We start from the raw sequence: 288358 nt of genomic DNA on the forward strand, positions 1-288358 counted from the left end.
GCGCAAGTTGGCTAAACGCTGTGAAGGAAATAAGTGGGATAGCAAAGGAGAGCAACAAGTTAGGAGGAAGGACCTACTTTGGAAGGGTGGGTAAGCATGAGCTTTCTGAGGAGGTGATGCTGAGATTAAAGTCTAGTGGATGTGCTGGAGGGTCAACAACATAGACACAGTCACAGCACTTAGGAGGTCGAGGCAAGATGATCAGGAGTTCACAGTCATCTTTAGCTACATTGTACTTGTGGTGAGCCTGGGCTACATAGGGAAACACCATCTTTGAGAAAGCTAAGGCTCTGAGGGAATAAAGAAACCGTGTTACAGAAAGGCCAGTTGAGGAACAGCCCGTGAAAGAGTAGAGTGAAGAGAGGTGAAGGTGGAACGCAGGCGATGCAGCTGAGGCAAAAAGCTAAGGTAAGAGGAATACGGCCAGGAAGTTTCAACTAAAAGGCCTTAAGCTACGGTCTCTGGGGAAATGGATGGTGGCATGGTCTCATCTCACTGGATGGAGATGCTGCTGAGTCCAGTTTAGTCGGCGAGGCGACTTCAAGCCTGACTCCCAGGTTGCTCGAACCAGAAGCCATTGGAGGGAGGGGACAAGCAGGGAAGTTTTGCAGAGTGGGGTCATGCATTTAGAGGTCAGCTTTGGATGCTGTCTTTCAGACACTCAGGAACCATCGGAGCATCTCTGGCAGACAGGACAACAGGGAACATGAAGTTGGTACCAAAGAGCTGCAAGCTGGGAGGTATACTCATTGAGAAGAGGCAGGACAGTGAGCACTTTTGCACCCCATCCCCACAAACTCAGCCCTAGTGTCCAGGCCCTGGGAACTTTCCAGAACATGGGGTTCAGGGGTTGGGGTTCTCCACTGCTCTTCTTATCCCGGGGTCCCTGCAGGCTCAGGGCTGCTCGCAAGTGATGACTCTGCTAGGAGAGGGGAATTTTCCCTTCTCTAGGGGACCGGCTTTTCCGAGGATTGTTCTAAATTCCACTGGCGAGTCCTTGCTGCGTCCTGGAAACAGCGCCTCTTTATGTAAGCTCTCTCAGAAAGTGACAAACCCTGAAAGAATGTTTCAGTGTTCAGATGTAGCCCAGGCAGAGGGCACTGCTCGCCCGAGGCTTGGAGGCAAGAACAGAGGATGTGCTACAGGCAGAGCTGGAAAATGGATGCAGGTGGCCTCTGAGTCACCAGCTTTAGTCGGGGTGGGGGTGTGGGGGATGGCGGTGGGGGAGCCGCTCGTGCGTGGTCCTCCCCATGTTCCAGGCAGAAAGAGGACATTGGAAAGGGAAGGGGCAAGTCACTTCCGAGGGGGCAGGAGAACACGGCGTACCACTCTGGTTTCCAGGTCAGGAATGATTTCTTGCTGAGGGCTCTGAATTTGCTTCAGGGCTGAGCTCAGAGGACCTGGGGTTCTCGCTGCCACCATTCTTGGGCATTAAAGGACACACCAGGGAGGAGCAGAGTCCTTTATGATTAGCTACTTGCCTCTGTTTACTAAACACAGACATCCCAAGCAACCTCTTTGGGGAGGAGGGCGTCACCTTCTGATTGTGGGTAGTCACTTGGACAGGATCTCTCTCTCTCTCTCTCTCTCTCTCTCTCTCTCTCTCTCTCTCTCTCTCGTCTTCCCACCTTATGGAATCAGTAGTGCATAATGGACAATGATGCCGGCAATAGCTATTGAATGACACCAGAGGGATAGAAAGATGGAAATATGTGGACACAGGAGGATCACTAAGAGTTTGGGGGCCAGCCTGGGCTATATAGGAAGTTCAAGGGTAGCCTGGACTACAATGTGAGACTGTCTTAAAAAAACAAACAAACAAAATAAAACAGAAGCCAGCCAAGCAACCATCCAGCTAACCAAAACCAAAAATAATACAAATATGAACTTGTAGAGCTGGCTCTTGATGGCCTCCCTCCATGGCCTTTCTTCTATCCTGAGCTACTTCGCCTTGGGGTTAAATTCAGTCCTTCCCCTAAGGATGAAGCAAGACAAAAGGGGCAGAAGGTTTAGCCACAGGCTTCTCTGGGTATTCTGCAGCCCAGGAATGGTGGGCCCTAAATCACTGTATAGGAAAAAAAAATACCCTTTCCCCTTTCTTTTCTCCATCCCATGGGCTCTCTGTCAAACCCAGGTCCTCACATTCTGAGCTTCCTCTTCTTAGGAGTCTTACAGAATAAGACACCTCCCCTGGACCACTTGTAGTGGCTGCCTGCATTCTTCAGTCTGTGCTTGGCCTGCCTTCCCATCTGACTTTGTCCCGGCCATGCTGTCTCCTTGCCACTTTCCCAAGGTGTCCCCTCAGGAGGTCTGCCTTTGCTGGCTCCTCTCTTGAGATGCTTTCCTCTCAGAGCTTCCTGGTCTACCGCCTACTTCCTTTCAAGTGCTGCTAAAACTGTAGCTTCTGTGCAACACAAACTAGACCCTCTTCACCTGCCCGTCTGTGCTCAGTCTCCTCGCTGGGCTCAGTTTCTCTCCAGAGCTTTTTCTCAACACAGAAAACTATTAGGTATTGATCTGCATGCTGCCTGTTTCTCCTGCTTGAATGCAATTGTTTTCCTTTGTTGCTGCATTCCCAGAGCCTAGAAGAAAGCTTTGGCCCCTGCACACATTCAGTAAATATTTGTTGAATGAGCAAGCGAGTTACTGCATGCAATGAAAATTGAGGTCTTGGTGACTGTTTTGTTCTGATATGTAATCTTCAATGTGAATGTTTGTCATTTGTGTCAACATTAAAAAAAACCCTCAAGTCCATTTCCTAATAGCATTGTCCAATGTGTGCAAAGGATCCCCTCAGCACTGGGCATGAGCCGGGCTGTTCCTGGAAGGATTGCAAGGAGCAGATGCTCAACTTGGTACCCAGGGCCCTTGATGCCCTCAAGACACTCGCTGCCAAGGAGGGAAGCTAAGTTTACACCCTTGCTTTTGGATGAAGCAGAAGAAAAGAGTGTATTAATCAGGTTATTTTAAAAAAAAAAATCAGGTTATCCAGAGGGATTAGAACTCTCTCTCTCTCTCTCTCTCTCTCTCTCTCTCTCTCTCTCTCACACACACACACACACACACACACACACACACACACAGAGAGAGAGAGAGAGAGAGACAGAGACAGAGAGAGCGAGAGAGAGAGAGAGAGAGAGAGAGAGAGAGAGAGAGAGAGAGAGAGGAGGGAGGGGGAATTAGACGTCTGAGTGATACAGAATGTGTGTATATACATCTCCCAGGGATTTTCACAAGGAGGGATTTGTCTCAAGAAGTTGACATCTGTCACTGTGGAAGTCGACATGTCTGTAGTTTTAGTTTTCAGGGCAAGCTGGTAGGGTGGGGATAGAGGCAGCCTCTCTGTCCTAATCTCAAGGCCAAACTCCCATTCTAAAATGCTTAGTCTTTGCTCTTAGAGTCTTTGGCTTATCAGATAAGGCCCACCGTATGATGGCGTGTGATCTGCTTTATTCAAAAGTCTGCTAGTTTGAAGATTTATTTATTTATGTTATGGTCATGAATATTTTGCCTGCATGTATATGTGTGAGCCACGTATGTGCCTGGTACTTGAGGAGGTCAGAATAGAACATTAGATTCCCTGCAACTGGAGTTAGCAGACATGTGTGAGCTGCCATGTGTGAGCTAGGAACTGAGCCTGAGTCCTCTGAGGAAGCAGCCAGTGCTCATAACTGCTGAGCCATCTCTCCAGACCAGAGTCCACTGATATAAATGCTCATCTACCTCTGCAGAAATATCCAGGCTGGCATCTGAGCCAACTGGACTCCATCTCCCAGCTTAACTGCGCTGGAGGCCCCGTTTGAGCCTCCCCCCTCCCCGTATGAGTGAGTGGTAGTGTGCCTGTTGCTGTGTGTTAGAATTAAGTGTTGCTGGAAGTGACGTCAGCAGCCGCGGAGATGGGCCGGTTTACTGGACCTGGCTGAGGAGAGACATTGCAGCTCGGCCACCTCTGGGGCCAAGATGAGCTGCCGAGCTCAACAGGGTCAACTCAGCCTGAGATGTACTTCAGCAGGAAGAATTCTTCATTGACTCAGATAGGAGAGGCTCCCAGACAAAAACCACCTCAAAGGAAGGGAGGCTGGGCAGATGACTCCATGAAGGCATCAACATTGGGAAAGAAAATTTCTGAGGAGATGCCGCCTCAGACAACACAGCCTGATTGGATCAGAGGAAGGAAAATATATCCACATGATGCCGGCTCTGCAAGGTGTGCAGGAGGAAGACTGTGCTGCAGGTGGCGTCCCCTCTGAGCCTCCAGGTAAACCGAGCGATGACCTGCTGTGACCTGGACAATGACCTCATGACGTCCTCGGACTTTCAGGCTTTGGACAGAGAAATTGAAGCGAAGCTCCTCACCAAAGTGCTGGCGCCAGAGCACGAAGTGCAGGAGGATGACATAGGCTGGGACTGGGACCACCTGTACGCTGAGGTGTCCTCAGAGCTCCTCACAAAGTGGAGAAGGAGGACACCATGGGGCCATCCAGGCACGCCTGACCCAAGAAAATGCAAGAAGTCTAAAACCAAGGGAGCTTGCAGGCAGCTTAGAGTTTTTATACAGAATGTTTTGTCAATAAAATATTTATTTTTCAATAGACCACATCAAAACATTCCGGTCCAGTAAGTGGCTTTATTCAGTGGACGAAGAAAAGAATTAGGAGTTGCTGCTGAGGTCCTCCTAGGGCAGTGACATCAATCATCAGGAGGATCTAGGAAGGGCTGAAGAACTCCTATGTGGTTCTGGCTTAACCTCTAGTGTGGCCTCAATTAAAGCTAGAAGTCGTAGCACACAGCGAATGGAAGTCTGGGAAGCCAGAGAGTGCCTGGCTGCTCACAGGCTGCTGTGCACAGAGGCCTGGGGACAACCAGGACCTGAAGGTCATCCAGAGCTCAAGGGCAGCCTAAGAAGAAACAGGCACATAGGAGGCTGGTTCCCCTTGGTGGCCTTGTCCTGAGCCTGCTCACACTGGTGTTCTGCAGGTCCCCCGCGTTCCATGACTTCCCAAAGAGTCAGTTACCTCCTCCCTGGTTTCCTCTGCCTCTGGCTTTGTCTCCTCAAAGCACTTTCCAAGTTGTGTTGAGAGTATTGATGTCACTTAAGCCCCACCACCTCCAAGAGTCTATGATATTTTTAGGGACAGGCTTGCCCCTTTCTCATCCTTGGGTCCCCTGGGCCTGGCACAGCTAATTCCAGATTGCTGCAAGTGTTCAATAGCTAGGCCTTGAATGAGGCACTCCTGCCCAGATGTCTGGACTCCTCCTCCAAAGAGAGCAATGGGGAGGAGAGGAAGTGGGAAGCTGAGTGTCTCCTGTCCTCTGATCCTTTTTCCTATTGTATGAATTTAGTGTCCAACATGACATTTTATATCTCATATGTACATATATACATATTCATCAACTAATTAGCATAGCCATTGTATGTTATCCAGTTTGTCTTTCTCCTTCCAATTTTAGATTAATACTAAATTCTACTTTCTCAGCAAATTTCCAGTTGTTAACTGGTGTACATTAGATTCCCTCTATTTGTTCCATAAAGCCTATAACTTTGTACCCTTTGATTCAAGCCCCTCAACCACTCAGGCTTCTCCTGTTGATGTATGTTCATTATTTACATTGTTTGTTTATTAAGAATGTGTGTGTTGGGCTGGAGGGATGGCTCAGAGGTTAAGAGCACTGACTGCTCATCCAGAGGTCCTCAGTTCAATTCCCAGTAACCACATGGTGGCTCACAGCCATCTGTAATGAGATCTGGTGCCCTCTTCTGGCGGGCAGGTGTACATGCATACAAACCACTGTAGAGGTCAGGGGGCAGCTTTTGGCATCCGCTCCCTCCTTCTGCGCAGTGCGGTCACCAGGGGAGTGCTCTTAACCAACTGAGCCATCTTACCAGCTCTATTTGTTCAAATTTAGAAAACAGGATCCTACACATAACTGGCATCAAGCAATATCTCTTTTCATTTGTCTGGCTTATTTCACTCAGCTCAGTGTCTTCTAAGTTCACCCATGTCGTTTCAAATGGCAAGATCCCCTTTTAAAATGCTGAATAGTTCCATTGTGTACACACACACACACACACACACACACACACACACACACACACACACACACCCGCACATGCATGCACGCACATGTGCACACACACACACACGCATACACACACTTTTCTTTATTCAGTCACCCATGGATGGGCATTTAAGTCGTGTCCATGTTTTGCCTATTATGAGCAGTGGGGATGGGGATGCAGGTGTTGCTGTAAGGTGACAATTTCACTCCCTCTGGGTACCCAGAAGCTGGCAAATTGGAGCGTATGGCAGTTCTCGTTGTAATCTTTCGGTGCACCTCCATGTTGTTTCCCACAGTGTATGCACCATTTTTTTTTCTTTATCAGTAGTGTGCAAAGAGTTTTCCCTTTCCTCAGTTCCTTGCTGCCATGTGCTGTCTTTGTTTTATCTTTTAGATCCTAGCCAGCCTGGAGGGCATGGGCTGGTACCCTACTGAAGTCCTGGTTGACGTTCTCCTGATGATTACTGGTGGCCAGCGCTTTCCCACACTCCTATGGGCCGTTTGTAAGCCCTCCTTTTGTTTCTATTCTGCCATCTTGGCTTTCCTAAACCCCACTTCTACTGAAAAGCCCTTCCCGGCTTTTCATGCTGTGTTCTAGAAAAAGGTCATAGGAGAGCTAGGTGACGATGGAAGATCTGCCAGGGCCCTAGTAGGCCCCGCTGACAGTCATCCAATGATACTCAAGCTGGGACCCGGTGGCCTCCAGTGTGGGGTGGGGTTGGGAGAACGGCCCATTTATACGGGTTAGGAGAAGGCCTGAGCTCAAGGGTCAGCAGGGAACCCCTCAGGGTCCCAGGATGCGCTACTATATTGCCTCTTGCCTACATTGCAGAGGAGTCAGAGCTGTCTTCAGAGACTCCAGTCATGAGATAAATACGTGTCAGGATGACCTGTGACCAACCAACCACAGCTATCTTCATATCTACAAATGGAGACAGTCATGGGAGGACCAACGTGAGACTGTTCTGGACAGTGCTTTTACACATCTGTCCTTCATAGATGCTGCTGGCTGTTCCTAAGACCGAAATGTCCTGGTCTCTGGCCCAGTTTTTTTTTTTTTTTTTTTTTTTTTGGTGGGGGAGGGTATCAGTCAACAAGACTAAGGATGAAATGTTCTAGTTGGGGTGGGCAGTAGCTCCGAGAACAGTAAGTTCTTAACCAACCACCATGTGTTGACTTGACGTTTGTTATATGAAGATGGTACAGTACATTGTGAGAGTCATAAAAAAAAATTGTCCCCCTGCAGCCACAGGGACAGATTGACTCAGCTGTTTATTGGGTACCTAGTGCATGTCTGTCTGTGTTCTAGACACTGGGATACATGGTGATCCAGACAGCTAGCTTCTTGCTTTCATGAAAATTCTGGATCTTTCGTGTCTGATGTCCTGGCTTATCGTCTTCCATCTTGGATGATTACATCAGTGTTGCCGGCCTTAATTCAATTCCATGGTGTGAGGCAAATGCCAGGCTTAGCAGGAGCACTGCCAAGGCCCTTGGAGACCGGAGGCAGACCCTGTCTGATGCAGGAAAACACAGGGAAAGCTTTGCAGCCTGAGACTCTGCTTGGCTTGGGCTATCTGTACCTGTACCCTTCCTTCAATGTATGTAGCAACCTGGCACTCTTCCCTGCCTTGAGCAGCAGAGGCACTGCACTTCAAGCAATAGAGTGAGTTGCTTTCCCTTGACCACCCTATAGCAATATCTGATTTCCATTCAAACACGCCCCCAAACATATCAGGGAATGGGAGGCAGGGTCTAACTCATTTTTGGTGCGTACACAGCAAGGTGAACTGTGTTCTTTGAGGGAAATAAGGAAACCCACTATTTACCATCTTATGCCTATGCATAATGGGGCTTGCATGTGATTAAAGTCAGATGAGTCACGGGAAAGGACACGCCTAGTGACCCGAGGCTTATATCATGGAGTACCCACCACTTACAATCATGGCAGCAAAAGCTTACATAACGTGTGCACCCATTCTCCACCCCTATCAATCAACTCCCCTTGAATCCATAAAAGGCCCCAAACAGTAGCCTGACACTCTGGACATTCTAGCCAAAGCAGCCTGCTGCTCCCTTGCAGTGTGTCCTGTACTGTGTCTTTAAATAAAACTTCTTGCTGCTTTGCTGTCTGCATGTGCCCTTACAATTCTTTGAGTAAGATGCCAAGAGCCTGGAAATACCAGTCGCAATAGTTAGCGACATCCATCCATTTCGCCTACCTTGGGCTCTGGTCTTTGTCAGGGCTGGGCTGAGCTCGGGGCTGGCTCCTTCTGCCTCTCCTCTCCGCTGCTCTACAAGAATTCACTGACACTGACTCCCTGGCCTCAATCTGAGGCGCCAGTGTGAGCCTCCTGATGTTCCCCAGGTGCTGGCTCTGCCTCACTGTGCCCAGGTTTCTAATCCCCAGTCCCCTGCTTTGTCTCAGGGCTCAGGAGTGCAGGCTTGGCTCCACGGCAGCATGGAGACTGATACTCCCCAGGATTCCCAGATGGCCCTGCAGATTTGAAGGCTGCCTGGCCCCCTGGATCCAGGTGGCACAGGGAGGTGTGGAGCTGGGCCCTGATGCTCTGTTTGCTGTGTGATATGATCCAAACTGCTTTGCATCTTTGGGCTCTTATCCACTCACCCTTTTGATGACTCTCAGATCTCCTGTTGAGTATAATCTCAGACTCAGCGCAGCCTTCACAGACAAAGCCACCTAGGATGGAGCTGGAAGAGAGGTTTTGTCTCCCTGACTGGTCTTTATCCTGCCCTGAGACTTCCAAGTCTTCCACAGACCATACCTGGAGGCCCCATAAGATCTGCAGGCTGGCGGGCATACAGTCAGGGAAGCTAGTAGCCAGAGGCTCTTTGGGTTCTCTTGGAGTTGGGTCTGCCAGAGGCAACTTGGCATCCAAACCTCAGAGGACAGCATAGCCTAGCTGCTTTGGACCGTATCCTGCTCTGGATGATGGGTGAAGAGTCATGCATGTTCCAGGGGTGGTCCTCCCCCAACCTCTCTCGTGCATGTGCACATGTGCATATCCTGTGGCATATGTGTGGAGTCAGAGGCCAACTTGTGGAGTTGGTTCTTTCCTTGTCCTTAACGTAGATCCTGGGGACAGAAATTCAGGCTGCCAGGTTAGCGCAGCAAACGCCTTTCCTTGCTGAGCCATCCCAGCAGCCCCATACCTTGTCTGTTAAATCAGATCTCCCTCTGGCCTGGATCTCAAATATGCTGGGACCAGGGATCTCAGGGACACACGTATCCTCACCTCCACGGTGCTGAGCTACAAATGCACGTGTCATGGTTGGCCTTTTATTTATTTATTTTAACTTTTTATTGATTCTTTATGAATTTCACACCATGAACCTCAATCCCAACCATCTCCCGGTCCTCCCATATCTTCCCTCTGCCCTTACAACCTCTCCTTCAAAACAAAACAAAACAAAAAAAATCTTGCTGTGGAAGTTGCCTTGTGTCACGGCGTGTCACGGCGTGTCACGGCATGTCACGACGTGTCACACAGTGTACCATTTTTGCCAAACAGCTTGCAAATATCCATTGCAATGAGTCACTGTCTGGATCGAGGCCTTTTGTCTTCTACTACATCATCAATACTGGATCCTCACTGGGACTCCTCTCAGATATCCTGTTGTCCTGTGTTGTGGAGATTCTGCAACTTTGATTCTGTAGATCAAGCCCCTTCAAACGCTCCAGTACTCCATGTTGGAGTGGACTAACTCAAAGCCCTGGATCTGGGCCTGAGTGGTAACTGACTTTCTCAGCCCACCAGCTCTCCTGTGCCCACACCACCAGGGCCAGCTCTCCTGTGCCCACACCACCAGGGCCAGCTCCCTCCCTCACTTTGCCCAGGTGAGGGGCAAGGCCAACTCTCCTGCCTGCAGCATAATGGTTGGCTTTTTTTTTTTTAAATAAGCCAGGAGCAGGTCTTTCTGTTTGTGTGGTAAGGACTTTAGCTATTGAGCTGTTCCCCCAGCTATCAACATTGGTCTCTCACAGAAAACTGCAAGATTTGAGCATTGAACTTGTGTCTAGGAGATGAAGCACATAGTTGCCAGTAGCCATTTTCCTTAGATGTGAACTTGCGATAGATGTTAAAAGAGAAGAAAGCATCTCTACACCCTGTATATAGGCTTTCCTGAAACTTTTTTCTCTTTAACTTATTTTACTTTCAAGTTTTTTATGTTTTAATGAGCCAGTTTAGAATTTATTGATTTTGTATAACCAGAAAACTAATATGTAATAGAGAACCCAGAATAAAATTCATCTGAAAGACCAAGGTGATAGGGTAAGACCCCTTTGGATCTCTCTGAAGGTCACAGTGGTTTCCAGGATCACCTGTAATTGGCAGCTGTGCAATTAGATAGGACCCATGAACCCTGACACCAACAGCCTGGTGACCCATGACTGAGTGTGGCCAGTACCAGAACCTTGGGCACCATTGTCTTTGCCTTGTCATGCTACAGAGATCTCTCATTACGATAATGCTGGCTAATTGCTGCCAACCTTGTGGCCCAAGGTAAGTCGGCTCACAGTTTAGGGAGAAGGGTGGGTACCAATACTTGGACTTGCCAAACATGCTGGGGTTCTGCTGAAGTCCCACTGGGAAACAATGGTTGATGGAGAAACCTTGAACACCCTGACGTCCATCCTAAGATACAAGCTGCACTTCCGGGGTTCTGTCATTACTTCTGACAGCACTTCCCGGTGGACTCATGGGGCTCCATTGGAGAGAGGAAGGCTGGATAGGACAGGGAGTCTGGACTTCCAGCCTAAAGAGACTCCCAAGAGCAGCAGATGAGGACAGAGATGAGATGGTGTGGAGACCATCCCATACAGACTCTGCAGTTTGCTCAGTTTGTTTCAGAGTGGAACCTACTGTCCTCATTTCAGATGCAAATCCGGGTGTCCCCCAGTTTTCTTGTGTGCATAAATGACCATCATCTTTGGCATGTCCCGGCTTCCACACAGGTTCCACGTCCCTTTCACCTCTGTAACAATACTTGGTGATGTAGTTTGATTTCTGTTGATGTGATAAACACCCTAAGGGTTTATTTGGCTTACACATATTATCATAGCTTAGCACTGAGGGAGTCGGGTCAGGAACTCAAGTAGAAGGAGAAACAGGACTACACAGGAAAGCTGCCCACAAGCTTGCTCTCCGTGCCTCACTCAGCTTGCTTTTTAAGACTGTCCAGGGCCACCTGTCCACGGGTGGCCTTACTCATAGCGGGATGGATCCTTCCCTCCACAGCAGTGGTCAACCAAGTCAGTGCTCCCTCTTCTCAGGTGACCCTGGCTTGTGCCAAGTTGACAGAAAAACTACCCAGCACACAGATTCCTTAAAACCAATGCTTGATCTATGAGCTGAAGTGAGGGTGACTTTTCTGTGCTCTCTTTTGTGGACCACTTGTTCTGTGCTGCAGCCAGTGAAGAAAAGGCTGGGTCTCTGCCCAGACAAAGAGGATGCAGTAAGTGCTTATGGTTAGCACAGCTCTTTCCTTTTGCTGTTTCAAGGGGATCCCAAATTCTGTAAGTGCCTGAGACCCAGAGTCTGCTTGTTGGTATCAAATTCCTCAAAGGTGGGTGTTTTCCTTCCAGGGCCACTCTCTCCTCTCCCTCCTGTGATCCTTAAGTCTGTCAGGCTTAGGAAAGAGGGGATAACCACCATGCTCAAGGGTGGCCTCACTGGCTGTTGCAGGTAGGACCTGGTTCATGATGTAGTAATGAAGATGAAGGCAGAGAGTGTGCTGGGAGCCACAGGCTCACCACAGGGACTGTAGACCAACAGGAAGATGCCTATAAAGGCATGCATGCATCCCCCACCCCCTTACCCCCCACCTTCACCCCCTCTCCCTGTCAGGACCCATGGTAAGCACAATGCTCAGTAACCAGGGTGATACCTTCGCCTGTATCACATTTTCCTCTTGAAAGCTATGTACAAAAGTGACCACTAGGGGGCAGGAGGGACCTCTTTAGCAAGACAACTTGCTCCTCAGAGCTGGAATTTCTCTCCTGGTCTCCAGGGCTGAGACTTCCCTGCTTCCAGTTCACTGCTCTCATAAAGTAAGAGAATATAGGTATGTCATAATGGGACCAGCTGAAGGAAATTTGGGGGGGGGCCTGTGTTTAGCAAAAATAAAATCATTATGTTTATAATTAAATAAAGGAAGCGCTTAGGAGTTGGAGTTTGTGTGAAAGTTTAAATGAAAGAATTACAATCATTTTCCTACTAAACATGACCCTCCTACAAATCCAAACCTATTTGTATCTAATTATATGCTTGAAATGGCAATGTTATTTCTTCTAATTTTTCTGGAGCATAAGTGACAAGAACTTTCATTAAAACAAATTGATGAGACAAAACTTATAAGCAGGGGATGGAGAGACAGCTCAGTGGTTGATAGCTCATGGTGCCTTTGCAGAGGACCTGAGTGTGGCTTCCAGCACTTCTGTCAGGTGACTCACACCCTGTAATTCCAGCTCCTGGGAGAATCCTATGCCTTTGGCCTCCATGGGTACCCTCACACACACATACACATGATTTTAAAAAGCAATTATTTTGAGACAAGGTTTCACTGCATATCCCTGGCTGGCCTGGGACTCACTATGTAGAAGAGGCTGGCCTATGAACTCATAGAAATCTACCTGCCTCTGCCTCCCCAGTGCTGGGATTGAGGACTGTGCCACCTGCTACAAGTAAATTTCTAACCACCCAAAAAAATCTACTGGTTGAAGCTGTGTTTGAAGGTCATTACAACTTTCTCTTCTCATTTTTCCAACAAAACCCACACCCTTGACATTTCTTGTGATGGACATGGGCTATGTGTCCATCAAACGATTCCTGCTCAAATTCATAAAGTGGTGGCGTGTGCTGCCCTGTGGACCACACACAGAGTATCCATCTTGTGACCAAAAGTGTTCCTGGGCTGAGAAAATCTAAACACCTCGAGTGACTCTCATCCTGCCTGGCCACACGGAGTCCTGATCTGCACCTTCAGAACTGACATGGCTCCCCTCCTCAGTCACAAGCAAAAGCAGAAGTGTCCCGTCTGGTATTGATACAACATGGATGAGTCTCAAAAACATTATCCTGACTGAAAGAAGCCAGACGCAGAAAGCACAGGCTGCATGACTCCATTTACTTGAAGTTTGAGAGAAGGAATAACAAATTTGTACTGATGGAAAGCAGATGAAGAGTTGTCTGGGTCAGTGGCATAGGGGAGTGGTGCAGGGGTCACCTCAGAGAGGCTCATGGGACATTGGAGAGGACACAGCAGCTTTCTTTCTGAAGGCTGATGTGAATTCATAGAATTTCCATGGGCCAAAACAGCCTCTCTCTCTCTCTCTCTCTCTCTCTCTCTCTCTCTCTCTCTCTCTCTCTCTCTCTCTCTCTCTCTTTCCCTCCCTCCCTCCCCCCTCTCTCTCTCCCTCCCTCCTTCCCTCCCTCCCTCCCTCCCTTCCTGAGAGGATCTCATGTGCTCATACTGACCTCAAGCTTCTGTAACCGAGGATGATCTTGAATTCTTTAAACTAGCTTTCAGTTTTGTGTATGTGGACGTTTTGCCTGCATGCGTGTCTGTCTGTGTACTACGCACATTCCAGGGAGGCCAGAAGAAGGCATCGGAGCCCCTGCACCGGCAGCTGTAGACCATTGTGAGTTGCCACGTGGGTGCTGGAAACCCAATCTGGCTCCTCTGGAAGAGCTACACGCGCTCTGAACCACTGGGCCATCTCCCCAGAGTTGACCTTCAACTCTTGCTCCTCCTGCCTTTACCCCCCACATGCTGGGATTATAGGGGTACATCACCACACTGGACAGTGCTGGGGATCAGACCACAGCTTCCTGCATGTTAGGTAAGCACTCTACCAAGTGACCTACATCCCTAGCTCCCAAGTCTTATTTTTCTTTTAATTCCCTCCCACCAACCACTGAAAAACTATAAAAGCTATTTTTAACCATTGGCAGGCATGGTTTGTCTGGCAGGAGTAGTTTGCTAACTCTTGGCTTAGAAAGGTGCATCAGTGTAGAGACTCTCACAGGTCCGCCTCTCAGGATTAAGAGGCCTGAGCTCCTATGAGCTTTGAAAGAAACCCAGCAGTTCTCTCAGCCTCTGAAGATGCTGAGGACTATTCTTTTTTTGTTTTGGGGTTTTTGAGACAGGCCCCCCCTCTCTCTTTTAGTTTTTCAAGACAGGGTTTCTCTGTGTAGCCTTGACTGTCCTGGACTCCCTTTGTAGACTAGGTTGGCCTTGAACTCCCAGTGATCCTCCTGCCTCTGCCTGGGCCTCCTGAGTGCTGGGATTAAAGGCGTGAGCCACCACACCCACCTTTGAGTACTGTTCTTAACACAGTTGCCATCTTTAACACAAATGGACTGTTGGAACTTCTAGTCTTGCGAATTTGACTTTCAAATAAGTTTTCACAAACCATTAGGGTTATGACACAACTAAAGTAGTAAAAGAGGGCCATAAATTGGCGTAAAATCCTGTCAGGAACCATGTTAATCAGGCTTGCAGTACTGTGACAGGCAAATTTTATAAAGAAAAAAAAGGGGGGGCATTCATTTAGCTCACATTTCTGGAGTTCAAGTACAAAACCCAATAGTCCCACTAGGTGGCATCAATGGCAGGAACACATGGAAGATATATATATATATATATATATATATATATTTTTTTTTTTTTTAACAGAAAACCCCCACAAGCTTTATTATGTATACGGTGTTCTGCCTGCCTGTAAGACCTACACACTGGAAGAGGGCACCAGATCTCATTTGTAATGATGGTTGTGAGCCACCCTGTGGTTGCTGGGAATTGAACTCAGGACTTTTGGAAGAGCAGCCAGTGCTGTTAATCTCTGCGCCCAAGAGATTATCTCTTAAGCCAGGAAGTGAATTGTTTAAGGGCCAATTCTGTTTGATGGAACTCACTGTGCAGTTGAGGCTGGCCTCAAACTCACAGCAGTCCTCCTGCCTTGGCTTCTTGAGAGTTAGGAGTCTGGGTGTGGACCACCATACCTGGCTCAGGCTGACTCTCATAACTCTTGTGCGACCCCAGGTCCCATAGGACCCATGTAGGCTCAATTTTCTTAGCAAATATATATTTTTTTGTGAACTTGTTAACCGAGAGTATCTCACGTATAACCCGACTAACCTAAACAATAGGAAAAGATTAAAGAATACAATAATGAAACAGTAAGGATATCAGTTCTGAGGAACGATTCTCCTAGCTTAATCAGCAGGATTTCTTCTGCTGGAACCTGGAGCAACCAGAACCTGGAACCTCAGCCGGAGCCGGGAGCCCCAAAGCCTTCCCTCATGCGGTTCTCTCTAGGAGCATGGAAGTGAGCGATGAACAGCCAAAACTATCCCCAGTCTCCGAAGGCCCCGCCTCTTGTTTTTGGCTCACATTTATACCTCCTCTCAGCATTTGTTCAAGGATGTTTTTCAGCTGCTTAATAACCAATCTCCCCCACATGGTGGTTTGACTTCTAAGGGGATAAACATCACCTGCTCTCTCACAAGTCTTTTTCTCATCCCCCACTTGTGATCTAAACAAACAAACAAACAAACAAAAACATGTTTATCTCTCCTTTAGACCCACTCCCCCAGAGACCTAAGAACTCTTAAAGGACCAAGCACCTCTAAGTGCTCCCACCATATTATGGACCCAACTCTAAACACAAGAGCCCTCAAAGACAAACTGGAACCAAATGCAATCAAGCAGGCTGTAGGCATGAAGGGTCAAAAACGAACTAATCTCTGACTTTGTTGCCGTTTATTTGCAGCAGAGTTTCACTGTGCTTCCCACGGTAGCACTGACATCCTAGACTCAAATGATCATCCCGCCTCAGCATCCCATGTACTGAGACTGTAGGTATAGGCTGGCTTTGTAGTGTTTTTCATTTTGTTTTTGAGACAGGGAACTGCTTTGTCTTCCAAGCTAGCCTAAAACTCTCAATCCATTTGCCTCCACCTCCCGGGTGCTGGGAGTTACAGGTGTGTGCTACCACACTGGCTATCAAATTCCTTATGGATGAGGTCTGTACAAAGGCAAATGTTGGGCCACCATCTGAATAAGACTCAAGAGCAGGAGCTCTTCAGGTACCATGTCCAGGAAGGCAGCTTACCAATCTCATCACTTCCTCTAGGACCCAGGATGCAGGCTACACTGTGTGGGATGGTCTAGCGGGTATCTGAGAGTGCATGGTGTTGAGTCCCCACTCAAAAATAGCCACAGAGTTCTCCACTTTTTTGCTTGCTGTCTTCTGTGAGAGCCCCATGTCCCTGGGCTCCCACATCCAGCCTCGTCTTACTCCCTTCCCTGTCACAGAACTCATGTGTGGTCTGTGGGTCTTGTTACTGGGAGTTTCTGTTGAAATCAGGAATTGATATCACACAGAGATGATGTTGGAGGTGGCGAGGTCACAGCAGGCTTGGCCACCCTGATTTCTTCCTCTCTTCCTTCTTTCCTTCCCTTCCTCTTCTCTAGTCTCCAGGTGCCTCTGTGCAGCCAACAGCGCCTCAGACCTGCCTCCCCTCAGGGGCTGGGCCATGCTGTGTGGACCCCAGAGCTGTCCCTTAGTATCTCTCACAGGGCAGAGTCCTGAATAGACACTGATAGTGTCTTTTAGCTGGAACAGAGTCAGTAGTTCAGTAGGGGGCCCGCCCAGGCCTGACTGGAAACGAGAAGCTATAGCCAGCTTCACTGCCTGTCCTCAGGGGCCCTTGGCCGCTTGGGATAGGATACCGGCCTGTTACACTCCAGAACAGCCTGTCATGTTTACTGACAGGAAATCAGGGGGTAGAATGGGATGGAGACCAAGGAGGGAATCTTGTAACACCACAGGGCAGAGAGGGATGGGGACCAGGACAGGGACAACGTCAGGGATAAAAAAAAAAAAAAAAAAAAAGGACTCTGGCCTGGGACAGAGGCAGAGAGATCTCAGTCTGTCTGGCCTGCCCCAGCCTTGACCCTGAGTACCCGCTGGGGTCTCTGCTCTGGGGACCAAGGAGAGAAGCCAGCGGCCTATCTCGGGGGACAGCCATGAACACAGCATGTGGAGTTTCAGACGCATCCGGGCACTAGTTAGAGAGCTTAATAGAGCTTAGCCTGCCAGCCTCTGCCTCTGTGGCGCTCAGGGTTCCTCTGCTGGGGCTCTAGGGAATAAGCGCTGTGGGAAAGGACAGTCTGAGGTCCAGGAAGGGGACCTCTCTGGGGCCCGGGATTTTGTGGCCACCTTGGAGCTTCAGACAGCTGGGGGCTGAGCTGTACAGCCTGGGCCTCTGCGGCCCTGGCCTGGGCTGCTGTTGTTGCAGCTTCCATCTCCAACAAGTTTGCTCCCCTCTCTCTCAGAGGACACTGGGCGGCCTTCTAGAAGCTGGCTGTGCCCAGATAAGCGGTGAGGATAAAACAGACCCCGTCCCTGGAGCGCCAGTGTGATATGCCATCTCCGTTTATGCTTATATTAAAACAAATGTGTAATTAGGAAAAAAACCCCACTTTTTTACAGATCTATTTAAGAAAACATCGAGCCCTTACAGAAACTACACTTTTTTTTTTTTGGTTGGAGGTTTTTGTGGTTTTTGTTTGTTTGTTTGTTTGTTTGTTTTTGCTTTTCGAGACAGAGTTTCTCTGTGTGTATCCCTAACTGTCCTGGACTCACTTTGTAGACCAGGCTGGCCTCGAACTCACAGGAATCTGCCTGCCTCTGCCTCCCCAGTGCTGGGATTACAGGTGTGTGCCACCACGCCCCAGCTCCAGAAACCACACATTTAACAGGCATTGTCCAGGCTGCTCCCAGAGCCTTGGCCTCTGCGCTCCATCTCATGCCATACTCTCCACACTTTGCAAATGAGGCAAATGAGTTTGGGGAAGGGAGGCATGCCTGGCCTGAGGAGCGGTGAGGGAGTACGTGGTGCTACGCTCTGCGTGTAGCAGGCTGCTGCTGACGGGGTCGAGCCCGTGGCGTTTAAGGCAGCACGTTAGATATGTTTTCACTGCTCTGGCAAAAGGCTTGACAGAAGCAGCTGAAGGAAGAAAGACAGCTGGGAACACAGCACAAGGGCCTGTTTCAACCAGTGGTTGACCGGACTCAGAAGTGCCCATCTGCAATCCCAGCATGCCTTTGGTGAGATGAGAAGCCAGAGACAGGTGAAGCTGTCGGTCAACGAGAGACCTTGCTGCAAGCAAGGTGAAGGTGAGGAGTGACACCTGAGCTGTCCTTTACATACACGCTGTGGTGGCACATACATGTCTATAATCATACAACCGTGAGCATGCGCACACATACACACACACACGCAGAGGAGGCAGGAGGGAGGAAAGGGTACAGAAAGAGACATACACAGACAGGGAGAGGGGGGGTAGGGAGGGACACACAGAGATAGAGACACAGGAGAGGGAGAGACAGTTATAAATAGGGAGAGAGAGAGAGAGAGAGAGAGAGAGAGAGAGAGAGAGAGAGAGAGAGAGAGAGAGAGAAAACAGAGTGATTCTTTGGGCTCACAGCTCATATGGCAACATGGGTGGGTCGAGTGTGAAGCAGCTGGTCATAGCAGCTGGTCATGCGTGTCCACTGAGGCAGAGAGGCGCTCGGTTCATTGTCTCTTTTTTATTCTGTCTGACACTGCAGCCCATGGGCCATGATGTCTGAGTCACTGTTCTGTTGCTGTGAAGAGACGCCATGGCCACAGCAACTCTCACAAAAGCAAGCACTGAGCTGGGGATGGCTTACGGTTCACTCCATTCTCATCCCCGAGGGAAGAAGCATTGTGACACTGCGCAGGCAGACATGGTGCTGGAGATGCAGCTTAGCGCTCTGCATCTGGATCTGCAGACAGCAGGGAGAGAGACAGACTCTGGGCTTGGAATGGGCTTTTTGAAACCTCAAAGCCCCCCTCCCCCAGCCACCAGTGACAAGCTTCCTCTAACAAGGCCTTGATTCCTAACCCTTTTAAGTAGTGCCACTCCCTAGTGACCAAGCATGCAAATACTTGAGCCTCTGGGGGTCACTCTTATTCAAACCTTACATAGTGATTCTGAATCTGAATGTAGCCAAGTTTGTGTTCAGGCAATGAGGGGAGTGTGTGTGTGTGTGTGTGTGTGTGTGTGTGTGTGTGTGTGTGTGTGTGTTGGGTAACATTAGCCTTAGGGTGGGCTAAGGCGTAGGGTAGTTCTTCCTAGATGAAGGTGCTCTGTCTCTAGCCACTTCTGATGCGTTCTCTTGTCAACTGGCTTCTTTGCCAGCACCGTCTAACCTGGCTACTAGCTTTGGTTTCAAGCCGCCACTGTCTGGCCACTCTGTCTTCCGACAATGTTTGCCGTCTCCATTCTGTCCTTTGTCCTTGACCATCATGGTGTCCTCTCTCTGTGTCTCTCTCTGTGTCTCACTCACATACACACACACACACACACACACACACACACACACACACACACACACACACTTCCCCACACAAAATATCACTTATCTTACTTTAGTGGGTGTCGGAAATGAACGGGGGTACCATGGGTTTTCCACCGCCTTGCTTAATGAGAAGTCTTAGTCACACTTGGCACAATTTCCTATCGTCATCAATCCCTCAAAACTGTTCCTGTCAGGAACCTACAAACTACCTCACCTGTCACTTCACTGCCCTCTTGATTCAAGGTCACTCCGCAGCATTTCAGGCAGCTGGCCACTAGTCCTTTGTTCCTCATGCCAACACATCCCTCCCACAGGTCTGCCTCACCACTGTTTCCTTTCTGTGGTGCTAGGGCTTGGCCCTCCCTTCTGTTAGCAAGCCTCTCCCACTGAGCTCCATCCCAGTGCCGCCTTTTACTTGTTGAGACACTAAGTTGCCCAGGCTAGCCTCAAATTGACTGTGTAGGCCAGGCTGGCTTTGTGCTTCCCGTTCACCCGCCTGAGGCTCTGAGAGGCTGGGGTGACAGGCTTGGGGCTAGATCTTGTTTGACTGGCTGCTCTACACTCTTTGTTGCCATTGCTGACTGCTTGTCAAAGCAACCTTTGTGTCCTACCTGCTCTGACCACTGCAGCTGTCTCTCTCCTGATTGGCTGCCCTGCTCCACCACTGTTCCTCACACGCCATGACCCTCCTCCTACTCAGCAGTCAGAGTGAGACCATTAAGTGTGCCTCTCAAGTTGCACCTCACCCTGGTTCGGAAACTGATTTCCTGTTCCTTGTAAAGAAAGCCCAGTGGCCATCTTTTACCTGCCCTGGCTCACAAGCCTCAGCCATGGTGAAAGTCTCGTTGTTTCTAATCCAGTCCTAGGCCTCGACTCCTGCTAGGAGTGCTGGTCTCAGACACAGTTGTTGTCATCCGTTATTGGGGGAGAGCCTTTCTTACTCGGCTCCAGCCAGGCTGGGCAAATGTCTCCCAAATCATCTCTCGAGCATCATTGTGTTTGCTTCTGCTCAAAGAATTCCTAGAAGAGGCACTGGATGTCATGATGCGTGCCTGCAATCCCAGTTACCAGTGAGGTGGAGGCAGGAGAATCATGTTTGAGGATAGCCTGGGCTTCATAGTGAGTTCCAGACTAGCCTGAGCTATAAAGTAATACCTTGTCTCAACATGAAGCATGGACAGGGGCCTGGGGAGGTGGCTCAGTGGTTAAGGGCACCCGTTGCTTTTCAGAGCAACCAGGTTTGGTTCCCAGCACCCCCACAAAGGAGGCTTACAACCACCTGGAACTCGAGTTCTGGGCTCTGATGCCCTCTTCTGGCTTTGAAGGTACTGTATGCATGTGGCAAAGCATGTGGCAAAGCAAAAAACCAAACCATGTGGCATGTGCCATGTGGCAAAGCAAAAAACCAAACCAACCAAAGAAACAAACAGAGCAGAAGCAGGTGGATCTTTATTAGTTCCAGGCCAGCCAGGATTACACAGTGAGGCCCTGGGTTAAACAAACAACAAACAAATAAACAAACAAACATACCCACCCAACAAAACAAGACAACAGTAAAAACACAGGAAAGAGATGTAACTCAGTGACAGACTATTTCATGGCGCATATTGGCCCCTGGGTTTGACCCCTGCCTAGTATTACCACAAAAACAAACAACAAAACAGCAACAAAATCCTTGTAAGAATCATCCAGAATTATTTTGTTCACATCTTTCTTCACTTGTACATCATCCACCTCTCTGTATTAAAACATTAACTCTGAAATCTCAACACTTCTGAGACTGAGGCAAGAGAATCAAAAGTTCAAAGCTAGCCTTGGCTACATAGCAACTTGGAAGCTAGCCTTGGCTGTGTGAGCTCCTGTCTCAAAAACAATACCTTCCTCCCCAGTTAACTCTGAGAAGAAAAGTCCTTCTTTGTGTTGTTTACTTCTTGTGTCTCTACTTAATACATGATTTGGAATACAGTAGGTACTCAATAAATGTTTGTGTGCTACGTGAACAAGTGACCCAGGCAAACTAAAGAGACCAGGAGCAGGGACATTTCCTAGAGATGTGGGCAGAAAGGCCTTCCTAAGTGTGTCTCTGGCATTTTTGCTTCATTTTGAGGCCATCACACCATTCAGTCTGCTGAGTCTGTACAAGCCTAGTGAACAGACACTGAAGAGTCGCTTTAACAGACACTGGGGAGTGTGACAGCTAGAGTGACCGTACAGAAGGTGCCGTCCTGCAAAGAGGTTGCTCCATTCCTCTGTCCCCAACAGCTCAACTCTTGTACTGTAACATTCTGTGACTTTCCGTGACTCCTTACAACTTACTGGGAGTAATTTTCCATGTGACTAGACAGCTCTGTTGAATGTACCTGTGAACCTGTGAGGAGAGGACTCCCCACCTCCCCACCCCCTGCCCCTCCACCAAAAAAAAAAGAGCTGGGAGGGACAAAGAGATCAGAGAGGGAAGACTTGGTGGCACGAGCTCCCGGATCTCCTTCATGTGGGAGAGTCCTGGTAGGTGGCACGGTTTGTCTTTGTGGTTCTTTAAGAGGAAGGATTAAAAAGTCCGTAACACTGTCTCACCCACTCACTCACATCCACACATCTAGGGCTGATTTTGTCCATGGTTTGTGGCTCATAGCCCATAATATTTCCCAAGTGTCTAAAACAGTAAGATTACAGTATTTGGTCTTTGGTCTTCGGTTCCTAAAGCATCTTAGGGCCAGATGCAGAGCGAAGGTGGAAGGCAGCCCCAGCATTAACAAGCACCCTCACAAGTCAAGGACTCTCAAAGCTCTTCTCCTCACGCCAGAGGAGCTAGAATCTCTCCTCCTCAAAGCGGGGTCATAGGAACCTAAAGCTACACCCAGCATCCCCCACCCCTCCTGTCTAAGAGGTGACCACACAGGACTCTATGACATACTGTCCTAGCTTGGTTTCTATTGCTGTGACCAAACACCAGGACCAAAAGCAACTTGGAGAGTGAACTAAAGACAGGAACTTGGAGGCGGGAACTGAAACAGAGGCCGCGGAGGAACGCTACTTACTGGATTTCTCTCCATGGCTGCTCAGCCTGTTTTCTTCTTCCACCCAGAACTACCTGCCCATGGGTGGTACTGCTCACACAGCCCCATCCACACCACTCATCAATCAGATACACGTCCTGCAGACATGCCAATCTGATGGAGACTTTTTCCCAGCTGAGGCTCCTGCTTCCTCGAGGGCCCGTGCTGTGCCAAGTTGACAAGAATTGACCAGCACCCCACCCCCACCCCCCCAAATCTGGTCTGATGACGAACCATGAGACCTTATGTCAGTTGTTGCCACAAAATACCTAACAACAAGCAACTTAGGAGAGGGAGGGTCTCTTTGGGCTCACAGTTAAGAGCAGCACAGTCCACCATTGTGGGGGGAGGCACGGTGGGGAGAGCAGCTTGGCCCACAGGATTGACCAGGAAGCAGAGGATGGGAAACCAGTGTTCAGCTGGCTTTCTCCTCTGTTCCTTTCGATTCTGTCCTGGGCCCCAGTTCTGGGTACATTCTGGGTGGGTCTTGTCTTTCCAGTTAAGCCTTTCTGGAATCACCCACAGATGTGTTGCCACGGTGATTCTAAATTCAATTAAGTTAGCAGTTAAGACAAATTATAGTGTACCACCACTTCAGAGGGGAGTCTTGTTCTTGGGAGGAAGGAGTGCTGTTGAGGGGCCAAAACACATCCAGTCATGAGACGAGGTCTCTTCGTTCTGTGCTCCCGTGGCCCCCAACCCACACCCCCACACCCCTGCCCCCTTAACATTTAGTTGAACCAAAGGGAAGGCTTGTGGGGCTCCCAATCGTCAGCCAGGCAGACAGAAGTTTTAGAGGCCCAGACTTGTGAGGGGCCTCTCGGGGGTGGTATAGCGACACGGACTGCAGGTAGGTAGTGTCAGCGTCAGTCTTGGGGTGGAGGGTATCTAATGAGCACCTGGTGCAGGGCTGGTTACTTGCTTATGGTGAGAAAAAGTATTTCAGGATCATCGAAATGGCCAGTGTTTGAGTATACTCAGGAGTTAAGCGTCTGTTTTTATTTGTACCATGTGTCTGTAGAGAAGGCCTCTCTGTCCCCCTTCCTCCCCCCTTCCCCCCACCCCATCCCACCCCTCGCTGCTACCCACCCGTCCAGTTAGAACTAAAAATGTGTGGTTTGACGCTCAGAACAGATATTGAGAGACAGTCTCCCCAGGAGTTTGGGCCGGAGCCTGGGACATGACTATTTATCAGGCTTCCTTTCCTTTGTGATTCTCTGCGGTTATTGATGTCTTTGGCTTGAGGAAACAAACCAAAACAAAAATTGCAATCTACTTATGAAAATAGAGAGCGAGAGAATGTGAATGTTTTGAGGATGGACAGAGAGAGGCCAAGCCCCTCAGAGTGTTTTTATCTGTGACTTGGGGGGTGGGGGTGGGGGTGGGGGTGGGTGCCCAGCAGGGCCTCAGCACTCCCACAGATCCATTTCAAAGTGAAGGCAGCTGCCATGGTCTGGCTGGTGGCATGGTTCTGGCCTGCTCACAGGCTCAGCAGGAACTACAGGTGAGTGACAGCGCTGGAGCTGGCTGTGTCCCTGTGACCTTTCGGCTAGGTGGCTACCTAGCTACCAACAGCTTGCAGCCTGGAGCCCTGTGACTACCACCTTCTTAACACTTTTGGGAAGAGACAGGTTGAGAAAAATCCCCTCAGGCCACTGGCCTGTTAAGTTGACAAGGACATGTTGCTGGGGTATGCCAAGACACGAATGTTTAGGGAACAATTTTTGCCTGGCTTTGTAGGTGCCTTAGAAAAGGAGACTTAGGGGTTAAATCTGATGCAGTCCCAGGGTTCCCCAGTCCCCCGGTTTCTGTTCTAAATGTCACATTCCTCAGGGACGGGATGCCTTTCTGGAGTCACATATCTGTTTCTGGGCCAATCAAATTGAAGGACCCTGTAACTCAGGAATATGCTGCAGAGAATGCCAATTTTTCATGAGAGGTGTTCTCAGAGAGGCAGATTCACTAAGTCATTTATCAAAAGGCTAGTAGCCACTGATTCGTACAGAAAACCTCGGACTTTGGCTTTTCTTCAGACTCTCTCTCTCTCTGAGGCTCTTGGAGTCATGTGGTTTGGACTCTCCGAGGCAGTCTAAGGACCATGCAAGCTTGCATGAAGTGCGGGCAGTCCCAGGCTCCTGTGAACAGGGATGTGATGGAGATTTAAATTGTATTTCCATTAAGCCTCACTGTTCTCAGTTCCCCAGGAGAGCACGTGGAGGCCTGGACCACACTTGTGAGAGCAAGGTCATTATCAAGTGTCTGCTCATCACATAGATGGGCCTGTTGGCGCCTCCTCGTCTGACCATTTGCTTTTCCTGCCATTGCTTGGAGCCAGGCGTGCAGAGGGTCACCTCACTAACAACAACGACATTCTCTGCACAGCTTTATTTCTTACCTCATGCTCCTCCCCCTCTTCAGCTATAAGAGGCAGGCCCTGGCATGCATGCATTTACTGTGCATTGGGTGCAGGGATAGCTTCACTTCATCTTGACAATAAACCTAAGCGGCAGAGTAATAATATTTAATCCCCACTTCATAAATGGGGAAACCAGAGCTTACGGGGCTTAATGTGGTGCCCAAGGTAACATAATAAATAGCAGGTTCAGGATCTGAGCCCAGAACGATGAATTGCAGAGACAGCATTGCTGACTCATGACGCCTGTTAGTACCTGGGATGGCTTGTACTCATAAGAGAGTGGATGCTAGCTGCCCCTCTCTCCTTTCAAATGTGAATTATTATATATGTAGGGAATAGGGGCACAGTGAAGATTACAAGTGACCACCAAATATCTGTGTGTTCGCTCTCTCTCTCTCTCCTCTCTTTTTGAAAATTTTCTTTTATGTCTGAGTGTTTTGTGCATGCAAGTAAATGCATGTCTGGTGTCTGGAGAGACCAGGAGAAAGCGCCATGCCCTCTGGAACCAGAGTTACAGACAGTGGTGAGCTGATGTGTGGGTGCTGGGAACCGAACCCAGGTCCTGTGCAAGAACAGCAGGTCCTCTTAACTGCTGAGGCCTCTCCGGCCTCCGTGGATCTTTTAAAGATACTGCAGTTGAGGTTGAGCTGTGTGACCGTGTCTGGACTGCTGGATGTGGGAAGTGGTCTGCGCCATATTTTGGGCATAAACCCCTTTCACCTGTTCTTCTCCCTTTTCCTGTTTCCAGGATCGGAAGACTCTAAGCTGGCTGAGTTGTCGCAGGTGAGGAGCAGTTGCTGCTTGGAGATAGGCAAGCAGTGGAACTGCCAACCTCTGCCGAGTGCTAACACAGCAGAGGAGGGAGCCTCTGCTGGCTTAGACTAGGTTTGTTATAATGCATCTGCTAAATGCATAAAAGAGTCAAACTCAGAGCAAAATCGGACAGGGACTTGCAGGATGGATAATTAACTACATCCTCAACAAAATGTACGTTCGCTTCAAAGACAGAAACAGATTGGGAATGGGCTGCTGACAGGGCTCGGTGGGTAAGGAGCCTACTGCCCGGCCTGACAACCTGAATTTGAGCCCTAGGACCCACGTGGTGGAAGGAGAGAACCAACTCCTGCAAACTGTCCTTTGACCTTCCTATGCATGCTGTGACATGAGTGCACGCGCATGCTCACATGCACACACACACACACACACACACACACACACACACCTGTGATAAAATTAAAACAATAACACAAAAGCTTCCTATTTTTTTCAGTATTTCAGAGAAATACTGAAAGAAAAAGGGCAGTGTCTTAGTTTCTGTTATATTGCTCTGATGAAATACCATGACCAAGGTAACTTAAAACAAAAATCACTTAAGCATTTAACTGGGGACTTGTTTAGTCTCAGAGGGTGAGTCCATGACCTTCATGGTGGGGAGCATGGCAGCAGGCAGGCATGGAGTTGGCCCAGTAGCTGAGAGATTATATCTGATCTGTAAACAGAAGGCAGGGAGAGAGAGAGAAAGTGAGTGAGAGAGAAAGGGGGGGGGGGGGAGAGAGTCAGACTGAGTCTGGGCCTGGCAGTCATTTGAAAGCTCAAAGCCCACCCCCAGTGACACACCTCCTCCAACAAGGCCACGCCTTCTAATCCTTCCTCCATACAGTTCTACCAGCTGGGGCCCAAGCATCCAAAAATAGAGCCCTATAGGGGCATCCTCACTCAAACCACCACAAATGGAAAGAGATAGATGATGCAAACAGTAACTGAAAAGAAGCCAGTGTGGCTAATACCAGACAAAATAGGTTCCCAGGCAAAAATTGTTGTTGGACCCTTTTGTAAATCATAAAATAGTCAAAGCATCACAAATATATAATAAGACTTTGAACATATGTGCATTCAATAACGTAACCCAAAATATATGGAGCAAAGCTGGAAACAAATTAAAAAATAGTTATACAATAATATTTAAAGAATTTAACACCCTAGTTTGAGTAACACAAAGGATAACTGGACAGACCAACAGGGACAGGCTTGAATAGCAATGAACTTGAGCAAATAAATAAACAAGCAAACAAACAAATAAATAAATGATTAATAACAAGAGAACTTTGCAACCACCCGCAGGAGCATAAAAGCTCTCAAGTGCACCTCTAACATTGTTCAGAATAGACAAGTTGTCAGGTCATAAAAACAATACAGAACAAAACCCTCAATACATGTAAAGTGGCAGCGAAAGTGGAAACTGTCTCGGGGTAACTATAAGAGAAGGACAGTGTTTCATTCAGAGAAGGGCAGGCCATGCTTGAAACCCGAGCCGACCCAACCTGTATCCATGAGTCCCAAGGCTCAATACTGTCAAGATGGCTGCACTTGCCAGACGGATGTGCTCAGCCCAGCCTCTATCAAGAGCCCAGCTGGATTTTCACAGAAGTTGACAAGCTTATAATAAAATTTATGTGGAAAACAGACGATCCAGGACAACCAACGACATCTTGAGAAAGAACAAATTTGGAGGGCTCATATTCTCTGGCCTGAAAACTTGGCAAAGTAGTAGTGCAATTGCCAAAAGAGTTGTGCTGGTGCACAGCAGTCGGAGGCCAGAACAGAGTCCGCAGCAAAGTTCTTATTCATATTAATTCTGCTGATTTTCTACAGGGATGTTAAGAGCATCCTGGGGGAAAAACTGAGTAGTCTCTTCAATGAATGGATAACCATGTAAAGGAATAAAGCAGGACTCACACATCCCATACAAAAATTATCTTAAATTTTATTGAAGGGCGCAGTGGAGTGAGCCTGTAATCCCAGATGACAGAAGCAGGCAGTTCGAGGCCAGCCTGGTCTACAGAATGAGTCCAGGACAGCCAAGGCTACACAGAGAGACCCTGTCTCAAAAAGCCAAAACAACAACAATAATTGTATTGAAGACCTAAGAATAAGAGCTACAGTGATAGCACTGTTAGATAAAACAGGGTGAATCCTTGTAGCCTTGGCTGAGATTATAAAGTTATGGTTGTAAGCCACGATGTGGGTGCTAGGAACTGAACCTGAGTGCTCCACAAGAGCAATAAGTGCTCTCAGCTACTAAGCCACATCTCTACCTCGTAATGCTTTCTCTTTTAAGAAAAGATAAACAGACTCTCTTAAAGTCCAGGGTCCCACAAAAGACACTAAGAGACAAGTGAAACGACAGCACATAGAAGAGGAGAATGCACTTAGAAGTCTGATTACAAATGATGTCTGATAAGGGCCAAGGGTCCAGTATATGTAAAGAGCCATCACAAACCAACAATAAAAAGAAATAACCTAATTTAAAAAATGGGAAAATGTTTTGACAGGTATTTCTTGAAATAAAATGTAGAGTTGACAATACGCACACCAAAAGATGCTGTCTCTGCAGTCAGTAGGGGGGGTGCTAATCAGTCCACACGGAGACGCCACTGCTGCTCCTGCCCACTAGCACTGACACAAATCAAATAAAGACAATGACAAAGCCTGCTGAGGATATGGGGAGGTTGGGACCCCCATGATTTTTGGTGGGAATTGTCAAATGGTATGGGCCACTATAGAAGACAGTCTGAAAGTTTCTTAAAATGCTAAACACAGAATTAATGTATTGGTTATCAATTTCCCTCTTGGGCATTGGCATTTGTGTAAGAGCAATGCAATATACATCCACAGAAAAACTAGCACACAAAGGTATGTCGGCAGATTTATTCATATTAGCTAAAATTTGTCAAGGGCCCTGATGTAAGAGTTAAAATGATGAGATTTCCAGAAAGGAGTATGTGTAAATCTCCATGCCTTTTAATGAAATAATAGTCTCTTTTTAAAAAAATAGAAAATAGACTTCCTCAAAATTAAAGTAAGCAATGTACATATCCATGAGCAGATGAGTAAAAATGATGTGATCATACAACAGAAAGCCGTTCAGCTCCGTAAGATACCATGGATGGACCTGGAAAATACTAAGTGATAGAAACCAGACTCCAGACGCCATATGTCATACAAACTCACTGATTATAAATGTCTAGAATGGGATTCTTTGGAGAGGTTGGTGAAAATGTTCTGAAATAAATAAAATTGGGAGCTGGAGTCAATGGGTCAGCAGTTGAGAGTGTTTGTTGCTCTCACAGAGGACCGGAGTTCAATTCCCAGCACCCACATCAGGCATCAGGCAGCTCACAACCATCTGTAACTCCTACTGTAGAGGATCCAACACCTTTTTTGAGCTTCTGCAGGTACGTGCACACACACGCATACACACACACACACACACACACACACACACACACAAACACAAGTTTTAAGTTCAACAATAGACTGTCTCAAAAGTAGGGCAGACAACAGCCGGAGAAGACTCCTGTCACCAACCTCTGGCCCCCACAGGCATGAATGCACTATGCACACACACCCACAGGCACATTTACACACATACACAACACACACAATAAAGCATGATGTCTACATACAATAAAATACTCTGCCAGGGAAACAGCAGTATGTTAGGATATATTAAACACATTTTGTGACAATTAATTAAATTAATTTAATTTAATTTAAACAATATGGAATAAAACCCAGAACCGAGACTTGAAAGAGCTGACTGCTTCTAGGTCCAAGACAGGAAGATGCGGGGAGTGTATAAAGGCTTGGGGTGAAAGTGGCACAAGAAAAGTTTCAGGTGATTAAAATGAGTCGTGAAAAATACATGACTGAGTGTACTCCAGCTGTCACTGCGCCAGGAAGGAGACAGGCTGCAGGCAGGCTGCAGGCAAGAGGGCTAAAGACAGCACATATGAGGCAGGCCCTATCTCCTCCCGGTGGGCTTGAGTGCCGTCGCTGGAGAATGGAACTCACTAGACACAAGCACACCGGAAGCTAAAGGAGGAGACAGTATAAATATGTATCAACGGCATAAAGATAAATATGCCGAAGCACAAGACTGGAAAACTCCGGAGTCCATTAGTTAAGCCTTTAAACAAGTTCAGGCATTAAGCGTCATTCTCCCCGCCCCCTTAACTCCTCCATCCCTTTCCCCCTCCCCTCACGCCCCCACCGTGGTCCTGTGTTCTCCTCTGTTTCCTCTTCCCACACCGTCAACGGGAGACGAGCCCAGGAGGAAGCTGCACAGAAAAGAGGAGCGAGGATGCAGCTAACGGTGGGGGAGGGGCGTCCCGCTTTATAAAGTCTGCGGCAGCGGCTGCTTAGCACCTTAGTGCTGCTACAGGCCAGTAGCTCCGCGGATGCCTCAGGCGTCCTCTCTGAGAGTTTACATCCTGTTCGCAGCCTGTTGTTTGTATGAGCATAGGACGATGGATAACCTGCTGTTTTAGTCCACAGGTCCTGCCTCTAATGGAAGCATGTCTGTTTTTTACTAGAAGGCCCGTGAACCCCTGTGATGGATTTTGCTTATCTTTTTTAGACAGGGTCACACTCTGTAGGCCAGACTGGCCTGGGACTCACGGCAATCTTCCTGCCTCAGCAGCAGACCCTGCGTGTGGTGGCAGATGGGACTTTGGTGGTTTTGCGTGAGGAGCGGTCACAGCCGGTCCACGTGTGCAGACGTGTTCACTCAGACTCACATGTTGGCTAGTAGTTTTCCTTACTTGTAATGTCTGAGTTTTTGGAACCAAGTTTTGGCAAGAACCAAGTTTTGCAAGGTTTCTCTTTAATATATCATGCTCGGATTTTTATCAGTTATATTAAGCTTTTAAAAATATCATTTTGACTGTATTAATTTTTTTCCTTTGAATGTCTTCCACGTCTGATCCTGCTTTGATGTCTTAGTCTGCCTTCCTCTCACCCCACAGGGAGTTCTCAGGGTTGGCTCTGTCTCCCTCTAAAGGTTGGAACCTGGGGCTGGAGAGATGGCTCAGAGGTTAAGGGCACTGGCTGCTCCTCCAGAGTTCAATTCCCAGCAACCCCCTGATGGCTCACAGCCATCTGTGATGTGATCTGATGCTTTCTTCTGGCCTGCAGGTATACATGCAGCCAGAGCACTATATACACAATAAATAAATCTTTAAAAAATTTAAAAAAATAAAAAGGTTGGAATCTGTTCCTTCTTTCTATCTCTCCTATTTCAGGGCACTCACAGCTCCTCCTCCTCAAAGAAAAGATTAAATTAAATCAACGCTCAACTTCTCTATACTATTATGTAGCTCTGGCTGGCCTTGAATCCAGAGATCCATCTGCTTCTGCCTTCTGAGAGCTAGGATTAAAGATGTTCATACCATGCCCCGAAGCATAGTCACTTGCTTTCTCCTCCTCCTCTTCTTCTTCTTCTTTAACATGATGGTATAAGATTTATTGTAGAAAAATGGGGAGAGAAGGAAGGAGGAGACGTGGCCCAGGGGGACAGAGAGAAAGACAGAGACGCCCTGCACCCTGCCTGGGCAGCACAGTAGAGCTGGTTCTGGTGGTGAGGGCACATAAGAGCAGGAGAGCTGCCCTTGCTCCTTGCCAGCTGTGGTACGGGGTGAGCTAGCCCGGGCAGTGATGGAGAGCTTACCCTGGTAGTGCAGGCACAGGAGGGCTGGTGGGCCGACCAACTCAGCTCCCGCCCAGGCCCAGATCCAGGGTTTTTGAGTTGGCCCACCCCAACATCTACCCCATCTATGATCTGCTGGAATACATGAAGGGGCTGGTCCTACAGATCCAAATCTGCAGGCTCTCCACGACACAGGGCAACAACAGGACATCCATGAGGAGTAGCCATGAGGAGCCAGGTAGTGTAACAGAAGCCAGAGGCCTCGAAACAGACCAGTGACTCACTGCAATGAGCATTTACAAGGAAAGCTGTTTGGGCAAAAGGTTATACTGTGTGACACACTACAGCTTCCATGACAAGATTTTTTTTTCATTCTATCTTATTTTATTTTCTTTTTGGGGGGAGGCTCCACAGGCAAAGGGCAGATACGAAGGGGCGGGGACATGGGGTGGGATTAGGGTGCATGTTGTGAAAGTTACAAAGAATCAACCATAAGTTAAAACAAACAAACGCAATTTAGCTTAGTCCTAAAGGGCTTAGGAATGCTGTGCTGGCTATTTTTATGTCAACTTGACACAAGCTAGAGTAATCATAGGAGAGAGAGCCTCAATTGAGAAAATGCCTCCTTAAGACTGGGTTGTAGGCAAGCCTGTAAGGCATTTTCTTAATTAGTGGTTGATAGGGAGGGCCCAGCCCATTGTGGGCAATACCACCCCTGGGCTGATGGTCCTGGGTTCCATAAGAAAGCAGACTGAGCAAGCTACGTGGAGCAAGCCGGTGAGCAGCACCCCTTCGTGGCCTCTGCATCAGCTCTTGCCTCCAGGTCCCTGCCCTATTTGAAGTCCTGTCCTGAGTTCCTCTGCCGATGAATAGTAACGTAAATGTGTAAACCATATAATAAACCCTTTCCTGCCCATGGTGTGTCACCATGGCAATAGCAACCCTCACCGAGACAAATGACAAGCCCCGCCCTGGCAAATTGGATGGCGTGGTTTCGGCTGGTCAGAAAGGAGGACGTTACTGAATACTTTTATGTGATGACTACTCAGACAAATATGTCCCTTGTATTCAGGCCATGACCATGTTGGGAGAGCCCAATGCTTTCAGCACTGGGGTTGTGTGTGCAGCAAGTAGACTGCAGACTATATGTCAAAAGCAGTAGGACAGGGGTTCTCAACCTGTGGGTCACGAACCCCCAAACCATCAGAAACAGCGGATATTTATATTAGAATCCGCACAGTAGCCAAAATACAGTTATGAAGTAGCAATGAAAATAATTTTATGGTTGGGGGGGGGTCACCACAACTTGAGGAACCATATCAAAGGGTCGCAGCTTGAGGAGGGTTGAGAACAGCTGCTGTAGGAGCCCCTTGAAGACTATGGTTTTGCAGATTCTGCTTGCTCTAGCTCAGCCTCAGGGGAGGTGACTGTAATGGAATGTGACGCAACGTGAGGCAGTTCATGGAAACTTCTGTGGGAGTACAGGGCCACTCTGCTGTGTATCCTTTGTAAGAGTGATCACAGGAGACTGGGGAGCCTTGGGGAAAGAGTCCCTGCTCCCTTCCCCTCCCTCTATGGAAAACTCTGGGAAATAGATTGCAAACAGCTGTGTGAGCCTCAAGCTGGGCTAAGGCCCACTGAGCTGGACCAGGAGGTCAAAGGCCTTCACACGGGGCTGCAGTAGGAACTGTCTGTGACATCAGTGTTCAGCCTGACTGGGTACCACTCACCAGCTGTGAAAAAAAAAAAAGGCAAAGGAAAGTCTGAGGGCAAAGGGGGTGACCCTTAGGACTGTTTGGGGGTCCTCAGCTGAGGCGGAGGACGAAACGACAGGGGCAGATGGGCTCAGCTACATGATTGCTGCTTTAAGGTTTAGAGTTATCTTTTCATTCATGCTGTCTGATGCCTGACAAGAGGCCACAGGAGGAAGGAAGGAAGGACTGTTTTGACTCAGGGGTCAGGGGCTACAGAGTCATGGAGGATAAGGCATGGCGTTAACATTCTCTGGAAACGCTCTCCTAGAAGCACTGTATTTATCGATCCAATCAAGTTGATGGAATGAACCGTCACAGATGCGGTGGTGATATTAAGAGGCAGGTTGCTACAGTAAGCTCGCAGCCCAGAGCCAGTCACCTCTGCTAGATCCGTGGCATTTGCTCTCTGGAGAATGGCTTGACAGAAGGCCAGGCTCAGGGGGAGCGGGAGCATGGGTAATTAATTATAGCTGTTGCCTATTAGGGATGGTTGTGGGTGTGCCTGACCCCAGAGCATTTTCATAAGTGGGCATCTCTAGAACCACAGTGGAAGATAGCCGGCGTGCTTATAAAATAGCTCGAGGCATGAGGACACTACCCCCCACTGGCTTCAGTGTCTCCACACATGGAAGAAATGCTTCTGTCAGAAGGATCTGGAAACACACAGAAAATAGCAGGGGCCCCAGGGAGAATGGGCAAGGGGAATTTAAAAACATATTTGTGAGAGATCTAACAAATGCTGAAAGGGTGACGGGGTTTGGAAACATTGGTTTTTGAACAACACTGCCTTGGAGCAGTAGATGTGGGTTTGCTTACTCAGGCTGTGTAGCACTTCCTCTTAGCAAAGCAAGACTTTTACACACGTCAAACCCAGCCCTGACTGCAGGAGCTCAGCAAAATGTCAGGTCACAAATACATGAGAGAGACAAAATGAGATCAGGTGGTGTTTGCATGCATTGTCCCAGGGCACAGGCGCTTCTTTCTCCCGCCTGAGGCCTCGCTCTCATATTTTTGTTCATGGCCCTCTCCCCATCATGGTTTGGGATGGTTGTTTGATGAATGTCTTGTTTCAGTCATTAGCTGATGACCTTCATGAAGGCGAGGACTATACTCTACCCTCATTGCCCCTCGAGGTCCTGGGTGCTCTGCAAATGCCTCACAGATGACCATGTGTTTGAGGGCCCTTCCAAGTGTCCGGTTAACACTGGCCTCCTCAGTGAGAGGAGGGGAAGCATGGTACCGTATGGTGGTGATTTTAGGTCTGTGCTACCTGAAGTTCTCTGAGTGAAAACCTCCTTCCACCATAGCTAGAGTGGAAAGGGAGTGTGTGACGCTGGTATCATCAGAGCTGCGTGAGGAAGTGCAGTGAGGGCGTTGATCAACTCAAACCTTACCCTCACTGCATGAGAGAGACGCTCAGCTCCCTTGGATGGCCTTGAAGTTGCCAAATGGTTTCACTTAGCTTTGGATCTCATGGTGGCGTCTGTGACTCGGCAGACACAGTGGTGACACTCAGGTCAGCTGAGGGGAGTTGGGAGGTGTGAAGATGGCTTAACTGCCCTGGCTTGGCCTTCTCCTCTGCCTCCTTTCATGAGAGACTCTAGGCCTGGTGCAACCAAATTAGCCGTGAAAATCAGTGGCAGTTATATGCGGAAAGGAAAGTGCCTCAGCGGAGTTATAAACAAGAAACAAAACACATATGCCGTTAGTTAGTGGGGCTACAGAGTAACTTTGAGTGGCCAGCGAGAAGGTAATATGGTGGCTTCCTGCAGTGATGTTTGGTCTGGAGCTCGGGAGGCCACTCTGTCAGTGAAGTACTGTCCATGCAAGCATAAGAACCTGAGCTTGATCAGCCAGGACATATGTGGAAAAGCCAGGCATGGAACTCATTGTGTGTCTGCAATCACAGCACCAGGGAGATGGAGACAGAACCCTTGGAGTTCTCTGTGTCCAGTCAAATTAGTGAGTCTTGGGGTCTCAAAAACTAGGTGGAGAGACTTTGAGGAAGGGATCATCCCTTGATCGACATTGGCTTCTGCACACACACACACACACACACACACACACACACACACACACACACACACGGCCCATGCTATTTGCCTCCAAATCTCTACCTCTCCTTACTTCTTGCTCCATGGAACACAGCTGCAATGGCTAAAGGTTCCCTTGTTGACATTTCCAGAAGAACAAAATCTGTTTGCTGTGAGGGTGAGCAAAGCGACAGGCTGGAAGGAGCCTGGGGGTTATGGTGAGGTATGCAGTTTTCAACCCTTAATTAAGAAAAGAAGGTTTTCTTTTATTGTTTAGGTCGTTATTTATTTCAGGTCTGTTACCGTCAGCTGAAGCTAGCTGCCAAAGATCATTGTGAAACACTAAATTGTTGACGCACAAGTATTCACAGTGTTTATTTAGGAAGGCTGTGAGCTGGGCATGGTGGTGCGTGTCTTTAATACTCTGGAGGCAGAGACAGGTGGATTTCTGAGTTAAAGGCCAGCTTGGTCTACACAGAGAGTTCCAGAACAACTGGGCCTATGAAGAAAGACCTTGTCTCAATCAATCAAACAAACAATAGAAAAGAAAATGAAAATATCTGAAGAGCTGCACTTTGCCATAGGTGATGGGGAGCTGATCTGGTTGAAGCAGGAATTATGTGCGGTTTAGGGGAAGACAGGAAATTCGCAGATGGCCGAAGTCAGAGCCTCATCTTTTGGGAGCAGCTGACAGGCGATAGGTGCCTGTGAATCCTAATGGATTTACTTCTTTATCCCAAGGACCCATTCCTTAGACAGCGATGAGCCATGGAAACTTGCTCGCTGAGGGCTCTTGGGGTTTGGGCAGTGCAGTCCAGGGTCTGAGGACCTGTGTGGTAGTGACGGTCATGTCTTCATTTCTGAGTTTGCTCTTTCTCTGGCTCTGCCCTCCTGTTCCTGGCCTGGCCTATTTGGACGGTGCTTCTTCCTGCTCTCCTCGCCAGAGCAGCCTTGCATCCTTGCCCTGAAGGACTGTGGGAAGTAGCCATCTGCTCTGCCCTGTTCACGCTTAATGATGCGAGAAGCAGTGGAATCCTGAGGTAACATTAAAATTCCTTTTCAAGGTTTTGGTTTTAATGTTATTTGCGTTTTTGTGATTTTTTTTCAAATTATTTTTTTGTAGACATAAAAGGCACATGAGTCATAAAAGGATATAAAACTAATTTTCTTTTATAATTTTTTATTATAGAAAAACATCTCTAAGGTAAATTTGCCTTTTTAACCATTTTACATGTGCAATTCAGCAGTGCTAGTTGAGTTCACGTTATTGTGTAATTGTGATAACTTTTTGTTTGTTTGTTTTAGAAAAGGGTCTTGGTTTGTGAGCTCAGGCTAGCCTGGAACTCTATCATCTGGGCACTGGGTTTATAGGCCTGTGCCATTATGCCTACTTTCCTCAGTTGTTTTTGTTTGTTTGTTTTTGTTTTTTGTATTTTATTTTCTGTATCAAATTGATTCCTTCTCCCCTTCCCTCACTCTTTTCTTTCCTTTCTTCTTCTCTTCCCTGACTGGGCCTCCTGCATCCCGGCTGCTTTGAATTCACTAGTAGCTGAGGATGACCTTGAACTCATGACACTCTTACCTCCATCCACCTCTCAAGTGGTGAAATTAGAGGAATGTGACGCCTACACTTGGTTAGTAAATGCTGTGTTAACCCAGCTTTTGTGCTTGCTGACAAACACTACCAATTGAGCCATACCCCTAGCCCTTATCACATCAAATTTTTTAAAAAGATTTATTTATTTATTATCATGTATACACTGCTCTGCCTGCATGTACACCTACGGGCCAGATGAAGGCATCAGATCACATTATAGATGCCTGTGAGCCACCATGTGGTTGCTGGGAATTGAACTCAGGACCTCTGGAAGAGCAGTCAGTGCTCTTAACCTCTGAGCCATCTCTCCAGCCCCACATCAAATTTTTTAATGTAGCATATTTATTAGTTGTTTAGGAATTTCATGCATACATACAATGAATTTTGATCCTATTCACCCTCCCACTCCTCCATCCAACTCCTTCTAGAACTATCCCCAACCTCCCACTCATGCCTCCTTCCCTTTTAAAATGACTTTTGAGTCCAATTTGTGCTGGACGTGGGGCCATCCACCAGTGCACAGCTAGCCAACTCTTAAAGAAAACTGACTCTCCCCATGCAGCCTTCAGCCTCAATAGTTCTTAGACTAGGGGTCCGGGCTAGTGAGCCCCCTCCCTCCCTTGGGCTGAAGTGTTGACTGGCTTGACCGAGTGCTGACAAACACAGCTGCTGTGCGTTTATAAGTCACATGTCCTGTACAGAGACACTGTTTCACCAGAACCTCAGGCTCTTAAAGTCTTTCTGCCCCACCCCACCCCTAAACCACATCAAATTGGTTTTTTTTGTGTTTTTGTTGTTGTTGTTGTTGTTGTTTGCCATTTTGAGACATCGTTTTTCTGTTCAACATCCCCGGCTGTCCTGGAATTCGTCCTGTAGACCAGGCTGGCCTCAAACTCAGAGATCTGCTTGCTTCTGCCTCTTGAGTGCGGGGTGGAAGCTGTGTGCCACCACTGCCTGGCCACATCAAAGTCTTAAGCAAGTCTTTTTCCCTCACCCACAGTTGTTTTATTCGTGAGGCGATAACCTCATTCTTAAAGGATTTCAGGGGCTCGAACCATATGCTTTTCTCGGGTACAACCTAAGCTGGCCCTCTTCCAGGTGTCCCTGGCAGAAACCATAGTGCTCTGGATTGTGTGGGTGTTGACATGTACACGAAGGACTGGTAGCGGCCAGCCTTCTGGAGCCTGCCACACAAATGTGATGCAAATAGTGTGTGACAGGACAGTTAGACACTTCTGCTTCTGTTTAACCCTTCTCTAATTGTTTGCCGAATAGTTAGATACACAGTTCTGAGCCAAGCATGGGGAGGAGGATGGCCCAGGATTGGAACTATAAGGAGGAATGCTGGGAATTCGTATGGCCTAATGGGAATATGTATGTGTGTGGCACGGTAGCTAGTCTGATCAATATGGTGAGCAGGGCTCTAGGAAGCAAAGGTCCTAGCCTTGTTTGAGTTCTACACACTTCCCTCTCCCTAGTCCCAAACATTATGAGAACCATACTAGAATTAGAAACCAAACTTTTCAACCACAGAGTCAGAGATAGTGGAGACTGAGGGCTGATGATTCAGGGCTGGTCCAAGAAAGGAGGGCCAAATAAACAAGGTGTTTAAGGTTTCTGATCCTGTTTATTTGATTTTGGATTGAGTCTCAGAGGGAATGCAGTGACAACAGGCCATTCTTGAATGGGGGAAGGGGCTCCTAATTTAGTTAGATTTCATCTGTCGAAGAAACCATATGTGTGGGGCATGTTCCCCAAAGAGCGTGAACACCCTCTGAGCTCTCAGACCAAGGAGAAGCCAGGGCTGTGGGCTCCAGCCCCGAATCCCCAGGCACTGACCTCCTTCAGTACAATCCAGAGAGAAATGGGGGGCCTAAGCCCAAATATCTCTGTCCCAAACAGACTGAACAGAGCCCCCCTGCGCCCTCTTCCCCTCCCAGTCCTGCTCTCTGGTGATACCTGTGAACCCCCTCCCCACTCCCTGTCACAATCCCAAAAGCATGTGCTTTGTGACCAGGGTCTAATTCTCCACACCAAGGTCTAAGGTGCTTAGATTGGCCTGTTTTCTTCTTAGAACCCTGCCTCACAAAGCAGAGACTGGTTCTTTAGTGAGAGAATCACTTTACCCTCTGCCACTCAGTTTGGTTTGTTGTCTCCAAGGAGTTGAAGTCCTCAGAAGGAATCAGTGTGCATCTCAGGTGCGTGTGGGAGGCTGCAATGGCCTCCCATGGCAGGGGCCGACACCACTGCCCTGGGCAGTTTTTCCTTCAACCACTGTGTAGTACTGCTGCTCTGTCTCTTCCCTGCCGTCAGAGCATATGCCATGATTTCAGTCCACTCTGTTCAATTAGTAGCAGCCCCGAGGCTGTTCTGCTTAAGAACTGACAGAAGCTGGTCAAAGCACCTTGAAGTACACGCAGAAGCAGAGCACTTTCCCTACGGCCTCCTTTTGGGGCCAGGGGGTGCGTTTTGGCTTCTAGCACAGGGAGCTGGGAAAGGAAGCAGAGATCCTAGGTGTTGGGGAAGCACCACACCCATCTTGAGAGAGAGGGAGGGAGGGAGGGAGGGATTGAGAGAGAGAGAGAGAGAGAGAGAGAGAGAGAGAGAGAGAGAGAGAGAGAGAGAGAGAGAGAGAGAGTGTTCGCTGTGGGGGGTACAGCTGTCCAGGGGAGAGCATGGCTATGTGGGAAGGAAGCAGCTCTTAGCGTCTAAAACTGCTTCCGCAAGCCTCAGTCCCGCAGTGCATCATGGGTACCTCGTGTTGGAGGCATCCATGTCTCTAGAAGGGCTTGATGAGCGGGACGGTTCATTGGAGGAGAGGAACCTCTGAGGCAGGACGTCATCCCCTGGAGACAGAAGCACGGAGAAAAGATTGGTTTGGGCAGCTGCTAGGGAAGGCAGGGGGCCGGGTGTCTCGGGGAGGGGGCTGTGTTGGCAGAGGCTGTCTAGGTGGCGTTCACACTGAGCCTAGGCTGGGGGTGGGGGGTGGGGAAGGATGCACTCAATGGTCTTTAGAGTGGGGTTTGCAGAACGACCCAGCAACATAGACGGAAAATAAGAAACTATATGTATTTTTGTTTATAGAGTTCTCACGTCAATATTTACCAAATGAATCCACATAGGCACTCTAGTTCAGCCCACAGTCTGATGTCCACCCTACACGGGCAGCGGGGAGAAGGGAGCTTGGGGACCCTAGTCCAGGTGCTTTCAAGTAAAGGAGGCAGGATCTTCCAAATGACTTCCATCCCAGCAGCGGACAGGCAGGTTTTCTATCTGATTCTGCCACAGCTGTTCTCATAAGAGGTGGATGGTTTGGAAAGAGCCCTCCCTGCAAAAGGCCTAGGGACCAATGCTAATGCCAGATGATGACAGAGCCAACAAGTTTCTAGGAGATAGCTCTGCTTTTTCTTCCTCTACCCCTGCCCACAGAATTCAGGCCTTTGTGTGGCCTGTCCTCAGCCATGGAAATCGTTGAGGCTCTTACTTAAGAGTAAAAGGCAAAATGTCAGGTGGCATCATTGGAGAAAACAGCCACTCTGTTTGTCACGGTTAAAGTGACTGTATTGGTCCAGAGAGAAGATGGCTGTATATGAAGGGCGCTGCATTGAAATGAATATGGGAAACAGCGTGGAAAAGTCAAAGAAAGGAATTTAAGATACACGATGTGTTGGGCAGGCCCTGGGGTACAGGCTTGGGTGTAGGTTGCTAGCATAGTTCATCTTGTCTTTGCCGTGTGTCTTAGTTAGGGTTTCTGTTGCTGTGGTAAAACACCATGTCCAGAAGCAACTTGGGGAGGGAAGGGTTTTCAGCCTGTAGTCCATCATCTAGGCAAGTCAGCCCAGGAACTTGGAGGCAGGAGCTGAGGTGCAGGCCACAAGGTAGTGCTGCCTATTGGATTGCTTCTCATGGCTTGCTCAGCTCTCCTATAGCACCCAGGACCACCAGCCCAGGGATAGCCCTGCCCACAGTGGGTAAGGCCCTCCCACATCAAGTATTAATCAAGAAAATGCCTCATAAACTTGTCCACAGGCCAATCTCATAGAAGCATTGAGAGTCCCTCTTTCTAGATGTGTCCAGGTTTCTGTCAGGTTGCTAACCAGCATACCGTGCTCCTTGACTTCTATTAACCATGTTAGCTCTATGACGATTTTGAACATATGCAATGCATTCTGGGTACTCCTCTCATCCCTATCGTCCGCCCCAATCCTACTCCCTGCCAGTCCCTTTCCCAGATTCATGACTTGATTTTGTCTTTGCTGCATTTAGTTTACAAGGGCCCTCGGTATGCCCATTGGATTGGCGATATCCATTAGAGCCTGGCAGGGTCACCCGTGGGCATTAACAACTCAAGGGAGATAGATCTCACGCGTCAATCAGTAGGGAATGGTTCAGCTGTGAGAGTTAAGGAGTCCTGAGCCCCTGTTCCTTCCGTGTCTTGCTGCTGAAAGGCTTGTTCTTGGGCAGATCCAGGGCAGTTTACAGTTGTTGAGAGATCCCGATTGCCCAGATTGCCAAGCTTCCTGATGATAACATCTGTGGACTCCTGTCTCTAAAATAAGGATGTGTTCTCGACTTATCCCATGGTGAGGACCCCATGCTGTCTGCAGACTGCTCTGTGAGACCCACCACTCACTCTTCCCTTGACAAGCTGACACAGTGAAGTTGAAGGGAGAACAAAGACACTGCGTGTCAGTAAAGAGATTAAGAAATACGCTTACAACACAGGAGGAGCTTTACAACACTTCATAATGAAATGTCTGGGGACACAGGAAATCTCGGCTATTGCTCAGAAGTTCACTGACCGTCTCAGGGCCAAGAACTTGATAGCCATGGAATTTGGAGATGTGTCTTGTTAACAGAAAGGGCAAATGTCCCTAATTTGCTGAACTCTGCTGATGGGAACTGTTACAAGAGGGAATGGGAACACACACACACACACACACACACACACACAGAATGAGAGAGAGAGAGAGAGAGAGAGAGAGACAGACAGACAGACAGACAGACAGACAGACACACACACACACACACACACTATCTTTCAGATAAGGGAGATTTTTTTAAAAAGGGGATATTTTAATAAACGAGTCACATGACAGAAATGCACTACAAAAAGTGGCATTTGGACTGTTCCTGTTATGTAAGTTCAATGGAAAAATGAAATGTGTACCAGGGTCTGCATGTGTGTGTCAAACCCGGAGGTGGTCTGGAGTCTTCCTCAATTGCTCTCATCTTAGCTTTTGAGACACAGTCATCAGTGAACCTGGAGCTTGCTGATTTGTCTAGACTGGCTGGCAAGCAAGCCCCAGGTATCCTCCTGCCTCTGCCTCTGCAGTGCTGGGATTAGGGGGAACATCAACCCCTTGGCTTTTTATGCGGTGCAGGGTCAGGGCCTGATGCTTTCAAGAAAGCATTTTTACTGACTGCACCATCTCCCCGGCTCTGAAAGTATAGTTTGTCTTGTTGTTGTTTTTTTTTTAAAGAACTTTTTATTGATTCTTTTTGGATTCCAATCCCTCTCATCTCCCTGTCGATATACTTCTATCCTCTGCCCTTGCAACACCCCGCCCAAAGAAAACAAAACAAACATACAGACAAACAGAAAACATCTCGTCATGGAAGCTGTGGTGTGTCATCATATGTCATACAATAAACTCTTTCGCTCAAACTTATTTGTACTTGCAAATGTTTACTTCAATGAGGCACTGGTCTGCTTCAAGGCATCCAGCTTCTGTGACGTCATCAATGCTAGAGCCTCCTCTGTTGTTGTGTCATGGAGACTCTGCATCTTTGGCTCTGCAGGACTGGCCCTTCCACATACTCCAGCAGTTCTGTGGGAGACGTTGAGGAGGGCCAGTTCAAAGCCCTGGATCTGGCCTTGGTGGTAGCTGAGTTGGTCAGCCCACCAGCTCCTCTGTGCCTGTACAGCCAGGGCCAGCTCTCTTGCTTTGCCACCCTGCTGCCTGGGGTGGGGGGTAGGGGGCACCTCTCTCAAGTGCTGCAGCTGGTCAGAGGTGGGCCAGCTCTGCACAGTCTTTGGATGTCAACATGGCTCCAGGCAGCAGTCCAGACTAGACATGGCCACACCCAGAGAATACTTTTTATAATCTTAAAATGTTCACAGGGGGTGAAACCCTCACCGAGAATACTGACTTCAGGGACAGAAGTTTTCCTAAGCACTTCACATCTGCAAAGTTGGGAGGTGCTATTTAAGCAGAATTATAATTTAATAAGTGCAAAGACAGAGTTCTGTTTATCTTTGTGTGGCGAATCTTCTTAGGAAACAAATAAGAGAAGCCAGGGGCCTGGGGAGATGGCTACCAGTCAAGAGTACTAGTTCTCAACTAGAAATGATCATAATGAGTGAGCTAACCCAGAAGCAGAAAGACTCAAATGGTATATACTCACTTATATCTGGACACTAGCCCAAGGGGCATGTCCCATGAAAGTCTTCACTTACCAGGAAAGTGGGACAGAGGGAAGGACATCCTATTGGGACTCTAGGTGAGAGAAGCATGGGAGAATGGGGAAATAGAAGGATCCAGAGGGTCCTAGAAACCTACAAGAAGAACATTATGATGGGCAGATCTGGGCCCAGGGGTCCTGCTCAAACTATGGCACCAGCCAAGGACAATATGTGCAGTAAACCTCGAACCCCTACCCAGATCTATCCAACAAGCAGGACATTCTCCACAACTGAGTGGAGAGTGGGGTCTGACTTTCACACGGCTCTGGTGCCTCACCTTTGACCATGTCCCCTGGATGGGGAGGCCTGGTGGCACTCAGAAGAAGGATAGCAGGCTACCAAGAAGAGACTTGATACCCTATAAGCATATACAGGGGGAAGAGGTCCCCCTCAGTCACAGTCATAGGGGAGGGGAGTAAGGGGGAAATGGGAGGGAGAGAGGAATGGGAGGATACAGGGGATGGGATAACAATTGATGTTATATGAATAAATTAATAAAATATATTTTTAAAAAAAGTTCTCGCAGAAGATCCAGGCTGTATTCCCAACACCTACACAGTGGTTCACAACACCCACAACTCCAGTTCCAGGGGATTCAACGCCCTCTTCTAACCTCCTCAGACACCGGGCACACAGGGATGCACAGACATGGGAGCCAAACATCCACACACATAAAATAAATACATCTTTAAAAAAAACCCAAAACAGTAACCATTAAGCCAACTGCTGCTATTAATTGAACTTAGACACACATACTGTAGTCTCATTAACTGTTAAACCAGGGTTTAGCAAAACTAGCTTAATCACAGTTCTTTCACCAAGCAGATCACAAACAATTTTAAAGAGGGAAGGAAAAAGATGCTGCATACCATTCATTAAAAAGAAAATACTTTTCTGGGTGTCCTGGCCTATTCCTTTAATCTCAGCACTCTAGAGGCAGTGGAAGGTCTACTTACCAAATCCCAGACCAGCCAGGACTGCATAGTGAGGCCCTGTCTTATTTTATTTTATTTTATTTTATTTTATTTTATTAACTATTGGTTCATCTTTATCACACCTTTTAACACTTTTTAGTGTGCTATGTAGTGTATATTAGCAGTCATGTGTGTATCATTTATAAATAAGTAGACTTGTAAGCATCCAGCTACGAAGTAGAAAGAATAAAATTTGGTGCTTAAATGAGGCAGGCGTGAAATGAGTGAAAAAACGTAGTGGCAATAACTTGGTGAAAGAGACACAAGTCCAGGATGTATCTCCAATGTGGCTTAAAGTGTGGGTGCTTGGTGATGTCACCTGTCCAAGACTAGAAACATAGGCAAGCCATTAGGGGTTGAGTCTGGGAACCTCTGGTTTGGATGCGCCCTCTGGAGTATCTTGGGCCTAAGGTGGGGTTCAATAGCTATTAGCAGGCAAGAGGCTATTAAAACCACGGGGATGGGCCTGGATCCTCTGAGTGAGCTTCTGGAATGATCCCGGGAGCTGGAATCATGAGACTCACTGGAGCAGGAGCAGCATAATGGAAATCAGACCTTAGAGGCTGAGAAACTAGTCACCCAAGCCTGTGGAAACCAGCGTGCCAGTGCGAGGGCAGCAGGGACAGGGTGCTAACTCTGGGAGCTGTGCTCCAGGAAGGAAGGCGTGGTCAGCAGGCTCCGGTACTGAGGAGAGGTGAACCAGGGTACACAGACCGCTCCCTCTGGCCTTGGCAACTTGGAGGTCATTTGGGACTTCGAGGGCGGGCATAGAAACCAGACTGCAGAAAAGCTGGAGAGCAAGGGAAGGGGTGTGTGTGTGTGTGTGTGTGTGTGTGTGTGTGTGTGTGTGTGTGTGTGTGTGTGTGTGTGTGTGTGTGTGTGTGTGTGTGTGTGTGTGTGTGTGTGTGTGTGTGTGTGTGTGTGTGTGTGTGTGTGTGTGTGTGTGTGTGTGTGTGTGTGTGTGTGTGTGTGTGTGTGTGTGTGTGTGTGTGTGTGTTGGGAGGAGGGGGCAGGATGGTGATTCAAGGGTCCCTACCCACACCTTCAGAAAACCAATACTGGCTGGTCGGTTTAGCTCCGGAGAATAAGTGTCCAGGAGAGTAGCGGAGCCTCTAGAATCTCGTTTCTGGGGAAAATTCTCGTTGGGAGGGGGAAAGGAGGTGGACAAACACCTTGAGGCGGCGGCGTTGCAGCTGGGCTGGTAGTAGTAAGGCGCAGAGCGGGTATCCCTGCTGGCATCTGACCCCGGACTGTGTTGCGGCCCCGCGGAGCCCGGGTGGAGCCGGGCTCGCTTCCGGCCGAGGACAGGGCGGCCACCGCGCCCCGGTGCATAGGTTTCCTGCTGGCAGCGCGGCCCAGCGCCTCGGGTAGCTGCGGGTCCTCCAGGTAGTGTGCGATCCCACTGCGCAGGCCGCCGGCGCTCTTTCTGCCGGGCCACCCGGGTCCTGGCGCAACGCGCTCAGCTCAGTCCCTGCCAGGCGCCGGCTCCTGCGGGGTGGGCACCGGCTGCGAGCGCGGCCTGGTCGGGTCCAGCTCCACGTACCCGGCCCTGCAGGCGTCAGTGCACTGCGGCCGCTGCCCTGTGCGCCCCACCAGGCGCAGCACCTGCGCTACAGCCCTGCAGCCGCCGCCCCCCCTCCCCACGCATGGCCCTGCCCTCCGAACCCGGTGAGTGCGCGCGATGCTGCGCCGCTGACCTTGGGCGGGCGCCCTGCGTCCAGTCCCCTACGTGCTCAGAGACCTGAACCTCCGCGGCGCCCACCCCCAGAGCTTGTTCCCCGACCCGCCTTTCCCAACCCAGCCGTGGCCTCAGCTCCAGACGCCTCCGGTGAGCCTGTAACATCCTGGGTTCCTGGCTTAGATCAGATTCGCGATAATTAGGGAAATTAAAAGACCCAGGACATGCTGGCTCTAGAGCTCCTGGACAAGTTTCTAGGTGCCTGAGAGCCGCGGGCTGTGTTCGGCCGGGGTGGACTTCTAGCATAGCCGGGATGGTAGTGTGACGAGTCCTTTTAGGCTCCTTTCTTACCTCCGCAGTTACTGGGCAAGGGAGGAGGCAGCCCTGTGCTCCTGTGGGTTGGTTCCACCCTCGAACTTTCTGCAGCTGCTCTGCGAGCAGGTCTGCTAATGGCTGGCTGGTCTAGGCTGACAGAGGCCTGTGATGTAGGAGACTTTTCTTGACTAGAGTGCCTCCAAACTGTATGTGGTTGGAAGCGCCTTGGTGAGAAATAAACAAAGTTGCTAAGTAAAAGCTGACAGCGCTAGGTTCAAAGTGGTCCTGAGCAGTTGTGGCCTGAGTAAGGGACCCGCCAAGAAGACATACGTGGTTCCCATGGATACAGAGCCAATGCTGAGTGTAGGTGAGACCCAGGCACACAGAGCCTCAATCGGCTCCAGTTCCATCATCAGCTCCACCTGTGGGAGTGTTGACTGTAGGGTTGGGTGTGTTGGCCTGTCCAGGTTGCAACTTGGAGGGACTTGGCTTGCTCTGAAGATGCTGGTAGGACCCTGTCCTCTCTAGCTGGGTGGGTGGGAGACTCTATGACCTTTCGGACCTATTCCTCTTTAGCCCAGCCTCAGACCTGAAATCCTGGGTACAGGTGAGCAGGCTCTCACCTATGTCACGTTCTTTGAGGTAAAATGCTTGCTTTTCCTATTGTTTCTCTTGCTGGGTTACTCTTCAGATGGCCTCTAGTCAATTCTGATCTTGGCAGTATCTTGGGCAAGTGAAAGGTAGGCTTAAAATTAAGCAGGAATATACTTTTCCCCCTAAAGCAGTTGAGTGGCCTGGTACTGCTGCCAAGTATATTAACCTCCTATTTTCTCCACACACTGACCCGCAGCTCTAGGACAAGAGACAATGGCTCTGTCTTTTAGTACACGGTATGAGGAACTGGTGAGGGCACAGGCTGATGGCTGGGGTCGTGGATGAGCACAGTCACTAAGAAGTAGCAAGGACAGAGAGTGTGACTTTCCCTCATTCTAATCTGGCTTCACATTTAAACATGGCTTCTGTCTCCCCCCGTACCCAGGCAGGGACTTGGGAGAGCTCTGCCATGGGTTCTGGTAAATGCCAAATGAAAGGAGCCAGTGTCTGCAGGAGCCGTAGTCACATCCGTTTTCCGTGCTGGACTCTCTTGTGTCTGATCTCGTGACGCTGATGAAGAGCATGATGCTGACAGATAATACCTGCCAAACACACGTGCCGAGCTGGGGGTGAGCCTAAGCACTTCTCATGTGCTGCCGGATTAATCATGGCACCTCATGGCATTGCTATTTTTATTACTCTTCTTTTATAGGGAATAAAAGAGCCACGGAAAGTTTCATCATCTGCCCAAGGCCACATAAATAAGTGACGGAACAGGATTCAAAGCTGGATAGTCTGGCTTGAGTCCATGCTCCTAATCATACACGCAGCTGGCTGCTGAGATCACCATAGGGAGAATACCTCTGCTTAGACCATTCAGACATTTGCTGTCTTATGAACATCTATTCAACGTGTGTGTGTGTGTGTGTGTGTGTGTGTGTGTGTGTGTGTGTGTGTGTGCAGAGTGCCTTAGCACTGGGATATAATCACAAATGAGACAGGTGATAGGTGTGGAGGTGATATTTACCAAGTGCCCAACCCTTGTCACACACATCTCAGAGAGGAGACGGAAATGGCCCCTCTAGGCACGCCTGTGCCTTGCTTTTAGAGAGCAGAGGGGCCTGTTTCATCATGAGACCTAATTTGATTCCAGCCTTTGCTGCCGTGTAGGGGCAATTAAGTGATAAAAGCAAACACACCCTGGTCTCTGGAGTAGGAGATGCAAGACCCACGATCCTTGGGTCTTGCTGTCATAGGGCACCCTGAAATCCATTCAGGAGGGATGAGGAAGGAAGTGAGGATGCTGGGGAGGTGCTCTGTGGATAAAGTGCTTGATGCTCAATCATGAGAGCCTAAAACTCACATAGAAAGTAGGTATGCCAGTGCTCACCCCATAGCCACCTAAAACCCACATAAAAAGTGGGTGTCCGTGCTTACCCCATAACCCCAGCACCAGAAGGGTAGGACAGTCTGATCCTGGAAGCTTCAGCCAGGCTAGCTGAGCAGAGACCAGCTCAGTGAAAAGACCTTGTCCAGGAGGATAAGGTGGAGAGCAAGTGTGTGTGTGTGTGTGTGTGTGTGTGTGTGTGTGTGTGTGTGTGAGTATGGGGAGGAGGGGTGGGAAGCAGACATCAACCTCTGGCCTCCACATGTTCAGGTGAGCACACATGTACATGTGTACAACACATACACACACACACACACACACACACACACACACACACACACACAGGCTTTGAGCAGGGGATAAGCACTTCTCAGCTCAGTGAGGCATGTGGGCCACACGTAACAGCAATACGCCAGTCTTAATTAAGGTAAACAGTGAGGTCCTGCACGTTGCTGGTCCTCCTGAGACAGAGCTGCCCCCCCTGTTCATTTAGCTCTAAAGGACCCTTGGCCATTGTTCCACCGTTGTCATCAGAGCAGGGCTTCCTCACTGCCCTGTGAGGACCAGGTGGAGTTGGCCTCACACCCTTAGCTTGGCCCTCAGGATGGCAGCTTTCTCTGGATTGGAAACTGAAGACCATGGAAGGCGTTTCCCAGCTCTGATGCCACGAGATATTAATAGGTGTTTTTCCCCATGGTGGGATTGCCAGTGAAATGTGTTAAGTGGCTTTCTTTACTGCAGGGCTGGCTTGTCACGTGACTTATCTGCTAGTAGAAACTGTGTGGGAATCCCTATTAAGAGAACACTGTGTTCTCAGCTCGTCTTCCCTTTGGAATTCTACAGATGTACTTTGTTTAGGCTATCTAGAGTTTCATTAAAGGTGGAGAACAAGATTACCTGAATGTGTTGGGCTTAGAGACGAGGGCCCCTTCCCAAAATGCCAAGAGTGAGAATGATTTGTTCCACTTGTCTTTTGACAGAGCAACAAGTGTGTGTGTGTGTTCTCTCTCTCTCTCTCTCTCTCTCTCTCTCTCTCTCTCTCTGTGTGTGTGTGTGTGTGTGTGTGTGTGTGTGTGTGTGTGTGTGTCTGTCTGTCTGTCTGTCTGTCTGTCTGTCTGTCTGTCTGTCTGTGTCTCCAAAGGGCAGAGGTACATGGCGGGACTGAATGCAGATCCTCAGGAAGAGCAAGAAGCAGTCTTAGCTGCTGAACTTTTCCTTCCCCCATGCACTAAGCACATCGAATCATTTATTTATTTATTTAGTTAGTTAGTTAGTGAAAAAACATTGCCCTCCTTCCAGGTTGTGTGTCACTTGCTGTCTGTACTGTTTGTGGGACAGTGGTGTGGACAGGTGGATTGTAATCTCCCCGTTGCTGAAGCCCAGCAGCAGCGAGTCATGTGTCAGCTGGGTAGTCCTGAGCTGGGCTCACAGGCGTTACAGTGTGGGCACAGCAACAGCAAGGCACAACCTCTCGATTGGACATGAGGCGATGACTCAGGCCCAAGACAGGGTACAGCTAGCCTCCTGGTAAACAACTGACCTGTCCTTTCTGGACTCCTCTCCCCAGGATTTCAACAGCACCGTAGAAATAGCCATCTCACTCAGGGGAATTTCCTAGAGCCACACAGTTTGTCAAAGTCACTGGAAGGCTGTGTGTCTCTTCAGAGCCTCCCGGTGCTCCTAACAGCCTGGGGACAGGGCACACACAGAGCTCTGTGTTTGTGCTGTCCTCTGTGGGTCACTTAAGAAGGGACAGTCATAGAATCCAGTGTGCACTTTGGGAAGATACTGTGAGCAGTGACAAGAAGGGGTAAGGAGGCAAAGGCAGAGGCGGGGCGAGCTCGGGTGGGCCAGGTGAGGGGTGTGTCTGTCTGTGAGTGTGGTATGTGTACTTGCGAGTGTAGTCAAGTGTGTATTTGAAGGGAGTCTGGCAGAGCTTGTCAGGTTGGCCAGTGATGTGTGTGTGTGTTTCTTCTTCTTCTTCTTCTTCTTCTTCTTCTTCTTCTTCTTCTTCTTCTTCTTCTCCTTCCTCCTCCTCCTCCTCCTCTTTCTTTTTCTTCCTCCTTCTCCTCCTCCTCCCCCTTCTTTTTTGAGACAGGGTTTCTCTGTGTAGCCCTGGCTGTCCTGGAACTGGCCCTGTAGACCAGGCTGCCCTGGAACTCAGAGATCTGCCTGCCTGTGCCTCCCAAGTGCTGGCATTAAAGGCGTGTGCCAGCTCGATTCTTTTCGTGAAGAAAAGGAACAGTAGGATAAGACTTTCAGCCTCAGCCGGCAGCCCTGCTGCTGCCTGCTTCTGTCTTGGGGCTGCCCTTACTCTGGGCTCTGTTCTTCCCTGGCCAAGGAGGAAGCAGTTCATAGTTCTTTCCTCTTTTTTGAGGGGGAGGGGACGGAGGAGGTATTGCTGGGCTCTGGGTTCCCTGTTGACTTATAGGCTGCCTTCAGGAGGGTTGTTTTGCATGAGGGGACAGAGCATTGCCTGCCTAGGTGAATCCCCTTGATGAGGTGAGCCCTATTGTCCCATCGGTCCTAAAGTGGGGTTCATTCCGGAAGCAGCCAAGGTGATGCTATCACCATTCCCTGCTCGGCTTTCAGAGGAGCCCGGGCATTAGAGGGAGAGCAGCTTATCTTGTGCTGTTGCCCAGGAGGGCAGCGGTGCCGGCTGCTTGCATTTCTTCTGGTGAAGGCTGGGAGCAGGGCCAGGACGTGGTGATCCTACATCCATTTTGCCTTGGATAATCGGCATTACCTGAGGCCTTTAGGGCTTTTTGGAAATTTTCCATTTGCATTTCGTATTCGCAGGAGAATTTCCAGCCCAGACTTTTCCTGCTCACAGATATGCAAAGCAGAGACCTCCCACCCCAGCCGCAGCAGGGAGGACTCAGCTAGCTGCTCCTGCACTGACTCAGCTCCAGGCAGCACGGGCAGCACATCGCCCGCCCGTGCGTGGCATCCTCAGGACCATTTATGGAGACGACAGGCTCAGGTCTGTGACATGGGTTCTGCCCTGAGGTTCTGGCAGGAAGAGGGAACAGGTTTATTAGTGTAAGGGAGGATTTTGGTGGCTTTGGGCTTCCTTTCTGGAGGGGCCATGGTGCTGTGCAAAGTTGCTGTTTGTTGAAACTGGTGCCGGTTTAGCTCTTTCTAACACTGGGACAATTGTTGACTCTCTCATTAGAGGGTGTTGTGTGTAACAAGATAAGCTGTTATCGTTAGCTGACCGATGCTGGCACATTCACAGTTAAGCCTTACAAGCCTGCTGGCTTCAGTTGGCAAATGGTTGAGTGCCAGGCATGATGGGGCAGCTGGTACTGAACTCTACTTGGCATCTGCAGAGTGGGCTTTCGTTGGCAAGAGTGGCCTGGCAGGTGCTAGTGCTTTGAGAGGGGAGGAGGGCAGGGTGTCTGTCTAGGATGGCCAGAGGGCAGCTGATAGGCTGCAGGGTTCGAGGAGCTCTGAGGTCCATTTGCACGACAGGGACCTGATGAACGCCTGGACCAAAGTCCTTGCCAGGGATGTGGGGGCCACTCAGCTTAATCCTTCAGCCGGTTCATGCAAGCTTTGAGAAGAAAAGGGTCTCAGTGGGAGAAGAGACAATGTGTGTGTGTGTGTGTGTGTGTGTGTGTGAAAATGATCAAAGTGCATCACATGCATGTATGAAGCGACATAATGACACCTGTTATGTTATACAGTGAATGGAAGCTAATGAAAATTTAAAAGAGAAAGAGAAAAGGGTCCCACTGGAAAGTACGATTCTCTGATCCTGGAGTCTTCCGTGTGCCTGGTGGAGCTGGATGGAAGCTGAGGAATGATGCAGGGGTCTCCACCATCACTGCTCTCAGGCTCTGCTTAGCCAGGAGCCTGTATCAACTTCTCACGGGGGGGGGGGGGGGCAGTTTGAGGAAGGCAGGTGCAAGCCAAGGAAGAGGGGGAGGATCCCACATGATGAACAGGAAAGCAGTCCTTCAGAGACAGAGATGGTGGCCTGGGGTGTAAGAAGCCTCAGATGTAAGGGCTGTCCCCAATGCTCCTCCTAAGGGTGGCCAGAGTGCTGTGCGTGGCTCTGGTCATACGCTTGCGCTGGGTGGAAGGGGTGGCTTCCATTCTGGGGTAGGAGCCAGGCAGAGAGGGCTCAGTGGTACAAACCTGCCCGAGCCGGCATCTTCCTGTGTAGGCCAACAGCCAAATCCTGGAGGAAAACTTTTGACTTAATTTTCTCTTATTGGATCTTAAGTCCACCATTTTCTTTCTATTATCTTAAAAAACAAACTTCGCCAGGAGGTTAATCTCACACTTAATGTTGGCCAGTTAATCTAGGCCTCAGGAGGCAGAAGTGGGGGAGTCTTAGTGCATTGAAGATCAGCCTGGTCTACATAGCAAGCTCCAGGCCAGGCAGAGTTGTCCAGTGAAAAACTCCGTCTCAAAAAACAAAATGAAATTACAGTAACATTAATTATTAAACTAAGATATTCCAACTGGGCATAGCAACTTAAACATTAGAATCCTAGAACTTAGGAAGCTGACTGAGGCAGGAAGATGGCTGTGAATTTAAGGTCAGTTTGGACTACAGTGAATATCAGGTTAGTCTGGGCTATATAACAAAATTCTATCTTAAGCAAAAACACAAAACCAAAGCAACAGAACCAAAACAGTTACTCCTGCCACCTGGCCATTTTGAATGTGTAATACTCCCATGGCCTTGATCATAGGGGAGTGCATTTTTATAGCACTGTAATCAAAGCACAGCACAGCTTTGTGTATTAATTCTGTGTTTTTTTGTTTTTTCAAAACAGGGTTTCTCTGTGTAGCCCTGGTTGTCCTGAAACTCTCTCTGTAGACCAGGTTGGCCTACACTTCACAGAGATCTGTCCACTTCTGCCTCTTAAGTGCTGCCCAGCATGTATTAATTCTTTATTTACTATTATTTCACGTGCTTTAAAAAAACATGGCAGTACCGTTTTCCTATTGTTTGTTTCTTAGCAGTCTTTCTTAAGTGTGCATCTAATTTTAACGTTTGAAAAGTCTTTGTATAAACAATGCAGACAAATATCTCCACACTTTCCTTGGTTTAGATTATTTTCTTAGTGTTTTCAGGACCAGGGACCAGGCTTCTGGCTGATGTGCTGTCCCTAGCTGTTCCCTGCACCCACATGGTTGGGCGCTGAGGCGGCTTTTCTTCCCCCCTTCCCCCTCAGAGTGAGGGGCCCAGGACAGACGGGCAGGTCACTGAGGTGTGGGGGAGGGGAGAGTTGGTTTTGGAGTCAAGACCACAGCCATGGCTCTGACTGCCTTCACCAATCTGCTTCCTTCCTTCCTTCCTTCCTTCCTTCCTTCCTTCCTTCCTTCCTTCCTGTGTGTGTCATGGATTAGCCTCCCATGCCACAGAGGCCAGCGCACTGAGCCTCAGGCCCAGGAAATCTCTCAACCACCTGGAATTATGGCACTTACAATAAGTGGGCCTTAGAGGCCATTTGGACTGTCCCTTAATCTCACAGGTGAGAAAAATTTGAGGCTTAAGAGTGACTGAGCCAAGATGGCCTAATGAGCCCTGCCCTTGTAATTGCTTCCTGTCCTTGGCAGACAGCAGTAAGGCCCATCCTGCCTTCATCTAGCCTGGCTAACAAAACCACTGTGTCATGAAACAGACTTAAAGGAACTGGTAATAGGTGGGTGGGGAACCACACCCCCTCACCCCCACCCCACCGGCCCCACCCCCACCCCCACTCCTCAGCCTTGCTTCTCTCCTTTGGACTGTTGCCAAGGTGTATTCACCCAGTGCTTGTGGTCAGGACAGTGAGGAAGGAGGGAGGAAGGGAACCCAGGTGATTAGGAACCTGCCATGTAAAGAGGATAGGAAATGCCTTTTGAGGAAGTGCATTTTCAGCTGAGTAAAGAAGGTTACTGTTCAAAGCCTTTAATGTGTTTGCTGTGTCCTGTTAGATAGTTCTGGAAGGTGTGTGTGTGTGTGGGGGGGAACCTTGGGGTTGTGGTCTTAGAGCCCTTCTTGTCAGCACAAAGCCTCTTTTCTTGCATGAAGGGCGCTCCTGGATTTCCCAAGGCTCTCCTGTTCTCACATGAGGCTGAAGTTCACTGTTAGCCCTGCGTGTGGACCCCCCTTTCTCAGAGCAGCAGGCCTGGGCTGGGGGTGGTGGTGTTGGCCCCTGGCAGTCTGCAGAAGGGTTTTTCTGAACTCTCTCTTGACCCTCTCAATTTGGGAAGTGGTTAGGAGGGTGGGGTCGCCCATCTCCCGAGGTGGGAGAGACTGAGGGGCCCAGATGATCGGTCTGTCTTTCACTTCTGAGCATTTGCCGCTTGTGAAATGTGAGGCACCCTGTGCACTTCACGGCCAGTTACTTACGAAGCTAGTTGTGAAATCTCGTCTGCTGGCCTTGCTCTGGGTCTCCATCGCCGCAGCCACAGCTGACTGAGGACCAGGCCTCGGGTCAGGGCCTTCTGTTCCTCACCCTGGGGACTTAGGACATCCACAAAGCCAGGAAGCTCACATTTGTTCTTTTCTTTGTCAGCCGAGATGCCTCGCCAATTCCCCAAGTTGAACATGTCCGATTTGGACGAGCATGTCCGGCTGTTGGCGGAGAAGGTGTTCGCTAAAGTTCTTCGAGAAGAGGACAGTAAAGATGTCATGTCCCTGTTCACTGTCCCCGAGGACTGTCCCATCGGGCAGAAGGAAGCCAAGGAAAGGGAGCTACAGAAGGAGCTGGCGGAGCAGAAGTCTGTGGAGACAGCAAAGAGGTTTGTTCTCATGACCGGCTTTCATGTGTGTGGACTCGTGTGACCTGAGTTGGGACACTTGACTCACTAGGTATTTGTTGAAGGGTGCCTTGCTGCCTTGGCCTCCTTGAAAGGATTTTTTTAAAAACCCACTGTTGTGCTGTTTGTGTGTGTGTTTGTGCACGCTAATTCATGTGCATGCAAGTACGTGTGTGTGTGTGTGTGTGTGTGTGTGTGTGTGTGTGTGTGTGCGTGCATGTATGTGCTCCTGCAAGTGGAGGCCAGAAGTCAACCTCGGGTGTTGCTCCTCAGAAGTTGTCTACCTTGCTTTGTCTTGAAATATTTATTTTACTATAATTTTCAATTATATGTAGACACGCATGGGTATGTGTGGCTATGTGCATGTATGAGTACAGGTGCCTGAGGAGCCAGTCTGATTCTCTGGAACTATAGGCAGTTGTAAGCCTCTTAAAGGGGACGCGGGTCCTTTGGAAATTGCTGAGTCATTTCTTCAGCCCCAACATCTAGTGTGTGTGTGGTGTGTGTGTGTGTGTGTGTGTGTGTGTGTGTGTGTGTGTGTTGCAGTCAATACTTGAGAAGGCCATAAGAGGATATTGGCCTCCTTGGATCTAGAGTTACAGATGGCTGTGAACTGCTTGAGTCAAGCCCTCTGGAAGAGCAATGCAAGATTTTTAACTGTTAGACCAGCTTTCCAGCCCCCACCTCATTTTGGGGAAGTCTCTCACTGGGACCTGGGGCTCTCTGATTAAGTTAGACTGGCTGGCCAGTGAACTCCAGGAGACTGCCTGTCTCTGCCTCCCCTGTACTGGGATTATAAACACACCACACCAGGCCCAACTGTTTTCATGGGTCCTGGGACTTCATGATTGTGCAATGGGAACTTCACTGACTAAACCATCTCCTGGGCTCCCCTGCTGCGGTTGTGGCCATCACGCATCATTTGTACATAACACGTCCCTCTTTGGGAACTGGAGGACTGAGGTAAAACACCGGTTTTACTTGCCGTTATTGTTGGCATGCCTCACTGTTTGTCACAGAGCACTGCACTGTGACAGTGGATGTTACAACGATTATTATAGATAAAGTTTGTGCTCCGTGGAGCTTACACTGGGTGGGGACAAGAATGAAATAACTGTACAAATTAATAAAAGAATGACAAGTTACGATAAGGACTGGACTAGTTTGAGTCTAGCCAAAAGACAGAAACCACCCAAATACTGAAAATAGGATTTTAACGTGAGGACTTGGTTCCATGACTCATGGAGATCGGAGAAGACAAGTGAGGGAGAGCTTTTCCCAGAGATGACATGCAGGGGTGTGGTGGGGGCAGCCACCACCTCTAGGTGAGAGATAATAGAGTGATGTGCTAAGGCTGCCTCTGGGCCTGAGCTCACCTGGGAAGGCTAGACCAGGCAGCAGCTGCCTCCAGGGCCTAGGTGAAGGGCAGGACCCTGTCCCTAGCTTCACCCTTCCTGGGCCTTCTGGGCTCTCACAATCTGGTCCAGAAGGCCAATCTATCCTGCGGTTGGCCCAATGCAGTTCAGAAGCCAGCTGACACCCCAGAAAAGAGAGGAGGGGGTATAGACTGGACCGAGGACAAAGGGCTCAAGCTCAGCGCAGGTGCTCTGATGTGGGTGAATAAGGAAGGTGGGCTGGGGGAGGGGCGGGTGAGAATGAGACTGACAGTGCGCTGTTTAAAAATGGGGTGGCCGAGTGTGGTTTCAGTCGATGCTTCAAGGCTGGCTGTGGGCTCGGCCATGTGGCAGCCTGACAGGGAGACAAGTAGATCAGAGCCATGGCTCCTGACACCTTCAAGGCTGCCCCATGCAGTCAGAGGAAATAGTCCGCTGCCCTGTGGCTGGAGGTGAGCAGGGACCCACCAGGCTTGCCATGGACCTCAGGGAAGAGCAACGGGGCCGGGGAAGTTCTCATGCGCTCACGTCTACTTTTCCTGGGCAAGAAGAATTAAAGAGGAATAAAGCTTGCCGGGAGACTCTAGCAGGGCTGTTAGTGGGGCCCCCGTGTGTCCTGCACCCTGCAGACTTTAGCATCTAAGAAAGCCTCGGAACCAAGAACTCTCAACACTACTCTGGGACAGACCTCTCACAAGGTCTGCATTTTACTTTTTACTTTTTTCTTTCATTCGTTTGTTTTGTTTTGTTTTGTTTTGTTGAGGCAGGGTCTCCCTCGCTGGCTGTGAACTCTTGATCCTCTTGCCTCTACCTCCTAAGTTCTGGTGTTACAGGCACACGCCACCATACCTCTTTTCTGTGGTGCTGAGGAGGGAACCCAGGGCTTTTTGTGTGTGAGATGAGCCTTCTATGGGCTGAGTCTGAGCCATACCCCTCACCCAGGGGCCCTCTCTTTAAGCCTCACCTTCCTTTTTCTCAGCAGGATAGGACTTTGGCATTTCCTTGGGTGGGTGAAGTTGATACTTGTATAAAAAGGCAGGGGCAGAGCCTGGCCATCTGTAAAGTCAGTTTCTGCTTTTCTCCCATGTGCCTTGTACCCTTGAAGGCCCCTGAGTGCCATCCTGTGTTTGGAGGTAGATGGCCATGCTCACCCCAGGAAGTACAACGGAGTCAGACTATGACCCCCTTGTCTACACCGCCCTGGCATAACAAGGGCTGGCCTCAGGGGCTGACTGCTCTGCAGGGCCTTGTGTGTGCTGTGAATAGGGTCTTCTGGGCCTTCATAATGAAAGCAGGAGTTCCTGGCATTGGTATTACCAGGAATAAAAAAAAAAGTGTCTGAGGCCAGTTTCCATAGACATCTGCAGAGGGGGCCTGTGCTTTCCCACCAGAGCCCAGGCCCAGGGCAAAATGGAAGCTTTGTTATGCTCTATCCAAAAGGCACTCCACGGTCTCCAGAGAGTCGGCTGCAAACGCCCTAGAAATGCACTCTCTCTTTCCGCTGGGTGGAAGTCTCCCGGTTTGTATCCATTTGACTCCCTGCCCTAGAGACTGTGTCTGCCTCTCACTGCCTTGCCAGGGTCCAGCCTAGGCCTTGGCCACATTGGAGATCCGTGGGTGTCAGCAGAGGAAAGGCATCCCGCCTCTGCATTACCTTCATTACTACCATGCCCAGGACAGCTGGGTTCTGCCACTCTGTGACTTTGGGCAAACTAAGAAACTTCTCTCGGGGCCCCAACTTCTTCCTCGTCTGAAAAGTGGGGTTGGTAGTGGTCATGGGGCATGGAAGAATGAATGAATTAGCATATGTAAAAGGCTTAGGGCTTGCCTGGGTCATAGTTCCCCACGGCAGGTGTTGGCACCTGGCTTCCTGCTATGGAGATGGGCAGCAATAGCACCCGCTGCTGTTGCAGGCTGGTGGTGAGCCAAGTCCTTGGCCTCCGAGTTTGCATTCCTTTCTTCCTCCCCGTATTAACCCCAGAGTAGGTGCCCTCGGTGTCTCAACTTGGCTGACTAAGCAAGCAGAGCTCTTGGGAGTTGAGTCAACTTGCACGGGGCCACAGGAAGTGACAGGGCATGTCCTGTGAGCCCACACTTTACCTGGGACACTCTCCCGCCCTCTGGAGTGACACCTGATGCTGCTCCCTGGTGCTGCATTTGAGTGACATATGGAGAAAAGCCAGCCATAGTGTCATTTCTGAAAGACACCTGGCCCCTTGACTGTGGGTCAGCTATCTCAGGGGCCCCTGGGGCTGAATCCACTCACACGAGAGGTCCTTCTTTTTACTTCCCTGCTCAGTGGAGGTGCCTTTATGTAGCCATCCAGGTACCTCCGCCATCTCCAGGGAAGGCACCTTCCCAGCTCCTTGTCCATCAGTGATTCCTCCTGATGTCCTGGGATAAGTGGTGACAAGGATCCTCGGGACACAGGCCTGAAAGCGGCAGCAGGTCTCCAGATCCCCAGCCTATGGGTCTGTTTGCCACTGTGACACCAAATGGGGCTTCTACTTTGGGACACACCCTGGCCCCACACTCCAGCTGCTCTGAATACCCGTGGTGCTTGCAGAAGGCTCTTCTTATGACACCATGCCTGCCTTCTCTTATTTAGACAAGACAAAACACCCACAGCTCTTTCTACATCGAAGATGGAGGCACAAGCCGGAAGCTGAGCTGTGAGCAAGAAAGATGAGCTTCTGCCACTTGGCAGTCTGCCAGCTCCTGGAACAGGGCAGGGTTCAGACACAGCCCTGGGGGCTGCTAACTTTGTGGGTCAGGCTCAGATCTGCAGCCAGCTGGACCACTCATTGAAGCTGGCTGCCTCTGACAGCAGCTAGGTTTCTGCTAGGACTCAGCAGGTGGGGGGAGGGGTGGGGGAGGGTCTGAAGGGGCGGGGGAAGGGCTGCCTAGGAAAGTATCCTTTGGAGGCAAGCCCAGACTGGAGAGCTCTGGGGTTGCCAGAGGGTCTTGTGTTCTCTTTGAGGCTGACGTGTGTTTCCTTGGGTCTTGTGTTCGTTTCCTCACATGTCTATACGACACAGCTTACAGAAAGCAGTAGAAAAAAACAGAACTACTAAACACACAGGTTTTTTTTCCTCAAGGGAAGAAAATGACTGACGCTGTTCTGTTCACCCAGAAGGCTGGAGTGGATGCTGTCTAACAGCCTAGTGGCCTTTTTGCTATTCTATGGAGCCAGCCTTCACCTGAATCTCCCTAAACACTGAGCATTGCTTAGGCTGGTATCCTGAGTGTTGTCTGTCTCTCGGGGAGTAGAGCGCATCCTTATGAAAGAGGCCCCATGTGCTTGGCACTCTCAACAAATAGAACCCACCTCTATGTTTATTACAAAGTATCTCTCCCTAGGCCTTTATCTTGAACACTGTTTATCAGTCAATAGAACTCCTTGTTTTTGTTTTTGTTTCGTTTTGTTTTTCAAGACAGGGTTTCTCTGTGTAGCCTTGGCTGTCCTGGACTTGCTTTGTAGACCAAGCTGGCCTTGAACTCACAGAGATCCACCTGCCTCTGCCACCCAGAGAGCTGGGATTACAGGCGTGCGCCACCAGGCCCAGGCAGAACTCATTCTTAAGCTAAAGGTCACAGGTGCTTTTGCCATAGAGATGCAGGAGAGTTCCAATGTTCCAATCCATGAACTTTTGCTGGGATAATTGTCACGTGGAGACTTTATTCTAAATTTCACTGTGTTTAAACGTGTAAGAACAATACACTGCTTGGTCGGAGCCTGGAAGTTTTTGACCCAGCACTGGCTAAAGTGCTGACCTGGGTTCACTCTTTACCTTATCTGACCCCGACACTTGCAGAGTTCACCTCCTACAAACCCGTGTGTGGGAACTCAGCCAACTGTGAGGCCAAGGCGGGAAATTTCCTGAGCAACGCGTGTGCTTGTGAGAGTGCCGTCATCTCCCCAGTTCTGTTTCTGCCTTCCCTACTTCTTCTTTTTTTTTTTTTTTTTTTTTTTTTTGCAGCTGTACTGAGATCACTCTCGCGCCATATCGTGGGTATAAGTCACTGGGTTTTAGTGTATTTACTCCTATGTCTCCAGTATCATGATCAATTTGAGAATATATTATTATTTTAAATTTTAAATTTAGTTAACTAACTTTGTTTATTTGAGACAGGGCTTTGCTCTGTATCCCTCACTGGTCTGGTACTGATTATACAGCCCAGGCTGACTTCAAACTCATAAACATCCTTCTACCTCAGCCTGCCTCAGCCTCCCCTTGCTGGGATTATGGGTACACACAAGAAAGTCTACATACATATGTATGTACGTAATCATGTAATATATATGAGACTAAATCACGTATGTCTGTGACACATATCACATATGTATATGCATATGAAAGAGGGAGAGAGTGTTTTGCTATGACACTGATACTGGCTTTGAGCTCAAGATTCTCCTGTCTCAGCCTTTTAAGCACTGGGATTACAGGTCCGTACCACCACGCCCAGGCTTTGAATTTTGTCATCATTCCCAGAAGAAAGAAGCCTGCTGCTCTTTACCTGTCACCTCTTCTATCCTCCCACCTCTTCTCTTGTCTCCTTATTTTAGGACATGTTCTTAGAAGCATGTATATCCTGCTTTTCAGTACCATGGCAGATTTGAACCAGAAAATTGGGAATTTTATTCTGGTGGCCTAATCTTGCCTCCTGGTTTGTAGCGTGAACATGATCAAAGGACGGGAGAATTAAGTGAGCCAGCAGGCACCCCTCATAGCCGGGCGTGCGCTGGCAGCATCTCTCTGCGTTCACTATTGTTTTGTTTGACAGTCAGCACTGAGGGAGGAGACAGCGATTATGAAGCCTAGAAGCCTAGGGACAAACTGTCTCTAAGATCGTGACTGAACAACATGAAGATGGCCTGAGTCATCTAGAAAGAATTTCAAAAATTGTCCTGTGTGTCCTGACCAAGAGCCCAGGATTTAGGGATTTCATTGGAGGATGCCTTCTACGGTTACTTTTAAATAGTCAGGATATAAAGGGGATAGACTTGGGGAAGGATTTGGCTATTTAGAACAGCTGCCTTCCTGAGAAGTCTTTTGAGTAAAATTGATAAATGCATACATGTTATGAATTGAGCACAGTTTAGCTGAAGTCCCATAAAATTATTTTGCTTTATGAAGCTTACTAAATCAGAGGGCATGATTTTTTTTTTAAAGTTTCATAGTTATTGATAAAGCTTTATCAAAGGCATCCAATTCATCTGCTTTTACAATGAAGGGTAGAGATTGTAACATTTAATATAAAAGGCAACAAGCAGGGGCTGGGGGTGGTGCCATTTTTAAGGGCCACTGTGAAAGCATAGGGTCCTGAGTTCGATCCTTAGCACCTACATAAAGAAGCTGGGTATGTCGCTGGGGGTGGGGCACGCACCTTTAATCCCAGTACTTGGGAGGCAGAGGTAGGCGGATCTCCGTGAGTTGCAGGTCCAGGACAACCAAGGCTACACAGAGAAACCCTGTCTCAACTCCCCCTCCCCCGCAAATAAAAAGAAGCTGGGCATGGTTGCGTGCACCTACAATTGCAGCTCTGCAAAGGTGGAGGCAGGGGGATCCCTGGCTTTGCTGGCCAGCCAGTCTAGCAGAAGTGGTAGCTCCAAGCTCAGTGGGAGACCCTGTCTCAAAAACCAAGGTGGAGAGACCCATTAAGGAGGACAACTGATGTTGCCCTCTGGCCTCCACATGCACATACACATACATGTGCATACCTACCTCACACGTGTGCACACACACGAACATGCATATAATAAATAAATAAATAAATATGTTTCACTCTGACCACTGGGCTCTTTTGGGAGGAGAGACAGCTGGGAAGGGCTAGGGAAAGTGTGATGAGGCCACGGGCATAGCATTGAGGCAAATGGGGTTTGTTCTTGGTCAGTCTGGGATAGAAGGACAAACCACACAAGCAAGACAGACAGAGAAGGAGGGGCAGCGAGTCTCTACACCTGATAGGCTCCTGGGTGTGGGGAAGCCATACTCTCCTAGTCAGGCTGCTGCCACCTGGATGTCACCTGGAGTGAGTGTCCATGGGGTGAGTGGCCTCCACCCTGTGTTCCCCACACGTTGTCTGGAGACAATTAGGGAGTTCAGCACACAGCATGCCCCATTGCCAGCTCCTTCCGTGTTTTCCTCTGCACACACACTGGGACGCCTGGCATCAGACACACAGCGTGTGCCATCTCTTTAGCTGCCTCCTTCCTTACACGGGGTGGGGTGGGTGGGGTTGGAGGCAGTCCCATTTCCATGTGGAACAGTTCAGTGACCAGCTGAGCCTACGCAAGTGGAGAAATTTGTCCCCCTCAGTGTCGTGCGGAGTGCATGGCTAGCCAGTCTTTGCTGGCTGCTGCCTTCTGACTTTAGAGTCTTGCTTCTTACCCAGAGGTAGAGGATGGATGGATGAACAAGCGTGCTGCAGGTTGAGTCCAACAAAGTCTGCCGTTCTAAAAGCCTCCCTCCTTTCCCTCTGTCCCTGCTGCTCTATTGTCCCCACGCCCAATCTGGATTAGGTGTCTCCTCTGGGATCCCAAAATACCCCATGACACGACCACATTACACATCAAGCATCTGCCCCACTTTCCGGGCCTATCCCTGTGATCCTGGTGAGCCCACGGAACCTGGAGTTATGTTTGATGTACCTGCCACTGCCCAGAGCCTGGCCTTCAGCTTTGTGAAGTGGCCCCTTGCGTCACTGTGCGTTCCTGAGAGTTTGGTGAGAGGGTTGCATTGGTGCCCCTGCCTGGCCAGCTGGCCTTGGGCCGATGCACCAGGGTGGAGGCTTCAGAAGGCTCTGAGAAGACCCTCCATGCAGAGTTCTGGCCTTGGGTCTAAGATGAGAATCAGATATCACAAGAAGGCGTTGGGGGAAAGGGCAGAGTGGGGTGGGGCCGTGATGAATGGCAGGGGTGGCAAAGGGCCATAGCACAGGTGGGGCCACTGGGCAGACACAAGGAGGGGACATACTGGGTTATCTTATTGTCTAGCCCCGAGAGCCTAGCCAGCCAGAAGCTCCCTGCGGCCCCACAAGGGTCATGCACCTTAGGGCGGCTGATGAAGTTATTCCCAAGCCCAACCCCCAGGCTTGGTATGGAATCCGTGCCCTTGCAGCAGCACAACCCTGCCAGCTGCTTGGCAAGCAAGGTATTTCTGCCGGGTGGCTGGAGGAAGGAAGGAGGCAGGCCGGCTGTGCTGGAGGGAGCTGGCTAGCCCTGGTGCTCTAGAGGTTAGCACAAGGCGCGACAGGTGCGGCTGTGGACAGAAAGTTGAGTCCCTGGTGACAAACTGCTTTATATTAGTGGCAACAGGTCACACTTTGTTCGGCCCTGTGAGTGTTTGTATATCTCGCACTGGCCTGGCCAGGAACAGGTGTTCGGTAAATGTTTGCTGAATGACTAATTGAATGTTGATGCCCTACTGAGGTACGTGAAGAGCCCTGGCATTGAGCTGTCGGCTAGGCTGTTTAGACAGGGCTGAGCACCAGTGATCCCCTGGTTCTCTAACTCTGCTGAAGCTTTCGGTAATTCTGTGTGCCTTATTATTATGACACATGTAGGGCTCATATAGCCTTGAAGGGAGAGGGGCCTGTCTGTGGGTATGGTGTGTGTGCACACACCCACGTGCACACATGCTGTGTGCATACTAGTATATTAGTCACCACTGGTCCGTTGTAGGCAGAATTAATTAATTAATCAATTTTTTTCTTTTTTTTGGTATGTATACTAAGTATGTGTGTGTACTAGTGTATACGTGTGTGTGTGTGTGTGTGTGTGTGTGTGTGTGTGTGTGTGTGTGTATACTGGTCTGTGATCCATGTATGAGGGTTCTGGGATCTGAACTCAGATCTTAATGTTTATATGCCAAGGACTTTTTCCACTGGTCCATCTCTCCTCACCCCACAGGCAGAATTTTTTAAATGTGTCTTCCAAGATGTCACTGTCTGGCCTCCAGACTCAGTGGCTATAAGCTGCCCTGTGATTATGCTGACCTTAAGCTTAGGGAGGCTGTCAGTGGACCACACCTAATTACAAAGGCTTTACAGCAGTGCTTTCCCAGGCTAAGCACGGACAGGGATGCCTGGGAACACAGAACACACAGGGTTTTCCTGACTGAAGACAGAGGTCTGGCCTACTGTCTGTAGGGACTGAAGTGATCTCTGGCTAAGTTACCAAGACACTGGGGGGACTCAGTCTTAACTGCCATGTGACCTGACTAATCTTTTTGTTATTGTTGTTGTTGTTGTTTTTGTTTTGATTTGTTTTTCAAGACAAGGTTTCTCTGTGTAGCCTTGGCTGTCCTGGACTTACTTTGTCCAGGCTGGCCTTGAACTCACAGTGATCCACTTGCCTCTACCTCCTGAGTGCTGGAATTAAAGGTGTGCGCCACCATGCCCAGCTGACCTGACTAATCTTGAAAGTGAATTCTTTCCAGAGAGCCCAGGGTAACCCTTGGGTGGCCTAGCTCGGGGCCCTGCCAATCCCAGATGAACTTGTCACCTGCAGAACTGGGGAGTCACAGATGGGCATGGATTCAAGATGTCAACTCTGTGGCGATTTGGCATGCAGCAGTGGACATCAGCATTTCTCCTTCCCCGGTGACAGCTCAGTGATGAGCTGATGGTGATTCCCCCACCCTTCCTCCAAGGTGACAGCCACCTTAGGAGGTGGCCAGGCATTTTAAACCCAACCCTGGGCCTGAGAGCTCTCAGCCTGTAGATGTTTTTGTATCACAGTCTCATGCAGCCCAAGCTGTCTTTGAGTTCCATGAATAGCAAACATGACCTTGAATTCCGATCCTTCTAACTTTACCTGCTGGCGATTGCAGGTGTGCGTGTCACCCGGCCTGATGTATATGGTACAGGGGAGCACATGGGAGCTTTGATGAATTCTAGGCAAGCCCTCTACCAACTGAGCCACATCTTCACCGTGGGTGACAGTCTGGCTGGAGCCGCAGTGAGCAAGGGCAAGAAGGAGGGTTCTTTGGGTACCAGCCAATGGGAATGGCCTTCCTCAGTGGGACAGATGTGGTTGTTCCTACTGGGGCATTCATAGAGAAGCCTGGCAGGCTCTTGACTTAGGCAGTCTTCAGAGTTTTGCCTGCATTTTTTTGTTTGTTTGTTTTTACCCATTTGACTTGTTGCTCCCCTGAGCAGTTTGCCCACTGCTTCTCCTTGGTTGGACCAGACTCCCAGGCTGGACTGAGGGGTAGAGGGTGGTGCTGGTGAATGATGGCACAGTAATCGACAGGCGCAAATGTGACACAGAAACCGGGATGAGCTAGGCAGAGTCAAGATGTCCAAAAGACGCCTTACCGGGAGCCCTGTGCCCAGGGTGACTCTAACACTGACAGACTGCCTGGATCACTCCGGCATCTGTGTTTCTAGGGGCAGGATGTTGGCTCAGCTCCAGGTGAAGGACAGCAGGCCAAGGGAAACCTGAGGCGGGATTTCCTGGGGTTCTGTTTCCTGAAGCAGCCCTGGTCCATCAATCAGGCAAGCCCCTGGGGAGGCACCTCCTGAGAAAGAGCCCGTCCCAGGTGTAAACACCTTGTTTCAGGGAGGTGAAAACACCAGTCCTGAGGGCAGACAAGTCAGAACCAGAGAGGCCTGTGGCAAGCAAGTGAGGTGAACGGGGTTCTGGAAGGTTGACCAGGGAGGAGACCTGGACTGTGCCAGCAGGAAGCTGGCAGCCCCTTGGTGAGCATGAGGCTTAACTGGGGATGGACTGATTTTCCTATACCCAGTGTCACCAGGGATGTCTTAGCTACATTTCTATTGCTGTGAAGAGACAGCATTGGCCAAGACAACGTGTGGAAGAAAGCATTTAGTTTGGGGCTGCTTACAGTTTAGCGGGTGAGTCCAGATGTACTGGTGACATCATCTCGGTGTACTGATGACATCATCCCAGTGCTGAGTAACTTCCTTCCTGGGGATTGCGAAACTTGGAGTGATGTCAATCGGGTCGTTTTTATTTTGTTAACAAGGGAAGCCAAGCCATCACAAACAGACTTACAAGTAATCATGAACTTGCAGCATTTTCAACCAGCCTTGTGATTTGTCTTTCTGTACCAGAACAAGTCCAGGGTCCAGGCCTCACACAGGACAGCCCCTCTCCTATAGCAGAAGTGTGTGCAGATCCATGCCAACTCCAGCTGCTGCCAGGATGGCAGGTGTCAAGCTTGAGGAAGGAGAAACTTGTTAATGGCTGGAGAAAGCAACTGCCTCGCTGTGTGATTTTATGTAAAAGCCTCTTCTGTCCCTTGGCCCTAACCAAAGAGGTTGACAAAGTCGTCACACCCATCCTACCCGGTCCCTGTGCCCAGATTTGTGTCCAAACTACAATGTTGTGTCTTTGTGTCCCTGTCCACAAGCTTCTGAAGACTTTGTTTGTCAGGGCTTAGAGTTTGGTTTACTTGAAGAGAGTCTGCTGTCCACACCCTGGGGGATGCCTCTCTGACTCAGTGTCACCCTCTCGTCTTTGCTCTGTGGTATTGGAGCCCCTGGCCGTGTGGTCTGTGTTTGTCTGTCTTTGGCCTGTTGCATTGACCTAGCGCCATGTGCCATGGGCCATACAGACTCCACCCTCCGCAGTGAGGTGTGGCCATAGATAGGTGCAGTGTCTGGAGGGCTAAGAGCGGGAAGTTATAAGCAAGGTGAAGTGTGTGTGTATGTGCATTTGTGTAGTTGTGGGAACAGGTGAAGAAGCCAGAGGTCGACGTCGTCCTCTATTGCTCTCTGCCTTATTTTTTGGGGGACAGTCTCTTCACTGAACCAGAAGCTCTCTGTTTCAGCTCCACGGACTAACCAGAGAGGCCCAGGGTCCACTCGTGCTGGGGTTACTGGCGCCCACAGTGGTGTCCAGTTGCTGTGTGATTGCTGCGGTTCTGAACCCGGGTTCTCACATTTGTGCAGCAAGTGCTCTATCACTGAGCCGTCTCCCAGCCGTCTAGAAGCTTCCTAGTGGTACCCAGCACCAGCGGTTGATAACAGCGGAATCTCCTGCCTCCGGCCTTCCTGTTAGCAGCTGACGTCGTTCCTGTCCCTTGTCCTTGCCTCTTAGAAAGAAGAGTTTCAAGATGATCCGGTCGCAGTCTCTGTCGCTGCAGATGCCAACACAACCAGACTGGAAGGGCCCTCCAACTGTCAGTCCTGCCATGTCTCCTGCAAGCCCTCTGGTCCCTGGAGCCACTTCCAAGCCTGGGCCAGTACCCTATGCCATGCCTGAATATCAGCGGGTCACCATCAGTGGAGATTACTGTGCCGGGGTAAGGTCCCAGCCACCCTTGAAGCCTGGCCCAGTGTGTGTGTGTGTGTGTGTGTGTGTGTGTGTGTTGTGGTGGTGGAAAGAGGGCCCGGGGATGTGTGGAGAAGGGAGGCCCTAGTGGAGACTCGGGGAATGTGGGCATGTCTAGGGAGCTGCCCCATCCTGGTGGGCAAGACCAAGGACTTCAGGGTGGCTTATTATGGCTGTGCCCAGTTGGTTCTGTGTGTTCCTCAGCCTAGAAATCTGCTCTCTGAGAAGGGTGCCAACTGAACCTACCAACATTCCCAGCATGCAGTGGAAACTATGATGGTACAGACTTGTGTAAAGTTAGCTCTTACACACTTGGGTCAGCATCTTTAAATACAGGCTAGAAATCCCTCAGCCGGTAAGAGAGGCTCTTGATGAGAAAACGAACAAGCCTTTCCCATTGAACAGTTCCCTTAGAGATGACGCTATATTAGTTTATGATGCCATTCTATGGTCCTTCTTTATGAGTGCATAGTATTCCATTGTGTGGTTGTACCGCATGCACTTTGACTTCTTGGGAATAGGAATTTAGATGGGAACTAATGCAGGCTTTTGTTGTTGTTATGTTGTTGTTGTTGTTGTTGTTTTGTTTTGTTTTCTGGCCAGGCAGGCCAATTCCTGGCTTCAGCTTTAGCCTCTTGACTGCCTCACGCATGTGAGCAGAAAAACAGACTAGGACGATAGAAGAAGTGGGCTGAATGCATGCTCAGCGGAGCGTATGAGCTCGCCGCCTTACCGCCCTTTTTCCTTCCTTGTTCCTACCCTCCTGTGTGCATATCCTGAGGCAGCCAGGAGAAATGTGAATATCAGAGCCTTGGAAAGCAGGTGCACAGAATCCGGGAGGCTCATAATATTTCAGCGAAACCAATGACGCTGTGAAGCCAGGGAGGAAAAATCCCAGGCCTAGCCTTCCTCACTGTGTGCTCCTCTGGCCTCCTCACTTCCCTCAGGTGTCCCCTCTCTCTTGTCCTGCTTGTCCGTCTGCATCTCATTAAGCACAGCCAGACTTCTGTGACACTCGTTCTCACTGAGTGACTAGGATGAAGGTCCCCAGAGATAGGACACATTTCTGAGTGTGAAATCTATGGAAACATCCAGTGCTTAACATGTGACTAAGAGCCACACTGACCTCATGAGCCGGAAGATGATTGACAGCTAGGGGGTGGGAGAGCGGCAGCCTGAGAACGTGGGTGCTTTGCTTTTAGCATCTGGGGACCCATGGATTTTCTCAAATGAAAGCAATGGTGGTTATCCTTACCAGGGACAGGATCCAGGCTCTGGGTGCTGGATGCAGCTGCAGGCCTCTGGTTCAGTCAGCATCCTTGGGGGCCAGTCTGGGGTGTGCAGGCTGCGTACCCATCTTTCTTCTAGCAACCCTGTCTATCCTCCTGTATCTCCTGTGTCCGGGTCCACAAGACCTCTTGCAGGCTTTGGGACTTGCTAGAAGGGTGCTCAAGATGCAGGAGCTGGCTGTACCCACAGCCTCCATTTATTACAGAAAGGACATAGAGCAAGTCAGCCACGGGGAGGTCCACACAGCGTGAGGTCTACGGGATACTAGGATAGGTCTCTCCCGGTGAGGAACCAACACCTCGTGTCCATCAGGGATGCTCAAAGAGACGCCTTGGTTTTGCTCCTACATCTGTATAGTGCATTCCCGACTCCAGACTCCTGGAAGGAACTCGGGTACCCAGCATAAATCACAGTGCTTGTGTAAACAGATCACACATAACGAGCCTCTCTTGCCAGTCTGATGGGAAATGTCCTGAAAGCCCGGTTCACGGAGGGGCCAGGCTTGCACAGGTTCTCTCCCAACACTGCTGCCTTGGGCTTGCGGGCAGACCTTTTCTTGCATGCTTCCTTGCTGCAGATCACTGTGGAAGACTACGAACAGGCTGCCAAGAGCCTGGCCAAGGCCCTCAAGATCCGGGAGAAGTACGCACGGCTTGCCTACCACCGCTTCCCGCGCACCACGGCGCAGTGCCTGGCTCCTCAGGGAGAGAGTGTACCTTTGGAAGAAGGCCTTCCAGGTATGGAGTCTTGGGAGCAAGTGAGCCTGACTCAAGAGTTGCTTGGTACTTTCTGCTCCCTGAATACACACACACACACACACACACACACACACACACTCACACACATACACACACACACTCACACTCACACACACATACACACACACACACTCACACACACATACACACACAAATACACACACACACACACACACACACACACACACACACACACACACACACACATATTATTTTTTCCCCACCAGTGGTGCTTTTTGAACCAGGGCTCCTGGTATATTGGGTCCCATCCCACACTGAGCCCATGTGCCCTGGGCAGAGAATGCAAAGCACACTTGCATGCGTATCTGGATTGTGCCAGTCTCTTGGACCTTGAACAAACTGCTTTTCTAAATTCTAGCTTTTTGGTCTGAAAAATGAGAATGCCAGCAATCACTCCCTGCCCCCCTGGTTGAGATGACGTGAATGTGTGTGGAGTTCTTAGTACAGATCTGGCATCTGGAGTGTTGCATAAATGGCAGCCATATTTATTCTGCCAAGATCAGGGGAGGGAGATGAGGAACAGTAGGGGGTCTTCCCAACATAGTGAGGGATCTAGGAGCAGCGGAGGCTGGAAATGAAGTCACTAAAACAAGGGTTATGGGGACCTTCACCCTTGAAACCCAGGGGTGGAGACTAGATCAGGGCCTGAGGGTCATATCCAGGCCAGTACCCTGGCTGTTTTGGGGTAATGGGTGCTAGGTTGTCCCTGGTTTTCAGTCCAGTTCTGTGTTGAGCATCCCTTTATCACCAAGGAGGGGCCTCTGTAGATCTCAGCCTTCCCAAGGCTATTTCCCCATGTGCCCGAGGGACAGGACCCTATGGGCAGGGGCCAGGCAGCAATGATTATCAGATGCTTGTGTGCTTTAAAATATGGCAGAAGACCCTTATGTCCTGGGCATGAGTGTGGTAAGGCGATGCAGTCTATGGGTGGGTGGGCTGTGGCATCACATAGGCCTTTTCAGCTCTCTGCCCCTGACGCAACGCTAGCACTATCTAGAGACTTCCGAGACTTGGCCTGTTGCTGTGCCTGATGGGGCCCTCAGCGTCGTGCTCTGCTGTGTCCTGTCATCTCTGTGACCATCACAGCGTAGGGTCAGCCTGCTCCAGAGTGCTGAGGCAGGACGTCCCGCCCCAAGCCCTGGGTGCTTCTTCCAATCAGGAGCCAAGGTTCCTTCTGCCTGGCAGGCAGCTGTTTTGCAAAGTGCTAGCTCATGCTCAGTGTTTACTCCCTGGCCAGACACAGCCAAGATGCAGATGCTACAGACTGTTGATGGAGTGTGCTCCTGGCAAATCAATCGGAAGTTGAAAATATCCTAAATTGAAGATGCAGTTAACCGTCCAACCCACGTTAACGGTGCTCAGAATGTTTCTGTGAGGCCTACGGCTGGGCAAATTCATCAGCCCACTTAGTAACAGAGTGCTGAATGCCCAGTAACTCACTGAGTATTTTGCTGGCTTACAGACACACTTCTGCACAATCCTAACATTAAAAAAAAAAAAACACCATTAAGCTGGACCATCATAGGCAATGCCCTGTGACCCTTGTCCAGGGCACACCTGTTTGCAAAACACTTCCTTGCCCGTGCTTTTGTGCTTTTCCAGCCCTCACTACAGCCTGCTGGGTGGGGGGGGGGGTGTCTCAGGTGAGGAGTCAGGATTCCAGGGACAAAGAGGCTTTCAGAGTCTCTCAGCCAGGAAAGTGGAGAGGTGTTTTACTGCTTTGATTGGGAGACTCCTCCCTGGCTCCATGCAGGGCGGTCCCTGCTCTGCGAGGCAAGGACCTGGTCACTGTTTCTTTTGCTCTTTTAGGGACAGGGTGGCTTCTTGTCTAACTATATTGGCTACTTTGGGCTCAGAAAAAAATGTGGGAAGAGGGGACAATAATTCCCTACCCTCCCCCCCCCACCACACATACATTCCCAGCATGGTTCCTTCTCTTACTGGGAAAACACCTAGCTGTTTTTTTTTCTCTAAGAAATAAAAATAAAACAAAACGTTCCCAAGGGCCAAGAAGAGCAAAAAAGGGTGAAGTCCATTTTTATTAAGCTAAACACACACATATGTACATGTGCACATACACACATACTAGCACATACACACACATGCATGCACACACACAAGCACGCACACACAATGCACGCGCACACATGCACCCATGCATGCACATGCATTGGTGTGTCAGCCTTGGGACAAGATTGCTCCAGAGACTAAATAGCTAGCAACACAAACAGGTGCGCCTAGTGATACCCAAGGTGCGAAGAATAATTATTTCACACAGTGGTGAAAGGTATAGATACAAGCCAACCAGGGAAGCTGGCGGAGTGCACAAGGGCAGGGTCACTTGGCCATCACTTATCCTGTTTTGCAGATTTCCATCCTCCCCCACTGCCCCAGGAAGACCCTTATTGCCTGGATGATGCGCCCCCCAACCTGGGCTACCTGGTCCGCATGCAGGGAGGTGTTCTCTTCGTGTATGACAACCAGACGATGCTGGAACGCCAGGAGCCCCACAGCCTGCCCTACCCTGACCTGGAGACCTACATTGTGGACATGAGCCATATTCTGGCACTCATCACCGATGGCCCCACGTAAGCTCGTGTCCCCGACTCCCCTTTTTCATTGTGCGGGTGCGGGAAGGAGCAGCTGGCGTTGGTGCATGCAACCCACCCTGGATTTCCCTTTTTGAGGTGGCGCGGCCTTAGAGTTGTTGCTGCCGGGCCCTGCTGCCCTTGTACACGTGGGTGCCTCTGTGTGGGAGTGGCCACTGCGGTCTGACATCAGCTGCCACCCGGCTCCTTAGGCAAGACAACACCACAGAGGGCTGCCAGCCTCCAGCCCAGGGCATGGGCGAACGCGGAGGGAGTAATGAAGACTCCTGCTTTAGCTTCTGGGCTTTCTGGGCTTTTGAAAGTGGCATGCAAGGAGCCTGGCACCCTTTGCATCGCCGCCCACGCTTGAGGGCTTGGCTGGAGCTGGCAGGGATCTGAGCTAAGCAGTGGTGAAGGGGCAGTTAGTTACCTGCAGCTTAGGAATGGGGTTTGGGGAAGGCGAGGGCCTGCCAGAGTGCCATGTGCCCCCTTGATCACTCCTGCCTTGGGTTCCAGTGTGAAGAGTGCGGGCCTAGTCCCTGAGAGAGGAGAACAGGGCCGGGCACGGTGGGCGGGTGGCCCTTGGTCCTCGCTGGTCAGAGGCTAGAACTCAGACCCAGGACGGGAAGGGACAGATTCTAGGATGCCTTCCTTGGCCAGGGGTGTGAGCAGTGACTGCTGTCTAAGAAGTTGTCAAGGAGACTCCTTTTTGGGACAGACACTGGACAAAGCAACCTTAACCTCCCTTCCCCACTCTGAGACCCCGGGGCTCGTTCCTGTAGATAAATGACACTGCCAAGGGTTGGCAACTGCAGCATGTTATTGTTGCCCTGTGTTTATACGCATGCGCGTGTATCTGCATATGAGGAGGTCAGCGGCTGTCAGATGCCCTGGAGCTGGAGTTGCAGGCAGATGCGATTTGGATATTTGGAATCAACCTCAATTCTTCTGCAAGAACAGCATCCAGTCTTAAGCACCGGGCCTTCTCTCTAGCTCCAAACAGCTGTTCTCTATGGAGGCCTAGGGCACTAGGTGTGAAGGCAGATGCTGTTTGGGAATTCTGAGGAAGCAGCATGGTGTGAACTGTTGTCAGTCTGTGTGGCTGGGCAACCAAGCTAGGTAGGGGAGACATCCGGCCACAGCAGGCTCACCTTTGCTGCCTGGCTGAGGAAAACTCCCTCAACTGTGAGTGCTTCCTCTCAGCCGGGAGCCTGGAGTGTTGGTCACACAGCGCTTTCTGTCCCAATGTTCCTCACCTGCCCCTCACTGAAAATGTCCTCTTCCTGCCCAGGAAGGGTTGAGGAGCCCTTAGTCTTGGGAATCTATGGTCACGGGTGGGAGGTTACGCCTTTGTATCCCAACGTAGGCAGGTTGTACTGTGTAGTTTGACTGCATCAATGAATTCTGTCTTTAAAGGATTGAGGTGGCTGAGGAGAGGCGAGAAGAACAGTGGGAGGGGCTGCTCTGCTCAGCCAGACATACCATGCACGTCAGTCTGTGGTGTTGCCATCCCCACAGCTATGCACGGGATGGTTACTCCTGTGCTAATTGCCCAAACACATAAGACAGCAAAAACCTGCACAGGGTCCCAGGGTTAGTGCTTTCCTCCCTTTGTCTTGACTGTCCCCTCACAGGATTGATAGCACGTGTGTGTGCTGACCAGTTCAACCAGGTCTGAGGAAAGCTGGAGGCATCTCCGCTCTTCCTCCTCCACCCTGCCGGAGCTTGACCCCTCTCCACCCTGGGATCACTGCTCTCTCCGGAGGTCGCTAAAGTCACGTCCGGTGTGATTTCTTACTCCGGTCTCTATCTCTTACCAACTTGCAGGAAAACCTATTGTCACCGGCGGCTGAACTTTCTGGAATCCAAGTTTAGCCTTCATGAGATGTTAAATGAAATGTCGGAGTTCAAGGAGTTGAAGAGTAACCCCCACAGAGACTTCTATAACGTGAGGAAGGTACGTGATGGCCAGTGCTCCCAGAGAAAGATGTCTTGAGTCAGTCCAGGGCCAGAGCTGGGTAAGCGTCAGGTTTCCTGGCTGAACACTTCTCGGCCATAGGAGCCTGTGTGGATTAGGTCCGCATGTACAGAAGAGAGGCTGGTGAACTGCATCCTTGTGTTTGGTTGTGCCTCGGACACCATGGTACCACTCTAGGTCTGTGGCGGTATGTCGCTGTTGGTGTTAGTCCCTTCCTCCAGTGTGAGAGTACAGTGTGCTGATTGGTCCTAGCAGTGGGGTTTTAGGTTAGTGGATGTGTTCAGACTCAGCTCGGAGGGAAAGCTGTTAGGGCCTCTTTGGACTTAGGAGTTTGGAGTCGGGTGTCCTAAAATAGAGCCCTGAGATGCTCCTGTCTCTGCCCCTCTTCCTCAACCCTCCCCCCACTCCTCCCCACCCCAGAATGGCCGAGTGGCTCCGGTACCTTCTACCTGTAGGGGCGACAGCAAGGACAGGTGTGTGTGTGTGTGTGTGTGTGTGTGTGTGTGTGTGTGTGTGTGTGAAAGGATTGTGGCCTGGAGCTTTTCCACTTTCTTCCACGTAAGCAGGACACACTGAGGTTTGGTACCATGCTGAGCATGGCTGGTGGGGAACAAGAGATACTTCCTGCTGTTAAGAATTCCCAGAGACAACTGGGCAGTGGTGGCGCACCTTTAATCCCAGCACTCGGGAGGCAGAGGCAGGCGGATCATTGTGAGTTCGAGGCCAACCTGGTCTACAGAGTGAGTCCAGGACAGCCAAGGCTACACAGAGAAACCTTGTCTCGAAAAAACGAAGAATTCCCAGAGACAAGTGGCTTTTAGGGAGAGGTCAGAGTGTTGGGAAGAAAAAAGGGACAGAGAGGCATCTGGGGGTGCGTGTGGGGGGAGCAATATGTGCAGGTGTCAGGAGACTGGGAGAGGGAGGAGAAAGAAAGCAAGCAGCTGGGGCTGGACCTTAGGCACCACCCAGGTAGGGAGGGGAAGCTGCTGGCCTATGGGAAGGTTCTGACCCATGGAAGCCTGCGGGCTCCTTAAAGGATGCCAGGAGTCTCAGACTGGACCAAGAGGCTTCCGAAGTGAGAGTGGGGATTGTAGCTTATGAGAGGTTTTTATAATTGTCTTAGCTGCCTGGGCAGAGGGGAAAGGTCATGGTTAGACTGCTTGCCTAGATACAATAGCCTCTGTTTCCTCTCTGGGAGTTTAGGTGCTTAGTCAGGTGGTGGCTCAGTTACTGTGAGAACTCAACACATACCAGAGCAGTTGGCTGAAACCCCTGACCCAGTACTGCACAGCCCTGCCCTCCGCAGGTGTGGCTGCTCTTGGTCTGTCTCCTGATGCTTGGGGCCTTGCTGGCTTAGGTCCTGTGGCCATCCCTGGACTGCTCCCGACTGTCCTTGGGCTGTCCTACAGGGTAGGAGAGCTGGCCTGCGGGGTGTTGGACACTTTACTTCACCAATCTACAGTGGCAGGGAAGGGGCATCCCTATTTCCTCAGTGTTTGTCATGTTGAGAGCCAGGTTCTAAAGGCAGGAGGCTGGGGCATGGCGTGTGTCTGTGTGGGCAGTAAGGGGCGAGTTATGGCACTGAGAGCACCAACTGGCAAGACCCTGTAACTGAGACGTGTTTCTGCCAGGTGTTAAAAGAAAGAAAGCCTGTGTCTGATACTAGGAAGTTGGATATTGGATAGAAATTGGCATTGTCCCACTTTGATAAAGTGTCGTATCAGAGACATCATAAGTATCATCTGGGCCAAGCCTGACCAATTGAGATTGGCTCCCAGAAGCTGTTGAAGCTTAGAGAGAGAACACTATTATCAATTACTCATGTCTGCCGTGGGCATGGGAACAGCCAGTGTCAGCTCAGGTCCCGGATATCAAACAGTCCTGCATTGAAATGCTACTGTTTGTGTGAACCTGGATCCCACATGACAGTAGAGTGTTCATGTCAATTTTTCTGGTGAGTTGAAGACATTAATCTCCAAACAGAGGCCCTTTTGACTAGTTCCTAAGAGTCGCCTTTGAGATTCTGAAACTTGGACTGGGTGATTCCTGGATAGCCAGGATGTTTTCATTCTCTGTCCTGTGACTCATGGGAGCCATAACAGGTGCTGTGTATGACTGGGAAGCTGGAGGACGTAGCTAGGGCTGCAGAGGAATGTGTGGAGTCATGCTGAGGTAGGCGGCACTGCGGCAAGCTAAGCCGGGCTGACCTCCTGTCTCCACTCAGATCTGAAGCGCTGGAGCCTCAGCCCTGCTCTGTGTGATGTTTCTGGCTTCACAGCTTTGAGTTGTTTCTGTCTTTCTTGGAGGAGTGTCAAAAACTGATGGCAGGCAGGACCCCGAGGAGTGAGCGATGTGCCCAACACCATGGGCTGGCTGGGATAATGTGCACAGAAGTCCAATAGATCAAATGTCTGGCTTGGCATGTCTTACAGATGACCAACCAGCTGTGGACAGCATTCCCTGGCTTGAGGTCAGTGCCTCCTCACTCCAGCCTTGGCAGACAGCCCGGTCTGCTGCAGCTCTAGGGTGCAGGCTGGTGTCTGGGAGCACCCTGATTTGGTCTTCTTGGGCTCATGAAAGGTGACCCAGCACTCCCACCATGACTCTAGGTCACCTCTCCGCTTAGCCAGGTGACAGCCTGTAGGTGAAACATAGTAAAAAGGGACCAGGAATGGACTAACAGAGAGATAGGACCAGGCAGCATGAGGAGTGCCCATATCTTAAGATTAGTGACAGTGTGGTTTTGCTTGTTTATTTGTGTTTGTTTGTTTGTTTTAATCAGCTCCAGCTTGTATGTGTGTGATGGTGGTGTAGTTGACAGATGACAAAGGGAGACGTTGTAAGACTAGGAAAGAGGTCATTCTGGATTCCGGAGTGAGAGTTCTTGTGGTAACAGTGGGTTTGGAGCACATTGGTTTGGAAGGTAGAGCTGACAGGATTGGCTGGTGCTGAGAGAAGGGGGTGACAAGGCTGAGCATGCCCCCACCTTTTCATGGTGAACATGTGAGTTCAGAATGTGTCATTTCTCAGACACTGATCTGTGGGAGGTAGTCAGGTTGGGGTTGTGGGCTGAGATGGAGAGTACGTTTTTGGAGGTACTTACATTTGAACTATCGTTGAGTTCTTCAAATAGAGAGGTCAGACAGGTAATTAGTCCTGGAACTTTTAGCTAATGGTCCACATTTGGGAGTTATTGGTTTAAAGAGAAAAGTTAAAGGCACAGATGGGGGCTAGACAGATGGCTCAGTGGTTAACAGGTGGGGGCTAGACAGATGGCTCAGTGGTTAACAGGTGGGGGCTAGACAGATGGCTCAGTGGTTAACAGGTAGGGGCTAGACAGATGGCTCAGTGGTTAACAGGTGGGGCCTAGACAGATGGCTCAGTAGTTAACAGGTGGGGGCTAGACAGATGGCTCAGTGGTTAACAGGTAGGGGCTAGACAGATGGCTCAGTGGTTAACAGGTAGGGGCTAGACAGATGGCTCAGTAGTTAACAGGTGGGGGCTAGACAGATGGCTCAGTGGTTAACAGGTAGGGGCTAGACAGATGGCTCAGTAGTTAACAGGTAGGGGCTAGACAGATGGCTCAGTAGTTAACAGGTGGGGGCTAGACAGATGGCTCAGTGGTTAACAGGTGGGGGCTAGACAGATGGCTCAGTGGTTAACAGGTGGGGCCTAGACAGATGGCTCAGTGGTTAACAGCTCTTGGTGATCTTGCAGAGGAATGGAGTTCAGTTCCCAGCACTCAGGGCAGGCACTTCACAACCACAAGTAATTTCATCTCCAGGGGATCCAACGCCCTCTTCGGGTGTCTGCCCCCCCCACCTCAAGACTCTTCTTTCTTTCTCTCAGGCCTCCTCCTCCTCCCCCTTTTTATTCTTCCTTCTCTCCCCCTTCTTCTCCCCCCTCTCCCTCTTTCCCTCTCCTCCCCCCTAAATAAAGGCACAGGTGCTATGTTCTGGGGAGAGAATGAGCTATCACAGGACAGGTCAGAGATGAAGAGACAGCTTGATGTTACAGGAGGTTAGCCCAATATAGAAGCCCTGAAACATTCTACAAGGGTGCTGAGGTCCCACTGGACTCCTTGCTGGGGCCTCCCCTGGGGAATCCATGTTCCCACTGAGTGCAGGGGGGGGGACCATCTGTGAGTTAGAATTTTCCCTGAGGTCTGAGTCCACCTGTTGGCTTCCAGTCAGGACATCTGTTGCTGTATGGGGCATGGAATCCCCAAGTTCAGGGTGAGGTAGAGTTGACTGGGAAAGGTGTGGCAGCTATCCTCTTCACTCTCGCAGGGGCATTGCTTTGGGGAGTCCCAGAGAAGTCAGTGGGAAGGGTGGGGTTTCAATGGTTATGGAACCCCTGGAACTGATAGCACCGGTTTACTCATGCATTCACTCACCCTCTGACTCCCTTGGTACTTTGGACCAGTCCCTGGGGTGGGTGCTGGGGTGGGCGCATTGAACATGGTCTCTGTCTTTGAGAGCTCCCAGGCAGATAGGAGCATACAAGAGGGGTCAGGAGGACGTGCCCCATCAACGCAGATGACTGGACCGAGTGCCCGGGCTGTCTGCGCTAAGAGAGAACAGATTGGCTGTGCCCAGGGGATGGGGTTGGTGTCCATGTGGAGGAGAAAGAATGGAACAGATGAGCTTGGCAGGGAGGTCGAAGCCCTGCAGGCTGGGGCCAAGCGTGGGCAGCGGGATGCAGCATAGAGCTGCTGGGTGTCTGAGCGGGTAGAGGTGGCTCCCACATGGGACGGGGCGGCAGGAAGGGGACAGTTAGGATTGTATGCAGCCATAGGCGGCTCCCACATGTGAGAGGGGTGGCAGGAAGGGCAGTTAGGATTGTATGCAGCCATAGGCGGCTCCCACATGTAGGATTGTATGCAGCCATAGGTGGCTCCCACATATGACAGGGTGGCAGGAAGGGACAGTTAGGATTGTATGCAGCCATAGGTGGCTCCCACATGTGACGGGGTGGCAGGGAGGGCAGTTAGGATTGTATGCAGCCATAGGTGGCTCCCACATGTAGGATTGTATGCAGCCATGGGGGGCTCCCACATGTGACAGGATGGCAGGAAGGGACAGTTAGGATTGTATGCAGCCATAGGTGGCTCCCACATGTGATGGGGCAGCAGGGAGGGGACAGTTAGGATTGTATGCAGACAAAATTCCATGTTAAAGTGCTAGGCCTCCCCCTGAGGATGCAAGGGCCACTGAGGACTTGTCAAGAGGGAAAAAAATAAATGCTGTTTCAGTGTAGGCTGGATGGCAGAGCTGCCAGGAGACTAGCTCCAAGGCCTGGAGGAAAAACAGAAAGGGGGATGGTAGGTACTGTGTCCACTGCCCGTGTGCTCCCCGTGGGGGGTTAGGGCTCTTGGTCCCAAGGGAAGGGAACCCAGCTCATTATCCAGTGAGTGATGTGTCGTTCCAGGTGGACACGCACATCCATGCAGCGGCCTGCATGAATCAGAAGCACCTGCTGCGCTTCATCAAGCACACGTACCAGACAGAGCCGGACAGAACCGTGGCCGAGAAGCTAGGTCGGAAGATCACCCTGCGGCAGGTGTTCGACAGCCTGCACATGGACCCCTACGACCTCACCGTGGACTCGCTGGACGTCCATGCGGTGAGTGAGCTTCTGCTCTGGGTACCTCCATCTGGAGTGCTCTGCCCATGGAAGCCAACAGCTGTGCTAAAACAGTTGGAGGCTGGGGAAGCATCTTTCTTTGCTTATAGTAGAGGCTACGCAAGGAATCTGGTGTTGTTGGATAACGGGGCTGGGAAAACAGACATGTGTCAGAGGAAGACTATAGGGTGTGAAGTTGGGGATGGTTCCAAGGGGACCAATCATGTAGGACCCATGTTCCCTTAGGTGACTTGCTTATGCTTCTGTCTTCTTGTCAGTAAAATCATGACCGTGGGACTGGAGAGATGGTTAAGAGAGCAAGTTAAGAGCATTCGCTGCTTTTGTGGAAGACAAGCCTTCAGTTTCCAGAACCCACAGTCAGTAGCTAGCTCACTAACGCCTATAGCTGCAGTTCTAGGGACCCAGCGCCCTCTTCTGGTCATTACAGGCACTGCATGCCTCTGGCACCCATCCAGCCAAACATGAACGCACATAGGAGTAAAAAAAAAAAAAGTCAATACATTAAAAAAATTTTATAGGTGATAACTATCATGTAGCTTGTTAATTTTCAAAGCTGTTAAAAATCCCAAATGATGGTGCAGTTGCGGTGGAGACAGCACAGTGGTTCTTTAAAATGTTAGCCGTAGAATTTCATAGACTTCTCTGCTCCTATTCATACTCTTGAAGGCACTGAAAACGAGAACGTCAATAGACACTTGCATGCTGGTGCACAAGGCAGCGTTATCTTCAACATTCAAAAGTGGAAAGTAACACAAGCATCCAGTTGCAGACAACAAGTAACCCAGATGTAACAAATACACACAGTAAATACTATCAGACCTAAATGCCACAGTAAAAACTTCATTTTTCGTCTGATTCCATTTTTTTGTGGCTTATGTATATTTTTGTACATGTGTGGCACATATGTGTGTATGTGTATGTGGAGGCCTGACACTGATGCCAGGAATTGTCTTGGCGGATTCTCCCACCTCATTCATAGAATCAGAGAGAGCTAGGAGCAGCAGAGGCTGGGGAGGGAGGTGACAACATTTTCCAGTGTGGCCGTCTTGTAAAGGTCTGGAGAAACATAGTTGGTAGCTGCAGAGAAATGTGGTGGAGCTGGCTGGTGGTCCCTCCTCACAGGGCCGGCAGACATTCCACCGCTTTGACAAGTTCAACTCCAAGTACAACCCCGTGGGGGCCAGTGAGCTTCGGGATCTGTATTTGAAAACTGAAAACTACCTGGGAGGAGAGTACTTTGCTCGCATGGTCAAGGTGAGTAAGCCCTCAGCCTCTTCAGAGACCTGATGCCGTCTGCCTCCAAAAATGTAGGGGCATGTACGGCCTCTGTCCCTTCCTCTCTCTGAAGGCCCTTCTGTGTACTGCCCAGCACAGGCCAGTGCTGGTTCCTGTTCGTGTGTGTGTGTGGGGCGTGGGGGGGGGTTTGCGTTGTGTGGGCCAACAGCAGGGAAGGGAAGGGAAGCGCATGTAGCATCCTGGTGCCACCCCTGTCTGTTTGCCGCCTGAACTTGGCTGGCTGCAGGCGGCTGGCTCCGGGTGGAGACACAGCTGCTACCCAGCTTGGTTCTGCAGCACGCCAGTGTCAGACCCTGGCTCCCTCCCAGGAGAAGCCGCGGCTGGGGAGTGGGTGCTTACGTGGCAATGCCAGGGATTTAGATCAGCCCTCACACCTATGAGCAGGTAGCTGAAGGATCCCAGGGCTCACGGGGCATTGGGGTGTCCCGTGTAGCTGGGAGGCTTTTGGGCTGACTCAGTTCTTCCTGTGTCAGGAGGTGGCCCGTGAGCTGGAGGACAGCAAGTACCAGTACTCAGAACCGCGCCTCTCCATCTATGGCCGGAGTCCTAACGAGTGGTCTAGCCTGGCCCGCTGGTTCATTCAGAACAAGGTCTATTCACCCAACATGCGTTGGATCATCCAGGTGCCCCGGATCTAGTGAGTATCGTGCCCTTGCCTGTTCTGGCTTCTCTGGGGAACCACAGTCTGTCCTATGTGACACCTGAGGGTGCTGTTGACGGGTGGGCAGGTGGTGGTGCTTGGCTCTCAGCACACATCAGTCTTGCTTTTGAAGAATACATACATGAGAAGGCCTTGGTGGAGGGTTACCCTTTCTTCTCATTTGGGTGAGCCTGGGGCACCAGATGACCTGGTGGTGTCCTGTATTCCTGACCCTTCCCAGTGTGTTACTCAGAATGACACTCTCATCTCCAGCTGGGCTAGGCATGGGGTTTGGAGGAGCCGAGAGGCAGAGTCCAGGCCACTGGAGACTTGAGGACTCGCTCATCAGATTTTACCCAGCCTGAGCCTCACGACTTCACCCTCAGTGGCCTCTGGCTCGAGGCAATGCCCCGATGGGCACAGGAAGACGCCAAGTCCTCCTAACAAGCAAGTCTTTGATTTTTTTTCCCAGTGACATATTTAGGTCAAAGAAAATACTGCCAACCTTCGGGAAGATGCTGGAAAACATCTTCCTGCCCCTCTTCAAGGCTACCATCAACCCCCAAGATCACCAGGAGCTCCATCTCTTCCTCAAATACGTAAGTGACTTGCCGCAGGCCTCTAGTGTGCTCGGTGTGGTGTGGCACAGGAGGGCGCTGCTCCACAGGGTCCGTTCGCTTCCTCCTGCCTCCACTCTGCTTTCCACCCCAGCTCCTGGACCCCAAGAAGCTGTATAAAGAAAGGGATGTAGGGACATTTCTTCTCAGGGTAATGGTGGCAGCTAACACTGAGGAAGGCTGTGTCTGTCCTTAGTACAGAAGGGTGACCGCAGGCAAGAGTCACCAGCTCTCAGCCTGACCTGATAAAAAGGATTTCCTAGGTTCCTTTCCAGCGGAGCAGAGGCGCCTCTAGGGCCACAGCTGCACCTGACCAGGGCTCCTAGATCTGCTGTGAGGCATCCAGCTGGTGTCTCATGGCCACACCTGACATACCAAAGGAATCTTCTACCTATAGTTTGAATCCAGCTCCGGAGCCTATATGGACCTAGAGCCAGTCATCCTACTCAGACACCTTCCTAAACCACTTTGGTCCTGGTTCGTTCAGCTTTAAAAGGAGGCTCCAGCCAACCCCTCCCCCACAGTGTCATCTGAGAACTAGCTGGCTGATGAGTTGAAGGCCAGGAGGACTTGATGGATGGCAGTGGCTGCGTGGCATAGCAAGTAGGCTCCCCTGCCCCCTCAGCCTGCCACCGCAGCTGCTGTTGGCAGTGGCTGCTGTCCCTGCAGTGCAGCACAGCAAAGCGGAACACTGCCATCTCAGACCTCCCCTCATCTGGCCCAGCCTCAGCGTCTTCATTGTCTCCACCACCACACGGGGGCTGGACATTCTCCAGGCCTGCCTACTGGGTTCATTGGGAAGCCCTGAGGTACTGCACCCTATCTCTCTGCCTTAGAGGGATAAGGCTGCAGAGATCCAGGGTCCCTAACAGGAGTGTGAGCTCCTGAGCCCTGCAGGGAGCCGAGCTGAGTCCTGGCTTATCCTGCCCTGGCTCAGTGTCAGTCAGCATCCTTACTCCCCACACAGGTGACAGGCTTTGACAGTGTGGATGATGAGTCCAAGCACAGCGACCACATGTTCTCGGACAGGAGCCCCAGCCCGGAGCTCTGGACCAGCGAGCAGAACCCTCCCTACAGCTACTACCTGTACTACATGTATGCCAACATCATGGTGCTGAACAACCTCCGCAGGTGGGTGAAGCAGCCCTGGAGTGAGCCCATGTTCCACACGAGCGTGCACACCCACATGTGCACATGACTGCTCATACATGTGGGCATGCTTGAGGTGGCTTATGCCAACACAGATATGTATCGTGTATGCAGTGATGCCTACATTTGCACACACGTGTTCACATGTACATGCTCAGCAGCACAAACATCCCTGAGACAGGAGAGACCTAGGACATGGCCAACACATAGGCATGCATATTTACTGCTATGCAGCAATCTGCACACATGCATTTGTGCTTTGGAAAAACGCTACTACCATGTGAGTGGCACAGTCCAGGCACAGGAGAGTCAGAGTGAAGCAGACTCAGGCTCCACGGCCAGAGGAAGCACATACCGGCAGCACATACCAGATACCCGCAATACGGGACACAGCCACCTTCCCTTCTCTGCAAGTCTAATATTCCGTACACCTTCCTTTGGGGGTGTGGCTACTCACTGGCTAGCACCAAGCCGATCCAAATTTGTGGTGTGGAGGTTTAAAATGGGCTTGAGAGGAGGGCCCGGGACGCGGGTGGAGGTGGTCCCGAGCTGAGCTCTGGGAGGTGGACCTTCCAGTTCTGGCTTTGTCCTACTCTTGTGTCTTTCAACACACTTCACCCTCTGCGCCTTTGCTCATTTCTATAGCAGAGAGGTTGGACTCGGTTTCTCATGGTGGGTGGCGGCCACATGGAGGGACGGGAGGAGGGAAGAAGGAAGGCCAGGACCGCTCTCTGTTTCTTGTCTCCTCTGCCCTGGAAGTCACGTCCCTTGGCTTCCGCGTTGTAGGAGGGGCTGATTCTAGGATGCACTCATTCAGCTGACTGTGGGGGGTAGTCTTCTCTCCTGGACTGGGTCCTGGGCTGGGGTGTGGGCAGGGTAAACCAGGGGCACGTCTTGACCTGGAGCCTCCCTTTCACAGGGAGCGAGGCCTAAGCACGTTCCTGTTCCGGCCTCACTGTGGGGAGGCAGGCTCCATCACCCACCTCGTGTCCGCCTTCCTAACTGCAGACAACATTTCCCACGGGCTGCTCCTCAAGAAGGTAAGTGGGCCACTCCTAGGAGCTGGCGCTCAGGGCACCATGTTCCCATCTTCTCCCCGTCAGAGCACTGCTCAGTGGTGCTGGAGGGCCACGCACCTGGAGGGCTGGGCTAGCTGTGGTCTTCTTGGTTTCACTTAAATCTTTGATTTACATTTTTCATATAGTTTGATTGTATTCTTTTCCCCTTCCAACTCCTCCCCACTTTCCTACCCAACATCCTGATCTCTCTTGCTCACTAAAAACAAACAAACAAAAACAAAAAACAAAAACTAAAGCAGGAGAAACAACAAAAGCAATTTGGTTCGCTTTTAACCATAGAATAACGGAACACATTACATTTTAGACTTACAAAACGTAAATGGAATTCTCCTTACTTGCTTTATAGAAACAGCATTACCAGTTGTTTAGTATTTCCAGCCCTCTTTTTCTTTCCCTTTAAAGACTAATTTTTCTTATGCTTGTGCATGTACGCATGCCTGCGTGTGGGTCTGTGCATGAGTGGGTGCAGGTGCCCACAGCAGCAGCTGCTGTGGGAGCCCTTGGGGCTGGAGTTACAGGTTATATGCCCCACACTGAACGCAGGCCCTCTACAGGAGCGCTGCATGCACTGAGGCACGGAGCCATTTCTCCAGCCCACCTTTGTCGACCGCATAATTTTAACATACTGAGTGCAGAGCTGTGATTCCTTCACATTGACTAAAGCCCTTGTTTTCTGCGGCAATATCCCTAGGCCCCTCATTCAGTAAAGGACTCAGTCCCCAGTGGTGGGCACATCGGCCGCCTCGGTTTAGCTTCATGCAGGTGATGTCACTGTGAATCTGGTGCTCAGCCTCCCTACATATCGGTCACTTCCAAAATGTCCCCTTGCTCTGGTCCTCTCTCTGGCCATACTTGTACATATCAGAAGACTGCCCTAGCACAAAGCCTGCCGCTTCCCTCCCATAGGCCGCATCGCCAAGGGGCTAGACTGTGTCCAGCCCTGTTACCTTCCTCACCGCTGTGGCCATGCACCTAACAAGCGGCATCTTGGGGAGGAAGGGCTTGTTTTGACCCACACTATAAAGGAGCCCATCATGGTGCAGTGAGACCTGATTACGTCATACCTGCAGCTAGGAAGTAGAAAATGGTTAGGAAGTGGGTCCTGGGCATTATGAAACTTCAAGTTTTATCATTTCTAGTCATAGCCAGTGACCTGCTTCCTCCAGTGATACTCTATCTCCTGAAGGCTCCAGAACCTTCCAAACACTGCCACTAGCTGGAGAGCAAGTGCTCAAGCACATGAGCCTACGGAGGCCATTTTATATGCAAACCTATGAAAGTCTCAGCTTGAACGTTTCCCACGCATATGGGGGTTCTCCTGGTCTGCCCACTTCAGAGGGCCTATGGAGGTGTAAGATGTGGCCTCCTGCCCAGCACTGTGCCCTACAAGCTGGAGTGGGTACAAACAGCGGGCATGAGGCCCTTGCATGTCCCACAGCAATGAGAGGGACAGGCAGTAGAGGAAGGTGGGTCTGGACACCCCAGCTTTCTTGGGCTTGGCAGAGGCCTGTCCAGACACTGCCCAACCTCTGCTTTCCACTGGCACTGGCAACCCCTCCCCTCCCCCGCACACGTCACCTGAGTGCTCGTTGGTTCTTTTGCAGAGCCCTGTACTGCAGTATCTCTACTACCTTGCGCAGATCCCTATTGCCATGTCTCCTCTCAGCAACAACAGCCTGTTTCTGGAATATTCCAAGAACCCGCTTCGTGAATTCCTGCACAAGGGACTTCATGTCTCTCTCTCCACCGATGACCCCATGCAGTTCCACTACACTAAGGTGAGGTGGGGGTGGGTGGGTGGGGGGGGGGGAAGGAGGGAGTGCAATGTCATCCCAGCAGGCACGGGTCCTGGCCTGCTCCCCTACCCCCACCACCAGGAAGATGCCAGCCCATAGCTCAGTTTTGTTTTGGGAATAGTGCGGCTTGGTAAAAAAAAAAGGGGTGAGCGGCTGGTGTCTTTCTCAGCACTCTACCTTTTCTTTTTGACGAATCTCAGTGGTCTTGGTAGAGTTAATAGAATACTCCATGTTGCATTCCTTTTTATTTGTAAGGTGGGCATAAAACCATCTCTTCCATAAGCTAATGAGTTTGAGTCTAATAGGTCCACTAGGTTATAAGCCATGCATTCAAAAGTTGAGGCAATTTTTTTTTCTTTTTAGTATTATTTGTCCCTTTTGAGGGGAGGGAAGGTTCTGTGAGGACTAGGCTGGCCCTGAAACCAGAGAGATCTGCCCTCTCTGCTGTGCCTCTGGAGTGCTGTGATTAAAGGCATGTGCCGCCACACCTGGCTTTGGGTCTCCGGGAAGAGAGAAGGGAAAGGTGATGTCATGCACGGGGAACAGCCACAACTGTCCCCAGAGCATCCTACTGGGGCTGACAAGATCAGCCACTGACTGGCAAAGCTTGGAAGCCAATGTGTTCTGGCAGGGCTTCCTCGGGCATGCAGTGTCCAGTCCTTTACACTCGGAGTGCAAGCCTTCGGGGAGCTTCCCCCCGCCTTTGTTGTGTCTGTTGCTCTTCATGGGGTGAGAACCCAGAGACGCTTTAAACGTGCTTACAAACTCTGGTGCCTCTTCTGAGTGTTTAACTCTTCCACCTTTAAAAATAATAATGTATTGGTTTGATGACTGTAACCCCAGCACTAGGGGCCTGAGGCGGCATGCACAGGAGTTGGGGGCCAGCCTGGGCTACAGGCGAAACCCTGCATTAAAACAAAGCAAAAACATCCAGGAGACTAAAAACAACAGTGATGACAGTAACAAACACCACCACCACTATGCGCGCGTGCACACACACACACACACACACACACACACACACCTCCACCCACCCCAAAATAGTAACAGAAACATTTAGTATATTGTATAAATAGCAAAAAATGTTATGAAAATAGCTATTTCCCAAAACAAAAACCCCAAGAGGAGTGGCACTGTTCTGCAGTTGGCTTTAGTGTCTCTTTTAATAGGAGACAGCTGGGTTCCCAGCTCCGCCTCTGCATTCAATTTGCTCAACAGCATGCGAAAGCAACCCCCGTCTCACAACAGCTACATAGTTGGCAAACAGAGTTGGCGAGAGGGTTCTGGGTCTCCGAGGTCTTTGCACCACACTCTTAAAATCCTCAACTGGAGGCGGTGGGGAGGTAAAGGAAGGGCTGGTGATGGGCGGCCAACAGTTCCCAGCCAGAAGACAAAGCAGGGCCTTGGCTAAACCCAGCCCTTAGGGACTGATTGCACCATCTCCTGACATGAATCCTTCTTGTTCTTAATATTAGTTTACTCTGTTTTTCTGTCAAAACCTCCATCATTTTGTGGGTCAGTATCAGAGGCTGCTGCCTTGGGGCGCCCACATATCCCGGTTTTGTTTGCTCCTACGTTTATCTCAGGAGCCCCCCTTTTAATAAGGACTGTCACAAGGGAGCAGGACCCGGGCTTCCTGACATTCTAGGTGCTCGGTGCTGGTGAGCAAACAGAGCCACAAGTGCGTCTGAGTTATCTCCATTTGTTGACCTACAGTTGTACTCAAACAGATTTCAGGAGCTGGGAGTTGAAGGTGTGAGCGAACAGAGGAAAGGCGGGGGACAGAATGTGTGTTGTAAGCGTTGTAAAGGCTGAAGTGTTGTCTCGTCTAACTGTGTGCTCTGGGCCGGGGACCAGGAGGCACTCATGGAGGAGTATGCCATCGCAGCGCAAGTGTGGAAGCTGAGCACGTGCGACCTGTGTGAGATCGCCAGGAACAGCGTTCTGCAGAGCGGCCTCTCGCATCAGGTGTGTGTGATGGGTTGTCTGTCCCTCCCCCCGCTTCAGTAAGTGAGCACACAGAATACTGTGCACGGACGGGGTTCTCTTCCAGGCACTGGTATGGGTGACAAGCTGGACCAGCCAGCTCACGAGCACTGACCCTCAGACTCCAGGAGAAACCTTGGCTGCCACTTGTCTATGTCAGACCTGACCTCTCTGCGTCTTCTCTGGCTGCTCTCCTCTTTCTCCTTATTTTTCCCCCATAGCATGCAGTGCCATGCGTTTCATTGTGTGCTTTTCAGTTTCCCTTTTGGATGAAGTTCAGTGCAGAGTCTCACTCCACGCTACGTCCCCGGGCCCTACACTAGTGCTGGCTCAGAGCAGGCAGTGCACAGGAGACTCAGCACTTCTGTATGGCTCCTTTAAGAATCGGCACTGAAAGCCTGACATCTGCCCAGGGGATGCCATTTGAACAGGAAGAGGCAGCCTTGCATGGTCTTGGGGAAGATGACAGTTAAAGGCCCAAGTGCTGTGTGAGTTGTTCTGGGATGCAGCCTCTCCGGGAACACATGACGTCAGCTCCTCACCCAATGTAGACCCATGCGGTTTGCAGTTCTCCTTCCTTCTCTCACAACAATGAAGGGAATGACCAAGTGGCCAGGGCACAGCATGGAGGTCCAGGGAGATTTGGAGTCCCGTGGGAGGAAGATGTTGAGGATCTGCTTTAGGGACGTGAGTCTGTGTGCTGTGCTCATGTCAAAGCTGCCTGCGCAGGCATAGCAATGAATCTGGTCTCACATGTCTTTCTCTTGACCCACAGGAAAAGCAGAAGTTTTTGGGACAGAATTATTACAAAGAAGGACCAGAGGGCAATGATATCCGAAAGACAAATGTCGCGCAGATCCGGATGGCATTCCGCTACGAAACCCTGTGCAATGAGCTCAGCTTTCTCTCCGATGCCATGAAGTCAGAGGAGATCACAGCCCTGACCAAATAGGTCCAGCGGTCCACATACTTTCACTTTTTGGTTTAACTTCAGGTCTTCTGGGGCTAATGGTGGCCAAGCTCGCAAACTAGGTTTTCATCTTGATGAGGATGCCTCTGAAGAAATCTCAAACTCCTGATTTTGACTGCACTTTAAGGACACACCCACTTCGTTAGCATTTCTGAGCCAGAGGCTGGCTACCTCCCATAAGGGGTCTTGGAGCTGGCACTTGTGTACACTTGTTCCTGATTTTCCATGTCTCTTGTAATTGCCAGTGCTTATATGGTTGGGCCTGGGACATTGCAAGGCTGAATGTAAGAGCTACAAAGGCCTGTGTGGTGTGCGCCACAGTCTTCTCAGCAGGCCCTGTGGGGCAGTTCTCATTTTTGGTACCTGGCTGGCTGCCTGCCTTAAACCCCCTTCAAGCTCCCTTTCATAAAGAGACTACTTTGAGAGAAAACATGAGGCTCCCCTTTGACAATGTGTGATTTTAAAAAATGAATTTCTTACCCTGGTTAGCATCTTCCTCTCTTTCTAGTTAGGGCCATCCCTGCTGTTGTGTTATTTTCCTCACCCAGGACTCAATAAGTCTTCCCAGATAGTCTGTGAATCAGTCTCATGCACCAGTCCAGGGCTGGGAAGATGCAGGACGAGGCTCTGGGGCTGTTGTCATGGTTTCCTTTAGTGGAGGCCTTTGAAAAGCACAGGCCCTCTGTTCCTGTTGGCTCTAATATCCTATGAGTTAGTTGTTACCACCTTGCCCTAGGAGTCAGAGCAGGGACTCCTGTGGGCAGTGCAATGTGTTTAAGGACAGACTAGAACCAGGTTCCTGATCTAGTCTTTCCCCCACGATTCCTTTAGGCTTCACAGATTTTAGATTTTTTTTTTTCAACAAAATCACTTTAATGCAGTGCATTTTATTTTAAAGCACAGATTTCTTCAGAAGCTATCATCACGGTCCCAGAGACCATGTAGAAAGTTTTTACGATTAATGTGGAGTTAGCTTTATCAAATTACTCATCTTTGTTACTAGTGCCTAGAACACAGTAGGTGCTCAATAAATACATATGAAATAATGACTTTCTCTTTTGACATCTGTATGTGCAGAATACTTAACAATGTGCAAAGATCTTCCTATCTATTCACAAGGCAGGAAGGCTTTCTGAATCACAGTTAGGTTGAGCCTAAATGTACCTTGAAGATGCTCACTTAGTTCTAGATTATCCCATTCTGTGACTCTGTCATCTTTCCGGTGGTCAGCATAGCGTATGGAACCATGTCATCGTTTACTAGGCAAATATACATACTGTCTTACATGGTTGATTATGAAATTGAGCAAAAACCTGCCGTTGTGAGGGATTATTTTTGAAAAGCCTCCGTTTGTATACATTTGCCCAAGCATAGCAAGTATTGTACAGTTTTTCATTGTATCAAATACTTTTTTTTATAAAAAGAAACCCTACAAATAAAGTCTGTTAGGACTGTGATTCAACAGAACAAATGTCTATTTTTTAAAGATGGGGCATGTGAAAAGTTGTGAGAAGTGGAAGGCATTCACAAGGAAAATCCAGACTCTGCGACCAAAGCCCAGGAGACCCCGTGGCAGTGTCTAGCACCTGTGCCTGGCTTCTGCCCTCGGAGCATCAGCACAGCCACGTCTTGAGTTCCTTCCTTTGGATGCTGTCTTAGTCTGCTCACCAGCATGTGTGGGGACTTACTTGTTCCACAAGCTTCTCACACACTTTCCGTTTTATTACACACTAGTGTCTCACTGGCCCTCCTGTGGGGGGAGGGGAGCAGACCCCTCCTTCTGCCTGTTTTACAGTTGGAAGCAAAGGCAGCTATATGTGGCCCAGGTTTCTAAGCGGCCGGTTTCTCAGGCAGTGCTGACTCCCAAGGGTGGTTGTCTTTTCTCCTACTTGAATTGTACCGTTGAAAATCAGCACCGTCTTTCCGCTTGATGAATCCAACTTTTGTCTTGAGTGAAAGCAGGTTTGAGAGCATGCCTGTCTGGCTCTCCGTAGCTACTGCTTGCTCAGGGGTGCGCTCATGAAATACTACTCCTCTTTTCTGAAGGGGAGTTGGTTGTGACGCAGCTAATATGTTGTGCCTGTGCTGGGACTGTCCGAATAACTCTAATTCCAGGAAAAGGGGTACACCACAGACAAGAGGGCTCCTGTGTCCTCATTCATAGGGACATCCCGTAAAACAGAAGACAAGAGCTAAGATTATAGAGTGTCCTATTTAGCAAAGTGTATTTGAGGAATTTTTGTGCTTTTGATAGCAGTGTCTTTCAGTATGGTATGGCTGACAGACTCTCGGCTGCCACCTGCCTCAACTTCCCCTCTTGGGCACTAAGACTCGAAGGCACTTCTCTAATGGTGTCCTTTTACAGAACTGCCAGAGCAAGGTGACGATTCCTTTACTCTGTCTAATGGGTGGCAGGGCAGAAAAGCCAATCAGAGTCACAGCAGCTGTTTAAACTGCCACTGTGTGGCCCCTCATCAATGTGGGTGTGGGCGGTGAGGGGACAAAGTAAGTTCAGTTGAGAAGTACCCCCCAAAGCAAAGAAACTCCCAACACCTATGAATGCAAATTATTCAGACTATCTTTTAATGAAATCAACTCCCCAGTGTTAAAAATCAGGGAACCAAAAGGTTTCCAAGCAGCCTTATTACCCAGATATATATTAATACAAGAAAATCACTCAAAACAGAACACAAACACCATGATCTCCAGAGCACAATATAAAACAGTCCTAATAAATATAAATATTTAGTATATAAGAATGTGAAGTTACATAAGCAAAAGTCTTTTTAGTTAGCTAACATTCAACTGCAAAGTTTACTTATTGCACATTGCATCAGTTCCTCCTAAGAGCAAAACAGGCTCTGTTGTTCTCAGCCTTTACGTCAGCACACAGGCAAATTCTTTTTCTGAAACTCAGTGTCTGCAGCATACGAGTCAGCCCGTCACTGAGGAGCAGAGCACTAACCCCAGAGCAGAAGGCAGCTCATACATCTCTGAAGGCACACACTTTCTCACCACAGTAAATACATTTATGTACTTATTTTAAAAAAGACAAAGCTGTACAGAATAGAAAAAGTGTACATCTTACTAATGAGACACATTTACAACTATGATTAGATACTACAGCAGACTGTGCTAACCATTCACACCTGAAGAACCACCGCCCAGTGCAATGGAAGAACAACCACCCCTGCTCACTGGCTTGGTGAGGAGTGGAGACACTGGCATTTCACAGGAGATCAGCCAGGATCACAGAGCTCACACTTTAACAGAAGGGCTGGGAGCAAATCAAGTCACTGGACTCATTGTTTAATTCTTTCAGAAGTGGCGGATTCTGTGGAATAGAAACACTGACTTTGCTGGAAACATCCTTAGCCCATAAAGCTATGTTATTCATTTCAGAAACATTTAAAAATTAGGCAACTTGAATTAAACTCAGCAAGTCTAACTCAAAAGGACAATTTACAAATTCAGGGCTGGGAAACATCTCAAACTTGTCCCAAGGTTTAAAAATATGGTCCATGGAGCACTTGAGAATCAACAGAGGAGGTTGAATCATCTGCAAATATGAATTTTAAAACATTTTAAAGATATATTTTTGCTAGTGTGTGTGCCATGTGTGTTCCTGCTCTTAGAGGTCAGAAGATGGCGCTGGATCCCCTAGGGCTGTAATTGCTGGTGGCTGTGAGCTACCAGTGTGGGTGCTGGGGATGGAACTCTGATCTTCTGCATAAATACCAAGTGCCTTGGCCACTGAGCCTTTTCTCCAGCCTCACCATCCCCACTAAAACACACACACACACACAAACAAACAAAACAACACAGAGTTTCAATGTAGCCCAGGCTAGCCTTGAGCTCACTGTGTAGCTGAGGCTGGCCTGGAACTTCTGGTCTTCCTGCTGTCTCCTCTCAAGTGCTGGGATGGAACTCAGGGTTTCAATCTACCAACCAAGCTATATACCCTTAGCCCCGAATTATTATTATTTTTACAAACAAAAGCTTTTCATCACACAAACCTAATGAAACTGTATCACCAATGCATTAAGACATTTTCTTATACTGACCTAATAGTGATCACACTGTATTAAGTTTATGTAATGAAACCTCTATTAATAAAATGTAACTTCTATATAATGGGGTAGCATGTGTGCAGTCAGTGCATATGGACTCTCAAAATTCATTTGAAAGATTTCATCGCTAATATTTGAAATTCACAATACAATCTCCGCTTCTCAGTAGGAACCTACAACAGAGTAAGACTTTCTCAAGGTCGTGATCAAGTGCACAGCTAAGGTATGACAGAGGACAGCACTGTACTCACCCACACACCCACAGGACAACCTAGGCATCTGGTGCTTCACCGTCCTGTTGTGACAGTCAGTAGACGACTTAAGCCTTCAGTATTTGGGGGCAGAATCAAGTCAGATCTTTTTCTTTGAAAGGGATTTTATTTGCATGCTCATTAAAATCTTAATAAAAAAATCAGCAGCAACTTCAATTGTGTGCCTCTGCACGTAGGAAAACAGGAACGTTGGCAACTTCCCAGTTGCCAATAGCCAGTGAGAAGATTTCTATGGAATGCTAAACTTTCTGTAAGGGACTTGACCTCATGCACTAGCTTTACCACAGGCTGAACCGTTAGCATTAACACTCTTACCACACAGCACTGCAGAGGTTGCTGAGGCTGCCTTCTCTCCAGACTCCTGAAGAGTGCAGAGAAATGACAAGAAAGCCAACTGAGGTCTGGAGTTTCGGGTTTTACAAATGCACAGTGAAGGACTTTATCCAATCTTCTTCTTCTTTTAATCTGAGATATTTGAGGAAACTGAAGCCTCAGAAAGGTGCCTTTACCTAAAATAAATGCACTCTAGCTCAGGATGACTCAATTTAACCTGGAAATATAAAATGTGTGTTGCCATAAAGAAAAATTTCCTTTTGAAAACAGAAGCTACACAGGCAGTATGAAAAACCCACCAGACACCTACCCAGGTCCGAAGATACATTTCTAAAAAAGCCATGAAGATCCTTCCAGTAAAGTCCAAGTCCCCACCTCACAGCGTGGCAGCATAAAGAGTAGTTCCAGAACCCACTCCATTAATATACAAAACCAGGAAGCAACTGGGCCATAGTGTTGAAAGACCCAGAATGACCCACAAGGGGGCAGAGCACACTTGCGTCAGGTTTCAGCTGAGTTTCAGTCATTTATCTCAAGATGGGTACAACTTTCAACACCCTGAATCTTAACCCTACCTAAAAATATGCCAGAACACTGCCTTCCTCCCTGAGAAGCAGCAGTGTCAAGTATTGCTGCTATCTGTAGCAAAGGGCTCAAGAGCAACATAGGACTGGGGGACTGTGGGAAATATGGCTAAACAGTAGCAAACTTTAGCCCACCACACATGGAAGACATGGGAGTTTATTTAAGAGTGGGCCATATTATCAGAATAGCAAAAATAAGAGGGTGGGAAAATTGATCTTCCTGTGTGTGCCACAATGTCCCTCCACTCCTCCAAGACCAACAAGTATTTGTAGGTCACAATAACAAGAGAACGTCTTCTCCTAGTCACGGCACGAGGGGCTGGCCTGCCTCATCAGCCATGTTAAGAATATAGTTAGCCATGTCATCTTCAGTGGGTGCATCTGACACCACCCACGACTCATTTGCTCCAGTCATCTGCAGGCGACAAATGGGGCAGTTCCTGTGTCGATCACTCCTGTCAGGGAAGTCCAAGCAAAACAAGTTTGTTTGTTTGTTTTCCTAAAAAAAAAACCCAAGTTTGTTTGAAAAGTACATGGCTTTAAAAATGCAAACAAAATAAAAGTATATAGTTAAGAATTCATCTTTCTCTTCATTCTAACATTTAATTTTCTTTCCCAGGGTCAACCAGTTGCCTACATATCTTACTACGGATGGATTAAAAATGTCAACCTTGTCAGAAAAGAGCAGGTATGTACGTGTCTCACAGACCCTGTACTATCTGCATATCTTATAAACCACTATGTACCGGCATTTGCAGCTTTAGTCTTTTGTTTTTTCCCTGAGTAGCCACCTAGGCTTGCCTAGGACTTGCCGTTCTCCTGCTGTCAGCCTGCTCAGTGCAGGGCCTGTAGTGTTGAGTGTACTGACTGAAGTTTCCCCTGTGTTGCAAACATGTGTTGTTTGGCTGTGCTGCAACGCACCTCGGCTCCAGCAGAGAGACGCCTAGTTCTCCATCTTGCTTGCTTCCAGCAGCCAGTATCCTCCTTATTTCTACACCCAAATAAGTTTTCCTTTATAATAAAAAATCCCTTTATGTCCTAAGCGGAAGTTCCCTCTTACCAGAAGGAGCGTTGGTCCAAATGTAAAGTGTGCAAAGTTTAAATATTTATTTTCATTTCAGTGGAGGCCACTGAGCCTTGGGACTCGTGTTTGGCCAGTGGTAGACACACTTAGCAGCAAAGGGCATTACTAATTATTATTCTGAGTAATCAAGGCCATTTTTTAAAAAGATAGGGTCTCTATGTAGCTCTGACTGGCATAGAACTTGCTATATAGACCAGGCTGGTTTTGAACTCACAGAGCTCTGTCTGCCTCTGCCTCCTCCGGTGCTGGGTTAAAGGTATACACCACCACTCACAGCAATATAAAAGAATTTGACAAGTTAATTACAATTAGAGGTCTGATTTTAAAAAAGGTCTTTTGGTTCAAAAGCAAGAAAATTTAAGGAAATTGTATAGCAATGGAGTAACTGAGTTTTAAAATAAGAGATGACTGTTAAATGTAGGTTACTTTTCTGACTCAGAATACGTAAAATTACTTAAGATTATTTTTTTCAAAAAGATTTCTGTCTTCAAATACTACTTTGGAAACTAAAAGTACCACATTTGACTTAGAAATACATTACGAAAGGAAAAGACAATGTTTTTCTCTTCTCCCAGTGAAAACTAGGGCCACAGCCCTACAGTTAATCGCCTGTGCTTTGGCTTTTGCATAAGAACTGAGAAATTTATTCCAAAAACTAGATGTAAAACTTAGAGTTGGCATATTATTCAGTTGATTTTGGGTTCCCCAGAGGTTAACAAGATATTTCTGTGTGTTTTTCTGTAGTTAAATCATCACAATTTAAAAGCAGTCAATTTCTGCTTCTGGTCAAAAGGAACTAGATTTATCTTTCCACTTAAAACAACTAACACACAGGACACAATGTCCGGAAGAATGGCATTAGATGAAGCTTCATGTAAAGCCCTGGAAATTAGACAAGGATGCAACTCTCAGAGAGATGAGACGCAAAGTGAGCCAGCTGCTGTAAGCCAGCTGCCCTATCAGAGTTTCTAGGACTCAGAAAAAGACGTAGGGGCCCTCGGAGGACCTGGCAGGTTGTTGAAGAAAGAGCTGAGGCCAAGACGGCTAGAGTTCACGGGGCAAAACACTGCACAGCAGGGAGAAGTGCCACCAGACAGCAGGCCTCTTTGCTGAACCACCAGAGGGTGAGCGCATGAGCAGATGGCAGGAGGCTGAAGCCCTGAGAGGCCATGGGGGGGGGGGTGACTCTGGGACACTGAGCACAGCACTCTGAAGGATAGAGTGGGGGTGAGTAACAGGAGACCCAACCCTGCTCTGGTTCTGCTAACAAACTGTAAGAGGAGGACCCCAAAGGGTCAAAAGTCCTTATAAGTAAGCAAGCCATATTCGAAAGCCAAGCTTGGTATCTGCAATATTGAAAAATATTCACTGCCTAGAAAAGTAAAATTCACAATATCTGGTACTGAGTAAAAAACCAGAAGGGGACAAAAAAGATTAGCGAAAACAATGGCTGAAAATTTTCCAATCAACTTACAACCTTCAAGCCCAAGAAACCTGGGGGTGGGGATGATGACAGGGCACCTCCTACTCATGTTGCTTAAAAGCAGTGAAAAAATAAAGATCATACAACAACCAGAAGAGACAAGAGAGCAATCTGCCACAGAGGAGGAAAATAAGGAAAAAGCTGCTCCCAGGAACACGTGAGGTGGAACCCAACACTGACACCTGGAGGAAAAGACATTCTTGGTCTAGGATTTTGTCTCAGAAAAATTATCTTTGAAAAATAATTTTCAGATGTTCTACACAATCATCAAGTAATTCAAAAGAATCTGAAGAAGAAAGGGACCAAAAAAATAAGTGGATTTAATAAGACTTCGGGATACAAGATGAATATGAAAATATTTATTGTCTTCTTATGCACTAGCAACAAACAAAACTATTTAGAACAGTACAAATTGTGAAATACCCAAGGTCAGATCTGCTACACTGAACACTGTAGAACTGCCTGCAGAAATCAAGGGCCTAACCAGACACCAAGAAGCCAGCTCTCCCCAACAAACTGTGTAGTCAATACAGTGTCAATCACGATCTCTGCAGGCTCGCTGTGGAGCTCGAGACACGAGCTCTAAACGTCCTATTAGACCATGTGGGCCAGGCCCGATGGGTGACTTTGGACAGAGGAGACTTGAAAAGCAGGAGGAACCTGGACAGCACGACATGGAGTGAGCCAGACTCAGGCCAGGGTGGAGGAGTCCCGGACTGACTTACACTCCAACAATGATCTCAACAAAGGTTCAAACGTTAGTGAAGATGGTCTCTCAGCAAATTAGAAGTGGCACAGCCTTACATGTAAAACCCAAACCTGCAAAAGACGAGTACTTTCTGTGCCTTTGAAACAAGATTTCACAGATAGGGTCTCTGTCACAAAATGAAATTTAGCCTCACTGAAACAAAAAACTTGTACTCCTTCAGAGACATTCTCAAAAGAAAGAAGACAAGACAGAGGGAGAGGAAATATGTGGAAGCCATATTGTAAAGCGAATAATGAAACTAGCAAAGACTTAAACAGACCATCACCTAAGACACACAGATGGCAACTCAGCAGTCAGCTGGGAATATGAGAGCCACAGAGTCACTACCTCATGCCTGGTTCCAATACTGGCAGCACAGGCGAAGACAATGGAGTCCATGTGGTACTGGAGAGGGCCCAAAAAAGGTAAGGAGGAGTCAGGAGTGGTGGTACACGTCTTTAATCTCAGGTTTGGGAGGCTGAGGCAGGAGGATTGCCACAAGATCCAGTTGAGATCTGCCTGGGCTACACATTACAAGTTTTTGTCTCAAAAATAACCAAAAACAGAAACAAAAACAAACAAAAAAGTATGGCTGCTTTGGGAGCGAGCTGGCAATTTCTTGAGAAACAACTGCTATATGGTCTGACATTTCAGGTAGCTACCCAAGAAAAAAATCAAAATACATGTCCATAAATAATACTGTTCACAAACATACATAGAAGCCTTTATCTGCCATTTATTTCTGCTTACAACTGTTAAATCTCAAGATAATTATACTGACTGTAAGAAGCTAGACAACAAAAAGAACATTCTGGATGGTGCTGCTTCAAAAAGTCTAGCAAATCCAAAGGATTTTTAGCAATGGAAGCAATTAACAGCTGCTTAAGATTCTGGCTACAGTTGACTCTGGGCAGGATGGATCTGCCCCTCATGTTGTGACAGCTTTCATGAGTGTGCACATACAGGAAAGCATTTATATTCACATACACATAGCTTATTGCATGCCATTACACAGTCTCCTAAATGCCGCATTATCTTGTAAGTAAGTGACATTAATTAGTTGATCTAACATCCCTCCAGATCCAATAGATCAGCTCAGGATTTGTTCTTCCACACACATATACAGTATTTGGGGTGGGGGGTGGGGCTGCAAAAAAGAAAAGTGATTCTAGATTCAAATCAGGCACCAAGATTCTTAAAGAAAATGTGTCAAAACCGAGTTGCAGCCCAACACTTTATAAGCATTAAGTATAAAAACCACTTGAACTCGTGGGCAGCCTACCATAAAACTCAGAGTACTAAAGAGCAAAGCTCTCATGGGTAGCACTAAAGTATTTGTATTTCCAGTTGTTTACTGACAGTCCCAGCTGACCTGTGCTATCCCCAAGGGCAGTGGATAACTTACCACTTATCAATACACTTGTGACAGAAGCTGTGAGCACAGGGCAGGATGAGGTCAGCTCGCCCGTCCATGCAGATGCAACACTCGTCCTCATCAGTCAGCTGCTTCACCCTGAGTGTGGAAACCAAGCTGCAACAATGACAGTCTCTGTGCACGCCCGGCTTGCTTTGTTTCACTGCCTTAAAGAGCGTCAGTGAACAGCCACAGTGTAAAGCACAGCATGGCTTACGTGCAAAGCGACCATCAGGCCAAGATTAACATCCTCTGGGGATAGCAAATACACGAGGGAAGAAACACTAAGTTTAACTTTAAGAAACTTTAAAACTCTATAAAAGAGAACTCTGTGCAGGCTAAAGAAAACAAAATCGGAACAAAAACTGCATACCTGGGTCTTTCTGAAATAACTCAGTCCATTTTAGGCATATTGAATTTACATACAGGAAATCAACCAGTATACAATTTGTTTGCTATAAGGGAAAATAAACTGCCTCCTCATCAGGATCTCACTGTGGCGCTGACAGCATCAAGGAGAAGGGGCAGCACAGTCTGAGGTATCAGATGGTGTAGGAAGCATGGAAGGGCTGGAGCCCAGCTGCAACGTAGGGAGCTTCCAGGATGAACTGCAACAGCCACGCCCTTTGCTCCAGCAGCTCAGCTTAAACGCCCACCTCCTTCTGCTCTCGAAATGAAATTTCACTTCAAGTGATTTAAACATTGCATACAGTTGCTCCACTGTTAGTCATCTCATGGCTTAGTTCCCTAACTAATATATATGTTTCCTAAATACAATGTTTCCTAACATATATATATACACGTTTCCTAACTTATATATATATGTTTCCTAAATACAATGTTTCCTAACTTATATATATATATGTTTCCTAAATACAATGTTTCCTAACTTATATATATATATATGTTTCCTAAATACAATGTATCCTAACGTGATTTTAAATGTTTTACTCTTTGTGCTTTTCTGTTGTTTTAAACTGAATGTTTCAAAGTGTAGCCACTCTTCTTAAGGGATGGAGCTGTATCTGATATAATTTCCATCCCCTGCTGTATTTCCAGCACAGCATGTAAGGCCTGGCAATAACACTTGGAACTTGTTGATCTGAACATAACATAAACAAATGTTAACGTGCAGTGCATATAGTATGTGCCCAAGTGAAGTACGTACGTCTGGAAATGTGCACAAGGTTGCATGATGCTCAGCTTAAACTGAGAGAAAGGGCCGATTATATAGCACAGGAGAGCTAATTCCTGAGTGTCGGAATACTAAATCTGAACTTTCTCTAGCAGGCAAACCAGAGTGTGAGCCCCCACTGACACAGGACTTCTGAAGAGTGGACAGCAAGGAGCAGTCTAGGGAGAGGGAAACCATGTAGAACCTTATTCAGTGCACTTGAGAGACAGACAGGGCCTGGCTTCAGGAGCATTACTGTTTAATACCATTAGGGTGAGGTAACAGATTAATGTTTGCTTCACTCATGGAAAAGAGTGCCTGTTGAATTGAAATGGCAATGCGTGAAAACCTCTATGCATGGGGATCTGGTATATGTACTCATCATACATTTGTGTATACACATACACATCAGTCACATATAAATACACATATCAACATTTATACACATATACACACCAGCTCACATATACCGACATCTGAACCCTTTTCAGATCTACGCCAGCTCTATTGACTTAGCATTTCTGCTTATGGGCTTCAAATCTTCACCTGAGGGTGTCAACAGCACAAAGTACAACAGACTCCACACAGAGTGACAGGGTGTTCTGACAGGAACATTTCAGAGTTGGGAGCAGAAAGCTGTAAGGGACAGCACTGTATTCCGGGAAGAAGGGAGACACAGATGCTGCCCACCCTGCCTGCTCCCTTGCGAGGGCACTGTGAGCAAGAGGAGGAAGGACTACTGCTCTAGCTGAGCCCTGGGAGCTGACGTGTGCCATTGCCTGTCGCAGACCTGGAAGGCACACCGACAGATGAAGATCACTCAGGACAGCCCCTAGGCTAGGGAGAGCCACGTGAACAAAGGCTGGAAACACTTACTCTGGAGAACAAGGCTCAATGAGAACATGAGTAGTTTTCAAACATTTGAAGGCGGAAGAGATCAGTCTTGTTTAGTGGAATTCCAGAGGCACGGCCACTGCACTCATGAGTGTGCTACTGACTTACTATGATGGTGTCAGTGGGGTGAACTCAGCCACAGAGGGTATGTGCTGGGCGCTGCACTCACAGCTCAGCAGTGCTCTGGGTGTATGCCGTTGCTCTCAACCTCGTTTAAAAGATAAGAAAACTAATCCAAGAGAGGAGTTAAGTTGAACACTGGGAAATTGGCTGCGGGCCTTTGCTGTGCTACCTGCCTCCAAAGGGCCAGGTGGGAACTACTCTGCAGATAGGAGGCAAACGCAAAGCTTTCACAATAATTAATGCCCCCGGGTGTGAAGAGGATGGCTTCTCTGAGGTAGCAAGCCTCACAAAGCTGTGGGGTAGCAGGAATGTAACTTGTAAGCACAGCTGATTTCCACCTGGTGAAATATGGCTTAGACTTGATAGTGCAGAGACGGACAGAGCAGCTGCCTAGGATCAGTGGCATCAGAGCACCTCAGGCCTCACCAATCTCCAGCTCCACTTCCAAACCACTGGGCTGCAATCGGCTATGTCAACTTATTCTTCTGTCTTTGTTTTTAATACAGGGTTTCTCTGAGTAGCCTTGGCTGTCCTGGACTCCCTTTGCAGACCAGGCTGGCCTTGAACTCACAAAGATCTGCCTGCTTCTGCCTCCCGAGTGCTGGGATTAAAGGAGTGCGCCACCACGCCAGCTTTTTGTTTTTGTTATCAACTTATTCTCTGTCCCTGCTTCCTTCATCTGACCAACTGTATTCCTGTGGAGTTACTGTTAGGAGTCAATGAAGTGCAAGTACTCAGCAAACATTAGCCATTACCCAAAATATGTGCCCACCGTGAAGCAGGGCTGCAGAAGGCCCCAGGCCCCCTTCCACCTGCAAAGGCCTTTTCTATGACCTGGGTGCCAGGGTACCACTAGACGCTCACAACACGTGAAGCTGGGTGCTGGCTAACCTAACAGCTGGCACTGCTTTCCTAGTCTGTAAGAGCAGCACTTTGACCACCTTCCTGAAGATGACAGCAACAGGAACTTCTCAGTCGCTGCAGTGTGGCCACAGAAGCAAGTCAACGCCACTCTCAGCTTTCACAACATTCAACAAGAGATCACCACTCCAAAGACAGACAAGAGGAGACGGTCAGAACTCGGCCTCTGAAGTACAGACTTTGCTCAGTAAAGACAAGCCTAAACACTGCCTACAGCTCTGTGAAACGCATACGGCAGGCTAGTAACAGCCCACTTGGAGGTTTACTGAACGGAGGTAGAAATGAAATATCCAATTCAACTACAACACTGCACAGCACATAGAGAGAGTTGATTAAGAATGAAGCGGAAATGCAATTGTGAACGCAGCAACAAAAGAGAAACTCCTGTCAGATACATCGTAACTTTAAAAAGGACACAGTCAACATGGGTTCTGCCATCTCATCACCCAGTAAGATAGGTGTGCCTGCAATCACGGAAGTCCTTTTCCCAGGATGCATTTACCAATTTAAATTATGTCACATCAAGCAGCAACAGATGGGAGCTTTTTCATACCAAAAGCATGAGAGGGGAAGTGTAGAAAGAACATTATAGCACAGGAGGCCTGAGTAAACAAGCACCATTGCGGCAAACTCCAGCTGACGTCACCCCCCCCCTCCAGTAATGCAGTGTCAGTGTACCACTGCTTGTTCTTTCCTGAGTAGACACCAAGGCCTGGAGACAACATGTAAAAACTTCCAATTAGATAATTTCTGAAATGATTTTGCCAGATTCTTGGATCTAATTTTATAAAGAGCTTTGACTGCCTATAACCCTGTTAAAGAGGAGGTGCCAGTGTCTCCTGTCTACATGCAGAGAGTGAATTCTTGGAGAGTGAGCTGACAAACGCTTCCTGCCGGGAGCCGCCTTAGTCTGGGACTGAGAAGTGAACGGAAGGACAGAATGACATAAAGCTCACCCGGCTGTAGCACAGGCTGAGGGTGTCACAGAGCGCAAGGAGACTGTCATCTCTGTAACTGTGCCACATACCTGCCCATCCACAGACTAGCCTGACAAGATGCTGCAGAGGGCGGGGTCTCCTCAGGCTCCTCAGAGGTGGAGCTCTGAGCCAGCACTCCAGCAGCTTGGCTTGTGATGTCTTTGTAAAGCTGAATAAACTGGTATAAGTTCATGATCCGTGATGCTTCCACAATGCCAGTGCTTTTGTTGATCTAGAAACACAAAGGCAAAGGGGGACAGACACACAACATTCAGTCACATATCCCAGGAAACAGTGTGATGTACCTAGGAAAATAAGAGTTTGAGTAAAAGAATATACATGTTTTCTTCAGCTGTGCGGTTCATCAGACGATGCACTAAATTTTCCCATCTGACATTCAAAATAACCTTGTAAGTCTGATCAGGCGCCGTCCTGTCTGGAGTTGATAATGTCAGGTAACCTTCCCAGAGTTGAGAAATGAGTTTTAGAGATTGTTGTTGAATTTACTTTTTTCACTTTGATGTTTTAATTCTTTTTTGAGACAGGAATTTGCTATGTCACCCAGGCTGGCCTAGAACTAGAGATCATCCTGCCTCAGTCTCCCAAGTGCCGGCATCACAGGCATATACTACCATTACAAGCTAATAATAATTTTCTTTTTGTTTTTTTGAGATAGGGTTTCTCTGTGTAGCCATGGCTGTCCTGGACTCACTTTGTAGACCAGGCTGGGCTCGAACTCACAGAGATCCACCTGCCTCTGCCTCCCCGAGTGCTGGGATTACAAGCATGTGCCATCATGTGCAGCTACAAGCTAATAATTTTTAATTAAAGGATTTACTTATGCTATCCTGTGACAACTGAAAAGATAATGACTACTTCACCTTCTTCCTCTTCCTTTTGTGTGCATGGATGTGCAAGGGTGTTTTAATAAAAATGGTAAGTTATAACTAATTTATTATTTTTTTACTATCTGAGAAAGTAGTAAAAATATACTGAGACTCAAGAATGGGTCAGATTTCTTATTATGGAAATGTAGAATCGTATCTAACAATAAAAAACCTGTTTAAATTTTAGGAAACTAATATCTATTTGGAGATTCAAGCATACAAGGTAATTTATAATTAAAAAAACTATACACAGAGTAGAAAACAAATAAAACATGACAGTGAATTTGCAGTAGCTTTTGGAATAAGCCTTCAGAGCTGAGGAAAGTGGTCCAGCACTCTCTTGAACCTGCACAATGCAGAAGAAATCAATTACAGGCTCATTCATATAAGGGTCTCTATTAGTGAAATGGGCCATAAAGAACTGTTCTAATCATAGATTTCTTGTATTTATTGAGTGCCTACAATGCAGATGTTATAGGCCTGATGTGCATTGCTCTGGAGACTAAACACATGGTATGTATAACACAGAACCCCCTGCTACATGAAAGCTTCATGATAGAGAAGAGAAATAAAGTGCAGCCTAGGTAGATGGAAATCAGATAAGGAAAGGAGAGAAGATGCTGAGGGGCAAGGAAGGTAAAAGAAACACTTAAGAACTAGGAGAGCCAGGTGCAGTGGTGCACACCTGTAATCCCAGCACTCGGGAGGCAGAGGCAGGTGGATCTCTGTGAGTTCGAGCCCAGCCTGGTCTACAAAGAGAGTCCAGGACAGTCAAGGCTACATGGAGAGACCCTGTCTGGAAAAACAAAACAAAAACCCAAAACAAACAAACCAGAAGAGGCAGTGAAATGAGTCCCGTGAGGACCTGGGGTGTTAGCCGCAAGTTGACGTGGTAGGGACAGATCAGGGAGAGGGAGAGCCAGGGGGCAAAGGAAAGGGGGCTTTTAAGAACTAGAAGGTGCTAGAGTGACTCACGTGGCTACCTGAGGGTAAAGCACTATGGCTGCAACACTAAGGAGTACAAAGGTTGTCCAGCAGATGTGCACCTGCTGAAAGGAACAAGGAATCCAGAAAGGAGCCAGAAGTGGGTGAGACAGAGGGAAAGGTGATGAAAGACAAGGCGGGAAGGTAAGGCAGTGATAGAGCACACAGAACTTCGCTGACCTCAATGACTTTGACCTTTATTCTAGGCACACAAAAGCCAGTGGAACACTCTGAGCCAAAAAAGTAGCACTTCAAATGTGCTGAGGAGTGGCTGTTGTGCTGAGAACACACAGGGATGCCAGGAGAGAAGTCAGGAGACCACTCGGAATTGGAATGAATATTCCTGGTGGGAAGCGAGGGCCACTGTGAAGAGTGAGAGGAGGACAGCAGACATCGCTAGGGCCTCTAGAGTCTCAACATGGGCTGTCTGGAGCATTAAAGAAGAAAAAAAAAAAAGGACAATTGCAAGGCCTCAGTTTAAGCACAAGAAGTGTAACACACAGACTTCACGAAGACCTGTCCATGTGCACACAGGTGTACTATATATGTGGAGGGCAGAGGTCAGCCTGGGCATTGTCTCGGGACACCTGCCACCTGGTTTTGACATGAGCTAGTTTGGAACTTATTAACTCAGCTAAGTGCAGGCCAGGGCCTAGGAGTCCTCTGTCTCTGCCTCTCTAGTGCTGGGAGCTCACCACTATGCCTGGCTTTTTTGTTTGTTTGTTTGTTTTTTAACGCGTGGGTTCTGGGAACTGAACTCAAGTCTTCATGCTTGCATGACAAGGGTTTTGCTGACTACACTGTCTCCCCAGCCTTCTCATAAAGTTTTCTTAATAGTCACCTCAGTACATAAATTCTGGGGTTTTATGTTTATTTTATTTGTATCAGTGTTTTGCCTACATGTATTTATGTGCATCACATGTGTGCCTGGTGCTTCAGGAACCCAGAAGAGGCATCAGATTCCCAGGAATTATGTTAAGGATGGTGTAAGCTACCATGTGGGTGCTGGAAATTGAACCCAGGTTCTCTGCAAGAGCAACAAGTGCTCCCAACTGCTGGGCCATCTCTCCAGCCCCCTCAGTATGTAATTTTTAATTAATCTAATAACTTTTCTAATGTCATATCCATAAAACATCTCATCTAAACATTAATTTAAGATCTTTTAAAAAATAAACTAAATTTTATTTGAATATGATTAGAATAGTGTATAAACAGACAAGAGGGGTCTTACTATAAATTCAGAAGTTAAGACATAAATGTTTCTAATTTTTTAAGAATCATAAATACGAAGCTCTTAGGCCAGGTATGGTGAGTGTTCACCTTGTACACTCAGTACTTGGGGCAGTGAGGTAGAACACTGAGTTTCTGGACAGCCTGAGCTACACAGTGAGACCATTAACTCCATTTTTTTTTTAAAACTTAAAGAAAAGAAATAGAAATAAAGAGAAAAAACACAACACTTTAAGCCTCAAGTCATTTTTACACACTAGACTTAACTCTTTCTAATCCAAATATTGGCTTCTCAAGATCCTTTGCAAAGAAATGAAAACAAAAAATTATTTGAATAGATCTGTTAACAACAAAAAAAAATTGCAAGAGAAAGCACTAAAGCCTTTGTCTTTACATTTTATTTTTCTACTTAGAAAATAGAATACAGTAATGTGAACTAAACTAACAGTAACACAGTGAAAGCTACTGGAGCAAAACAAGAACCTGACTAATAATAATACCAAACCTTAACTTTGTTACCGAAAGGAGCACCAGAAACCAAGGGATCAGATGCCTGATACGCTTGTAATCAGATGGATTTTGACAGTTTCTAAAGGTCTCTTCCTTAGAACCTGAGTATTTAATGAAATAAGGATGGAGAGTTAATATAATTTAGGTAGCGGGAGCAAACACAAGGAAAGCCTCAGCCCTGGCCGTGCAAAGGAGAGGACTTCTTCAGCAGGTTTTTGATTGTCCAGTACGAGCTGAGCTGCTGGATGCAAAGCACAGTGTTTCAGCCATGACACACAGTTGCATGGAATAGCTCCTGTCCACGGAGCCACTGGGAAGCTAGGGGCAGAAAAGACTACTCTGTTCTTAATGCTGACGGCTATCCATGAAGTAGGAACCGAGAGCCACTGGGACTTAGAAGAGCAAGAGGGTTCCTGTGAAGGGAGACTACGGATGAGATGGCATCTGAGATGCGCCTGTCGAGACATCACGTTTACACGCAAGAGTGACAGGACAGCTGCTGACGGCCTAAGCATTGTTTCCACTTTAGCTGCTGGCGTGCCTGCTTTTATTCTGGCATTCTCCACTCACTCACATGTCTTAGGAGTTAATACTGGTTAGTCTGATCTAAACCAATCATTCCTTCCACCAGTGAGAATAGGGGGAGAGGGAGAGAGATGAATGAATATTGACCAATGGCTTATAGAGGTCTGCGGGGCCTGTGACCAGCTGTGGAATCAGTATCAGGATTTGCTGAAGCATGAGAAAATAAATGGCTTTTGTTTAAACTAGTTTAAAAAGAGTGTTCTGTGACTGGTAGCTGATAGCCATTAAAGCAACAGAAAAAACAGACATCCTAGTTGAAGAAACTCAGTAAACAGAAGGTGTGAGTTGTAAAAGAAACACCTTCAATTCAACAACATTGGTGAGCACACAGATTGCAAAAGGGAACAGTGATGAAGTAGCAAAAAACTGTGGAGTCAGACGGGGGGGGGGGGTAGCGGTCATGGGCACCACATACAGGAGCGAGGGGGGTAGGGGTCATGGGCACCACATACAGGAGCGAGGGGGGTAGGGGGCATGGGCACCGCATACAGGAGCGAGGGGGGTAGGGGGCATGGGCATTGCATACAGGAGCGAGGGGGGTAGGGGCCATGGGCACCGCATACAGGAGCGAGGGGGGTAGGGGCCATGGGCATCGCATACAGGAGCGAGGGGGGTAAGGGGCATGGGCACCGCATACAGGAGCGAGGGGGGTAAGGGGCATGGGCACCGCATACAGGAGCGAGGGGGGTAGGGGGCATGGGCATCGCATACAGGAGCGAGGGGGGTAGGGGGCATGGGTACCGCATACAGGAGCGAGGGGGGTAGGGGCCATGGGCATCGCATACAGGAGCGAGGGGGGTAGGGGGCATGGGCACCGCATACAGGAGCGAGGGGGGTAGGGGCCATGGGCACCGCATACAGGAGCGAGGGGGGTAGGGGGCATGGGCACTGCATACAGGAGCGAGGGGGGTAGGGGCCATGGGCACCGCATACAGGAGCGAGGGGGGTAGGGGCCATGGGCATCGCATACAGGAGCGAGGGGGGTAAGGGGCATGGGCACCGCATACAGGAGCGAGGGGGGTAGGGGCCATGGGCACCGCATACAGGAGCGAGGGGGGTAGGGGGCATGGGCACTGCATACAGGAGGGGGGTAGGGGCCATGGGCATCGCATACAGGAGCGAGGGGGGTAAGGGGCATGGGCACCGCATACAGGAGCGAGGGGGGTAGGGGGCATGGGCACTGCATACAGGAGGGGGGTAGGGGCCATGGGCATCGCATACAGGAGCGAGGGGGGTAGGGGGCATGGGCACCGCATACAGGAGCGAGGGGGGTAGGGGGCATGGGCATTGCATACAGGAGCGAGGGGGGTAGGGGGCATGGGCACTGCATACAGGAGGGGGGTAGGGGCCATGGGCATCGCATACAGGAGCGAGGGGGGTAGGGGGCATGGGCATCGCATACAGGAGCGAGGGGGGTAGGGGGCATGGGCACCGCATACAGGAGCGAGGGGGGTAGGGGGCATGGGCATTGCATACAGGAGCGAGGGGGGTAGGGGGCATGGGCACCGCATACAGGAGCGAGGGGGGTAGGGGACATGGGCACCGCATACAGGAGCGAGGGGGGTAGGGGGCATGGGCACCGCATACAGGAGCGAGGGGGTAGGGGGCATGGGCATTGCATACAGGAGCGAGGGGGTTAGGGGGCATGGGCACCGCATACAGGAGCGAGGGGGGTAGGGGGCATGGGCACCGCATACAGGAGCGAGGGGGGTAGGGGGCATGGGCACTGCATACAGGAGGGGGGTAGGGGCCATGGGCATCGCATACAGGAGCAAGGGGGGTAGGGGGCATGGGCACCGCATACAGGAGCGAGGGGGGTAGGGGGCATGGGCACCGCATACAGGAGCGAGGGGGGTAGGGGGCATGGGCACCGCATACAGGAGCGAGGGGGGTAGGGGGCATGGGCACCGCATACAGGAGCGAGGGGGGTAGGGGGCATCGCATACAGGAGCGAGGGGGTAGGGGGCATGGGCACCGCATACAGGAGCGAGGGGGGTAGGGGGCATCGCATACAGGAGCGAGGGGGTAGGGGGCATGGGCACCGCATACAGGAGCGAGGGGGGTAGGGGGCATCGCATACAGGAGCGAGGGGGTAGGGGGCATGGGCACCGCATACAGGAGCGAGGGGGGTAGGGGGCATCGCATACAGGAGCGAGGGGGTAGGGGGCATGGGCACCGCATACAGGAGCGAGGGGGGTAGGGGGCATCGCATACAGGAGCGAGGGGGTAGGGGGCATGGGCACCGCATACAGGAGCGAGGGGGGTAGGGGGCATGGGCACCGCATACAGGAGCGAGGGGGGTAGGGGGCATCGCATACAGGAGCGAGGGGGTAGGGGGCATGGGCACCGCATACAGGAGCGAGGGGGGTAGGGGGCATCGCATACAGGAGCGAGGGGGTAGGGGGCATGGGCACCGCATACAGGAGCGAGGGGGGTAGGGGGCATCGCATACAGGAGCGAGGGGGGTAGGGGCATGGGCACCGCATACAGGAGCGAGGGGGGTAGGGGCATGGGCACAGCATACAGGAGCGAGGGGGGTAGGGGGCATGGGCACCGCATACAGGAGCGAGGGGGGTAGGGGGCATCGCATACAGGAGCGAGGGGGTAGGGGGCATGGGCACCGCATACAGGAGCGAGGGGGGTAGGGGGCATCGCATACAGGAGCGAGGGGGGTAGGGGCATGGGCACCGCATACAGGAGCGAGGGGGGTAGGGGCATGGGCACAGCATACAGGAGCGAGGGGGGTAGGGGGCATGGGCACCGCATACAGGAGCGAGGGGGGTAGGGGCATGGGCATCACATACAGGAGCGAGGGGGTAGGGGGCATGGGCACCGCATACATGAGCGAGGGGGGTAGGGGGCATGGGCACTGCATACAGGAGCGAGGGGGGTAGGGGGCATGGGCACCGCATACAGGAGCGAGGGGGGTAGGGGCCATGGGCACCGCATACAGGAGCGAGGGGGGTAGGGGCCATGGGCATCGCATACAGGAGCGAGGGGGGTAAGGGGCATGGGCACCGCATACAGGAGCGAGGGGGGTAGGGGGCATGGGCATCACATACAGGAGCGAGGGGGGTAGGGGCCATGGGCACCGCATACAGGAGCGAGGGGGGTAGGGGCCATGGGCATCGCATACAGGAGCGAGGGGGGTAAGGGGCATGGGCACCGCATACAGGAGCGAGGGGGGTAGGGGGCATGGGCATCGCATACAGGAGCGAGGGGGGTAGGGGGCATGGGCACCGCATACAGGAGCGAGGGGGGTAGGGGCCATGGGCATCGCATACAGGAGCGAGGGGGGTAGGGGGCATGGGCACCGCATACAGGAGCGAGGGGGGTAGGGGCCATGGGCACCGCATACAGGAGCGAGGGGGGTAGGGGGCATGGGCATTGCATACAGGAGCGAGGGGGGTAGGGGGCATGGGCACCGCATACAGGAGCGAGGGGGGTAGGGGGCATGGGCACTGCATACAGGAGGGGGGTAGGGGCCATGGGCATCGCATACAGGAGCGAGGGGGGTAAGGGGCATGGGCACCGCATACAGGAGCGAGGGGGGTAGGGGGCATGGGCACTGCATACAGGAGGGGGGTAGGGGCCATGGGCATCGCATACAGGAGCGAGGGGGGTAGGGGCATGGGCACCGCATACAGGAGCGAGGGGGGTAGGGGGCATGGGCATTGCATACAGGAGCGAGGGGGGTAGGGGGCATGGGCACTGCATACAGGAGGGGGGTAGGGGCCATGGGCATCGCATACAGGAGCGAGGGGGGTAGGGGGCATGGGCATCGCATACAGGAGCGAGGGGGGTAGGGGGCATGGGCACCGCATACAGGAGCGAGGGGGGTAGGGGCCATGGGCATTGCATACAGGAGCGAGGGGGGTAGGGGGCATGGGCACCGCATACAGGAGCGAGGGGGGTAGGGGACATGGGCACCGCATACAGGAGCGAGGGGGGTAGGGGGCATGGGCACCGCATACAGGAGCGAGGGGGTAGGGGGCATGGGCATTGCATACAGGAGCGAGGGGGTTAGGGGGCATGGGCACCGCATACAGGAGCGAGGGGGGTAGGGGGCATGGGCACCGCATACAGGAGCGAGGGGGGTAGGGGGCATGGGCACTGCATACAGGAGGGGGGTAGGGGCCATGGGCATCGCATACAGGAGCAAGGGGGGTAGGGGGCATGGGCACCGCATACAGGAGCGAGGGGGGTAGGGGGCATGGGCACCGCATACAGGAGCGAGGGGGGTAGGGGGCATGGGCACCGCATACAGGAGCGAGGGGGGTAGGGGGCATCGCATACAGGAGCGAGGGGGTAGGGGGCATGGGCACCGCATACAGGAGCGAGGGGGGTAGGGGGCATCGCATACAGGAGCGAGGGGGTAGGGGGCATGGGCACCGCATACAGGAGCGAGGGGGGTAGGGGGCATCGCATACAGGAGCGAGGGGGTAGGGGGCATGGGCACCGCATACAGGAGCGAGGGGGGTAGGGGGCATGGGCACCGCATACAGGAGCGAGGGGGGTAGGGGGCATGGGCACTGCATACAGGAGGGGGGTAGGGGCCATGGGCATCGCATACAGGAGCGAGGGGGGTAGGGGGCATGGGCACCGCATACAGGAGCGAGGGGGGTAGGGGGCATGGGCATTGCATACAGGAGCGAGGGGGGTAGGGGGCATGGGCACCGCATACAGGAGCGAGGGGGGTAGGGGACATGGGCACCGCATACAGGAGCGAGGGGGGTAGGGAGCATGGGCACCGCATACAGGAGCGAGGGGGTAGGGGGCATGGGCACCGCATACAGGAGCGAGGGGGGTAGGGGGCATGGGCATCGCATACAGGAGCGAGGGGGGTAGGGGGCATGGGCACCGCATACAGGAGCGAGGGGGGTAGGGGACATGGGCACCGCATACAGGAGCGAGGGGGGTAGGGAGCATGGGCACCGCATACAGGAGCGAGGGGGTAGGGGGCATGGGCACCGCATACAGGAGCGAGGGGGGTAGGGGGCATGGGCACCGCATACAGGAGCGAGGGGGGTAGGGGGCATGGGCACCGCATACAGGAGCGAGGGGGGTAGGGGGCATGGGCACCGCATACAGGAGCGAGGGGGTAGGGGGCATGGGCACCGCATACAGGAGCGAGGGGGTAGGGGGCATGGGCACCGCATACAGGAGCGAGGGGGGTAGGGGGCATGGGCACCGCATACAGGAGCGAGGGGGGTAGGGGGCATGGGCACCGCATACAGGAGCGAGGGGGGTAGGGGACATGGGCACCGCATACAGGAGCGAGGGGGGTAGGGAGCATGGGCACCGCATACAGGAGCGAGGGGGTAGGGGGCATGGGCACCGCATACAGGAGCGAGGGGGGTAGGGGGCATGGGCATCGCATACAGGAGCGAGGGGGGTAGGGGGCATCGCATACAGGAGCGAGGGGGTAGGGGGCATGGGCACCGCATACAGGAGCGAGGGGGGTAGGGGGCATCGCATACAGGAGCGAGGGGGTAGGGGGCATGGGCACCGCATACAGGAGCGAGGGGGGTATGGGGCATCGCATACAGGAGCGAGGGGGTAGGGGGCATGGGCACCGCATACAGGAGCGAGGGGGGTAGGGGGCATCGCATACAGGAGCGAGGGGGTAGGGGGCATGGGCACCGCATACAGGAGCGAGGGGGGTAGGGGGCATCGCATACAGGAGCGAGGGGGTAGGGGGCATGGGCACCGCATACAGGAGCGAGGGGGGTAGGGGGCATGGGCACCGCATACAGGAGCGAGGGGGGTAGGGGGCATCGCATACAGGAGCGAGGGGGTAGGGGGCATGGGCACCGCATACAGGAGCGAGGGGGGTAGGGGGCATCGCATACAGGAGCGAGGGGGTAGGGGGCATGGGCACCGCATACAGGAGCGAGGGGGGTAGGGGGCATCGCATACAGGAGCGAGGGGGGTAGGGGCATGGGCACCGCATACAGGAGCGAGGGGGGTAGGGGCATGGGCACAGCATACAGGAGCGAGGGGGGTAGGGGGCATGGGCACCGCATACAGGAGCGAGGGGGGTAGGGGGCATCGCATACAGGAGCGAGGGGGTAGGGGGCATGGGCACCGCATACAGGAGCGAGGGGGGTAGGGGGCATCGCATACAGGAGCGAGGGGGGTAGGGGCATGGGCACCGCATACAGGAGCGAGGGGGGTAGGGGCATGGGCACAGCATACAGGAGCGAGGGGGGTAGGGGGCATGGGCACCGCATACAGGAGCGAGGGGGGTAGGGGCATGGGCATCACATACAGGAGCGAGGGGGTAGGGGGCATGGGCACCGCATACATGAGCGAGGGGGGTAGGGGGCATGGGCACCGCATACAGGAGCGAGGGGGGTAGGGGCATGGGCATCACATACAGGAGCGAGGGGGTGGTAGGCAATGAGGACGTGGAGTGTTAAGCAGGACAGAGAGCTGCAGAGAGCTGTGCTTCTGAAAAGCCATTTCACAGCAGCATAGACGGGAATATGGAGGGTGGAGATTAGCAGAGCCTATGGCAGAAGGGACAGGGCCTGAACTGTAAACAGTTTCCTTAAGGACATGCATTTGCCTGAATTCTTAGTTCCTGGTGTAATTGCTCACATTTCTGCTTGAACAAACTGGAAGTAAAACACAGCAGAGATAAAACTGACAATCCACTAGGGAAACGAGACAGATTATCAAGGCAGTCTGGGGTCTGTAGCTCACTTACATTTACCTGCAGTATACTGTACCATTTATTCTAATGTTACACACATATACACATCATTAAAAGTTGTGTTTCCCTTTTAAATGAATGAAATCCAGTGACCTCATCTTCTGAGGTAAATAACTCTGAAGACTGCCCTTTACCCTGCAGGAGCAGACTCCACCCATGTCCACAAACAGAGCATTCCCTTCTATCGAATGTATTTCAGACTGTCAAGTGACTCACCATGGAGAGTGTCACTGGTTGGGAGTGAACCCCAGGGCATTCATAACTGTGTAAGTTATGGCTCATATGGCTTATCTTACCTTTTAGAAGAGAGGTTGGGACTGAAAGAGAGCTAATAAAACTCATTTCCCCTTAAAGGCCTGTGGCTAAGAACGGCTATCCTAATTAGCGTACTGGGACAGGAAGCTTTCTAATACTCGGCAGCAGCTGCCAAGATATTTTTAGCAGTTATTTAAAATACAAAAACTCAACTACAAGACAGTACCTCCCTGACAAAAGGTCCACTCCACCCCTCACAGTCACACAGCCTCTCTGACGGAGTGTTTTTATGTGGATGCAATCCAATGGTCTCAAAAGAAGGAGTTTCCTGAAATAGCCAGTTTTTAAGGCATCGCAGAGCTAACTCTGGTGTGCTCTGAGGGCTCCACAGCTAGCTACAGCCTCAAAAGACAGAGGGAAGGTCGGAATAAGTTTACTGCCACTTCCTCCAACCACAATACTCTCTGTGACTTGGCAATTAAACAACAGTGAGATTCAAACACCTTGGTGGCAACAACAGTATCAAATGATGCTTTAGGGGCTGAGGAGGCGACTCAGTAAAGTGTCAACCACACAGGCATGAATGAAGACCTGAGCTCAGCTACTCAGTACTGCAGACAATCTGGGGACAATGGTGTGGGTATGTAAGCGCTCCATGCTGGAGGAGCAGAGCGGAGGGGATCCTGGGCATGGGGTGGGGTTCTGGCCTGCCAGTCTAGCCAAACAGCAAGTGAGCTTCAGGGCCAGCAAAAGGCCGTGTCTTAAAACAGAAGGTGAAGATCAACAGAGACGTAGACTCCTGACGTCGACCTCGGGCCTTAGCCATGATGTACGCATGCACATATAGACTAACACATAACTAACACACACACACACCTCTAAGCTCTATAAGACTAACAAATCAATAACATATATTTACAAAATCTGTTACATTATTAAATGTGACTCTAAACCAAAACAGTATACCAATCCTACCTTGGTACAGACCACCCGTACAACCACTTTCCAAAAGGCAGAGGAATCGGACCCAGGATGAACCTCAAAGAGAAGATGTTTTTCCTGGCCAGCAGCTACCTTAGCAGTTCTGAAAAAAAAGCAAGCACAATTGCTATTTTTAGGAAAAGTAACAGAGCTTTGAAATCAGACTCAAGAAACACTTTGCAACAGGGAAGGGAATAAAAACAGACAGCATAAGTGATTGTAAAAAGTAGGTTCCTATAGCACAGAAACAGAGAATGTTTTGAAAACACACTTAGTTTTTGAAGTCAAAAGCTCTGTGGAATACTCATCTCAAAATATACATACACACACACACACACACACACACACACACACACACACACACACACACACACACACACACACACACCCCCAATGGTCTTTGAGTGTCTAAAAGATATTAGAAAAAAATGAGTCCAAAGCTTGGCATGGTGACACTAGTCTGTGGTCTCAGCACTTGGGAGAGGGAAGCAGGGAGGATCGGGAGGTCACGGAGAGCTTGAGGCCAGCCTGGGCTGCATGAGTTCCTGCATAAAAGAAAACAAGTAGTAATAACAATTAACACCAACAAACGCTGCCCAAGAAACCTGGTACTTTAAGTAAAAGTTTGCTGGCTTAATTTACACAAGTGCTGACCAAATACACATGGTTCTGTTCTTGGTTGAGTCCTGTTTACATAACCACGTTAATGTACCTCTTGGTATATTTATACTAATTTTAGGCTCAGCCAAGTAAAACATAGTTTGTGATATTAAGTATAGCTTTACTGCTCTTTCCTCATGAAGTGGTTACAAGAGCAACCGGCCTTAGTCAGTAAAGCCCGCCAAGGGGTTAACTCAGCCATGCCAGCTTCCAGTTGTTCCCTGGATGCCAAGCCGTACCTCTGCAGGTTTGTCTTCATGGTTGGTAGACAGCAGAGAGCATGGCACTTATGAAATGATCAACCGTAGCCATGGAAATGAGTTTCAAGCTACACTGCTGGTATTGCTTAGTGCATTGCTACCAGCGAGAGCTTGGGTCTGATTCTCAACACCATTAAAACAACAACAAAACAGAAAAAGAAGCTCACCAAAAATAAAATAAAACCCCTCAAACCTACTTAAATATCCTGTGCCAAATAAGTAAAAGGAATATATTTTTACTGTTACCTAATAATTAGCATGCGGGTGATATCATAGGACACAGTTTATTTTTCCCCCTAAAAGTCAATAAGCAAAACTTCGTCAAATAGTCTCCGTTTACATATATAAATCCGAGGGATGGCAAGTGTTACTGAGTTCCCTTCCTGAGAGTTGGAGCCCTGCACTGGAGGGTGGCGCAGTGCTTAGAGCACGGTTCTGGCCATCAGGCCTGACCACCTAAGTTCAATCTCTGGGACACGCATGGTGGAAGAGAACAGATTCCTTCAAGTTGTCTTGTGACTCAACAGGTGCACTGCCCCACAAACAAACAAACAAACAAACAAACGAATGAATGAAACTTTTTTTAAAAAGTTGAACCAAAAATAAGGTATCATATTCTGATACTACTAAATTCTCAATCCTATTTTGTTCCTTACAAATACGAGCTCAGAAACAAGCCATTTTCCTATTTTTAATAAGTAAAATCCAGTGTTCCTAAAAGGAAGCAGGTCCTGATAAAGTCATAAGACTGCCCTTTAGCTTTCATAACTGAGTGGTAATAACAGACACTATGTTCATCGGGAGAGTATGATCTTCTTACCTAACATGTTTCATAGTGTCAGTACGTACCTTACGTCATAAATGCCTCTGGAACAGGTACAGACATATCACTGCAAGCTACTTATACAGTGCTCTGTACTGCATGTGTGCCTGTACGGCAGAAGAGGGCACCAGGTCTCGTTATAGATGGCTGTGAGCCACCATGTGCTTGCTGGGAATTGAACTCAGGACCTCTGGAAGAGCAGCCAGTGCTCTTAAGCCCTGAGCCATCTCTCCAGCCTCTCCCTGCAAGCTATTAATAGTGACCATACTACTACAAAGTTGTCGGGAGTGGCGCTGGCTTTGAGGTGACTGAATGAGAATGTAGGATAATGGAAGGAACTTCCAACTCAGACACAGGAGGACGGCATCAGGATTTGACTAACCAGTCCAAACGCTCAAACCCTGTGCACAGTGCTTTGTGCACAGGATGTGCTCAGTGATCACTGGTTACACTGAAGGGACTAGAGAGAACCTTTAAGGTATCACGTAAGGGGGCTGAAAAGAGGTGGTTAAAAGCACTGACTGCTCCTCCAGACAACAGGGTTCAGTTCCCAGCACCCACAGGACAGCCCACGACGGCCTGTAACTCTAGTCCCAGGGGATCCGGTGCCCTCTTCTGGCTTCTGCAGACAGCAAGCATGCATGTGGTGCGCAAGCATACCTGCAGACAAAAACCCATACACATAAAATAAAGCATGCATGTGGTGCACAAGCATACCTGCAGACAAAAACCCATACACATAAAATAAAGCATGCATGTGGTGCGCAAGCATACCTGCAGACAAAAACCCATACACATAAAATAAAGCATGCATGTGGTGCGCAAGCATACCTGCAGACAAAAGCTCATACACATAAAATAAAGCATGCATGTGGTGCGCAAGCATACCTGCAGACAAAAACTCATACACATAAAATAAAGCATGCATGTGGTGCGCAAGCATACCTGCAGACAAAAACTCATACACATAAAATAAAGCATGCATGTGGTGCGCAAGCATACCTGCAGACAAAAACCCATACACATAAAATAAAGCATGCATGTGGTGCGCAAGCATACCTGCAGACAAAAACCCATACACATAAAATAAAGCATGCATGTGGTGCGCAAGCATACCTGCAGACAAAAACCCATACACATAAAATAAAGCATGCATGTGGTGCACAAGCATACCTGCAGACAAAAACTCATACACATAAAATAAAGCATGCATGTGGTGCACAAGCATACCTGCAGACAAAAACCCATACACATAAAATAAAGCATGCATGTGGTGCGCAAGCATACCTGCAGACAAAAACTCATACACATAAAATAAAGCATGCATGTGGTGCGCAAGCATACCTGCAGACAAAAACTCATACACATAAAATAAAGCATGCATGTGGTGCGCAAGCATACCTGCAGACAAAAACCCATACACATAAAATAAAGCATGCATGTGGTGCGCAAGCATACCTGCAGACAAAAGCTCATACACATAAAATAAAGCATGCATGTGGTGCGCAAGCATACCTGCAGACAAAAACTCATACACATAAAATAAAGCATGCATGTGGTGCACAAGCATACCTGCAGACAAAAACTCATACACATAAAATAAAATAAAAACATTTTTAAAAGATGTCATTTAAGCTGGGCATGGTGCACACGCCTTTAATCCCAGCACTCGGGAGGCAGAGGCAGGCAGATCACTGAGTTCGAGGCCAGCCTGGTCTACAAAGTGAGTCCAGTACAGCCAAGGCTCCACAGAGAAACCCTATCTCGAAAAACCAAAACAAGTTTTAATTAAACTCCAAGAGACAGAAGACTGATACAGACTAAAGAGGTAGAAGTGGGTGGTACCAGAGGAAGATTTAAGAAAAAAAGTGTCACCCATCCATCTGCCACAGGGGAACAAACCAGCAGTATTGAGAAAGCACAAGGGTCTGAGGCCATTCAAGGGGAAAGAGCCTCTGTATTTTAAAAGCTTCTATAGAGAACAGCACAAAAACTGAGGTGAAGTCTATACAGACAGACTGCATTCAAGTGGAGACATTTACAGTCTATCTTAGAGACTCACTCAGCAGAGTTAGGCAGACTTAAAAGTGACCCATCACTGCACACGTTCTTCAGTGGACAAACAAGCGGCCACCACACTGGCACACAGAGGTGCTTTTGACTGCCCAAGGCTTTCCTTTAGTGACTAACTGGCAAATTCTCTTCTGTTTATGCCCACTTTAAGTGCTCTCACACAAGAGTCAATGACTGCCTCTTAGCACACGACTGCTGAGCTGCAGCACAACAGAGAATTGCTTCGCTGTACCTGCTGTCTGTGTTCTGAACTTCATTTCAAGGTCCTCCCATGCCCCCCACATTTTAAAATAGCGACCTAGAGCAGACAGTCTGTGTAGTACTAATTTATGCTGAAGAACCCATTCTTACCATCAGTGCGTGTGGTTACCTCCTACACAGTCATGACAAATGGAGGCCCAGAACAGCAAATAGAATAAAGATGAGCAAGCCTTACACATCATTGAGTTCAGCCACTCTCCCAAGAAACTCTTCATAAGTCAAGGAGCCACTTTCTCGAACCAAGGTGACGTGTTTTGCTACTTTTTCTGGTAACTTGTTAATAACCAACTGCGTCTGATCCGAAAGTTGCTGTCCCATGGTGAAACGATGTCTTCAGAACTCAGAAAGAGTTTTGCTTCACATAGTTTCTGTTAAATATAATGCAAAAGTTATTTTACATAAATATAAAAAAATACTAATTTATTCACTGTCCTAGTTAGGGTCACTATTGCTGTGGTGAAACACCATGACCAAGAAAACTTGGGGAAGAAAGGCTTTACGTGGCTCACACTTCCATACCATGGTTCATCACTGAAGGAGGTCAGGACAGGAACTCAAACAGGACAGGAAGCTGGAGGCAGGAGCTGGTGCAGAGGCCATGGAGGAGGCTGCTTAGTGGCTTGATCATGGCTTGCTCACCCTGCTTTTCTGACCAGCAGCCTAGGGGTGACCCCACCCACAGTGGGCTGAGCCCTCCTCCACTGACCACTGTAAGAAGATGACCTACAGACCTGCCTACAGCCCCATCTTACGGAAGTAACTTCTCAACTGAGGCTCCCTCTTCTCAGGTGACTTCAGCTTGTCCCAAGTTGACATAAAACTATGCAGCACACTCACCCCTCAAAAAGCAAAGAATACTACAAGCACCTGAAGAGGGTTCTGTCAGCTCAAATGAATCTGAAACATAACTTATTTAACCATAGTTTTAAAAGTAAAAATGTGTTTTTTCAGAATCATACAGCTAAATGATTCACTTCCAATATTGGAAGAATGATGGGTCCCTAACTACCAAAACAAAAGCCATTAAACACACACACAAACACACACACACACACACACACACACACACACACACACACACACACACAAACATGGGACAAATAAATCTTTAAAGTATATAACCATAAATATGTATTATTTTCAGTATTAAAATTTAATATATTCTCTGAGGGTTTTTAAAAGTTACTTTAAATGCCTGGCAGTGGTGGCGCACGCCTTTAATCCCAGCACTGGGGAGGCAGAGGCAGGTGGATCCCTGTGAGTTCGAGGCCAGCCTGGTCTACAATGCAAGTCTAGGACAGCCAAGGCTACACAGAGAACCCCTGTCTGGAAATAAAAAAAAAAAAAAAACAAACAAAACCAAAAAAAACCCAAAAAACAAAAAACAAAAACCCCCCCCAAAAAAACAAAAGTTACTTTAAATAAGTAAAAGTACAATTATACTTTTTAAAAAATTCCATTACCATTTTGGATCTGAACTAATAAATATCATATTTGAGGAAAAATAAAAAAGGAAAACCCAGACTTCTAAAACATAATCTTTGAAGGTAAAAGATTACATTTTAAATATGTCCAAGTATAACAGATTCATATCAACTATATTCAGAGAGGAACCACAGTGATTCCTTGGTGGCACACACTACTGACATCTCGAAACACAATAGTAGTGAGCTTCATTTTATTCTAAGCAAGAACAGTTTCCAAACAAAATTCCTAAATTCCCAAAACCTGAGGAAAAAAATGTTAAACAAAACAATTTATAATGTGAAAAGGAGGGTGTGGCATTAGAGTAAATTCCTATCAAGAAGAGTGGTGAGCAGGTGGATCAATGTGAGTTCGAGGCCAGCCTGGTCTATAAAGCGAGTTCAGGACAGCCAAGACTACACACAGAGAGAGACTGTCTCAAAAAACCAAAAAGAAAAGAAGAAGAAGAAAGAAGAAGAAGAAGAAGAAGAGGAGGAGGAGGAGGAGGAGGAGGAGGAGGGAAATCCCTGCCAAAGATTTTTTTCTGGTAACTGGAAGACAAGATTAGGAACGCTTGCCCAATCTGGCTGACCAAGACTAGAACGAATTAACTGGATCTCCTGGATAAGACCCAGTGACATGCTAAGTCTATGGACACAGCAGGTAACTCTTGACGCAGTGACATGCTAAGTCTATAGACAGAGCAGGTAACTCTTGACGCAGTGACATGCTAAGTCTATGGACACAGCAGGTAACTCTTGACGCAGTGACATGCTAAGTCTATGGACACAGCAGGTAACTCTTGACGCAGTGACATGCTAAGTCTATAGACAGAGCAGGTAACTCTTGACGCAGTGACATGCTAAGTCTATGGACAGAGCAGGTAACTCTTGACGCAGTGACATGCTAAGTCTATGGACAGAGCAGGTAACTCTTGACGCAGTGACATGCTAAGTCTATGGACAGAGCAGGTAACTCTTGACGCAGTGACATGCTAAGTCTATAGACAGAGCAGGTAACTCTTGACGCAGTGACATGCTAAGTCTATAGACAGAGCAGGTAACTCTTGACGCAGTGACATGCTAAGTCTATAGACAGAGCAGGTAACTCTTGACGCAGTGACATGCTAAGTCTATGGACACAGCAGGTAACTCTCCATGTGTTCCAAAAGGCTGAGATGTGCTTTAAAGCAGCACAAAAATAGAGACGTCTTGAGGTTTTAGACTTAAATAACAGTACAACAGGTATAGCAACGATGCCAAAATAATCCTAACCTCCTGCTAGAAGCAGACGTCTACAGCAAGGAGCCTTCCTCTCTGTTATACAACGGGGCTGACCACACAGGAGGTTTTTACTAAGCTCAGGGCAGCCACACCTTTACAAGGGCACCAATAAATTAGAACGTGTTCAAGTCACAGGTCTAGAAACAGAAACCAGTCGGCTGGCTGTGCCTGAGGACAGACAGGTAATGACTCAGGCAGCACAATAGCCTGTTGTAATATTTGAGGAGCTATCACATGGAAGAGGAAGTGAGTTTTTTTTTACATGCTTAGCAGATTTGCTAATAAGTACAGAGGGGAGGGCCTAACTTACTGGAAGAATGACCTAAAACACAGCAATGGAAAGGGCTGCTGAAATACGCGTGAGCCTTTCGATGACGTAACATGAAAAAGATTGCAAGTTCATCTAATGAGTGCAATAGAGAATTTCCCAGGTGCAAACTGGAGGCCCTAACCTTTAACTCAGTGATTCTCAACCTGTGGGTTGCTATCCCTGAAGACCATTAGGAAACACAGATATTCCCATTACAATTCATAACAGTAGCAAAATTACAGTTATGAAGTAGCAACAAATGGTTGGGGGTCACCACAACATAAGGAACTGTAGTTAAGGGTCAGAGCACTGGGGAAGTTGAGAGCCACTGCTCTAACCTAACATCTCGCTCTCCAAATGAGGCTTAATGTCCTCCAGCTTTGCGGTACCAGCTTAATAAATAGACGCTAGTCAGCCAGCCCGAGACCTCCAACCCCATCCACATTACTTAACAGAGAAAACTCAGCTTCTGAAATGGTCTCAAGACTTAAGGGAGCTCATGAGAGCGGAAGCAGAATTTGTAGGGAGGCAATGGTCGCCCCCCACCCCTGCCTTGGGGTCTCCAGCTGTTCCCAAGATTAACTAAAAGAAACAGGAGAAAACTAGACACAGTGTAGGGAAGTCCTTACAAGAAAAATAAGACCCTAATTAGGACCCAAAGCATAGTCCAGTAAAAGATGACAAGACCGTGGGGTTGGGGCCAGGGCAGCTAACTGTGGGGCAGAAGCTAGAAATGAGTTCCTTAGGAAAGTTTGTCCTGACTTCTCTCGGCCCTAAGACCCCCTCTGACTGTAAGATGCATTTCCTCTTCCCCTGGTAAAAGGCAGGCACGTTTACACAATTGCATCATTTTCCTCTTTAAGGAAGGAAAAAAAAAAAAAGGCTCCAGCACATTTCTTTTACCTGCTATTTCAAAACGTCTTTGTACCTTAAAAGACTTCTTACACAAAATGTCATATTTTGATACCCTGCGCTGCTCATCAAAACCTATCTGAAAAGAGGCCTTCGTTATTTCTTGAATTAGAAAATGTTGCATTGTCTCACTGGTACCCTAACTTCGAATGACAAGGTTTATAGTATGAGGCAGCATATTATTTTTCTGTAACTGCACTTAATATCCAGGAAACTGAATCACTGACTCCATGCCTACCTGAGGGCATGGAAGGAGGCAGGACCCTGCATTTAACCAATATTAACCAACTTCATCACCAGTGTAATATGACAATTATCTATGTGTAATATAGAGCCACTGACATGAGTACCCACAAGAGCAGTCTGCTGACGCCACCCTGCAGTCACCAGCCACAACCTTTTCAGTAACCCTCCTTGATCTATCACCATCACAGCACGTACCATTCAATTAAATCCCTCACTTCCCCCATGAGGTCTCCAGGACACACAGGCTTTGCTTCTGGAGAGTTAAAATATATATATATATAATATATATATATAATATATATATATAATATTTCCCTAGTGAATACAGTAAAAATATTTTATCATTCATCTAGGATTCTTTGATTAGCTCAGTCACCCACATTAACATAAAGTAGAAGTTAATATATTTACGGTAGCTGGGCACGGTAACCCCAGCACTCAGGGAGACAGAGGCAGGCAGATTGCTGTCAGTTAAGACCTGCCTGGTCTACAAATCGAGTCCAGGACAGGCAAGGCTACATAGAGAAACCCTCCCTCTCCCCCCCCACCGCCCTCTCTCTATATATATACACATACACACACACACACACACACACACACACACACACACACACACACACATACACGTATGGACATATTGGAAAACCTTCACAACAAAGTATCTCTCTGGAAATCATGTTACAGTCGTACTGCTTACAGACATAATTTGCAAACCACGAGCAATAAATTTCAGTAAAAGACAAGTCTGTGGTCAAGCTTCCTCAAAGAGCTTGTGGCTGAGGGCCCTTCAGTGCACTTCCCAACAGCGGCTGCAGGACTTTCTAAACAAGAGCTGTTAGTCTGAAATCACAGGAACATCAAGGATTCCCAAAATGCCACATTCTCCAGTGGGCGGCACATACAGTCCATCACTTCTTTTTCTAACAAATGAGTTGTTGTTGTGCAAATGTTCCTTATAAGAATGTAACAACTGCATCACCAATAATTCTCACACACTGGAGCCCCCTGAAAATTTAAATGGTAAGCCATTCAGAAAAGACGTGGAGGGAAACTGAGACGATCAAACCTACATGAAGATACTGCCGTGGCTGTTATGCCTGTGATCTTAGTGCTGGGAAGGCAGAGATGGGAGAAACCCTGGAACTTGTTGGCCAGAAGGTGTAGTCTAACCAGCCCAGGTTGACTTCTGCTGTGCACGTGGCATCCCCACACACAGGATGACTAGCTGACAAGGATTTCTACACACCTTTGAAGGTCGTTAAATTTTGTTACATCTCCAATCTTAGTAAAAAAAAAAAAAAATACTAAGTCCTATAACTGGGTCCGGAAGGAAACAATTTATTATTCATTGTTTACACAAACTCTAAATTTACAGGAAGTATCAGCTATTGAAATTAATACAGATCTAATAGCCCAAAGATTAGGCTGCCCAGAATCAGTATAAAATCTATAATTCCTGTTCTGGGGTCAAAGGTCTTAAGGAGGAAAAGATAAAACTAAAGAAATCTCTCTTTTGAAACAAACAAACAAACTGAAAACCTACAAACAAATAGAGTCCTGGGTACTTGCTGAAGTTCTAACAGCACCGGTGTGTTTACCACTTAGAAAAAAAATATACTAGATTTGTATAAACTCTCCTTGAGCCTTCTCTGCCTTTTTTAGAAAGAGAAATAAATTTCCTTTACTTAAGAGAATGTAGACGTATCCAAAGAACCAAACGAGATCAAATACAACACATGTATTTTCCCTTATATATACTGTTCCTGTATGTCAAATGACCAAGACAACATATTTTTGAAAACCACAATCATGCCAAAGAGGATAATATACAGAAACTGAAACCAGCCAGCATGAAAGGTTTTTTTTGTTTTTTTGTTTGTTTGTTTGTTTGTTTGTTTGTTTTTTTAAAGTCCACGCTATTTCTGAGAGTTCTGAATTCAGGAGGCATCACTTCTCAAAGACAGCTGCCAGGACTATGGACAGTAGCCAGCTCGCGCGTCAGAGGGATAAACTTCATTTTATGGCAAGAATGGGCACGAGGGCGTGGAAAAGGTAAACTTCGTTGGAGACATAGGATGAACAGCCACTGGGAGTGTCACTGCAGTCACATATATGCCAGTAGAAGGACATGGGGAACAGGGCTGGGTCAGGCTATGAAGGCACACTGCCGTTTATTCAATAGGTAGGCGGAGACAAATTCCAACAATAGTAAACCCACAATTTGTAATGAAACTGCACACCGAAGGCAACTTACCCTACAATTATGATTAGCAAGGAAACATTTTTAAAGGTCGGTTCTCAAGGTAGCAATTAGTGTGACAAGCCAAGGCCCACATGCACTGCCAGGGAGGGTTTAGAAGGAGGGTTGGCATATGTTACAAGGCCTAGAAGCCTTGCCCCGTGGCCACTCTCCCGCCGCGGCCGCCGCCCCTCGGCCCCTCCTTGGCGCACCTGCTCTGCTAACCAACAGCAAAACTGCTCTTGGCGCCAGCGCCAAGATTCAAACCAGCCTGAGCAGGTCGGAAACCTCTTCCCAGCACAAGCCGAAAGCGGACCCTGAGCATTCGCCCGCCCATGCGAGCCGGTGCCCCACGCCCGCAGCCGAGGCCCTCCCTGACCAGGGCGGCCTAGCTTCCCCGCAGCCCGGATCCACAGCCTGGTGCTGCCTGGGCCTCCGCTCCCTGTCCCAGGACCACGGAGCGGCTGGAAAGGGACAAGGCGAGGGGCGGCGCTGCAAGGCTCACCCGGTCTAAGGCATCGCTCTCCCCGCGCCGGCGACGCCGCCTCTGCTGCTACTTAGCTAAACCCGCTAGGCGGCAGCGGCGCGGCGGCGTCCCAGTCGCACCTCAGTGACGCAAGGCCACGCCCTCGGCGTTGCCTGGAGACGGAGCTCCACCCCAGCTGCTGGCTTTGGAGGTTTCTGTGGCTCCAGGCTGCTGGCACATACACATGCAGGCAAAAGACTCATGTGCATAAAAATCAGCAAAATAAAGTAACTTTAAAAAAACAAAAATGACGAGGCAAGCCACAGACCTGGAAAAAGCAAAATGTACTTAACGAAGGACTTCTAATTAGAATACATAAACAATTCTTACACCTCAAAAACAAAAAACAAACAAACAAACAAACAAAAAAACAGCCCAAATATTTTACATGGTCAAAGCCTGGATGAGCTCTCTAGATTTATAGATAGCAAATAAGCACACGAAATGATGTTTGACATCTTTACTCATTAAGGGCACATAAATTAGAAGGAAAATGAAGTATCAATGCAACAACACCACAAGTGTAAAATTGAAAGGACTCTATTAAGTGTTGACAAGGATACTGAACAACTGGGAAGATGTTGGCTTATCTAATGGGGACGTAAAATTATACATTGTGGAAAGAAATTGTGGCTATCTCTTTAAAATCTAAGCACTCAATCCAGCCACCCTGCTTCTAGCACAAGTGCACACAAAGACGGGTACACCAATGTCAGGTGCACAAGTGCACACAAAGACGGGTACACCAATGTCAGGTGCCTCTTGTGGTATGAATGAGAATGCTCCCCATAGGCCCATAGGGAGTATCACTATTAAGAGGTGTGGCCTTGCTGGAGAAGCTATGGCTAGGGGTGGCCTTTGAGGTTTCAGATGCTCAAGCCACGCCCAGTGTCACTCTCTTTTCCTGCTGCCTGCTGACCCAGATGGAGAACTCTCAGCTACCTCACCAGCACCATGTCTGTCTGTGTGCCATCATGCTTCCTACCATGACTATTATGGACTAAATCTCTGAACTGTACATCGCCCAGAATTAACTGTTTTCCTTTGTAAGGGTTTCTGTGGTCATGATGTTTCTTCACAGCAACAGAACCCCTAGGACACATGGCAACAGGTAATGGAAACAACTGAAATAAAGCCACACAATCGGATTATTACCCAGCAATAATAAAGAATACATGGTTGACACTGATGTGGATGGACTTGAAATACTTAGGCTGAAAGAAGACAGACCTTCAGAAAAGTTCTACAGAATGTTCCCTCTCCCCAAAGGAATTTTTAGTGACAAGATCAGATGTCTCTGGAGAATGGTGTCAGGCGGGAAATGCTACAGCGAGAGAATGGGACTAGAGGTGGCTAACTCAGTGGTAGACCACCTGCCTGGCATGCGTTAAGCCTTGGTTCAGACTCAAGCACTGGTGCTTGAAACCTTCAAAGGGGTAGGAAGAAGCAGTTTAGGGTGCTAGCTATGTTCGCTGTCTTAGTTGGTGATTTCACAGACTTGAATGTAATGTGAAGATGTCTCAAATTATACACCTTACTCCTGCGTAGGTTGTGGTATGCCAATTACACTTCAGTAAAGCTAAGGGAAAAGGTGTAGCTCGTTTATCTTTAAGACTCATAGCTCTGCCTAATCTGAGCCCAGAAGTAAAAATAAATAAATAAATTACTTTTTAAAATAAATTATCTACAATTTTATTAAGTGGGCCAGTATTCTTTTTTTTTTTTTTTTTTTACAGTGAGTACAACAAAGATTGGAATAAAGGAGAGATTACAAGACCAAGAAAATATAAGGTGATAATTTAATTAATAAAAGTAATGACAAGTCTAGACAGTTTTTGCTTAGTATAACAGCATTCTTATTATTTTTGCATAAGGGTGATAAATTAACTAGAATGTAAAACAAATTAAGATTGCTCTCATATTAATAAATGTTCGCTGTTCTATTGCTGTGAAGAAACACGGTGAGCTTTTGCAACTATTATTAAAGGAAGTGCTTACCCGAGGACTGGCTCACAGTTTTAGAGGCTTAGTCTGTTACCATCATGGCAGGGAACATGACAGAGTCCATGGTGCTGGAGAAAGAGCTGAGAGCTGCATCCTGACCCACAGGCCGAGAGGAAAACGCTGGGCCTGGAGTGGGCTTTTAAAACCTCAACGCTTGAATCCTAAAACCATTGACACATTTTCTCACACAAGGCCACGCTTTCTAATGCTTCTAATCCTTTCCAGTAGTGTCATTCTCCAGTGACTAAACATTCAAATATATGAGGCTATGGGGCCATCCTTATCCAAATCACCAGAAAATATGTGATTAACCAGCCTCAGTCATAACATTATCTTGCAGCAAGACAAAGAAACATTTTTCTTACATATAACAAAAGTGTGAAAATGTTTATAGGAAATCATGCCTATAGATACTAAGTTATAGAAGTCTCTAAATTCATCTCCCTATAAGAAAAAGAATCTTTTTTTCAATAAATGCTATAATTTGCCATGAGTATTCAGGTCTCCAGTTTAGGAACTTCTCAGTCTGTGATAATGTGAGGATTGAATACAGTCAGGATGAATATAGTGTTGGCTTGCCTTCCTGATTGGGTGGGAAGGTGTCCAGGAAACAGAAGCGCATCCTGAGACATGGGAGCCCAGGAACCACTGGGAGGAGGGCTCCTCAGCAGGACACTGCGGCTCCCAAGGGAGGGTTTCCCCAACCTCAGAGGAGCTGAGGAGCTTAGGAGCCTAAGCCCTGCTCCTTCATTTCTTCTTTCTTCCATCTCTCCCTCCTCCTCCTCCTCCTCCTCCTCCTCCTCCTCCCCCTCCTCCTCCTCTTCCAATGAGAGAGTCACACCAGGCAGTAAATCCCTTAAAAGCGATTTGGAGGATGATTCTAAGAGTGGCTGCCTCTGCTCCCAGAAGGAGACAACAAAGAACTCCGCAAACACAACCTTTATATAGGGTGGGGTTTTTTGGGGGGGTGTGGCAGAGCTAGAAATTTCCAGACTGAGGATTGGTGGGATTTCAAGTCCTGAGTTTGAGGGGAAGCTTCGGGATTGGTGGGTTTTGTTCTTTTCACTTAAAATTAGCATAAATATGCGGGAAGTCCCACTGAGGGGCTAGAGGTGTGACAGTTAGAGGCTGGAACTTTCAGTTTGACCATTGAGAGGTGTGGGAGAGGTGCCCAATTAACTCATGCCCTAAGGGGTTTACAGAGTCTTGAACTCTAAACAAAACAACTTTCCTTAACTAAAGGTATACTAACTAAAGGGGTGGGACTTCTAGTTCTGGTCCCCCACGGGCAGTGTCAGACCATATAAAGCTTCCTGCCTGGAGGAGGAATGGCTAATTTATACAATGTTGCCACAAAGATAGCACCAAAGGAGCTCACAAACTAGCTCCAGTTAAACACGCCTCCCACAGGGTGAGTTCCCTGTCAGCAGGTGTATCTGAGGCCTCAGGCACCACTGCTTTCTCTGTGGTTTCAGCTTCTCAGTTTCTCCTGGTGTCTGATCTCAGGTTCCAGGGCTGTGGAAATTTAACCTTAGCCACGCTGAGTTCTGAGGTGTTGCTATCTAGAGGTGTAGCGAGGCTAGCAGCACAGCCTGGAGATCCGAGCACCCCTTTCAGGGACCATGGGGTATGGCAGCCCGGGAGCCGAAGAGCTGAAAAGGGGTACCCAGGAAATGATGTAGGGGGAGCCCAGAGGCAGAACTTGAAGCTGCTCCAGCCTGCTGGAGCCTCGTCAGCAGTCCCCCCCCTCATCCCCCATTTTCCTACAAAGTATGCAGAGTACACAAAGGGCGTCTGGCTGGGGAGCAGGGAAGCTTTCCCTGTGATGAGTAGCCAAACACAGTCCCACAGTGAAGCTCAGAAGTATTTGCCTTTTGAAATGTACGCTTTATTTCTAGGAAGGTATGTCCTAGGCCTCCTGTCAGTCTGTAAGGTCACTAAACATCTGTGTCAGGACTGTGGGAATACTGAAGGAAGGCTGCGAGTGGCTGGGATGGCAAACACTATCAACTTCCTGTGTGTAATTGATGAAACTGCAAGGCTGACAGGCTTGACTAACAATCTGCTCCAACATTCCTTCTAGATGAGGAAAGAGAGACCCAGGGCTAGGAAGTGAAGTGATTCCCCCAAGGACTACAGAGCAAGTGGGTGAGAGTGGGTTAGACTGCAGAGTTGCCAGGCCACCACTCTAAGGCTTTTCTTCAAGTATAGTAGCATCTTCAGTTCTTGCTGTAGAATAGAAAGGAAGTGGTTATCCGAGATCAAGATCAAATCGCTGGCTCTGTCCTCTCCTCTCACTCTCCTCTCTCTTTCTGTATCTCTCCTCTTCTTCCTCTTTCTTCTTTCTCTCTCTGTTTCTGTCTCTCTGTGTCTCTCTGTCTCTGTCTCTTTCTGTGTCTGTCCCTCTCCCTCCCTCCCCCTGCTTGGTGGCCAAGAGCTGCCTTCAATAAACCTGCATTTATATAAGGTAAACATTTATATACTATGTATAAACATTTAAAAAGATCAAATCTCTGGCTGACCAGTTGTAGCACACTCCTTTAATTCCAGCAGAGACAGATGGATCTCTGAGTTTGAGGCCAGCCTGGGCTGTGTAGTAAGTTACAGGACAGCCAGGACTACACAGAGAAACTTAGTATAAAAAACCAAAACAACAGCCGGGCGGGCTTGGTGCCTGACACCTTTAATCCCAGCACTCCGGAGGCAGAGGCTCACAGCCTGGTCTACAACGTGAGTCTAGGACAGCCAGGGCTACACAGAGAAACCCTATCTCGAAAAACCAAAACCAACAAAACAAAATCCCTTCAAATCTCTGCCATCCTTCACGGTGCTGCACTCGGGGGGTTCCTGTTTCTCACGTCATTCTTTCTTCTGCCTGCTTCTGCGCATGATCTGCCCTTGGCCCCTCTGACTTTATTTTCAAATGCTTCGGCAGCTCATGCATTCCCAGCTTTAATTTTATGTACTGACAATTCTTGTATTTCATTGGCAATCCAATCCTGTATTATTTCCAGAGATGAGCTAGCTCCTCCAGGCATCAATGACCTGTAGCAGTGGCACCAGGCGCCAACAGTTTTCACACCATCGTGGCTTCAGGATCCAAGTTATCAGTGAAGGTGTCACTGATACCAACTGAAGAGCTGGCGGTACCCAGAGGACTCTGTGGTGGTGGGAGGAGATGAGTGTCCAGGAGAAAGGTGTCCTCTGAGACGAGGCACTGTGAAGTTTAGGATGGTGCCAGGGAAGCAGCATAGAGTCTGGCAAGGTCAGTGGGCCTTGGGGGTATGGCAGTGCCAGGACGATAGAGAAGCTGTGCTTAGTGGACACAGTGGATCTGGTGGAAAGGGGCACAGTGCTTAGTGGGAAACGAAAAGCCAGCAGGGATGGTTGGTGTGCTCTGTGGGAGGAGGTACGGCAGTGCACAATGGGGGAAACTCAATGCCACGGGGATGATCACCGCGCTGGCTGGTGAGCATATTGGGTAATATCTGTGGAGACAAACCTGGAGGGTTGGTACACTGCTGCAGGAGTGCCCTTCTGAGTTTAGATAGACCAGAAGGGTTGGGCATCTGCTTTAACAGACGCAGGGAACAAAGGTCATGGCAGTGCCTCTAAAACAGTAGGTTCGGGAGAGGAAAATAAAGAAAGTCTACCCATTACAACAAGGATATTAACCTCTTCCTCCTGCCATGCTGTGTTAAATCAGCCAGTGACTCCCAGCGCAGGGGTCTCTGTGGACGCCATTCTGTTCACATAGCTGAAGACCCAAGTAGGATTCTAATGGGAAATATACAACGGGGGCTACAGGTCCATTTGTCAAACCTCACTGCTCTGTTCCGATTGGCCCCACAAGACCCTTCCTCCACACAGGGGCAAGCCTTGGCTCATCCACTGAGGTCTTGGTGCTTTGTGCAGTGGGATTTCCCATGCAGAGCAAGATACCAGCAGACAAAGCTTTGTTTCCGTCCAAGTTAGGATTGCCTCTTGTCTCTGACACTCTCTCTCATGCCTACCAGTTCCGTACACTTAAATTAAAAAAAAAAATACCCCCCCAAATTTGCTCATATTAACTATGTTCTTGATTGCAGAATTAAATGGATGTCAACCCAGAAAGAAAACATTGTGTATAAGAGTCCTAATTTATCATTTCGGCTCATTCACAGCTGCAGTCTGTACCAAGAGAAAGCCACCAAGACAAAACTTAGGTGGGTAGGAACAATTGCCTGTATAGAAAATATCCTTAGCACTTAAATACTGTTCCGGAAGCTTCCACACGCCCACTCATTCAGCACTCTGTTTATTTTTAAAAAGGACTTATTTATTTTCATTACTGTGTATGGAGTTCTGCTTGTGTGTATGTCTGTGTGCCACCGCGTGCACGCCTGGCGCTTGCACAGATGAAATGATGGTGTTGTATCCTCTGGAACAGCAGTGCCCATGGTTGCTAGCTGCCCAGTGGGTTCTGGGAGCAGAACCTACGTCTTTTTCAAGAGCAGCCAATGCTCTCAACCCTGAGCCATGCCTCCAGCTCTCTGAGAGTTTACCTTGTATGTGGTGTCTCCATGAACTTGAACACTTGTTAAGAGTGAAAGGAAAGATAGTGTGTGTAATTATAATGTTGCAAGGTGGCGTATCATGTTGCATGCTAGCATGTGGTAGGAGACGGCCTTCTAAATTGGCTCCAGCGTGCACTTGTATATGGCTCTCTACGAGTGAACTGCACAGCAAGACTTATTTCTGAGAAAAGAGTTGCCACTTTCAAGATTGAGTCTAAAAGATTTTGACTGCTCTCACCCTCACTCTCGCTCCCCAGCCCTCCCTCTCATGTGAACTCCGAAGCAGATTGGGGTGTAGGACCCGAGTCCCAAGTAAAGGACTACTGTGTCTGAGCTTGACTGCGTAGTCCGTTTCTCACAGCCATGGCCAACTACCTGAGAGGAGAGAAAGGACTTGTTCTGGGACACAGTTCAGAAGTGTAGCTCATCAGAGCAGGAAGGCGTGGTGGTGGGAGCAACTATAGCCTCTGAGGGCCAGAGCATCAGGCTGCTGGCTCATGTCTCTATAGACCAGGGAACAAAGAAAGGGTAGAGAGTAGGGCTGGGCTACAGACCTTACAGCCCACCCCAGACCTGTTTCCTCCATGGAAAGCCTTGTTCCCAAAGGCTCCATGGCCTCCCAGGGCAGCAGAGTCAGGTGGAGACCAAATGTTCAACCACACAAGCCCGTGAGAGATGTTTCACATTAAAACCATGCTGCTGACCTACTTGAATGAGACCATTTGAAGCAAAGACAGCCCACAGGGTGCTGTATGAGTCCCTATATTAATTTTACCTTTGCTAAAATATGGACTATGCTATAGTCCTTAAATTTTGCACAAGCCATATTTCTATGAACATAAAGAAGCAGAGGAGTTTTCTAAATGCTTTATTTGTTTGAAGCACAAATATCTCTTCCCCTCTCAGGCTCTTCTTGCTGGGAAAAGGAGAGCTGGTGATCTTTTGTTAAGGCACACAAAGCTATCTGTCGGTATATAGAGGTAATAATACATTTTCAAATATGTTAATAATAAATTAAGGTTGTAGTAGTTGCTGCATTAGAAAACAATGAATGGATTAGTTTCAGCAACAACAACAAAAAAATTAGTTTGGAAGTAGCTAAGCCAGGAATATCAAAACTGGGGAAACATTAGCTTCAGACAACACTCCACTACACAGAACTGTATGATGAGTAATATTCAATTACAAAGCGTCATGCCTTACATAGCACCTTACATCTTTAATTCAAAACTCTGAAAGCCAAACTTCTACCAAGTCTGAAACTGTTTGGGTGTCAACATGATGCCCCCAGGGGAAAATGCCACACCATGAAATTTTACCTCCTGTGCAAAGTTATTTTTAAAATATCAGCCGGGCGGTGGTGGTACATGCCTTAAGCCCCAGCATTCAGGAGGCAGAGGCAGGTGGACCGCTGCGAGTTTGAGGCCAGCCTGGTCTACAAAGTAAGTCTAGGACAGTCAAGGCTGCACAGAGAAACCTTGTCTCAAAAAAACAAACAAAAAAATTTTTAAAAATAAAAAATAAAAAGAAAGAAAGAAAGAAAAACCCTCTGAAATTACCTCCAGGCTTTACGTACAAGGCACACATGGAACATAGTAAGTAAACTTCATGTCCAGACCGAGTCGCTCTAATATACCATTATGATGTGCAAGCACTCCAGACTTCAAACATAAGCTGAAATTTGTTACCACTGATACCAAGCATTTCAGGTGACAGGGTCTCAGTCTGTAGGAGATTATCTGACATTTTCAAATACACTTTTTAAAACTTTTAACATAGTTGTTTTTCTCAGCAATGGTCTCTGTAACTCAGATCAAAATAGTAACGTGTGTGTGTGTGTGTGTGTGTGTGTGTGTGTGTGTGTGTGTGTGTGTAGGTGGTGGATCTGGGGATTGGACTGGGAGCTTTGTGAATGCCAGGCAAGTGCTCACCCGCTGAGCCAATCCCCTAGTAGTCTCCTCCCCCCTACCCCCCCACCCCCCCCACCTCCCGCTTTAGATTTCTTACAAAAGTGTTATTTGTCTACAGAGAACAGCAGGCACAGTAGAGAGAAAAGAAAGTGTGTCTGTGTTCTAGAAAGTAATGCGGATCTAGTCACTGAGAGGCTCCCCGTCCCAGCCTATATTTGCGGTCTGTCAACAAGGCTGCTATCAGTGAGCCCAGCTCCCTTCTAGTGCTCTGTTTATTTTGGCTTCCCAGAGATTTGGTCTCAAGTCACCTTCTGTTGCTTTCCTTGCCTTATTTTATGTGTGCCTGGTTCAAAGAGCGTGACCCGGTGCTGTGCTTCCCTGTGCAAAGATTTTGGTCTATGAGGCTGGCATGTCTCAGGGACTCTGGCCCTCATCTGGGGTCAGGCAGCCTGGAGGCCTGTCCATGAGTGTGAGCCGAGGGGCTGTTTTAGGGCCCGGTGCAGTGAAAGCGTGCCACGCTCTGGTCAGCTGTGAGACACAGGCAGGCTAGGGAGATTGTGGGAAGGTTAGAGGTCAGAGGGTACAGTCTGGCAAGGACTGCAGTCAGGAGCACCCTTTGGGGAACTCTGCAGTCTTTTTTCTCATTAGGAACCAGCTGTGGCTTGCCTCCTTGGTTCCCTGGAGTGACACTTGCCTCCTCAAATGTACCTTCTCCACTCTCTCGCATTTAAACCTCAGCTTCTAAGCATCGCATCGCAGTTTTGGGTGGACTCTTGGGCTCCTCCGGGTTTTTAACAGTCTTCTTTGATTCTTCATTAGCGTTGACATCGTCAGCCTTCTCATCCTTTATAACCTTGGTTTCGGTCATTTCCTTCTGTTCACTCTTGTTTGTGAAAGGGAAGGCCTTCACATACCTATAGGTGTGCACATACATCACAACGAGAGACTTCAGGCGACACACACCACAGCAAATAGCTCTTTGTCTGCCACGGGACAGACTGGCACAGTCCCCTGGGCACCTTTATTTCTAGGTGATGCTAATATTCAAATATATCACTTTTTATTTTAGGGGATTCATTTCTATTGGACAGTACCCACAGGCTCAACTTTGGGTGTCCTTATGACCCCTTCATCCAGAACATTCTCCCTGATGTTGGCCCCTCCTTTTTTATTTCTTGAATTTGGCACCAACTTACCGATATCAACTGTCTAGATGACATAAGGCCAGGTGGCACAGATGTCTGAGAAGGGTGCCGTCTCTCTTTTGACCAAATGCCAATAACAACCATGGAAGGGCACAAGCAACATGCACAGGAAAATGACAAGACTAGGGATGTGCCAACAGCCTCACCTTTTCACGTAGCAAACAGCCAGAGCAGCTGCGGCCCCGAAGAAGAGGAGAGCCAGCACCAGCAGGGTCGTGGGGACACCTGGAGGGGAGACGGGGTCTGTTGGTCATTTGCTTACACATCGTGTGCCTGTGTATATAATAATTCATCTTTAAATGAGATATGGATACGAGATACAGCAGAGGACCCTTCTTTATGACTATTTTAATTGTATATATATAATTTTATGTTTTATATTGTATGTGTACATGTATGTGTATAGGTGGGCGGGTGTGGTTCTAACGTGTGAGTTATAATACAGTCCAAATGTGCAGATCAGGGAACAGGAGAGATGGCTCAGAGGTTAAGAGCACTGGCTGCTCTTCCAGAGCTCCTGAGTTCAATTGCCAGCAACCAAATGTGTAGGTCAGAGGACAACCTGGGAGAGTCATTCTCTCCTTCTGTCGTGTGTGTCCTGGGGATCAGACTTACGTTGTCGGGCCTTGGCAGCACGTGCCTTCACCCACCCAGCCGTCTTGCCAGCCCTCTATTTACAGTGTGTGGGGATTCTTTACCTCTCCTTTCTCATTGCAATGTGAAAAGTAAAATTTGTTTCTTGGAGCCCTGGGACCAATCTCATGGGTCCCTGCGAGAAACGGGCATTTGGATTAAAGTCAGGCCATGAAGGTATATGTCTTTGTATCTATAATAAAGGATATTTGTTTTGTAAAAACTCAGGTTTCTAGCAGTAAAGTTCATGATGTGTGGCATGATCCTTGAGGCTCCTTACGAAGCTAATTCTATGAGTCTATGGAAGCTGAGCTTGTATTAAACTTTAATTTGTGCAGAGAAGGTGCTGAGTATTCGGTCTAGGCATGCACTGGGTGATGCGCCCTGTCTGTCATGCACAGTTGCCCACGCCCTCATAGACGCGGAGGACATTCACCTCCAAACCCAGCTGCTCCACTTTCAATCGTTGGCTCTGTTTCTGTAGCTATGGTGTACGGTTCCGTATAAACTTCCGTGACACAAATCATTTTTGTCTTCCGGGCCATGGAGGTGGAAGGCGGAGCCCGGGTGGTAGCAGAAGTTTGCGTCGTCGTGGAGTCCGTGGGTGGAGTTGAGTGGGCGCTGTTGCTGACAGAAAACTCGGTTGACGGTGTTTGAGTGTCGAACATGGGGTCGAATGTGGTGATGACTTCTGGGATGCACGAGTTAACCCAGGTGTCTGCCGGGAGAAGGAAAAGTAAAAGGAGAAGTAAACACAGCAGCAGGACCCCACCAGGCCTTCCGCTGCAGTCAGAGCTCAGGTTTTACCAAAATTCAAATCTCATCTCAATTTCTTTCCTTAGCACCCTGCAGCATCAGCGTCCCCCGAATGGCCAATGAGGTCCTCTGTGATCCCGCGCCCCCCCCCACCCCGCACCCCCGCCAACACCGTGAGGCTAGGAGCCCCAAACGCTCAGGCTTCCTCTCAATGGCTCTGCTATCCCACCAGGCCCTCAGTTCTTGATGCACTTTCTTAATCACCCCCAGAGGTTTCCGTGATGCCTTTCCCACCTTTAAAACCCCTGTCTGCCCTGAATTTAGCCTCTTCTCCCCAGGCGTCAGGTTTTCCAGGCCTCGCCAGGCTTCTCTAGGCTGCGTCTCCAGATGTATTCTTGTCCCAGTCTGATCATGTTATCGTGTTCTCATCATGACTGTGAACTGCCTGGCAGCAAAAGACTCGACCGATTTGATTATCATGGCCCTTCCTCTGTGCCTGGCGTATAGTATATGCTCAGTGAATACTTGATAAAGAAGAAAGGAAAAAGTAAAAGAGAGGAAGGAGTCCTGGGGGTGGGGGAGGTAATACATAAGATGCCACTTTAGGACCAGATCTCAAATAAATCTCTGTGTGCTCAGGGAGAGACGGAAGGAAAGGAGATACGTGGCATTTTCCAATCTGTTGGATAGAATTGCGAGGACACATATCTGGGTCAGCCATGGTACCAGACGTTTAGCTGTCTCGTGTAGCATTTACCAAGGCTTCATTTACACAGGAAGATGCTGAAGTTCATAGGCATCAAGTTCACTTGCTCAACCACAGGTAGGAAGTGACAGAGCTGCACAGTTTCTTACAATACATATTTACGTCTATTTTAAACCCCTGATGATGCCACTGGCCAGAATTGTAGCTATGAAAGAAACAGTTTCATCAAGTTGATTTGCTTTTGAAAATTAAGCGAGTCACTCACTAGCCATAAAGGTCATGAATACTGCTGATAAAATGTCCAACCACACATGCACCAAGTCAATATTTTATCCTATCCAGCATACTTTGAAAACAGCCCTGCTCAAGTAAACATCCTTGTTGACCTTGGTTGCCTTGAACTTTTCGTCGTGTTTCCCATTCTCTTTCTTTGCTTGGTCCTTCCCTCAGAGAATGGACATTGTTTTAAAGCAAGGGAAGAAAACACCGAGCGCTCAATAGAGATGGTTGGGCTCTACAACATGCAGGCACGTGAAGAACCGCTCCTGCTTCTGGCACAGAGGACTTTGGGCGGAGTGTGTGCAAGACTGATGGCGTTCATTCAACAGATACCGACGGAGTACCAGCTGCGTGCCAGGCATGTACTCTAGATGCCAGAGACAAAGTCCCTGTTTTTAAGAGGCTTCTGAACCTTTGGAGGAATAGACATAATAAAAGATAAACAAGCCGTGAATTTCAGAAGATTATACACAGTGAAATGAAACTTAAACAGGGTGCAGGTTAAACTGGTATGGGTGGATATGAAGGCTGGATACTTGGCTAGGGTGACAAGAGGACGTCTCCTGGGGAGACAGTACTTAACCTGAGACTCAGTGGTCTGAAGTAGCCAGTCACTAGAGATCTAGGGCAGACACTGGAAGAAAACAAAAAGCAGAAGAGCAAGTACTTGACTGTGCTGAGCCCATTCAAAGAACAAGAAGGCCAGTGTGGCTGAAACAGAGCAGGGCTCATCTGTAGGAAGAGAACAGGATATCCTGGCCAGCAGGATGTGCATGGTCCAAGACTGGAGATGTGGGCAAGGGCCGCCAGGTCAGGAAGATGACGAGGACCATAGTGTGGCTCTAGAGACCAGTGTGAGTTCCACTGGTAGGAGAAAGCCTGCGAGCAGGAGGAAAGGCTGCAAAGATAGATCTGGCCAGGAGATCAAGATCGCTAGTTACCGTGTTAAAGGCTTGGAATTTACTCTGTAGGAGAAAGCATTTTCTACCAAAGTCCACAACCCTTTTTAAACCATATGCAAGAGTTTTCATATGCATTCTACTTTTATATATAGAAGACATCACATGTTACATGCTACATGGGACAAACTGAAGAGTAACAGTTACCTATTGAGGAGGCGAGGGAGGGGCCAGATGCAGAGGGAGGGGAGGGCATCCGGGAGCAGAGAAGGCAAGATCTTACCAACTGCACAGAAATAAAAGAATCTAGAAATGTCTGGTTCCTAAAAACTTAGAAAGATTAGCAACAGCACCAAAGTCCACCAATAGAAGCTGGGCTGAATAAATTACTATGCAGACAGCCACTGAAGCACATTAAAAACACAGCCATTGAGAATTAGCACTGTCTCTACGAGTCAGTCTAGACTCATTGCCAGGCTAAAAACGGAAAAGTCATGACAAAGCAATGTGAGGTATCTCAGCTTCTTTTCTGTGAAAAGAGCAAACAATATCCCACATATATTTCTTTATGTGCAAAGCAAAGGCACAGACCAGACATGAGTAAAGAGGAAGTGATTAGGGATAGGACCTCCCTGACTATTTTGAATCATTGCCTCGGAACATGAAAAGGACTTAAAAGAATAGTAAGTACAAAATTTACTATAATGTACTTGACACTTGATCAAATAAATCAAATGCCACATGTGGTAGTATATGATGGAGGAAGTGTGTGTATACATGTGCGCGCATGCGTGTGTGTGTGTTTGTGTGTGTGTGTGTGTGTGTGTGTGAGAGAGAGAGAGAGAGAGAGAGAGAGAGAGAGAGAGAGACAAGGGGAGGGAGGGAGACAGAGAAAGAGAGAGGGGGGGAGCTAGCTAATAAATGCAGAAAAGAGGACTGATTTAGAAAAATCTGACTCTACAGTCCCCTATACAATAACGATTTCCAGCAAAGACCACAGGAGCAGTTTAGGGTGAGGACATTTTCATGGTACTAACCTACTAACTACAAAGGAGAAAATATATCCTCACTTCATTTTCAGCCTGTTAGTCGCCATCCTAATCAAATCATGAAATAATCAGTGCCCGGGAGCTATTGACACTTGGCGCTGTTTGTTGAGATGTGATTCCCCACTACACAATGCTATGTACCGAGCGCCTCCCACACGGGCCAGAAGCTGAAGACGTCTCTCGACCTTTCAGAGGTAGGAAGTGACAGGGCCCGAGAGTGCAACATAAACGAAAAAGAGGAGGAAGCAGACACCGCTGAGCCCTCCTTCCTCTCTGTTTAGTTAGAGGGCTGGGTACCAGAGCACTCGGCTGCCTGCAGGCTGGAGGCAGGGCCAGCTCCCAGGGATGATGGTAACGAGACAGGCTGCAGGGAGAGAGAAGGATGGAGACCTGGCATCGTGGTGGAAGGAGGATCAACCGGAAGTCTTGAGTCGGCCACTAACTCCCCAACATACACACACTCTGAGCTATTGGCAGCGAGAGGAAGCAGAGCAGGTGTCTGTCTTTCAGGGTCCTTCTTATGCCAAACCCTTTGGTTCAGGGAACTGCTTGGAGTTCCTGGATTCAATTTTGCTGATGTTGGTTGGTAAACATAACTTATCTCTTAGATCTTAAAAAAAAAAATCAGTATTGACGCCTCTCTTGTGTGTAATTGACCGCTCGCTATCTAACCTTCAGAAGGTCAGACACATGAGTATATGTGAAAAGAAATGAGTCAAGAGGCCTTCTTACAACACAGAGAACAGCTGGGTATTTAAAGGAACTGTTCTGAGAAGTGACATAGGGAAACCATCAGGCTAAGGCAACCATGGCCTGTGAGCGAGACCACCAAGATGACTACCAACCGTGAGGAAGCCAGTCCTGCTCTCTAGGTTTCAACTCCTTCCTTCAAAGCAGGGAGACTGGGCCTTATCCTCAGAACGTCAGGTGCAGGGTGTGAGCTACATGGGCTAGTGGAAGGAACGTGGGGCCAGACCCAAGCTGGAACCTTTGCATTTGAGACTGTGCTTTGAACATGGCTCAGGGGTATCCTCCTGTGTTTATGTGTTAGAATGCAGTGTGGCAATGCAAAGAGGTGGTGGGACCGCCAAAGGGGCGGAGCCTAGCAGGAGGTCATGTAGGGTACTGAAGAATCAGTGAGTTCTCTTGGTACCCTGGCTGGCCCTAGGAACACACTATACTCCTGAATCCTCCTTTGGCTCAGCACAGGACTACTCTTTCTCCCACACATTCCTGCCTTGGTGATGCTATGAAGTCCTCTCCAAGGTCACGTTGCTGCTATGCCATGACCTTGACTCTGCAGAACTGTGAGCTAATCTTCCTTTCTTTACAAACCGATCGTTCGGCTGCAGGAATCGCTCAGCTGCAGGAATTTCATGGCACAGAGACTCTAGGCGAGTGGACTGAAATCCCCATAGCTACATTTCCTTGTTTGAAGACAGGGATGATAAGGCTGATAAGGCTTCCTGTGGGTCGGGGGGCGCTCAAAGTTCTCTAAGATAGCTAACCTCTCAATTGCTGCTTTGTCCGGAGGGGATACATCCCTGCACATAGACATCTGCTTCTTTCCCACTTCCTGTTTATCTTAAAGGAAACTGCGCAGTGGTGATGATAACTGAGCCCCTGGACACGCCCTGTTCTTATTGCTACCACTAACATTTTCCTCTGAGGGCCACATTGCTTCCTGAGCCTCCTTTTCCTCCTCCTCCTCCTGTTGCTGCTGCTGCTCTGGGACCCAGACAGGTCCCAGGTCTTGAGACACCCAGGGAAGATGTCCCAGAAGACGTGGCTTTGGTCTGACTCACCAGATGAGTTGTGGCAATAGGCTTTGAACTTCTGGCTAGGAGAAGCATTCCAAGTCACGACACCTTTCCCATTCTTCCCACACTTGGGATTTGGGAAAATCCGAGGGATGACGGAGATCTGCCCTCCAACCCATCCGTAGCTGTAGAAAGACACACATTCAGTGAACGGATGACGGCTAGGAGGCAACCTGTCTACGGCTGAGGAGGAACACTGGCTTTAGCGATGCTCTTTCTCACCTGCACGTCTCGAAGCCAGATTTCTGTGCTATTTCCACCTGGTCCTTGCTGGCCAGGCTCAGTCCCAGCGCCTTACAGGCCTCCCCGGCTTCCGTGAAATCCAACTGCGGGTTTGTCTTTCTGCCCACAAGGGCGACACCCATGATTCTGCATGTGGAAATGGAAAGTTCTGGAAAGAAATCAGACTCCTCAGTTTGTTTCTGGCTTTGTTCCCAGCTTCTAGGCTCTCCTTCCTCCCAAAGAATCATTGCCTTGACTCTGGTCTGTGAAGCCGGCGTTGAGCGTAAATATGACAGATCACACAGGCCAGGAATATCCCACAAGGACTGCCTGCTGCGTTAGACACTTGTTCTGCCTGATGGGTGGAGATTGTAAATCTCCATCAAGAGCCCATTGAGCACTCAGCACTAAGGAACCTGCCAGTCACAGGAGGGTTTTAGCTATCAACCAGTCCTGGGGCGGGGTTGAGGTGATTTAGATGCTGCAAACGTTGTTTTTGTTTTTAAGCCTATAAAAGGAAGATTCTGGGAGTCTGAGGAAGAGAGAATTCAGGGCTGTGGTTGACAGGATAATCACTAGCAATGGGCCAAACTATTGTGGCCAGGACGTCCCTGGTTTGAAAGGGACATCCATGTATTTGCTAGAAGAGAAAGTGAGTTCTCCGCCTCAGGTTTTTTCTGGGAACTGGAGGACAGGCTTACTCAGAAATTCCTTGCAGGAAGTTTTACAGGGCAGGGAAACTAAATAAAGGAAGCTGGGGTTTAGAGCCAGGGCGGGCTTGGCTATCACCTACTATTCTGTAGCTCCGAGCCCTCATGCTTGTTACTTTATCTTTTTTTTTTTTTTACATTTTTTTTACTTTATTAATTTATTCTTGTTACATCTCAATGGTTATCCCATCCCTTGTATCCTCCCATTCTTCCCTCCCTCCCATTTTCCCCTTATTCTCCTCCCCTATGACTGTTCCTGAGGGGGATTTCCTCCCCCTGTATATGCTCATAGAGTATCAAGTCTCTTCTTGGTAACCTGCTGTCCTTCCTCTGAGTGCCACCAGGTCTCCCCCTCCAGGGGACATGGTCAAAGTTGAGGCACCAGAGTATGTGAGAAAGTAACTTTATCTTTTGAGCCCACTTCCTTATTTGAATACAGAGAGTAGCACAATCTACTGTGCAGGGTAGTGGGCCTTACATGAACCAGTTCTGACAGGACTTAGCGCCGTATGTGGCAACATATGGGGCCCTAATAGATAATCACAGATGACACCACCGTTAAGTCTCCAAAACATTCTGGTGTTATCCATGAAAGACCGAGCTTCCTGGGAAGGCAGGGCCACTGGGCTCTTCGGAATAACTTCCTCAAAATCTAGTGGGTTTGGGAGCTCTTCTGATTCACTTCTCTGGAACTTATGGCCCTATATAAAATTGGCATATTGTATTATATTTCAGTGCCTTCTGTTGGGCTTTACCTATGAAAATCCATAAAAAGGTACTTTAGCCTTGTAAGTAATGGCTATGCAAGGTTCTGGCAGGGATGTCCAGCCTTTGGCTCATGGATTACACGAGTCTTAAGATAGGCCAGTGGCCCAAAATTGCAAACTTACTTAAAATGTCATGAAACTGTCTTTTCTCTCTCCTCCCTCCCTCCCTTTCTCCCTCCTTTTCTTCCTCCCTCCTTCCCTCCCTTCCTCCCTCCCTTCCTCCCTCCCTCCCTCCCTCCCTCCCTCCCTCTCTCCCTCCCTTCCTCTCTCCCTCCCTCTCGTCTGTTAGGCTTCACCAATAAAGGTCGGAAGGTCCAGTTCAAATCTCCAAGCCTGTGCAAAGCAGCCTCTCCTGCCGTTAATTGGCTGTGGGGATCTTGGGGCAAGTTAGAGCTTTCATCTGAGAAGTTATTCCTTGTCAGGCCTTGTGTTTAACATTAATTATGTAATGTGTGCCTAGCAGAGCTTGGATCCATAGGAGACAAACATATGTACACATTCCATGCTTCCCAATTGCATTTAGAAATTATACTGTGGGCCGGGCGTGGTAGCGCATGCCTTTAATCCCAGCACTCGGGAGGCAGAGGCAGGCAGATCGCTGTGAGTTCGAGGCCAGCCTGGTCTACACAGTGAGTCCAGGACAGCCAAGGCTAAACAGAGAAACCCTGTCTTGAAAAGCCAAAAAGAAAGAAAGAAAGAAAGAAAGAAAGAAAGAAAGAAAGAAAAGAAATTACACTATGGCGCTGGAATCCAAGAGTGCACTCCAGCCACGCCTTCCACAGGGCCTCTTAGAAAACGTTGAAAATCAGGAACAATGTATTCTTGGGAATCAGATACATACATACACGCATGCAAAGCCCTTGGCTGCACTGAGACTTTTTTTTCCATAAAGAAAATATTTTCTTGAGAGAGGAATCTGTGACACCCTACGTATACTCAATTCTGAACCCCTCTAACAAGCCCTTTAAGACGTTCTTGCCTGCACCCACTCTTCCCCACACCACCACCGAGTCCAGCGGGATGGTGGTGACTTTCTGTTCTTTGCAAGAATTTCCTCAGAAGAAAGCTTGCCATTATGGAGGACGAAGCAAACGGTGTGGTGGGGATGGATCTAAGAGCTGAGGACGTGGCTCAGTTTGGAGTGCTTGCCTAGCATGCACAAAGCATAAATCTGGACATGGTACACACCTATAACCTCAAGTTGAGGGCAAAAAGGACCAGAAATTCAAGGCCATTCTCAGCTACATAGTGCATTTGTGCTTAGCCTGGGCTACAAGAGATCCCGTCTTTAAAAAAACAAAAACAAAACAAAATACCCAAAATAGCTGGTGTGACTGCAGCCCTGTGGGGAGGTGGGGATGTGAAGGGCCTCCTGGATTCCTTTTTTCTTTCTCTTTCTTCTTCAGATCAGGGTTTCTCTGTGTAGTCTTGGCTATCCTGGACTCGATTTGTAGACCAGGCTGGCCTCAAGTCACAGAGATCCACCTGCCTCTGCCTCCCGAGTGCTGGGGAAATCACAGGCATGTGCCACTGCACCCAGCTCTGATGGCATTTCTAAGAGGACCAGGTTTATTTAAAAGTGACAGTTCTGGTATTGGGGCAGGAGGGGTCACTAACCATCTACCTTTAACCTCTCAGAAAAGTCAAATCCAGCAGTATATAAGTCAACTCTGGATGCCTGTTCCTGACATAGCTCCTATTTCAGGGCATCTTCAGCAGAAGAACGGGTTTTCTTCAGTAACCCTGTTACTTCTAGTGATTTTCCTGCTCTGCAGATGAGGTTTCTGTGTATGCATCTCACAAACAGAGAAGCCACAGGAGCCCCTCCCTTCACAGTTGCTAAGGGTAAACCTATATTTTCAGTTAATTTAGTCAATTAAATTGACAGCAAATTAAAACATTGTATTCCACTAGTGGCAGAATATCCTCACAATTAAAACAATTACACAGAGTAGTGCAAAGTAGGCAGTATTTAGCAAAAGTTATCCATTTTTCCTCAGGCTTGGTGACTGCCTTCAGTTTCCACAACCTTAGCATGCTTCTTGAATAAAACCCTTTAAAAACAAATAATGTCTCATCCTTTCTAAAATGCAAACAATTATTATCAAAAAAAGTTCCATAATCCAAAATAGAATTCCAAGTGATGTAATGGTGAATATAAGTTATTTCAGTGAAGCTGGCAACACAGTAAAAACCTCTATGCCTGAGCAATAAGACCCATTCAATCTTCTGTTGACCTTTTGAGTCTTCCTCATTCCCAGCAGCTCCCAAGACCCTGTCTAGCCTCAGACACCTACCGTGCACTTCGACAGCACCTTGGACCAGGAGCCTAGTGGTCCAAATAGAAGCAAGAAGCAACACCAGGCTAAGGTGCTTGGACATCGTGCAGATCACTCTGGAGCACTGTGGCTGGCCACTCTCGGTAAGGGAGACAGATGCTCAACCACCAGGCTGGACGGAGAGTTCTGGAAATATGCTGAGGATTTCCCTGCTTTCAAGCTTCTGATTTGTCAAAATCACTAGAGGAAATGAGTGACACCCCTTGACCGCCCAGCCTGTACTTTGTGGATGGCTCTCTGGAACATTTAGCTGATGCTGACTCAGAAAGCACACAAGTGAGGAAGGCAGATAGCAGTGTGTCAGCTGCCGAAGACTTCCCCAGTTCCCACATTCCCCTGTGGGCTCAGTTCCCACACTCTGCAGCGTGATGCTTTGCACAGCCCATTCATTCATATGCTCCCGTGACCGTTTCCCTGTAAAGAGTGACTGAAGATGAATTGTGTTTCTTTCCTTCCTACAGCCCGTGATTTCCCCCACGCCGTCTCAGATGTGTAGAAAAACAACAGCGAGGCTTATGATGATAAATGCTCACTGCAGCACCGTTCCTTCCTTTGGAACTCCTTACATGTATGCATTGGCATATCAACATTGCTAGGAGATAGATTCTTCAAAGAGACCAGACTCATAAAAAGATTTATTTAGTGCTGAAACAATGGTTAACTCAATAGTTAAAAGTATATGCTCCCCTTGCAGAGGATCTGAGTTTGGATCTCAGAACCCACACTGGGCAGTTGATAACCACCTGTGATTCCAACACCAGGGCGTTTGATATCTTTAACTTCTGCAGGTACCCACACTCATTGCATACACCCACTCATAAGTATGAAACTGCATGCACGCATACATACATACGTACGTACATACATACATACAATTAATATTTTAAATTCATATTGTAAAGCACAAATAACAAATTTTTTTTTTTTTTTGGTTTTTCGAGACAGGGTCTCTCTGTGTTAGTCTTGGCTGTCCTGGACTCACTTTTGTAGATCAGGCTGGCCTCGAACTCACAGCGATCCGCCCACCTCTGCCTCCCGAGTGCTGGGATTAAAGGCGTGCGCCACCACGCCTGGCTAACAATTTATTTTTTAATTAGACATTTTTCACCTTACAAAAGGAACTTTGATTTGTATGACAGTTATCACCACAACAGTCACTGTGTCGCACTTCCTGTAGTAACTTCGGCTGTATTCTGGTGGAATTCAACATACACTCCACCTTCTTCATCTGAAGCACGTGAGAGCTACCCACACTGTGTTAAATCAGAATGCACACTATCTCTCTCTCTCTCTCTCTCTCTCTCTCTCTCCTCCTCCTCCTCCTCCTCCTCCTCCTCCTCTTCTTCTTCTTCTTCTTCTTCTTCTTCTTCTTCAACAGTTATAGTTTGACCTTCTGGGTTATGCCTTCAGCAAAGCTTAGTGGGTTTTCTTCAAAACAAGTATCCTCTAAGGGAGTGATATTGTCTATTCAAATATTTATTTTTATTATTTTAAAATTAGTATGGGTATGTCCACATGTGGGCATGTGCACATGGCTACACATACCCAGTGAAGCCAGAAGAGGGTGTCAGATCCCAAGGAGTTGGAGTTACAAGTAGTTATGAACTGTCCAACATGGGTACTGGGAACTGAATTCAGGTCCTCTGTAAGAACAGAACTTATTTTCCAATGCTGAGCCATCTCACCAGACCAAGTGCTGCCTGTTTAATTCAATCCATGCAATTAATCCATGCAATCACATGGATAACTGGTTCTACATTGATTGGTAGTGGTAAGAAATTTAGATATATGTGCAGAAAACACCAATAATGAAAATTTATTCCTCACAAACACTGAGAGCTTCCAAGAGACCAGGGAAGTAGCCCCTGCATACCTCCAGTAAACGTGTTACTTATTTGAGCACAAGCCCTGGGTGCTGCATACGCTTATGTGACTCTAGCCCTGCAGATCCAGAAAAAGAGGTGGGATCATGTCCTTTTAAATTGTCCTTAATGCTTAGTATCATGGTACTAGATCATCATCATAAGAAGGCAGAGAGGATGGCAGGAAAGGAAAAATTAACTGTAGAGGGCAAAGCATATGAGAAACAGCTTATGAGCAATGAGAAGATTGGCTTTCATAAACCAAAGGGCAGACAGGGAATTCCTGGACAAAGGGTCTGCATGAGGCCTGGGACTAAGAAGTGAGTTTCCAAAATAAGGAAACAATTTGTTAATGACCTGGGTGAGAGAAGAATTTAGCCACTGTTAGAATCTGATTGGTAATAAATATTGTTTTCAAGACAGGTTCTTACTATGTAGCCAAAGTTGGTCTAAACTTTTCAAAAATTAATAATGTTATACATGTAGATAGATGTATTTTGATCATATTCACTGCCATCACCCTCTCTTATCTCCTTCCTACTCCTCAACTCCTTCCCCTCAGGTCCCCTCCTACGTACTTGTCTTTTTCCTATAACTCACTGCGTTTGGTTATGATTGTTTATGTATGTGTGTATGGCTTATGATTGGTTATGTGTGTATGGATGTGGAGCTGTTGGCTGTGGCCTGGACAGCTTAGTAGTGGCTAATTCCTGAAAAGAAATGAAGACTCCTCTGGTAGCCATTGACGGCCAATGGTTGCTCATGAGCAGCCTTCCCTGGCTGTGATGGAATGTGACAGAATCTTGTCCAAGAGACCACAGCTGCTGAGAGTCAACACGCCCCAGGGACGGAGTTTCACAGCCTTTTTGTCACTCTACAGCTCGTCCACTTCTTCTGCTCCACTTCCCACTGTATTCCCTGCGTTTTGGGGTGGGTGGGGACGGGGAGAGCAATGGTATAAACTCTGTTTAGGTCTGAGGACTCCACAGTCTCCTCAGGATTCTGAGCAGTTAAGAGTCCACATGGTAACCATCACTTCCTGAAGAGGACGCTCCTCTGCCCAAGGCCGGTGACTTGGTTGGAATTCACCAGCTTCCGAGCCTTCTTGTGTGATAAGCTTCGCTGCAAAGAGACATTCTAGTTTCCTTCTCTGTTTCCGGGGTACAACTCTGAAGAAAAGGCAGCCTGGTGAGCAAAGGGATTATTTCATCTTACATTTCCAGGTCCCAGTTCATCACGGAGGGAAGCCACGGCAGGAAGTGAACGCAGGCACCTGGAGGCAGGAACTGAAGCCGAGACCATAGGGCAGTGCTGCTTTATCGCTTTTGAGAGTGCTCAGGTTGGGGAAGGGCAGCCTGTAGTGCTGCCCACTTCCAAATAACCGCTCATGGCATCACCAAAGAGAACCAGCAACCAGAGGAGAAGTCTGTGCAATTAGAAACGTGTGAAACTAACTGAGGGAATTATCTATTTAAGTTCCAAAGGACAGGAGCAAATATGGACTATGCAGGCCAGTTTTATTCCATGATTATTAAAAACAGGAGTAACATCAGTTCATAGGTCACCAGACCACCAAGTCCCAAAGCTGGGCCTGATGTCAGAGACTGAGCTTCGCTCAGGGATCATGGACTTTGATCTGAATAAGATTTGTAGTCATGCTTTAAATTCAATGCATGCAATTACAATTCAAATAGAGTGGAAATTTGGAAATGCTGCAGCACAGAAATACAGTACAGTCGGAATACTGGGCTGGGGACGATGTCCATATTTGAATTTAAATTCTAACACTGATAATTCATATGTCCTGGGGCATATCTTAAGAAGCTCTTAAATTCTCTGGGCCTCGGTTTCAATGCCTGCCAAAGAGTGGAGTTACAGGAACTTAAAAATAAGGTAGATCTATGGTACTAGGTATGATAAGGATTGTTTTAAAGAAATATACAGATGGGCAAATGTATCACTCACTGTAGTCTAACTGCTGCAACCCACACCCCCACAACTCAGTGGCTTACTTGAAAAGTCTGTGTGGTCTTCCAGTGGCTGACAGGTGGTGACAGCAGCAATGGTGTGAAGGAGAGATAAACATGTTTTTTGTTTAGATCACAAGTGGGGGATGAGAAAAAGACTTGTGAGAGAGCAGGTGATGTTTATCCCATTAGAATTTGAACCACCATGTGGGGGAGATTGGTTATTAACCAGCTGAAAAACATCCTTGAACTAATTCTGAGTGGAGGTACAAAAATGAGCCAAAAACAAGAGACAGAGACGGGGCCTTTGGAGACTTGAAATAGTTTTGGCTGTTCATTGCTCCACTTCGAGACGCTCCTAGAGAGAGCCACTTGAGGGAAGGCTTTGGGGCTCGGGGCTCCTGCTGAGGTTCCGGGTTCCGGTTGCTCCAGGTTCCAGCAGAAGAAGTCCTGCTGACTATGCCAGGAGAATCGTTCCTTGAAACTGATATCCTTACGGTTCCATTATTGTATTCTTTAACCTTCTTTTTCTATTGTTTAGGTTAATAGGGTTATAAGTGAGGTACTCTCAGTGAATCAGTTTGTAATAAAATATATTTGTTAAGAGAATTGAACCTATAATGGTGTGTATACTTGCTTATTCATAGACAGAGGCTGCCAGCACCTGTCTTTCATGGAACACCTGTGTTCTATTATCTCTTGAGTTCTCTTCCTGAATCTTTATAGTGAGCCAGAAACCAGAGAGAGAGTATAGACAGTGGTGCTGAAGATTGCTTTTGAGGCCAAACCTGGAATATATCACTCCTGTTTATAGTTGAGTGTATCAGAACTTAGTCACGTGTTCCCATTTAGCCTAATTGAAGGAGCTTTAATTTGGTTACATGCCCAAGAGGGAAACAGAAAAATAACTTGGTGAACACAGAACGGTCTGTGCTTGAGTGTTCCTGCCTGGTCGCCCAAGATTCAGCTCACTAGCGCCCCCTCTTGCCAAATACAATACATTTCTCAAGGGAGGCCACTCAAGGTCCTACTCTGCCCAGAGTTCACGATCTCTGAGTTATGGCCCATCTTATTTTTCAGTTTCTATGAGAAGCCATGACCAAGGCAACTTATAAAAGAAAACATTTAATGGGAGCTTCCAGTTTCATATGGTTAGTCCATGACCATCACAGCAGGGAGGCACAGGCATGAGGCAGACAGAGCTAACTGGAATAGCATGGGCCTCTTGAAACCTCAGGGCTTGGCCCAGTTGACACACCTCCTCCAATGAGGCCACACCCTCTAATCCTTCCCAAGCAGCTCCAACAACCTGGGGCCCAAACAGATGAGCCTGTGGAGGCTATTGTCACTCAAAGCACTCCATGCCCAGCACTCCAATCACGTATAGCTGTGGCCATTTGTGGACTGGTGACCTATGGGTTTAACAAGTTGTAAACCACTCCCCATATATACTGGTGAGGCAGGATCTGGGTGATCTCAATGAAAGTCCCCACTTGTCAAGGGGAAAGATAGAAGTCACAGAACTCACTAGACTAAAGTGGTTCAGGAATGCCAGAGAAATGGCATAACGAAAAGCATTGCTGTGGACCAGATGCAGTTTGTCACTCAAGGGTCCGCTGTGGTTAAATGCTGAGTCTCCACGGTGGTGCCATGTTAGGAAGAGGGGTCTAGTGGGGAGCACTTGTGGGAGGTCTTGTGAAAGGGCTGTTATGTAAGAAGCAAGCCTGGCCTGGCCACACCCTCTCTCTCGGCTTCTGGTTTTGACACATGACTGCTGGCTCCAGTACCCGCTCCTGTCACTAGGAGTTCCTTGTCAGAACTGAGCTGATAAAGGCACCATGACCTTGAAGCTCTTTTTAAGCTGAACGTGATGGTGCATGCCGGTTATCCCACAGGGTGGCGGCAGGAGGATCATGACTTCAAGGCCAGCCTGGACTACAAAGTGAGGCCGTCTCAAAACAAACAGACAAGAACCAAGGCCTCGGGGATCAGGGAGGTGACTTTGTGGGTAAAGGTGCTTCTCACTAAACCTGATGACTGAGTTCAAGCCCCGGGGCCTGCATGGTGGAAAGAGACTCCCACAGGAAAAGAACTGGATACACTCTTCAGGGTAACTGTCCCGCAAAATGTAACATGTCAGCCGGAATTGCATCTCGGATTCAAAAGCTCCAGGAGTTGGAGGATGCCGTTGCTGAACTGACCAAATCTCGAATCACTGAGGTCCTAGACTCTAGGAGCTGAGCCTCTGGCAATGCCCACAGGGGATTATGTAGATCGAGTTATTTGAGGTGGGAAGACCTGCCCACTGTGGGCAGCACCATTCCTTGAGTTGGGATCCTGGACTGTGTGAAAAGGAGCGAGTGGGCTGAGTGCATTCAGCACTCTGCTTCCTGGCTGCAGGCGCCGTGCGAGCTGCTGCCTTCACCTCCTGCTGCCAGGAATTCTCCACCATGACAAGCTTACTCCTGAATTGTGAATCAAATTAAACCCTTTCCCCATGAGGCTGGTTTTGACAGGGTATTTTAGCAAGAGGAAAAGTAACAGATATCTTTGGAGACACATTTTAGAAATGCTAGATCCTGACTGTGTTTTCTGGTAGAACTTCAGCTCCATCGTTCTCTGTGGAGAAAGACTGAGGTACAGCTCCACATAACAAAGAGGCATGTGACTTCTGCCAGAGGTTTGGAAATGTGCATTTATTTTCAAACTCAGCTATGTGACATTCTACAGGTCAACACTAGTACACCTACCTGTGTGAGGCTTAACAGCATTAGGGACTGACAGCCGGTGACGTGCAAGTCCAGGGTCTCTCTTGCCATTCTCTCTTCCAGGCTGTACAAAGGAAACAGTCCACGTGGCTTCGTGGTGGCTAGGAAGTGAAGTTCTTTTTAGGAAGTGACACCCGTGGGGATGCAAACATGTCCTCAGCAAAAGGCGGCTGGCAACCAGACTCTCAAGGTTAAGGTTTCAGAGGCATCTTGAATAGGAGCTTTCATTTCGTTTCACTTGTTAAATCTGGAAACACAAGGCTGGCTTCCATGTCACTGGCCATGTGTGGCAGCAGCTCTAACTGCTTCAAGTTGCTCCTTGCCTTCTTGAAAAGGTAGGCCAGCGCGTGTGTTTTCAGCCATGCCGTTCTACTAGGGCTACGCTCTTTGGAGACGTCCTTTTCCTTAACCATCCTTACAGCTGGAGTAGCATGGTTGGTTGCTGGTCTGTGCCTGAGGGCTCCTGCAGGCTTCCGAGGCCAGTGGCGATGCTGAAGAAGTTCACACATGCTCTCCCACCTAGAACAGGGGTGGGAAATTTGTGGCCAAGTGGACAATGGACTCAGGCTGGACCTTCTTTGGCTGTGGGGTGGGCTGAGACTGGACATCCTCGCTCAAGGAGTCTTGCCTAACAGCTGCTCTCTCTCTCTCTGCATTCTGTTTACACCGTGTCTTTGGCTCCAAGGCACTTATATAGCTAAATCTCCTGCAGCTCTATCTAGTCCCACAGAAGACACCAGGTAAGCTGTTTACCCATGCCTGCAAAATCCCTCTGCCTCACTCTGAACCTCATTACCTTTAATGGCACATTTTTGGCCTTCTCTCTCTCTGCCATTTTCCAGCCCTGTAAAGATGTCCCTTCAGAAACAGCATATTAAAGTGAGGCCTAGCTGGATAGGCTGGGGGCCATGTCTCTCTGAAGGGAGTGATTACATGGAGTCTGGTTTATGAACTTGGAAATGGTGTTGCTATAGTCTAGTTACAGTCTTGCTCTCTCAGAGAAAGATAAAAATAAGATGAGGTCATGAATCAGTCATGACAGCTTTTCTCATGGAGACAGGAATGGCCTTGGAGGTGACAGTATTGGGAAACCTCAAAATGTCAAGTGTTCTAGGCTGCTCTCCACCTTGGCTGTTCACTTGATCTTTTAACCCACATTAAATGATTCTCTCCCAAGTGTGTCCCATGCTAGGTACCTATCCAGGATATGGTAAGACTTAGCATCTGAGGGAAAATGTTCAGGGAGAGATATGTACGTAAGTTAGACAGTAGGTACAAGTCAATGATTAACATGTAACACTGGGTGGGGTGCCAGCATTATGCTGGGTGTGGGGAGAGTGTGCAAGGAGTTCACTGAGGTCTGTATAGACGGGTAGTGTTCACGCTTGGTCCTCAAGAGTGGTGAGAAAGAAGAAAGTGCAATGACAGGAAAGATGCTTATGAATTAAAGTACGGTGTGAGAAGCAACTTGGGATCCATGGCCGGTTTGGAACAGCTGAAGCGCCAGCTGGGAGAGTGTGATCGGACTGAAAGGCACCTAGCTGGGAGGCCGTGGAAGGTACGGTCTCTGGAGCCACACCACTCTAGTTTGAATGACTTACTTACTAGCTATAGATGCTCAACATGTTGTATCATTGTGTGTGTGTGTATGTGTGTGTGTGTGTGTGTGTGTGTGTGTGTGTGTGTGTGTGTAGTCTTGTGCCATTTATGTGTTTTCTTATTTAAACATGGAGGTAGTCATATCCATTTCAGGTTTTGTTTTTCTTGAGGACTAAATGGATTAATACTTAGATAACACTGAGACGTTTTGGCTCACAGTAAGTTCTACATTGAGTATGAGCAACCAAAACAACGAAACAGAAGAGCAGCCACAGCAGAAGCCTATCTCCAACTGATGAGAGCGGATGAAGCTAACAGCCGACCGCTGTAGAGAGACGCCACGCTGGAGGTGGGATGCACTCCCTTCAGGTTGATGCCGATGCCGAGCAGGTCCTTGGAAGAACACATGCAGGTTAGAAACAGCAGGGGAACTGCAGCCCCTGAGGTGCAAGGCAGAGTGAGTGTCTGGAGTGGAAGGCACACCTTTTCTTACTCAGGAGGTGAGTGGGCTAACTGGGTATGATCACTTTCCAACGGAGCAAACAACCAAGGAACAGACTGGGCCCGACAGCAGCTCCGAACCGGCATCTGAAGTGAAGTGAACGTGTTTTCTCAGGGTTTCAGACATCTTCAGAGTGTGTGGAGGGCTCCCTGTGTCGGTGCGCGGTGCCTACCACTCCATATGTAGTGAAAGCCAATTGGTTGACATGGCATGGATGCCACTGAGCAGAGCACACTTCCAGAGAGTGGGTGTCTGTGCACAAACACGTGTGTGTTGTCCATGTGTATACAGATATGTTATATATTCACTCACGCCTTCCTGTTTCCCTTCTAGCATGGGGCTACTTCTAGCCTGTGTACTTTTACAAGAAAGCTTTCTCGCTCTCTGAAAAGAAATGACGATTCTGAAGGGGAGAGGGAAGGCAAAGGAACGGCCATGATAAATGAAGTGGGAAGTGGGAAGACATTTGTGTTTTGTCTCCAGGTCTCAGGTCTGATCCTTGCGGTCAGTACTGGCCATTAAGTGCGCTTCTTCCTGACCATGAAACCTATGGAGGAAAAAGGGGGGAGTAGGCTTCTCATCCCCCTGAATGAAGGGGTTCCAATCCATCTGAGCCAGGGGGTCAAAGTCCTTAGTGAAGGCTGATTCTTTATCCACCAGACACTTTGCCAGAGCGGTTTTTGTTTATCCCTTCAAAGCATCAGGTTACTGTGTGTGAGTAGCTTCCACGGAGGTGAAAAGTGACAGGAGAAAGCCTCCTTGTTCCCCAACGGCATGGGCGGCCCCATGCGCACACCTGGGCCCGGCACGCTGTAGTTGGGGGCAGGGTGTTTGGATGGATGCACTAGAGCAGGGCATGGCTGAGGAGTCCGAGGTCCTACTGCTCTGCTGGCAGCTCCTGCTGCAGTCCCGAGCTCCACCAGGAGTCCCGCTGGGCTGCGGAGCAGGTGGATCTCCCGGCGTGCCCGTCAGCTTGCTCTGTACAGGAGTTATAGGAGCTGTACAGCCCAAACACAGCACTCAGGACCAGCATGACTGCGGCCATCATCCAGATCACTTGCCAGTGTTGACACAATTTGGGATACATGACTTGTAGGAAGTGGACCAGTTCTTCAAGTTTGCTGTCAATGAAAATATAGAGAGATTAGTGTACTGGGCACATATCTGATGGCCAGAGCCAGGCTTCTCTGCCTGGGGATACCTTCTATGCTGTCTAAGGCAGAGGTTCTTAAGTTCAACCAGACAGAGCGTCAGCTGGCAGACTGTATCCACAATATCCCACGTTCTCCTTGCTTATTTCCCACCTTTCTATCAGCCCATCCTCTCTCGCTTCAGCTTAGCAAAAAGACTTTTGACCAGAGCTCCATCCTAGAGCTTTCGAGAGGTGTCCTGCACACATTAAGCAGGCTCTATTTTTCTCCTGTGTCTAATTCCAACCCTATGATTTGCAAAGCAAGATTATTGAGGGTTACCAGACCAAACAGGTGAGGAGAGTAACTGAGGGACTCCTGGAGACCCCATGTCCCACACAGCCGGATGCCCAGAAAGCTGGAAGCGTGAACGGAGAACTGTCAGAAGCAGGTGGCTTGCCATGGGTGAAAACTAGTCAGCAAACGCCCTCCTAATAAAGGGGCCAGATAATTAGAATGCTTGCCTTGGGTGCCAGGGCCACACGGGACAGCTGTTTGTCCCTTGTCCATGTGGAGAGCCTATCAAGGCATCCCAGCTGCACACGTCATTACGTGGATTGGAAGGGGACTGGTTTCAGCTGTAGAAGCCATTATGTGGCAGCTTAGTATTTTCACTTCTGAGTAAAACTGGCCATTTGCACAACCACTGGGAAGGGAGAGGTCGGAATTACAAGCTTCCTTCTTTCTAGCGCTGAGTCCATCTCTGGATCCTAGTTGGGTGCAATTAGAATCCAAAATGGTGCCATTTTTCAAGCTGCTGTTTTATGGTCCAAAACAGGCTGCCCGTGTGTGGAGAATTCCACTCTAAATCCACACTTAGAGATTTATTTTTCAAGTATGTGTAGGGAAGGGGGCGTACTCACACTGGAGTACAGGTGCCTGTGGAGGCCCGAGGCGACGGATCCCCTGAAAGTGGAGTTGGGACAGTTGTGCCATGACGTGTATGCTGGGAACTAAGTCTGGGTCCTCTACAAAAGCAACAAGCGCTATGAATCGCTGCGCCATCTCTCCAGCCCCAGTGTTTTTTAAAAATGTATGAAACAGGATGTAAAACTCTGTGTATGTGTGCACATGTGTATGCATGTACATGTGTGTGTATGTGTATGTGTGTGCGTGTGTGCATTCCCTGTGGATACACTTGGAGGCCAGCAGTGGAAATAGGCCACTTCCCTGTATCCTTCCCTATCTCTCTGAGGAAGGGTCTTTCCTTGCGCCTGGAGCTCATGTTTGCTCAGGTCGGCTGGAAGCCAGCAAGCTGCAGTGACCCTCTTGTCTCTGCCATCTTGGAGCTGGAGTTACAAAGTGTGCACAGGACGCCTGGCTTGCTAGTGAGTGTGCTAGGATCCAAACTCTAGTCCTCACGGTTGTACACCAAGTGCTCTTAACAGCTGAGATACTTTCCCAGCCCACCTGGAACTTTTGATGACTTCAGATTCTGCTTGCTTGGGAGGTATCAGCACTTTGCAGAGGGCTCTGCTCAAATGAAGGCTCCTGCGGGCGACTCTGGGACTAAGGGGCTCCACAATAGGCTGAGAGTCTTCCGGCATTAAGCAGGATGGCTCTTGGGACCAGTCTGGTAGGGGCTCTATGGCAGTGGGTGTGCAGTTTATAAGACAAATGTCCTGAGAAGATGCGCTGAGTCTGAAAAAGCGCAGCTGTGCTTCTGTGCTGATGGCACAGGACCCTTTAGGAGGCCTGCTCATCTAAGGAACTTATCTCCTCAAAACCTAAGACAACTCTAACCAGGCATGAAGGGTGGGAGTCTGAACAAGGCCTCTAAAGGTCCAGGTGCTGCAAGCTGGGCAGAAAGGGACCCAGGCAAAGCCTGGCTTTTCTGGGCTCTCATGAGCCAGGAGGGAGCTGCCATTTGCCAGAGATTGAGTTAGCTAGATAAGGCCTGTTTCTTGTAAGCCAAACTGTTTATAGCCATGTGCTTGCTCTGTTTATTTCTCTTTTGTTCTTTCACTGTGTGGTAGTGTTGGAAATTCTAGCCTGTCTTAGATGAATTCAAGGTGCCAAAGAAAGGGGTGTGTCCAGGCTTGGCTTTGACAAAGGAGGAAGGGAGGCGTAAGGATGCAGTTGCTTGGAGTCAGGGTTGGGCTTCCATGGTTAGACTTCCATGGTTATCATCTTTCCAACCTTCACTTGCTAACTTATTCATTACATATAAGTAGGCTCTGGAGCTTGCCAGAAGGAGGCTCAGATCCCAGACACCGTGTCTGAGGTCACGGGCAGATGACCAGGCAGCTAACGGTTTTGTCTGGGGAAGCTCTGGTCCTGAGGGTTTCTGAGCGAAGTGTTCCAAGACTGCTGTAACTGTATTTAGGAAAAACAAAGCAAAACCAAGGTTTTGATGTACTAGTAGAGACAGGTAGACAGAATATATGAAATTGGGGCTTTCCTGAAAATCCAGGGTGTTGATGTGGTCCTCACATTGATAGATCCGTGTGTGTCTCTTCTTAGGGACAGCTTATTCTGTCCTTAAACTCATTTCTGTGTGGGACAGTTTTGGCCTAGGAGGGTTGTGATCTCATTCCACGGAACACCCTGCAGGCAGATGAGGTTCTTTCTATTGGTCTTGGTCTGCGGGTGTACCTCAGCAGACGAGCTCTCGCCCACCACAGACAAGCTCCTGGGTTCAATCCCTGATGCCAGTTTTGTTTGGTTTTTAATAGACTGTTGACTGTTCTGTGTAGTAAAATGAGACCTACACCTGCAGTGGAACAAGCTGTGGGTCGCAGACTTTCTCTCTCAGTGTTTCATAGCCACTTCCACTGCTCAGAAGAAGGCAGCGTGAAACAGAAAAGATTTTATTCCCAACCTGAAGTGAAGACGCCGTGCAAGTGACCAAGTGTTCGGTCAACATACCAGGGGCCTGATAGAGACTGAACTTTGCCACTGACCTAACTTTGTTCCCTGCCTCATGTGTTCCCTCTGCCTCCTACTAATCTTCTTGTTCCTGTCCAAACCCTCCCTAGAAATCCAGGCCAGCTCCTTTGATCTGGACTCTTATATGGCTGTGGCTGTGGCGTGGGCGGCTGTGGCATGTGCTGCCCAGAGCTTGGTCCACTAAGATTCCCTCTTCCTTTCTCAGCTCCTAGGAGCTATTAATGGCTTCCGGCCTTGTCCACGACCACCTCCGACCCCTCAGCTCTTACAGACGTGCCCCTGCTATCTTGACTTCCTCTACTGTCCGTACTTATATCTCCTTCTTGAGTTCTGTTGACCAAGATCTCGGGTCCCAGATCCATTGCTATCCAAGACTGACATTTCATTCCATTTCGTGCAACTCAAGGGTTAAACAACTCGCAGCCCATTTGGGACCCCAGTGTAGGCTTCCAACCTGCTCCTCTGATCCTGCTCTTCCTCCTCAACTTCTTCCACCTCCTCTGGTTCCTCGGGACTCTCCGTTTTCTGTTCTTCCTCCTCTTCCTTCAGGTCGTGCAGTTCTTCGGTCTTCTTTACCCCTTCCTGGTATCTGGAGGGCAAAAAGGAACAACTGAGTCTGGGAGGGCCAGGCACGGGACATTCTTGCCTGAGACTCTGGAGGAGGGGAACTCAAGACCGCTCCCCCCCCCCCCCCACTTCACGGCACACTTCCTATGGCTCCATACAACAGGAAAAAGCTGGGACGCTTTCCTGAACTGCAACCCGACACATGTCAGTACCATTTCCCCTCACTCCTCAGCCATCCTTCCTGTTTGTGTGATGGTATGACAAACTGACTGGGGAAAGGCTGTGGGACAGGGTCTGCTGCCGGTTGTTATCCTACAAAACATTCCCCCAGGATGTGACTGTGCTTTCCCTATACAACCTAGAAGCTTCAACTTTGGTGGTGGTGGTGGTGGTGGTGGGCTCATCTCAGGGTACTGGGGTACTGCTCAGAAGTGCCAGGGCTTGACATAGGGAGGTACCCATAAAATATTCACAGAACCAATGGAAGGATTTTGCTCTCATGCTTCTGAGGAGAACCTTCCTTAAAAGCCCCTGGTGACCCCTCCTGGGACTAGCATTTCCCTGAATATAATCTGCTCACTTGTCTGCTAGCCAGGTGCCTAAATTGGTTTGGCTGGGACAACTCCACCCATGACTAAGTGACTAGCACACCGATGCCATGGGGCTCTGTGCCCGTGGTAAGCTGAACCTCCCTCAGGAGTCCATAAGGCACCATGCTAGGCTAAAGGTGAGTTTCTATCTGGAGTCCTGGACCTTTGACCAGCTCAGTGCACTCTCCCAGTGACTGAGAGCTGGCCCTGACTGCCAGCACAGCTCATTGAGAGACAGGCAAGGGGGGAAGTGGTGAGGCAACGGCAGGAGGGAGGGGTTCTGACTCAGAGAACACCAGGGTAATTCTAGGAAGCACAGTTGAAGGTGCCCTTGGGCACTGTTGGCAGTAACACGACAGGTCTGCACATGTGTCAGGTAGCCTCAGGCAGCACCAAGAAGGACCTAGCCCAGGCCCTTGGCGTTTAGACCTTTCTAGGCAGCGGCATTCTGCCTGAAAGAGAAAGGAAAGTAGTCCAGCCTAGCCACTGTCTGAGCACATGCCATGTTCTGCTTTTCCCTTTGTAGGCCTTTCTTCACTGAAGGAGGATTGGGCCCGATGGTTGCTTCTCGAAAACTCCTCAGAAGCAAGCCAGGGTGTGGGTAGTTGCTTCTGAGACCGGCCAGGTGCCGTCGGGGTGGCGAGGTCTGACTCACCCTTTGTTGTAGGTTTCTTCCTCTGCCCTGGCCTTAGTCTCCTGGCTCATCTCCTCCGGGCAGCTTGGGAGTGGCGCAGGGCCACAAGCGTCACAGTCAGACTCTGCATTTGTCTTTCCGCTAGTGAGAGGAGGGCAGTACAGGGCGTCATTGCGGGGACAAAAGCGTATCTTTGGCATGATTCCTGATTCAAAGAGGAAACTCGGGCTCTTTTGCTGGCCTTTGGGTTTTAAACGTCTACCTTGGCACAACACTTCACAACGACCTGCTCCATGACTCCCCCCCGACCTCTGAGGAGGCAGACACTCCATCATCTCCTTCAGCCTGATGTTCCCTAATCCAACTTTATTCCTATTTCAGGAGCTGCCATGAGTGGACAGGCAAGAGTCACAGGCAACAGAGAAATGCCACAAGGAGACAGACTGAAACTCACAGGTCCTTCTTTTCTCACAGTCTGTCTTGTGTCTCGTGACTTTCACTTATTCTTTCAACCATGAGGAGAGTATGATAATGTTACAGGTATAAGACAACGGAGAATTGTAAAGAGAAAAGGAGAAACCTCTTTTTTTTTTTTTTTTGCCAATGTAGTGTTTTGCAGAAGGAAAGAGTAATCATATTAATCATGAATCATAACACTTATGAAAATAACTATTCAGTGACAGAAAATGGCTAGTAGAGGGCGTATTTAAAGTTGATAGTCAAAGAAAACCCTCTCTGAGGTGCCGAAACGGAATCCCCAGCTCAGTGATGAACTATGCGTACAAAGATTATACGGGGCAGGGGACGGGCGATATATCGATATATAGACTCGGAGATGCAGTGGGTTGCTGAGAACAATCATTACGGCAGGAGCTAAGTTTGGAGCAGAATAAATCGTCATGCAGATGAGGTGTCCGAGAAGAGATGTTGAGTGAACAGTTGGGGACGCCCAAGTGAGGCAGAGACGCGTTCTTGGCTAGAGATATTCACTTGACGTTGTAAGAATGCAAAGAACAGATGGTGGCCTAAGGAGAAGGCGTGAGGAAAGAGGAGCAGAGAGCCCAGGAGCAAGTCGCAGTTATCTTCACACTCCTCTCAGGGGGAGGGTGGAGGCCTAGGGAGTCAGGGGGAGAGGGCTCGCTGTGTCTCGCTGCGTCCCTGGCGGTGTCTGATATGCAGGGCTCACGTGGAGCCGGGAGGTGCTGGATGAATGCGCTTAGTGAGGAATAAGAGGAACAGGAGAAGCAGAGCCGTGGGACGCTGGCAAGTCTGCTCAGGTCAGCGAGCGGCTCAAGGAGGGCAAGCACATCAGACACAGGGAGGAGGGGCCCAGCAGGAGGCCTGGGAGAAGATGGCCAGGGGGACCGAGTCCTTGACTAAAGGAATCAAGACCTTAGAAAAGTAAGAGAAACCTCTCTTTAATTGCGACAAAGAGTAGAAGAGAAGGGCAGTGGGGTGGGGGCCTGACCGAAGCTGAAACGCTTTTTTGTAAGAGCAAAGTCAGGTCTTCTCCAGAGAGCGAGGGTACAGCGGTCTGAGAGGGCTGAGACGCTGCAGGGAGGCCAAGCATCATGTGGGATGGCGGGAAAGTAATCGCCTCGGGATGGCTGGGCATGCTTGGAGCCTAATGTGTGGATGGGACTGGAAGTTCAAAGGAGGCCACCTAAGAGCCACGCCTTCCCTGTAGGTTCACCCCGCAGCCACCTTGCAGCCCCTAACCCCACTAGGAGTGATGGTGCCATGGAGGAGCCAGAAACAAGGCAAACGCTGTACGCTGAACCTTCTAGCAGGAAGCTGAGGGGTCACTACTGCCTTCCTTAGGCTGGGTCTGAGCCTTCAGCTTGCTTCCTCTTTCCTAGCTTTCCCTCAGACCCTGAAAATATATGTTCATTAGGCTGGGAACCCAAACACATCGTGAACGAGGACGATAACGCTCTAAAAATACTGGCTATTCATAACATTTCTCCTCCTGCAAATTATACCCCCCACTCCCTTTCCCTGTGGCCTTTGCCTAATGTGCAGTTTCCTGTCTGTCCACTGCCTGGAGCAAGTGAAGAAAAACACAACTAGAGTCAAGGGCAGGGACGGTCATTATTTCACGAAGCATGTTTATACACTAGCAGAGAAATGTGGCCATCTTTTCTCTGTAGCTGCCCACATTGGAGCATCCTTAAAGCTAAACAGATAGAAGAGAACTTGCCTGAGACAGACCTGGTCCAAACCCCAGCCATAAGAGACCTTAAACCACCAGCCTGATGTCGTGCAATCTGGTAACCCCCTTGCCTGGAAGGGATGAGGTCATTCTAACAGAAAAGACACCTGTGGCCTTTCCTTGGCGCTCACACTGGTGAAGCAATGTACCCTAAGAAACTGAAATCCCCTAAGAAATCTCATGCCAGTAGAAGAAAAGACTAGAAGCCTAGGTCAGCCAGAGAGATTTGTCTCCCAGAAACAGACTTGCAGCTTCCCTGATCACCTTGCACTGCAGGCTGGAGCTGAGACCAGAGGGTCAGTGATGGGAGGGACCATCACAACTGTTTAGCTGTACGTACCTTTTGCCCTCTACTTAAACCCAACTCCTCTGTCAGGACCCTGAAGATATATTGGGCTGAGGGTCACTGGATCTCTTTGTTTTCTTCCCCGTAAAACCATATTAAAGAAATCCTTTTCTGCTTTCTATTAACTTGGCCCTTTTAATTGGCTGATTGAGGGTAGGTAGTTGAGCCTGATTTGTTAGGGCTGCCAGGACACAGAACAAATAGTGTGCAGGAAGGTGTACATTTAGCCCTGCTGTAGGTTGATGCTGACACACTTTAACTAACCCTGTCCTTGGGAGGAATTCCTTCCTGGCAGATAAGAAACGCAAGCTCGGTACTTGCCTACGTTCACATGGCTCATGTTGGTTGGGCTGTCCACTTTGGCGCACTAATTTCACATCAAGATGAGCTTTCTCCCTGGGGTGCTCCTTCACCTCTCTCCTGGGGCTCTGACTGGTGTGTAAGGCCCAAGGCATCTGTGGAATGAAGCTATTCCTACCACATTCCCACCGCCAGCAATGTTTCCTCCTCCACAGAGTGCTTCAGGCAGGAGAGGCTGGGATGGCCTTGGTCTAGCACCAGGCAGGGAGCTGGGATTGGAGGTGGGACACATATAGTAATATGTAAATGTTGTTGTCATTTTCCGACTTCTAGGCCAAGCTTGGAGTTCCCTAAGTATCTTCTCCAACTCCCTGGAACTTTCTCCTTGTGCATCTTTAAGACTCAGATCACATCCTTCTCATCTGTGGGACCTTCGCTGATGTTCTACTGTCTCCCAGGCCCACTGGCTAAAGGGTATCTGTCACCACACCTCTGTAACAAAGGGAGAATGTTTTCATACCTGCCCATCCTCCCTCGGACTGTGATCATACGGAGAGGGGCTGTGCTTGAATGGTGCCCTGTACAGACTAGAGTCCTGTGTTACTCCAACTCTACAATGTGTGCCTAATCCCCGTGAATGAAGTTAGTGAAGTGACAGATCCTATCTGTAAATGAGGATTTCCTGAGAGCCTAGAAATGGGGTTGGGCTAAGAGAATCCATATTCATTCTTGTAAAGGAGAGCTGAGCACAGTCTGTCCCCGCCCCAGGCATCACCGGGTGGATTTCGGCATCCACCCTCAGCCTGGCATCCTGTGCTTTCTTTCTGGGGCAATCCATTAAACTGTAGCTGTGGTTAGCATTGTGCTCCACCCTCAGGCACATGAAGTCTGTTTGTTCAAAGTAAACTGTTGGCCGAGCAGGTCATCAGTTTATTGGTGAGCAGTATTTGAAAGTGACTCCAAGCCTTTCTGAAGGGCAGGTCTTGCCTATTGGGCTGAGAATGTTGCTAACTCATCCCAACTCAATGGCTTCCTTTGATAAGCCCAAACCAGAGGACCCGAGCTATGGGGCCTGTCCTGACTCCCTCACACCCAGTCCCAGATTCTTGGTTAATAATTATCCTGGAGTATACTTTTATCCAGAATATAATCAATAAGGGCATAGATTGTTTGCTGTGCAAATTTAACAACCCTGGCTGCTTCAAAAGCATAGAAGACTGCAGCTAACACCACCCTGTGGCCCACAAGCATTGAGGCCTGTTCATGAAACTAATGTGTTAAGACCCCCACATCTCGATAGATGTGAGGATATCCTACTGGGACTCTAGGTGAGAGAAGTATGGGAGAATGGGGAAACAGAAGGATCCAGAAGGTCCTAGAAACCTAAAATAAGAACATTATGACAGGCGGATCTGGGCCCAAGGGTTCTGCTCAAACTTTGCACTAGCCAAGGACAATATGTGCAGTAAACATCGAACCCCTACCCAGATCTAGTCAATGGACTGGACATTCTTCACAGTTGACTGGAGAGTGGGGTCTGACTTTCACACAAACTCTGGTGCTCCATATTTGACCACGTCCCCTTGATGGGGAGACCTGGTGGCACTCAGAGGGGGGATAGCAGACTACCAAGAAGAGACTTGATACCTTACGATCATATACAGGGGGAGGAGGTCCCCCTATGTCACAGTCATAGGGGAGGGGAATAGGATGAAAGTGGGAGGGAGGGAGGAATGGGAGGATACAAGAGATGGGATAACAATTGAGATGTAATATGAGTGAATTACTAAAAAAAAAAAAAAAAAAAAAAAAAAAAAAGACTCCCACATGCCAGCTTTGCAGATCCCTTGGTGAGTGGCTCTGACACATCCTCTCACACGCTGCTCTGTCCTGCACTCCATGCCCAGCTAACCTCTCCCTAAGGGTCCTTTTTTCCCACCCTTTCCTCTGTAGCCACTCTGAATGGCATCTGTTCTTCTATTATGAGGTTAAGAGCATAAGCCACGCCTTTTTCCCCTGTGTAAATTCAGGGAGCATATCTCCAAGCACCATCTTCCTCATCCATAAGACAGAGATATTAATAATGTAATTACCTCACGAGGTCCTTGGCAGGATTAACAAAGAATTAGGAGAAAAGGTGCCTGGCACACAAGGAATGAGCTGTAACTTATGTCACGAATTAGCATCACCACCACCATCAGCATCTTCTTCCCTTGAACTCACTGCTACCTCTGAATGCTATTAACCTCCTGTTTACCTGGTCAATAACAACGCCTTTAGGCTTAACTTTAAAAGCAGAATCCTAGGGGGAAACGCTTTCTGAGCTCCACCCCATCTTCCACCCACGCAGGGCTAGGGGCACATTTTCTCATGTGTTGTCCCTTTGGCAACCACACTTCCTTATGACAACATTCATCACACTGTGGAATAATAGGCTGCTTCCCGGCTCACTTTCCCACTAGACTAGCCACCTTGAGAGCATCCCACAGGGCTGACCCCAGAGCACTCGTCAAAAGAATGAAAGAGTAAAAGATCACAAACATACAGCTCTTCCCACACGTATCTTTAAGGATAACTAAAAAAACCACTCTCTAGCCACAGGTTTAAATCTGTATGTTTCTAGACCTTTGCTGAGTTGAAAAGTGGTTTGTTATGAACTGGCTGGTGGGAGCAAGACTCAGAACACACTATGCTCACAAGGGACACAGTACTGTCAGCTGCTCTGCACTGTGGACTGGCCATAGGCTACTTGTTCGTCCTGTCACGTGCCTAGCCTGTTCTCTTCAGCTTAGGAAACGAGTATCGTTTTACATGAAGCTCAGTGCACCTAGGAAGGTCTGATCAATTATAACATGTTATTTATCTTCAACAACATGACTAAGCTAACTGGAGTTGGTGGCATCTATCTATGAGAAGAGGACACAGGACTTAATTTTGACTTGCAAACTATTTCATTATTGGCAGCTTGGGGGTCTATGATGCTTCCAGTTCTGTGCAACTGGTGCCTCTTCTAAGTCCACAGGGAGGAGCTGATATTGTGGCCTCCCTTCCTTTAGACTTCCCTCTTTGCAGTCATCTTTACTTGCATGTATTTCCGGTAGCTGGGTACACAGCGTACACATGGCCAATGACAATTTCTAGTTAGCTTAAGAGGGAGCTACAAACTTCCTCCGAGAAACTTCTGGCTTGACTCTGAGTCTCACTTTGGCCTCTCAGCTCCTGATTGTAAGCCTGTGGTTGGTGCCACCATCCCTGATCCTCACGCATTGATACCACAGATCTGGGGCTATCCCACAGATCCTCCTATGGAGCACATCTCAAGTTCTTAATAATTCCCAGTGTCTCGGACATGAGTTCTCAGCAGGCCTGACTGTTAGTTCTGAGTGAGCCTGTGAGGAGAGCAGGGACCCAGCTCTTCTGCCCTGGCTGGGTCTGTAGGCCTGGGGCTGGGAAGAGGACCCTGATTGGGTGTGCTCTAAAGTGGACTTGTGAGCCTAAAGTGAGGGCTCACAGAATTTTAGTGAGCATAAGTGATCATTTCTAGGTAGATTCAGGGGCCATGAACTCAGCACCGTGGCTCCATGTGGTGAGATTTTATAGCCTGTAGTCACCTTACTTTTGTTTGGTAAATAATTTGCCATCTCTTGAGAGTTTTCCTGGAGTGATCAAGAAATGAGAGGAAGGAAGGGGACACACTCGATGACGTAAAGGACCTATGTGCTGGTAGGTGACAAAGGGCTTAATATTGGGCAAATGTTGACAGTAAGCAGAGGTGTCTGTAATGGGAACCTAGCCGTCACACGTACTGAGGGTGAGGAACTCAGGCTGCGTCTGGACGTAGGGAGCTGGGGAGCCTCTCTGAACTGACACGGCGCCCAGCAGTCACAAAGTCAGATAACACAAACCTACTAAAAAAATACAAGCAACAGAAACATGAAAGCCACTTCCAGGCAAAGAAGGAAAAATGAGATCTGCCCCCTACTGAGGAACTACACACAGAGAAAGGCCTTGGAGGTGGCAGCTGTGATCCAGATCCTTTCCAACAAGCAAATTTTTAAAAATTCAAAAAGTAAGGTCTAAGCTCCCTCCAGTGCAGAAGAGCAGCCTTTAAGCTCCAGGTTAGCGCGAGAAGACCTGAAAATTGCACAGAGGCCTGGGAAAGCCCGGCCCAGGAAGCCCTCTCAGCTCTCAAGCCAGGATATTTTCTTTCCCACTTCCTGACAGAAATAAGATTTTTTAAAAAATTATTGACCCTTCCCAAAGCCACCATGCTTTAGGGATCCCCTCCCGCTCCCCAGTAGTTTGAACCCATATAATGATTCTATTCCCAGATAGAAGAAAAGTACACATCTTCCTGTAGACATAGTCTTGTCTGGGGTTCTGGGAACTAGCAGCCATTTGCTGCAAGCCTGATGATGCCATCAACATGAAGTGGCCAGAGTTAAGGAAACCACAGAGAGATGGAGCTCTGCCACACCGGAATAGCCTGCCCCGGACTTGTTTTGAGCTCTTTTGTGTCTACATCCCCAAGGCACCCCAACTAATGAGGAGCCTTTCTACCTTCAGGGGTCCTTAGGCATGGTGTACTTGGCCTCAGCCATAGTATCTTCCTGGCCCCAGACTTTTACACAGTCAGATCTGAAATGTCGTGGGTCTAAGAGTCCTATTCATTTCCCCTAGAACTTATTTTCCTCTTTTGGGGGGAGGGGTTGAAAATGAGAGTGAAGAAAGCAAGCTGGAAGTTTTCTTTAAGGATCCCCAATATCAAGTGGAAAACAGAGAAACTTACTTTTCCAAAAGTGCAGGCAGAGCCGGGGGGACGGATATGTTGCCTTTCCCGTTGGGCGATTCAGACTGAATGGAAACAGGAGCCAGAAGGGAGGATGAGTGATGAAGGAGGCGGCCAGGGCTGCGAGCACCCCGGTGATGCCGGGGAGGCTGTGCTGTCCCTTCTCTTCCCATTCTTCTCCCCCCATTGCTTTCCAATCTCCACTCTGAGGCTGCATCCTAGCAGGGAGCCATCAGTGTTCCTCTGTCCCACTTGCCGAATGCCAGTAGGCCTCCCCAGTGTGGGCTTAGGATCCCTCAGGATGCACTCACATAAGCATCACTGCTTCTTCAGGGACTGTTCCAAGCACAAACCTCATGGCCAATGTTTCAATGCAAGCTTGGCAGACATTTCTGTGCAGTTACCCAGAATCCCATGCTGCTCTGCTGCAGTAGGCATGGCTAAAGAGTCTGTTGCCAACTAACCTTTTCTAGTTTCTTTAAACATTCGGTTTGAAAATTTTTTATTTTATTTTATGTGTATGAATGTTTGCCTGAATGTATAAATTTGCATGTGGAGGCATAATAGGGTGTTGGATACCCTGGGACTGGAGTTACAGATGTAAAAGAAACATGACTGTGACTGTTAGCTATGGGTGGTGGGTAAGGTAGAGCTAGAGGTAGCTCGACCAGCTTCTTACACACTGTACCTGCCTCTCTGTACAGCTGTGCTGTTGTGCACGATTAGAGAAACCACTGGAGAGAGGTGTTTAAAAGCTTTAGAGAGAAATCACTAGATCCACGAAGACTTTAGGTATAGAAAAGATTTTCTTACACATAAAAATTGTCTTCATCTAGAATAAAATGGACATTTTTCTCTGCCTTTCTTTTTATATCCTATAGAAACATTTAAAAAATAAAGAGGAAAATTGGTATAATCTGTTCTATCATTGTCCAGAAATAACCATCATTGTGATGGTTGATTTTTATTTATGAGCTTGCTGTAGCCTAGATTCACCTGGGAAGACAGCCTCAGCTGAGGGACTGTCTAAATCAGCCTGGCCTGTGGGCATTCCTATGGGGATCACTAAATAATGTGGGAAGGCCCAGCCATTGTGGGAGTAGGAAGACCCAGCTCTGGTCTGTGGAGGTGATGGCAGAGTTTCCGCCTAGTAAACCCTTCATGATGGACTACAGCCTGAACTATGAGCCAAATAAATCCTTTCTTCTCTAACTTTATCTTTGTCAGGATATTTTATCACAACAACAAAAATGAACTTAGAACAATTATTAAAGTATGAATGATTCCTTCCATGATTTTCTGTGTTCTACGCAGAGAGGCACCATTTTGAAAGTGTAAAACAGAATTATAGTACATATACTCCAATATGTGGTTACTCTATATAGAAACTGCTATTTCTTTATAATAAATCATGTGTGATAATTCTACAGAAACCCTTTATGATGGTGTTTATGATCTGTTTGCCAATCTCCTATTGACAAGCACTGGGTTGCTTTCAGGGTTTCATTGTTATAAACAATGTTGTAGTGACTTAATATGGGTGAGACCCAGTTTGTGAACTCGGCTCTGAGACCAGAGCTTTGCCTCAGGTATGTCTGACACACCTGTTTTCCTTAAAGCATATCCTCCTTAAAGAATTATGGTTTTGTTCAAAGGGGGTGCCTATTTATGAGGTCACTTCCTGAGCTTTGCTCGAGAGCACAGAGACCTTCCTTGCAGAACAGTGACATGGTTTACACTGGGTTGATTGTGTGCCTCCCTCCATATTCTCTGCTGGAAACATCCTGTCCCTGTCTGAGTCTTCTCCATAGTACTGAAGTGAGGGAGTGAGGGAAAGGACAGAAGGCAGGCAATATCATACTCACCAGAGCTGGCAGGGAGGGGACGGGTGATGAGCTGGGGGCTTGGCCAGGCAGGGTCAGGGCATTAAACTTGGGAACCACGGCAACACTGACCCTCCGACGGGGCATGTTCTATGGGAAGAGAAGCAATTCAGGCTCCCTGTCTTGGGAATAACAACAGGCATGGTTCTGGGGGTATTGAGAAAGCTTGCTAGTGTCTAGCATTCAGTAGGTCGTTTGGGTTGGGAGTGGTGATGATGTTAGGAATTGGTGTGGAAAGAGTAAACCAAAGTTGACCCAAATCTTCTGTTGGCTGTGAGCGATCTCTCAACATATCCCCATTTGACATTTTGAGACCCCACTCTCTGAGTAGCAGCCTAGATAGTGTGTAAAACTTGCCTATGGCAAAGCCAAAGTATTTGCACCGTTTCATGTCCACTTAGTGGCAAGCCAGGAAGACTACACCTGAGCAAAAACGATAGGGTGTGAGAGGCCATGGGAGCAGGTGTGGAGGCTGAAGACCCTGCTGGCAGCCAAAGGTCCAAGCGTGAATGACTTCTTGAGGGACCATGTTTCTTTTGGGAGCCCTGAAGTTCCTTGACCATGCATACCTTTCCCATCGTGAGGGACATAGATCGCGTCGTGCGGGGGACCCCGTCTTCTATAGTAGGAAACAACAGAAGAAAATGGGTATGAGTTTCAGGTTGGGGTCCAACAGAATACAGACAAGGCAGAAATTAAGCCAAGCTATCCATAGGTCATAAACGGCTTTGCAGAGATGGCTCAGCGATCTGGGCCCTGGGGACCCTTTGTTGTCGGCTGTTTCACCCTCTAGGAAAATCATCTGCAGCAAAGGGACCCTCTTGACAAAATGTTTATTCTATCTTCACCACACACCACATGAAGGCCCTGTCTTGGGCTTTTGGGCTTCACTCAATACCACTGTAGCGTCTGGGATCACCCACGATGTTTTGTGAACAGGACTCAGTAAGCGTGAAGCAAATGGACTCGTACTGTGTTCACTCAAAGGATGGACGGTTGGAGACACTATACACAAGGAAGACGTGATGTTAAGAATGAAAATTCACTAACGGAAGTAGTGTCAGTGTGTTATCTACACTGTGACTCAGAACAAAGGAAGCTACCACTTAAGACCTTTTTCTCCTTAGTGAGTATATTAAATGACACAATTCAGTGTTCAACATCACACTTGCATAAGAGTGTTACGAGGAAACAACTGGATATATGAAAAATATTTTCATTTTGTTAAAAGTGTAAATCTTGTTCTTTTGAATATAATTCCAAATATGATTTGTCCAAAAATTATATATATATAAAGTATCTTCAAAGTCAGCTGAGTTTAATTTAGTCTCACCAACTTCCTGGAGCCCGTGCATCGGTCTGTCCTCCATAGTCCTGTATTTACATACGGCCCTTGAAGAGCACCGAGCTCTGCGCTTCGCTTTGTGTTTTTTCTTAATCTGAGGATCTTGATCAACCAACAGCTTTCCACTGTCTGTAGTTCTTGTGATCATTAACACAGTTGTGTTGTGTTTCTTTCTACAATCTCATTTTCTATGTTCTTTTTACCTTGATTTATTATCTGACTTTTTTTTCTAATTTCTTTGCCACTCTACATTAGTTAAGAAAAATATCTATTCTAGTTCTAATCTTTGAGACATGGCTTTAATTTCTGATATTATTTGACTTTAAATTTAAAATTAAGGCTGGAAAGACGGCTCTGCTGTTAAAGGCTAGGGTCACAACCAGAACTAAATTTAAAATTAATCAAGATCTCCAGGCTTTTCCTAAATTGAGCTCAAAACAACAATTCTCTCTAACCTTAGCATGTGAGCTGTCATGTTTATGTCACCCTGTGCACCCCCAAGTTATGCATTTGTAGCCCAATCAGCTCCTACCGGATGCCTCCTCCATCCGTGTGCTTATGAACACCCGTGACCACCATCCTGTCTTGCACTTTGCCGATTTGAGCTCCATTCCTCCCCAAACCCAGTATATTCTCTAAATTGCCTTTTTAGCAAAGACCTGTGAAAGAGCCCCTTTCTTACTACAGCCGTCCCCAGCCCTAAGCCTCACATGACCACACAGTCATTCCCCATCAGCTCTTTGAGGGGTCAGACCCACTGCCTTCTGGTGCTATTGTTGCTGCTGAGACTTGTCACCTATTTGCAATTTTTAAAATCATTACTTTTAAGATCTTTACTTATCTTTATCTTCTCTTTATTTATGTACGTGATGCATGTACAACAACGTGTGCGTGTATATGTGTGTGGTCATGCTCAAACAGGGCAGGGGTCAACATTGGGAACCTTTTCCTATCTCTGTCCACCTTTTTTTTTTTTTTAATGAGACAAGAATTCTCACTGAAGCTGGATCTTGCGCTAGGCTGGCTGGTCAGAGAGGCCCTGGGATCCGCCCACCTGCAATTCCTCAGTGTTGGAATTATAGGTGTGCACCACGGTGCTTGAGCTTTGTGTCGGTGCTGGGATTTGAACTCAGGCCTCAACGTTTGCACAGCAAGTGTTTTTCTCACTGAGCCACTTCTCCACTCCTTATTGTGTCTTTTTGGACGCTTCCATTTCATGTGAGTTCTGTTTTGTTTTCTGTTTTTTGTTTTTCCGATAGACTTCACTTCCCGTGCTTTGTGTCTTTCTTTAGCTGTGGAAGACGAAAGGCTTTCCTTGAAGATTTTCTGTGCCTAAGTTCCCATTTATGGGCCACCTGGTAAGTGGATTGTAGGCTCTCCCCCAAACCTCGTGTTTCAGAAACCTTCATTCGTGTTTTAATCACTCTATCCATTTTGGCTGTGTTCTGGGCAACTAACTAAAGTCTTACTGTCAAGATGAACAGGGTAATATTCTGGGAGAGTGTTGCTCATCAGATCAGGAGAAGGAAAACCAGGGCCATGTGCACACTAGTTCTTACAGGTTCCAGGCCAGATGTGACTCGGCTCACCCACGAAACCCTCCACAGTGCCTGAGCTAGCTTCTAGGGCAGGTTTTCTCAAGCTGTGAGTGGAGACCCCTTTGGGGTCAAATGACCGTGTCGCAGGGGCTGCACATCAGGTATCCTACACATCAGATATTTACAGTGCAACTCAGAACAGTAACGAATTACAGTTGTGGAATAGCAACAAAAACAGTTTCATGGTTGGGGGTCACCCCAACATCAGGAACTGTATTAAAAGGTCTCGGTGTTAGGAAGGTTGAGGGCATTGCTGTGGGGGATGGACAGTGAGTGGGACAGGGAGAAGAACGTGGAATGCTGACAAACCTCCTGTACAATGCCTACCAAGTCTCCCTCATGCCTGGCTTCTCGTTTTGAGGAGTTCTAATGCTTTTATAACTATCATTTGATCATGTGGTCTCCAACTGCCTTTCCATGTCTCTGTTGGTTTTAAAATCCTGATTACTTTACTATCTGATATTCTTGGGGTGTAATCTTGTATTTGGTGGGACGAATGCCTTGTGCTCATGGCAGAGTGTTCATTGTGTATTTCACACTGTGTCTTCATCCGGCCCTAGGGAGGATCCCGTGTGTCCTGGTGCAGGGTGTGCCCCTCTGTGGTGGCTGACAGTGCTCCTGGAGACAGTGTCCTGCTGTCCTTTCAGATTCTCCACAGATTACACCACTGCTGCTGTCACTCATGTATTTTTCCTAAGAGGAAGGAGAGAGTATTTGGTTTCCTTCCAGGGCTCAGGGTAAAACAGACAAACTTCTGTATTTGTTTCTCTGCTGGCTGGTGAGTGACGGTTTTTACTCCTTGCTGAGATTCTAGTTCAAGACACAGTCCCTAGAAGGTCTCAGCTTTCCGCTTGAAGCTCAGTGTCCACTCCGGCTGCAGGGCTCAAAGTCCGCTCTTGGACAGTGCTGGAGGCAAACAGTTCCAGATCACCAGGGCGGCTCTGGCCCCAGCAAGCTGCAGGGTCAGCATGGTTTCGGCTCTCTTCTTGTTTCTAGCTATTTCCATTTCCTTTCTTGTGGGCTCAGCTGTTCTTTTAGGCGACTTGTTTTATTTTGTCCAGCAGGAAGTTTGAAGCATTTTGGTTAAAGGGTTTTTTAAGTTTTCTGGTCACCCCAAAGAGCAGAACAAGAAAACATTCTCTGTATTTGGAGAGTTCATAAAATGCCACTCTTGCAGGTGGGATAATCAGAGAATTTACAAAATACAAGTGTAAATGATTAACAGACACATGAAAAGGCATCAAAATATGAATCAAAACTATGAGATAAAATAATTTATGTCTATCAAATTATAAATGTATTTCAAAAGAAAGAACAAGTGTACAAGACTTAGGATACAGCGAATTGAGCATTAGCTAAATGACTATGTCAGTGGATTACTAGAAAAAAATTTAAGTAATTTATAAATATTTATTTTCTCGAATCTAGTAATATTTTAATTCCATCAGACTTTTCATTAGCAAACAAAAGAGTATATTTTATTATAATATTTTCACACACGTATGTCAGTGTGCTAGGTAGGCTCCTATATGCCTGCCCAAGTGCCCTTCCTTTCCCTGGTCCACTGGTCCCCTTTCTCTCTGCAAATAGTCCCCCCTTCTTTCAGTTAGTAGTTATATTTCTAGAAGTTAGAAAATAATCTAAAATGCAGACAATCAGCATATTGCATGTTCCAAAAATGTTATTTTTAATGAGCAACTTATTTTTTTAATCAGGGATATTTTATTTTACAACAGTCTCCAAAGGCTCAGCCACAGCCAGGCAGACTGCCAGACGTCATATAAAGGCTTTTTAGAAACATGCTGTTACAGAGTGGTTGGCACACAGCAGAGACACACCTGCTGGCGCACTGATTCACAGTGCTGGTCTCCGCAGCAGCCACAGTGGAGTCAGAGCTTTAGAAAAATGACCAAAGTGAGACCAAATATCCCAACCATTCTTTGGCTAAGGCTTGCCTCTTGAGTCCTTTCCTCTCATTAGCATTTTCCCAGGCCTCAGGCCAGATTGTAGCAACTCTACAGAGTCCATCTCACCCCCGAAGTCTGCTTAGTGCGTTTCTCTGCAGGTAGCTGTGGTGCATGTACATGCTTGGGGGCTATGCACCGTGTATGTGAGGGAATGCATGCATCTAGAAACCAGTGTGTGTGTGTGTGTGTGTGTGTGTGTGTGTGTGTGTGTGTGTGTGTTTCTCTCCACCTCTTTTCTGAGACAGGGTCTCTCACTGAACCTAGAACTCACAGATTCTCTAGACTAGCAGTCAGCAAGCTTCAGGGACCCACCTGTCTCTTCCTCCCCAGCACTGGGGTAACAGATCAGTGTGGCTGTTTTCAGCTCTTTCACATGGGAGGCAGGGATCTGAATTCAGGTCCTCATGCTTGCATGGCAAGCACTTTACCCACTGAGTCAGCCTCCTACACACACACACACACACACACACAAACACACACAAATACACACACTGGCCCCAGCCCAAGAAGTCTGCTTACTTTTCTTGTAGCTCTAGGACTTGGCCTATGTCATGTGGGACACACCAAAAGTGCTCAAATAGCATCTTAGAATGAATGAATGGGACCCTGATGACTGGTTATCCCAGAGAGCACTTTGGTTTTTGGTGTAGTAGGCTCTTGCTCTATAGCCCAGGCTGGCCTCTAACGCACAGCAACCCTGCCTTTGCCCACCCCCACCCCACCCCCCACCCTCACCCCCCCAGTGCTGGGATTGTAAACTTCCACTGAGATGACGCTGACTTCATTCCATAAATTCTCAGGATACTGGTTTGTAGGGAGACCTGAACCTTGCAGAAAAGTAATTACCTAACCAGCACACTAGGATTTTCTTGGAATCGGCTCCCTGTTTGTAGGCAAGGGCAGTTTGTTAGAAGCCCAGACGCCTGTGGCTCAAGAACCTGGCTGCTGAGATCCAAAGCAGACAGCCCTCAGCACGCGTACACGGCCTCTGGGCTCTGGCAAGTGTCGCTGATATTCCCCAGGAAGCTCGCGGAACCTCCTGTTTATAAAGGCTTCTCCGTCTGTTATACTTTCCCTCCTCCTGCTCTCAGTAGGTAATGCGGATGTTTGCATTCCACAGGAGTTCCTGATGGGACAAGCTGTTTGCTCCAGCTAGCACCCTCCTGGACCAGGACTCTTGGCTCTGGCAGCACCCAGGGAGACATTCTGGTCCACTGCACTGTCATTTCCCTCCTGGACTGAGCAAGACTCTCTGAGCTCACTTCCCTACCTCAGCTTTGAAACTCTGCAAATGCCACTGTGCTGGCTGAAGTCTGAGTAGCGCAAAAGTGAAACATGAGTCCTGTGCCACACTCCCCACCGATGCTCTGTCCCTACAGGACAAAGGCGTAGCTGCTCCTGTGGCCTGGAAGGTGGCCTTGGTCAGCCTCTCAACATCACCCCAGCACTGCAACTGTTGTTTCCTTCCTGGTCCCCCACCTCCACGCCTTAACACACTGCTTCCTCCACCTGAAAGCTGACTTCCTCCTGTTTTTACTTTAAAACCCTGCAGAGATGACCGATCTGGGTGATTCCATCCTTGACTCTCTCGAGCAGAATCTTAACCCAACTTGCATAGAACTTTTAAAATATTAGGAAAAGAACCACTGAAGTATGTGTCTTGCATCTGCTGTTTGTCTCAGCGACAGCTCACTTCCCTAGGCCTTTATTCTGTCCTACTGCCCAGACTCCTTTCCTCCCCTGGACTGTTGCCACATCCTTGCAAATGCAGGGTATTTTCTAGTTCTGCTCATTTGGGTGACTGGAAAAAATAAATATGCTTTGACTGAAATACTCAACCATTTCTGATGGACGCAATGAAGTGGGTAGGCTTGTGAGTTTGAGGCCTGCCTGGACTAGGCATGCTGGCTTGCTCCAGTTGTGTGACTGGGGCACTGCACTTAGAGTGAGCCACTTTAACCGGAAACATTTCCCTGATGGGAATCCTTGGGTCCTTGATGCTTTCTAGAATAAAGCCCAAGTTTCTTAGCATGTGATGCTCAAAGGGCAATCCCAAAGCACAAAGACTTATGGGGTGGGGCTGGAGAGATGGCTCAGAGGTTAAGAGCACTGTCTGCTCTTCCAGAGGTCCTGAGTTCAATTCCCAGCGACCACATGGTGGATCACAACCATCTATAAAGTGATCTGATGTCCTCTTCTGGGCTGCATGTGTATATGTAGGCAGAGCACTGTATACATAATGAATAAATAAATCTTTAAAAACAAAAGAAGACTTATGGGATGTGGGATCAGTCACAGAGTGTGCCTTGCATCTGCCATTAGTCACTTTGGTTAACTGTCAGGAGTAAGGAAGCTTTGGTACCCTTCATGGTTTCTGATTCTAGGACTCCAACCTCACTGGGGCAGCTGTTGTAAAGGCCCTGTGAAAAGCTCGAGACAGAAGTGGGGAGTTCCACTGGGCCAGATACATCCCCTGAAGCTGTCTTGATCCCTGAGGTCCCGGCTGAACACCACTGGGGACCTACGGGCACAACGAGGGCAGAGCCTTGTTCTTACCAGAGGGACCACAGCTACGACTGGAGTTCTGATTTGCCAGTTTCTTAAACTCCATGAGCTCAGCGTGGTCCTTCTCATATGTCCTCTTCAGATTCTCCACATACTGCATCATCACTTCCGTTGCCTTGGACATGCGCTTTTCCTGCAGGGAAGGAGGGCACAGCTGAAGGAAGGGCACCATCAACTGCCCTGAGCTCAGCCCTGCGCTGCCAGAATAGAAAGGTGGTAGGGACCCGCCAGATGGGCATCTATCCTGAGAGTGTGTTGCCTGAGGCATGGGGCTGAGAGTGTCGTCCTGTCTTGGGAGGAGAAAGGCTCAGCCCCACGCCTTAGCTGGTGAGAGGAGTCAGGGACTGGTTTACTCTGGGATAGAACTGATGGGAATGGGATTCCAGAGATGGCCTGAAGTCACAGATGTGGGCGTGGGCACATGGATGTGGACAGGACAGCCAAAGGCCCAAGGTGAGGGAAGGCCAAGGCATCCAGAGGCAGAGGCAATTCCTCATAGATTTATCCTCCAGACAGGAAGCCTTTAGAATGAAAGTGGGCACCATTCCATATTGTGCTGGGATACTGAGCCTATCCAGGGGCTTCTGCAAGTCAACATAGCACAGAAATCCCCCTTTATACCAAAAAAAAAAAAAACAAAAAACCAACGAGCATTTGGGTTTGCAGGGAGGAAGTGCTCTAGGCTGGCTGAATGTGGTAAAGTGAGGGATGATCAAGTCATAAATGGAGACAGGACAGAAGTAAATGAGACCTGTGGCAGTGACAGCAACAGGCAAAAAGTGTCTAAGCAGGTCCAGAGGAACCAGGGAGGAAAGTGAGAACTGAGACAGAGAAGGCATGGTAGGGGAGCACAAGGCAGCGTGGGGGACCATGCTTCGAAGGATACAGGCCAGGCATGGTGGTCCAAGGATACAGGCCAGGCATGGTGGTCCAAGGATACAGGCCAGGCACGGTGGTCCATGTCAGTTAGTACCTTAGCACTCAGGTAGATGAGGTAAGAGGAGCATGCTGTGAAGCCAGCCTAGACTACATACTTAAATCCTGCCTGAAAATAAGTAAGTAGGGGCTGGAAAGACGGCTCAGTGGCTAAAAGCATTAGCTGCTCTTCCAGGGCACCTGGATTCCATTCCCAGCACCCACATGGCAGTTCACACCTGTCTGTATCTCCAGTCCCAGGGGATCTGCCGACCTCTGCTGGCTTTTGATGGCACAATGCATGCATGTGATACATAGATATACATGCATGCAAAATACCCATACTATATAAAAACAAATACGAATTTAAAATTATAGAAAAGTAAAAATAGAACCACTAATGTGGGGAACTAGACACATATTTAGAAGGGCTACATACAATAGAGGGGTTTCTTTTTCTTTTCCCATACTCCCTAGGGTCCCCAAGATGACCCAGCTTAGGTCCTGTCTATCCTGGAGGGATTTCCCTATAAGTGTCCGAACCACTGTGTGGGACTGAGACCGGCCACTTCCCTAGCATCTTTCCAGTTTTGTTCCCCACTGGGCTACTTCCTAGGTCACTCTGCTGAGTCAGATGCTCTTTCCTCAGAAAGAAGCAAGGGTGGGTCAACTGGTGGCTTGGCTGCTTTTCATTTCATAGGCAGTGCTTAGGGGTGTACCCTCAGAACACACACACACACACACACACACACACACACACACACACACACACACACACGCACTGCAGCAGGAGACAGCTGCAACACTGTTACATAGCATCGATGTGCTTTCCACGCATTGCGTCAGTCCTGCATGGCAGACACCGTCAGCATCCCTGGTTTACAGTCAGCATGACACTCAAGTGTGCGGAGCTCTGTGAAGGCCAAGGCCATAGTGCAAACAAGGGATAGAGCCCCAAGCGGTGCGCAGGCAATGGGCACTGCAGCATTGTGTGGAGGCCTCATGTACCTCGGGTCTTCAAAATGGCAAAGGTGAGGAGCCTAAGCTGGGCCTGCTCTGAGCTGGGCCCCTCACTAATGCTGGGACAACTTCATTATCCCTGACTCTGAACGCTTCCTGAAGGTGCCTGGGGTCTTGAGAATATCACATATGCACTATGATGTATCTTGAGACTAGGACTCAAGTCTAAATACAATATTCATTTAATGTTCCACATGTTCCTTATTGTTCATGTGACCCAGAGACAATCTTGTTTTCCACTTGTGACACAACGGAGGCATTGAAAACGTTTGGAATGTTTGGGATTTCCCACTGTCTAGGAGCCTCATCTTTCTGAGAATTCCGGCTTCACTGGGGGTAGAGGTGTGGAATGGAGGCCACTTCACAGGGCTGCTGGCTGTGTTAAGTGAAGCAGCCCTTTTCCCTGAAGTGCTCTCTGCCCATCACTGGTTCTGTAGGAGCTGGGTAGGCATTTTGTAAGGACAGCGAAGTGGAAGGGCCTCTCCCGTCACATATGCTTCCAAAACACACAGGAAAAGCTAAACAGACTTCTTCAGTGGGGAGTTCTCCAACTCAACTACCAGAGACCAGCTCCAAGAGAGAAAGCAGTATATAATAATCTACCTCAAACTTCACAGTCCACAGAGAATAGTTCCTGAGGGAATATTTCAAAGGTTTACCTGGCACCAAATATATCAGAATATCTCAACAACCTACACAGAGTGCCTGGCCTAAGACAGTCATCAAAGGGTGATGCCTCTTCTTGTCCCTGTTTGTGTCATGGGGTAGTCACTGCAAGTGGAACAGGGCCAGCCAGCAAGGCCAAGTCCCATGGGGGCTCACCTGGCGCACAGCGCCCACCACTTCAGCCCGGCTGGAGAGGCGTGCGGCCAGACGGTGCAAGACTGCGATGTCTTCCAGAAGCTTCTGATAGGTCTCCCGGTGCTCACAGTGGTACCAGATGGATGCCGAGGACTGAGGGGCGAGAAGGGGCATCACCCAGAGTCCTCTAGCTGTTCTTCCACACGTTCATGCTGAGAGCCTAATCCCAAAGTGGAAGTGGAAGGGTGGGCCCTTGGGAAGGGGCTCCAGTCACAAGTGGAGCCCTTGCAGATGGGATTGTTGCTTACACACCAGGGGCCTCCTATAATGGCAGGCCATCAGTTTGCAAGTCTGAAGAGGGTCTCAGTGACCACCTGACCATGCTGGACCCCTGAGCTTGGACTTCCAGCCTCTAGAGCTAAGAGAAATGTGTTTGTTGTTTAAACCACCCAGGCTATGGTGACTTACGATCGCAGCTAAGCTGACTAAGACACAGCAAACCTGGATTCATTTTCATGAGACATCCCCGCTAGGAGAAGAAATTCCTACAAAGCCCAGGGCACAGTGTCTTCCAGTCACTGGAGGAGCCCAGTGGAGTCACCACATCTGGCTGGCTTGAAAGGAGTCCTAGCCAAGTGAACCACCCACTCCTAAGGAGCTGCCAGGGTATCTGAGCCTAAGGCCTCAGGATCTCAGCTCTCCCCTGTCCTTTGAGGAAGACTCTGTCAGGCCCTTGGCTCCCTTCTCATTTCCAGGGACTACTTTGCTAGTGGGAGAAGTGTGACATTTGGCGCAGGCCTTAGAGGCGGTTGCTCCGGCAAGGATTCCTTAAACTGGGCCCCTCAATTACCGTAATGGAAGCTTTGAAGTTTTCCAGTTCCTTCTCTGTGTTCTCTTCCGTCAGGTTGCGTTCTCTTTCAGCCTGGTTAATTCTAGATTCCAAGGTGTAGCTGTCATTTCTAAAGGCCAAGGACAGTTGTACAAACACGTTCTGTTGGGAACAAGAGTGTGGTAGAGGTGCTGGGAGGAGGCGCTGCCACAGCTCAGGCACGGGCGGGATTTGTGTTCCAGCCTGTTACCGGAAGTCCCGGAACTAGTCGCCGAGGCCCCCGTGTGCAGATGAACTCCACTTCACAGCGAAGCACACACAAATGGACAAATGGCAGCCCTTGAGGTCCAGGCGAGGTGTTTTCAAGGACCAGAGGACAAATGTGCCCACCAGACAATAGCGTTCTGCCTTTGCCCGAATCAAGAGTGTGAGCACCGCGTCTGAGGTGTTTGGGTTGAGATAGGCTTAGACCAGTGCGCAGCTGCCTGTGTAAGCAGTTTGGATTCATACTGGGGTCTATTGCCAAGGGATGGAAGGTTCCCTTAAAACCTCTGCAACTACAGAAATGACAGCTGACCTGCAGGCTTGTGGATTTAAAGCAAACGTCAGTTTCCAGCCTTGTTATTTTAAATTCCTACATCACCTCTAAGTAACTTCCAGGAACAAATATCCCAACACGAGATGAAGTATGCCATACAGGATCCCCCCCTTTTTTTAATTTTTAAAAGTTTTTTTTGGGGGGCGGTAATTTTGCCTGCATATATGTCTGCACATCACATGAGTGCAGTGTCTGAGGAGGCTGGCAGAGGGAGTTGGATCTACTAAAATTGGAGTTACAGATGATTGTGAGATACCATGTTGGTGCTGAGAATTGAGCCCAGATCCTCTGGAAGAGCAGCCAGTGCTCTAAACCACTGAGCCATCTCCAGCCCCATGAGAACTGATTTTTTTTAAAGGTGGTATTGACCAGATGTGGAATTCCTAGGATAATCAGAAGCCCCCAGGCCCATCTCATTAATGCCACTCACCATAACACGAAACTACTGGGAAGGAAAAATAGACAAACAGCCTCCATATCAGAAATAAGAAGGGAGGGAGGGAAGTGTCTTCAGTTCTAATTGCTTCATCCACCCTGCCTGAAGCAAGGAAGAGCAGCTTCCTTTCTTTCTTTGCAGGGCTGTGTGGGTGTACCTGAACATGTACACATACATGTGCACATGCATATGTACATATGTGCATGTGTGCGTGTGTGCGTGTGTGTGCATGCGTGTGTGTGTGTGTGTGTGTGTGTGTGTGTGTGTGTGTGTGTGTGTGTGTGTATTGCAATAACATCCATGTAGAGGTCAGAGAACAACTTCCAGGTTCTTTCTGCCTACATTGGGGTCATGATGTTGTCAGCCTTGAATGGCATATACATTTACTCACTGCATCTCACCAGCTCATACTCCGTAGTCACTGACTCTGCCTGGCTTCTGAAGTTCCCATAACATGACCAATGGTAGCTATCTTCAGACAGGAACTGACCCCTAGATGACAGTGGTGGTTCTACTGGAAATGGCCCCTTATTGACCATCACGATGGCCACCACTGTTGTGAAATTTGTGAATCTTGCTATATTTAAGCCTACATCAGCTCTCTGGAATGAGGACTCTTACACCCATTTTACAGGCAAAGAGACCAAGACTAGAGACATTCTTATTGTTCAAGGTGACACAGGAACAGAGAGCAAAGACTTGACCTTAGTCTATCTGATTCCAAAGTCTGCTTTACTTCTACCATGCTGATGACTGTATTAGCACACATCTGAGGGGGAGAACCTGGCATTTTAATGAGCAGCCATGGTCAATCTCCAAAGATGCTAGCGTGACTCACAGCCCAGTGGTGAGGGTTCTCTCTCCTACGCAGCCTCAGTCTATGAGCAATTCTCAATGCTTGGCTCTCTATGCCTGACAAAGGATCTTGAGTTCAGTTGGAATATTTGTATCCAGCTCTTAGTCTTGGTGAGTCCTGAGTCTGGGAGCTTGAGCGAGTTGTTTCATCGCCCAGTTTCCCTTCTGCTCGAAGTTCTGCTTTACCACTTTGCTGAGCTATTGGATCCGCTGCTTGAAGGGCTGTGAGTGCACTATGCCATTACCGCCTGGTTCAAGGCCACTGTGCTGCCTGTCCTCCCCGTCTCACTTTTGCTATGTTTCTTATCCATCTGTCCCTTCACCAGAATGAATGTTCTTCTCAGCTCGCCCATTGCCCAGCATTGGGACCAGGAGGTCAGATCATGGAAGGCGGCACCAACAGCTTTCACACTGTCAGCTGGCCTGGCCTTCTTGCAGCTGAAACTCTCAGGAGGCAAGCACCTTTGTCCTCCAGACCAAAGCCTGAAGCTTGAAATATGGCCACATTTTAAAAAAAATATTGAAATAAATTTGGTATAACTGTAAGGTCTCCTGACTGACTTTGCATTAGAAACCCATCCATCAAGGGACATTACCAGTCTTTGAAGGTGGAGGCTCTGGCAACCTTCTCACCTCTGACTTGTCAACATGGATGGAGGCAGGCATGAGAAACTCAGCAGTGGACTAGGAGAAACTACCCAGAATATCCCACGGTCACTTGTTCTCACTCTTATGTAAAACTGTTAGAGCCACAGGCTGGAGGAAGGAATATCTGGGCAAACCTCATCGAAGACAGACACTACATTTCACAAAGCCCTTGAGTTACTTACCTCAACTTCCTTTTCAGTGAGTGGAGGGGCACTGTGAAGAAGAAAAGAATGCACCAATGAGCTTTGTCTAACCTCTTAAATGAAGTAGAAGGTGACTTTGAATGACCAGCCATGCATTTCCAGAAATGCAGTGTGCAGAGCTGGTGAGACAAAAGGATACAGTCTTCTTTGTCTCCCCACCCAGTATCTGTACACTGACCTTTATAGAAGTGGTACGGAAAATATTAGATACTGAGGCCAGCCCTTTCGTGCAGCCACTATGATCTCACTAAATTCCAGCTTGGTCATATATAAAATCAGAATAATAGCAGCTATCTTGTATAATAAGCCTTATAAGGAATATATACATATGTTTGCTCATACACACATATGTATGCATGAACATGTATGTACCACATGTCAGCCTTTCACAGCTACATGTTCCATATACCTAGAACCAACCATTATATATTGAAAACTTTAAAACAAATTGTATCTATACAGAATTTATTCAGACTTCTCTTGGCCACATTCTCTAAGCAACACAGAATAGCACCTACTTATATAGAATTTACACCATATTGGATATTATAAATCATGCAGAGATTATTTAAAGTATGGGAGGGTTGTAGAGACTGTATGTAAGTATTTTATAGAAGGTCTTGAGCATTTGGATTTTAGTGTTGTGTGGTATGTGTATGTCTGTGTCCTGGGATCAATGCCTATTGAATATTACTATATTTGACATCTTGGCTATTATTACTGCTTACCCACAGGCTGTGAGGAATCAGAAAACACACATGCACTAGTCATTTTTGATCTACATGTCTGAGGTGAAGTGTAGCTTTTGAGGGGCTTCTGGACTCTGCAAAGACTCATCTTCCCTTCCTAGACGCCGAGGACTGTGACAAGCATCTATTTGGTCCAGAAACTTCAAGAAAAGGGTTGGTAGAGCTCATTGCAGCAAGAGCCTCTGAAGCCTGGAATCAGGGTGGCAAGTGAGTCCCAGCTGACATAGAGGTGACCTTCTGAGAGGGTCCTGAGAAGTTCCCACACCCTGCCAAGTCAACAGAGTCCTGATCTGCACAGCTACTCCATGTGGCTGCCTGCCCGGTGCAGCTCTTAGCAACTAAAGCTGGCCCCATAACGTAAATACCACACAGGCACTTTCCTGTGCTGGGTGGGGAGGCCAGGAGGGGTCCAACTCTCGTCACAGGACTTGGCAAGCAAACGCGCCATCAATAACTTCTCAGGAAACACAATTTCCCTCCCTTGGACGGGTATGGGGAGACCCTGAGAGCAAAGGTAGGGGTCAGTCATCTCTCTGCAAAGGGCTGGTTCTCACCCTTGACAAGGGACAGTGAGAGCCTTCCTGTCAGGATGCGACAGCAAGACCCTGTGGCACTCAAGCGGTCAGAAAACAGAGCATAGGGACAAACAACGACAAAGCTGTCTCATGCTTACAATTCTCGTCGCAGCCCCGCCCAACAGGCCCTGCCCTCTAAGGGTCAACATACTCTCTCTTACATAGAGCAGGTGCACACTGTCTGGGTGGTTTATCCAAGTGCTTAGAATGTGTTTCTGACACCTGAGTTCCTCTGGCTATTTCATGAAGTTTACATCTTTCCATAATTAAGCAAGCTTATTTTTCTGCTTTGGTGACTCACATTCTGTTTTGAGCTACAGAACACACTCACATACACGTAGTAAGGAACAGGGTAGTGTGGTGTAGACAAAGGGGCCACATGGCACAGCCAGTTCTTAAGGCAGAGCTGTAGACCTGCGCAGGCAGCGAGGAGGCGGAGCCACGGGCCTCCAAGAAAATGGAGAGTAGCAGAGTGCGTTTTCAGTGACCTTTGTGCACTCTTTTTGAAATGTCTGTTTAAACCCTTTGCCCATTTAGAGAAATCCTTTATCTAACTTCTACTGAATCGCAAGAATTCTTTATCGAGTCTAGAAACAGGTGCCTGTGATGTGTGGGGATCTGTGAACACGGTCTCCCATTCTGTGTGTCACTTTTCACTTTCTAGATAGCACTGACAACACAGGGTGTTTTTTTTTTTTAAATTAGGATTAGTAAGAGGATGACTTAGTTTTCACCTGTTCTTTTTAAAGCTTCTGCCTGTGCTTTTCCTGTCTTGGCTAATGCTGTGGACTAACCTAAGCTCATAGCTCCTAAGGACTGCCTCTTGCGGTTTCTTCTAAGCGTTCTGCAGTAGCAGCCCCTGCGTTTAGGCCTGTGGTCCGCTGTGAGGTGATGTTTGTGTATCATGGCACCTGCACTCTTTGCCGTGTGACTCGCCAGGTATCTCACAGCCGTTCGTGAGAACCATTTCTTTCTGTTCGGAAAGCTGTTCAATGAAGTCTTCACCTGTGTGGCCTCTTCTCGTTATGTCCTGGGCCTCTTACTGTGCGACCATAAAGATCTTCTGTGACACGCTCCCCGGTGCCTCACCATGCCACTCTCTGTATTTCCCGGTCTCGTGCTCCTCCTTGCAACTTCATTATCTCAGATTCCCTACTCTTCGGTTTCCAATCCAACTATCAAGGATGTGTTCTGCGCTGACACTGGTCCCAGTCCCTGCCCACAGATGGTCTCATTTAGGGCCCCCTGCCAGTGGCAGAGCACTTAGGACTCTTGTACAGGCCATGAAGCCAAGACTCAGAAAGTAAAGGTGCTTTACTTTCTTCCTGTGAGTAGAAGTCGGGGGTCGGGGGAGGGGGGCTTCTGCTCAGCTCTTCATGTAATTTGGACATTGTACATCTCTCCATATACAGTCTGATCTACAGGTAATGGCTTATATGTGTGTCCCCTGGCCCCAAGCCCACCACTCTCCCCTCTGGTGACCCTCATGTCCTCAGTGGCCTGTGAATCCCACATACTCTGGGAGTTGGAAACACAAACGTGGCTCATCCTTTTGCTTTGTGTTTTGGATGCATCATCCCTGCCTGGACCACTAAACTGCATCCTTCTAGGGTAAGAGCCAAGCCTGACACTCCGTTGTGTTCCACCCATACTCTGACATGGGTGCCCCAGAAAGGTCTTCCAAAAGCTGACGTCCTGGTTTTTACCTTCCAGTGAGTGACTTGTGAACCCTCAGCTTGCGCAGCAATATGTCAGAAATGCTGGGCAGCACATCCAGACCACTCTTCGACTCTTCTTCCTCAGTTGCTGGGGTGAGTTCAGAAGAGACCCCTGGGAAAATAAGAGTATACAAGGCCTGTTTGAACTCACACTAGTGCTATGGGCAGCTGGCCTCAGGTCCCAGGAAGACTGTCAACACTTGTAAGCACTTTGTTACATGCCAGAGAACTTATTATTGTCATCCCTCACAATCATCCTTTTTTTTTTTTTACAGGTAGATAATATAAGGCTCAGTAAAGTTGGTAACTTGCAGAAGATCACAGGCATAGCAAATGGTGCAGCCCAACTGCTAATAGACATCTATCTGTTCCTAGCTGTTTCCCCTCATGATGCTCCACTGTGTCAAGTGGGATCGTGTGTCAGCATTTAGATGTTGGTTTCTGGCAGCTGGAAGCAGGTTAGCTCTTTGCTTACGGTGTTCGGGGAAAACCTCTCTACTTGGCAGGCTCTTAAAGGGATCTCTTGATTGATAGTTCTTTCCCAGATAAATTCAAAAGCACCATTTGCAGCTCCTACCTAGATATCAGCCACTAGATAGTCACAGAAGCAGGTATTTTCCAGGATAAAGCTAAGGTCATCAACCCCGCCACAGATCTCAGAAATACAGATGCCTGCGAGTCAACAGAGCCAACAAACGGCATTCGCTGCCTTCTAAAACGATGCAGGATTGTGTCCAGGAAACAGAAAGAGCAAATCATAAATCTTTCTTTTGCTTGAACAGCTCTGTACTTCTGCAAGCGAGCCCTTTCCTGGATCTGTCTCCTGTTTCCCAGTCGTTCTTTGGGGAATCCTGTGATTTCTGGTTTCCAGACCCCATCCCACGCCTACATATATTCTGCCTTGTTGCTGTTTGAGAGACCCAGATGTATTCTAGCAAATTTAACACGGGATATTGGCTAATGCCTTTGGCACTGAGCTTCGCACCCATGCAGGATGGACTTGCTGTGCCTTTCTGTGTACTCACAGCATATCTACGGTGAAGTAAAAGCTTTAGGTGTCTTTCATTTGAGCCAGTTCAGGGTCCCTAACATATACAGTGTATTCTTCACTGCCTGTATTTTGTACTGTCTGCCATGGCCTTTGACCTAGCAATGTTCCATTTGTTTCTCTGTTTTCCAGAACTGCAGGCCAGACTAGAGATCAGGACAGAAGGCCGAGTTGTAGCACTCGTCTTAGATGGAATTAAGACTGGGATTCCTACCATGCAGGGAGGAGCTCCCAGTAAATACATTTCAAACAGTTTGGGATAACAGATCTTTTCTGTTTCAACGACAGAAGTGTTTATAGACTCCACGATATGTTGGTTATTCACATGGAGGCTACAGAGCCACCTGTTGGGGACAGGACAGCCAGCACAGCACCCCTGGGTGTGACACTAGACTAGATGTTCCTGTAGCTTCCTGTCAACTCTTTGGTTGTCTCTGGCATTTACAGCTCGCTGGCGGTTCCATGTGTCAAATGGCAAAGCCATGTCGCCGTCGGCCCCGCTCTGTATTTATGCACCTCCACCACACTTAGCAGAGGGCTAATTAAGCAGAGGGCTCCTGAGAACTCTCCGTGTGACTGCAACATATCAAATCTAATGCCAAGTGAAGGACACACCAGGGCTTCAGCCTTAAAAACTCCTCTAAGTTGAGGGGAAGTGAGGGGGAAGAGGAGAAATGATTTTAGAAAGGAGAAAAAGAGCTAATTAGGACTTCCAGCTCTTACAAAATACCAGTCTCATAACTGGATACCAAAAGCAAATACCCTCTTCCTGAATGCAACCAAATTAACAACCTAAAAGTATAAAATAAACTTTATATATGCCAACAATACTCAAATACAGAAAAGAACAGGTCTACAGAGTGAGTCCAGGCCACGGCTACACTGAGAAACCTTGTCTTCAAAAACAAACAAACAAAAACAAAACAAACAAAACACTCAAAAAATAATAATAATGGTCAAAAAGAATTTCCTAGAAATAAATGTGGTGCCCCCCCCATCTTTGATCTCCCCTTGCTTCCTCCCTCAAAGAACAGGGGGGTTTGTTGGGTTTGTTTGTTTTGAATCAGCATGTCACTATATAGTCCAGGTTAGCCTTGAACTTGAAGGGATCCTCTTGCCTCGGCCTCCTGCATGCTGGGACTATAAGCACACGCTTCAACACCTGGCTTAAGAATGGGTTCTGGGTTCAGGATAAGGGGAAACTTCTAGGAATGCAAGAGCACAGAACGAGAAAGGAAGTGGACAGAACGGGGAAGTAGGCGCCTGTGGAGGACGCTGAGAAAGAAAGTTTCTCTAGAGAGTTCTACACTCTACTATACCAACACCACAGAGAGAAAGAGAAATTGTTGCCCACATCAGCATTTAGCTTTTCCTGCCAAGAAGCAGGGGAGAGGACCTGGTATCTGGTATTGTATCAGAGTGACTTACCTTGAACAACACATAGGCATCTACCAGAAAGGAAGATTAAAAGTAAACAAACAACTAAACTAAGCTCTTCTGACGGAGGGAGTGGCATGAGATGCATGGAAAGTTCCAGCGGAGGCCCTTGGATTCTGTCTATCTTTCCCTCCCTTTGCCTGGCAGAGGAGCGAATGGCTCCCCGGAAGGTTGGGTCAGGTCTGGACAATAAACATCTGGACGGACTCTCCTACAATTCTACCTTAAGCGGGTTTCCAAACCCCACTAATCCCCAGCCAGGGGAAAAGAAATATCCCAGTTTGGCACAATAAATTCCAGTTTTGGACTCTGAACAAAGTTATAGAAAAGAAGCAGAAAGCCAAGCCTACAACTGCTGCCGCTCACAGCTCTGTCTAAACTTCCTCTTTCCTCCCACTCAAGCAGCAAAGAAATGCCCGTGAGCGCCAGTCTGTAACTCCTGAGAGAAGAGGACAAAGAGACCTCCAATGAGGCCCGAGGGAGGGAAGGAAAAGTATACTGCCCCACACATACAAAGAAGAAGGAGAAAACCCAGGTAGAAATGTCCAGATCGTCAAGAAATGAAATGAAAACAAGTACATGGCAACTAGACAAAAATACTAGAGCTAAAAGAGGAAGGAAAGACGGAAGGTGGAAAGGAAGGAAGGATGGGAACGCACAGGAGGCAGATGTCAGGATGGACACAGAGATGCAAGGAACATGGGGTGGGTGGGTTGGAGCAAAACTGCAGCTCTGTGCAAAATATATACTGTAAGTGCTTAACTCTAGGAGAAATTGGAATTTGAAAAAATGAGAATAAGAAATCAGGACAAGATAAGATCAAACCTAGATGGACAGAGATTTCTATTTAAAGAAACAAATTAAAGACCAAGAACGAATGAATAAGAAATTGAAAAGCAGAACTAGTCAGTATGTTGAAAAATGAGGACAAATAATATATACAGTTTGGGGACTGGAGAGATGGCTCAGTGGTTAAGGGCATTGACTGCTATTCCAGGGGAGCAGGGTTCAAATCCCACATGACAGCTCACAATTGTCTGTGGTACTCTCACATAGACATACATGTTGGAAATGTATGCACATAAAATAAATGTAAATAAATTTAAAAAAACAAATAAAAAGCACAAAAACATACTTAGTTTTACTTGAATTAGTAAGGAAGGCAGGATAGATTCAATGATAATAAAGAATGTAAAGAGGAAAGAAAGACTGACCATTTCATTGAAGGAATAATACATTCAAAGACATAATAGCAGAAAAATTGGCCTCAGTGGAGGGAAGAGATGAACTTTGAGGTTGACTGTACATAGGATGCTTTTGTCTTTTGTTTTAAAGGTATGTCTATAAAGAAATGCTAGTGCCTTTATTCCTAACAGTAAACAAATAGCACGTGTGCATACACACATATACCACACACACAGACACACACAACACACAACACAACACACAACACAACACACACAATACAACACGCACAGACACACACACCAAACCACACAAACAACACACAGACACACACCACACCACACACACAGACACATACACACCACACCACACCACACACACACACCACACCAAACACACAGACACATGCACCACACCACACACACAGACACACAACACACACACAACATACACAGACACACACTACACAGACACACAACACACACAACATGAGGGCAAAGGGACACAGGAATCTAGCTGGCCTTGGGCTTCTCTATAACACTGAATGCAGTGGGATAGCAGCACTTCATAGGAAGGAGTTAGCCATGTGACATGTGGCTGATGTTATAATTTTATGCTTATGCAAACTACTGCTAAGTCAGACCATGTTTTCAAGTGTCTAGAACTCAGGAAACAGATTACCTCTGCTGCTTCCCAGGGAAACACTAGGTAAGAAAAGCCAGCTAAAGAAAACATAAATCAAAACAAAATGCTTCAGGGTGGTTAGCCACAAGCAAGGAGCGGGCAGTCTGTGTGAAATCCTGTTTTTTGAGTCCACAACTAGGAAACTGTGAAAAGTGCTTGCCGAGTGGAATGCAAATGCTATAGCCTTGACATCATAGGAAGAAGAATTCAGCATTGAGACAGGCAGAGACGGGAAATCTGGAAGAAATTGCAGGCAAAGAAAATGCTTAATGAGATGTTCTGCTTTTTTTTTTCTTGATGCTCTAGCATTGAGGTATTTAGTCTTAGAAAGACTGCTTCTTCCAGGCTAGCTAATTCTGGGAGAATTAGCACTCTTTTGAGTGCACTTTGACATCTAAGCAACTCAATCAATCTAGAAGCCATATTCCCAACCACCTCCTTTATCCATCTCTCACACACCAAGTCAATATTCATCCTTGCCTCCCATCACCATGTATCCAACAATTATAAACCTCCCTCCTTACTCAAACTATCGGATCCTAAGCGTACTCAGGGTACCCCCACTGCTCAGCTGACTCCTTACTATGAAAACACCAGTAAAGATGCTTCCCCTGCCTTCTTCCTCTAGCTGGCCCTGGCCCTTTTCCAGTTGGCCTGGAGGGTATACTGTGCCTGTTAGGGAATCTGTGAGTATAAACTTCTCTTATGACAATTATTTCTGGGTCTCTGTCTTGCCATATGTGATCGAAACTGTATGCTGGGTAAACAATTTAGAACAATTACTCTAAAGCAAAGTACTGATGCCAGAAAAATCCACCGCAACTCTAAACCCTGAATGCTTCCCCTAATACAACTGTCAAAACTAATTTCGCCTCTTTGGAGGAAGCAATGATAGAGATTCAGCAAATCCTACAGTTTCACTTCACTTCCACTCAAACTCAGTTAAATTGTAATATTTTGTACAGTCTCTCTCCTTCCTCCCTACCCCCTTCTCTGTTTGTAAAAAGGGGACATTTTAGTGCAATTAGGTAGTTTCTACTTTTTTCTGTCTTCCAAGGCCAAAGCCACACCACTTAGAATAAATGTCTTTGCATCTGTCTTCTCAGGAAGGCATCTTCCCTGTGTGAGACATGAGACTGTGGCTTGGCCTTGGGCTATGTAGAAGCATCACCGCCTACCTCAGAATCCTTATCCAGATATCCAACCACCCTTTAGACATCATCAACTAGATACAAAGAATAAAAACCATACCAAAACCACCACTCATGGAACGTAAGCCACACCTTACATGCTCTCTCTTGTTGACTGTCTACGGTTGTCCTGCCAAGTCAATCATTGCCTGGGGAAATGGAAGACCAGTTAGGATTTACAGATACCCCCAGAGCCCAGCTCATCTGTAGGAGAGCCAGGATGTAAAATGGGGTCTGTCAGACTGTTGCATCTCAGCTGTGCCCCCTGGGCACTCAATATGTTCAAATCCAGATACTTGGTTGGTCTTCTCAAGGGAGTTCTTGCTGCTGTGATCTGAGACCTGGCACTATCATCACCCACCTGGCCACACATGCAGACTCCTGGTGGTTTTCTGGTATCTCACTTACCAAGTCCTGCTATCCTCACCTCCAAATGGCTTTCAAACCATCCTCCCACATTCCTGTCGTCCCTTGTCCCTCCCCAGACTATGTGCATATTGTCTTACAAGGTGTCTTTTACAAAGAGATGTCCCAATGACACAGATTGGAATTAGGCATTCTCTAGGTAGCCGGGCCAGGGTCTTTATAGCACTTTTTGAGGACTCCCATCTCAGGCCACCTGTTGTCGTCTGCTAAGAAGAATTAGTCTAGGGTGTAGGCTCCCTATCCTGTAGGCTTCTCCGGCTCATCGAGCATCTTAACTCATCAACTGGCCCTTAGGCCTCCACCCTCTCTGACTCAAGTTCGCTGCTTCAGCCTCATGGCCACACAGCCCATCTCTCTGGGGCACATGTTACACAGTGGGTCCAGGTGAGGTCTGCTCCTATAGCATGCGGAGAACCAGGGGCGTGCCTCTGTTCTCTCTGTTCGCCCTGCCTGGCACGCCTTTCTCTTCCCCAGATCCAAACTCCCCTCCCAGCCATTCCTGACTCACCCCTTCTAAGCTAGTTGCTACTTTCTCCTTGTTCCTTGAAGTTGTGCTATGTGTTAAGTGACTCTGTCTCCCTTGGGTTTCCTCTCATAGATGGTGAAGGTGGCTCCATTCATTCAGTGACTTATTTCCCTCATTACTGAGTGTTTACTGTGTCCCAGGCAAGGGGGCTTAGAGCTAAGAATAGTTTTGCTATACTAAGCAAAACTGCCCCTCTTGGAGCTTACTGTTTAAGAGGACAGAGATTATTCGTAAGAAAATCTAAAGTGGGAGTCCCCTGGGCAAAGAAGAAGACAAGAAAAACCGTTCATGAAGAGGGGAAACTGAGAAGTGGAGGATGAAGGAGTTGCAGGAAAGGCCAACGTGGACAGCTGAGGAGAAAGTGGTTCTGGATGCTGATCCGGAAGTGGGTGGGGTTAGCCACAGGGCCTTGCAGGGCCCTCCGGGCTTCCAGTGCTCATCCTGAAAGCAGATGAGGCACAAGCGCACTGCAGAGACTCTGGACAACCATGAGCTGTCCAGGAGTCAAGAATGTGGGCCAAAGGTCCCATTAGGGGACAGATGAAACAATAATGGCGATTGGGACAAGGCCATCATTGTGATATTATGGTCTCAACCTTTTTCTTTTTTCTTTTTGCATCACATTCAAACAACCCAAGGAGTGGCCTGTATAGCCTCATATCTTTGTCTTAAAATAATGGCCAAAGAACAACACATTGTGCAAAATGATCCTTGAGGAGGGATCAGGTAGAATTGCTGAGAAAGGTCAGATTTACTGGGGAGTGGAGTCCTCGGAAACTGAGAGTCAAGGCCCTGGAGACTCCAGAATTGCCTGTCTCCCCTAGGAACAGCCAACCAGCCTCATTAGAGATTTGAGTTTTCCCCTGTGAGCTCTGCTGAATGTGGAACAGTGGCTCTCAACCCCCCAATGCCATGGTCCTTTAGTACAGTTCCTTATATTATGATGACCCCAATCTAAAATTATCTTCATTGCTACTTTTAGCTGTAATTTGGCTACTGTTATGAAGTGTAATGTAAATTTAGGAGGGGCGTGCAGCTAGAGGTTAGCCAAAGGAGTCATGGCCCACAGGCTGAGAACCACTGGTTTAGAGCCTGACACCATTCTCTGAGCCGGAGTCCAGAGGGTTCCTAAGCCTTTTGTTCTGGGAACATGAAGAAGCTGCGTCCCAGTGCTGTCCTGCCATACTTGGCTGACCGGATAGAGTTCCACAGTTCAGCAACATATATATAAGATAATCAAAGGTTAAATAGTATCTGCGCTGGTTAGTTTTGTCAGCTCAACACAAACAGAACCTATGTAGGGAGAGGAACTCTCAGCTGAGGAACCGCCTCTATCTGACTTTCCTGTAGACATCTCCACGGGGCATTTATTGATTAACGACAGGGGTAGGAGGGTCCAGCCCACTGTGGTCCTGGGTAGAAGAAGAAAGAGACCTGTGCAAGCCAGCAAGCAGCCGTCCCCCATAGCTCCTGCCTCTGCTTTTTCCCAAGTTCCTGCCCAGACCTTTCTCAGTGGTGCTCTATGCAGGACATGTATGCCAAATCAACCTTTTCTGCCCCCAAGTTGATTTGGTTTGGCCAGTGTTTTATCACAGCTATAGACAGACCTAACTAGATAGCATCATGTTTTATAATTATTACAAATACTTTATATCAAATAATATAAATATAATTTAAAATAATATATTTATTTAATAAGATGCATGGCCTTTGGGAGAGAAAAAACACACTAAAATTCACTCAAAAAGAGAAACAGCTGTGGTATCACAATTCCTGATTTCAGGCTGTCCTACAGAGCAATAGTAATGAAAGCTGAACGGCGCTGGCATAAAAACAGACAAGTGAATCAATGGAATAAAACTGAAGACCCAAAACCAAACCCACACACCTACAGACACTTGATTTTTTTTGGCAAAGAAACCAAAACAATACAATGGAAAAAAGAAAGCAACTTCAGCAAATGGAGCTGGTCTAACTGGATGCCTGCATGTAGAAGAATGCAAATAGATCCATATTTGTCACTCTGCACAAAACTCAAGTCCAAGTGGATCAAAGACCTCAACATAAAACTGAATATGTTAAATCTAATAGAAGAGAAAGTGGTGAGTAACATTGAACGCATTGCTACAGGAGACCAATTCCTGAACAGAACACCAACAGCTCTGGCACTACAATCAAAAATTAATAAAGGGGACCTCATGACACTGAAAAGCTTCTATAAGTCAATAGAATGAAATGACAATGTATAGACTGGGAAAAGATCTTCACCAATCCTACATCTGACAGAGGGCTAATATCTAAAATATATAAAGAGGTCAAGAAATTAAACACCAACAAACCAAATAATCCAGTTAAAAATTGGGGCACAGGGCTGGAGCACTCACTGGTCTTCCAGAGGTCCTGAGTTCAATTCCCAGCAACCACATGGTAGCTCATAACCATCTATAATGTGATCTGATGCCCTTTTCTGGCCTGCAGATGTACATGCAGGCAGAGTGCTGTATTCATAATAATAAATAAATAAAAATTTAATAACCAAAAAAAAATGGGGCACAGAGCTAACAGAGAATTCTCAACAGAAGAATATCAAACAACAAAGACGAACTTAAAGAAATGATCAGTATCTTTAGTCATCAGGGAAATGCAAATCAAAATGACTCTGAGATTCCATCTTACAACTGTCAGAATGGCTAAGATCAAAAACTCAAGTGACAGCACATGCTGGGAAGGACGTGGAGAAAGGGGAACACTCCTCCATTGCTGGTGGGAATGCAACCTTATACGACCACTTTGAAAATCAATCTGGTGGTTTCTCAGAAAATTTGGAACAGTTCTCCTTCAGGACCCAGCTATCCCACTCTGGCATATACCGAAAAGATGCTCCACCACACAACAAGGACATTTGTTCAGCTATGTACATGGCAGCTTTATTTGTAATAACCAGAATCTGGAGACAACCCAGATGGTACATTTATACAATGGACTACCACTCAGATATTAAAAAACAAGGGAATCATGAAATTTGTAGGTAAATGGATGGAACTAAAAAATATCATCCTGAGTGAGGTAACCCAGATGCAGAAAGACACACATGGTGTGCACTCACTTAGACATCTATTATGGCTATTAGCCATAAAGAACAGAATAACCATACTACAACCCACAGACCCAAAGAAGCTAAGGAAGAAGGAAGGACCAAGAGAGGATGTTTGACTCTCACTTGTAAGGGGAACAGAGGGAGGGAACTGGGTGGGAGAGGAAGTGGGCAGGGGAATTGGGGTGGGGAGAGTTGGGGAAGAGGGCTGGGCAAGAGAACAGAAATTGGTGGGGGACATCTCTAGGACATTGGGGGGTTCCCAGGAGTCTATGGGGGGGTGACCCTAGCTGAGACTCCCAGCATCTGGGGATATGGCGCCTAAAGTGGCCATCTCCTGTAGTCAGGCAGGACTTCTAGTGGAGGGAGGGGGGACACCAACCCACCCACAAAACCTTCGACCCAAAATTTGTCTTGCCTATAAGAAGTGTAGGGATAAAGATGAGCAGAAGTTGATGGAATGGCCAACCAATGACCGGCCCAACTTGAGACCCACATCATGCGAGAGAGCCAGCACCTGACACTATTAATGATACTCGCCTACACTTGTATCCTTGTATGAAGCCTAGCATAACTGTCTTCTGAGAGGCTTCATCCATCAGCTGGTGGAAACAGATGCAGAGACCCACAGCCAAACAACAGGCAGAGCTCAAGGCAGTCTTGTAGAAGAGTGGGTATCAGGGATTGAGGGAGCTGGAGAGGTCAAGGATACCACAAAAAGATTTACAGAGCAAACTAACCTGGGCCCATGGGGGCTCACAGAGACTGAACCACCAACCAAGCATGCATAGGCTGGACGTAGGCCTCTTATCCATATGTAGCAGATGTGCAGCTTGGTCATCAGTGGGTCCCCTAACAACTGGATCAGGGGCTGACTCTGACTCTGTTGCCTGCCTTTGGATCCCTTTTCCCTAGCTGGGCTGCCTTGTCTGACCTCAGTGAAAAAGGATGTGCTTAGCGCTACTGCTAAGCTTGACATGCCAGGGTGGGTGGGTATCCGTGGTGAGGCCTCCCCTATTCTGAGGAGAAGGGGAGGGAAAGTGTAGGAGAGGGTGGGACTGGGAGGAGAGGAAGGAAGGGGCTGCAGTCAAGCTTTAAAGTAAAGTAATTAATTAATGGAGGGGGGAAGAGACAGAGAGAGAGAGAGAGAGAGAGAGAGAGAGAGAAGGCAAATGATCTCCTCATCACTACTATCAAGTTAGAGGATGTTACCAAAGTAGTAAAGGACATACAGATGCAGAGATGCACATGGCCTCCCACAAGCAGGACAACTAAGAAGATGGTGAACCAGATAAAATAACTAACCGGAGGCTGAGTTGTAAACTCAAAAAGAAAGATGTTCTGCAAAGTGGTCAAAACTCTCAGAAGTTAGACACATCCGGGTTCTGATCCTGCTGCTGCAGCTAAGAGACACTCACTGTGGTTTCCATAAGCCTCAAGGTCTTCGCATGTCACGTGACTATGGTAAGGCTGCTTCTCATGGGTGTTGTGAGCACTGATACTAACAGGATCAAATACTCAGCACAGCATCTGGCATGTAGTAGACAGTCTAGTTTCAGTCACTTTACCAGTCCCTGGATCCAGCACTCTACCATTTAAAAGCAATATTTAGGATGCAGGAAGTATACAACACCAGGCCACGTTCATCTCCACTACTAGTGATCAGTCAGAAACGCTTGTGAACTAAGAGTCTCGGTTACCAATGAACAAGTGAAACAAGGTTACACAGACTGTGACAAGAGCCATGTGCAAGGAGCATTAAATGCTTTTGGAAGAGAAAAAGGAAATACCTAAATGCATACGATTGAGAACTGAGTATCTGCAAAGTTAGCAAACTATATATATATATATATACACACACACATATATTGCAAAGCAAATAAAACTTGGACAGTCCTTTTGAATCCAGCATGCCAGTGCACAAGACAGTGTAGACATCAAATCCAAAGGAGGCATCCAGACGTCAGGGAATGTAAAAAACTCCATTCACCCCTGGTGAATAGCTCCTGTCTCCTGGCTTCTCACTTGCTGCTCCTGCAGAGGGTCTAGGTTTGGTTTCCAGCCAGCTGCCCATTACTCCAGTTTCAGGAGATCCAATGCCCTTTTCTGGTTTCTGTGGTCCCTGCATGTACATGGTGCATAGGTATACATGCAGGCAAAACACCCATATACATAAAATAATTGTAAATATTGAGAGAAAATATTAAGACAAAGCATTCATATCAGTTATACACACTTCACATATAATACTAGCAACAGCAAAAAAAAAAAAAAAAAACCAATAATAATCTAGGCCCCAAATGGACCAATATAAAGCAAAGAAATTACTACCAAAGAGAAAAATTTAAGTTTAAACATGCTAGAAAATCAACTGAAATAGAAAAAAGATGTCATTTTACACCACTAATAATAGCCCATTATAACTGTCATCTTTTCTGTTTGCTTGTTTTCAAATATAGTCTCACTATGATGAAGCCCAGGCTGGCCTCAACTTGGAGTCCTCCTGTCTCAGCCTCCTGCCTGCCATGACTACAGACATGTGCCCTCATGCCTGCCACGACTACAGACATATGCCCTCATGCCTGCCACGACTACAGACATATGCCCTCATGCCTGCCATGACTACAGACATGTGCCCTCATGCCTGCCATGACTGCAGACATGTGCCCTCATGCCTGCCATGACTGCAGACATGTGCCCTCATGCCTGCCATGACTACAGACATGTGCCCTCATGCCTGCCATGACTACAGACATGTGCCCTCATGCCTCCCATGACTGCAGACATGTGCTCTCATGCCTGCCATGACTGCAGACATGTGCCCTCATGCCTGCCATGACTACAGACATGTGCCCTCATGCCTGCCATGACTACAGACATGTGCCCTCATGCCTGCCATGACTACAGACATGTGCTCTCCTGCCTGCCATGACTACAGACATGTGCCCTCATGCCTGCCATGACTACAGACATGTGCCCTCATGCCTGCTGTTCTGATTTGCTCCTCTGGTGCTCTGATGAAACACTGACCAAAAGTAACGGGAAGGAGGCAAGGGTTAATTTGGCTTACAGTCCATCATCAAGGGAAGCCAGGGCAGAGGCTCAAGGCAGGAACCCGGAGGCAGGAACTGGAGCAGAGCCATGGAGGAGGCTGCTTACTCACTTGCATTTTAGTTGGTTCCAGATTCAGTTAAGTTGACAGCCAAGATCAGACATGGTACCCGACTAGAATTGTCATTATTACTGATCATCTGCTCCTTGCTCTATTATACTCTGTCTAAGAAAGACCAAATGAAAGCACCATACAAAAATTACCATGCTAAGAAGAAAAACATACACAAATGCTTGGAACACTTGATAAGAGACGAGTATTTCTATACTCTGACCCAGAGACTCTCAAGTCTGAGAATGAATCCCAAGGGAATTACTTAAAAGAAAGAAGAAAGAAAAAGCCCACAATCACAAAGACAAAACTGTTTATAACAGATGGAAAACTATAAATATCTGAAATATTTTTTGACTAGGGATAGATAGTCACACAGAAGGAAATATGAACCCACTCAGCCATAAATATGAAATCTAAATACATGTAATTAGTTATAACTCAGTAAAACAAACCTTTAAAAGGAAGTTGCATCTACACCACCAAACTAACTTAGGGAAAAGTATAAATATTGGAACAAATAAAACTGTGATGGAGCTATGTATAAAGGCTTTTTAAAAAGATTTGTTATTTTTATGTGTATGAGTGATTTGCATGTGTGCGCACCATATGGGTGCCTGGTGCTGGAGGAGCCTGGTTGAGGGTGTTGGCTCCCTGGAACCAGAATGACAGACAGTTATGAACTGCCGTGTGGGTGCTGGGAAGCAAACCCACATCCTCTGCGAAGGCAGCAAGTGCTTCTTAACTGCTGAGCCATCTCTGCAGCCTCGTGTATATAAAATCTTAGAGGTTTTTCTAGTGTTTCAATAAAAAGTAAAAGTGAAGAAGTATACATTAAAAGCATACCTCTAAATACGGTTAATACTTTGTGTGTATGTATAGATGTATGTGTTTTATACCCACATGTGTGTGTGTTTGTGTGTATGTGTTTGTACAGAGGGCAGAGGGAGATGCTGGGTGCTTTTGCTCTGTCGCTCTTTGCCTTGAGGTATCTGAGGTAGGTTGGCATCTAGCGGAACATGTCAGTCCTCCTGTCTCCATCCCTCATAGCTCTGGTATTAAAGACATGCATAATGGCCACAACTGGATTTTTATTCGGGTGCTGGGGATTCGAACTCAGATCCTCATGCTTGCACAGCAAGCACTCTTACCCCTGAGCCTTCTCTTTAGCTCCAAAGTATTTTATTTGTTTGTCTTGGCTTTTTGAGACAGGATCTTGCTACATCACCCTGGCTATCCTAGAACTCACCATGTAGATAAGGCTGGCTTTGAACTCACACAGCCTCTTGCCTCTGTCTCCAGAATGCTGGGATTAAAGGCATGAGCCACCATACTTAGCTCAAGATGGCTATTAAAAAAGAAAAATTCCATCCTTTTAAAAGGTGTTCTGGAGATTTTGCCTCTGGGAGCCTTGTCAACTGAGAAGGTGATAGTCATTGTATTTTAGCCCAGAATCTTCACTCCCCAGTGACACCCAGAATAACTCCATGTGATAATTCGTACAATGACTGGCACTAGCCATGGACAATGCGAGAGGGGACTGTGCCTTTCCAGAAGTGCTCTGTAAAGCCTGGGGTGCACTGGCGCCCACAGGAGAAAGGTTGCACTCACTGTCCTACTCCCCATAAGCTGGCCTCCTCTAGATTAGTTTATCTAAAATAGAATGAAGCTAAAACATGTCTCAGAATTGCTCCTGGGATGGCATCCCCATGTGATGGAGTCAGCAGCTCTTTGGGCCTCAGTTTCCCTAACAGTAAGATGAGTGCAAAAATTCCTGCCTCTTAGTTTCCTGGGAGAAGATTAAGTCTGAGTTGCAAATGACTTAGAGCCTGCAAAGTGCCAGAGAGAATTTGTTGCGATGACATTGAAAGGAGTAGGGTAAAATATTGCACGGCTCTGTTTACGTGAGGGGCCTCGAGAAGGCGCAATCCCCAGGCACAGGAAATGGAATGGTGGTTGTGAGGGCAAGGGAGGCAGATGGGCATCTGGAGTCTTGTGGGTGTGGAGTTGCAGCTGAGGAAGATGAAAAGGTTCTGTGGGTGGACGGTGGTGACCGCTGCGCGACTGAGCAAAACTAGGCTCAAGGGCCCGGAACCACATGGTGGACATGACTGAAATAGTAAAGTTATTGCCATATATATGTTATATACAACTGTACATGCCACCACTTAACAAATTAGTAAACACCAACAAAAGACAAGAGATAGACATAAACACAACTTAGATAAGGAAAGGGATGGGGTGGGAGTGAAGCAGGCTTGCTTACCTTATCCTCTGCTTAAAGAGGCATGTGCAATGACTCAACAGAGCTTATGCAAAGCATAGAGACAAAGGGGTGAGTGTCCCCAAGGAAGAGGCCTGGGGAAGAGGGAAGGACAGAGAGCCTGCCTTCTAGAAGCACCCCTCTGAACACATTCATTCTTCTTTAGCCATTACGAAGCATTCTGGTTATAGGTTGCTTTTATGCAACTATCTTGGTAACTCTTTATGTCGTCACCCACTTGTTCATTCGTAAGTACATATTCAGGGCCTAATAGTGCCAGGCACCTTTGTAAGTGTAAGCATGTACCTTATGATGTATATATAGACACATGTGTGCACACATAGACATACCCCCAGAGAGAGATGCTGGCTCTTGAGGCCTCCGCTCTAGGGATGTTGATGGCTGACGCCTAGACAACACTCTCTGTGTACCTGGTGCTGTTCTGGGCACCTTATAAATACAGTTTAATTCATGTGGTCTTCTTGATAACGTTCAAGGCAACTATGACAGCCCTGTATTACAAGGTAGGGGGTGAGGACCAGGCCTGGGGATGCCTTGGAGCTTGTTCACTCATAGCAGAGCCAGGGTGAACACCATGGCTCACACTGGGGCACCAGCGAACTCGGGAAAGAGCAGACTAAGGCAGGAATAGGGAGGGTCCAGCCTCTGTCCTCATTTTCAGAGACGTGTGGTAGAGGGTGTAGGGTGGTAGGAAGCAAAAGGCTTGGAGGAAGGGATACGCAACCACCCAGCAGGGCAGAGCTGGGTTATGGACTTTGTGGTGACAGCAGATTAGAAAGAGAGAGCTCTGGTGTCTTGAAAAGAGGAACCGATCTATTTGGGTGGCTTCCTGAGTGTGAGGAGAAAGGCAGTGTGAAGAGTTCAGGCGTGGGGCACCTTCCAGACCCACTGTCACTAAAAGGGATAGGCAGGGGTGGCAGGAAAGAGACAGACTTGGGCATGCCCTGCCTCAGTGGACTATACAATCTGCTCACTCACGCACAAATACTGACGGGAAATGTAGTGTTCGCACACAGACCGTGCTTGACACCAGCAGACTGACCGACCCCGGGAAGGGCAAACGGGCCCCAGCAGCCTACCTTTGTCCTGCTCTGCAGCCTCACTCAGTTCAGGAAGTTTGAACCCCACCAGGTTCTGGTTTCTCATCAGGATGTGTTCCTTGGGTGGGAGGAAGAAAGGACACAGCTCAGATGACAACACCGGGCTAGACTCTTCTCTTTGTTCCCCTAGTGCCTCTGTTACCACTCGGCCTTAGAGAGGTTCCCCAGGACAGTGGCCAGGGTGGATGAATTTGCATAGCATGAGATATAGTGAGGCCAGAGGGGCACAAGGTCCTCTCCCGGCCTATAAAAGGGCCTGAAATCCCACCATTTGTGCCACACTCACTAGATGAAGAGCTACCTCCTATGTGAATTGCTTGTTAAAAAAAAAAAAATCCTGGGCCTCAGGGGAAGTGAACTGCCTGGCGCCTTACTGTAGGGAAGTGTCTAAGGGTTGTCTAGTCTTTAGGAACTAAGGACTTTGGGGACAGTAAAGTCCCCTGGATATGCATGCAGCTGCTTCCAGGAGCAATTCTTGTTGGTCTCACTGCTGGCTGCAGCTTCCTGCCCTGCCCTTCCATGTAAGTGACAGTCCTTCCTCAATGACCTTTGTGGCATCTCCAGACAAATACAGCCCCCAAGAGTTGCTTCTTGGGGACTGAGCAGACAGAGCTAGGTTGAGGGTGTTGGTGAGGACTCAGCAGGCTCCCAGCCAATCTGCGTCAGACTAGGGCCCTCTAGTGGGATGCCTGGGTTCTCTCCTGCCCCCTGGTGCCATCCAAGGGTTCTCAGCCTCCCAGGTGACAGAAGCCACTTGAGTGACTGGCCTCTGGGTAGAAGGAAAGAAAGGCCAACAGAGCTCAGGATCCAAACAGAACCCTTGCAAGCCAGGGATCCACAGTCCCTCCGCTGTCAGCACACTGGACCGGGTGCAGAGCAGGTCTCAGGTGCCAGAGCAGCTGGTGATATGAGCTTCCAGGTTCTCTGCAGTGTCCTCTGCTGGATGTGGGGAGGTCTGAGAGAGTGGCTTACTCCCCTAGCCTTTGAAGTCCTTGAAGGTGAATCCCCACAGATATGGGATGTGGCCCACAGTAGAAGGCTCTGCCTGGCCTTGTTTTAAGCCTCCAGGTACCCTGGACTCTGGACTGGAGGACAGGAATTCTGTGTGAATTGTTCATTTTCCTAAGCTCTACCCCAGAACATTATATTTTTATCTATCTATCTATCTATCTATCTATCTATATTTCTATCTATCTATCTATCATCATCTATCTATTTATTATCTTTCTTATCTATCATCTATGTATCATCTATCTATCTATGTATCATCATCATCTATCATTTATTTATCATCTATCTATCTATCTATCATTTATCTCCATCTATCTCTGACTGGCTTCGATTTTACTATAGAGCTGAACATGACATCCTCCTGCCTCTCCCTCTCAGGTACTGGGATTACGAGTCTGAGCTACCACCCATGGTTTTATGTGACTCTGAGAAGCCAGGGCTTTGTGCACGCTGGTCAAACACTCTGCCAACTGAGAGCTCTTTCTCACTGAGACTCTCTCAACAGTAGAGGGGCCTGTTACAAGGTGTCCTTGCAAGGGTAGACACTCTGATTTGAGCCGGAGTGTTCCGGTCCTCACTTCCTTCCTCACCCTTACTCCCTCAATGGAAGAGCCAGGGGACTTTGTCCTACTCCCGGCCCTAATCTATAGGCTCCCATTCTCCTTGACCTGCATTCAGATTGCCCACCTGAGAGAAGGGACTGGATCGGGACCTTTGTGTCCACTTAAGTCCTCTCTTTTACTCTCTGGTCTCGTCTTTTCCCCTCCACACCTGGATAGCAGGGCAGCCCCTTGGCTGACCACTGTTCCTAGTTTGATGGCCAATGAATGTTGGGGACACCATGGATACTGGAAGGAATTCACTATGGAGGAGCAGCCCCTTATGGCCATTGTCAGAGTGGTACTTGGTTCTAAGGCCCTTGGTTAACAAGTATCAAAAAGGTGGATAAGTGTCATTACAAAAGAAAAGCAGGGCTGGAGAGATGGCTCAGTGGTTAAGAGCATGGTCTGCTCTTCCAGAAGTCTTGAGTTCAATTCCCGATAACCACATGGTGGCTCACAACCATCTATAATGTGATCTGGTGCCTCCTTCTGGCAGAATACTGCATACATAATAAATAAATAAATATTAAAAAAAGAAAAAAAAAAGAAAAATGACACTATCTCGGTCTTGCCCAACTCGAGGTGTGACTGAATACTCCATCAGAGGATCTTCTCATCAGTTCTAGCTGGAGGAGGAAGACAGAGCAGGATAAGGAGTCCATGAGGCCAGCTTCTCCTGAAGTGTGGCTAAGTCTGACCACTGTATCTCAGGCTGACTTCTATATATTACAGTGGCTAAAGGCACCTGAAGCTGGAGCTATGGAGATGTGACACTGACAGGACTGGCTTCTCAGGGTCAAGAAGTTTGGGACTCCTTGAGGTCAGAGCTGTCCTGTCCCAGGGCCTAGCCTGAGCACAAACGCCTGGGGTTCAGACCCCCCCCCCATGCGCACACCGCAGCGGGGCAGGAACCCACCTCTCTGAGCTTGGTCAGCTTCTGCATGCGCACGGGCTGTACTTGTATCTGGAAGTCTTTGAGCCCAGCTGGCTTCGCTGGCTTGGCTTTGCCTGGAAACCGCTTCTCTTCCTCTGCCAGAGGCAGCTTGGCGAGCACCTTCTGCAGCAAGGGACCAGGCTCTTCAGGGCTGCTGTCCCAGGAGACCCCCCGGATCAGGGGGGAGCGGGACACAGGGGACCGCAGCTCAGCTTTAGAGCCAGCCTTGGGCCCCACAGACTCTCCAGCAGAGCTCTGTCCCTGGGAATGCGGGCTGACCGTTCCTCCTGAGCCCTGGACTGTGCCTCTGGGCAGAGAGTTGCCTTCCCTGGCTGTCTTCGGGAGTTGCCTCCCCAGCTCCATCTCAACAGGGCCGGGCTGAGGGCTGTTCAGTGCCATTTTCCCACTGATACTTGCTCCGGAAGCCTGAGCCATGGGCGTGGCCTCCGAGTGCTGGAGGGGATCAAAGTTTTCTTTTTGTTCTACTCTAAGTTCTTTGGATTTCTCCACCGTTGGAGAGCGAGGAGCCAGTCTGCCTTGAGACACTTTCCTCTGGTCATTCTGTTTCCGGTCAGCTAGCCCTTTGGGCACATTCTGAAAGAGACAAGGTAGAGTTGGGACCCTGAAGGTAGGTCGAGGAGACTCAGACCTTGAGAAGGAGCCCATTTATGTATATGCAAAAGGGGCATGAGCCATTTATGCATATGCAAATGAGGCATGATACATTCATGTATGCAAATGACGTAGAGTCCGAGCTTTCCAGCAACTTCTCTGGAACTGAGGGGGCCACTGTTGTATATGACTGGCTGGATTTGGGGGTGCAGAAACCCTCCTGAGACCTGCCTTACCTCTTTTCCTCTCAGACTTCCCGACAGTGGAGTCTTCTTGCTCCAGCACCCACCCTCCACTCACATGCAGGTCCATGCATCTGTAGGCTGCCCAGGGTCCAGCCTAGGCTTCTGAGACCACATTCCCCACATTTGAATTATTGCAAAGTGAGCAAAGCACAAACTCACAGGCTCTCCAAGGCAAGGTGAGGAGACGTCGGCCTCATGCCCCTTTTGCTGAGGAAGAAAACACAGGTCAGTAGCAGTAGGAACAGGCCTGCCCCCTCCTGAAGCTTAGCATAGCAGGGTGTAGATGTCCCCTCTGCCTTCCTCATTCAGGGGCTACAGAGGGTCCAGGAATGTTAGGGACAAGAGTTCCACTGGCATAGAAATGGCACGCAGGTATGCTGTTACCTGTGGCAACGCTCCCAGCAGAGAGGACTGTGGGTCACTGCATGTGTCGAAACCTATAACAGGTCAGAGCAAGTAAGTTATACGCATCACCTAGTGCCGTGCTTGTCACTTTAACAAAAACACCACACCTTTTTGAGCCATCAGCTGTAAGGTCTAGCAGCCAAAAAAACAAAAACAAAAACAACAAACAAAAAAACCCAACACTGTTGTTGCTCACATGCCAGCATGGAATCGCCATAGAAACCAAATAAGGAAACTGAGTCATGGAGGGACCCTGAGGTCTGATCATTGGGATGCATCTGTGAATGTAGAATCCTAGGCTTGTCTTCCAGCACCGGCAGGGGCAGGCTGCCCACCATGGTAGGTACTCCACTGCCTGAGGGTGTGGCTCTGGACACAGCCCAGAAAGGAAGAGAGTAAAATGCATGCTGGGCTTGGAGATGTAGCTCAGTGGACAGGTGCTTACCTAGCATGTGTGAAGACCAAAGTTCAAACCCTAGTGCTACAAGAACAAACAGAACTCACAGTGGTCCAAACAAGAGGATTCAAAATAAGCTGTGACGACTTCTCTCTGAGCAAAGAGCAGCCACTTAGCCCCCTTCCGGTGACCTTGGCCCTTTCCTCACTCAGCTTGTCTCTTCCTGCCTGTCATACAAGTCCCTGCCCTCAAAGCCTGTACACCTGCCCCCTGGGTGTGTGTGTGTGTGTGGCAAGGGGTCAGCCTCACCTGCCGCTGTGGAGATGGTGAGCGAAGAGCTTCTAGAGGGTGCAGGAGATGCTCCAAGGCTGTGGTTCGAGGAAACAGCTGTGGAAACAAACATCAACTGACTGGCATTCATGAAGGGCTTGGATTTCTGTCACCAAACAGATCGTTCTCTCAGGGAGATTTCACCCCTGGGAACCCAGACTGCCTTGTCAAGGCTGACTCTGGACCACCATATGAGGCTCCTGGTACAACCCAACTTCTGCTACAGCCAGCCCAGCAAGGGGTCCTCGGGTAACTTCCAGTATATGAGGTCACATTCCTTAGGCTGCTGGTCCTGACCTCAGAGAACTTTCCAGAAACTGAGGACCTGGCATTGCTTGACAGAAAAAGCAAGCAAGGCTGCACTGCCCAGATGCCAAAGGACCACTTTGCTTTCAAGCACTCTCCTTGTCCTCCAAGGCCATTTGGACTTGTCTAAAACCTGATTCATCTTTGCACTCAGGAAGAAGAGGGACCCCAGCACAGGTTAGCAGAGGAGCCCTGTCTCTCCTCCAGGGCCGTGCAAGGGTCTTATGCATTCTTGGCATTTCACTGGGTTTCTCTGCATTAGAGCTAAGGAGAGTTGCTGAGACCAAGTTACCAACGCTGGCATCATGTAGAATGGCATTTGTCCCCACATGGGGAAGTCCCAGCTCGTCACACATGGGCCCAAAAGCAAAACACAGGAGAGTTCTCATGAGTAGAGTTAGGTAGGTTTTTCAGAACTCTGGAAAGAAAGCACAATGGCTCCTGGAGGGGTCATCTCTGGAGGGGTCATCTCTGGAGGGGTCATCTCTGGAGGGGTCATCTCTGTAAGGCTTAGGCCTTTAGAACCTGGCAGCCAAAGGAACGGGCCATCCCTCCCAGAAACAAGGTTCCCCTGCAGCTGGAGCCTGGTGCTCCCCTCCTTCCCCTCAGTCCAGCCTCAAAGAGGCTCAGGGAAGCTACCTGCCCTGCTGCTGGTCCTGCCCTACCTGACTGGGAGTCTCCAGGGCTGCTCCTCGATTTCCTCCCGCGCCGGGTCAGGAATCGCTCACTCACCGACTTGGCTTCTTCCAGAAGCGCCAGGTTTTTCTTCTTGTCTTCTTCTGAAATGCTGATATCTGGCAGCTGGTCATTTACCAGGTCAATGACATGCCCCGTGGGATCTACAGAGAGAGTGAGCTCCCAGTGAGAGCCGCTTCAGGATTCAGCCGTATGCCGATGTCAGGGTGGGGGACATGGGGCCACCAGTGACTTCTTCGGTAGGCGCCGCTGGCTTGTAGCCTGTCAGGAGGGTTCACGGACAGTTCCCAGAACTGTCCTAGCTCGGCTTTAAAGGCTATCCGGGAGCCTGGCTCATGCTCTTTCCCGGGGTTTTCCTTCTTCTGGTCTGTTATTTTACAAGTTAGTCAGTGTGTAGCTAGGGACACAACTCAGAGACATCTGAAACCCCAGCTGCACTCCCATGGCCACCTTTCCCTTTCTTTCTCCTGCTCATCCTTCCCCCAAAGTGCCCCCTGTCCAGGTGCCCTGGATGAGCTGAGTGGATGGCACTGTGTCCCTGCCAGATGCTCAGGAAATAATGGGCACTCCAGGCACCTCCTTCTTCTTTAGTTTCCATGTCCCTAGGACCTGTCCCCATTTTTATTCCTGCTCATAAACAGGATAATTACATTAGCCCCACTGAAAAGCCCCTGCTTTCAAGCCAATCTCTCTGTCCCATGGTCTATTGCCTACAGAGAGACCTTTCTTTGTTGTTGTTGTTGTTGTTTTGGGTTTTTTGTTTGTTTGTTTTTTGAGTTTTGTTCGTTTGTTTGGGTTTGTGTGTGTGTGTGTTTGTTTTTTGTTTTGTTTTTGTTTTTGTTTTTTTGAGACAGGGTTTCTCTGTGTAGCCTTGACTGTCCTGGACTCACTTTGTAGACCAGGCTGGCCTCAAACTCACAGCGATCCTCCTGCCTCTGCCTCCCAAATGCTGGGATTAAAAGCATGTGCCACCATGCCCGGCCCTCAAGTGACCTTTCTAGCAGCCACATCTGACCATGCCATTTTCCTGCCCATCCAGTAAAAACTACGTAGAGTTCTCAGTGTTACGTCGAAACTAGGCACCAATCTTTCTAGCCTTACATCCTCCTTCCAGGATCTTGTTCCCAATTCCAGCCCTTCTGTGGTGAGCTCCACTCTGCACGCGCGCGCACACACACACGCGCACACACACACACACACACACACACACACACACACACACACACACACCTCCATTCATCTCTTCCAGAAGTAGCTCCTCGTTGTTAGTAAAGCAAGCCTCTGAATTGCCTCTAAATGGCTCAGGAGGAGTGAGTGGCCATCCCCACTCACAACTCTGCCTCAGGAACCAAGGCTTAGTGGAAATGGGTTTCCAACCAGCTTCGGCCAGTCGAGCGATGCCATCTAGGGAGGCACAGAGATCAGATAGGGATGACCATGTAAGGCTAGTGAGAAGCAGCCTTGGGAGCTCAGGGGGAAGCGAACTTCCCAGACGAAATGGGAGCTTGGGGAGGCAAGCCATCTGTTTCCATGACTGAAAGTCTGCCCATGAAGAAAGCTCACACATGAAAGGAGATGAGATATGGAATGGCACAGGTAACTAACAACCAAATTAAGTGCCTGAAGCCAGCAGCGCCTGAGGCCGCACACCCTGAAGGGGGAGGAGACAGTGAAGGAGGACGATGACAAGGAGGAGGGGGCAGGAGGAGGGGAGGGTGGAGGAGAATTTTATTATTTTGGAGCGAGCTAATATGAAGTGTGGCTCCATAGTTTTCAGCGGTCATGACATATACACACGGTGAGGCATTTGGTTGCTACTGTACTCCAGGTGATTCCTGATTTCCACTATGTCTTTTTCCATCTAAAATGCCATCCCTCCCTCTATTTAAGGGGCGCTCAAACACCACATCTCCCTGGAATGTCTACACATCTTTCCTCTTCCCTGGAAAGAAGCTGGCCCCTTCTTACCTTGGATCCTTTAGTCCTCTCATGAAGACCTTTATCCACTCTATTTGCTTGCTTCCCAACCCCCTTACAGAGTGTAATCAACACTGAATACAAAGGCCAAGTCTATAATCTCTATCCTTCAATGGCCCGACCAAGGTGTGAAAACCCATGGAGCCAGCAGAGGACCACGGCCGCCACATGTGCGTGCATGGGCACACTCCCACCTGGATGTACACCTGCCCAGGACAGCCGCCAGGGCTCTGCCCCTTGAGCCCGGTGCTGAGTGTCACTCAGCTGATCACCAAGCATCACGTTTCCGTCTGCTCTGACTTCATCTTACTCTTTATTTTGACCCTGACACGAGATGTCGTTTCTTCTGGACTCAAGCACAGTGGGTGATCTCCTCTACCCTTCGGCCTGGGGGCGGGGGGGGGGGGGGGGGAGGAAAGGGCCTGAGTCCGACTAAGCTCATCCCTAAGCAGCAATGCTTGCTACTCAAGCATCTCCTCATTTGAGCCAGCCCTTACCCACAGAGGTCAGCGAGGCAGTAGAGACCTTCAGGTGTCGGTGGGAAAGCCTCCGGTGGGGGCTAGGAGCTCTGAAAGACAGAACATGGTCATCCTGTTAGAAATCTACTCAGAGATGGACAAATGAGGTGCTGTGCAGTCTCTGTGTCACCCAGGACATCCTCTGTGGGCGCACACTGAGGTCCTCTGGCTGTCACCTTGGGAGCATGTTAGATGGATGAATTCCTAGGCTGCACCCACATCAAAGCCCCTGGGAGCACCATTGACTCAACAAGTCTCTATGCCATTCCATTGCTCACGCAAACTATCCTGGCCCATTCTCAAAGGATGACAAAGCTTACTACAGTGTTTACTCTCTGTGAGGACCGAGACTTTACCCTAGAGCTATTTTGTGGGAACCTTATAAGACATACATGGGGTCCGCTAGAGACATGGATAACTTATTTTTGAGAGAGACGATAAAAACACAGTTTCACTGCCCTGCAGAACATGGAGCTCTTTTTAAAGATTGGCTTTTAATTATGCATGCGTGTGTGTGTGTGTGTGTGTGTGTGTGTGTGTGTGTGTATGTGTGTGTGTGTGTGTGAGCGTGTGCATGTGTGTGCAGATGTGTGTGGAGGCCAGAGGCATCAGATTCTACAAGCACTGGAGTTCACCTGTTTGGGTAATGAGAGCCAAACTCAAGTCCTCTGCAAGAGCAGCGTGTGTTCGTGACTACTGAGCCGACTCTGCAGCCCTGTGACGCTGTCTTATGCCCGACTTAACACTCTCCTTGGCTTTCTGCACCCTCTCCCACACTGACTATACATGCATATTCATTTCTTATATCCTCCTTGGTATCCACTCTGCTCTTTTGCTTCTACCCTTAACGAACGAATGAAGAAGACTCACTCTGTCCTGTGAGAACTACCCTCTCATGTGTGGTACTGCCTGTCAAAGCCAGGCCCCGCACTGGCTAGGCAAGCACTGACCTGTATTCCCCAGCCCTAAGAAATATCTTTTAATTTTATTAAAAAGTGATACCCAGCCAACAGCTAGATCAGTGCAGGAACCTGTGGTAAGGGAAACAGGGGCTGTTCCAGGGAGGACCCTGATTGGCCAAGGCTGGATTCTGCAGTCAAAGACCCACACCTTCCAGGCTTCTGCAGGAATGCATACCTGGCTGGATATTAGGGGAATTTTCCCTGCTGTGATGTCTTAGGCTTCTCTTAAAATCTAGCAGCATATACAGGGCCAAATCCAACAGCAAGGGCATTTTTGGAAAGCAGATAATAGGGAAAATATCCTAGGTTCTCTTTACCATTTTGAAAAACTACTTGATCATATTTATTTCTGTTTTTGAGATAAGGCCTCTTGTATCCCGGGCTGGATTTGAACTCCTCACGTAACCAAGGGTGACCCTGCCCTTCTGGTCCTCCTGCTTCTACCTGAGTGCTGGCGTTACAGGTGTGCCCCATCGTACCCCATTTAGGTGACACTGGGAATCAAACCCAAGGCCTTATACAACTTTGACAAGAAGCACTCCGCCAACTGAGCCATAGTCCCAGCCCTCTTTGATAATATCTTCATCAATAGAGTGATTCAGAGAAGGCAGACAGCATTTCTAGAAACGCAGCTATTTTCTTTGGCTTTCTCCACCCCCTCCCCAATTGATTCTACATGCATATCCATTCCTTGTAACCTCCTTGGTATCCGATCCTCACAAAGCATTGCTCATCAGCCGGGGCTGCGTACCTGTCGGTCAGGGTTTTGTCCGTTTCTCCCTCAGGTGAGCTGGCATCTCCCGTCAGGATGATTGTGGGAGGGCTTCGGACTGGTCCTGCAGAGGGAGAGTCCTGGTGGTTTAGAGCAAAACACAGATGGAGTTAGGCCTGGGCTTGGGGAGCATGCAGGGCCTGGAACCGCAGGCTCTCCCAAGGCCACTGTCACTGGTCACCAGCTCAGTATGTTGAGTTGTCTGTTTCAGCTTCATTAAGACACAGTTGAGAAATAGAAATTGCATATACCCAAGGGGTGACGTTTGATGTGGGTGTGCACTGTAATACGGCTACAGCTGAGTTAATGAACATAGTCACTACCTCAGTTCTGTCTCTCCCTTTTTCCTTCCCTCCCTCTCCCTCCCCCTCCCCTCTGTCATTGTGTGTGTGCCATGCGACTGGGAATCAAATCCAGTGCTCTTAGCAGCTGAGCCACGCCTCCTGCCCCTTGCTTCCCGCTTTTCTTGAATCTGAGTAATAAGCGATCTCGGGTCCATATTTCTGCATAGGAACTGTGGTCCAAAGAAATTCTGCACGGCCTGTTTCTATCAACCATCCAGATCCATAGACCCGAACACTTCCCTTGTGGCCTCTCTGGTGGCTCAGCTTAGCCTGTCTTTCGGGAGCACAAGATCTTTAGCTTTGGCCTCTCCCTGACTGAATGCTCTTATCCGCAAGTGGCTCTTGCCACAGGAAAGCTAATCAGCACTCCTGTAATGTACACAAGATTTTGTCTCAGCTGAATATTTGATCTCTGGAAATTGCTTTTTGTGCCGTCCTTACTTAGAGCCCTTCTCGTATGATTCTTCTAGTAAACAAACAAACAAACAAAAAACATATGTTGGCTAAAATTTCACTTTTCTACTCATGCAGCACATGTTTTCTGCCATCCCCATGGTGGAGCTTTTGCAAATTCCCAGCGTGCATTGGTGCTGGGAGAAAAAAAAAAGAGATTTTATTTTAATTCATTGACACTCTACTTTCCAAAGCAGCCAGAAATAATCAAAAGAAAATGCCAGCGAGAGGAGCCTGAGAGCGTGAGGACATCAGGACAAGCACTGCCTCCCCCTAGTGGCCTAGAGCTCGCACTGACGTAAATTGTCTGTCCTGATACCCTGTGGAGCTGCGATTCCTCCACCCCCACCCCAGGCTGGGCTCTGAGAACTACAGGTTTTAAGAACTGTTCCAAGAGCTGCATTTTACAGTTTCACCTCTCCAAGGACCTAAAAGGAGATTGAATCTTGGGGCTGGGTGCAGACAAAACACCCATATGCATTAAATTAAATATAAGGGGGTGGGGGAGCCAAGTTCTGTCCTCACCTCGTCTCCCTTTTTTCTGTCCTTGGCTTTTTTCACATCACATAATCCCACACCCACTTATTTACCCTTCCTGCCCAAATCCTCGTCAGCCATCTCTATCTGGCCATCAGTCTCTATCCATCCATCCATCCATCCATCCATCCATCCATGCATGCATGTATTCATTTGTCTCTCCCCCATCCACCCATTCATCCGTATCTCTCTCCCACAAATTCACCCCTCCCCCTCTCTAAATATCTTTCCTATCCATCAGTAAATTCACCTCTTTCCCTGGCTATCCATTAATTCACCCATTCATCTATCTCTCTGTTTCTCTTACGCATCCATCCATTTATTCATCCCTTTCTGTCTTTCCATCCATCTTAATCCATCCATTAATCTCTCTCCCAGTCTATCCACCTATCTTGCCTATTCATCTATCAATCCATTTCTTTCTCCACCTCTTTCTTTCCTATCCATCCATTAGCCCATACACTCCTCCCCAATCTAGCACCAACCTAACAATTTATTTCTCTCTCCGCTATCCATCTATCGCCCACACTCCTGCAGCTCCACTTGCTCATCATCTGCAGACTGTCTTCATCTGCCTCCCGAGTGCTGGGATTAAAGGCGTGTGCCACCGCACCCGACCATCTGCAGACTGTCTTAATGCCTGTTTTTACAGCTGACTCACACTAGTCTACAGACAAGTGTTGTGGAGGAAAGGCCTTCTCTGAGAAGGCTTGCTATGCTGGGAGCGGCAAGATTCTCTTTGTGTCCATGAAGTCTGTGAACACTTACACACGCCTGCCCACTACTCTTATCCATTTATCCAGAAAACATTCTGGAATACCCACTGTAGGTCTATGCTGGGAGGTAGACTGGCCTGAGGTGCTTTCTGCTAGTAGCTGGTTGCCGAGGGAGGTGTGGAAGACCTGTTCCCTACAATCAATAATGACCCAAGTTGACACCTATGAGTCATGACACCTATGACACCATGGCCTTTGAGTCACTGAAGGGAACTGCTTCTCTGCCTTCTGGGACTTGCTGGGACCACAGGCACCCTTACTTGGGGAGGACACAGAACCAGCCATGGTGGCCATCCTGATAAGCAAAGCCACGCCAGAATTGGTAAGTGCCACACACGTAATTGTTGACACATATATAATATCAAGCTGCTCACAACCGAGGAGGATTGAGTCCACCAGGAGGGGACCCTCTGGGGCCCTGGTAGACATGCTAGGAAGATCTTCCCTGTCTCCTGCCATTGTAGTTAAAGCATAAAAGCCATACAATGCAAGTGTTCTTCCACTAACTGGCTTAAGAATGACTGAGCAGACTGGGAACAGCTATCTTCCTGAAAAACTGTGTTTGCGGAACGATTCCTGAGGAACACAGACTTTCTTTTTCTTTACGTTTACTGTAGAGAGACTGGAAGGATGGGAGTTTAAGAAAGAGTGTGGGGTACACTTCCTGGGGGCCATTTGGGGGCATTTTTGCCATGCTTAGTGCAGTACAAATAGCCAATCTTTCTCCTGATTGGAGCTCCTAATGAATGGCAAGACCCCAGGAAGCTTGATCCTGACAATATATGTTACTGAAGACAGACTACAAAATATATTATACAGAATAGAAGAGAGCCACTGGCTTGGGGACTTCAAAAGCCTCAGACTCAAAGGTCATCATATTATGCTATAATGTCCTTCTTCCCAGCTATGTGAACTTGAACAAGTAACCTTGCCTGTCTGTGCCTTGGGTACCTCATTCATACAATAGCTCACTCACAGAGTTTCTATGAAAATTAAACAGACTGGAGAGATAGCTCCGCATTAGGAGTGCTTGCTGCTCTTCCAGAGGACTTGAGTTCAGTTTCCAGAACTCATATCTGTCACTTCACAACTGCCTGTAACTCCAACTCTGAGGAATCTGATGCCCCCTGTGGCCCTCAAAGGCACTGTGCACATGCGCAGGTACACACACAAATAAACCCTTAAAAATTAAACAAATTGACATTAGAAATAGAATTTCTAAATAAAATGCAAAATTCTCAGTTATATTTGAATTCCAAATGACTAGAAGACAGATCTTAGGATATGTGTCCCAATATTGAAAGTACCTAACTACTTTCATTCACCACATCTCTTAGCCCCAGATGGAAAGGCCATGGAGCCACCGCTGGCACGTTTTACCTTCACAGCTGCGTTTATCACTTTGGAATTTGATTTCTAGGAAACTGATGTTCTTGGTCTTGGGACTGGTTGAAAGTTTAGAGCTAAATTAGGAGTTCATTAAGGCATCAGATTGGCTGTCTGGTAATGGAGCCAACAAGCACACTGCACCACCCCCAAGACATGTGGCCCCAAAAGCCCTGTCAGTCATCTTTACCTGGCTCCATTCCTCTCTCATCAACTCCTTCTCAAACAATAGATGCCACATGTGGGCCACAGACATAGAGGAAAAGGCCAGTTCCTCAGACCTCTTGTACCTTGAGGCTGTTCTAAACCCTCATCTTTTTCTCATTCAGCCCATCAGTTCCACAAGAAACCCATCAACACACCACAAATATCCACCAACCTGCAGTTCCACAAGATACCCATCAACACACCACGAGTATCCATCAACCCACAGTTCCACAGGATACCCATCAACACACCACAAGTATCCATCAACCTGCAGTTCCACAAGATACCCATCAACACACCACGAGTATCCATCAACCCGCAGTCCATAAGATACCCATCAACACACCACAAGTATCCATCAATCTGCAGTTCCACAAGATACCCATCAACACACCACGAGTATCCATCAACCCACAGTTCCACAAGATACCCATCAACACACCACAAGTATCCATCAACCCGCAGTTCCACAAGATACCCATCAACACACCACGAGTATCCATCAACCCGCAGTTCCACAAGATACCCATCAACACACCGCGAGTATCCATCAACCCACAGTCCATAAGATACCCATCAACACACTGTGAGTATCCATCAACCCGTAGTCCATAAGATACCCATCAACACACCGTGAGTATCCATCAACCCGCAGTCCATAAGATACCCATCAACACACCGTGAGTATCCATCAACCCGCAGTCCATAAGATACCCATCAACACACCGTGAGTATCCATCAACCCACAGTCCATAAGATACCCATCAACACACCGTGAGTATCCATCAACCCGCAGTCCATAAGATACACATCAACACACCATGAGTATCCATCAACCCGCAGTTCCACAAGATACCCATCAACACACCGTGAGTATCCATCAACCCACAGTCCATAAGATACCCATCAACACACCATGAGTATCCATCAACCCGCAGTTCCATAAGATACCCATCAACACACCACGAGTATCCATCAACCCACAGTTCCATAAGATACCCATCAACACACCACGAGTATCCATCAACCCACAGTTCCATAAGATACCCATCAACACACCACAAGTATCCATCAACCCATAGTTCCACAAGATACCCATCAACACACCACAAGTATCCATCAACCCATAGTTCCACAAGATACCCATCAACACACCACAAGTATCCATCAACCCGCAGTTCCACAAGATACCCATCAACACACCGCGAGTATCCATCAACCCGCAGTTCCACAAGATACCCATCAACACACCGCGAGTATCCATCAACCCGCAAATCCATAAGATACCCATCAACACACAATGAGTATCCATCAACCCACAGTTCCACAAGATACCCATTAACACACCACGAGTATCCATCAACCCACAGTCCATAAGATACCCATCAACACACCGCGAGTATCCATCAACCCGCAATTCCATAAGATACCCTTCAACACACTCCCCTTCTAGGATCATGAAAGAAGAATGAGAAGATGGAAAATCAGTTCATTAGTGTGCAGTTGGCCTTTCAAAATATTACTTGGCTCCAGGGCTACCCCAGTCACTGGCTGCATTATCCTTCCCGCTGTGCCATTCTGCTTCTCCCTCTGTCACCTTGCCCATGTTGACACTTCCTCTGGTTTCTGGTGTCTTTGGACAGTCTTCCTTTAGCTCTCTATGCTGTACACTTGGAGGAAGATGGGGGTGCATTCTCCTCCAAGAAGCCCTGAATCCAGATGAGACAGGATACGCAGCAGGAGGGAAGCAGGCTGGGCCAGCACAGCACTGGGGTTCCTGTTCCTCTTCCTGATCTGGGGAACCAGGCTCCCCAGGGGTCCATCTCTCTTCTCTGGGGGTCAGCCAAGCTCTGGGGCTGTGCCACCCGTAGCAAGCTCACTCCAATCATACGCAGCAGGTCAAATTTCATTCCCCTCTAATAAATCTTATAGAAACATTTAAATGTTTATTTCACTCATAAATTCCCAAGAGTGCACGATTGTTTCCTATGCCCCTGAGCACAGGGATAAATATAGACTGATGTCATAGATGGGAATATGAGCTTCAGATCCTCAATATCACATGACTAGGTCTGGGCAAGGACTCTTTAGGAACAGCTTCAGGTCTATCCCAGGCAAGGGTAGGGAGTGCAGTTGCTGTAATGGCCTTGAGTGACAGTGGGACAAGGACCCTACTGGATCAGTGTGAGCAGGAGAGAAGCAAGGTGGACTTACAACGAAACTCCTGCTGGATGATCTCCAGGAGATATTTCATTTCTATGATCTTTATGTTTATAAACATCAAATGGAGCTAATACTCTCCTCAACTGCTTTTTAAAAAAGCACAGATAAAGCAATAAGAATGAGGAAAAGGGAGGGTTGGGAGGTGGATGCATGTTGTTTCACCATATCCGCAGTCTATTCGTCATAGCCTGAAGCAGGCAGGGACTCCCTTGGGAGGGGAATTTGTGCTCTTAAGACAAAATAAAGAGAGTCTCATGGGACTTGCAAGAAACTGGTGGCTCCAGTGTGAAGTCCTACGGCCATGGGAGAGGGGGAAAGGGTTGCTGCTGGGCACGTGGCTTCTCCATGTAATGCTTGAGGAGCATTCTTTACCCACAATCCTGAAGGCTTGCTGCCTAATGTGTGCTCCCATGTGCCCAGGGCCCACTCTGGGTCTGTCAGCCCCTGTCAGTGTCCACTCGGTTCCCAGAAGCCTGAGATCCATAGTCATAGGTTTTCACGCTGTTCTTTCTCTCAGGCCAACACATTTCAAAAGTCTGGAGCGGTACACAATGGCTGTTGCCTGTGCTTTGTAAAATGTCACTCAGACAGACAGACAGACAGACAGACAGACAGACTTTCATCCACCATCATTTTCTATCCTCTCTTCCTGATGTTATTCTTTTGTCTATGTCTTCCTCCCCTCAATCTAAGCATCCAGTTACCCAACTTGTCACATGATCATCCACCCATCCATCCAGGCTCCACCCACTCATCCATCTATCCAGGCATCATCATCTAAATATCCAATCATCCAGCTAGAATCAACCTCCTTCCTTCCTTCCTTCCTTCCTTCCTTCCTTCCTTCCTTTTTCCTCTTCTCTTCATTGCTTCATCCCTTTTTTTTCCCTTCCAACCTTGCTTGCCTAAGTTCCTCCCATACTCTAGGTCTATGCTAAGGGCAGAGGTACATGTGCAAAAGACCCCTAGCCCTAGGCTACCCACATACAGTTTAACAGAGAAGACAGAGAAATAGGACAAGCCACTCTACTGCTCACAGTGGGAACCAAGGATGAACTATCATGATGTGCATCCCTGACTGTAGGTACCATTTCTAAAATGCATTCTACTTTGAAGTCCTCCCACAGCTTGTCTCATAGCTCTAGTGCCGACAGTACTCTCAACTCTTCCTTCCCATCTAACTATAGAAGATGAAATGTGTGCTCCCTACACCCGAGGCCACTGGTGCTCGCGACTGTGTCTTTGCTGGCAAGAGGAGGCAAAGAAGACAGGATCATATACGCAAGGAATCTTCTGTTTGGATCTACACTTAGTTGTGACATGGCTTTGGGACCTTTGACAAGTACATAACACCTTAGGTCCAGCATCTTCACCTATAATAAGGGAGAGATGACAATATCTAGCTTGGATCAATGAATAGCAGGTACCAAACAATTGTTACCATTACTTCTTACACCAGATGGTTATTGATAACGCCTCATTGACAATGTCTGTGAAGACATTTCATTTTAGATCTTAACTGAAACCATCTTAAAAGGATGTGATGACCTAAGGGGATGATGTTATGGTTCAAATATGAAATGTCCCCATAGGCTCACAGGTTGGTGGTGCTGTTTTGGTGGGACTGAAAACTTTAGGGGAGTGGAGGCTAACTGGATGAAGCCAGGCTAGCTCACCAGTGTCCTAGAAGAATATGCCTTGTCCCCACCCTTTTCCTGTCAAGTTTCCTGCTTCCCGCCCATCATGAGGTGAATGGTCTTGCTCTACCACGTGTTCCTGGCTGTGACGTTCTGCCTTACACTTAGCTCAGGAATAACAGGGAGAAAGGATCATGGGCCGAAACTGTTCAGCCATGAGATGAAGATGAGTAATTCCTAAGTTGGTCCCAGGTATTTCTATCACAGATATGGAAGACAAATTGCAGCAGTGCAGAAACATCCTCAAGGAAGATGATGCCAACACCCCAAAAAGAGAGCAAAAGTACTTCCTTCCTGTTCAGGAGGTGAGCATGTACTTGACTCACCTGGGCGTTCGCAGCTGTAAACTAACAACATCTGCCTCCTGGCATTATGAAGCTACCTTGTGCTTGGCGCATAAAATAGTGTTGGCTTTCAGGGAGATGAGATGAGGGTTCTCACTGGGTGATTGTGGAAGGACATGCCTGCTCCAGGGGTCCTTATGAAGTTACAAGAATTACATACACATCACCAATTTATATCCATCTTGTTCTGATAGGGGATTGGTTGTTCGGGTCCTGGAATAGTTAGTGTTCATTGTCAACTTGACTCAATTGAGAATCATTCGGAATTGCCTGGAATGTTAAGTCTAGGTACTCTGCCATGCTGCTTACACTCTACACCTGGGACCCGGAAGCATTCTCTGCCCCTTGTGCAATGTTCTGACAATAGAGACAGTGTTACTCTATTGTCTCACCATACAAGAGGACAGACCAGTGTGATGGGCAATAAATCTCAACTGCCTGAGGGCAAAGACAGCATGAGTCTTGTCTACGTTGACACCAACAGAGAGAGAGAACTTCTGATGGTGCTAAGGTGGCACTTACTAGGGTCTCCAACTCAGACCCCAAGACAAGGAGACTGATGGCTTTAAGACCACAAGTTCCCAGGTCTCACAGGGGGATTGAGCCTGTATCAGTTACATTTGCCACTGTTGTTCCAAACTACCCGACAAAGGTAACTGAAGGAAAGAAGAGGTGACTCCGATTCATGGGTTGAGGGTTTGGTCCTTCGTGGCAGGGATGGCATGGTGCCATGTGTGAGGTGCCCGGTCATACTGTATCCACAGTCGCAAGCCGAGAGAAGTGAACGCTGGTACTCAACTCACCTCTCCTTTTATTCATTCTAGGAGGCCAGAATGTAAGTGACACCTACGTTCAAGGTAGATCTTCCCACACCAGCTAAACTCTCTCTCTGGAAACACCCTCACAGACATACCCAGAAGTGTGTTTCCGACAGGCTGGTTATAAAGCTGCCTGTCACAGGGTCACACACAGAGGACTGCTTCTCCAGAGCCCACCTCAACCTCATCTTCCGTGTTCAAAAACTGGAGACAGGAAAGAGAGGAAATGTCAGGAAACAGCGGAGTGCCACGAGGCTCTTCGGCCACAGAGCTGCCGTGTGACTGGACAGTACTGAAGCACGGAACAGGTGCTTTGGGAGAACTGGAGGGCCTCGGAGCTGTGGCCTAAGCTAGGTTCAGTTTGGCAGAGTGTGTTTTCAGGAGACAGAGAGCCATGTTGTGCTATTTTATCATCTGGCTGAAAGAGAATGAAGTCAGCAAATATCTCACAGGGGTTTGTAACCTGGGCTCGTGCTCCTGAGGCCACAGTATGTACCGAGAGTTTGGTGAGCCCTTCTGCCACCAGCTGCAGTGCATCGAAAGTTAAATTTGTTACTTTGGATGCAAGATATAAAGTAATCAGACCAGAATGGCCAGGAAAACCCTCTCTCTGCCACTGAACCTCTTACATAGTGCCAGATGGTGCTGGGCAGGATAGCCGGGGAAGAAGAGACACTGACCATCTTACCCAGTAATGAAGCCTGCAGACTACAAGACTGACCTGCCTGGCAAGATGTGCCCACTGATGCAATAGTGGTCTGATGGTCATGAGGGTAACCAGTCACTTTCAGATGGGAAATAAGCCCTGCTCTTCAGGAAGGATTTTATACCTGGGGCTATAAATGTCATCAAAAGCCCATAACTTAGGCAGATCATAGATCCTAGGGCAGGACCTACTGTTGTTTTGCTGAATGGTCATACTTTCTAAATATGTATGTTTATGTCCATAGAGTTGTGCTGCTCTCAATTTTTCAGGGAAGCTTCTTTTTGCAGTGGGTAGTAGTTAATACAGAGACTCATAACTGGTCCAAGTGATGAGTATAAGCAACTGTGAGTGTTCAGCCTCCCACCATCCAAGGCTCAGGGAACAGCTCAGAAGAGGGGACGAAACCATTTCAGAATCAGGAGATGGGATGGAGAGCTGTAAGGTGCTAACTTCTAGTGTCATGGCATGGCTGTCACACACACCAACACACAGCCGCTGTGCTTACCTGCACAAGACCTTCCTAAGATGAAGCCAGTCCAAATTCCAGCGTGGATAGAGGGAACTCCTACAGCGCTAGCCTTAGCAGAGGAACTACTGGCAGCTGGTGGCTACTGACGAGGAAGAGACCAGGATGGAAATCAGGAAGGAAGCTGTTGGTAGGTTGGCCATGCCTCTTTGTGCACATGCAATACACAGCACTAAGTGGACTTTGGGGCAGTTACTAATAACAACAAAGGACAAGAAATTGAGAAGGAGATCGGTGGGCACCATGGAGAATTGAAGGAGGTAGTGGTGGGTGGATAGGATCAAAACTCATTGTATAAATGACTGAATTTTTCCAAAGAGTAATTTTTAAATCTAAAGCTAAATGTATTAATATAAATTGAATAGTATCTGGTGCCTGATTGGCTATTTCTATTATCAAGTGGTTTTGTGTGCAGGGATGTAGAAGACAGAGGTAGAGTGGGGAATGTCAGAGCTGACAATATGATGGCAGATGGTCTGTCCGTGAGCCACAGTGACCTGTTCCTAAAGGCTTCTAGAAACCTCCAAAAGAGGAAAAAAAAAACTTGGACAAGTGGAACCCAGGCTCTTACTGACAAGAGTCCTTACACCCAAAGTGTGCTAGGCACCTGAGGATGCATGCCATCCCAATGAGTCAGTTTCCTGAGTGGCTTCAGGTCACAGCTCAGGAAACCACTGGTGACTTGATCACATTGCATCTGGGCTCTGCGGCCACACTGTGAAGAAGGGACAGGCCAGCGTTCCTTTCTGCTCTGTTTCCCTGCCCTGACTTCCTACAGTAATGGACTGCTGCTTGGAAGCATAAGATAAAATAAACCCTTTCCCCCCTCAGCTACTGTTGGTCATGGTGTGTATCACAGCAACAGAAAGTAAACTCAGACACAGTGATCTAGGATCCTCGCAGCTGACAGTCTGTCATCCTGTGGTCCCTAAAGGTCCCCAGCATGTGACCCAACAGCCTCAATTCAGTCAGAGCCCCTTGAATGTAAACTCTGTGTCCTTCCCTGTGCCTGGGCCCCAGGGTATGCGAGCTGCTAAGGACACACTCCAGAGTCACTGCCGGAAGCCTTTGCTTCACTGTAACGACGGGTTACAGCTTCCAACTAGCCGCTGCAGCGAAGAGGACACTGTAGCTCTCCAGCGTCAGAGCTTTTTCTGTGAGGACTGTGGCTAGCACTCAGGCTAGTGGTGGGAAACGGAGGGTTGGGACCAGAGTATTCAAAACTAGGGCTGGACCCCAGGGAGCTATGAACTTGGAAGGATGCTCTGTTCCTTGCCTGCCCCGCGGAGTGGGAATTCACACAGAACGGGGACTTCCGGCTGAACCCTGGCAAGCCTTGCTTTCCTGGCTGCCTAGCTTCTGTGCTCCTTGGGGGATCAGAACCTCCCCTGTGGCCACGCTGCCTCGGGAGCCCAGGGTGGGCAGGAGCTCTCTATGAACTATGCCTATGCGGCATCTGGAGAATTCAGGGAGGCCCAGAGCCTGGTTGTAAGACCAGAAAGTAGGAGAACGAACATCTCATATGGACCTTGGCCCTCTGATTAAGGGCCTAAACTGCCTCAGGGCTGAGCTAGCCAGGCAAGAAAGAAGTGGCAGCAGCTAACGGGGAACCATGGAGATGAAAAAGCTAACAGACTTGGCCTCCAGGTCTCTGAATGAAGCTGCGGAGAGGCTGGGATTGAAGGCTGATGTGGTCTGACCACAAAGATCATAGTCTTCAACCCTGGTCTCCCTCTTCTCTAGGGTACCTGGGCCTTCTGGATCCCAGTTGGCACGAGTCCCTCAAGCATCTTCCTCTAGGCTCCAGCACTGCCTCAGCCACTGGAGCTTGCAAACATTTTCAGGGTAGCCTCAGAGACCTACAGGCCCAGAGACAGAATCACAGCACCTGAAAAGCCTTCAGAGACCATCAGAACCCACTCATCAGTCTGTAAATGGGGTTCTGGCTCCAGGCATAGTTTGTGGGGAATTGGCACTCAGGGCTCCTCCTGGCCAAGCACAGGTTTTACCCTTGACTCTACAGCCAGCTCATGAATCCCTCCCCTGCCCCCCATGCTGGACCACTAAGAAGCTTCACCTGGACCCCCGCCCTCCTGCCGCTGACAACCACAAGGCTTAAAAGAGGAGTGGCTTGATATGGTTTGAAAACACAAAAAAGGATGTTTTAAGAGTGTGTGTGCGTGTGTGTGTGTGTGTGTGTGTGTGTGTGTGTGTGTGTGTGAGAAGAAGCCAGAAGAGGACATCAGACCTCCTGGAGCGGGAGCTGTAGGCAAAAGGTCCTCAACAAGAGCAGCACCCTCTCCTAAGCACTGAGAGCTACAGAGGTAGGAAGAATGGAACTCAGCCTTTACTAGGGATGAAATTGTATCTTTGCTAACCTTGTATTATACTTGCTTTAGGAGTGCTTTATTTATTTGTAGGATATATATTTTTTCCTTTGTAGGAGGCACAGAGGTCCTTGTGCTCTCAGACAAACCCTAGGGGAACTTGGGATGTTAAACACACAAAGTGGTTCCTACGAAGGAAGGGATGCGTAGCCTGTTATCTGAACACAAGGCTGTGAGCAGATGTGGTCAATGGCGCGGTGAACCTTGCATGGATGTGTGGCCGAGACCACAGTGGAATCTCCCCCAGCCCCTTAAGCTTGTTTTCCACACTGTACAGAACCCATCTTTGCAGATGGTGTCACATGTACTTTACAAAGAGTTTCAATGCAGTCACGTCTGATCTTTATTTAGCTTTATTATGCACATGAGATTGAGTTAATTAGCAGAAAAGCTTTCACCAAGTTGTGCTGCCCTTAAATATGCCTAAAATTAACTACTTGGGGGGTCGGACTCGAAAGTTTGAATCAACATGGCTGCTTAGTTGTGGTCAGCCGAACCACCTTCTTGCCTCCCACGGCTGTTTTTCTGCTGGCCATGGTGGTCACCAAAGCTCACATTTTCTCTTGGGTTAGCTGGGGAAACTGCCTAAGATTTGGGAATCTACGTTTTGCCTGAGGATGTGACTTCAGTATGTTACCACTGTTAGTGAAGTGCAGGGGTCAGAGATGACCACTATGAGAGGAGTACAGAGTGACAGAGTTGAAGTTGGCCATCAGGGGCTTTGGGTGCAGCTACACTTGAATCTCCTCCCCAGGGCTGGCCTCCCTCTCATTCCCCCAAGCCCCAGATCTCAGCTGCCCGAGGTTTGCTGGTAAATAACACCCACAATGGCTCAAGATGCCCTGGGATGGTTGTGGAGCATTCCCTAGAACCCCGAGGTACAGCCTGCAGACAGAGAAATGGGAGTTTAGCTCACTGTGTTTTTAGACATCCCCTCACCCCTAAGGTGCCAAGTTCCCATCTCAAACTCATGAACTTGGGATATGGAGATACAAGGAAGTATTCATTTCTAAGTATTTGCTGCCTTAGTTCCCACAGTTATAATATGTAGGAAAACAGATGTCATCACAATATGAAAACATTCACTAGGAATCTGCCCATCTGGAGAAATCACGCTCGCTCACACACTCTTCCTGCTTAGCAGGCCTGCTTCATCAGTGTGGGACCACGGTCAGATACACACAAGAGGACAGCACAAGTTCAGTGCAAACCAAATGAAAAGCCCAAGTCAAAGAAAATAATGTTGGTGACCTTCATAAGTAAGGCCTTTCATCTGAGAGGATCAGATGGAGCTGGGCCAGCGACCAGGTAAAGAGAACACGAGGATGTGGGAAGATGGGTGCTTCGGAAGGGAATGGCTTCAATGTCTTGGGGAAATGGGCATAGCCTTACATTCTAAACATTCTCTTGATGGTGTCGCTATAAAGTAAAATGTGACCAATGTGGTATCACGTGAACACATTGCTTGGTTGACAGAAAAAAATGAGCAGAGGCTGGGGAGATGGTCCAATCAGAAAGTCCCTACCACGTAAGCATGAGAACGTCAATTTGGATCCTTTAGCACCCACATAAAAAAAATGGCAGAGGCAGCGTGGGAAACAGACAGGAAGATCCCAAGGGATTTCTAGCCAGCCAGTCTTATTAAATTGGTGAGCTCTAAGTTCAGTGAGAGACCCTGCCTCAAAATAAATAAATAAATAAATAAATAAATAAATAAATAAATGGGAGACCAACAGAAGACACTCAACACCAACCTCTGGTTTCAATGTGCATGAATACATATGTATACACTACATACACAAAACAAAACAAACAAAAGAAAAAACACCAAACATGTTTGATTCTTTGTTCAATTTGAAAATTAACATATAGCCTATACTTATGATATATACACACACACATATATATGTAACTAAAAATAACTTTTCTTCATTTCATTTGCAAAATTAACCTCAATGATATACATATATATATATATATATATACATATATTTTTTTTAATTTTTATTTATTTATTTATTTTACTGTTCTTGTTCCTTTTGTTATTTGTCTGAGGGGTTGGTTTTTGTTTGCTTGTTTGGTTGGTTGGTTTGGTTTGGTTCGTGAGATAGGGTGTCAGCCTATAACCTAGGCTAGTCTGGAACTCACAGAGACCTCCTACCTCAGTATCCTGAAGGCTGGGACTACATGCATAAGGCACCAAACCTGACTGGGGGGGGTACTTTTAGAAAAATCATTTCCTATTTTATTACCAACTTTTACTGAAACCCTTTCTTATTCTTTCCTATGAACTTTTGATATTCATTTTAAGCAGATTGTTTCAAAGCGGCCTTTGGCTGTGCTACCCTGTCTCTTCTCCATCTTTCTCAAGGGTAGGAGGGAGCATCCTGGGCCAAGGTGGTTAGTCCTGCCATGAAGCCTTAATCATATACTGTTCCACACCCAGGATTTATGGGACCCTGTTCACATAAATGAACTCAAGGCAGCGTATTCTTCAGAGTGTAGCCACACCTCTTCTCCAGGAACCCACTGCAGCCTGCACTGCATCGGGTCGGTGCACTCTGTGGCCAGCTTGAAAGCTGTGACCTCAGCACAGAATGCTTCGCTTGGCCCCCACCCAGGCTAGCCATGGGCAGGAAGGGGCACTTACTTGGGTCTGGGCTGCCTGTGGCTCTCCAGGGGGCTCCTCGTCCTCAGCAATGTGGGGCATGGCAGCCTCCTGGTTGGAGTGGCTGTGCGTGCCTGGAACCTCTGCTGTGTCAACCCCAAAGATGCTCCAAGAGGCTTGGGCTCTGCAGGCTGGGGAGATGCCAAAAGGACAAGTCAAATTCCTTCCCATCCCTGTCCCGAAGCTGGGTTCCCTTTCCAGGATCCAAGAGCCACGGGTCCATTGCTTGGTTTTGCATCAACATGGGAGGTCAAGCGAGGCGAGGCTGGGAGTGGGCATTGGGAATTGCATTGCCTCCTGCTCTCTGGCTTTGTTTACACAGGCAGAGGTGACCTTTTGCATCTAATTTGGTCCTTACAGTAAACACAGCTATTCCAGAAGAAAAGTGGTTCAGCTCCTCAAAACTATAGCTAGGGAGACAGTTCATTGAAACCAGATGCATTTGTACACCGTCCATTGAGCGCCTACTGGCTGCATGACTATCGTTGCCAGATGGACGACTTCTGATGTAGGATGGCATCAATAGTCTCCTTCTATAGGTGAGGGAAGAACCTCTCAGGGTAGAAGCCTCTTGTCCTGAGTCACACAGAAAAATTAAGTGTTTGTAGCCAGGTCTTCTTGATTGGAGGCCAGGGCTCTCTCCACTACACCACACAGCTCCTCCTGTGGCTTTCCTCCTCCCCTTGGGGAGAACAAAGGACAATGCCATGAACTGAGTGACCGCTGTGTCACAGGTCCTAGGTGAGTATCCGCTGACTGCTGGACCCTATAGGAAAAACCCAGAAAGTTCTGCTGCTTCCTGTGACATAAGATATCCTTCTTGTTCCACAGAGAGGGCCTGGAACATTGCCCAAACCAGAGAGCTGCCATCCAGGTTGACACCTGGCATTAACCACGGCACACACTGCCTCCTGGACCTGGCTCTCTGAGGCAGGGGAGGTGTTTGGTTCATTATGAATATTCAAAGTACATGTTAAAATGATGGATGGTTTATGTTTAAAGAATCGGAGACATTTAGTCCAGGAGCTGTCAAAGGGGGTGCCATCTTGCCTTTTGCAGCACCCCGTTAGGTAGCCTGCTTGGCATTGAAGCATATGGGGTGACCCCAGCTCATCACCTGGAAATTTCATCTCAACTAAGCCATTTATGCACTGAATCTTTTTTCTTTTCTTTTCTTTTTTTTTTAATGGCTTGAGACAGGGTGTGACATAGCCCAGGTTGGCTTCAAACACATTATGTGGCTGAGGCGAGCTTACTCTCCTTTCTCTACCTCCTAAGTGCTAGGATTTCAGGCACATGACACCACGCTTGGCTAAATCACTTATCCTTTCTCCACAAACAAACATTTTATTAAGCCTGTGCCCTGTGTTGTGACACAGAGAGTGGGGGGGGGGTGTAGTGTTTGGCCTTCAGGGGTCTTGAGACAAGTGTTGGAAGACAACTGAAAAATTGTGATTGGAATAAACACTTCAAAATGAAGAGTTTCTAAGACCTCAAGAGAGAGTCTCTCCCTGCAGGCTGGGAGCAGGAGATGTGGCTCTAGTGGGGGACTGAGCCATAACTCAGAAATGTGAATGGAACTTCTCTATTTGCAGAACGGCCTCAGGGCCGAACATGGTAGGTGAGCAGGCAGAGAGGAAGCCATGCTGGGCTGGGCTCCAAACAGATTTATCCGACTCTAGAGAGTAAGAACTGTGGGGCCAGGACCACTGTTCTCCCATCTCCAGAGGCTGCTGCATGAAGAAACTGAACATTAGGTTCCACAAAGAGAGTTGTCTGGGCTGGGCAGTGGTGGCACACGCCTTTAATCCCACGGCTGTGAGTTCAAGGCCAGCCTGGTCTACAAAGAAGTCCAGGACAGCCAAGGCTACACAGAGAAATCCTGCCTAAAAACAAACAAACAAACAAACAAAAAACAAACAAAAAAACAAAAACAAAAAACAGAGAGGGGGGGGAGGGAGAGAGGGAAGTCTGGATAGTTTCCCCATCTTTACTTAGTAGCAACAGCAATGGCATCAGTAGTGCGGATGGTGCTGAAGTAATGGGGGAAATTGAGGGTAACAAGTTGGCTCACCTTCTCAGGCAACATCATTGCCTTACCCCTGCAACTCCAGCCTATCTTAAAAGGAACAGTTTCCAAAGTGTGGGAGGCAGGCGATCCGCTTCCGTTTATGTCTTAATCTACACAAAGCATATTGTGTGCTCTAAAACGATGAGCCAAACAAATAAGACCATGTTCAGAAAAAAGAGAATGAAGAGTCTAGGAGGATAAGAATTTGTGTTTAAGAGCTCAAGAGGGGCTGGAAAGATGGCTCAGTGGTTAAGATCACTATCTGTTCTTCCAGAGGTCCTGAGTTCAATTCCCAGCAACCACTTGATGGCTCACAACCATCTGTAATAGAATCTAAATCCCTCTTCTAGTGTGCATGAAGACAGAACACTCATATATGTAAAATAAATAAATCTTTTAAAAAAAAGAGAGAGAGAGAGCTCAAGACTTTACCCTGGGCCAGAGAAGCTGCAAGGGAAAATCAGTCTCTTCTTGGATATCTAAAAGGTAGTCTTGAGGCCCTGTCACATATGGCATGTGCCCCTCAGTCATGTGGCTCTGAGGAAAGAGCAGCTGTCTGGCCAAGGACTCAACAGCCAAGTGTTGAGCAAAGGAACCTTCTAGTGGCTGGAGTGAGTTAAAGGTGAAACAGGATGCTCTTCAAGGTCAAGTGTGTCCTGTTCAATACTGACTGGCTCCCAACCACCACCATGGCCCTTTCCAACTCTGAAGTCCCAGACGTTATCCAGTCACGACCACAAGGATGCTCCCAGGCCTGGGTTCATTCAGAGATCCTAGGATTTGAAGTCATACCAGAAATATCCCATTCTTTAACCTTCCACCTCCCTGTCTTGAGGAGAGGCCTCCACCAGTCCCGGGCCAGAAATGAAACTTCATGAATGAGGTCAGACAAACCTGGAGATGCTGGCTGAGGCCGAGTGGAGGCTGGCTGCAGGCCCACTGGCGCACAAGATGGAGTCCGTGAGGCTCCAGGGGAGTCCTTGCAGCCTGCTGCGGACCGTTCCCATGCTGCCCGGCCTCCATGTGATTTCCCACCCATTATTATAAACTTACTGCTTAAAATAGCAAGGTAAAAAACCCAGTCCAGCCCCCAGGGTGACATCTGGGGTGCCTGCGGGGGCTCACGGGCATGTGGACCTCACATCCATCATAGCACAGTTTTGGAATACAACCTCCAGGAAGCCATGGTCTGGAGTGCCAGCCCATAAAAGGAGAGAACACTGAGTCATGTTTGTCTCCCTGCCTCCCTTGCAATCCACTTCCAAATATTTCCTGATGCTTCTCCGGCCAGGTCAGGTTAAGTGAGTCACGCCAAGAACCAATCAGCAATTTGGACTCAATTCATTTGGCCTTTTACCAATGGTAAGACAAAACCTGGCCCATTGTACAAGGAAGAAAACTGAGGCACAGAGAGGCGAAACAAACAAGACAGGGCTCAGTTGCCTTTGTACCTAAGGCAAACTACCCAGAGCCTCCACTGGGCACTGACACTATCACTTGTATAAGTGAAAAGGTTAAGGGTGTCCAAGCCATCCTTAGGTAATGTGCCTTTGTCATCCAAACCTCAGTTTCCCTACTGGTTATCCAACACTACTGTGTGTGGTCACGTGCTCTCTTCATGCTTAACCTCTAGAAGAGAGGGTGTGTGTGTTAGTTTTGATTTTGTGCAGCGCTGGGAATTGAACCCAGGGCATTGAGCGTGCTAAATAAGTGCTCTGCCACTGAGCTACACCCCAGCCCTTTCCTGTAAGGCTTATTACTTTTATTTAATATAATAAAGCACTGGGTCTCAGAGATGATTGGCAAGGCCACATAGCTAGTAGGTCTGAGTCCAAGTCTGAGTAAGTCTCTCTTACCTAGGGTACAGCCTAAGAGCCTTCTACAAGGCCACTCTCTAGCAGGGAGAATGGGGTTTAAGCTCCCAGAGGCAGGGAGAGGCAGTAACACTGAACTTTGGTTGCTAGGCCAAGTGTCTCCTGAGGGCAAAAGAAGGGGCCCAGCTTAGGAAGGAGCTTGGGTAAAGCGCTTGGTGCACAAACATGAGCCGAGTTCAAATCTCCAGAATCTACATACAACTGGACGTGACAGCAGGCACCTGTAATCCATTGCTCCTAAGAAAAGATAGGAGGAGGAGACAGGAAAATTCAAGATGCTGGAAGGCCACATCACCTGGTGTATGTAGCACAAACAAGAAATCCTACCGCAAACAAAGTGGAAGACGAAACCAACATCCGAGATCGCCCGTGACCTCTGAACGTGAGTTGTGACACATGTGTGCCTGCCCAGAGAAGGTCCACTGTTTGACGTTTCATGTTCCCAGTAAGGGGTGTGGCAATGTGTTCATTCACTCAGGGAGGCAGCAGCCTGTTCATTGGCCTCACTTCTCACTCTTCTGGTCACACAACTGTCCAGAGATTTGTACATTGAACCGTTCTTGCCAGGAAGCCTCACACATAGGTCCAAAGCATAGGCTCCGTCCTATAAAGAACTGCCTTAGAGCCCTGTGGTCTGTCCGGGGATAGGCAGGAGAGCAGGAAGGCAGGAGAGTTCTGGCAATAGAGGCCAATTACCTTTATTCTAATCAAGTCCTGGGGGACTTGAAGTATCTAGGGTAGATATAGGAAACTCAGCCCACCTTAAAGGTCCCATCGGCTTGCCAGGCTTCAGCAAGCACCATGCTGTCTTCAGGAGTCAGGGGGAAGACATGAACAGTCTTTACAGAAATACCCTCAGCGCTTGCAGCAATGGCAGTACTAACACCGTAACATGATGTTTGCCAGATGACAGAGGCCTGAAGGCATTGCCCAGGAACTGCAGTGGCAAGCTTGCCCAATATATCTGCCTAACTCTGCAGCTCCCTGTGAGGCCAAGCTTGCTGGCCTCTCTCAGAGCCTTGTGACCTGCCCAGAAAAGATCAAACCCCTCACTTGAAGCCACAGTGTCCCAGGAGCATGGCCTGCATGCTGTGTGGCTCGCACTAGCTCTGTTAATCTAGAAAAAGCCAAAAGGCCCTGTGGGAAGCGAGGAGTTAAGCCAGCCACATGGACCTCACTGGGGCGACTCAGGCTTCCCAGAAGGAGGGGGGAGGTTGTTCTCCCAGCTTGGGATTTTTGCCTTCATTTAGCACCCAAAGAATGTGAGTGTGATTAGGCCGCTATTAATATCCAGCCTAGCCTCTCTCTGGATGAAGGGCTGAGGCAGGAGACTGCTTGGAGTAAGTGTACACACATCTGTCAACCCTTTAACAAATCCATATGGGCAGGAGGGTGCTGGCCCTGTTCCCACTTTTGCAGATGGGGAGCTGAGACAGAGAGAAGAACAGGGATTTGACCAAGGCCACATCTAGGGGAAGGACAGCTTCTGGAAATGCCAGTGAGCCCCTGCTCCCGGGCACAAGTGTGAGGCTGGCTGAGGGCGGAAGGCAAGCCAACGTGAAAGCAGGGCCTCTGGTGCCCTCTACTCATGGTCTGGATCACAGGAGAGAGGACTCTCTTCCTTGCCTTCACCCTTGGGTGGCATTGAAGAACATCTTCAGATTAGTAAGATGAGCCTGAGCTACTGGACAGAGTCTCTATGGCCAAGTGCAGATCTGGGCCTTGCACCCTGAGTAAATGATGTGCCCTGCATCCTGCTGTGTGCTGCAAGAGAAGCCAAGAGCCCAGCAGATCCAGTTGCATCCTTCATGCTGCAAGAGAAGCCAAGAGCCCAGCAGATCCAGTTGTAATCCTCCTAGCTCTACCTCGCTGGATTAGTCTCCCTTGGCCTCAGTTTCCTCATTTGTAAAAAGAAGGTGATGGTTCCTACCTTTTAGGTTTGGTGTAAGGGTTAGAGTAATAAATTCCTGTGACGTGCAGACACACAGCATGCTCTCTGGAACTTTCCATGCCTGCTCTGAGAGGGCATCTGAGTTCTCCCACCCACAATTACCAAAACCTGACCAAAGCCCCAAGATTTCCCCAGTGGCTCAGAATCACACAGGGGCCCCTGCCTGGGCCTGGCTTCTCCCCTGTGTGCACCATTAGATAAGTGAGTGTTAGACATGACAAGAGCTATGAAGACTCCAACCACTGGCAATGCTCACACTATGGCTGCTGGACAGCCAGTGGCTCCAGGAGGTGGTCTGAGAGGCATCCGGCAAACATTACTGAGCTGGGGAAGTAGGAGCAGGGCCAGGGGTTTCCTGGTCTATGCTGTCATCAGTCTCAGCCTATCCCATGGCCACTATGAGTCTGTGCAGGAGTTGGGCCCAGGTCTTTTCCATTAGTCCTGGTTCTGTCTGGTTCAAAGCCCCAGTTATTTCTGCCTCCCCTGTGGCGATGGTGAGTCCCAAAGGTTTCCATGTACAAGTGACAGGTGACCCCCACCTCCAAGAAATGATCTGTCACAGTGGCTGGCCACACTCATACTTGGGGTTGTCTGGACAAGTGGGTGCATGAATGAACACTCGCACCATCTATCTGACAGTGGGCCCCCCAACTCTCTCCTGAAAGCATGTTTGGGTTGCTGTGGAGAGAGGGTATAAGGATGGATGAAGAAGGTAAAAATGAGGATGTGAACAACTGGAGGGCATTTCCCTAGGACTGCCCCTTTAGCGCCACCCCTGTAGTCCATAACGGCCAAAAGCACAAGGCAGTGGCCTAGCTGTGCACTCAGAAGGCATCTCCAGCACACCAGATTCCCAGGAGCTGCCCTTGTCTGGGACACCATCCTGAGGCCCAGCTTTCTCTGGCCATACCAGCCACTCTAGTGAGCCAACCCTGCTCAGAGTGAGCCAGGACACATCAGGAGAGCCTGGTACCAACATGTTGGCTATGTAGGGAGTGGGAAAGAGTTCTCCAAGATAAGAGTGCTACAGCATCACCTCCCCCAAGTCTTCTTCCTCTTGTGTGTGTCTGTGGGGTGTACGTGGGTGTGGGGGAGCAGGGGTGTGGGTGTGAGGGAATAGGAAAAGGAGGAGGGTTGGCTCTGCCTTGTCAGTCTCAGATAGAATGGAAAGGGCTCAAAAACAAACAAAGATGGCTCAAGGTCCACCTGGGCAACAGCGTGAATGTGAGGCCGACCTGGACAACTTAGTGAGACACTATCTTGAAATGAAAAATACAGAAATGTACAGTGATATCGTTTGGTGGTAGAGCGCTTGGCTGGCATGAAACCTCAGTTCCACAAGAAGAAAACTAAGAGTCAGATCGAGGCACTTTAAGCATTTGCTTCTGTAGGTAGACCCAAGAGGGAAGAGTGATGGCTATGTGAAGGCTGCATAAATCACAGGTGAGTAACAAGTGAGATTCATCAATATGTGGTACAAATTGGAAACAGTAAAGAAAAGCAGGATTATTCACAGTGTGGCTAAGCAGAGTTCCTAAGTTCTCTGAGGCTTAGTCTGTGTTTTTTTCACACATGGCAACTGCTCTCATTGATGGGGGTAGGACAGAGCACCATTTCAAGTAAAGGCATCCCTCCTTCCCCAGGATGATGGTGTGGGGTGAGGGCAAGGACATTGCTGATGCTGGGGAACCCCAGAGAGACCTGAACCCTGCTTCTCTTGGAAGGTGAGCAGCTCCTAGTCTGAAGTCTTGGGCCTGTTTCCCAGACAGAGTTCTAAGGAGGAGACCCCCAAAGAGGTAGCTCCTTAGTATGTCAAAGCACAACATGCCTCCAGACATCCCCTGGATGCTGTGACAGCTCATGATTGGGACACCCCAGTCATTTCAGTACCCCAGACATGGGGCTGCCTTGAGACAGGCTCATCTGTGTCCCCTGCAGTTGTCTACCCACTTGCTCAGTACAACTGTCAATCACCTACAAACCAGGGTCACCTCATCATGTACGAGAGCATCCAATCATGTATGAGGGCACCCCATAATGTACAAGGGCACACCATCATGCACAAGGACACACCATCATGTACAAGAGCACACCATCATGCACAAGGATACACCATCATGTATGAGGGCACACCATCATATACGAGGGCACATCATCATGTACGAGGACACACCATCATGCACAAGGACACACCATCATGTACAAGAGCACACCATCATGCACAAGGATACACCATCATGTATGAGGGCACACCATCATATACGAGGGCACATCATCATGTACGAGGACACACCATCATGTACGAGGGCACACCATCATGTACGAGGACACACCATCATGTACGAGGGCACACCATCATGTACGAGGGCACACCATCATGTACGAGGACACACCATCATGTATGAGGACACACCATCATGTACGAGGGCACACCATCATGTACGAGGGCACACCATCATGTATGAGGACACACCATCATGTATGAGGACACACCATCATGTACGAGGGCACACCATCATGTATGAGGACACACCATCATGTACGAGGACACACCATCATGTATGAGGGCACACCATCATGTACGAGGACACACCATCATGTACGAGGACACACCATCATGTACGAGGGCACACCATCATGTATGAGGACACACCATCATGTATGAGGACACACCATCATGTATGAGGACACACCATCATGTACGAGGACACACTATCATGTATGAAGACACACCATCATGTATGAAGGCACACCATCATGTACGAGGACACACCATCATGTATGAGGACACACCATCATGTACGAGGGCACACCATCATGTACGAGGGCACACCATCATGTACGAGGGCACACCATCATGTACGAGGGCACACCATCATGTACGAGGGCACACCATCATGTAGAAGGGCACCCCATCATGTGCATGCCCATCAGGACCAGCCATGTTCACTCCTGCCATGATGCTTAGAAAGTTCTGGGTGCAAATGCCACCGAAGTGCTGAAGCTTGGGCCAGCCCTGGGGAGCCATGCTCTAGATCTCCAGTCTTTGAAGAGTACTCAGCCGAGGCCCAGAACCCCTGCTCCCTACCGCTTCCGCTCCCAACCATGACAGGAAATAAGCCAAGACATCTCCCCAGGTTTCCTTTCCAGCTTGTTCACTTCAGCAGTTCTTTTTTTAAAATAAGTCTGCTTGAAAAATTTTTTTTCCTTCTTGGAAATATGTGTGCTTGCTCAATCCCAGGCAGTTCAAAGACACCGGGGATGGCAGGAAAGTATCAGGGCCTCCTATTTAGCTCCAAGCAGAAATAAATCTTACCCAGTTCTCTTTGTGCCTGACTGTCCCCAGTCACTTAGGCCAGGGTGATGTGAGTCATCGCTGGAGTCAAGGACCACATCGTATGCCAAGCTCCAAGAGACCCCGTAAAGGGCAGGACCCCCAAGGGATGCTCAGAAGAAATGGAAGGTCAGCACCTGTCTCAGGCTCTGGGATTGGCTCAGCCTTGTGCAGGTGGGTGAATCTGAGCATCATGAACCTGGCTGAGCCTGGAGTCTTAGGCCTTTTCTACCTTGTGTTTTAGACACGCTTCTGTGGTGGGATACAGGAACTGTTCACCGGCTAACAAGGGCCAATCCAAGTTTTCCGGTCTAACTTAACAGGTGAGCCCCAAGTTCCAACGAGAGACCCTGTCTCAAAACCTACATGTGCGCACACATGCATGGATACACACATACACACACACACACACATGCACACACACACACACAGGTTGTATGCACATTATCAAGTTACATAAACTTACAACTGACTAAGTTAGCTAAAACTGAAGGTTGCCAATACTCGGCCACTCTCTTGGAATCTCACTAGGTCTCACTATGGCCTGTGCTCTTCATGGGCTTCTGTAGTGGGAACCGTCCAATGACATGCCTCTGCCTACCTAGTCTCAGGTGTCATTAGTGACATCCACTTAGTAGTAAGGGGAGCATCTGCCAACAGACCTGAGCGAGTGCCACCTGTGAGGGACACCCCTTCTCCCATAGTACTAGCTGTTCACGTTTACTACATACTATGAAGCTTGGCCAAACCGGATTTTCATTCTAACTCATTGCACACCGAGCACTATCACCCTGGCTACAAGTCCGCCAGTTGCCTTTAGACAAGTCCTCCAGGGAATATCACAAAAATGTTATGTTCTGACCTCAGTGTCCAACAAATAGCCATCCTGAGGATGCTCGCTGTATGCCTGAGCTGTTTTCCATCCCTGACAAACTCCTACGCATTCTTCAAAACCCAATTCAAACGCTCTTTCCTTCCTAAACCATTCCCCCTCCTCACCCCAGAAAAGGTGATTCCTTTCCTGTATTTTTTCCTACTGCTACTGCGACCAAGCACCACTAACTTGATGACGGACAACACAAATTCGTTATCTTACAATTCTGATGTTGAAAGTCAAGTTCCCTTTCAGTGGGCTGAAATCTCAGTGCTGGGCAGGGCCTGGAAAAATGGCTCATCGGATAAGAGCACTGGCTGCTTTTCCAGAGGATCTGGATTCAACTTCCGGTAAGTACAACCATCTATAACTCCAACTGTAGGTGATCTGACACCCTCTTCTGGCCTCTGAGGACACCAGGAACACCAGTAGCTCACAGACATACACGCAGGCAAAACACCCACACACATAAAATAAAAATATCAAAAATGTCATAATAAATAAATGAAATCGAAGTGTTAGCAGAGCCTTCCTTCCTTCCAGAGGCTCAAGGAAAGGAAGTTATCTCCTCACCACTAGCTGCTGGGGCTGCCACAAGCCCAGGAGCCCAGGGTGACCCCTCCCCCCAGCCTGACCTTGGCCTCCAGGTGTGCACTTCCTTCTCTGACTCTGTACCCCCTGATGTAAGGACTCCAGTGACTATGATGCTGTGCCTGTCCCTGAAGGTGACCTAGGTGATCTCTCCATTTGTGACTCTCTGCTTGGTTCCATCTGCAGAACTCACGGGTTCCTCTGTGACTTCTCCCAGAGATCTTTGCATAGGCCTCAGCTCAGTTAAACCTAAATACCTCAACAGTGAGAATTTGTCTCATTCACACCCATTCACATCATGAGTGAATAGCCTTATAAATAGTCATTATAAAGTTATAAATATTCATATCTCGGCGATGTCCTGTACAGGGACAAACACAGACAAGCTGCTCTTTAAACGTATGTTGAATGAATCAACAACAGCCCATCTGTAATACATAAGTAAGGAGGCTTTTCTTTAATAGAGAAGCAGCTTCCATGTAAATAGGATTCATGAAGAGATAACACACACACACACACACACACACCTCCCTCTGGGGACAGGCAAGTAAGAAGAATGGCCGAGCCTTCTCCATGCACTTGATGGGGGTCTGTGGCAGCAGAGAGTGCAACTGTCACTTAACTAGGACGGCTACTATTCATTCAGTTTTGGGGTCAGGAAAAAAATACCATCTTTGTTTGCAAGCATTTCCAGTTTCCAAGAAAAGCCAAAACTCTAGTGCTAAAAATAAAACCACCTGATTTAGAAATGTTAATGCTAATACCAAAAAAAAAAAAAAAGCAAGAAATACCACAAGGACCAAACACATGTCTCTGAGGAATTAGACAGCAGCTACCAGTTGCCACCTCTGATTTATGCCTTCAGGCACGTTCCTCTGGACCTTGCATACCAATTAATCTAATTCATTCTCAGCAGCAGTGCCAGCCACGAGCACTCTCAGGAAGGCCAGAGTGCAAAGCAGAGCCTAGCCTTCCAAAAGGCTGTAGGAGTGCACATAGAGTTCAGTTCCCAGAGTCGTGTGGTTCCTGGGATAGCTCCTTGCTGTCTGGGCCTAGATGTGGATGCCCTGTATTGGCCTCGTTTCTTTATGAAGGGAGTACTTCTCAAGCCAATGACCACACGCCTAGAAAACACCATCACTTCAAACACAGCCCAGCAGTGGTGGAAACGACACAGCACGTCACAGAGAGGGTAGCAAGGATCTTAGTGGGAGACAGACCATAGACCTGGGTCCCTCCTAGCTCTGCCTCGAAGCTCAGAGAGCCTGGCAAAGTCATGAACTTCTCGGGCTTCAGTCTGTGGCTGATAAAGAGGCCTTAGCTCCTTCTCACAAGGGTCATAGGTCTAAACAACAGGAAGTACTTGAGTAAGGTACATACAGACACTTACAACATGTTCCTTAACTCAACCAAGGATGACATTGACCACCTTAGACCTCTTTTGTGACAGTTTGAATGTAAACATGCCCACCACGGGCTTCTGGGTTTAAACACACGGTGCCCAAACTGGCTGTGCTGTTTTAGAAAGATGTGGGCCAGTAGAGAAGCGTGGCCTAGCTGGAGGAAGTAGATAGATCTCTGGAGGGTGGGCCTGGAGGTTTATGGCCCCAGCTGGCTTCCTCTCTTGTCTCTGCTTCCTGAGCCTTGCCTCCCACTCCTGCCACACAGCCTCAGCAGCAGCACCACCATGCTCCCCCACCCTCCTCCACAGTGGACGGTACCTGCAATGTAAACCATTTCTTCCTCGGTTGCTTTCTGCTGGGCATTACGGTGACAAAAACAGTAATAACACACCTTTGCCTGGCACCCCCGCCGCCCACCTGCCACCTCCTCTCTTCCTCTTTCTCAGCTACATTTCACTTTAGACTGACATATAGCCAGTGGGGCCTGGGCCAAAGGCCAGCATGCCACTCACCTCTGAAGGCGTCTTGAGAAGATGATGAAGGAAGGAAGGAAGGAAAGAGAGTATCACGCACTCCCTAAAACAGGTGTTAAAAGTGCAAGTCCTGGGTCTGAGGGTACCTTGGGAGCTACCATCTCTCCAGAACTAATTTACCTGGTGACCCCACCATGGCTTCTGGAGTTCCACACACAAGAAGGAAAGCCCAGCCCTATGCTCCATCTTTCTGGACAGATGTAAATGTAAACCAGTTGGGTTGCTGTACGTTCAGGGCGTGGCCGTGTCCACCCCTCCCTCTCCCAGAGGGCTTCCCCGGGTAGCTTCTGAGTTTCTCCTATCATCAGTCTGAATGTGAAATGTCCCCTACAGGCTCATGTGCGTTCTTTCCCAGCAGTAGTGTCATTCAGAACCTCACTGGAGGAAGTGGGTGTCAGGGGCCTCCGATTTGAGGTTGTATAGTCCAGCCCAATTCCCTGCTTTCTTTCCACTTTGTGAACATGACACGATGTGACCAACTGCCTCACAGTCCTGCTGCCATGCCTTCCCTGCTGTGACAGACTGTAATCCTCAAACTGCGAGCCAAGAGAAAGCCTTCCTCTGCAAGTTGTTTCTTGTTGGGTATTTGGCTAGAGCAGTAATAAAGTAATTCAACCACGTTTCCTGGTTTTTCTGCCACAAATGTGTGCAAATTTCTCAAAGCACAGGGGTCCTTCTTTTCACCTCCAGGCCTGTCATTCCACCCAGGAGCCCTGAGCAAACCGAGTTTTAGGACAAACTTAGCAACGGGACATGCAGTTTCCACCTCAGACTGCAGGTGGAAATCCCCTAAAAATCCCCACTGGCCTCTCTGTGGGAGTTAGCCATAGCACTCATGAAGCTGGGCGTGTTTTCTCAGAGGCGGCAGAAGCCCAGTGTCCACTGCCCTGCCACTCCTGGTACCACCTCCTTCTCAACACAGGGCAGCCCCAACTCCTTCTCCGATATGGGGACAGACTGACACTTGCAAGACCTGCTCCCTTGGTGCCTGGAATCCCCCCATTCCTATGAGGCAGGCCTTTGAGAACACTAATCCCTTGTGACAGGCATAGGACCAGACGTATCATACCAGTTTGCCTGGCCAGCTCTGGCTGCCCTGCACACACAGACCTCAGAAGCCAGTGTGTGCATCTGGATCAAAGCCAACAACATCCTTGTGGAGCTTGGACATCTGCACCTTAGGACAACCGTTCCTTAAGACAGAGATCAGAATGGGGAGAAATGGTCTTTTTCCATATGAGATCTGAAAAAAAAAAAAGTCAACCCAGAAAACGGGGAGCAATGGCGTTTCTTTCGAAACTTTCTAACACATAAAAATTTCAACCCAGTTCCCTCATCATCAAACCCAGGGCCCTCCCAAACTGCCCAGTTCCCAGCATGCTTCTCACTTGCTCCCCGCTCTCCTCTTCTTCCTCTTTTTGAGGCACGGGTTCTTATGACCAAACCTCATCCTCATATGGCACAGGGACAGCACAGATAAAGGCTCTGCGGCAAGGGACGGTAGCTCTATTTTACAAATGAGAAAAATCAAACCTCAAAGATGCAGCATGAGTGCTAGTCACGTGGTCAGAAGACACAGGATTGAACCTGGGCCTCCCAGCCTAGCGCCTGGAATCCCAGCACTTGGGAGGCTGAGGCAGGAGGACCAGGACTTCCAGGCTAGCCTCCGCTACATAGCAAGATCCTGTCTCAAAAGGAAACAAAGCAAATAATCTGGGGAAATAGCTGGGTAGTTGGGTGTTTTCAACACAAGCTTGATGGCCTGTGTTAAACACCCAGCACCCAGGGTTAGAAAGAAAGAAAGAAAGAAAGAAAGAAAGAAAGAAAGAAAGAAAGAAAGAAAGAAAGAAAGAAAAAGAAAGAGAAAGAAAGAAAGAAAGAAAGAAAGAAAGAAAGGCTGGTCACATGACCATACTTCTAATCCTAGTGCTAGGGAGGCAGAGACAGGAAAATCCCAGGGGCTCACTTGGTGAGCTCAAGGCCAGTGAAAGGCTAGGGCTCAACAAAAGCAAGATGGATGACTCAGAGTGACAACACCTGCAGTTGGTCTCTGGCTTTCGCATGCACATATAACATGTGCACACTCATATATGTGCACATATAGCATGTGCACACTCACATGTGTGTTCATGAACGCATACACACAAAAATAATCAAAATAAGCAAACAACAGCAAAACACGCAAAGATGCCATACCCAGACTGTTCTCCACAGCAGCAAGTTAGCAAATGGGAGGTGACTTCTTGGCTTCCCAGACCTATCTCAAGGCCAATATGGCCAACCAGGGCATGCCTGGAGCATGCAGTTCTTCTCTGGGTGCTAAAGGTCCTCAAAGTGTCCCCAGGATGGACAAGCAGCAGCTGAGATCACCAGAGGATGGAGTGTCTCTAGCTGAAGGGTCTTTACCTCACTCATCTCCACCCTGGAAAGCTCGGCTTTCAGAGACCATAGAAATGCTACAATAGCTCGGGGCTGGGCTGTAGGGATGAAGTCAGGTGTGCTATGGCTCCAAGAGGCCAACGGCAGTTTAGGACAAGCCTTCTTGGGAGTGAAGTGCCTTACTAACTGCCATGCGAAATGACCTCATTACTACTTAGGCCCCAATCTCCCCATCTTTACAGCACAGCATTGATATGTTTCCAGCTGCACCCCACTTTCTGCTGCTGGAGTCCAGGCTCCTCATTGCCTATAAAGAGCAATCATGAGCTGAGAATTCAGGAGTCCAGATAACAATGGCAGGGCAGGAGGCAGTCCCAGGGCAAGAGGCAATCCCAGAGCGGGAGGTGGTCTGTAGAAGGCCATGCATCACACTCCCTGCTCACAGAGATTGGCTAAAAGGTGACATATGACTGAACCACAGGCAGTGGGACACAGTAAGACTTTGCTGGGCATGCTGGGAGGTTTTACTCTTAACTGTAGACTGAGCATTTCTGAGAGTAAACCCGAATCCTCGTGAAGATGAATAGCTTGTTTAAGGATGAAGTCAGTGTGAAACTGAGCACAGCTGAGAGTCAAAGAAACAAGTCCCCAGGGCTAGCCTCCAACATCCCGATGAGCTGTGGTCACTATCTCTGGCTTTTCCTGTTTTTGCCTCTAACATTGGCTTTTGTTGGCTTTGGGGCACTGATCATAACGAGCAGCACCTGATGGGAGCAGTGTGACTTTGTAAGCTGCGTACACAGCGTCCTTCTACACACCAGACCTTCCCTCGACTCTGTTCTGCCACTTCCCTGAGAGTCCCAGCTGCAAAGCAGGTCTACGGCCAATAGGCTAGTCTGTAAGTAAGACTATCCGATGACCCTGTCCATTTCAGAGCATGGCAGGCATCCAGGTTTACAGTTTCATAACACAGGAAGGCACCGCAGAGCACTTCCTCTGGTTATCTTTGGGACACTGCTGCCATTTATCCAAACATGGGCTCCACCTGGCTTTACAAGAGCTCACAAAAGCCTCGTTTGCTGAAGCTCGGCAGGATGGGCCAGTGTGCTCCGAGCATCATGACTGCTGGGGATGTACCATAAACAGGCCTGGGCTGAGTGCTGCCTGCCTCCCAAGCCCGGGGTTCTGTTCAGTATCCCGTGATGGGCCTTCTGGAACATTACGGGTCATCTGAACCTCAACAATAAGCACCACACAGCTGTTGACACGGGACCAGAGGCGCGCACTTCATCTGGCTAAGCCCTCCCCAATTCATCACGGGGAAGGTCCTGTCTTTAACCACCAGATCCACATTGTTCCGCCACCACACCACCATTTGTTATCCTGGCAAGAGCTCAGCCTAACTTAACTGTTAGGTAAACAGCATGGAGTTCAGTCCCAGGGTTAAGCTGAACCATTTTCATGCCTCATTCTCTGCCTCCACAAAAGCCTGAGCTACAAGAGCACTGGTGGAGGAGCAGCAGCCATAGACGGGACAATGCTTCCACGGTCCTGTAGTGGACCATCCTGGGAAGGGAGAAGAAGCTAGTGGGGGCCCTCTTTCCAGGCTGGGGTCCAAGGATCCCAGACCTGGGAAGTCCCTGCTGTTGGCAGGGTTTCTCAGGCCTGCCCAGCGTTAAAGACCTGGGAGCTCCCACAGCTCAGGGGACACTTGTCCTTGGTGACCTGTCCTATTTACTTACAGTACTTTGAATTGTTTGGTTGTGAACATAAACTGCTCCCTTCATTTGCTCTCCCTAGCTCTTGACTTAGGCTCTTGAACCTCAGGCCTTTTAAATTGTTATGAATATAAGTACGTGATTATATGCAAATCAAACAGTATACCTACCACTGAATCTAGCACAAATCGACTACTGGGATGGTAGTGTTTCGTTATGATTGTTTCCGTATTATTACAAGCAATCCTCTTGCAGAGTTGAAGAAATTACCCCCTGTGCACCAAACATGATTGTCTCAGTGAGTTAGGTACACTGGAATACAGCTACATTCATTTATGTAATTTGGTGTCTATCATCCTACAAGGGCAGTTGAATAGCTCAGACATACATTATCTAACTAAAAAATAAAACAAACAAAAATGTATTTACTATCTTTTTGCAGAAAACTAGCCAGCCCTGTCCCAACATAGTTACAACTTTCTGTTTTCAGGGTGATGCCCCCCACTTGTCTAACAAGTCCAGGGTTGCCCTGACAGACTCTTGCCTGTCTTCCCAAGCTCGCTGTTTCTCATCCGTGTATCTCCGATCCTTAAGGTGTAGTTTGGGCTCAACCAATGTCGTACTGAAAGGAATCCTTTCCGACACACTTTGAGCACACCCTCCAGAGGGCCTCTATGGGAAGATGGGGCGAGACTTCCTGAGGCTGAAAACTGAGGGAATCAGTGACAAATGGAAATCTAAGGGACATTTGGGAATCTGAGGTATTTCCAGCAGCCTATTTGGATGTGTGCGGCAGAGCTGTACGTCGTAATAGAAATCACCCAAGGGGCAGATCCACGTGACAGGTTTTACGGGAGTGGAGGGAGATACAGAGACAGTCTCTGAAGACACGCGAGGAGATGAGAGGAATTCCCTGTAAAACGCGGCCCAACGCATGCGCAGAAAGTACACATGTGGCTTAGGGGAACCTAAATCCTGCCAGCTGGCAATTATCTGTTTTCTGGGTGGCTTTGAAGTTGCCTGTTTTCCCATAGCCATCAGGGCCTTTGGGTGGCTGCATTGCTGCCTGATTACTAACACTCTTCCCCTTTAGAGGATGTGCTGACTAGTCTTTTTGTCTCACCGTTTGCCACCACGTAGCTCAGCACCCTGGGCCTTGGCTGGGGACTATTTTCCCTGATGGACGGAGAGGAAATGCTCTTTTAGGAACTTGCCTTGCAAAAGCTAATGGCTGTCTACCATCCAAGAGGACACACATGGATGCCAGGCGCATCCCAACAACTCCTCCGGTCTTTAAAGCGGCCAATTTGGCTTACCCATTTCTAATAAATGAACTGGCCAGCGTTTGTGGTCATCTCTGCAGACTGACATTTTGTTTAGATTCAGGCACCCACCCGCTCACATTTCCTGAGCGAACCTTGAGCAAGGACAACTAGCAGTTTTCAGCACACCATGAGCAAGTATTCATTTACAAGTCGGTGAAAAGTCACTGTCCCCTCGGCCAGCAGCCGCCCTCCCAGGCCTCCCTGGGTTAGGCTTTTCAGGTTCGGCTCCCTGGGGTGCTGGCCAGAGCCCTGGCCTCCCCTATTGCCTGGTGACCAAAGGCCTGACAACAGAGAACAGGACGTAGGCCCTGCCCCTCCCACACCCCTGCACTGTCATTAGCATATCTCAGCCCTTCCTGCAGCTCTTGGGGCTTAAGAAATGTACTGTAGCCCTGAAACAGATCTTTAAAAGATTCAAAAAACAAAACAAACAATAAACAAACAACACACCATTGCCATAGAGAACTCTGAAGACACAGCTCTCCTCAGAGGCCTGTTGAGAAGCTACACACAGACAAAAAAACAACTTCCATTGTTCCTCATCCAGGATCAGACAGCCGCCCGCCTGCTCAGAAGCAACGGCTCCCGGCACTCCGCCCCGACCCGTCTCTCCCGTAGCTATCCCCTTGGACCCAAATCCTAAGCCTGCAGACTTGATTATCTGGGAGAAATCAGTCCCTGCGGGGTCGCTCTTGTGCGTTGCCTCATGGATGATTTATAACTGCCTGCTTCCTAAAAGGGCTTGCGGCCAGATATCAGTAAAAATGCTCAGAGGCTAAGAGAATTAAAAGTAACAGCGACAAAGGGAGCAGGGAAGAAGGAGACAGGCTGAGCTGCAGTCAGACGGCTCCAGAGCCCCAGGAGCCCCCGGGCGATCTTGAGGCTCCGATGGAGGAAGATCAGGAAGTGCCTTGTTCCGGCTCACTGAAAGCATCACAGAGCAGAAAACAGTGAACAGTTACAGAACCCAAAATGGACCCTCGCTCTAAAGGGAGCAAAGCTGCTGGGAGATTTTGCAGTTCAGGACTTTTCAACTTCATGCACAGAAGGACACCATGTGCATGTAAGTTGTAGTTATCATGCTGTTTACACATTGAGATCTGGGATGGCCTTTGCTTCTACATCATTTTTAATAATAATAATAATAATAATAATAATAATAATAATAATAATAATAATAATAATAATATACAGTGGGGAGGGGCTTGTGCATGAAGGCCAGAGGACAGCTTTGTGGGATCTGTTCTCTCCTCTGTTTACCCATTAGCCATCTTCCTCATCTGCTTTTTCTTTCTCTTTTTTAAAATTAGTCTGTAGGGCTTGGGAGGTGGCTGAATGGGTAAAAAGCGTTTGCTGTGTGAGCATGAATATCTGAGTTGGGTAAAGATGTTTGTTGTTGTGAGCACTTATCTGAAAACTTTAGCCACTTTTTTAAACGGCATGACCATACCTATAATTAAAGTCCTGAAGGTTGGAGACAAGAGTGTCATTGAGACTTGCTGGCCACCAGCTTAGCTGAAAACAATAAGCTTTAGGTTCAGTGAGAGACCCTGTCTCAAGGGAATAAGGCTGAGAGTGACAGAGGATGACACTTAGCATCCTCTTTTGGCCTCCACTTAGGTGCCTGGCACACACCCCTACACACACGTTATAGACATGCTACACAACACACATACCCAGTATTTTAAAGATTCATCGTGTGTGTATATGTGTGTGGTGTGCCCCCACAGGCCAGAAAAGGGTGTTGAATTCCCTAGAGCTGTAGTTACAGGCATTTATGAGCTACCCAATGTGAGTGCTGGGGACAGCCAAACTCTGTCTGGTCTTCTGTAAGAGTAGCAACTATTCTTAGCCACTGAGCTATCTCTCCAGTCCACCCCTCAAAATATATGTTTTAAAGATTCATTGTATATTTGTATGTGTGTGTGTGTGTGTGTGTGTGTGTGTGTGTGTGTGTGTGTGATCTTGAATAACAAGCATTTATCTCCTTACAGTCATAGGGCTAGAAGTCCAAGATCAAATGCTGTCTTGTTTTGGTCCTAATGATATCTCTTCCTGGCTTACAGGTAGCTCCATTTCTACTGTGACCTCACATGTTTTGTGGGGATGGGGAGGGGGGCCAAGTGACAAGGGAGAGACTCTACATAAGAGGAAAAAGATTTTCAAAAAGATTACTTAATAAGAGACTAATATCTAGGATAATGAACTACTATTTCTCAATAATAAAAAGAACATAATTTTTAAATAGGTGAAATTTTTAAACAGTCATCTCTCTAGAGAATATACACAAATAAACAGCTAAGAATTAGAGCTTGGGTGGTGGCTCAGTGGGTAAAAGGTGTTTGCTGTGAGAGCATGAATATCTGAGTTTGGATTCCCAGCACACACATTTTTAAAAAGCACATCTTTTGACCATCTGCAAAAATATTCAACATCAAAGATGTTCAACCATCAAGGAAATAGCTCTCAGAGTAGCAGTGCAATATTGACCCCGCTCAACAAGAGGGAAACCATGTCTAGTTCTGGAAGCCCAGCCAACTGCTACAGCGCCGTGGGTCTCGGAGGAGAGAAGCTACCACCACCACTTTGCTAAACCAGAATCATGCCTGACCACACTGGATACATTTGTCCTTGTATCCACAGGTAAGTGCAGCTCTCGTCCCACATCAAGGAGACTTCTCTTTGCAACAGATGGAGACCATCACGGAAAACCACAACCAATCAAAACGTGGAGTTGTGGAGCCCAGTCCCATACCACAAAGCAACTCCTATACCTACGGCTCGGAGGACACCGTGGAAGAAGAGGTGGAAAGACTGTAAGAGCGGGAGGAACAGGAAGTTTGCTGAGGGTCTGTGTCTCCTAGGAATGTCAGGAGTACAGCTATAAAGACTCACCAAAATGGCTTCTTAAACATGAGCCAAGCAAGAATAGCACCAATAGACATGCCAAAGTGCACAGGGGAAAGATCACAAGGCCTCAGCCCTACAGGCAACTAAGGAAGGATGAGAGTAAGAAGAAAAAAAAAGTCTTCTCCAGGAAAGAGCATAACTGTTAATTAACCAATACCAAATGGTCAGCCCTGAAAACACACGCATCATGTATGTACAGTAACAGTATTAATGAAAAAAGAAGCCATGGATTTGAAAGACAGCAGGGTAGGCATATGGGAGAGTTTGGAAGGAGAAAAGAGAAGGGGGAAATAACATACGTACAATGGCAACTCAAAAAACAAAGCGATTTAAAGAATGCTTTATCAGTTAAAAGCCCTTATGGTGGCAAAAATTATGAAGCCAGGTAACAGATTTGATGAGGATGTAAAAAGTTTAGAGCACAAATATTGTTGACAGAAATGGTAAATGGTGAAAGTGCCTTGGCAGTTCCTCTACAAGTTAAACAGAGCCACATTGATCCATCAGTTCTGCTCCTTGAATTTACATATGTCTACACAAAACACATGCATGGTGTCCACAGCAGCCTTTCCTGCAATAGCGAAAAGGTGGACACACACTACAGGCGCACTGTGTAATCAATAGCTGAACAAAATACAATGTAACCATACAACAGAGTACTACTCAGTCTAAAACAAGTACAAGCCAGACTGTGCATCTCGGGATGAGGAGGGGCGGAGCAGGGGGCTAGGGAGATGGCGCAGTGATTAAGAGTACATACTGCTCTTGCAGAGGGCCTGAGTTCAATTCCCAGCACCCACATCAGACAGCTGACAACCATTCATAGCTGGCGCTCCAGGTAGATTTAATGCCCTCTCTTGGCCTCCACAGGTACTGTAACCATGTGCACGTACGTACCTCCTCCCACATACATGCATAATTAAAAATATTGAAAATAGTAGCTCAGTCTTCATGTGACACTCATAACAGCAGGATTAGGGACTACCTCTGAGTGTGTTGCTTGCCTTGGAGACCCTTTCCCCCTCCTGGGCTGCCTTGCCTAGCCTCAATAGGAGAGGAGGCACCTAGTCTTTGGTTTGATTTGGGTTTTTTTGTTTGTTTGTTTTGTTTTTTGGTTGCTTTTTTTTTTAGTTTTGTTTTTGTTTTTGTTTTTGAGACAGGGTCTCCCTGTGTTAGCCTTGGCTGTCCTGGACTTGCTTTGTAGACCAGCCTGGCCTTGAACTCACAGCGATCCACCTGCCTCTGCCTCCCAAGTCCTGGGATCAAAGGCGTGCGCCACCATGCCGGGCTTGAGGCACCTAGTCTTATATGGCAACTTGACATGCCAAGGCTGGCTGATATCCATGGGAGGCCTCCCCTTTTCTGAAGAGACAGGGAGGAGGAACTGATGGGAGGGAGGAGAAGAGGGAGGGGAAACTGCAGTCAGGATGTAAATTAATTAATTAAAATAAAAATAATAAACAAAAAAATGAACCTTCAACACATTATGCCAAATGAAAGAAGCCTGTCACAGAAAACACACTGTATACTTCTTTCATATGAAGTTTCAGAACACAAACTAAAGTGTAGATGCTTAGAGCAGGGGGCACAAGGAATGAAGAGTGGCTGTTAACATGAAGAGCGTTTCTTGAGGTTGATGAGTTAGATTATAATGATGACTAATAACTCTGAATGTATTTAAAAAATCAGTGTAGTCATCTGAATCAATGAGTCATATGGCGCATGGATTACATTTTAATAAAGCTGGTTTAAAACTTGAGAGAGAGAGAGAGAGAGAGAGAGAGAGAGAGAGAATGAGAATGAGAATGCAAGCTGATCCCTGACCCTATATTTTTTCCTCTGTAGGAAGCTTCCTGAAAGACAAAAGGTATGAGTTAGGACCAAAGTTCAGTGAGAGTACGTGCCTGCCCTGTGCAAGGTCCCGGGTTCCTTCCCCGGCACAGCAGAACTGAACCAAGCATACAAGATAGAAGACATTAGGTGAGATAGTATTTTAAGGTCTTAAATGCACATAATGCATGAAAAACAGCTGATAGAAGAGATAGAGTTTGCTTCTCTGATGGGGTCGTGGTGGAAGATGTGCAGGGGGAGACAAGGAAAAGTCTGAAGGAGGAAAAGGGACAAGAGATGCTACTACAGACAGGAAAGTACAAGCAGGGCTAGGGCAAGCGGAGATGCCATAGTCTAGGCAAGAAGATCACAGGTGCATTTATATACACACACACACACACACACACACACACACACACACACACACACACACACACACACACTTCAAAGTAGGGCTTTGGAGAGGGCATTAGGAACTCTGCCAGTAAAGGCATTCACAAAGATGTGCTTTATTAGCACAGCACAAATGGGGACTGTGTCATGCCGCTCTCATCCTGAAGTCTCTATGAACAAACAGACAGGATACACTCCACAGTCAGAAATTCCCAGATCTGTTTCATCTTCATCAGTAGTGGAAGACTAGCAAGACAGGACTGCGACCTATTCCAAGCTCACAAGGCCATTCCTGTGGGATTTCATCTGAGAACTTCCCAGAGATGGTCTAGCCACTTCTCTGATCATCCCTCCCAGTGTGACCAGCTCAATGAGAAAGATCACCCATTACCCTGATCCTCCTCGATTAAGTCTCTCCTGCTGCCAAAAAAAAAAAAAAAAAAAAAAAAAAAATTAAGCTCAGCAGGAAAAGTGGCTATGATCTGCAAACTATGTTGGCTCCCTGACAATTAATTCAGCAAAGGAAAGAAGGCCAAAGAAGTTTCTGGATGCTTTGTTCTCATCTCTTTTTTCCCAAATGCTAGGCTTAGCCAGAGCCCAAGCTACCCAGTGTGCCTGAAATGGCTTTGTCATCTCCCAAGATGGCAGAATGGAGAAGTGGGGTGTTGGGTGCTTCCAGCTCTGGGTACCATGGAGAAACAGGAAGCAATCCCCGGAGGGAGGGCACGGGCAGAGGCTGGCAGATTCCAAGGATGCTGCATCAGTGCTGGGTGAGAAGCAGCCCCTGAGCTCCTGCAGGATGCCCTATATGTCCACCATCTAAAGCAACAATAAACAAATGTGATTCTGCCTCCAAAAATAGTCCTCGGAGCATCTAAAACTGCCTTCCATCCTAAGCCTGGCCAGTCCCTCTGGAATGATGTGGCTATTTCTAAAACTTTCCTGTTTTCCCAGCATGCCTTGGTCAAACCCTAATTTCCATCTGAACCACCCTGGGCTCTCCTGGTTCGTTTCCCTACTGCCTGGTTTTCTCTCTACCCTGCATTGCCAGAGCTGCCTCCCAGACAGGCAATTCTCAAGTTGTGCCTCCCACTTGCTCTTCCTGAGCTGGAGACCTTTAACCTGGCATGTGACTTAGGAGAGCAGAAACAGCTCCCTGGGAAGCTTTAGCACTTTGGAGATACGGACAAGAGGATCAGGAGAGTCTCTTTTACTAAAAATGATGATGATGGCGGTGGTGGTGGTGGTGACAATAATAATGACAACAGTGAAACAAATTCTAAAATATGAATGGTGCCTTGGAGAAGGGGCCTGGGTGATTCTCTGTGAAGATTGGAAAGTAAAATTGCACCCCACATAAGCTGGACTCCTCTAAGAGATGTATTCAAGGAGGTGGGCGATAGCTCTCACTTTCTTTCTCCACATGCAGGTTTATCAGTCACAAAAATACACAACAGATAATTTTGTGTCTGGCTTCTTTCGCCTAAACAGTGTTTTGAGTCTCGTCTGCGTTGTAGCACTTATCAGAACCTCACTTCTTCTTACAGCTGGCTAATATTCCATTGTATAGATATGCCTCGGTTTGTTTATCCACTTATCAGCTCACAGACATGTGGGCTATTTCTGCCTGTTAGCTGTTGGAGATGGCACCGCTATAAATATGAGCACACCCACTTTTGTGGGAACACTTCTTTTCAGTTGTTTTATGTAAATGCCTGGGAAAAAACCCCTTCTAAGCCATGTGACTTCACTTCACTACCTCTCATCTTCACCAACACAAGCCATCGCTGTTTAGATGAGGGCATGAGATGAGAGGCCATGGCTCTTCAGTGGGATGGCATGAGGATTTCCCTGCCCTTGTGGCTCCTTGAAGGCATCATTCTAAGGCCAATCTCTTTCTGTCTGGAACCTTTCTTTGTGCAAGGCATGTCCTGTCTTCTGCTGAATGCACACTAACAGCTATGCTGGCAGGCAGATTCTGTCAGGGCTGTCCTACAGATGCAGAAGGGACTTGACAAGGCCACATGGCCATGAAAGTCCAGGCAAGACTCTAACTCAATGTCCTTTCCACACCACCACAGGGCCCTCTGTCCATCTGTCTCTCTGTCTAAGGTCATTTTGAAGTAGTTACCTTTCCAGAATTGGTTCTCAGAATGCTATTGTTTAGATATGTCCCCTGCTGGGTGATGGGTTAGGCCTGGCTAGACTTCTGTGGGCACATTCAGACAGCTGGTATCTTGTTTTGTTGCTGTTGTTGTTGTTGTTGTTTTTATTTGTTTGTGTTTGTTTTTGTTTTGTTTTTGTTTTTGCTGAACTAAAGATTGACTCAGGAGCCCTGGACATGCTAGACAAGCCTTGGATTCACAATCCTCCTGCCTCAGCTTCTCCAACAGCTAAGGTTACAGGCTTATACTACTAGCCATGAATGGCATCTCATTTCTAATCTGTCCTTTCTCCTGAGGAAGATTCTGCCCATTCCCTGGAGAACAACGTATACCTTTGCTGGGTGTTCCTCTACTTTCTAGAATCTTAGTTGGGTGGTCTCTTCTTCTCCTTCTACCAAGGTGACCCTAACACAGCCCACAGCTCAGCCAACACTCTATGGATTTCCTCTCTGGCTTTTGTTGGTCCCAGGAATGCCCCTCCCTTCTCAGAGAGAAATCAGCTCTTGGTCTAAGGAATCCTATCCACCTCCAAACCAATGTAACAGAGCCATGCTGGCCTGTGCACTGGAGGCTCCCAGTCCTAGTATTCAAAAAAAAAACAAAAAACAAAAAAAATTAAGACAGGCAGGAGATGAAAGGTCACAGTGCCAACCTTCCCGGTTCACAGGAGCCCTGCCACAGGCCTGAAGTCTGAGACACTCAAGCTTCCGATGAGCAGATGCCATTTCAAATAAGGAAGCCAAGGTTCCATCAATTTCCACGATGCTTTCAAAGTCACAGGGATGATGGGAGCCTAGGAGGGGCTAAGGACACTCAAAGCCAGTGTTTTCCTTATTCTTGCATGCCATTTGCCTTCCAAGTAGGAGCTTTGGGGGATGATCTGGCCTTCCTTGGTGGTTCTGCAAGAGCTGAGGCCCCTGTAGGTCCTTCAAGATCTACCCCACATCCATTCAAGCACAAACAGCAGACTAGCTGTTCCCAGAGCGTGTCTAAGTGGTGATAAGAGCTCTAAAAAGCAACAGCTCACATGCCACTCCATCTGTGGATCTCGGCCCACGACAGGCTTAAGCCCTGCAGGACATCTCCAAGCACAGATGCCCAACACAAATCTCCAAATTGGTATGGCAGGACATAGTGTCTTCCAGCCTTATTTGGTCAAGCCATTTTTTTCTGGGCCACGTGTCCCCTTGTGAAACACAAGTTTGGGGTGCCCTGAGGCCTTTTGGATTAGAAGGTATCTGGAGGTGGGAGAGGAGGGTAGATGTAGGAGTAGTCACTTAGGGTTGTGACTAGATCTGTGGCACCCTGGGATGGAGACTGGCTTTCTGTAGAACACTGGTACTTTATAAGAAAACTAGGAGTGGTAACCCAGAAGAGGGTTAGGGGCCCTCTGTCTCGCTTGTCCACTGGGGATGGCACAGAGGAGGAAGGTACATGGCATCATCCAAAACTGATGACTTTGCATGGCTTTTGAATTCTGGGTGCATCGTCCATACTGGACTGTGTGTTCCTGCATGTGTGCACACGTGTGCCTGAGTATATGCACATGTGAGCATGTGGATGTGGAGTCCAGAGGTCAGGAGCCATCCATTCACCATGCTTTTGTTTGTTTGGGTCAGGGTCACTTGTTGGAACTCAGCAAGTAGGCCTGGGTCGATTATCCAGTGAAACCCACCAAAGGACTGGCTTGTCTCTCCTCCGATGCTGGCATTGCTAGCACACACCACCACACCTGGGTTTATTTTTTCACTCTCTTTAGCCGAGCATGACCTTACACTCCTGATCCTCATCCCCCCATCTCTTGAGTGCTAGGATTCCAGATGTGGGCCATCACTCCCAGTTTTATGGGATGGAATGTAGGTCTTCGTGCATGCTAAGCAAATATTCAACCAACTGAGCTGCATTCCTAGCCTGTACATAACTTCTGAAGGAGGAGGAGACCCAAGAAGACAAAAGCACCTGGGGTCCGCAAGATGCCAACGAGAGCCTGGGGACAGGGCAGGCGGTAGTGAACTTGGTTATGCCACCTAATGCATGCCTAAAACTGAAGGAACTCATGAGAAGTGATGCAGGTGCAGGTTCTATGGTCCTCAGGAGGATACAGAAAACAGTCAAAGCAGTACTGTGTGGCTGTTATGTTGGCTGCACAGTTTCCTGGGTTTACCAATTCTTCTCCACCCTGGGAACTTTGAAGGTGTGTCCAAAGTCTGCTGGAACCTCTCCCCCAAGTCTGATGTCTACAAGGTCTATCCCTTCCCAGGAACTCAACTCCAGGGTCTGTGAGCACTCTCCTGCTCCCCAAAGCCAGGGAACCTGGAGCAACTGACTCTCCAGAGCATGAGCTGCTGCAGCTCCGCTAAGAGTGAAAACAAGACCATCAACTCCAATGTGAGCACCTAATGTCTAAACCAAAGTGTAAATCAAGCGTCCTGTTAACAAAACGATGGGAAATAGGCATCTCTCCAGCAGTAAATGTTTCCTTAAGCACAGCCTGATGCCAGCTCAGCTGTCCCCAGGGGCACTGCCAGGCCTCTCAGAGGGTGAACCATAACAGCTGGCTCTTAAACACACCTGCAAGGTCCCTCCATGTCACCCACTCAGTGTCTGTCACACTTACTGCCCTGGGATGGCCTCGATCAGGCAACCATCAGTAGATCCCCCCAGGCCTCGCAGAATAAACAGTTTACAAGTGAGGAACTGAGCCTTTAGAGAAAGGAGCAACGGTTTGCTCGTGGGCACAGCATGAGCCGGGCTTAGAAGCAGGCACCAGTCCTTCTATGCTGGCTGCATTTCTTCTCAGGACGTGACACGAGGGGTATTGGAGAACTTTCACTGCTTTCCGAGCCGGGTGGGCTCACTCATGCATTCATGCACTGCTGCCATGGACCATGAAGAACCTGCCACAGAAGAACCTGCCACAGCACCAGCTTCTCTCAGTGGTTCTCTAGAAACTCACAATGAGCTAACCTTTTTGTTGTTGTTGTTATGTTTCTTATTGTAGGAATGAGTGTTTTTCCACCATGTGTATGTAACGCCCATGAAGATCAGAAGAGGGTGTTGGATCCCCTGGAACTGGAGTTTTAAATGGTTGTGAGCTGCCATTCAGGTATGGGGTAGGGTGACAGGGTGACCCAAGTCTTTCCCAAGAGCAGCAAGTGTGCCTAATCTCTGAGACCAACCCTTTTAACATCTTAGTAACTCAACCTACACTTCCCTCCTGGCCTGGTCAACTCCTAGAGGTGAATCCCACCCTCCCTCCTGGCTCTCATATTTATTGCGCTCCCCCCCCCCTCTCTCTCTCACAGGGTCTTGCTTTGTAACCCTGGTTGGCTTGGAAATCACTATGTAGCCCAGGCTGGCCTCAAACTCATAGCCATCTGCCTGACTCTGCTTCCCAACTGCTGGGATTAGAGTTTCTATCTTTCAATGTGCTGTTTGCCCTTGGCCACCAAGGGCGCTATGGCATTGGCACAGATACTTTGCACCTGTGTGATCCTGTCTCAATCTTCTTAAAATGGAGATAACATTATTAACTACTTCACAGAGCACCAAAGTGTGAAATAATCTAGGCAACGCACCAGACGCAGTGCTTAGCTGACATTCAATAAGTGCTAGCTGTTATAGTAGTGATAACGAGTATGTTGTTGTTGTTGTTGTTGTTGTTGCTGCTGTCATCAAACAAGACACATCGCTGTAGAGTTCAGCAAGTGGAGTCTGTGAACTCTGGAAAGGTTTGGGTAAATGATTTTGCTGCCTTCCAAACCGTAGGAATGATGACCCAGGAACAACTTGCCGAACAGTTCTGGGTCTAAGACATGACATCCTTGAGGCTTAACATTTCTCCTTCCTGTTTTCCTCTGCTGGGATCAGCAGAACTAAGAAATAGTCTGCCCCTGAGTCAGGGAAAGTGCTAGAATGCCATACTGTGCTGTATGCTGCGCTGGTCATACAGGGACAAGAGCAAAGAAATCTGACCTCCAGCGGATTTAAGGTGAAAGGCCCACGTGCTGTGGCTGCCATATTCTCTGTGTGTGCTGGGGGCTCTGGGGAGCCTAGCAGGTCAGGCAGAGAGGCCATCCCAAGTTAACAAATCAAAACCTCTTTTGAAGACACTTTGGATGTCAGCAGTTTCCCCTTCCTGAGGAAAACCTGCATGAAAGACAGTGGCTCCCAAACTTCCCAGTGTGGCGACCCTTTAATGCAGTTGCTTGTGTTGTGGGGACCCCCCCCACAACCATAAAGCTATTTTGTTGCTATTTCATAACTGTAAATTTGCTACATTTATTAATCACAATGCAATATATATGATATACAGTTTATCTGATATGTGACCCTTGTGAAAGGGGCATTCAACTCCCAAAGGGGTCTCAACCCACAGCTTAAGAGTCACTGATAGAAGTGATGAGCCTCTGTCCCATGGCCCTGACCACTGACTGTCACTGCTGAACTCATGCTGGGACATTCAAGATCTTTCTTCTGAAAGCTTGGAGACTGGGAATCAGTGGAGCGTGATCAGGCTGGGCCTGTGCCCTAGAGCCAGGGCCCTCGTTGTACAGTTGGCCCACCCACGGAATACAAGACATGCCAGGTAATCTCACCATTTGGGCGATTAGGCAAGAGGATCATGAATTCAAGGCCAGCCTGGACTACATAGCAAGAGCTTGTCTCCAAAAAGTAAAAATAAAAACAAAGAAATACAAGATATCCCAACAGAACATAGGAAAAAACTTGGAAACTGTTTTTTAAGAAAACAGAAGCAAATAAACTTGCTTAATATTTCCTAAATATTTCCCAGTGGTGGGCATCATACATCATATGTTGACAGGCCACTATCATGACCTCCGCAAAGTCTATCTTTGTAATAGTTGTTCTTGGTTGTCAACTTGACTGGGATAAGGAACAGCTGGGACATTAGTGAGGCACACCTCTGGCTATGTCTGTGAGGGCATTTCCAGAGAGAAGATCCACTCCAGATGTGTGCAGAACCACTCTATGGGCTGGATCTTGGGCTGAGCAGAAGGGAGAAAGGAAGAAAGCCAACTGATCACCGGAATCCCCTGGTCCTGCTTCCAGCTCTGCCCCAGGGTGGATGAGCAACTGGTCCTCATGCTGCCACGGCCCTGGGCTACTCCCGAGGCTGTGCTTCCCACCACAATGGACTACATCCTCAAACTAGGGATCTGAGCTCAAGGCCTCACACTTCTACAGCAAGCCCTTTACCTCTGAGGCCTTGCCTCAGTCCTAAATATGATGACTTAAAAGAAGGCTTTCCCTGTGCAGTGGGTTAGATAAATACTCCGTTTCCTCTTCATAATGACCCTGAGAGCAGTCCTACTGATATGATTATAGGATGGGGGTCGGGGGAGACAGAGAAGGACACAAGGCAACTTGCAGAGCTGGGGTTTGATCTCAGGTCACTTGTTACTTTTGACTGCCTCTGTTGAACCTCTGGCAACGTCTACTGTTTTAGTGTATCAGCAGAAGTGGCTGCGGCCTGTGCGTTCCTTCAAAAGGGAGGCCACACTGGGAACTGCATCCCTCACTAACAGAGGGATGTGAGCAGTGCCTGCTCATCCCTCACGGGCTTGAGCTCCCCCCAACACACACACCGACTCTACCAGCACTGCTACCTACTGTTCCACAGGCTATTGGCTAGTTGGGGCTTTGCACATGACTCTGATGACTTTTGCAAGGCTTATATGTCTATTTGCTTAATATTCTTTCATTTATGAGCAATGAGCCGAGGTTGAAATCTGGATGCTACCACTTACTAACTTTGTGTTGTCATCGGGCCAGCTCTTTGTCCTCCCCCCTCTCTACACTGAAGACCACAACAGCAGCTGCCTGGAATGGTTGCCATGAGAGCTTCATGAAGCACTGCTGTGAAGCTCTGACCATCACCCAGCACACAACAGGAATTCAGTGTGTGCCCACGACCACTGCTCCTCTTATTTGAAAGGGAAACTCTATGTCCTGTCTAAAGCGATGAAAGTCAGAAGCAGTTAACACAGAGAGCTGTCAATGGAGTGAGAGCAGTTATTACATTCCAACTATTGCCTACCAAGGGCTCCGCACCAAGACCTGCTTTCATTTTGCCAAGAAGGAAGACAAAGAAATGTAAGAAAAGCTGTTAAAGGCACACTAGGCTGTTTGTCCAGGCCTGTCCTGGTTTCAGCAGTGCTCATTCCCAGACACCGAACTTCAAATACAGAGTCCCTCCTTAGTACAAAAGACCAAGAGGACCTTGAAATAGTGTTCCGACCCATGCGATTGTCTACGTATAGGCCTGGCCAGTGCCGAACAAGCCCTACACCTCAGACCACACAGCACATATCCATCTCTGAGAACTGAGTCCCCAGATGCTACAAATGTTTGGAAAAGCCATCATGCCATGTGTGTGCCCCTCAGATAATCCTCTAAGGGAAACCCACATTGCAAACAGCACTAACAGGAAGGCTGATTAAACTTCCACAGCTCCAGAGCTGCATGGTGACTTCATGTGCTTGAAAAATCGTTAACAATGCAGAGAAAATACCACAGTGGAATGTGCAGTAAAAAAAAAAAAATCAGACTACAAAGCCATTCAGATATAGATATAGATATATCAAATCTACGGGGCTGCTTGCCTATTGTTCTGTTGCTTAGATAAAACCATGACCAAAAAGCAACTTGGGCAGAGAGAAGCCAAGGCAAAGGCTTGGAGCAGAAACCACAGAGATATGTTTCTTATTGGGTTGTTTCCTATGGCTTGCTCAGTGGCCTTTCTTACGCAAGGCAGGCCCACTCACCAGGGATAGAACAGCCCACGCCGGGCCCTTCCACTTCAACCATCAATTAAGAGCATGCCCCATAGACATGGCCACAGGCCAATCTGATGGAGGCCATTTCCCAGCTGAGATTCCTTCCTTGCAGGTCTTCTTAGGCTTGTGTCAAGTTGACAAAAATAACTATGACACCCAGGAAACATGAAGGCTGATGTGTGATAAGATGCAGCACATATACTGAGCATAGTGGTGGGTACTGAGGCATAAGGTCACAAGTTCGAGGCCATCTTCAGCCACTTGTTGAGCTTGAGGCCAGTGCGGGCTACCTATGGCCTTGTCTTAAAAGAGGGAGAATGGAGGAGAGGATCTCCCTAATCTCACACAATCTCAGAAGCTACGCAGAGTCTGGCCCGGCCAGTATTTAGATGGTAAAAATGTAAACAAGAAATCTACCATAATATTAGCAATAGTATTATGCTAATATGGTAGTAATACTTCCATAGTATTAGCAATACTTATCTCTGAATAATGAGATTCTGAAGTGGTTCCTTTCTTTATAATTATTTCTGAATTTCTTTTTTATACTCATTTCCCTGTTTCCCAAGACAGTTTAGCAGGAGCAAAGACTACTTTTACTATCGGAAAATAGCTGAATAAAAATTATAAACAAAGGAAAATAATAAGTAACCAGTGCTGACTAAGACCAGTTCCTTTTGTATTAATAATTTCAATGATATTATTTGGTCACATTCGGTTGAGTTTAAGATTGTTTTGACAATTTCACACACGCCATGCATTGTGACCATATTCAGCCTCCATACTCGCTCTTACCCCCCTCCCATTCTCGCTCCCCCACTTCTCCATTAGTCATCCCGTGTAAGCGTGGATGGTGGGGTACTTCCTAGAGGACAAGCAACTTAATGGCTACACCAATGAAGAAAATGACACCAGGCTGCCAGTAACTACCAACAGCTCCTAGGGAAGGGAGGGGCCTTGTCTTAGCATCTGTCACTGGCTGGGGAAGCTTCTCTGTCTGACTGTCTCTTGCTTTTTTATCCTCCCTAGAAAAGCCCCCGGAAGGGAAGGCAAGGTTTGCCCAAGGCCACAGTCAAGAGTTACCTCTGCTTGGTAACTTGCTATCCTTCCTCTGAGTGCTGCCAGGCCTCCCCATCCAGGGGACGTGGTCAGAAAAGGGGCACCAGAGGGGAGAAGGGGGGAAGTGGGAGGGAGGGAAGAATGGGAGGAAACAGGGGAAGGGCTAACAATCAAGATGTAATATGAACAAATTAATAAAAAAATATTTTTTAAAAAATAATAAACTCATTATCTTTCTCAGTTAAAAAAATAAAGAAAGAAAGAAAAAGGGAAGAAAAAAAAAGAGTTACCTCTGCTCAGGTTTCAGGTCCCAAGGGGCATCATGTGAGACTGACCTGGGCTGTCACCTGAATCCCCAAATCCACAGGGCTGGTGTGATGGCCCCTTGTCCCTCTCTTTCTGATTTCCCCTGCTTGGACAGCAGCATTCAGTGACTAACCCTGGGACCTGAGTTACTAACTCCATGCAGGTGACATCTACTGCAGAAGTTGCCTAGTCCTAGAGAGAACCGGCCTGAGCTGGAACCCACCCCCTTACCACTCGTGGCAGCGGTAACACATTGGGACTAGGTCTGAGCAACTCAGTTAGTGTTTTTTAACACACTGTGATACTTCTCTTCCCCTCTTCCCCTTTGCACTTCCGATCCCAGAGCTCAGCTTTCCATCTCCCTGCTGTGACTCAGTTTCCATCTCCCTGCTGTGACTCAGTTTCCATCTCCCTGCTGTGACTCGGATAGCTCCCTAAGGCGCAAGGGCAGAGCTATCATCTCTCCACCTGGACCCTGGGCATTAAACAGACTGTCAAGCCACACTGAAGATGGCTGTGGAGCTGCCCAGTGGTCCCATGGGGGCTACTCCGATGAAAATAGCCCGAGCCTCCCATGCAGCATCAAGGCAGAATCTGAGCGGCCGAAGCATGTGCTCACAACCTGAGACCTGTTTAACCAGGACAAATACTAGAGTGTTGCATCTGTCCATTCATTCAAAAATAACTGACTCTGAACACTCAGTAGGCTCGCACCACCATATAGGGTGTAGGACACACAGTGTGGACTCTGTTTTGTCAGTCTCCTGACTGCTGGAGCCCCATTCATCACATGAACAGTCCAGTTTCTCTCACAGACTCCCAGAATGCTTTATCCCCAAACTAAGGGCCCCTGAGCCTATTGGGAACTGGGAATCACTCAGCCTACCTAAGATACTGGGTCCCTCTGCGGCACTAAACACCTTCTAGCCCAAGTGCCCATCTGTAAAACTAGAAATGCTGGGGGGGGGGGGGGTCATATGACACATCACTTGACAGCCCCAGATGTAGCATGAGGGTTTGTGCTATTCCCACCGTCCTCCCAGAAACAGGACCCAGCAGAAGTGAATGGTGCACAGGTTTGTTTGTATTTTGGGGGGAAGAAAGCAGGGTTCAAAAGCAGAATCTCTAGACATGGCCAACCAGGGTCAGAAAAAACCAGCTATGCTACTGTGGCTCGGAAAAATACATTTATGGGCAATGCCTTATTTGTGTTGTGGCAATTAGTACATAGCTCCTCCCCAGAGGGTCATAAAGGGTACATGGAAATGGCTCACCACCACGCATGTGGGAGGAGACAGAGGATTGAACACAAACAGGCACCTCCAGCACATGCACACACACGCCACTGAATTATGAATCCAATAGAACAGTGGCAACGGTTTTGTCACTTGATGGAAAATCAGAGGCTGCTATTGGAGGTGCTCCAAGTTGTCAGGTGGGGACAACCCCCCCCCCCAGACCTGCTTTCAAATCCTAGCTCTGACTCTTTGTGTGTAAGTTAGGCAAGTCACTGAAACAACGAGTGAGTAACTGCGCATGCCCCCACTTGCATGTGGCACCTCTTGTCAGGCAGAGAGACCCTTCCTCCCAGGGCTGCCTCATTTGTCCTCCAGCCTGGCAGGCCTGGCATCTCTCTCCTCCTCCATGCAGATTAAAGCTCAACCAAGTTCAGGGCTGCCTCACTTTCTGTGCCACCTAGAGCTGTCTGAAGAGTGTTAAACAGCAGCAGCTGTCACTTGTGGAGGCAGGAGCACCAGCAAAGGGTCCCAGGCAGTGCTGTTGTTTATGCAGACTCTCCAGCTTTTACAACTGTTTACTGCGCAGGAGGGAGCCGTGCAGCTGGGCCTCTCCTGAGCTACCTTCCCTTTGAGCAAGCCTGTCTGAGTGCCAGTCACTCTAGGAATCGCTTTCATTGACCTCCGGATGGGTGCAGGCTTGGACACAGGGATGGACACACACACATACACACACACACACACACACACACACACACACACTCACTCACTCACTCACGCAGTCACACATGGAGCTGAGAAAGGGCACAGGATGTGGTGGGCCAAGGCACAGGTACAAAAAGAGAGACAGAGGTGGCAACGGGCTAGGACCAGAGCACAGGTCAGGAAAGCCAACCATAGAAATGGACAGAGCCATGGATGAAGACGGCTGGACTAACAGGGGTTCACATACACAGACGTGAGGGGGGATGAAGGCAAGACGCCGGAAGCCCCGGGAACAAGCCCACTCTGAGGCCTTGCACAGCTCCGACTTTCTCCCACAGGAAAGCCAGAGGTAGGGGTCTCCCTGAGAGCTCACATCTTCACCCCAACCTTCAGATGCTTTGCAATAGCAAGCAGAAGGGACAGGATCTAGTGAGAGCTTCATTTCTTATTTAAAACCCCAGACAGCGACAATAAAAACCACTCAGCTAAAATATCAGTCACCCAAGCCACCTCCCCTGAACTTAAAGTTAAGCGCCCCCATCCCAGTACCCTGTACCTTTAAGGAGGAGCCGGCGCCTCTCCGCTTCCCTCGGGCTTGAAGAGGCAGGTTATTCTAGGCAATAGCGATGACTTACCTAAAACTGAGTTATTCCGCTTTCCTCCCTGGCCAGCCTCTCTTCACTCTGGGGAGCTTTTACCATTTAAGGTCAATGTTACATCTGGCTGTGGAGCTCCAAGCTGAAAAGCTCTGGCTGCAGAGCCCCGGCTGCCTGCCTCCTCCTCAGAGAGGGCTGGATGAGGGGCTGGGAACCAGACTTCTACCAGGGCCCCCTGCAGCCTGGCTCTGGGTTACCGGAAAAGAAGCCTCCCAGCCAGCCTCAGGCTCAAGGAAGGCTGAGCCTCAGTGGTAGCCCCTCACGCTAGGCTCCTGCAGGGGCACCCTAAAGCCAACAGCAATGCTTAGGGGGACAGTTGAAGATGGCGGGGCTCTATCCTTGCCAGAGGGGGATGAGGGGGACATCTGCAGACCAGCCTCCCACCCTGAGTGTCCAGCAAGCATGTGAGCCTAGATATGATCCTGGCTCGTGGCCAGGAGAAGCTGAGAATGTTTCCTGTCCCAGGGATTTGGGGGCGGAGGCAGATCCCATCTTAAACCCTCGGGATTGCCAGAGAGAAGAAAGGCCATGGTGAAGGAGATTAACTAATTCCAGGCCTGGCAGTCCCCGCAACAGGGGTCCCAGCTCCTCCACTGAGCAGCCCTGTCGCCTGAACATGGCAAGCCTCAGTCTATTCATCTGTGAAGTGGGACAATAGTGAAAGATGACTGTGGGCCAGGGTCTTGTAGGTATTAGACTTGCATAGCTAAGTTTCTTGGACACATCACCTCAACTCAGGGAGGGAAGGTTGCCTCTCTTCTGGAAGCCCACACCCTGCCTGTGCTTGTTCCTTGCCTCCCTCAGGTACAGCGCCCAAGGCTGGCTGGCACAGAATGTCAACCCTAGCGCAACCACATGGGGGCCCCACAGCCCCTTCTGCAGTTAGAAACAGCAACAGAGAAGCCCTTGGGTGGGAGGATACTGCAGGATACTCAAATTTAAATCTCAAATGAAATACAATGATCTCCATACAAGGATGCCCCCAAACTCTGCATGAGGCATGCTTGTACCACAAGACTGGATATCGTTCATTTAACGTTCAAATGAAACTGGACGGTTTCTCTTGCTCAATTTGAGAACTCCACCCTGGCAGCCACTTTTTAGTCCTGAGTGAGTGTATATTGGATTGGATCTCAAAGGCCCATGGCATACGGCCCCATCTCCAGCCCCTAGCCACAGGCCAGTCACCAGAGCTACGGCACGTGTTCTCAAACTGACCTGGATCCACGGGGGGTTCCATGCCAGGCTTGTTTCCAGCATACCATATCCTTGCCTGTCTCTTCTTCTGGGTAAGATGAGACCAGGGAAGGCTGCCTTGGCTCACTTTTTCTCCTGCATGCCCACATCTGTCTGTGGACAGACATCCCCCTGGCAAAGCCGCATGTGGAACCTGCCGACATTGACTGAGGCCTCTAGCAGTGCTCTACCAACTCCAGGATGATGCAGATCTCTAAGCCTGGACGCAGAGACTCTGAACCCCACTTCCAAAATGTTCTCATTTCACTGGCCTAAGTCTGAAACAAGACACACGCCCATGCCCACGCACCTCATCCAAAGCGAGGTGCTTGTGTTTCTCAATAGTCCCAACTCTGAGGAGTGTTGCTCTAAAGCAGTGGTTCCCAAACTGTATGTCGTGACCCCTTTGCGCGTTGAACAGCCCTACACCAGGGGTCACCTGTCAGATTTCCTGCATACCATATATTTACATTATGATTCATAACAGTAGCAAAATTAGAGTTATAAAGTAGCAATGAAATAATTTTATGGGGGGAGGGGTCACCACAGCATGAGGAGCTGCATTAAAAGGTCACAGGGTTAGGAGGGTTGAACCACGGATCTGAAGGGTATTACAGGAACCCCTGGGAACCAGCAGCTAAAATGAAACTTAAGGCTTTGTGTGCTTGTGTGTGCACATGTTTGTATGTGTATAAGCCACTTAGTAAATGCCCGCTGTACTCCTAACAGTGCACTGTTACATACTTTTCTTGAAAGCAGTATCTATCTCACAAATGTTTTACCAAATAGAATTACTGCGTCCTTCCTTTGAAAAGGAAACCAAGGCTCAGAGAATTAGAACAAATCCTCAGACGCTCTGCAGCCTTGAGTGCCAGGACTCAGCTGTAAGCTGAGGTGATGCTGTCTAAACTCCTTCCTCTTTACCATCTGCCACCCGCTCCACCGTAGTTCTTACCCCGGGGGTCACGGATGGCCTTTGTGAGTCTCTGGGCCAGCATTTGATTCCTGTTTCTCTTGGTAGAGGCCCAAAGCTCTCACCAGGCTCACAAAGCAGTCACCAAGTGACTTTTTAAAACTCACTACAACTGCAAGTATTTTATAAAACACCACTTGGTGAATGTGTAAAGTGGAAAAAAAACTCTATAGAAGAGACATCAGCACTGTCAAGGTTATGAGGTTCGTGACATTTGACCCAGTTCTACTTCTAGGAATTTATTTTATAAACAACTCCTACACTTGGGAAATGACAGATGAGCATGCTTACTCATTGCAGCATTGTTTAGAAAAGCGAGGGATTAGGAAGGACATAAATTTCCACTAGTTGGGGGCCATAAAAGAAGCCGGGGTGCAGCCATAATGAAGGAGGAGGGAACTCTCTCTGTAGTGGTGGGAACAGCCTCTAAGGCAGTGGTTCTCAACCATGGGTCACAACCCCCATGGGGGTTACATATCGGATATCCTGCATATCCGATATTTACAATACAACTCATACCAGTAGCAAAATTACAGTTATGAAGTAGCAACAAACTAATTTTATGGTTGGGGGTCACCATGGCATGCAGATCTGTATTAAAGGCTCACAGCATTAGGAAGGTTGAGAATCAGTGCTCTAAAACGTATTGGTACATGGAGAGTTACCTAAAAGAACATCTACCACACGGGTGAGAAAACTGTAGGCAGATGTCTATTTATATACATACAAAGTCACTTGTGTCCATTCATATATACCACACTCGTGTGTGTGTGTGTGTGTGTGTGTGTGTGTGTGTGTGCACGCGCGCGCATACAAAAGCTGGCACAAAAGTCAATAACTTTAAGACGCTGTTCATAGGAAAGGATTCTAAGTTGTGGACTAAGAATCTCACTAACCACTGGGGCTAGAGAGATGGCTGGGGGGGGGGGGGCGGGTGCAGAATCACCTGCTGCAAGCCTGGCCACCTAAGTCCAGTTCCCCATGACCCACATGATGAAAGGTGAGAACTGACTCCAACAAGTTGTCCTCTGACCTCTTCATGCCCACTAGGACATGCACAAACTGCATACATGCACACACAAAATAAAAGCAAAAAAAAAAATGAAAAAGCTAGCCACTGCATCCACTATGTCTTCTTACTTACACATTTAAGGCCAGGGCCACAGCAATAAGACATAGTAACAGTAATAATAAAGCGGAAAGCATCGCTCTGAGTAGAGCTTTGTCTTCAGCATCACCTCCTCCAACTGACAGGAGTGCTGGGAAGACAAGCCAGGCATGGTGGCGCATGCCTTTAATCCCAGCACTCAGGAGGCAGAGGCAGGCGGATCACTGTGAGTTTGAGGCCAGCCTGGTCTACAAAGCGGCTCCAGGACAGCCAAGGATACACAGAGAGACCCTGTCTTGAAAAACCTAAAGAAAGATTTAAAAATATATAAATAAGAGTGCTGGGAAGACTCTGACTAGAGGTTATTGGTGTGTGGGATTTTTTTTTTTACTTTTACTTTGGAATAATTACAGGCATACAGGAAGTTATAAAAATAGTAGAGTCCCCAGTCCTCCTTCACCAGCTTCTCTCGGGGCAGCGCATACATATATCCCACTTACGTGTTTCAGAACCAGAAAACTGGCATCAAGATGTTACTGTTAACTAGATGCTCTTATCTCCATGGTTATTATTAAAAATATAATCTTTTCACTCACGCACTTAAAATGTTCATTGATGGGGCTGCAGAGATGGTTAAAAGCATGCACTGCTATCACAGAGGACTCCAACTTCAGTTTCCAGCATGCTCACAGCATCTGTAACTACAGTTCCGGGGGATCCAACGGCTCCTCTGACCTCCGAGGGCCTCTGCACTCACACACGAGCGTGCGCGCATACACACACACGAGCGTGCGCGCATACACACACACACACACACACACAATTAAAATAACAATTAAAGCCCATGAGTGGAGGGGCATGCCTTTAGACATAGAGGCAGGTGGATCTCTGTGAGTTCGAGGCCAGCCTCGTCTAGAGTACAAGTTCCAGGACAGCCAGGGCTGTTATACAGAGAAACCTTGTCTCAAAAAAACAACAAAAGTTTAAAAAGTGTTCATTGATTATCTTTGGTGAGCTGACCCAGTGCTGGCTGGTGGAATGTGATAGGGACACCTGTGGCCTATCTGTGCCCTCTTAACGACCCCTTAAGTCACGTGACAGTAGCGTCACTGAGGCCTCAGATCCAGCAATGCACAAGGAGTGCTGACCACAGCTCTAAAAAAGGAACTGTGTCCCTTGCTGTCCCCGGTCACGGAGCTTCACAGCTTGCCCGAAAGCTGACTTTTAATCCTTAAAAGAACATAAGCAATTACCCTGGCTATATTTATCCGTGTTCCTGGAGCCACACAGGGATTTGGCCTCACTCTACCAAAATCTCCAGCTCGTCACTCATCCCATCAGCGACCGTCATGTGTCCTCGGCACAAAAGCAATGGGCCAATAGAGGCAGACCGGCTCACAGCTCAGGGAGGCTCTTGACTGGCCATCTGACCTTCGACCAGGGAAGGAGTTTTAAGGCCCGGGAAAACAAAAGCTCATCCTGGGACAGAGGGACGCCAAGGGAGGAGACACGGCTTCTTGCCAAGAATGTGGCCAGGCGTGGGGTTGATTGCTGGACAGCTTTTCTGAGAGCTTTGACTTCGCTGCCTGGTTAACTTAGGGACTCCAAGAAGGCTCAGCACTTAGCAGGCCCTGAGTGAATGGACAGGGAGAGGCCAAGTCAGCAGGCACAGCAACCAACAAGTGTCACTCACTGAGCCCGGGCTCACAGGCACCGTGCCAGCCACTTTGCAGGCATGGTCTAATGCCGCCACCGCTGCCCAATATGCATGATGTGTAGCTTTGCACTCCCACATCCTAAATGAAAAATCCATTGTGGAGAGCTGAGGAACCTTGCCACCATCTTGCAGTTTGCAAAGTCTGGTCTCTCTGACTCTAGAGTGCCCAAGTGACCAACCCAAGACCACAGACTGCAAACACAAGAACCCAGTTTCTGTCTCCCTCCTCCAAAATAAGAGTATCCCTTTCCTCCGACCATCCTGATAAAACACTGAGGGACTCCTGAAAAACAGAAATGTATATTCAAACTGGAGTGGTGGAACACACCTTAATCCCAGTGCTTGGGAGACTAAGACAGGAGTACAGTGAGGTCCAGGCAGCCTACACTATATACAAAGATGCTGCCTTAAAAAAAAAAAAGTAAATAGAAATAGAAAATAAGGTAAAAGAGAGGACAAGATAAAAAATCTCAGCCACAGAGCTGGAGAGATGGCTCAGAGGTTAAGAGCACTGGCTGCTCTTCCAGAGGTCCTGAGTTCAATTCCCAGCAACCACATGGTGGCTCACAACCATCTATAATGAGATCTGATGCCCTCTTCTGGGCAGGCATACATGCAGGCAGGACATTGTATACACGATAAATACATCTTTAAAAATAAAAGAAAAGAGAAAAGAAAAGAAAAATCTCATCCACAAAGAGAAGGGGAGGGAGGGGACATAAACAGACATTTCTGGAAGTTTACAAGAGAACACTGCTGGAGGAACGGTGCCTGTCAAATCAGGGGGTGGAAACTGAGCTTCATACAACATACAGAGAAGGACTTCTAGGGCCAAGAAGCTGCTCATACCGGTTCTGAGACTCCTGAGAGGTTCAGGGGTAACAAGGATAGGAGTGAGGTGGCTGGAAAAGCAGCGACCCAAAGTTCTGGACAGAAGGGGCAGAAAGGAGTGGATGCAGGTAACCTCTGTACAAGACGTAGATGAGTGATCTTAGGCTAACATCAGAGGGAGTATAGTCCTTTTTCATAGACAACAAGAGTTTGTAATTCTGAGAACATTTTCCATACATTTTAGCATGAAATAAGTTAGAAAGCACAGTGTGGCTGTTGGGAGCCAAGTCTTTCACTGTCAACTATGGAGAGAGCACAGAATAAATTGTGTACTGTACCGATGTGAATGAGGGACAGAGATAGGATAGCTGATGGATAGATAGAAATAAATATGCAGATGTAAGCATATATAGGTGCCCTTGACTTATGACAGAGTCACATCTCAACACAGTCATTGTAAGCTAAAAACAATGCTAGCTGGAAATGCGTTTAATATACTCAACCCACCCAGCAGCATCACTCAGCCCAGACTGTTCTAAGTGCTCTGCTCAGAACACACATTTATCAACAAGTAGCGTTCTGTTTGGTACCTACATTGTTTCCAGTAGGTTTTTGAGGCTGAGGAAGGATCTGCCACTCGCTGCCACCACCCAGCATTTGGGAGAGTATGATACTACATGTTTCTAGGCTGAGAATTTTTTTAATTCAAATTTTTCTTTCTACTGAGCAACTTGAAATATTGAAAAACTATTGAGCTGAGTCACCATGATCCAGGCACTGTCTATGTGTGTCCTCATATACATACATACATACATACATACATACATACATACATACATATATACATACATACATACGTGGGTGTGCATAAATCTTCAATGATTTTCTAGCTCTGCCACTAAAAAGACCTGCAGTAAGGATGCTCAAGAAGCAATGAGAATATTTTACACTCAATTTTTTTGTTCTTAAATACCATTCTCTGGTAGAAAGGAACCAGTGCTTTTTCTTTCTTTCTCTCTTTCTTTCTTTCTTTGTTTTTTTCTTTCTTTCCTTCTTTCCTTTTCTTTCTTTCCTTCTTTCCTTTTCTTTCTTTCGTGTGTGTGTGTGTGTGTGTGTGTGTGTGTGTGTGTGTGTGTGCACGCGCACGCGCGCGCATGTGAAGGGTAGAGGTTGATGACAGTGTCTTGTCTTCTTCAGTCACTGTCTACCTTACTTTTTGAGCCAGTCTCTACTGAACATAGGATTCAGTGATTTGACTACACTGGCTGCCAGCAAGCTCCAGGGACCCTTCAGTCTCTGGCTCCCCGTGCAGGTTGTAGGCGTCAACTGACCACATCTGAGACAATATGAGTGTGCCAATATGAGTGTGTCAGCTTGACACACGCTGAAGTCATTTGGGTAGAGGGAAGCTCAACTGAGAAAATGCTCCCACCAGCCTGGCCTGTGGATAAGCTATGGTGCGTTTTCTTTTTTTGTTTGTTCATCGGTTTGTTTTGGTTTTGTGGGTGTTGTTTTTATTCTTTACATACGTTACGTTCTGACGACAGTTTCCCCTACTTCCACTCCTCCCAGTCCCTCACCACCACCTCCCCTCTCCCCTAAATCTATTCCTCCTCCATTTCCCTTTAAATTTTTTAAAAAACTGGCCTCCCAGGCATATTAATAAGACTGGACCCAAACTCTCATATCAAGGCTGGATGAGGCAACCCAGTAGGAGGAAACTGGTCCCAAGCATGGTCAAAGGAGTCAGAGATACTCCCACTCCCATGGTTAGGGCTCCCGCAAGGATGCCAAGCAACACAAACATAAAATATACGCAGAGGGCCTAGCTCAGACCCCTGAGTCTCCATGACTGTGGCTGCAGTCTCTGTGAGCTCCTATGAGCCCTGCTTAGTTGATTCTGTGGGTCATGTTCTTGTGGCATCCTTGACCCCTCTGGCACCTAAAATCCTCCCTCCCTGTCTTCTAGGTTTCCCTGGCTTTGCCTAGTGTTTGGCTGTGGGTCTTTCATCTGCTCCTCTCAGTTGCTGGATGATGCCTCTCTGGTGATCTACGAGTATAAAAGAATATCATTGGGAATGACATGGGAGGGCCCCGATCACTGTGGACACCCCTGGCCAGGTAGGCCTGGGTGTTATAAGAAATCAGGCCAAGCAACGCATGAGGAGCAAGCCAGTAAACAGCATGCCTCCACAGACGGCCTCGGCTTCAGCACCCGCCCTGACTCCCTTCAGTGATGGACTGTAATGTGGAATACAAGCTGAAATGAACCCTTTCCTCTCCAAGCTGCTTTTGACCATGATGTTTTGTCACAGCAATAGAAAGCTAAGACAATGGGCATCCAAATAACGAATGCTAGTGAGGAGCTGAAGTCCACGGGGTAAAATAGGAAGTATGACTTCACGCTGATAAAAACAAAACCAAAGAGAAGGGGAAGCTCTACTTTGCAGTGGAGTGAAATCTTTGAAAAATGTAGAAGAATGCTAAACATCATGATGTGGCAGTCGTGCTCTTTATTGATGGGGAGAGGACAGGAGGAAATGTTAAAACTCCTGGTTGAAAGTTTAAGAATCTCTGTGAATGGTGATGGCGCACACCTTTAATCCCAGCACTCAGGAAGGCAGAGGCAGGCGGATCTCTGTGAGTTTGAGGCCAGCCTGGTCTACAGTCTACAGTCCAGGGCAGCCGAGGCTACACAGAGAAACCCTGTCTCAAAGGAAAAAGAAAAGAAGGAAGGTTTAAGAATCCCATGCAAGGCTGGGCGTGGTGGCGCAGGCCTTTAATCCCAGCACTCGGGAGGCAGAGGCAGGCGGATCACTGTGAGTTTGAGGCCAGCCTGGTCTACAAAGTGAGTCCAGGACAGCCCAGGCTAACACAGAGAGACCCTGTCTTGGGGGGAAAAAAAAAAAAGAATCCCATGCATTTACATAGTCTCAAAGCTTAGCCTCCATAATATGCTAATTAAGAAGCTTCTCAAGGAGAAGCTTGGCAGAGCCGAGCAAACGAGACTTACAGTACCTGTAGTGGGAGAGACAGACACAGAAAAACCAGAAACCCTGCAGAGGCCCTGAGGAAAAGAGAACTCCAGGCCCAGGGGCAGTGAGGAAGGACCTGTGGGGTGCTTCAGTGGGGACAGCTGGGTGAGGAGACTGCGCAGGGGCGAATGGCCAACTCAAATATCCCCGTGGAGGCCACAAGGCGAAGGTCAGGAGCGGACATGCACACAGACTTCAGGGGAGCAGAGAGCTGTCAGAACCCAGGCCGCGCTGCTGTCTCTTACAGACTGTGCTGTCTTCCTCGTTTCTTTCAAACTGACAGGAGAAATCTGACCCGCCAGGGTTTGCTTAATCAGATCTCTCACACTCTGGACTGCTTTGGGAGCAGCTAACACTAATGGGTCACATCATGATAGCTGGAGCCAGGATATAAGCACCATGGGCTGCTTCTCTAGGATGTCACTGAAAAGGAGTGAGGGAAGGACTTCCCTTTTACCACACTCTCACCACAGGCCAGATGTTTACTGGAGGGCCTGAAGCCGCATCACCTGATGGCACGGTGAGGGGCGTTTTAGTATTCCTATTGGACAAATGGAGAAATGACGCTTAAAGGAAGTTGAGCAGCCATCCAGAACCTCAAAGGTAGAATGCAGCCGACAAGAACTTTAACAGAAGCTTGCCCAAGGACAAAATCCATGGTCCTTCTTCTAGCATTACTCTGCTTGGGGACCTGCCTTGTCAGAGCCAGTGGGGGACCTCAGGACTTAGTGTAAGAAGGCCACAGGGGTCCTACAGACTTAAGGTGCTTGCTATGGTAAGATAGCTCCCTCATAGCACCTTTCAGGGCCCCATACCTCTGGAAATCAGATGAAATCTATGCATGCTGCTGCCAGGCAACCCCACATCGCAGTAAACTTTGCTGGCGTATACAGACCCCCCTGAAGCATTTCCATTGCTCTCCTAAAGCCTCTCTACAGCACCCCCAGTTACCAGTGGTTTACCCCCCTACTCGGATTCTGCAGGAGAGAGAGCTCACAGCTTTCTGGGCTTCTAAACAGGTCCCATGACACAACAGATTGTTTATCTCACCAAAGAAACCGTCCAACCTTTCTCAGATTCTCCCTTCTGGCTTCACACGGTTTTCCTGTTGGATGGAAAAGTGAAAGAGCTGTGAAGCAGAAGATTTTTGAGGTTTTCGAGCTGACATTCCACCGACATGAATGCTAACAGGAGCCTAATTTCACTAATCCTGAAAGGGATGTGCCTGGCCTTCCCGGGTCACTGCCTGTACCAGGAGGCCTTCCTCCCCAGCCTGGGGTATGGAGCTGTCCTTTGAAAAGCCTTTGAAGTTGCAAAGAGCACGCATCACTTTTGAAGAGCAAAGCCTGAAGAGGTTTTGTGAGCACCTTTCTTCAAGTGAAGGCTGACTAAATTGAATGAGATAAAAACCATACAACTGTTGTTTTTCATAACGAGAAATAGAGAAAGATGAGAGACTGGGGAGGCCTGCTTGCTCCTCCTCCCCAGATCCCTGATGTGCAACTGTGGAACTAAACTGCCTCAGGCTCAACACTCAGACCTCGATTGTCTTCAGCAAATGCTCTTCGTTAAGTCCACCTTGGCCAAGCTTCAGATTTTAAATGCCATCTACACACTAAAGACAATCCCCCCTCCCCGCCCCCGTGCATGAAAATCTATGTGTGCCTGTTCATGTGTGTGCAAGTGCACGTGGATCCACATATGTGTGGGTGAGTGTCAGAGGTCAACCGCAGGTCTGGTTCCTCAGGATGTCCACCATGTCTTTAAGGCACTGTCTCCCGCTGTCTCCTCCCTGGTGCTTGTCACCATGCCAGCTCGTGCCCAGCTTTGTCCGTGAGTTCTGGGTATAGAGCTTAGGTCCTTATGTGTCCATAGCCAGTACTTTACCAACTGAGCCATCTCCCTAGCTGCTACATTCAGAAATGTTTGTGTCCAGCCTGAACCTGTCCCCTAGGCCCCCAAGTCAAACATCCAACTGTCACTTGGCACTTTCTCATGGGTATCTCATGGACCCCCTCCAAATTAACATGTCCAACCTGAGTCCCTGCTCTTCCCTTTTATCCATCTCAGCAACTGGCCGATCCATACTCCAAGTTTCTCAAGTATAAAATGTAAACCCTGCCCATAATACCTGTCCTGCTCACCACATGCCCCTCAGCAAACCCATCTGAGAACTCTGCCAGCTTTATCTACATTTCTTACCACCTCCCTCTCCTACCCTGGCCTAAATCACCATGTGTAGTGTGATCAACTCAGTCACCCTCTCGCTGCCCTTCTGCCCCCGCAGTGCAGGAAGAGTGATTCTATGCACCTGTGTTAGATCCTCCCCATGGATTCTGCATAAAAAGCCAATTTGGGGCCATGAGTGGCGGCACAAGCCTGTAATCCCAGCACTCGGGACACCGAAGCAGGAGGCGTGTGAGCTGTAGACCAGCCTGGACTACAAAGTAAAACTTCACCTTTAAAAAATCATGAAATTCACAGCCAATGGGGGCTACTGCAGAGATCCACAACTGGCCAAAATGCAGGAGAAAAAAAAAAAACAAGCACGGGGTGCCCAGCTGTAATTGGTACATCTATGGTACAGCCTCTACACCTAAGGCTCAGGGGCCATCTCTTCTGAAATGGGCAGAGAACCAGGATGCCTGCTGCGACACTGTGTCTCTCGGTTATACCAGGAAAGCTGCGCTCATGAGGCCTCCCAATGTGGTCACCTCTGCAGGACCTGCATAATGACATCACCAGTTGGGACATGCCAACATGGATGGGAATATTACACAAGGCCCCACCTCTAAGTAAAGAGCTAATGGCAACCGCTGGCCACTGGGAGGGGGGAAATCAGCTTCCTCCAGGGAAAAGCTACCTGCTGGGTTCTCTAATTCCAAGTGACCAGACCCAAACACATGTTCATGTAAGAAACACAAAATGGACTCAATAGGTTGTATATAAACACACACACACACACACACACACACACACACACACACACACACACCAATAATAATAATTATAGAAGATGTCATAAATCTGAGGGGGCCACAGGAGGAGCTGAGGGGACAGTGAGGGGATAGGAAAGCAGTTCCATAGCCTGAGAGACCCTACACAACTAGACCCTTCCCACTGACCCCCACCACCACATCACTGACTGTGATGTCTATTCTTGGCTGTCAACTTGAACTTGACTACATCTGAAATTAACTAGAACCCAAAAATGGAGGGCACTTGTTAGAGTGTTTTTGCTTAACTTGAAGTAGGAAAATCTAGTTTTAATCCAGATATCTGAGGAAGGAAGCTGTGCCTTTAATCCAGATCATTTGAACTGGGGAAACCCACTTCTAATCTGGGCCACACCTTCTGCTGGGAGCCTGGACACAGAGGACGGAAGCTCTTGCTCTTTGCTCGCTTGTCCTTGCCTCGCAAGCAAATCCACTCCTTCCCTGACCTTGAAGCCTACTCCTTCAGGACTCCAGTGTGTCCTGAAGACCAGCTGAGACAGCCAGCCTCGTGGACTGAGAAACTACTGGGCTCTTGGATTCTGTTCGCAGCCAGCCCTTGTTGGGTGAGCTGGATCACAGCCTACGAGTCATTCTAATAAATCCCCTGTAGTGCTCCATTCTCTCTTCCGTTGCTTCCTTGCACTTATCACGACTGAATGTTCTCTATTTAGTTCATTAGTCTTCCGTCAGACCCCTGGTGCCTTCAACAGCACCTGGAGGATGCTTAGACTGTGTGCTTGAGTAACTTGGAGGATGGACTGGCCACTCACTGAGATAAAGAAGACCGAGGGAGTGCACACTCAAGAAGTATTTAACTTCCGGGATGCCTGGGTGACTGGGCTGAGGACCTACTAAGTGCTGTAGTCCTCTGACTCACATTTTACACAGGAGTCATCTGAGAGCCAAAGATCTCCTAGGGGTTGTCAGCCAAGACGTGAAGCCAGATCCAAGGAAAAAGACTGGAAATGTTGGAAAGGGAAATGGGGAGGGGTGCAGAGGAGAGGCACAACCCCCCCCCCCAAGAAGCAAAGGCTCCCCACATACAAAACTGATTTTCCTCAGACTGCACTCCTAAAAGTGTTCGGGCCACTTCTTCCAGTTAAGAGGCAGAAGCTTAGAGAGGCGAAGCACTCTATTGTAAGATCACACAGCTACTCTGTGACAGAACTAAGCCTAACCATCGCAAGGCCTGTGCTCTCTCCATCAAAAAAAAAAAGGAAGGCCTGGATCCGGGGCTGAAGCTGAGTTCAATACCAACCCTCATCCCCAGGAAATCAATTTTAAAAACGATGCCTGCTAGAGTCAATGCCATATAACTGCAAGTTAATGAAAAGGGCTCGTAACGAAATTAGGCTGGCCAGAGAGGAAGGAGGGGAGGGGGGCTGGCGTCCTGTCCTTGGCAGCAGCTTGATGGCCCGGTTCACTCTATTGAGCTGGCTGTCTGCTAGTTATTCAGTGTGACCAGAACAGTAAGACAATTCAAGCGAGGGACGGCTTATTCCAGAGGGAGCCAATCTACCACTCAGAGGAGCAGGGCTGAGTCCCTGGCTGCAGGAGCATGTGGCAGAGGCTTGTTCACATCAGCACAGACCAGGGCTCAGAGAGCATCGGGACAGGACTATAACCTCCAAATGCCAAGCCCCAACTTCTAAAGGCTTCACAGGCCCCAGACAGCACCAGCATTTGGGGAGTAAGTGTTCAGACCATGAACTTGAAGTTTGAAGTTCAAATTTAAACTTTAACAGCGTGGTATTTACGAGTGATAGACCTTCTGCGTCACATGGAGGCACTACCAAGAACAATCACTGCTCTGGGTGCAAGGGTCTGCAGTCTCAGTACCTTTTTTTATTTCAACAATGACCCAAAAAAAATCACACAATTATCTAAGCATGTCCTCCAAAAATGGAGAAATATCTTTGCCTCAGAACTCACAAACGCATTAGGCAAACCGTTTGTTTTCATAACCTTGAGCCTTCACATTTAAAATAAACCGTGTACTAGACAAAAGAATTCACTTTGGAGCCGAGCCTTCCTTTGTGATCTTCCTTCCTCTCTCTGGTTTAAAGGCGAGCATCTTACAGCATCAGAGCCTGGCTTAGATTTTCCCAGTGTCAGGTTAAGGGGAGCTAAGACTTCACTCCTGTCTCCTGGGCTGAACAGTGCCCAGTGTGCTTTTCTGGATGTTGAGAGCATCTTGGCATTGAAATACTACAACATGAGACCCTGAAATGGGCACTTGCATCATGGGTCCACAGGAACAATGAGGACCCGAGCAGAGTGGTCCACCCCATCCTAGTCTGCTTTCTGTTGCTATGACAGCGGACTGGGAACAATTTGGAGAGGGAAGGGTTGATTTGGCTTACACATCACACAGCAGTCCACCTTAGAGGGACGTCATGGCAGGAACCTAGAGGCAGGAACTCAAGCAGAGGTCATGGATGATGCTAGTTACCAGCCTGCTTTTAGGCTGGCATTCAGCTACCTTTCTTATACCTCCCAGTATCACCTGCCCAGGTGTGGCACCTCCCACAATGAGCTCTTTCGTGTCAATCATCAATCAAGACAAGGCCCTACAACCTGCCAACAGGCCAATCTGATGGACGCATTTCCTCCATTGGGGTCCTCTCCTCCAAGGTGACTCTAGTTTGTGTCAAGGTGACAAAAACTAGCCATCACAGTCCCTTACAGGTGCAAGGCCCTTGACAGGACTATGGCTCTGCATGTGAGCTGCCATCCTATGGCCCAGAGATTACCACCTGTTCTTTGAATTCACATGTGGAGGTTTAAAAGGTGTTGGTGCTATTGGGTTAAAAATGATGTAAACCAGAGAGGATTCAACAAATAACAAAAGGCCAGGCATGGCGGTGCAACATAGGCCTTTTCCTAGTCTCATTGTTTATATCCTAAGCACACAAAGACAGGAAAGGAATGAGAGAGATGTGCCTAAAAAATAATAACAACAACATATCCCTAAATATGTTCTAATTTAAGATCTTCATATATTATTGATCCCATATAGCTCATGTGGTTTTTCACATACACCAAAACAAAAGGAAATAAAGTTGAACGCTTGCCCAGAAGTGCACCTCCTGCTTTCACTAATTTCTCTTCCTCTTATACATACTACTCACGACCCACATTTCCACAGTAACTCAGTACAGAAGAGTCATCTAATCCCGGCACTCAGGAAGCAGAGGCCAGTGAGTTTCTGAGTTCAAAGCCACCTGGTCTCCATAGTAAGTTCCCAGCTAGCCTGGAGCTACACAGTAAGATGCTGACTCAAAAGAAAACAAAAGGAGACACCAGCAGCTGCCCAGCTCCAGCCTCAGTGGTCAAGGATGCTCTGGTGCCATGATGCGGTCCCAGTAGCAAACCAAGTCACAGTTACACCAAAGTTGTAGGGTGAGGGACTAAGAAAAGTGGAGGAGGAATGGCTCCCCAAAAGCAGAGCCTAGAGTGAGTGGTATAACACTAACCTCACTTCTGCAGGAAGCAAAGCTATTAAGCAAAGACCAACTTGTCTTTAAAACACTGAGGCCCACAAGTGCCTGGGTTCTTTATCAGCCCAGACCTTAGACAGCTCAGCACTCCACACTTGACAAATAAGCTTTTATAACTATTGCCTCTGAGCAGCTAAGGAAGACAGGCTAATGTGGTGGTGGTGGTGGTGGTGGTGGTGGTGGTGGTGGTGGTGGGTTCTCACTGAGCTGTAAACAAACAATGGAAAAATTCTCCTGAAGAGCTAAATCCCCTACCACATTTGGTTTGCTTTAAGCAAACCCCTTGTATAGACCACACTAGAGCTCTACCCAACCCCACCTATCCAGACAGGTTAAAGACCCCTTGTGGTCTACAGCAATGAGTGTGTGTCACACGTGTCCCCAGTGACACGTTCTCTAAGTGTCATTCTGGCACTCTTACTTCAGACTGGAGGCTGGGAGGGGATGTACACGTCTGTCATCTCTAACGAGCTTTCTGAGAAACATGTCACTGAAATCTGAGGACAGTCCCAACTCATGAAAGACTCGTGAAAATAATAAATACTAGGGAGCTCATGTAAAATGAAGGCATTAGAATCCCCTGATGCCTGTAATTTCTCTTTTTAAAAAAACTCCACATAATCACTTGCAGAAGACTACTATGCCATCCTAACCAGAGAAGCAAGGATGAGAACACTTCCTTTTGAACATAAGAATAACAGCTCTGGAATGGAGGGTGCTGCAGAAAGACAGGGCGCTCAGGCTTGGCAGGTGTCCTTGCTGACTGGCAGCTCTGAGAACAGACTGGGGCTGGGGAGCAACTGGCAGTGAGTGTTTGACTGGGCTGTGGCAAGAGCCTCCCTTCTGCCTTCCCTGCCTCCAGCTCTACCACACTAACCCAGGCATTGCACAGACTACTAGACAACTGTGTGTGTGTGTGTGTGTGTGTGAGAGAGAGAGAGAGAGAGAGAGAGAGAGAGAGAGAGAGAGAGAGAGAGAGCGAGCATATAAGAGTGTATATGTGTGTGAGTGTGTGTGTGTATGGGTGTGTGAGAGAGAGTGTGTGTGGGTATGGGTGTGTGGGAGAGTGTGTGTGTGTGTGAGTGTATATGTGTATGGGTGTGTGAGAGAGAGTGTGTGTGTGTGTGTGCATGCGCAAGTATGTGAGTATGTGTGTGAGTGCGAGTATATGAGCATGTGAGAATGTGTGAGTGAGTGTGTGTGTGTGAGTGCATGTAGAAGTGTTTGTGTATGTGTGTGTGTGAGAGCGTGTGTGTGTCTGTGTGCGTGGTATCCTGTTCTATCACTTTCCACCTCATCCCCTTAAGACTGTCTTCAGTGACCCTGAAGCCTGACTTTGTTTTGCCCAGGCCATGTGGCTGCCTGCGGGTCTCAGTGACCCTCCTGTCTCGACCCTCACACCCCAGCGCTGGGGTGGGAAGCACAAGTGGCCAGGCCTGACTGACATCTGAAGTCAGGTCCTCCTCTTGCACAGCAAGCTCTCTTACCAACGGAGTCATCCCCCTCGCCCTCCTTAATCTTTGTAAAAACACAGCATTTTAATTATTTATGTATGTGTGTGTGCCTGTGTGTGAGTATGTGCTGCTGCCAAAGGAGAGATCGCATCAGGCAGATCCTCTAGAGCTAGAGTTACGTACAGCACATGTAATTGTGAGCAGGCCAGATATGGACACTGGAAAGCAAACCTGGGTCCTCTTAACCACTGTGCCATCTCTCCAGCCCCCTTAAGACACAGGATTGATAAGACTGTCCATATAAACTAAATAAATTCCTTTCTAAATGTCATCCACATTGTTTACAGAATAAAATGTAAAATCCCTGGAGCTAAGATCCTACACAATCCCGGCCATCTTTCTGATGTCATGCCCCACTTTATCCCTTCAGGAAGCCTACCACCACCCCGTGCTCGGGCAGCACCTCAGCGCCCGCTCTTCTGAATGCCTGAAGGTTCTGGCTTCCTGTCTTTGCTCTCCCGCTATTCATATCCTCCCGCTCACTGAAATCCCATCCATTCCTCACAACTCCAGGCTACTAAGCTCCTCCTCCACAACCACTCACTTCTTGCCGCCTCTGGTACATTATCTGTGGATGCACGTGGTTATGTTGTGTTCCGGTACATATGTGTGCAGGGGCACCTGCATGTGTGTACAAGTGGAGGCCAAAGATAACATTACACGTTGGGAGCTGTTCATCTTGTCTTTGAGCCCAGGGATCTCATTGGTCTGAGGCTCACCTATTCAGCTAAGCTGGCTGGCAGGAGAGCGTCCCAGGCCCCCCAACCCCCCCACACCCACCCTCGGATCTGCTTGTCTCTGCTTCCCTGGCATAGGGATTAAAGTGTGTGTCATCACACTCGGGTTCTGAGCCTAGAACTCAGATCTTCACACTTGCCCAGAAGATCCTTTCCCAACAGAGACATCTCTGCCCCCAGCTCTTCTCTCTTCTTGATACTGGCTTCCCTCCCAGTGACTGTCACTGTCACTCTCTGCCTGTGCTTTTCCCACATCACTTTTCACCCTGGTGAATGAAAACTCTTAGGTCAGGATTGTGTATAACGGCCTTACCTATGCATAGTTGCTGACATGACATGGATAGTCAATAAATACTTGCTGACTCTGAGCTGGCTCAGAAGACAGTGCCACTGGGGCAGCAGCTCCTAAAGGATAGAGCCTGGTTCCAGGTGGTTGCCGACTCAAGAGTGAAGATGGCGGGGGAGGGGCTAAGTCACTGGCTAAGTCAGGGGCTAAGTCATCTTAGGCTGGGCTATGCCCAAGGGCTTGCCACCAATCCTCACGGGCCATCAGCCAGGGGTTGGGACAGTGAAGCCATTGCTGCCATGTTCACAAACAGCTCCTCGGCCTTACAAGAGGCAGAAATGAAAACTCTCCAAAGGACAGGCCACCTGGGATGCTAGGATGTTGAAACACCAGTGACCATCCCAAACATATAAATGTCCCACTCTCAACTCTGCCTTGCAAAGCGGAGTCTTCCCAAACGTGGCTTCCCTTGGAGAACACCCATGACATTAAGCTCCAACTAATGGCAAAGATATATTGAGAGGCCAGGGGTGTAGCTCTTGCAGTGGAGTTTTCACCTAGGATGCATGGAGTTCTGCTTCGATGCCCAATACAGCATAAATTGAGCACGGTGGCCTGCAGGCCCAGAGGTCCAACATGGACCCCTGGCTCCCACGTGGCCTGCCATGACCCTTGGATGCTGCCCTGTCCTTCTCAGGATCCCTGCTGCCACTCTTTGGGCCAGACTCAGTTCCTACACATGAGCTGCTCCTACAAGGGTGTGGCTAGCATGCAGCTCAACAGAAGAACTCCTTCACAGAGCTCCACAAAAACTCCCTTCGGTAACCACGGTTTTAGTAGAACTTCCAAGAGAACTAATTACTGTTATGAATTGGACTGTTACCCCAAAATTCACATATGCAAATCCTAGTCCCCAGTACCTCAGAACGTGACCTTATTTGGGAATAAGGTTGTAGCTGTAGATGTAATTAGTTAAGATGAGATCATTAGAGTCGGCCCTAATCCAAAATAACAATTAGTTTAAAAAAAAAAAGGCTATCTGAGCACCGAGAGTCCCTCACAGGGGCAGCAGCACCTCAGTGGAAAACAGAAAGAGAAGCCGTCTGAAGCAGGGCCTTCCCTCAGAAGGAGCCAACCCTGAATGCTTTTATTTCAGCCTTTAGAGCTAAGAGATAGGGAATTTCTGCTGTATCAGCCAGTCAGCCTGTGACAATTTGTTACAGCAATCTTTTTTAAGATTTTTATTTATTTTTATGTATGAATACTCTGTCTGCATGTGCACCTACATGCCAGAAGAGGTCGTAAGATTCCAGTATAGATGGTGTGAGCCACCATGTGGTTGCTGGGAATTGAACTCAGGACCTTTGGAAGAGCAGACAGTGCTCTTATCTGCTGAGCCATCTCTTCAGCCCTGTTAGAGCAATCTCAACAAACTAAGGCTGCTTTTAAAAAATTTTTTCTCACTATAAATAAGGCTTATTTATGCTAGTTACTTTTATATTTATCTTTACATTAACTCGGAGAATTGGGTACTTTTATTTCTTCTGCCTGTTCAAATGAGGCCTCCAAAGTTCTGAGAGATTAAGAAGCATCCAAGACCCTAAGTTGCTGAGTCATTGTTGGAACTCTGCTGCCCCTCTCTGGAGCTTTGGTCTTTGGTCTTTGTCACACTCTACTCTCCTGGAGATTCCTTGTGAGTAATGCTGGCGTGTGTCTTAAAGCTCACAACCTTAGTCCAGATCTTGATCTGAGGATAACTGCACTCACGTGCATGTGCGCACCCACATACACATTTTTCACCTCCATTAATTTATTTATTTACTTTTCATCCTAATCACAGCTCCCTCTCTCCTCCCATTCCCCACCCCCACCACAGACACACTATTCCTGTTGGCATATAAAAGGCCTGCCTCTAGGTTGCTTGGTAATCTCTGATGTTATCACCTGCTGCTGCCAAGTGTGTGCTAGACTATAAAGGGGCCAGCGCGCCACCTTGTCTGCCTCTTGCCCTCCTCTTACTCTCTTGCACTTTCCCTAAGGGCACCTCTTTTCCCTTTTCTCTCTCCCCTACTGTCTCTCTGTCTTGTCTCTCTGTCCTCATGGCCCACTCTGCCCTATTTCCTCTTCCCTTCTCTCCCCACGCATCAGTAATAAATCTCCCCATATCAGATCTGTTGCGAGTTACTCTGTTTTTAAATCCTAACAACTCCCCCGCATTCTCCCCTCTCCTCCTCAGAGAAGAGGAAGGCCCCCCATGGGTACTAAGGGGGGGTTAGCATATTAAGTCGCTGCAGGACTAGGCACATCCTCTCTCACTGTGGCTGGAAAATACAGCCCAGTAGGGGAACAGGATCCAAAGGCAGGCCTCAGAGTCAGAGAGGGCCCCCCTGCTCCAGTTGCTGGGGGACCCACATGCAAATCAAGCTGCGCATCTGCTGAGACAGGCCCAGGCGCGCAGAGATGTACCTCCTGGATGAATCTAAATCCAGTCATGCCGACAACTCAGATCATCCACCACAGCCTGGTACCTGGTCTTCACGTAGACATGTTCAAACAGGGTTGCTGTCAACACACATGGGTTCCTGCTCACGCTGATGAGGACGAACAGCATGAGTGACAGCTCCAAGATGGTCACACAAGCGCTGGGGTGGCCAACAGGTCACCAAGGGATGGCAGTGGAGGCCAGGCTGCCAACAGGAATCCGGAAGATGATGCAACCAAATGTAATAGGCTGGTGTTGTAGTGAGATGAAGCCGTAGGTACGAACAGGAGGTAAAAGAGAAAAATAAAGGGTAGGAGGAGCGCAGAGTGCTGGATTACCACCACAGCTGAGACGAGCTAGGGAAATCGTGTCAAAGTGATAAGAGTAGAGGAGGCTCGGAGACTTTTATCTGAGACTACAACTATTTATGTGGGGCACTTTGGAGTCTGGCACACCCCTGAGCATGTTTAAGATGTATGCTCAGTTTAAGGTCACAATTCTAAAAGGTAAACTGGGGGATGGGACAGCCCTAGCTATTCTTAGCTTGCGTCAAAAAGATAACAGTCGCCTTGGTGCTGGGCCTGCTACTGGTGCCCTGTGCACTTCTGAAAGCTGTCTACCGAATGCAGACCATAAATTAGGTAGGGCTAAGGAATGTCCTTGCAGGTGTCCCAAAAAGATCTCAATTGCAGCTAAAAAGAAAGCGCACTTTGAGATGAGTTAAACACAGGAAGTTTGCCTCCCTCCTCAGCAGGTTACCTGTCTTACTTAGGGGCTATTGGTAAACCAGTGTTTATGGGCCTGGTAGGCTAAGTCTGTGCTGTACAGAGTGCACTGGGTACCAGGAGAAGATCATCAGTGGTTGGGGAGAAGGGAGCTTAAGGATGTGGTGGGGGTAAAAGGGGTCCAGAAACAGAGAGTCCAGGACCCTGGCGATTTCAGGGCTAGCGGGAAAGTCAAGCAAGGAGCATCCCTCAAGGAAGATGATGTCTCAGGTCAGAAATGACTGGCTTAGGGCTGAGCCTCCTGGAGCTTAGGTGGGTGGGAATGAAGGGTATCTGAAAGGGGAGTAGCTCCTTTTACAAATGAGAAAATCAGACAGACAGACAGAGGGACCCTTGTGCCCAGTGAGCCACCCAAAATCACATTATGAGCTTACATTCATGTGTCGTTGGTTCAAGTTTGAGATCACTTGTTGCAAAAACATGAACCCCTTCATTTTTCTTCTGATTCCAGGCCAGAGAAGATACTGACATGGCCAGAGGATGTGCACAACCACTTCCTGGGGGTCGGGTGTGGGTCTAGCTGCTATCAGCTGGCCACAGTTGTTTCCCTGAATGTGTGAGGTCTAAGATATAGGCTTAGAGGCTCACTGGATGGGGCCAAGGCCAGCCTGCAGAAAGTTGATGGTGGGAGCTCCTCTGAGCTCTGACCATCTTGCCAACACACCAACATTTTCTCCAGTGTATGTGCCTGCTTTGGATGGGGCATGAATAAACATTTTTAAGTGTTAAACAGTCTAACATACATACACAGCATGAAAAATGAATTTTATAGAAAAAGGCAAAATTTATGAATCTCGTTTTAAGCCAAGCCTGCAGCAGAGAAGAAAAACATGTTAGAAAACAACCCACTGAAGCCAGGCACAGTGGCGCACGCCTGTAATCCCAACAGTCAGGGTGGCAGAAGCAGGTGGATCTCTGTGAGTTCAAGACCAGCCTGGTCTACAAAACAAAAAGTCCAGGACAGCCAAGGCTACAGAGAAACCCTGTCTCAAAAAACCAAAATAAAACAAAACAGAAAAATGACCCTTTAGGTATCCAACTCTGGTTGGTAATGGCTGAGTAGAATACGCTGTTGGAGCTCTATGGAAGCCTCTAGAGTGTAAGAGGACGTGGCCATTCTTGAAATCAGTATGGAGGATCTTCAGAAAACTAACACTAGGGCAACCATATAACCCAGCTAACTTCTGGGCAAATGCCCAAAGGACCCTGGACCCTACTGTGCAGATACTTCTACATCCGTGTTTACTGTTGCTCTATTCACAACAGCAAGGAAACGGAGTCAAGTCTAGCTGTCCATCAAAAGATGCATGGCTAGTGGCACTGTAGTACATATGCACAAGGGACCAGTTGGCTCAAAAAGAGAGAGAAAAGGGACCCCTTGCAGGAGAATGGGTGGGACTGGAAATCTGCAGACTAAAACAGATCCAGAAGGACAAACGCCACACTTCTCTCATGCATGGCCCCTAGACTCCCTGGGTACATACATGTGCACACACATGACATAACAGAAGGCTGTTTGAAAAAAGGAAACAGGATAAGGACAGGAGAGTACAGTGAGTGAACGTGGTCACAGTTCATGATGTGCTTGAACAAAATGTTAGGAAGCCATGACTTGCATCACTGAGTATACACCAACAAAAACTTAAAAGTCATGGGCTGAGGAGGCTGCTCAATCTGGTAAAGGTGCTTGATGCCCACGGGTGAGGACCTGCATTTGACTCTCCAGCACCCACATAAAGCCAAGTGCAGTCACGTGTGCCTGTGACAGGAGGGAGGGGCAAGAGGGCCTTCAGGGCTTGCTAGGCTGCCCGTCCAACCGAAGCAGTGAGCTCCAGCTCCCGTGAAAGGCCCCATCTCAAAAACAAAGTGGACAGTGACAGAGAGAGACCACCCACTTCGGCCTCTGGCTTCTACATCTGTATGTATGGGTGCCTGCAGCTACACATGTGTGCACACAAATCTACCACATACACACACAAAAAAAAAATTCATATGATAGACTGAAGTAGCTGAGCTAAGAGCACTTTCTGTTCTTACAAAGGATCTGGGTTTGGCTCTCAACACCTGTGCGGCTGTTAATAATTGTCTGAGTAACTCCAATTCTGAGGAATCTGACGGCTTTTCTGGCCTCTGCAGGAGCCAGGCATACATGTCATGTTCAGACACACATGAAGGCAAAAACACTCACACACATAAAATAAAATAAACAAATTGTATCACCATGAAAGTAATTTGTTCATTGTTTAAGACTACTGAGTTCTGCTGAGTCTAGTGGCGTACACCTTTAATCCTAGCACTTGGGAGGCAAAGGCAGAGGCAGAGGCAGGCAGATCTCTGAGTTCTAGGCCAGCCTAGTCTACAGAGTGAGTTCCAGGATAGCCAGGGCTACACAGAGAAACCCTGTCTTAAAAAAAAAGAAAGGGGAAAAAAAAAGACTGTTGAGTTCTAAATATTATATTGTTGATTTACTTAGTAAAATAAAATTTGAATTGTTTTAGAGGT

The 288358-nt window shown here is 48.3% G+C and overlaps 5 protein-coding genes and 1 pseudogene across 18 annotated transcripts; 2 read left to right on the forward strand and 4 right to left on the reverse strand.

The window, feature by feature from the left end:
- The first annotated feature begins 384 nt into the window (after positions 1-384).
- LOC311578712 (intraflagellar transport protein 43 homolog) lies at positions 385-25713 on the forward strand (annotated as a pseudogene). The gene is made up of 3 exons: positions 385-408; positions 3889-4452; positions 25698-25713. The product of its transcript is annotated as an intraflagellar transport protein 43 homolog (transcript).
- A 12735-nt stretch (positions 25714-38448) lies between these two features.
- Positions 38449-45908, reverse strand: LOC311578724 (uncharacterized protein; the record flags this gene model as incomplete). Its single annotated transcript, XM_084748752.1, has 3 exons — positions 38449-39666; positions 45433-45705; positions 45866-45908. 3 exons carry the CDS (start codon positions 45906-45908, stop codon positions 39566-39568), a joined length of 417 nt encoding a protein of 138 aa, XP_084604878.1. The 3' UTR covers positions 38449-39565.
- AMPD3 (adenosine monophosphate deaminase 3) lies at positions 44807-90966 on the forward strand. 11 transcript variants are annotated; one of them, XM_084768332.1, is made up of 16 exons: positions 45560-45646; positions 51034-51217; positions 54756-54981; positions 67462-67666; positions 69563-69722; positions 72133-72352; positions 74180-74309; positions 79761-79955; positions 81099-81230; positions 81746-81909; positions 82385-82511; positions 83497-83660; positions 84598-84718; positions 86362-86535; positions 88411-88521; positions 89315-90966. In XM_084768332.1, the coding sequence occupies exons 2-16, from the start codon at positions 51199-51201 to the stop codon at positions 89489-89491; spliced, it is 2325 nt and encodes a 774-aa protein (XP_084624458.1). In that variant the 5' UTR covers positions 45560-45646; positions 51034-51198; the 3' UTR covers positions 89492-90966. The 11 variants fall into 11 exon arrangements, with proteins under 11 accessions (XP_084624462.1, XP_084624453.1, XP_084624460.1 ...); XM_084768330.1 differs by lacking the exon at positions 45560-45646 and adding an exon at positions 45990-46088; XM_084768329.1 differs by lacking the exon at positions 45560-45646 and adding an exon at positions 49788-50044.
- Positions 90967-92069: 1103 nt separating this feature from the next.
- RNF141 (ring finger protein 141) lies at positions 92070-126892 on the reverse strand. Of its 3 annotated transcripts, none has more exons than XM_084768428.1 (6): positions 126773-126892; positions 119989-120181; positions 115731-115839; positions 103637-103818; positions 99489-99596; positions 92070-95223 (listed from the first exon to the last, which is right to left on the reverse strand). In XM_084768428.1, exons 2-6 carry the CDS (start codon positions 120129-120131, stop codon positions 95073-95075), a joined length of 693 nt encoding a protein of 230 aa, XP_084624554.1. In that variant the 5' UTR covers positions 120132-120181; positions 126773-126892; the 3' UTR covers positions 92070-95072. The 3 variants fall into 3 exon arrangements, with proteins under 3 accessions (XP_084624554.1, XP_084624556.1, XP_084624555.1); XM_084768430.1 differs by having other exon boundaries at positions 92070-95267; XM_084768429.1 differs by lacking the exon at positions 126773-126892 and adding an exon at positions 126480-126591.
- A 7316-nt stretch (positions 126893-134208) lies between these two features.
- LYVE1 (lymphatic vessel endothelial hyaluronan receptor 1) lies at positions 134209-146893 on the reverse strand. Its single transcript, XM_084774199.1, has 6 exons — positions 146607-146893; positions 142833-143001; positions 142596-142735; positions 137538-137819; positions 136615-136693; positions 134209-136177 (listed from the first exon to the last, which is right to left on the reverse strand). Exons 1-6 carry the CDS (start codon positions 146689-146691, stop codon positions 135991-135993), a joined length of 942 nt encoding a protein of 313 aa, XP_084630325.1. The 5' UTR covers positions 146692-146893; the 3' UTR covers positions 134209-135990.
- An 8105-nt stretch (positions 146894-154998) lies between these two features.
- On the reverse strand, positions 154999-265087 carry IRAG1 (inositol 1,4,5-triphosphate receptor associated 1). The gene is given in 22 exon segments (XM_084802297.1): positions 154999-156467; positions 159880-160014; positions 161238-161357; positions 168864-168928; positions 170729-170836; positions 171316-171365; positions 178213-178354; positions 180979-181110; positions 181808-181948; positions 184506-184536; positions 187557-187680; positions 203685-203763; positions 206235-206846; positions 207269-207316; positions 207494-207546; positions 208221-208298; positions 209213-209386; positions 211718-211788; positions 213452-213552; positions 228527-228675; positions 264636-264665; positions 264668-265087. Coding segments are annotated over 22 exon segments (2721 nt in total). The 5' UTR covers positions 264702-265087; the 3' UTR covers positions 154999-156223.
- Between the last annotated feature and the right edge of the window lie 23271 nt (positions 265088-288358).

This window comes from Acomys minous (genome assembly GCF_964271855.1).
Source record: "Acomys minous genome assembly, chromosome: 2".
Lineage (NCBI taxonomy): Eukaryota > Metazoa > Chordata > Mammalia > Rodentia > Muridae > Acomys > Acomys minous.

What these genes read in the sequence shown, in the direction of transcription:
- AMPD3 (XM_084768326.1), top strand. Translation starts at nt 45,907, where the DNA reads ATGGCCCTGCCCTCCGAACCCG. An exon ending in GTGGAGATTACTGTGCCGGG is followed by an intron (nt 67,667 to 69,562) that starts GTAAGGTCCCAG and finishes TCCTTGCTGCAG; the next exon opens with ATCACTGTGGAAGACTACGA. An exon ending in ACTCGCTGGACGTCCATGCG is followed by an intron (nt 79,956 to 81,098) that starts GTGAGTGAGCTT and finishes CCCTCCTCACAG; the next exon opens with GGCCGGCAGACATTCCACCG.
- RNF141 (XM_084768428.1), bottom strand. Translation starts at nt 120,131, where the DNA reads ATGGGACAGCAACTTTCGGATCAGACGCAGTTGGTTATTAACAAGTTA. An exon ending in GTGGCTGAACTCAATGATGT is followed by an intron (nt 115,840 to 119,988) that starts GTAAGGCTTGCT and finishes CTTTTTTTTCAG; the next exon opens with AACTGCTAAGGTAGCTGCTG. An exon ending in CACAAGTGTATTGATAAGTG is followed by an intron (nt 95,224 to 99,488) that starts GTAAGTTATCCA and finishes CTTCCCTGACAG; the next exon opens with GAGTGATCGACACAGGAACT.
- LYVE1 (XM_084774199.1), bottom strand. Translation starts at nt 146,691, where the DNA reads ATGTCCAAGCACCTTAGCCTGGTGTTGCTTCTTGCTTCTATTTGGACC. An exon ending in CTATTGCCACAACTCATCTG is followed by an intron (nt 137,820 to 142,595) that starts GTGAGTCAGACC and finishes TTCTCCCGGCAG; the next exon opens with ACACCTGGGTTAACTCGTGC. An exon ending in TGGAGCAGCTGGGTTTGGAG is followed by an intron (nt 136,694 to 137,537) that starts GTGAATGTCCTC and finishes TCTCCCCTCCAG; the next exon opens with GTGTCCCCACGACCCTGCTG.